The sequence below is a fragment of the Danio aesculapii genome, chromosome 14 (genome assembly GCF_903798145.1).
Source record: "Danio aesculapii chromosome 14, fDanAes4.1, whole genome shotgun sequence".
NCBI lineage: Eukaryota > Metazoa > Chordata > Actinopteri > Cypriniformes > Danionidae > Danio > Danio aesculapii.
Genome location: NC_079448.1, coordinates 37,442,796 through 37,731,153, shown reverse-complemented (window position 1 = coordinate 37,731,153; position 288,358 = coordinate 37,442,796). Strand labels below are relative to the sequence as shown.

At 36.3% G+C, this 288,358-nt stretch overlaps 10 protein-coding genes across 14 annotated transcripts in view; 5 read left to right on the top strand and 5 right to left on the bottom strand.

Moving 5' to 3' along the window:
- pdgfc (platelet derived growth factor c) overlaps positions 1 to 86,880 on the top strand; it is a 98,344-nt gene extending 11,464 nt beyond the window's left edge. Inside the window, exons 2-6 of the mRNA XM_056472762.1 lie at positions 42,028 to 42,223; positions 60,465 to 60,645; positions 82,206 to 82,413; positions 82,495 to 82,715; positions 85,762 to 86,880. Of these exons, the coding sequence (XP_056328737.1) occupies positions 42,028 to 42,223; positions 60,465 to 60,645; positions 82,206 to 82,413; positions 82,495 to 82,715; positions 85,762 to 85,875 (920 nt within the window). The 3' untranslated portion in view covers positions 85,876 to 86,880. The remainder of the gene's footprint in view (positions 1 to 42,027; positions 42,224 to 60,464; positions 60,646 to 82,205; positions 82,414 to 82,494; positions 82,716 to 85,761) is intronic.
- Positions 86,881 to 155,077: 68,197 nt separating this feature from the next.
- mrpl18 (mitochondrial ribosomal protein L18) lies at positions 155,078 to 158,817 on the top strand. Of its 2 annotated transcripts, none has more exons than XM_056471692.1 (4): positions 155,078 to 155,321; positions 157,534 to 157,702; positions 158,188 to 158,422; positions 158,669 to 158,817. In XM_056471692.1, the coding sequence occupies exons 1-4, from the start codon at positions 155,225 to 155,227 to the stop codon at positions 158,738 to 158,740; spliced, it is 573 nt and encodes a 190-aa protein (XP_056327667.1). In that variant the 5' UTR covers positions 155,078 to 155,224; the 3' UTR covers positions 158,741 to 158,817. The 2 variants fall into 2 exon arrangements, with proteins under 2 accessions (XP_056327667.1, XP_056327666.1); XM_056471691.1 differs by having other exon boundaries at positions 157,531 to 157,702.
- Positions 158,818 to 160,162: 1,345 nt separating this feature from the next.
- On the bottom strand, positions 160,163 to 188,024 carry si:ch211-203d1.3 (protein phosphatase Slingshot homolog 3). 2 transcript variants are annotated; one of them, XM_056471689.1, is made up of 16 exons: positions 187,846 to 188,024; positions 185,188 to 185,295; positions 184,139 to 184,176; positions 183,868 to 184,051; positions 181,031 to 181,146; positions 177,911 to 177,979; positions 177,579 to 177,644; positions 175,411 to 175,687; positions 169,753 to 169,881; positions 169,586 to 169,632; positions 169,219 to 169,365; positions 167,059 to 167,259; positions 164,743 to 164,905; positions 164,567 to 164,659; positions 164,366 to 164,461; positions 160,163 to 163,723 (listed from the first exon to the last, which is right to left on the bottom strand). In XM_056471689.1, the coding sequence occupies exons 2-16, from the start codon at positions 185,233 to 185,235 to the stop codon at positions 163,574 to 163,576; spliced, it is 1,824 nt and encodes a 607-aa protein (XP_056327664.1). In that variant the 5' UTR covers positions 185,236 to 185,295; positions 187,846 to 188,024; the 3' UTR covers positions 160,163 to 163,573. The 2 variants fall into 2 exon arrangements, with proteins under 2 accessions (XP_056327664.1, XP_056327665.1); XM_056471690.1 differs by lacking the exon at positions 187,846 to 188,024 and adding an exon at positions 187,698 to 187,830.
- A 3,463-nt stretch (positions 188,025 to 191,487) lies between these two features.
- srpx2 (sushi-repeat containing protein X-linked 2) lies at positions 191,488 to 210,528 on the top strand. Its single transcript, XM_056471880.1, has 10 exons — positions 191,488 to 191,703; positions 198,686 to 198,766; positions 198,846 to 199,037; positions 201,198 to 201,374; positions 201,929 to 202,052; positions 202,146 to 202,267; positions 203,194 to 203,373; positions 204,958 to 205,091; positions 205,184 to 205,305; positions 208,670 to 210,528. Exons 1-10 carry the CDS (start codon positions 191,634 to 191,636, stop codon positions 208,848 to 208,850), a joined length of 1,383 nt encoding a protein of 460 aa, XP_056327855.1. The 5' UTR covers positions 191,488 to 191,633; the 3' UTR covers positions 208,851 to 210,528.
- Positions 210,167 to 226,284, bottom strand: sytl4 (synaptotagmin-like 4). Of its 3 annotated transcripts, none has more exons than XM_056471877.1 (17): positions 226,245 to 226,284; positions 223,088 to 223,225; positions 221,418 to 221,633; positions 221,146 to 221,255; positions 220,814 to 220,928; positions 218,233 to 218,346; positions 218,063 to 218,156; positions 217,861 to 217,957; positions 217,504 to 217,604; positions 217,320 to 217,412; positions 215,774 to 215,952; positions 215,490 to 215,583; positions 214,932 to 215,093; positions 214,730 to 214,841; positions 213,021 to 213,129; positions 212,722 to 212,933; positions 210,167 to 210,866 (listed from the first exon to the last, which is right to left on the bottom strand). In XM_056471877.1, exons 2-17 carry the CDS (start codon positions 223,207 to 223,209, stop codon positions 210,724 to 210,726), a joined length of 2,073 nt encoding a protein of 690 aa, XP_056327852.1. In that variant the 5' UTR covers positions 223,210 to 223,225; positions 226,245 to 226,284; the 3' UTR covers positions 210,167 to 210,723. The 3 variants fall into 3 exon arrangements, with proteins under 3 accessions (XP_056327852.1, XP_056327853.1, XP_056327854.1); XM_056471878.1 differs by lacking the exon at positions 226,245 to 226,284 and adding an exon at positions 223,386 to 223,572; XM_056471879.1 differs by lacking the exon at positions 226,245 to 226,284 and adding an exon at positions 223,351 to 223,368.
- A 2,437-nt stretch (positions 226,285 to 228,721) lies between these two features.
- Positions 228,722 to 234,843, bottom strand: trmt12 (tRNA methyltransferase 12 homolog). The gene is made up of 7 exons (XM_056472827.1): positions 234,564 to 234,843; positions 233,393 to 233,561; positions 233,116 to 233,311; positions 232,393 to 232,543; positions 230,868 to 230,977; positions 230,627 to 230,784; positions 228,722 to 229,154 (listed from the first exon to the last, which is right to left on the bottom strand). Exons 1-7 carry the CDS (start codon positions 234,614 to 234,616, stop codon positions 228,765 to 228,767), a joined length of 1,227 nt encoding a protein of 408 aa, XP_056328802.1. The 5' UTR covers positions 234,617 to 234,843; the 3' UTR covers positions 228,722 to 228,764.
- A 154-nt stretch (positions 234,844 to 234,997) lies between these two features.
- Positions 234,998 to 238,790, top strand: rnaseh2c (ribonuclease H2, subunit C). Its single transcript, XM_056472828.1, has 5 exons — positions 234,998 to 235,059; positions 237,761 to 237,914; positions 237,999 to 238,111; positions 238,193 to 238,312; positions 238,608 to 238,790. Exons 2-5 carry the CDS (start codon positions 237,761 to 237,763, stop codon positions 238,629 to 238,631), a joined length of 411 nt encoding a protein of 136 aa, XP_056328803.1. The 5' UTR covers positions 234,998 to 235,059; the 3' UTR covers positions 238,632 to 238,790.
- A 1,335-nt stretch (positions 238,791 to 240,125) lies between these two features.
- zbtb3 (zinc finger and BTB domain containing 3) lies at positions 240,126 to 242,970 on the bottom strand. Its single transcript, XM_056472116.1, has 2 exons — positions 242,600 to 242,970; positions 240,126 to 242,462 (listed from the first exon to the last, which is right to left on the bottom strand). Exon 2 carries the CDS (start codon positions 242,447 to 242,449, stop codon positions 240,806 to 240,808), a length of 1,644 nt encoding a protein of 547 aa, XP_056328091.1. The 5' UTR covers positions 242,450 to 242,462; positions 242,600 to 242,970; the 3' UTR covers positions 240,126 to 240,805.
- A 2,256-nt stretch (positions 242,971 to 245,226) lies between these two features.
- On the top strand, positions 245,227 to 252,248 carry lsm11 (LSM11, U7 small nuclear RNA associated). Its single transcript, XM_056472271.1, has 4 exons — positions 245,227 to 245,773; positions 248,410 to 248,549; positions 248,652 to 248,735; positions 251,738 to 252,248. Exons 1-4 carry the CDS (start codon positions 245,242 to 245,244, stop codon positions 252,047 to 252,049), a joined length of 1,068 nt encoding a protein of 355 aa, XP_056328246.1. The 5' UTR covers positions 245,227 to 245,241; the 3' UTR covers positions 252,050 to 252,248.
- A 4,762-nt stretch (positions 252,249 to 257,010) lies between these two features.
- clint1a (clathrin interactor 1a) lies at positions 257,011 to 277,898 on the bottom strand. The gene is made up of 12 exons (XM_056471992.1): positions 277,711 to 277,898; positions 272,132 to 272,236; positions 271,941 to 272,037; positions 271,565 to 271,673; positions 271,287 to 271,451; positions 269,996 to 270,179; positions 269,596 to 269,815; positions 269,337 to 269,430; positions 266,719 to 266,796; positions 264,128 to 264,408; positions 262,327 to 262,507; positions 257,011 to 258,699 (listed from the first exon to the last, which is right to left on the bottom strand). Exons 1-12 carry the CDS (start codon positions 277,749 to 277,751, stop codon positions 258,350 to 258,352), a joined length of 1,905 nt encoding a protein of 634 aa, XP_056327967.1. The 5' UTR covers positions 277,752 to 277,898; the 3' UTR covers positions 257,011 to 258,349.
- Between the last annotated feature and the right edge of the window lie 10,460 nt (positions 277,899 to 288,358).

The following is a 288,358-nucleotide window of genomic DNA, read 5'->3' as shown; positions in this document are numbered from 1 at the left end:
CCTTAAACAGCGTTGATTCGTTTGGAGCTGTACCTGAGTCCACTAGATCCATTCTCAGGTGCACCCAGCTCTGTGAGCTCATAAACTCCTCCAGAAACAGTACCTGGATGATGGAAACTTTCAGCAGTGCTTCCGACTGAGCCAAGCCCAGTTTGATGAACTGTTGTCTGCTGTCAGCTGGAGAATTTTCTCCAGGACACCAACAATAGGCGCTACATCATAATCACGCCCAAAGCTGCTGATTGGTTAATGTGGTGCAAATGTCCACTGAAGTTCAGATTTTCTAACTCGAGCTATTCGCATCAACTCGAGCCATTTCATTCGCGCGAATAGCATCATTCGCCTGAATTGCATTCATTCACGCCACCTCATTTGCGTGTTTCGTGCCGCATGGTGTCTATTCTGGTCTTTACATTGACTTAACATCTAAATCACTCCACTTGACACTTCCGCGTCTGGTGTGAACACAGCATTAGACTTGCACGCTCAGACCAGCACTTCCAGACCTATTGTTAGGGTAATTGCGTGTCCGATGTTGCTACTTGGTAGAAAGTGCCAAGATGTCCTCGCTGCAGTCATGATCATGTACTGGACCATGTCTAATACGGTGTGGACATTGAACCGCCCACTAAGGTAGCGCCCATACTACTGTGACGGTTGGGTTTAGGGTAGGGGGAGGTGAAGGTGATCGCCCATTATGTTGTGGACCTGGTGAAGTACGTCATTAAGCTGTGGGCTGCAGCGAGGACTGTCCTGAAAGTGCTAGTCTGACCGCAGATGGGTGAACAGCAGGTGGCACTGTCTGAGAAAACTTTGAAAAGTTGGATCTCCGGGCCTGCATCTTCACTTTACTCAAAGAAACTGGGATTAAAGATCTGTTTAAGAAAATTGCTATGCAATTCATGAACACTGGAATCATCACAACTGCGTAGTGTCAGTACAACTATAAAAAAGACCCTTCAATCCCACTCCAGTAACGCAGGAGAAGCAGACACACATGTCAGAACAGTGGGCGAGGAGGACCATCTCATTTGCATTTGAAGGCACTGGCTACAAAACAGTTACAATGTCATTTTAACCCAAAATTCACATATATCACAGGGTATAATAAATGATCTAATGGATATTTTGAGCTGAAACTTTACAGACTCATTCTGTAAACACCAACGACTTATCTTATATCTTGTTAAAGGGGTACAATAGGTACCCTTTAAAACATTGATATTGTATTGTCTAAAAATTTTGATAAAAAGCTCAAAACATGGCACCTTTTCATTATTTTATAAAAACATTGTTAATACAACATCTTTATTTAAGTTTTTGAAAAAATGTCATCGACAAAGTAAAACTAAAGAAATCTTTTAGTTTTGTTCATGCGGTCTTGCATTAAAAGGTCTATATTGGAGTTTTCCCTGATTGACTTCAATTGTTCAATTTATTCTATGGGGCTTTTTGAGACATTTTTTGCTCTCTTTTTAGTCTTAAGATATGTGCTTACATTCCTCAAAGAGCAGCAACATAATATTTTAGTTATTTTGGTTATTAGAATTAAACATTGAACCCCACTGACTTTCATTGTAAAGGCAAATGGTTACTTTTGTACTGTAGAACTATAAATATTAATGGAATATGACCGTTTATGCTACATGCTCAATCGATTCCTCATAATATAGGGGTTACGTTTGTTGTAAATGCTTCAAAGGGAAGTTGTTCCCAGAGCTCAGAGACTGTGTGGCAGCTGGCAGTGTGTTCTTGCCTGGCAAACCTTTGCTTTACCAGCCTGTTGTTTTAAGTAGTTTCCATAGCATTTCAAGTTTATACAGCGATTGTGAATTGTGCATACACTGTGGGCAGCAGCTACAAACTTAAACCAAAAGGATTGTAAATACCCAGTAGTCCAATGAAATAGAAAACAAGATGTGTGTAATTAAAACACACACACACACACACGCACACACACACACACACACACACACACACACACGTTGATTTTGGAAGACTCTCCACAGGCGTAATGTATTTTATATTAGTAAAAAAAATGCTTATTATATCAACTTACCCTAACCCTGCCTATAAACTCTCACAAAAAACCTGTTGCAAATTGTAATAGTCAAAAGACCCATTTAAAAATGATTTTTAAGCATTTTGAATTGTGACAAACATTTCTTCATACAACACCTCAACATTGTAAAACCCAAGTCATAGCCATGTCATTATACAAATCTGTGTCCTCGTTAACCACCCAAACCAGTACACATACATACACACATACCTGAGACAACTGACTCCCCGTTAAAGTAAAAGTTTACTGCAGTCCTTGTTCACCAAGCTTTTCTAGCTGTAATACAATATGCATTAAAGTTTGCTGTCAGTCAACACACTGTACCCTGTCAATGCCTGAGTTTAAAATGCTCAATGGTAACCTTGCTTTTTCATTGAATCTCTTTATATTTAAAGGGCTAGTTCTCTACAAATGGAAATGTAGTTTTTATTCACCCTGGGGAGGTTCTAATGCCAAATACCACAAAGAATTTCTAATAATCCATATTATGGCAGTAAATAACAACCTGCAATTAGTCTTAAAAAATGAGTGCAGTGTGTGATTTTGATTTATTGGAAAACTGTTTTTTATATTAAATGTCACCATTGATTGTTGGTCTTTTTGCACAACTGCAAAGTCATGCGGCTCTATTCAAAATCCATTTTATTAATAATTTTTTTCTGCAAAATTTAGTTTTCGTCCAATTTAGTGTTTCTGGTTCCTTTTTAATGTTTAGAATACAGTTTAGAAAATAATAATAAATAATTTCAAATTCTAATAATTTTCAGAAAAGCTAAATATACCAAACTGTATTACATTAAAGTTGCCATGGTAACTTCCTAATTTTATCAATAATTTAATCATATCAATAATATATATATATATATATATAATTATTATTATTATTATTTACCATTTATAATGTAAATAAAACCATAAACATTCTCATTTATAACCCAATGGAGTTCAATGTTTCTTTTATTTACAAACAACAAGTTTTCTTTTACTGGATAGTGAAATATATGTGTCCTAATAGTGTTTTAGCCACACATATATATGTCAACATTTAAAAAAAAATGTGTTTCAGGGTTTCATGACCCTTTAAAAATCTGATTAATTCACATTTAATTAAAATATTTAGTTTCAGTTTTGCTTTTTTTGTAGCTCAGCAATTAAAAAAAACAACAAAAGGTTATGTAAAATTAGAAATAATGATCTCTGTCTGAGGGATTCACCCCAGGCTTCCCCATCATGTGTCCTTCTCTTTTCTGTTTGGTTGGTGGGCCAAATCAAAGGTTACCATGGGCCAACTTTGGCCTGCGGGCCCTAGTTTGGGCATATCTGCTCTAGAATTTGCTAGACTTTGTTGTATTTCAGCTAATTCCATTTTTAGAACTGGATTCCACAATTCTGTCCACAGAATTTACGTTATTTATTGGCATTGGTGGTTCCATGTAGGATCTTTAACTTCAGTGAAACCTTTTCTTTCCACAAAAGGTTCTTTACAGTTAAAAATGACTTTTTAGGACTTTAAAATGTACTTTAAAAAAATCACTCTGTCACCATAGAAACATAACAGTAATCAAAATGTGTCATAAAACCATTGTACTTTTTATCAGAATAAATATACCTTTTGTGTTCATTATTGCAGCAATTTGTGCTCTCAATCATTTGTCAGCTGACATGATGAAAACCAGATGTTTATTTTTCTTCTGAATATCAGCACTTGGATTAACAAATAAGACTGAAATTTATTTCTTTCTTTCTTTTTTAGTGAACTATTCTTTTAAGGCGGAACAGCTCTGGGAAGTTGAGGACATTTACTTATGTTTATGCAGTACTATGCAGTTTGTTTAAAGGAAACTCTCTTCCATAACCTGTCTAGAATAGAAGATTGCATGGTTGGGGTGTCCATGTTTTTGCTGTCAGCACACTTGAAAGGCATCGCGACAGATTTGGCAAGTGAGCAAGTCAATGCCTGTCTGATGTTTGTCGTGATGGACAGTGAGTGAACATTCCTAACCCAAACAGGGCTCCAATTTAAAGGGATCAGCAGCAGCGCCGTGGAGTTCCTATGTGGAACTGGGTCATAGACTTGGACTTTTTTTCTGTCCTGTAATTTCATGCCCTTTCTGTCTTTTGTGCTGGCATCACCTGTGCCATCATCAAACTAATACCCGTAATCCTGTGAATGACATGTCCTCTTGTTTCAGTAAATTAGGAGGTCAAGAAATCCATGGTCATAGCCATCACAAGATAATTTCAGCAAGATATCAATGATGTCCGAACCTAAGGACAAGTGGGCCTGCTAAATCTTTTTTGTACTTAGAAATGGGCCTAATTTGGCAGATATTTTATTATTTAAAGCGTAATGTTTAAGTTTGTACTTTTTATCAACTAAATTGAAGGGTCAAAACAATGCCATAAAATGACAATATTTGGTTCTCAAAAAAAACCTGATTTTTTTGAAAGAATGATTTTTGTTTTTGCGTCAAGAACTTTTTTCCATTGTAAAGAACCTGTTGTGCTATGGAAAGGTTATATGAATGTTAAATGTTCATTATGGAACCATCAATGACCTTAAAGTGTGTGTGTGTGTGTGAGAGAGAGAGAGAGAGAGTGAGAGAGTGAGTGTCCGATGGCCTTGTTGTTGCTAGTGCTGTGCCGTACCGGATAATGGAATTACTTTAAATATTTATCCAATCACAGCAACATCAGAAGACATTTTTAGTCCATTGCTTCTACCAAAAATGTGAATCACATTTAAGAGACCGTAATTGTGCCACATGTCTGCTTCCTCCTGTCTGCTCACCTCTCATTTTCAATGATTTATGCAGTGATAAGAAATAACGTCTAGGAGTTTTTAATGCTTTCTTGGCTCCAGGCAAGTCTAGTTGTAAAGCCGAGCCCAGGGTTGACTTTCAAAAGCAGTAAATCTCAAATTGCACTGACAACAAATATGAAACCGTAGAGTTTTGGCTACAGTTACGTGTACATGACCGCAAATAGGCTTTTCATATATATATTTATATATATATATATATATATATATATATATATATATATATATATATATATATATATATATATATATATATATATTTATTTATTTATTTATTTATTTATTTATTTATTTTTATATTTTTTTTTTAAGAAAGGTGAGTTTAAGCTTTAATAAAAAGGAAAGCCCTAATATACTTGGGAACATCTACATATTGAGGTGGTTCTGGGAGATTACAGTATGATTTCACAGCGGAATTGTGTATTCAGAATTTCCAGAAGAACAGGTCAGCCTTTTTTGAGTTGTGTAATGCACTAGGGCCTCTTGTAGCGGCTGCTGCATCATAACCGAGACAGCCAATTTCTTTGATATATCATGAAAGAATGATCTTGTGACTTTTATGTACTTTAGGTGACCAGTAAATGTGAAGAAAAAAGTTTTCATTTCAGTTTTGATAAATATTCTCGTTTTGATTTACCTGAAAATCCACATCATATAAACAAAAAAGGGAGTTTTATATTAAAATAGGCTTGTTTTTATTAGGCTAATTTTGAGTTTACAGTTTTAATATGTGGGATTTGCTGTGTAAAGGAGAAACAGCTACTGAAACAGGACTTAATGACTGCAAAATTTACAGTAGCTTTTCCATCACAGGAATAAATATATTAAAATACATATTTAAAATTGTAGTTATTATGGTGGCTTGAGGAAGCAATGTAATACTACACAAACTTAATATTCCTCTTCTTCTTCTTCTGAGACTTCTTCTTCTTCTTCCCCTAGACTGTTCATACTACAACCAGCAAACTAACACCAAACCTCCAAACTGCTTTGACTCGGGTGGCTATATCTTTTCCAACTGATCCGAATTACGGTTTTCCGAAAACTGTCCAGAAAAATTTGGAAAAGTTCCATTTGACTTAACATTGTACCAAACTTTGTGACATCATAATTTTGCGCCAGGCTACAGACTTAAAGTTGGGCTCATTTAACTGCCAATCACTGATGACCTTTGAACTTACTAGCCACACACTAGCAACCACTTACGGCACCCTAGCAGCTGTACCATAGACTTCCATTGTAAAAAAAACTGCTATTGACTTTACATTAGACATACTAACAACATACTGATCCATACTAACAATATACTAATGCATACTAAACACATACTAACAAACATACCAATCCTACTAGCAAGCATGCTAATGCATACTATAAACATACTAGCAACATGCTAATTCATACTAAATTCATGCTAACAACATTCTAGTTTATACTAGAAATATGCTATCAACATGCTAATTCATACTAGAACCATGCTATTGACATGCTAATTTAGGCAAAGAAACATCCTAGCAACATGCCAATTCATACTAGAACCATGCTAACAGCATGATAATTTAGGCTAGAAACATGCTAGCAACATGCTAATTCATACTTAAACCAAAGCTGCATCCGAAACCGTCTATTACTCTGTAGGTACTGCATTTAAATTTAAACGTACAACTCAACCATTAGAAAAGTGCATTCTATACAGTATGAATGTGAGCAGTATGAATGAAATTCGGACGTACTAAATCCACCATTTTGTCATGGTCATGTGATCTACCTGCGTCAGTCCCATTCTTTAATTCTCTTGTGAGGCATCATGGGATAGTGCAGCATGCATTGGATATGCACTTCAGAATCTCGCCGGAAGTAGTAGGTCATCCGGGTACTTCTCGCATGCTGATTTAAGCATACTGTATAGTACAGAAGAATGCGATTTCAGACACAGCCCATGCCAATTTATTTTAGCAGTTGCCTAGCAACCACTTAGAAGACCTTAGCAACTTCCTAGCAACACCCTAGTAACAGCTTAGCAAACACCTTAGCAACCACACAGTACAAGCTTTCAACAACCTAGCAATACCTTAGCAACCACCTAGCAACCACTCAGAACATCCTAGCAACCACCTAACAATATCTTAGCAACCTCCTAGCAACACGTTAGCAACCACCTAGCAACCACTTAGAACACCTAGCAACCACCTATCAACATCTTATCAATCACCTAGCAACCACCTAGCAACACCTTAGCAACCACCCAGCAATGTCTTAGCAACCACCTAGCAATACCTTAGCAACCACCCAGTAATATCTTAGCAACCTCCTAGCAACACCTTAGCAACCACCCAGCAATGCCTTAGAACACCCTATCAACAGCCTAGCAAGAACATGCCAATTCATACTAGAAACATGCTAACATATATGTGCTTTTCTATGTATGCCAACTCTTTCAACTTCTTAAAAACTACTTTATTTAAAATTTAAAACTACTTCAAACCTGCAGACTAGGCTTTCTCAAGACACCGTAAAGTTTGTCTACGAACTTTACTTTTCTAGTTCTTAATTTCACAGTGTTTTTGATTAAAACAAGGTCTTGGTAACCAAGCAGATTTCTTTTAAAAACATGCCCGGCCATTTAAACCTCCAAACAGTAGTGTTTATGAGTGAAAACAATGCATTTAAAGGGCCAGCGCTGACACCCAGCGTGACTTTTTTTGGCTCTCTGCACTTGTCTAGACTAGAAGAGTTGAGGATTTCAGCTTGGGGTCCAGCTTAACTTGTGCCATTAATGCCTGTCAGTCTCTCCCTGACAACAACACTTCCTCAAGCTTTTACTCATCCCTCACATTGACTCTTTGCGATCTCTCGTTATTCATCCTACCTGTCACCCCCTGACACTTTGAAGACAGATGTATCTGCACTTTTTAATAAACAGAGTCGTGCACTCAGCCAACCTTCAACAGCTGCTAGAGACTTCATGCAGAGGCTTTTGCATGAAAACCTTTATCTTCCAATATTGAACAGTATAGTGAAAGTTCAAGTGATTTGTGGGGAATGCTGGGTAGGTTAGACTGGGTTTAGTCACTCCCGTGAAAAAAACAAGCCCTCTGGTTATTTGATCTGGTGTTCTGAAACAAGAGGATAACCTGTAACTGTTTGTGATCGCCGGTCCTCTGCCGGAACAGATAATTCTACGCTCTTAGATGTAAGCTGTCTGTGGATATTGCTCGTTTTCAGAGCTAACCAAATTCCAAAAGCCTTAGACTTTTGGCAGCAGGTAAATGTGATGACTTGACCTTGGGTTCTATCTCTTCAAGGCATGTCTACATACCTTGGCAGATGTCAGCACTTGCTGTCAGAAAGGAATTCTGGAAGAGCCCTCCTCCTTTTTTAGTCATCATTTTGCTTGGTCTTTTAATCTATCTGTGTGATGTGTACCATATACAATTATTGGTTATAGTCAAAGATACTCAAGTCATTTCACTCAGTGGTCATGTTTGAAATGCCCCTCGGGCAGTATGCTCAGGCATTCTGTTTGAATATGGAAACATCAAATTCTCCAAAACTGTTTGCATAGCTTACATTTACATTACATATTTGGAACCACCAATAAAATTAAACAACAAGAGTGCCTCTAACAACAAGTTTCTAAACAAACACTCGAAAGGTACACAATCACGACACCAGCCTCATTTATGGCTGTTACACATTATCATCCTCTAAATAATTCTTCGTCTGATCACGTTGGTCTTCTAAAGTAATTCACAACTTGGTCTTGATGGCGAATCTCCTCCAGAAATAACAGCGACTCTTTGTTTACAAGTTTGTTGACGTTTGAGTAGTTGCTGTCATCTGATCTGCGTATGAAAGGATGAACTGTACCTCGTGTTTATTTCATACAGATTACAAAACCACAAAACTTTTGTCTTCAAGTGTAGTTGGTTCATTTAAAAGGTACAGATTTCAAGCTTTATGTGGATCTATTTCCTATGTCTGTGAAGCAAGTATTCACTGAGATTCCAGTTTGTTTGATTACCACAAAAACTGTCATAAATGCTCATGTCTGGTCCGAGCTTCTCCCTCGGAGAAATGTCAGTCAATATCGATTGCTGATCTGCTCCTGTTCTAGTTGGCAGGGCTGCATTCGCCATCTTGACCGTTACCCTTTTTCCTATTCAAAACAAAACGAGTGACATGTGTTGTGCATTCTATAGTCTTTGATATACTTCATAATATGTTGCCAATAATATATGCTTATCTCTAATTCATAAGTAATCTTAAGTTAATGTATGACTCGTAAAGAACTAACTTTAGCAATAGTCACGACAAACTCTTAATACACATCATACACATCATCAGATCATTTATTTCCTCAATTCTAAGCACAATTCCCCATAATGACAATATGAAAAAAGAGTTTTTGAAATTGTTGAAAAAATCACATGTACAAAAGTATTGACAGCCTTTGCCGTAAAGCTCTAAATTGAGCTCAGGTACATTCTGTTTCCACTGATCTTTCTTGAGATGTTTCAGCAGCTTAATTGGAGTTCACTTGTGGTAAATTCAGTTGATTAGACATGATTTGAAAAGGCATACACCTGTCTATATAAGGTCCCAGAGTTGACAGTGCATGTCAAAGCACAAACCAAGCATGAAGACAAATGAATTGTCTATAGACCTCCGAGACAGGATTGTTGGGGTGGCTGGGGAAGGTTACAGAAAAAATTCTGCTGCTCTGAAAGTTCCAATGAGCACAGTGGCCTCCATCCGTAAGTGGAAGATGTTTGGAACCACCAGGACTCTTCCCAAAGCTGGCCGGCCAGCTAAGATGGGTGATCGTGGGTGAAGGGCCTCAGTCAGGGAGGTTATCAATAACCCGATGGTCACTCTGTCTGAGCTCCAGTGTTCTTCTGTGGAGAGAGGAGAACTTTACAGAAGGACAACCATCTGTGCAGCAATCCACCAATCAGGCCTGCATGGTAGAATGGCCAGACGAAAGCCACTCCCCGCCTGGAATTTACCAAAAGGCATCTGAAGGACTCTCAGACCATAGAAACAAAATTCTCTGGTCTGATGAGACTAAAATTGAACTCTGTGAATGCCAGGCGTTACGTTTGGAGAAAGCCTGGAGATGAGCGGTGCCAGGTTGATACCGTCTCTACAGTGAAGCATGGTGGTGCTGTTTTTCAGCAGCAGGAACTGCAAGATTAGTCAGGATAGAGGGAAATATGAATGCAGCAATGTACAGAGACATCCTAAATGGAAACCTGCTTCAGAGTGCTCTTGACCTCAGACTGGGGCGACGGTTCATCTTCCAGCAAGACAATGACCCAAAGCACACCGTCAAAATATCAATGGAGTGGCTTCACTACAACTCGGTGAATGTCTTTGAGTGGCCCAGCCAGAGCCCAGAACTAAATCCTATCTCTGGAGATCTGAAAATGGCTGTACATCGTCGCTTCCCATCCAACCTGATAGAGCTTGAGAGGTACTGCAAAGAGGAATAGGCAAAAATTTCCAAAGACAGGTGTGCCAAGCTTGTGGCATCATATTCAAAAAGACTTGAGGCTGTAATTGCTGAAAAAGGTGCATCAACAAAGTATTGAGCAAAGGCTGTGAATACTTATGTACATGTGATTTTTCAGGTTTTTAAAAAAATCCTTATTCGCATTGTCATTATGGGGGTATTGTGTGTAGAATTTTGAGGAAACAAATAAAGTTAATCCATTTTGGATTAAGGCTGTAACACAAAAAAAAAATGTGGAAAAAGTGAAGCGCTATGAATACTTTCCAGATGCACTTTAAGCAGGCCATATTATTAAGTATATTTAACTTATTTATTATATATTTTTTATTTATTACTTATTTATTATGTATATTTAACTTATTTATTAACTATATTATTAACTTAAGTTCTTAATGTTCTTTAAAAGATCATTTTTCTTCACCTAAAATCAGTATATTTGCATCCACTGGAAAGGGCATTTTGAAAAGTAAAAATTATCAATAACATATTGTAAGTTGAACCTTGACAGACACATTTTGGAGACACTTAACTTTATTGGCTGTTTAAACCCAATTTTGGATCAAACATGGACAAACCCAAGCAGTTGTTGTTGTTGTAAATAACCTTTTCAATTTAAGCATTTGTCCATATCTGACCCATGTTTGGTCAAGTATTTTTGTTTGTCAGTGTAGGAGCCCTATGCTGCAACTATGCTTTATTTGAGTGCACACATCTTTGTTTGTTTATGTAGTGTCATTAGAAATCATGCAAAATTTGCTGTGAAATGCATGTCCTTAAAGCATGTTAAATGATTAGATTAGAGTCTGTTTTGGATATTATTCATGGAAAAAAAGTCACCATTCACTAGATTACATAAATATCCTGCCATTGTTTTAGACAGCACTGCTTGCATCTGGAAGATGAATTGTCCTGGGTGTTTTCTTGGCTTTAGCATGGTAATTATTACTGAAGTGACAAGTCCAAAGTCTTTTGTAAAGTCTTACCAATGTTCAGTCTCGTTAGCACTGCTAACCCGCCTTTTTGACACATGAGTCTGAAATTTTATTCATTACAGCATGTCTCCTCAGTGTGCTTATGACTGGGGAAGGGAATCACCAGCCCACACAGCAAGACACACTGACAGGCAGATTATATGGCTTTATGAGTGGCGTGTTTGTGCTGTGGCTTTGAATTGAGGAAATCTTTTTGCTGTCAACACCACGCCACTGTGGTGACGTGACCTCCGTCAGTCTTTCTTAGAAGGTCTCTGATGACCCCCGGCTACTGCTGTTGACCAAGAGAGATGGAAAATTCTCAGTCCTTCGCTTTGACATAACGTCAGGTGGCCACTGAGGATTCGCTGAAGCCAGACTATAAATGTCCATTTCCGTGTTAAATGGCACGACTGAGCAAAACATTTGGGTTGCTGTAGTATGAGAAATGTGGTGGATATTGCACATGGCCCAGTGTTTGGCATGCTGGTGTGTATGTGCAGACTAGTTTAGTTTCTGATACCGCCCACCTCACCCATCTTCATATTATTTACTGTCTCCTGCGTCATAGTGTCTGTGCATAATTTGTGTAACTCCCAAACCAAATGACTGTTATAAAAACTAACTGCAATAGTTGGAGGTTTTTGTACAGTCGTAAGTAATATGGTCTCTGACATGATCCATTTTTTATGCTGTGGGTATAATTGACCCTAATTGAAGTCAATGTAATTAAGTCAAAACCACAATACAAAAAGAATGCATGAATTGAATAAATACAAATGTAAAAAAAACTTTAACATTAATAAGAAGCAATATTTTAAATTCAATACAAAACTTAACAGGCAGCCAGTGTAAGGAGGATAAAATTGGAATGATGTGATCAAATTTTCTAGACCTGGCAGCTGCATTTTGTACTAATTGAAGTTTGTTAATAGAGGATGCTGGGCAGCCAGCAAACAGAGTATTACAGTAGTCCAACTTAGAAGTCATAAAAGCATGGACTAGCTTTTCTTCATCTGAGATGGATAGCATACTTCATAACTTAGCGATATTTCTCAGATGAAAGAAAGCAGTATATATACATGTGTGTGTGTGTGTGTGTGTGTGTATGTATGTATATAAATATATATGTATGTGTATATATGTATAGATAGATAGACAGATATTTAATTTAATATATAAATGTAATAAATGTATGTGTAAATGTCATGAAGGTAAGAAAATGCAAATTAAAAAAAAAATTTTGAGCGATTCTTTTACCATTTTCTTTTTCTTTTAGAAACATCCTTCATGATCCTTGTGGAGTGTTTGATTTAATAATTGCTCATCCAGAACTTTAGATTTCTCTGAAACTGTAATCAGATGTGTTGGAATGCGGCGTCCAACAGCTTCATCGTTATCCTGTCAGCAGTACAGCGTTCGCAAATGAAATATGGACGATATGTTATTCGAAATCAGAAAAGAAAAAAGCCACCACACACCTGTCGCAGTACTCGCCGGTGGAGCACCAGTGTCCCGATGCCGGACAGATTGCATTATGTTTCCTTGCACATGCTGCGATTTGATATACGACAGTGTGCCAGTCGCACACCCTAGTGAGTGTAACTCAATCACACATAGTATTCGGAGAATGTCTGGCTTTTCGCCGAAGCACAAATAGGTTCTCAGCGCGCACACACACACACACACACACACACACACACTTACACAGATGCTGGTGTCAGGCGTGGCACTTGGGTTCTCCCTGGAGACTGCAGATCTATTTCCCAGCCTACAGATGGAGGAACAGCAGCAGCCTGGCTGTCAGCTAAGATGGACCTCAGTTGTGATTTATAGACATACGAATGCAAGACCAGATTCAGGAAGATTCGCTTGGGCCGCTGCTAAATCTTTTAACGTATTTGCTTTGTAGTGCTGTAAATCTACAGTAATTCCTTCACACATGCTGGAATGTTCGCTAACTTCTTAGTGGTTTTGAATGACTCTCATCTGCTTTATAATCAGTCCTGCCGGATGAAGGATGCTGATTATGCATTTAGAAGACCATTAATTTACTACCCAAGTCCTAATGGGCTGTTAAATTCTCATTGGCTTGTGACATACTAGGACCTCAGCTTTGATAATTGAAGTGCATGCTGGGACTGACAAAAAAGCAGCTGATTCACTGAATCAAACCCTTAGGGGTTAGTTGGTGTGTATTTATAACAGACCATGGTGTATTTTCCTTTAACTGTTGGATATATTTTATGGCTAACGGGGAGGTGGGTGCTCAGAAATGTGCGTCAATGTGAGAAAAGGTGTGATAAATCAGGCTTAAGGTGAAATGGTCTGCCCCCCTTGCGTCGGACATCTGTTCAAAAGCCTCTCATTAGCTCTTCGGAATGACAGCACTAATTCAAGCCGGAAACCCCACCGGCTAATGAGATGCCAGGCACGGCTCTCATTCATCTCTGTGCCACTGCTGAGTGTGTGTGTGTGTGTGTGTGTGTGTGTGTGTGTGCGCGCGCGTTTCACATTGCATCAGTCACCGATTCAAGAGAGCGTCTCTGTCCCCACACCTGTGGCAGTAATGATGGCATTTAACCATGTTGAAGCCACTTTTTTGAGATAATTTGGCAAAGTTGTGCGGATCCGTTCTCCTGCAATGCACCTGTGCTCACCTCATAACTAAACCACCTGGTTTATGTGCCCGTACTTGCAGAAACCAGGTGCAGTTTTGTGCTTAAAAGTTCTTTAAGGTATTTATTTTATTTCGTCATGGATGGATCGGTGTGTTGTTTTTCATTTCTACTTCAGGACATGCAGGATGCTTATCCAGAAGTAGGGGTATTAAATCAAAATCACAATTAACTTGTGGCCCGTTTCAGTTGATTGAGAGGGATGAGCATGATCAAAGTGGGATAGAAGAGATTACAAGGACATTTAAGGCAATCATTTGATGATCTGGATTAAATCTTAGTAATACAAACAATTAAAACACCTGTGTTTGTTTAGACTTAACTTTTTGTTTGTTTGTTTTTTGCACCAAAAGTAACTTTTAACTGTTTGTTTTGCTATTTTAAACATTAAGACTTGATGCTTAATGTTGTGAAAAAAGTCTAATTTGGTGTCAATGGGCAGGCCAATGATTAAATGTGCCAATAGGAGTCCTATAATGCTGATGATACATGAGGCAACTTTGGGAAATGGTGCCATAAACCTGACAACCAGGTTAGACATGGCGTAACTGATTAGGGTAGTGGGTTACACATACAATATTGTTGCCTAATCTTAATAAAAAAGTAACCTAGTACCATCGCTCAGCAACATTACCTGGCAAAATTGCTCAATAAGTTTCTAAGTGTATCATCAGCATAAAAGTAATGCATCACACCATTCATTCATCAGTTTTTACTAGCTATTTTGTACAGTTAAAACGGGTACTCGTATAGAAATAAGATTAGACTAAACTAGTCTGTTTGCTTTGTGCACCAAAAGTAACTTTTAACTGACTTTTGTTTTTCTGTTTTGCTGATTTGAACATTAAGACTTAATGCTTAATGTTGTAAAATCAGGGCTACTTTGGTGTCAGTGGGCAGGCCAATGGTTGAATAAGCCAATAGCAGTCCTATAATGCTGATGCTACACAAGGCAACTTTGGGAAATTATGCCATAAACCTGACAACCAAGTCAGACATGGGGTAACTAATTAGGGCAATGGGTTACACATACAATTTTGTTTCCCTTTCTTACAACAAAAGTAACCATCGCTCTGCAAAATTGCCTGGCAACATTGCTGAAAACGTTCCCATTTGTATCATCAGCATAATAGTAATGCATCACACCATTCATTCATCAATTTTTATGAGCTATTCTGTACAGTTAAAACACATGTGCTCATAGGGAATTAAGATTAGACTAAGAGCTAGTCAGTTTGTTTGTTTGTCTGTTAGTTGTTTGGTTGTTTGTTGTAGCAAAAGTAATTTTAATTGACTTTTTTCTGTTTTGCTAATTTGAACATTAAGACTTGATGCTTAATGTTGTGAAATAAGGTCTAATTTGGTGTCAAGGACTAAATTAGCCAATAGCACTCCTATAATGCTGATTAAAAACTCGACAGCTTTAGAAATGAATGCCATAAATGGGCAGCCAGGTCTGACTAATTAATTTAGGCAATGGGTTACACATACAACATTGTTGCCTGTTCTTAATAGAAAATACAAGGTAGTATTGCTCTGCAAAATTGCCTCTACAACTAGTTGCCATTTGTATCATCAGCATAATAGTAATGCATCTCACCAATTATTCATTCATTAATGTTTATCATGACATGCTATAAACAACTTTAACAGTTGTTTTAACTGTGTGTGATCGTCCTTCATCAGTGATATGTATACTAAACTGAATCAGTTTTAACTTTAAATTTAACTAGAACTACACCAGCAGTATACACTAATCTCCAGCCTCTCTGATTTGCGGGATTCTTCCACTATCTTAAATATTGTTATGGCTTTTTATTATTTATTGTCCGTCTATGTTAAGCTGCTTAGATGCAATTTACATTGTAAAAGTGCTATAACAATAAAGATGAATTAAATTGAATGGTGTTATCATTATAAATGAGCTCATAAAAGCATGGTTTTAACCTAATGCCCAGAAGTGCAAGTGCAAGTTTTTTTAAATGCATTCCTGCGTATCCTCAAGAGTTGGAAACCAAATTGATGAATTATCATTTTTGCTTTATATTTTGTTTCCTGCTATCCTGACAGTTTAATTGGCTGTTTTGAGAATCTATCAGTCACACATGATTGAGCATTTGTTTTGTTATCTGTCAACACTTAACAGCAAGCGTCTGACAGATGAAAGGCACTCGGATGCTTAATGGTGTGTGTAGGCTGTTAAAATGCAATCAGACGCAAAGTGTTTGTTATTTATTTATATAAACGCTTTTATCTGTTATTCTGAAGCAGCAGATTCAGGAAAACATTAAAAGCTAATTTAAGCTTTTATTGTTCTGTCCTTATGTATATAATGGGCCTTAAATAATTTCCTATCGGTCCATTGTGCACATTAGGGAAGCTTTTTCTGTGCTTTAAAGTGTGCGATTTACATAAGTTTGTCATATAACTGCAGTGCAGATGTTTTCCGAATGTAATGTTGCAGTTTGTATGTTAAATGAAAACTCAAATGCAGGTTCGGTGAACTTGGAAGTCACCCCTCAAATGTACTTTGTAGCCTCCATCCATCATGACAAGTTCACTTGGTTCATTGTAAACGTCTGGACCATCTTCCAATGGTATGCATGCATGCTTGAGCAAGCAGGAGTTAGTGAATGTGAACAGTAGATGTGTGTTTTTTCTGCACGTTTAGTTGGGTTGGACTGTTAAATGCTATAAGCAGAGCAACTGATCCTCTCTCTTAAAATTGGATGCTTATTTTTGATGTTTGTATTTAGTAAAGCCTTTCAGTTTTTAAGAGCTATTACGTATTTACGCCACTTGGGATTTAATAGTTTATTAGTTTATCTGCCTAGAAGTGCATATATTTGCTTTGGCTCTGCATCTGATGTGTTACACAAGTCAGCTTACACCAGCAGCTGGGCATTGCATGTCTCAGCGTGTGATGTGAATGAACAGTAAGTGCAACATTAAAAGCCTAGATGTGTCTCTTGGTGGTTTAGCTGGTAAAATTATGCGGTATTATCACATTCTACACATTCATTGTTCACTTATAATTCATTTGACTATATTAGCTATAACAGTATCTAAAGTCCTTGCTGTTCATATGGACTTTTTCCAGCAGGCCCAGTTGTACCCCAACATTGTGGGATGCTGCATTTTGGTTGGAAATGAAAATTTCCCCCCCTAAAACAACCCCACATCAGGCTGACATCAATGTCCAATGTCAGACAGATGTCGCATTTTGGTCAATTTCCAATTCAACCTAAAAACAACAAAATATCAACGTCTAATGATGTTATGGCTTGACGCTGTGTGGACATTGCCAATATGACGTCTATCAGACGTTGGATTTTGGTTGCCACACCTGACGAATAAATGTCAGTATTTGAGGTCAATATGGCGTTGGTTTAAGATGTTGGCTCGGCGTTGGATTTCGATCACTTTCCAAAACAACCTAAAATCAACCAAATATCAACATTATTTCACGTCGTTATTGGACATTAAAATAACATTGTCCTTAGATGCTGGCAGCCTAAATGTGTAAAATTGAAGGTCTACATAGGTCATTTCAACAATAGTAACAACAGTACTTGTACAAAATAATATATTTTGGGAATGTTTGTAAAAACAGTTTTGCTTAACATGGAATTCCACTGAATGGATAGATGTAATGGATTTTTCACAAAATATTCACTTGGATGATTTGTTGGTTCTTTATTTTGATAGACAATAAATGACTTTGACACTGCTTGTCAGCTAACTCATTAGTAGAGTAGAGAGTGTGCTATCCGCTTGTTAAGTGTGATGCAAAGTGGCTTCCAGGTCCAAGCGCTCTATATCAAACTGTATGGGGTGACTTATCAAATGGTAATAATAAACGTTTACAAAGCAATATAATACTTTCGAAAATCATGATTGCAATGTATATATCCATGCCTAATATCTGAAGGCCAGAAAGTGATACATTTTTTATAAATTGTTACAATTTTGGTATTTGTGATGCAGCAAGTCCAGAGACTGTTGTGTACACTGATTTTATATCAAATTCACTTTAATGTGTGATAGGACTAACTTCTCAATTCAATTGAGTAGCGGCAAACACTCGATACAGTATTACATACATCACCGATATTTCACGACTTAACCAGTGGATTGGGTTAGGGCTAAGGCAAGCGAAATCTGCAATTTCAGCAATGTTATTTGTTAAATACAAACTCATGCTATACAAAAAATTTCATTGAATGCAAAACCAAAGACACTGGGCTGGACACTTGAAGACTTGTGTTTTGTGCGTCTTATGCAACAAATTGTTGTTGTTACTATATGTAAGTTTTTTTGTGTGGCACTGTGTCATGAATGAGGACTCTTAACTGCTAAACTAATCTACCTTTTGGTATAAATTAAGTAACTTACCTACATGTACCTACCTACTATGCACTCGCACTATGGTCTAATCGCCAAGCAGCAACTTGACTGCTTCCAATATTGAAATAAACACCTGCAACCCCCAAAAATCCAGAACTGTGTGCAGAAGAAACATGCTTTCCCTGAAGAAATGCATGGTGTCTTGGTTGCATGTTTAAATCTGTGTGCTGAAACATCAAGAAAGGCAACTGTACAAGCATATATGAACCAACACTAAAGGTAAGCAGCACTTAAATTGCAGCTTTGCTAGTTTGATAGAATTTACAGAACAGATTTCAATTGGTTGTTTTCTTGTTGCAATTAAGGTGAAAGATCTGTTTGGGCACTTTTGGTTGTTTTAATTATGCTTTTGCTGGTAGGAAAAACTGGGTAAATTGTCCATAGATTGGTTTAACTGTTCAAAACCCTCTTTTTGAAACTCTAATTTCTCATGTCAGAAATTCATCTGACCATCCCATTCCCAGTGGAGAGGTTAATCAGCTGTTGTTACCCACTGTTCACTGCACAACAAATGATGCACAAGCTGAAAAATAGCCTGATCCCAAAAAAGTGACTCAGAAGCTCTGACTCAGACATTGAAAATAAAGACTATTAAAATAAATGATCATGTTATACAAACTATTAGAGTTCTACTGGAACTCTAATTACTGGCAATTGACATGTAGTTGCAGTTACTTTCATCCAACAAAATGTCCAAAAGGGACAATTAAAGCAAAGTGTAACCATATTTTCATAAATCTTCACCAGAAAAGAAAAAGTAATATGATGTGTTTGGAATTTTTTGGTGAACTATTCATACGAGAAAGTTCTGTACAATTATGGTTCACCAGACACCATCATACACATTTCTAATGGGCTGTTTGCACAGCATGTTTTTTGTTTTCAAAAACAGCAAGATGGAGTGTAACATGAAACAGATTGTAGGGTTCCAATACAGCAGCTTTTCCTCTTAAGCGAATTGAAAAAGTTGCTGTGAGATGAAGTATTGCTGGAGAAACTTGCGTTACAGCAGTAAAGCTTATGAAAGCTCAGTCAAACACAAGCACCCAAAATCACAGATGGGATTACAAAGAGCCCCGCAGCCATTCCACAACAGGACCAACACAGCTGTGACAGAAAAAAAGTTAAGACGATGTCTTGTGCATAAGTCTGGTGTTGGTCCAGATTCAGATGTTCTACCCAGCCAAATACACCACCACTAATATTTATGCAAAACTCTGAATATGTACCGAAGCATACATTTTATCACAGTTTCAACTAAAATGAACACTAAAGGAAGTAAACACAATAAGTATTGTACACCCAAAATTGAACACCGTTTACTCACCCTTAAAGCCTCATTTACACTATGAGCGACTTCCGGCGACCTCCATCTACGTGAGCAACAGCGACCGTTGGAGACCAGGTGTGCGCTTTGACTTTATGCAAATAAAGAGCGACTATCTTGAGCGACAGCCAATAGGAGCACCAGTAGAGCTCATGTGATCCTCTCTCAGCAGCTGCAGAGGCCAGTTGTATTCTCTGTGCTGTAGACTTACACAGACCTGCGTTTGCAGCAGATCGCCACGCAGAGCGACAGGTAGCTACAAAATCGCTGCTACTGTGAATGAGGCATAAGTGTTTCTTTCTTCTGTTGAACACAAAAGAAGATTTTTTAAAGAAAGCTGAAACCCAGTAACCTCAATAGGAGAAAAATTACAATAGGAGAAGCTACTACTATGGAAATCAATGGTTTACAACAATTTTCACAAAATCTTATTTTGTGTTTAACAGAATAATGAAACTCAAACAAGTTTGGAACAGATGAAGGGTGAGTAAATGACGACAGCATTTTCATTTTTGGGTAAACTATCCATTTAACTTTTATTCCTATTCTCACCAATTAGGATTACAGAAGAGTCATTTTTGCACAAATTTGTAAAACAATAACCTTAAGGAGCGCCTATTATGCATTAAAATAGGTCATATTTTAGTTTTGGGGGTCTCCAACAACAGGCTGATATACATGCAAGGTCAAAAAACACGTTAGTTGTCTTTTATATGCATTTATGTTTATCTAATTATCCCAATGACTCCCATGTGCTTTGCTCAGTGATTTATTTGTTCCCCAACCTCTCCTTAGCACGATGCTAATCTGCGCTGATTGGTCCGATGACCCAGTATTATGCGATTGATCGACTGCATTCAGCGAAAGAGAGAGAGAAATGCTCACCACGGCTTACCAACATTGTTGAAGTAGTCAGAGTGCAGAGTATATATGTGAGCCCAATGTAGGAGTGCATTAATGTAATGCAGTTAAGCATCAGGATATTCCTATATTCTTAACCATTATTAAAACAATGACAAACATTCAGTATTAATCCACACAGCAGCAAAAGCTGAATTATTTAGAATATTGACCACCGCATATGTGTAGGAATAGCTGACGATGGCCATAGCAACAACAAACAGCAGAGGATCGCGAGCTCACGAATGCATTTAAATTTGTAAGAAACGGCACGCGTTGCATTTTAAACGTGGCTTAAGACGCAATATGTGAATATAAAGAGTTAACCAGATACAGTACAAGCCATGTGGAGTGATTACAAGTAACAGAACACAATTAAATACATATTTTGCAAGCTAAAGAAAACAAGGACACCATTTTAACCGCACCTACTTACACTTGTGAACTGGAGGAAGAAACTGATCCATGAACTGTGTACTGATAAAGTTCCTGTTAAGCTCTGACAAAGTCCCATATATCAATAGTTTTCAAACAACGAACGGCCGATGAATATCCCATTGCAGGGTAGGTTATTGCAATAATCACCAGAACATTCACTCATCAATGTTCACTCATCTTCAGTCATGATCAATCCCACACGCACCTGCACTCTGCTACTGTTTGTAGGGAAAGGGGCGTTCACGTTTTACCAGATCTGGCACTTCATATTTGGTATTGTTTCAATACAAACAGACATATCATTTAACCGACTCTAAGTTGTGTCTTTTATTTAAAAAAACAAATCTATATTTTTAAACATAACTTTGTTTTCATTCACGTAGAGCTGTGTTGCACACTGCATGGAAGGTCATTTTCAAAAACCCATAATAATGACTCTTTAACACACTTTTACCATAACTCAACAATGTTAACTTGCATAGTAGCTTTTCATAATAGGGTACAGCATTTTATTTGTGATGCAGAGAACTCTGGTACAAGTCTCACATAGATATTTTAGGGTAAGGTTTAGTTTAGATTTGCTTTGTTGTTTTTGAATACAAAAAGCAATAAACTTTTAGTGCCATTCGAATTGTCATAATACTGAGTGTGCTTTTTCCAGTGGCACCATCTGGACATTTCACATGCAAGACGCAACACTGAAAAATGCGGCTTTTGTTTTTACAAATTTAAGTGGATTTAACATAAAACTTTGAAGTTGTCCCCAAAAAAAATCAAGAATCATGTTGTTTCAGCTCATTCAAGCAGCTAAAATGATTTTTGAGTAATGTAATGTAGTCTAATGTAATATAATGAGTCTGTTTGTTTGTGTGTTTTTGAGAGAGGCTGAGATCAAGAGATGGTGTAAAGGTGTAGATTTGCTCCTAGTACCGACAGAGGTGTTGTGGAATCAGTCTATTGTGGCAGCTGCTGTGTCGTCTCTAGCCAGTGATTTCTGCTATTATATGAAAGTTTATCCTCTGAACATTTTGACTCTGGCAGGTCAGTATGAGATTAGCGGGGTTTGGAGACATTAATGTGGCCACCCACCCTGATGAGAATGGATCGCCTGTTAAGCATGAGCTGGTTTGTGTGGTGAGAACTCAGAATCTGACACATGGCTCTTAATTAGCTCAGCTGGTTATGGACTGCTAGATACTACTGGGTACTAAAGGCATTTTCGGATCTTTTTGCAGGTTTTTGCTGCTTCAAAATGGGGCTAAAATATACAGTGTTGCTTTTTAGTTGGGTTTATTTCTATGCAGCAGCAGTGGACTAAATTTGTTACTGACATGTCAAAAGTATAGAAATATAATAAAGATTGTGTTTTTATATTTGTTTAATTATAGTAGAAATCTAATTATTTTTAAAAACTATTTGCCAAATGCTGTTTATTCCTTCAATCATTTTCCTTCGGCTTAGTCCCTTATTTATCAGGGGTCTGATAAATAACTATTCCGGCATGTTTTACACAGCGGATGCCCTTCCAGCTGCAACCCAGTACTAAGAAACTACCATACACTCTCACATTCACACACATTTTTGTTTCAAATGCTGTTTAATGTAGAGATTTTACGCGTAATAGTTTTTATAACTAATTTGTAAATTAAACTAAATTCTGTATTGTAATATTATACTAGCTACACTGTAAAAAATGTCTGCTAAGCAAACGTTTCTGTATTTTGTGATTCACAGGTGTTTCTGTTTAATAATGGTTGTGCATTGCATTATAGAATGTTCATTGATCTCTCCTCTGTTGACTTTTGATGTTGAAAATTCAACTCTACAATTTAACAAAGTCACTTTTATTGACATTTTAGTAATTTAAAATAATAATGGGACATTCTACCAGAAATGTACGTTATCTGTCCCTGAAATAAAAACATAAATACAATAAATAAAAAGTATTTCATCATAAAATGGACTGATGGTTGATTTCTGTGAATTGTTCTGTAAAAACTTTTACTTAGAAAAAACTTCAGAGATAGTGAAGTTTGAGTTGTTATCATTCACATCAATTGATTTAAAAACATGAAATCATAAATAAATATCACAACTATATAATACAAATAAATTTACAATTGTCCCCATGGTTCTGTCAGTCCTGTCAAATTTGTATTAAATTTAACATAAAATGTGTCTAACACACGTTTAGGGTTTGACTTATGTCATCATTTGATGTAAGAGCTGACAGTGATCAAGGATGCATTTGATCATTGAAATGTATGATTTTATGCTTTTTGTATGTTTTTTAAAGAAGACAAGCTTAAAGTTCAGAAAATGTACGTTTCTGGTAAAATGTCCCTGATATAATGTATAAGAAATAATATATAGAGAAATAAGACTGTAAAATCACAGAAAATGTACAAGCAGTTTATTACAAGGTTTTTGTAGCGTAATATACAACACCAACCAAGATGATATTTCACTTTACAATCTTAAATTTGTTAATAAACGTCACTTTTTCAAACTATTCAAGGTTAAAAGTTGTTGAAAGAAAAATCAAGGTCCCATAATGCAATTCAAAAGCATAAATAATCAGGGGAAAATAAAAGCATTATTCACAAAAACAGGTAAAAACTGCTAATGTATGGATATTTTAATAGTGTATTTAGCAAGAAAACTGCTTTCATTCCAGCCAAACTAAAACAAATGAGACTTTCTTCAGATGAATGAAAAATAGTATAAGAAATATTGTGAATATTTTCTTGATTTCTAAAACATCACTTGGGAAATATTTGAAAAAGATTTTAAAAAGTCCAACAAAGGCTAATGTGTGTGGGTGTGTATGTGTATTCATATTTTACTGTTTTAAGATATAAAACAGCATACCTATAGTTATATTTCAAAATCAAGGTATTTCAAGAGAGCATCAGCAAAGTTTTATGAGTATCTGTTCTTTAGATATCTTCACCCATCTACAGTAACTGTTTGGCATAACATAGACCTTGAAGTGTTATAAAAATTTCCACCGGCAGTTTATAGAGATGATTTTATCCAGAAAATTATTGGACAGTAAAACAAAAATGTTCAAAAGCAGCACTAACAAGAACATTATATTCTCTTTATAAGGAATTAAGTGGTTAAACCAAGTCTACGCTATGTGAAAAGCCAATGGCTACCTGTCATAGATACGCTGTTAGTCTGATTGCTGACCGTCTTCTGCTGTTTCGCAGATGAAGTCATGTCTAATTCAAGTTCCTTCTGGTCAGAGGTAAGTTTCAGAGAAGCAAAGCCGTGTAAACAGAGCTCTGTGGTGAAAGTAAGCATGAGACAGGCAGTACAGCAGACGACCATTAGAGAATAACACGCACACGTGTTTCGCTTAATTGAAGACCTCACCAAATTGTTAAAGGATGTGGTCTACATGCGATATGAGCAAGACGTGTGTGTGGCCAGAACCGCAAACACAAGTATGCAAGCAGCTGACGTGTCGGAAGAGTTTAATTTGAGTTTGTTTTACACACACGGACATGCTTTATTTAAGAGAGCCACAGAGATATTTCAGCCCTGTTTGGATTCTACTATTGTTGGCCAGATTTAATAGGGACATTTAAATTCTTGTATCTTTCTCTCACAGAAAGTAATTCAGTGCAGGCAATGTTGTTATGTATATTGGAAATAGCATAGTCTTGTTAAAATGTTTTTATTGTTAATTTGTTTTGTTTTATATATTTCACATTTGGTTTTAGTTCATATTTATTTTATTTCTGTATTTTTTCATATTTAACTACTAAACTTGTATTTAAAAGTGAGATTACTCCCTCACATATTTTTGAAATGAGCATGTTTATTTTTAAAATGATTACTCATTACTGTAGTAAAAAGCAAATGGTGGAAAAGCGCTAGAAAATTCCAGAAACTAAATAATATGACCTGTCCTCTATATTGCAAATATTTTGAAACCATTTAGTTTAACACAAGAACATCACTTGCATTTAAACTTTCGGCACAGTACAGATTCAATTGGCATTTGTGAATATAACCACATATTGTTACTTGACACAGGTTTGCCAAAGTAGTCCTGAGCTCATGTGATGATATTACTTATAGATGAATGATGATTCTTGATGTTGTGCCGCATGAGGGATTGGAGATCAGTTACAAATTAGTGCATTACTTAATTTAATATGCACTAATTTGAATACATTTTTAGCACAAAAATCTGAACATTGTGTTAAGTCTGCCTCAATTCTTGTTTTATCTTGTTGGCGTATTAACATTTTTAAAAGGGGGGTTTGGTATTGTTTTTATCTCTGCATAAATCAGAGATACTGAAACAACATTAAAAAAATTTGTAATGTTGTTGATGATCCATCTCAGATTCCTCCGACCCCAGAATAGTCGACGGCATTTCTGGACACTGTTAACGTAGGGCTTCCTTTCGGCACAGTACAGATTTAATTGGCATTTGTGAATGTAACTACATATTGTTACTTGACACAGGTTTGCCAAAGTAGTCCTGAGCTCTTGTGATGATATCACTTATATGAATAATGATTTTTGATGCAGTGCCGCATGAGGGATCAGAGATCACAGGAAATCAGGCAATTTATGTGTGAACAGATCACTCCGCAAAAGTCTCCCATTTTTTATGAATAAATCCATGAATTTTCATGTGTAGGTGCTGATAAAGTTCATATAAATGGCTCAGTGCACAAGAAAAAAATCTTTTTTGAGAAAACAGCTTTAAAATATATGTACTGTAATTCAAATCTACAGATACAAATAGATAAAGTATAATAAATGAAGATGTCTCTTCATATTAAACAAAAACAATCTCAAAGAGCCCAGAATCTTAAAAGTGTCAGGTGCATTAAAAAAAATCTCTATTTTTTTCCTGCTGCGTCTTTTCTTGTGCTAACAGTTAGATGATCAACAGTGCAAACCACATGAAGAGAGACATTAGAAACGGCTAACAGAGGCAGCAGTCATGCTAACTTCAGAATCAAATTTCCTCTCGGCCAAATGCTTCCCCAAACACATTCGTACACACTTGTATTCATTCACCCACCCAAGTGGCTCAGTTCAGTGTGGACGTTTGGCCATCTGATAGCATATGCGGATGTTACGGAGCTCTCGGAGAGGACGTGTTAATGGATGAGCCTCATTCTGTGGGCTGCGGAGAGGGAAGGTTTTTGGTGGCCTGTTAGGATCTTAATCGGGGCTTGGTGAAGTGCCTGCAGGATTCTGTTACTCCACATGTGATGACACAACAGCAACCTTATGCTCACACAGCATTTAGAGGGATTTACTTTAGCCAAGCTTCACTTGCTCTTTACTACAATGCGTTTCTAAAGAGACTTTGACAAATCTACAGAGTTTGGTGTTTCGTAGGTGTGACCTCGCAGGTGCTGTTTTGGTGGATTTAGTTGTTTCATGTTTTTTTTTTTTATGTAGCATACAAGAAGAAATTTAGCTGAATATATTCACTGAGTAATTGTAATGATGAAACAGGGGTAAATAAGTTGGTAAATGTAGTTGTGGGTGGCTCAGTGGTTAGCACTTTCGCCTCACAGCAAGAAGGTCACTGGTTCGAGTCCCAGCTGAGCCAGTTGGAGTTTGCACGTTCTCCAAACTGTTCAAGATCGCCTGAATGAAGTGGTCTCTGCTCGATTGAAACAAACTCTGGAGCGGATCGATTGTAGTGAGAAAGCAGGCTGTATCGCAGTGTATTATGGATATGGAATAGGCATATGTGGCTATTTGAAGAGAGAAATATGAGTAGGGTGGGATGTCATTCCTACCGGTAAATGTGCATTTCATGTCAAATACGAAAGTGAAAGCATGCTGAACTATTAACGAGAGCTGTTTATCTGCTGGAAAATTGCAGTCTTGGTTTATCTGTTATTTCTCTCTATAATGTAAAGCCTGTAATGCATAATTCTAGTCATGGCTATGTTTGACAGTTTTACGTCTGATTTATATATGATGTCTGTGGGCGTTACTATGTATCTTCAATATTCTAAACTTTTAAAACCGTTTAATGGCTTATTAGGCAGAATTGTGGTCTGTTTGTTGCACTTCACTGTTGATTGGCTTCTAAATATTCGAAATGTGTTTCTTATGTTTATTACGCTATTTATACTCCCATTGAGTTTGACACAAGAAAATCATTCGGATCTTAAACCAAGTGATTACATAATGAATCCAAAATGGGATTTTATTTAATATTTTATTTTTGTATTTTACATCATGTATTATTCAGCTCAGGCTCATTCTGATTACGTACCCCTATATACATTTCTGGAGAGAGCAAAATTCGTCCCAGGAGCTGCTTTTTTGTCATTTTTGTTTTTACGAATCCACCAGACGCCACTGTGTATGCTTTTTCAGATCTCAAATTTCTCTCACGAGTGCCATCCGCGCCTGCTTTTCTCATGTAAATCCACCAGAGGCCGCTGTCGACTGACTGACTGACTGACTGACCGAGCGAATAGAAAAAAGCACCCACCAACATCTATAGTAGGAATTTAAAAAGGAACCCAGCAGCCAGCATGTTTCAAAAGCTCTAATTGGTTTTTGAGTGAAGGCTGAGTAAATGCTGACTGATTTATTGTTTCTGGGTGTCTATCACTTTAACACCTGAAATGCCTTCTATCATTTCTTTGAGTCTGACAAAAAACATAACTAAACCAGTAATGAGAGTGAATACTGTACTTGACAGTCATTCTTTGAAATCAGAATTCATTTTAAATTATCAAAGAAATCATTATTGGTGAGGGTCAGGGAGACTGGATTTGTGAACTGTATTGAAAAAGACTTGTGTGAAGGGAAGTGTCACAGAGTTCAGTCATGCTGTCAATCAATTGCCTATTAAGGTTGACCTTGACTGAAACCCTAGTGGACACACAGATGATGCTGTAATTGAAGAACTGATGGACAAAAAAAAAACACTTAACCATGACCTTATATAATGTCTGGTTGGCAAGCATAGGCCTAAACAATGTTAGACAGAGAACATTTGTGAAATGTGAAGCAAAATAGATCATGATTTAATTTAACCTTGGTTTAATAGTTAAAGAGAGAGTTCACACCAAATAAAAATGTTGTTTTTTAAATCGTTTGGGATGCAGTGAATTTTGCCGAACAGATCTACCACTTTTGACGCTCAAAAATTATCATAAAAGTCCTCGTGCTGCAGGTACCGCGCTCCAGCACATCTCTTCCAACTGGGCCAGGGCCAGCCAATTGAACCATGCCTGGGCCTGATTCGGAGCACTCACACTTGTCAAACGAACCGGGAAATGTGACTGGGCACGGTTCAGATAGCATAGTGTGAGTACACCCTGAGTTAATTTTTTTTCTGTTCAACCCAAAAGAAGATTTTTTTGACAAATATTGAAAACCAGTAACTATTGACATACATAGTACACTCTCAGAAATAAAGGTACATGAGCTGTCACTGGGGTGGTACCTTTTCAAAAGGTACAAATTTGTACCTACAGTAAAAGGTCCACATTAATACCTCAAGGGTTCATATTTGTACCTAAAAAGTACATAAGTGTTCGTCTTAAAATTTGTAGGTACTATTATATACTTTTGAGGTACCAATATAGACCCTTAAGGTACAACTGTGTACCCTCTGAGAAGGTACCACCCCAGTGACAGCTAACATACCTTTTTTTCTGAGAGTGTACTATGGAAATACTATGGAAAGTTTCCAGGACTTTTCGAAATATCTTCTTTTGTGTTCAACAAGAGAATGAAACTAAATCAGGGTTGAGACAAGTGAAGGGTGAATAAATAACATTTAATTTTGAGTGAACTATTCCTTTAACCCTGGCTAACCTGGGATGCATTGATTTCAGCTTTAAAATTGTTCATAATATACAATTAATCCTGGGTATTCACATTCTACATTGACACCAAAAATATGTAAATATATTTAGCAATGTCATCGATTGAATAAATACTGTAGTGGAAAAAAGTTGCAGTGCATTGTTTCATTACCCCCAGGTTAAAAAGGAGTTCTAACTCCACATAAATGTTAAACATTCCTTTACCTGTTGTTAAAAGACTGGGGATTACCGTTAATTTGCATTGTGAAGAGAATTAAATACACTGAAAAAAAAGGTTTCCCATTAAAGGATGCTAAATGGCCTACAGGAACCAAGCAATCCAGTGAGTCAAAGCACCAAACTCCTGTGGTGAGTCCCATACGGAGCATCTGCACGGCAGATTGAAACATTCCAAATAAGTCGACGCTTTTGAAGGCAAATTATTTTTTAATGGTATGATAAATTCCCATGCTGCGTCCCCCTCACTTATGTCTCCCCTTCTCTACCCTTCTTCCTCCTTTTCTTCGCTGCCCAACTGTAAACCTTAAAGCAATAAATATGAAAAAGCCAGAACTGGAATTTACAGCACCTGTAGTTACCGCTGCAAACCCTTAATCATGAGCAGATGTAGGAGCAACTTAAAAGCAGGGGGGTAAAGTCAGCATGCAAGAAGGGGGGGATAATGGTAAGCGCAGGGTACAGTTTCACCAGGCGGCTGCAGTCAGCTCCCAACATATGGGGGATTAAAACACAGACAGCGTCTGAACAAGTCCCTTGGAATCAGAAACATTAGCGCTTTATGTTGTTAAATGCTGTTATGGGCACTAGCGTAGATCTCCAGCGTGAACATTCAAGAGTGAAATGAATACGGACATCAAGGCCTTCTGCCAGACAACTGGGAAATATGAATTGAGTGAAATGTAGTGCTATTATGCCAAATTTCCAACTGGAGGTTTTGAAAGAGTTTTTATGAGCTCGATTGATTATAGCGCTTGTTTCTGTTTGCAGTAAACACTGCCTGAACATTGGGTAGTCTGGGGGATTAATTTCAGTGAACTTGGTCCCCGTTTACACTAATACGTTTTAGTTTTAAAACAGTGTTTTAGAACAAATACGATCCACATCCACACTGGCGTTTCACCTAGCATTTCTGAAATGCTCTCCGTCCACGCTACACTACTGAAAATCACGTGACCACACACACACTCTGGCATGCGCTGCAGCAAATACGGAGGTCTGAACTCCAGGCAGTCAGCAGGTGCTGAGAGCAGCGCATGTCAGAGTTCATCAAGGATATACTGCTGGATCTCATCTCACTTCACAACTATAGTGAGATATAATTCATCTTGTCTCTATCTAACGACTCTTTGGTCTTTTGAATCTATTACTTGTTCTCAGGTAACAAAGATAGGCGCGAAGACAAGTTAATATATTAATTTATATAACCATATACACTCATTCTGCAAATTTGACAGATTGCTTGCCTTTATTTGCTATATTGTATAACCTTATTGTACGTTTTACTTTTATAATTGCCATTATTGATTATCAAAACTGATATTCAGCAAAAGACACAGGTTATGCTTTGTATTTTTCAATGAAAATGATAGGAGGCAGTTATGTTATAGGCTCTATTTTGTTATAAATATTCATACAGTGAAGGTGATGGTCATATAAATATGCAGCTACATGATGCTTCAACATTTTTGGTGTCTGTTAAGTTGTTATTATCATAATGAAAATAGACAGTTCCTTATATTATGTTTCCATTTTATTTTTAAGATAGTGAAAGAACGTAGCCTGGGTAATGTAATGATGTTATAAAGTACACTGCTACCTTTAAAGATTTACCCGACGTTTGTTTTCTATATCAAACTTGCGAAGTCTGAACTTACAAAGAAAGGATGATAGACTGAACTCTGTGCGCTTAATATTGAGAAAACGCCCCAATCACACACTGTAGGCGAATGTCTGCAGTCATGCCTCCGTTTTCAGATGTCTTCGTTTTCCCCCATCCACACTGACATGGAGCAGCAGCATTTCAAAAACAAAACGGCCTCTTCAGCGTTTCCAAAACGCTCCAATAGTGTGGATGGAAGGTGTAATCGTAGCAAAACTTATGCATTTTAAATGTTAAAAAAATGTATTAGAGTAAACTGGGCCTTAATGCAACAAACCATTGAAAAGTGGTTTGCATTTCTCTTTGATTGAAGCCTGTGTGATTTCCTTAATGCTCATTGCCAAATTAAAGAGATCGTTTACTCAAAATTACTCCGAAGAATGTTTCAATTTGTCTTTATTTGAGTCATTTTGGAGTAATAAATCAAAAGTAATGCTGGATACCAAGGCAAATTAAAAATTTGAACAGTTTTTCCACATAATAATAGTCTGTGAGGTAGTATTTATTTCCATTCTTTTTGGTGGCCAATAATTTGTTTAGCATTATTAAACATCACATATTATGCATTGTAGATGATTTTAGAGGTTGTTTGGTGTCAGTTTGTGTTCATGTGTAAAATATTTCATTTTGTTTTTGTTTGTGTTTATGCACTTGCCCGCATCCATATGTCTGCTCTCATGTATGTCTGTACCGTATTTGTTTCTACCGCTTTCAGGTTAATATTTAAACTCCCAGCTCAGTCGGAGGTCTAACATGTGAACAAGGCACAATGGTAGCACTGTGAGCCCTTATTTATTCATGCTCAGCTTCCTACCTTAATCAGTGTAGCGCTCTCCTTGGGAGAGGGGGAAGAGAGAAAAAAAGAGAAGTGGGTCAAGGAAAAGTCATGTTTGAGGTAATGCACTCAAGGGGCCAGCCTCTGATCATTATATGACATTATTTAACCCAGAGATGAGGTCATCTTAAAAGCAGACACTGAACCTCTCTCAATCCCTACCAAGCCTAAATTTGAAAAATCAAACAAGGAAGTTTTAGTGTCAAGGCTGAGGTACACTTTCTAATGACACATGGTTTGGGATGTTTGAAGCTTTATGAATGGCAACCATTAACTTTGATGGTCCCCTTTTGATATTCTGGTGACAGTGGGTAACTTTACCATATGAACAGTTAAATATTTCCCTACTGTGCAATAAATATGTGCAATACTTTCTCATACGCACTTGTACACAGCACCTTATATCAATATACAATGCAATACCTTCTCCATTCGTATTTGTACACAGCACCTTATAACAGATTTTTCTCGTTCCAGATTTTTTTGACTAACTGCATCTTTGTTTAATGTTTATCGTGTTTTAAATCTTTTATTTTTCATATTTATTTATTTTGTGTTGGTCACTTGTCACTTTATGTACACTGGAAGCTTCTGTAGCCAAAAGAAATTCCTTGTGTGTGTGAAGCACATTTGGCAATAAAACTGATTCTGATTTTTTAGATTAACAAGTCAACTAGCAGTCATTAGTGTATTATTCTACTTACTTAAACCTAACAATCTAATAACACTCTGCTAATACTCTGAGATTTTCAGTAGTTGATAGTTACAGAGCTACTTACAGTTGAAGAATTATTAGCCCTCCGGACGTATTAACCCTCCTGAATTATTAGCCCCCCTGTATATTTTTTCCCCAATTTCTGTTTAACAAAATAGATTTTTTGAACATATTTTTTAAGAATTGTAGCTTTAGTAACTAATTTCTAATAGCTTATTTCTTTTATCTTTGCCATGATGACAGTAAATAATATTTTACTCGATAATTTTCAAGACACTAATATTCAGCTTTGAGTGCAATTTAAAGGCTTAACTAGATTAATTAGGTTAATTTGGCAAAATGGGGTAATTGGGCATTGTAGAATGATGGTTTGTTCTGTAAACAATTGAAAAAATATTGCTAAAGGGGGCTAATAAAATTTACATTACAATGTTTTTTAAAATAATTAAAAACTGCTTTTATTCTAGCTGAAATAAACAAATTAGACTTTCTTCAGAAGAAAAAATATTATATGAAATGCTGTGGAAAAATTCCTTGCTCTGTTAAGCATAATTTGGTAAATATTTAAAAAGGAAATTCACATGAGAGCAAATAATTTTGACTTCAAATGTATATAGTCAAAATGTGTCCATCAAAATGAAGTGTAACTCTAAAAAACAACAGATTTGCTCTTCTGTACATTTTGTACAGACCTGTCTCTCACTCCCTGTTGTTGTTTTTTTCTGAGAAATTATGTATGGATTGTTTCTCATGAGACTCCAGCTGTGTATAATCACCCTGTTCTGTTTAATACCTCATTCGTTAAATCATGTGTAAAACTCACTGTTTCTTGTTTAAATATGAGCCATAATGTGTGCTAAAAGTAATGCATGCCTTCTTTTTTAATGTAAAATGTTAATCAAGAACAGGCTTTTATGACTTTTTGGTCAGTAGTCTGAATGGGATTTACTCAAACAGCACCATACGTGGTTTGTGAGCTGCAGAATTCAGTGAAATTGATGTTATTACTATAAAAAGTTGTGCAAAATTCATTATTTTTTATCAATTAGTCTGAATTGGCCATGCAGCCCACTAAGTCAAACTGGAATTTGTATTTGATTGATTGAATGAAAGCATTGATGGGAAAGGTTTTGTCAAATTGCACTTATTTATTTTGCTGATGTTTGTTGTTGTTTTTTATTAACCCTTAGTACTGTTGGGGATGTTTTCATCTGGGGTGATTTTGAGTCTTAATTTGGCCACAACTTTTTCTGTGTTTCAGCTAGCAAAATGATTTTTGATGACACATTTTATTGTAACACAAATTTTGAGAAAATGCCCTATTTTTTTTTTTTTTACTTAACGACACACTCTGGCCAAATTTGCTACCCTTTTGTTACGTAAAGGAATGAAAACATCCACTAAATTAAACTGCTGTAAAAATGCTTCAGATAAATATTCTTTTCAATTTTTTTTCACATAAATCTGTTAATCAACCCCAGTCCTGATCAAAACCACTAAATTGCTTAGAAAATTACAGTATTTTAACTCTTAATTTACTGATTTGGTGAAAAAAAACACAAAATTACAGATTTTCTATAACAAAAGTAATTGTGGACTGTATTTTTATTTATTTTTTTGACATTTTATCATAGTCCTGGACACGTGAAACAATATTCCCTTTGATGCATGGTTTTTGATTGATTTTAATTTTGTCTCCCTAATTTACTGTTGATGGCTGTTTTTGCCCTATTGACTTCCATTATAACCGCATTTTTTTGATTACAAAACCATGACCCCATATAATTATGCATTTTTGATTGTTGGTGGTTTCCCCTGTTGGAAAGAGGTCAAATTTGTAAATTGTACTGTTGATCATCAGTTAACCCTTTAGATAGGCCTAGAAAAATAGTTTCAAGATATTATATGGAGTATAACAGCAAATTAAAGTGTGTGTATGTGTGTGTCTGTGAGTGTGTGAGAGTGACCTTTGCGCACTTACTTTGATGTGTCTGAAAAAATCAAAATATGCATCTCAGCTCTCAGAACTACATAGAGTAAACGAAAACAAAGACTATGTGTTTATGCACCATCAAATGTGGTTATAATGGAAGTTAATTGGGCAAAAACAGCCGCCAACAATAAATTAGGGAGAAAAAAATGAAAATCTAACAATCCATCAAAGTCAATGTTGTTACTAATCTTTCACATGTCCAAGACTAATATTCAGTCCACAATTACTTTTTATATTTATCATTTTGTGGGTTTTTTTTCATCAAATCAGTAAAATCGTTTGTGAACTTGGCAATTAAAGAGTTAAAATCCTGTAATTTTCTAAACAACTCAGTAGTTTTGATCAGGACTAAGGTTCATTAACCGATTTATGAAAAATAATTGAAAAAAAATATTTATCTGATGCATTGTACAGCATTCAATTGACGTTTTCATCCTTAACATAACTAAAGGGTAGTAAATTTGGACAGTGCACAAGGGTTAAGTTTGCTTGGAGATATTTGATGCTATAAAAACAGGGTGTGGTCCCATGATTTGTGCTTGTGATTGGGTCTGTAGGATTATAGAGGCGGGACTACAGCACAGACTCTAAATGACATCAACTGCACGAATGGCTTTGGCCATACCTGCGATATTTATTATTATTATAAAAAAATTTTTTAAATATAGACCGCTTTAATTCCAAGTCAATTCCAATTTTGGAATTTCAGAACAGATTTGAATAGAAAATTGTTTGTTTGTTTGTTTGTTTGTTTGTTTGTTTGTTTGTTATTTCCTTCTGAATGAATCAGAGCCCAGACTGAAGCCTGTGAAGCTGATAAGGCCCTTTTTGTTCTCAGTAGAGACCAGCCACATCTGCTATCCCTCCTTGCAAGAACTTGTAACAACTTACAATCAAAAAGCAAGGGCCTGCCTTAACACCCAAAACACCCAAAGAGAATTATATACATTAACACATTAATACGAAGCTTGACAAGTAGCTGTCAGTCAGCTGGGCAAATGCTGTAACATGCTAAGGAAAGGCCCTTTCTTTCTCATTTCGAGGGACTTCAAAGACCTTAGCAGCTGCTGCCAACTCCTGATCTGTTTATATAACCGAGTCCATAAAGGGCTTAGGCTTGTGCTGCAAACAGATCTGAGGTGTTCGACACTGTTCTGCAGCCCCCGGGCTCTTTTGTTTGGATATGTTTCACTCAAAATGCTTCTCAACTTCGGAGAGCATGAGCGATCTTGCTTTGCCTCCCTAACATTAACAAGGTGTCTATTCTTCAAGTAGGCAATAGTTTGCTGGGCATGCCAAGATTCTGCGTGTTGAGTTTATACTTTTTTTTTGTGGAAATGCACAAACTCTATCTGTTCCAAAGTGACTTGTGTATTAACTTTCATTTCTCCTCCCCGGAGTGCAATTAATCACGAAATGAGAAAGAGACATCAAAGCTGCTGCTGTCATGTTTACAGAGAGAAATTATATCTTGTCGTCTTTGCTTTTTCCACTCTCTAAATTTTTCCTCCTGCCTATTATAAACAAGTCACACAGAGTCTTAGTCAAACATATTGAATTTTGATGATCTAAACAGATTCTTTTTTTATCTCTTTCTCTCTCTCTGTTCTGGCATTTCCTTCAATTACGATGTCAGAGTGATCGGATTTCTATCTCTTGCGGTTGCGGACACACTTCGGGGGTTGAAGCTGTTCCCCAGAACTTTCCAAAACCCCACTGCTTCTGTCATTACTCTTGCAGTGAGTCCTGAAACATCATTTAGCATTAACTGCTGCTTGTGATGGGATCTGTCATCCAGATCATGGAGGGATAAACAAGGCATTAGCCAATACTAAAGAAAAGCATGATGAACGTTTACCCAATATACCACTTTAAAATGAACATTGTCATTATTCCAACCAAAGTCTGCCTCGCACAGAAAGGACCAAACGTAGGAAGGACCAATCTAATGAAGGAAGGAAGGACCGAATGAACGAATGAATGAATGAATGAATGAATGAATGAATGAATGACCTAATAAAGAAAGGAACAAAATTATTAACAAATGAATGAGTGAATGAATAAATGAATGAAGGGAGGAATGAAGGAACGACCAAATGAATGAAGGAAAGAGGAGGGAAGGACTGGACAAATTAAGGAAGGAATGAATGAATAAATGAACAAAGGACCTAATAAATGAAGGAACAAAAATATGAATGAACGAACGAACGAATGAGCGAACAAATGAAGGGAGGACCAAATGAATAAATGAAGCTAAGATTCAAGGAAGGACTGAACAAACTAAGGAAGGAAGGAAGGAAGGAATGAACAAATGGATGAACGAACCAAGGACCTAATAAAGGCAAGATCAAAAAATGAACGAACAAACGAATGACTAAGCGAACGAATGAAGTGAGGAATGAACAAAGGACCTAATGAAGTAAGGAACAAAAATATGAACAAACAAACAAATGAATGAGGGAATGAATGAAAGGAGGAACAAAAGAAGGACCAAATGAATGAAGGATTCAAGGAAGGATTAAACAAACTAAGGAAGGAATGAACAAATGAATAAAGGACCTTATGAAGGAAGGAACAAAAAATGAACGAACAAACAAATGAATGAGCGAGCGAATGAATGAAGGGAGAAACGAAGTAAGAAACAAATGAATGAAGGACAGAACAATGGAAGGAAGGTTGAAAGGAACGAACAAATATAGGAAGATCTACACATCCCTGCACAAACTTCTTGTAAATGCATCAGCTTTTCACAGCGTAATACTCACTACTCACTACTCTTGAGTACTTTTAAAAGGGCTACTTTTTACTTACATTTCAGAAATATTCTCAACAGATACTTTTACTCGCACTACATTTTTGGACAAGTAATGGTACTTATGTATGATTTTTCGGTACTCTTTCCACCACTGGCCATACCTGCAATGTTTTGGCTTCACTTTTTTTACAGTGAAATTAGAATATCATCTTCATTCTTTACAATCTACAGTATGCTCTAAGCTTACTTTTTAAACATAGTTCTGTATTCAGACAAAGTCAACATGTTGTGGACCCCACTGAGCTAACAAGATAATTATACCATGCTGGAAAGGAAGTAATAACTTGTTGATAGCTTATCATTTGTTATGCACTGATTCCTGCAAATACAGCACAGGATGAGCCTTTGTCATTTATGAAGGAGAATATCTCTTGTCGTTGTATAACACAGGCAGTCAGGAAGAAGCATAAAGGATCATGTACCATCATAGTAACAGATCAAGATATCTACTGACACTGCTTTGCCATACAACTTTAGGGAATCGTGTGTGTTTGTATGTGTGTGTTCAGGGAGTGGAGCGTGAAAGAAAATCTGTGCATTTCCCCTGGGTGGGCTCTGAATGTGACAGGCCTGTAAAAACCAGCACTAGTGTTGCATTTCAACAGCTGTCTGTTTGCATCAAACATCTTTTCTGAAGCTAGTACAACAGGATAAGATAGATTTCAATCCACTTGCAGAATTCAATAACATTTTATTGGACAGGAAACAAGCCTCCCTTTCTACGAATCTCTTCTACCTATTTTGGAGCAAATATTTTCAGGCTGGTTCTTTATTAGTTCTTTTTGCTGTGATGTAACTGCTTTGCAATGTGGTGGACTGAAGTGCATTTGCACGTGTTGAAAGACTTGTGGGCATTTCTTACCCCATTTAACCCCGACTTAATGTCCTTTTAAATCCTAGGTTAAGGTTTTTACCTTTGAGGTTAGCCAGTGATTCACACTTCTCTCTATGTAACTCTGGGCTAGGAAATATTCGTGCTAAAATTATACACACTGAAACAATGTGACATTAAATCTAACAGGCAACCAGTCATAAACACCTCAGTGGTTACCTTGTTAAATATCAATGCACTTTGTTCATTTATTTTAGTGTCTGGAGGAAAAGTTAATGTTGAACAATGTACTTAGTTAAAGAGCCCCTATAATGGGTTTTTGAAAATGACCCTCCATGCAGTGTGTAACACAGCTCTAAGTAAAGTGAAATATCCAGGAAGGCTTAAATCTGAAAGTGCTCCGTGTTTAAAACTATTGATTCATCTATAAGAGACGACTCAGAGTGGTTCAAATGAATCGTCGGGGTAACAAATCTTTAGCCGTGTCGCCATGACGTCTATACGGAACTCAAACCCCACCTATTTGTTGCAAAATTTTAAACCCCCGGCTCCTCCCACAAACACTGTAGAAAGAAAAAGAGGAAGACAAACACTGTAGCAGATCACAGTTGAATCATGTCGCGTGGATGCTGTTCTCTGAAGTGTGAGGGAAAGTTAGTGTTATTTTCCCTACCCAAAGATGAGGCTTTGAAGAGTCATTGGTTGATTATTTTTGCAAAAATACCTCAGCATTATAGCTCCAGCCTTGTGCTGTGTTCCCCTCATTTTTCTGACGAGTGCTTCAGTATTCTAAATGCTTAGAACGAGGGATTCGTTAGCCGTTTGTTAATGGAAGGCCCAGAAAAGACTATTGATGTATGGGACTTTGTCAGTTGCCTCCTTGTTTTCTCTAGCTTGCAAATTATGTATTTAATTGTGTTACTTGTAACCGCTTGTACTTTATCTGGTTAACTCTTTATATTCTCATATTGTGTCTAAAACCATGTTGAAAATGTGACTGGTGCCACTTTGTTTACGGATTAAAATGGGTTTGTGAGCTCGCGATCTGCTGCCCTTTGTCATTGCTATGGCCACCGTCAGCTGTTCCTACACACGTGCAGTGGTCAAGTTTTAAAATAGTTCAGCTTTTGCCATTAATACTGAATGTGTGTCCCTGTTTTTAATAATGGTTAAGAATAGAGAAAAATGCTGATATTAAACTGCATTTTAGACATTTTAAAGAAAACAATTTAGAAGAAAGACTGGCATTTTAAAACTGGGTTTAAACACAACTGGGATGGACGCACATTTATTAAAAATGTATTGTTATGATTATGGCCTATCAGTCTTTCATCTTTCCTACATTTATCAAAAACATAACTTGCATAATTGTAATCTATAGGCAGGGAATACGCAAATTGTGCCTGTGTAAACTATTTATGAATGATTGGAATTCAATAACATACATGTTTAACTAACAAATGTGATGTTTACAATGGGTTTTGTGAATCTTAAGAAACAAGAATGAAGCCCAGTGTTTTTAACCCTCCAAATAAGCATATATCAGTGTTTACATGCAAAATGTGAGATCTCCTGACCATCTAGGATTGATTAAAACCTTGAATAAACATTGTCAGAAGTTAGTGATAAGTAATCAAATTTGGTTACATTTTATGGTCCTCTTACACTCTCAGAAATAAAGGTACAGGAGCTGTCACTGGGGCAGTACCTTTTCAAAAGAGACCTATTTGTACCCAAAGAGTCCACAATAGTACATCAAAGGTGCATATTAGTGCCCAAATGTACTTAAAAAGTACCTTTGAGTTATCATTGTGGACTCTTCAGGTACAAATATGTACTGTGCACCATATGTAAAGTGCACCCTGTTTAAAACTATTGATTCATCTATAAAAGAGTCAACTCGTAGTGGTTAGAATGAACGGTAACGAATCTTTAGCCATGTCAGCTTGACGTTTATACAGAACTCAAGCCCTGCCCCTTTGTTGTGCGTGCAGACCCGGGAAAATTGAAGTCCCCGGTCCCGCCCACAAACACTGTAGAAAGAAAAAGAGGAAGACAAACACTGTAGCAGATCACAGTTGAATAACGTTGCGAAGACGCTGTGCTCTGAAGTGTGAGGGAAAGTTAGTATTATTTTCCCTACCCAAACATGAAGCTGTGAAGAGTCAGTGGTTGAAGTTTATTTTTGCTAAATACCTCAGCATTATAGCCCCAGCCTTCGGCTGAGTTCTCGTCATTTTTCTGACGAGTGCTTCAGCAATCTACACACTTACAACAGGGGATTCATTGGCCTTTTGTTAAAGGAAGGATCAGAAAAGACTATTGATGTTTGGGACTTTGTCAGCTTGACAGGAACTTTACAATACACAGTTCATGGGCCAGTTTCTTCTTCAATTTCACTAGTGTACGTAAGTGTGATTGTTGCCTCATTGTTTTCTCTAGCTTGCAAATTATGTATTTAGTTGTGTTGTGTTACTTGTAACCGCTTGTACTGTTTCTGGTTAACTCTTTATATTCTCATATCGCGTGTAAAGCCACGTTGAAAATGCGACGCGTGCAGCTTTGTTTACGGATGAAAATATGTTTGTGAGCTCGTAATCTGCTGCCCTTTGTCATTACATTGGCCACCGTCAGGTGTTCCAGGGGGTCAGGGGTAATGTAATCAGGGGTCGCCACTGTGTAATGAACCGGCAACTTATCCAGCATATGTTTTACACAGCGGATGCCCTTCCAGCTGCAACCCATCACTGGGAAACACCCATACATTCTCATTCACACACATACATTACGGACGATTTTAGCTTACCCAATTCAAGTGGACAAAATCAATTGATAATATTTCTATTGTAAACATTTGAAATGTGCATTCAGACAGCCACTTGAATTGACACAAAAGTGATGTGGACAGTGATAAGAGGACACTCTTGACAAAAATCGAACACAAGTGCTCACAAGAGATGTATTTGAATGCATTCTCACACTGTATGGGAAAGGCAGTGCTCCTCAACTGACCACTTGTAATCGGATCACTGAAAATTAATTTGGTTAAAGGGCCTAGAAGGCACCATCAAAATAAAATATCACCACAATTCCAAATGAAAAGCCTGTAGCTCATTTCCCCTCCCTGGCAGAGCTGCAGGTAAAGGGTGTTTTTATTTGTGCTCCATTGAGTAAGGCTTTATTGTGTCTTCCTCTAGGGGGAAACAACTATAAATCTCGTCACAACTGGTAGCAAGTAAATCAGTATGTAATCATTTCTGAACTTTAAACTGACTAAAGTCTTGCCATACCTCTGTCACCCCTCTAAACCAGAAGTTTTATTCTTTGGCCTTGCATTTCTCAGAACTGTTAAACTATCTGAGTTCCTAGAGGTACAATTGATTGTGTCAGACCATCTGTCCTGGTAGCCTTCAACAGTTTTTACCACCCAAACAATGTTTTTTTTTTGACCTAGCTTTAATTCCTGTCTTACCATTACACATAGGAGTGTCATTGGCAGCTGTAGTGTCACTATAAATAACACTTTATAGCTACTCTCTGATCGCTCCTATCTGGATCTGTAATGGAAAACTATTATGATGAAGCCACATCAAAGCAAAAGACTGCTTTGATACAGAGGTTCATTAGGTATATGCTGTGTTAGCGAATGTTAGAACATCATTCTGCTAGTTTTATGGTATTGATGGTGCAAAATCATTTCCATAGTTTCCTTTTATCGCTCTCTTAATTTGATTATCTGATTTTGAGTCAATGGTAATGCCATAAAACAGACAGAAGCCTTGGTTTGGTTCATCCTGCCTTTGTGCAATCATTTATTTGCGTTAGTATTCGAGCAGTGCATTGCATAATCCATATTCTTTGAGTTTAAATGTGAATGTTCATTTGCATTGAGAAAAATTACAGCCATTCCCAAGTGTGACATGCTTTTTCTCCGCTCTGGCGGGTTATGCAGGTTCAGATATGTTTTAATGATCCTCTATTCTTTCTTTCTGCTGTAGGAGTGCATGAATCTCAACACGAGAAGGTCCTCAGTGTCACTGGGGATGGAATTATTCAAAGTCCCAACTTTCCAAACAAATATCCCCGAAGTATTGTTATAGTGTGGCAACTGGTGGCAGTCATGGAAAGTTCCAGGATCCAGCTGACCTTTGACCCACGCTTTGGCTTGGAGGATGCGGAGGACGGCACTTGCAAGTAAGAGTGCACATTAAAATGAAGGACATATTAAAAAGGGGCATTGTGGCAGATTAACAAGTCATTAAGAGGGCATCACAATTTATTATTATTATTATTATTATTATTATTCCTATTATTATTATAGTAGTGGTGGTGGTGGTGGTGGTAGTAGACTAATTTACATGTTACTATCAGTGGTCTATTTACCACCATGTTATTTCTGCATTTTTATTTTGGCAGTGATCAATTAATGAAGATGACACTTCAGTTGGAAATTAATTTACATTTTATTCATACATTTATAATTATTAATCATTTTACTGTATTATTTATTTGCATTTATTATATTCATGATTAATTATGCACTTTTAATTATTGAATTATTTTTAGTTTCATGTTTTTGTCATCTTAACAACAGATACATTTTTTTATGTTTTTATTGTGCATTGTATTGTGTTTTAGTAATTTTTTAGAATTTATTAAGATCATTTTGTAAAGATTTGTAAACTGCTTGTTTAAAAACTGCTCAGTTTCTGTGATGAAACCAAAAAATAGTAAAATATCAAAGTGTGATTTTTTTTTTCTTGTAGATATATGCAGTTGAAGTCAGAATTATTAGCCCCCCATTGAATTTATTTTTCTTTTTTAAATATTTCCCAAATTATACATGATTGCTGGCATAATCTTGACATTTATTTTCAATATCACAAACATTAACATTGTGACATTTTTATCAAGTTTTGTTGTATAGAATGCACCTTGTTTATAACAAACTTCATCATCCTCATCACTCCACATAATGTCCTCCTTTGAGATATTTCCATCTGCTATATGCTCAAGAATTTCAAAATCTGTATATTCTGCATATTGTTTCAGCAATCAATTAGTACATCTATATAGTTTATTTTTTAATAAAAAGTTAAATCAGCATTACTGGAAATGTTATTTCAGTAACAGATCTTGAACCAATTGTACAGTGCTCAGCATAATTGAGTACACCCCATTTTTGAAAGTTTCTCAGTGAATATAGGCAATGTATTTTGTTGCATTTGAACAAAACAAAATAATATTTTAGTCGCCAAACATATTAATAAATTGAAAGATAATACAATTACATTCAAGCAAAATATAGTAAAAAAAAATTACATCCTTCAAGATTTTAACGCAATTTTTCCTTTTTTTTTATTTTTTATTTTATTTATTTTTTTATTTATTTATTTATTTTTATTTTTTTTGCTTTTCTTGATTTTGCTTCTTTTTTAAAATTTGTATTTAATATTTTTCCATAACATTTAGGTGTACTAGTTTTTGTACCGTTATCATAAGTAATTTTGTTAGATAAGTTCCAGATTTGGCTTCAGTACTGACTAATCTAATGTATATGCACGGATATAATATTGTAAAGCTTCCTATTAAAAATATGAATAAAAAAAAAAAGATTTGTGAGGGGTGTACTTATATATGCTGAGCACTGAGCACTGATTTTAAAAAATCCTGATGTAAAGCTTGCAATGTTACAAAAGATTTTAATCTTTAATTAATAAGTGCAATCCCTGTTTTTTACATACAATCTATGAAATATTGGCAAACATCAATAAATCTGAATAAAAACATTGTAAATGTAGCCTACGTCTGTGTCTGGAGTGAAGTGATGCCATGTTGCTTTTCAGTGTAGTGGATTTTTTTCAAATTACAACATGCCGAGCCTCACCGCCATTTGATTGGAATGACAATCGTCCACTCTCATGGACTGCATGCTTTTAAATTAGATGCTCAGGAGCCACAAAAACATGGGCTGACATGTGATGTCCATTGTAATGCACACAAGGTCTGAAAGGGTTAAATGTAGTAAAAGTCTAAACCCACAATTGATGTGAAAAGGCATGTTTTAATGTAGTCAAGACTGGGCTGAAACTGTGGAGAGGAAGAGATTTAGAAGATCCGAGGGCTTGAAAAATCCTCATGCGCTTCCTTTGAGGTGCTCCAATGTTTGCTTAGTGTTATACGACAAATCAGCACCACTAAACAAGCAGCATCAGGCATCCATTGCACTCCTGACAGGGTCAGACATAAGATGAAGCACCCATATTCAGTGAAGCAGTACGTGCTCTATGTATGTGCGGAGGGAGGGGGAATTACACTGGAGATGTATGTGCTTGTTGTGACCATTTTTTAAGATTTAGAGTCGAAAGGAGGCCATTTGGGAGATTGGCTGTGCTGCAAGAAGGCTGATGAATAATGAAGAGCCCACCCCCAGAGTGATTTTGTTTGGTTATATATTTATTTTTTCTTCGACGGATACCTTTGACATAAAGAGCCCTTTCTGCTTTGTGCATATTTAGTTCAGAGAGTCCTATATAGCTCCAGAGCATCTGTTTGAGATTCTGGAGATGCGTATGAACACAGACTTACACACATACACACACGCAAGCACACATAGCCCAGCCAATCCACATTAAAGACCCTTTCAATTACAGGCTAGCTTTCCTTCCTTCCTTCCTTCCAGGCCTCTGTCCGTGCCTCTGTTTTGCTGTATGGTGCAATCGATTGCAGGCGTGCACATCTGTGCATTTTTACTTCCCAGAATATAGATGATGACCTTCCCATAGCTGGTGGTTTCATCTGGAAAAAATGCTGGAATAGCTCTTCCAATTGTTAATAAACAGTGTGCTTTTCTTGCATATTTTCTATTGACACGCTTTCGATATCGATAAAGATTCTTTATTGTCTGCAAGCCATTTGTCGTTTTGTGATATACAGTGTTTGTGTGCATATACTGTAGGTGTAAATCAGTATAGTTTTATTTCTTGTCAATAATCAATTAGATTATGTGCTTTCATACACACTCATTGGCAAACCTCTGGATTTTTGCCAGCAGTGTGTATAGCGCATGCTAGTGGCTATATGGACCCATTTCGTATTGATTTTAAAGATGCCATAGAGTACATTGATTCAATAAGTTAAATTGTCCTCTACAGTATATAGCAAGTTTGTGGCTTGTGTAGCAGAAGCACCAAGCTACGCACATACAAGGATGACCGTTTATTAAAAGAGGTCACCCAGAGTCCCCTTTCCTGCTCCCCAAGCATATACACAAAGGCCAGGTTGTCAAAAAGGGGTTAACAAATTTCATTCTTTATTCATTTTCTTTTCAGCTTAGTCCCTTTATTCATCAGGGGTCGCCACAGTGGAATGAACCGCCAACTTATCCAGCATATGTTTTATGCAGCGGATCCCCTTCCAGCTGCAATCCATCACTGGGAAACACCCATACACACTTAATAACACACATACACTATGGCAAATTTAGCTTACCCAATTCACATACAACACGTCTTTGGACTTGTGGGGGAAAACCGAAACAACCGGAGGAAATCCACTCGAACACGGGGAGAACTTGCAAACTCACAGAAACACACAGAAATGCCAACTGACCCAACTGAGACTCAAACCAGTGACCTTCTTGCTATAAGGCAATCGTGCTACCCACTGCGCCACTGTGTCAGCTTGTTATAAGAGTTATTAAACATCAATATTTCCAATCAAAAACCAAGGTGATAAGGAAACAAAAGGCCAAAACAGCAAACAAAACAAAGTATGCTACATAATATTAAGCATCTCTTGCCTAAACCAAAAATGAAGGATGTCCCAATCAGGTTTTTTTGCCCTTGAGTCTGAGTCATTTGATGTTGAGTATCTACCGATACCGAAACCCGATCCGCTACTTCTATAATACATAAAAAAAGGAAAAAGAAGAGCGAAGAAACAGATTCAGGATGTTCCATATTTTTTTATTTAATGCGCCTTATTTTAACATTCAACAACTATCAACTCATAACAAACAGAGCACTTCTGTGAGGTAGCTTCAACAATCAAGTAATAAATAACATCAATTCTTCACTTTTGGACTTTAGTGCAACAGTAAATATAAATAAATCCAATATAAAAACAAACAGAACCTCAACCTCAAATACCTGGCAGGCAATCCTAAGTTTACTTGTCTCACAGTTTGCTAATGCAATGTTGTCGTCATCAACTTTATGATACCTTCAGACTGCAGACATACTCACGCTTTACATTTCAAGCTGCTTCCGTGTTTGCCGACATTTAACCAATAGCGTCTCTGCAAAGTGATGTCATGCAGCGACCCTATATTGAATGAGTCTGATTTACTGTTCATTAAACGGCAACACCATTTCACGAAAGACAGAGTTAAGATGCCTTTTATCCCACATGGATGCTATGACGATAAACAAGAGACGAAAAAGAGACCAAGACCTTGAGTATGGTGAGAATGAATCAATGGCAGGTTCTAAAATTGTCTGAGGGACGTCCCCTTTTTGCCCAGTAGGCCTACCTTGTGATATATCTGCTAATGTAGCTATTTCTAAAAAGATAAATATAATGTATAAAACTATACATTTATATTAGCCTACTTCATATTACCTATACGTCTGACAAGCTTTTTATATTAATGGACAATGCACAGATATTGATGTTTCATAATGTTTTAAACTTAGTTTACAATGTTTACGTTGCTTTACTTGCATTAAATCTAAAAACCAAATATCAGAAATGAATATGATATGAATATGAAAAATTCTTAAATCAAGAAGCAGTTATGGTCTTGTTTTCAGATAAGTGAAGTTTATTTAGAAAATGCTTCTAGAAAATGCTTCTCGATTTAAGACTTCATTTGATATTTGGACTAGAAACAAGACAAAAACTCAAAGTACGTTTTTTTTTTCTGCATTGTAGCGTTTGTTTCTGGAAAAAGACTTGAAAATGTTTCTGAAATATGTACCATACATACATTTTTTTGAGAATCATGCTTCAGTATGTGGGCTTACTTGCAAATGATGACAAAATATATAAACTGTGTATAATTAATCCCAATAAGTGTGCAAATAGTTACTCACAAAGTGGTACAATTAATCAGATTTAAAAAGGGTAGTCTATGTACAGCATTTAATACATATGCTTTATTCCCTCCCCACAGGCACATCATGCAAATAGGTGAACATAATAAGACATAACCATTTCTTAGTTGGCCACATTGATGATGTGAATCTGCTCGCGCTTGTCTACTTGGTTTAAATCAGAAACCATGGCCTTGAGGACAAGTATAGGGTTGAATTTTTTTGTAGTGAGTCTGTATTTGACCTGAAGTGACTGTGTTTGGTAAATGTTATATTTATTAACCTGCAATAAATCATTATTTACAGTTGTTTTTGTACATTTGATGTACCAATACAACATTTATGTCTTTTTTTATTTCTAACATTTACACAAAGTCAAAATTATCAGCCCTTCTGTGTTACTTTTTTCTTTTTCAAATATTTCCCAAATGATGTTTAACAGAAAAGAATTTTCATAGTATTTCTTATAATATTTTTCGTCTGGAGAAAGTGTTATTTGTTTTATTTCGGCAAGAAGGAAAGCAGTTTTAATTTTTTTATCAACGTTTTTTGAGGTCAATATTATTAGCCCCCTTAAGCCATATTTTTTTTCGAGCATCTACAGAACAAACCACCATTAATACAATGCCCTAATTACCCTATCTTGCCTAGTTAACCTAATTAACCTAGTTAAGCCCTTAAATTGCACTTTAACCTGAATACTAGTGAAAAAAAATATAATGTACTGTCATCATGGCAAAGATAAAAGAAATCAGTCATTCGAATTTAGGGTAACACTTTAGTTTAGGTCACAATTCATGCCATTTACAACCATTACCTAACACTATTTGCTTAATAGGCTACTAATTAGCTGTTTATTAATAGTTAGTAAGGTAGATGTTGGGTTTAGGTTTTGGGTTGGATTAGAGATGCAAAATACGTTCATACTTTATAACTACTCATACTAATGAACAGTTAATATATTAATAAAAGGCAGGTAATAAGCCAGTAGTTATTAGCAGGAATTGTTATTTAAACTAAAGTGTTACCAAATTTAGTTATTAAATCTATTATGTTTAGAGATGTGTTGAAAAAACTTCTTTCCATTATTGGGGAAAAATACAGGGGGGCTAAAAATCCAACTGTATATGCAGCTTACACAACTTCCATGTTACACAATATATTTTTTCTCTTATTGAAACTCAGTAAGTACATTCACACACACTGGTATGATGATCTTATGCCAGTTAATGAAGAAAAAAAAAGCCCCTTCTGTTTGGATCGAATCAAAGCAACTGGGCTGGAATAAACTGTGCTAAAGCTGCATGCTGAATCCTATCACTCTGCCTCCAGCAAAGCCCAGCCCAGAGCCGACAGGCCACTGCAGACAACTCTCATCATCCTCTGTGTTTGTTCAGACCGATAAGAAAACTGGGCCAGATTTTCTCTACTACTTAGGAAATTTTACAATGTTGGTTCAGTGTTTGATGGAAAGCTGAAGGGTGTTAAAAGGACATCCATGGAATAAGATTCAGTCATCGCAACTATTAGGAGCTGTAATTGTGATCAACAGTACTATATTTATTGGACAGGGATATTTGTCATTGAGGTTTATGGCGATAGATGAGGACATTCATCTCTAGAGGCTGAAGTGTTAAAGAATTGTAATAGTTCAGGTTAAAGCAGAGTTTGTCAAACACTTCACCTGAATGCATTAATTATAGTTGACAACAACACAATGTTAATATTCATAAGCATTTCAGTTGTTTGGTTTAGTCAATAAATCATGCTTGGAGGAAATATCAGCTCAAGTAAACTGGTTTAACTTCAGAGGTCAGATTTAGATTCTAAATAAATGCTGATATTTAGTATTTTATATTGATTAGACCAAATTAGATTCAACTTTATTGTCATTACGCATGTACAAGTACAAGGCAACAAAATGCAGTTTAGGTCCAACCAGGAGTGCAATAGCTGTGAGTGCAGGATATAAGTTTAAGTTATAAAGTGTAATTAGAGAAAAACTATGGGTAATATTTACAGATGGATGTACTATGAACATTATATACAGGTTATATTAACTATGAACAGATATTAACAATAGATAAATATGTGTACATATATTAATATTCTAATTAATTGCTATTAATAATCAGAAGTATGCAGATAGACATGAACATAATTACAAATGTATACACTACTTGACAAAAGTCTTGTCGTTGATCCCAGGTGTAAGAGCAACAAACAATAGCTTGACTTCTAGTTGATCATTTGGAAAAGTGGCAGAAGGTAGCATTTTCCACTGAATCATCTGTTGAACAGCATCCCAATCATCAAAAGTACTGCAGAAGACCTATCGGAACCCGCATGGAACCAATATTCAAGCAAAAATCAGTCAAGTTTGGTGAAGTAAAAGTCATGGTTTGGGGTTACATTCAGTATGGGGGCGTGCGAGAGATCTGCAGAGTGGATGGGCAACATCAACAGTCTGAGGTATCAAGACATTTGTGCTGCCTACTACATTACAAACCACAGGAGAGGTTTCAGCAGAATAGCGTTCCTTCTCGTACTTCAGCCTCCACATCAAAGTTCCTGAATGCAAAGAAGGTCAAGGTGTTCCTGGATTGGCCAGCCCAGTCACCAGACATGAACATTATTGAGCATGTCTGGAGTAAGATAAAGGAGGAGGCATTGAAGATAAATCCAAAGAATCTTGATGACCTCTGGGAGTCCTGCAAGAACGCTTTCTTTGCCATTCCAGATGACTTTATTAGTAAGTTAGTTATTAGTGAATCATTGCAGAGATGTATGGCTGCAGTTCTCCAGGCTCATGAGAGTCATACAAAATATTAATTATTTCTCCACTCCACTATGACTTTATATTCTATACTGTACATCATTTCTGTTAAGTGGCAAGACTTTTGTCAAAGCAAAGTCAGACCTTACTGTCCTAATTAAATAATAAAAAATCAAGGCATGATCATATTTTATTCAGGCAAAATAAGTGTAATCTAGAGGCCTTTGCCTTTCATGTTAGCCACTTCTGATACCAAATGATCAACTAGAAGTCCAGTTATGATTTGTTGTTCCTAAAATTTGGATAGACAAGACTTTTGTCAGGTAGTGTACAGTATGTGCAGTGGCCATGTACAATTCAAGATGATTAAAGCTGATTAAAAAAACTAAAATAAAGATCTTTATGACCCTAAATGTTCGACTGTTAGTTACTTTTTTGGAATAACCTTTAGCACAACTTCTCTAATGTGGTTAATTAAGATTTTTTTACTGTCATCCACTAACTGGGAGGGTGATTATTCAGCCTTTTAAGGAGCTTAATAAGATGAGCTATTAGATGAATCTCATCATGTCCTGTTTTTGAACCGTTCTGGAGTTAAAAGGACTCCAGAGAACCAGTGCTTGTTTACTGAGTCTGCCATATTTTCTAAAAGCTATCCATGGCTCTTTTCATGCTTCTGTCCTATTTGAGCTTCTGTAGAGAGAATGTACGCAAGTAAACCTGGTAATGGTGAAATAACTTTAAATTATTGATAAGCCATATGCCTAAAGTGTCACTTGGAATGAGACAAACTCTTCGGCTTTGTGGTCTTCAGAGGTAGAGCAGAATTGGCTGGAAAAAAACTTTGATAGTGTGTGTTGTATGCAGGAGCTAATCCGTAACAGTCATCAAACATTTAATTTCTTTATCCTTATAAAAAAAGTCCCACCACTAGGGTATGTTCACACAGCCTGATCTCACGAGAAAACGTAAGTATTTTACGCTTTGACAGTTTAGTGGCTAATTCAAGTTCAGTTGTACGAAATTGTACGATTTTAAAAAGGAGGCGTGGCACCTAACCCCACCCCTAAACCCAACCGTCATTGGCGGATGAGCAAATCGTACTAAATTGTACGAATTAGATCGTACGAATTCGTACAAAAAGTTACGAATTGCCGTGAGATTGTGTTGGTTCACAGTTTGCTGTGTCCAGGGCTTAATCCAGCAGAGAGCAGTGATGCATCTGGTCATATCAGTGGCACATGAACACACCAATCGTATGATAAATGACTGAAACGAGGAATTACTGCCTGCGCCTACACTGTAAAAAATAAAGTTGACTCAGTTTAAGATTGTAAGGCAACTTGCTGCAGAGCTTTTTGAGTAGACACAACTTAAATCGAGTCATGTCAACTTTTAAGTTTATTTTACAGTGTGCTTGATGGGACGTGTCTTTTTTAAACAAGCAGTGTTTACATGCCATTTTTACAGTACTTCTCACTCGCCACAATGGGATTCGCTTGTGCAAATACGTCTGATAATCTGATAATCCATATTGTTTGCAAATATTTAGAAAATGTGACAAAGTGACTGCCAAATTTTATGCGTTTCTTCTTGACTTGCGTCATTTGTTTGGTTTGGCACTCGAGTTTTTATTGCACACTGATTCGTTGCTGAACAGCCAATCAGAGCATGTTCTTTCACTACCAGTCTACATGCTGAATGGGATAAATGAGCCCAGTGATAGGGTTGACCTGTGGAACACACCAAACTAGCCTGACAGATGACACCCAACAGCAGATCGTGGGGCTGGTCTGTCCCAGCCTTTTGTGTGCTTCATTTAAAGAAGTGTGAATACTATGATCCAAACCTTATTGGTCAGCAATACACCGACTTACAGAGACCTATGAACAGATGGGCCTCTCTTGTGGTTCAGCCGAAAACCCAAACAACCCTTGGCTAAAAAGAGTAAATAGTACACTGTAAAAAAAAAAAAGTATAAAATTTACATTATTGCTGGAAATTTTGGTTGCCAGTAATACTGTAGCATTTACAAGTGCACTGTAAATTAATAATTACAATTGTGCTGTAAAACTACTGCAAAATTGTAATTGTTTACAGTGGAGTTGTACATTTTACAGTATTACTGGCAACCAAAATTGTCAATTTTACTGTACATTTTACAGGCATTTTTGACAGTGTGAGTATAATTTAATTATATTATAAAAAATCTCTTTGTCCAGACCAAACGAACCAAGAAAACTAAAGTTTGAACATATACTAAGTCAAATTTTTCCATATTTTGAGTCACAGGCTTTTTACAGAGGCGATTGTGGGAATTGTGGGAATTGTGGGACCCTGGGTCTTTTCTGAGGCCTCCTCCCAGTGGGACATGCCTGGAACACCTCCCTAGCTAGGCATCCAGGAGGCGTCCGAAACAGATGCCTGAGCCACCTCAGCTGACCTCTCTCGTTGTGGAGGAGCAGCGGCTCTACTCCAAGCTCCTCCCAGGTGACAGAGCTCCTCACCCTATCCATATGTGTCACCCTGCCACCCTGTGAAGGAAACTAATTGTGGCTGCTTTTATCCGAGATCTTGTCCTTTCGGTTGTGACCCATCGCTTATAGCCATAGGTGAGAGTAGGAACATAGATTGACCGGTAAATCCAGAGCTTTGCCTTTCGGCTCAGCTGCTCCTTTACTACAACGGATCGTCACATTGACTACACGGACCGTTCTATTGACTTGAATAGAACTTTGGTGCTGCTGAAGTGGACATTTATAGTTCAGTGTTTTTTTCATAGCTAATGTTGTGAAAAAAATGGCCTTTAAAACCATGTATTGTACAATTTTGATTGCTATAAAGGTAACAGTTAATTGTATTTAGTTTGTTTCTTTCCATTATTTTAAATAACACTTTATGAAAACCCCAAAAGGCCAATATCTTTAGATTGACTGGTGCATGAAAAAGCATTTTTTGCCTGCAGTGTCTCACCTTACCAGTATTATAAACAGAAAATGGCATAAACAGTTGAAATATAAAGCATAATTACAGTGAAATTCACTGAAAACAACATTCAGTATAATCACTAAGCAAAAACAATCAATTATTTTAGTTTTTTAACAACACTTTCATGTCTCTTTCTCTCATTCGGCACTAATGTGAGTGGGGTTTGTTATTGTTTGTTACTTGGGGTTTTTGCTTCCTTTGTAATAAAGGAAGTAGCACATTTCCAATTATCACAAAACGTGGACATGATTACGGCATACAGTATATCGTTTTCTTTTATAAGCAGGAAAAATGTTTTCTTTTACCAACTTGTATTGGATAACAATTGCAACTTAATGATTTTCTCAAACACCCACAGGTGTTTTCCTCAACACACATTCATCAGAAAGCTTTCAGCCCTCGGGTCTTTTGTTCAGTGTATTGGCATACTGGAAATCAAAGCTAAATGTGTCAGAAAATCAGGCTCCAGTGTCCATTTAGACAGCAAGCTTGTCTTTTTTTAGTGAGGTGCGTGACGACCTGTGTTGTTTTTATTGAATGTGGTTTTAAGCATTAGACAGAGGGTAAACAATTACTCTAGAAAGCCAAACGGTGGTGTTGGCACATGGAGAATAGGAAAAGGGTTCTTGTCCAGATCGAATGATTAGTACCAGGCTTTGGCTTTGGCCACTGAAACCAGCCTTTATTGAACCCTGCAGGAGCAATGAGGCCACGCAGGCAGCAGTAACACAACCTCAATACTGATGTTTTTTTTTTCGTTATTTAAAAAAAAGCTCAGGCCACTGTGTTCAGGCCAAGTTGCATCAAAAGACTGTATTTTAGAGGCCATTAGAGGGCCATGAGAGACATAAGAGGTGAATTTACTAGAGTTAAAGCACTTTAGCATGAGATACTTTGATGCTAAAACCCACAATCCTGTTTAACCAGGTGTGGGTTTATATAAATTCATTACAAAGACATTTTTAATTGCATTATGAACAATAAACAATATGCTTTGATAAATTTAACTGTAAAGGTCTGCAGCTTGTAATTCATTGGGCTTTATTTTAGTGATCTAGGCACAAAGTCTAAAGCGCATGGCGCAAAAGCATTTAGGGCATGTCCGAATCCACTTTTGCTATTTTAAGGGCAGAAAAATATGTGCTACGCCCCGGTGCATGGTCTAACAGGGTTGTGCTTATTCTCTTAATGAGTTCAGGGTGTGTTTTGAGCATAACGTGCATTAAACCAATCAAAGTCTCATCTCCCATTCCCTTTAAAAGTCAGTCGCATTGCACCATGGCACATTTGCTATTTACATGGTGGACGTTGTAAGTGGAAAAACTGAACGCTTTACTAGCGAGAAAATGGTTAAACAGACCATCTGCATGAGGATAAAGAACGAGCCTTCTACATTCGACTTCCTCTTTACTTTTACTCTATACTTTACTCCTTTACTTTAGTGGATAAGGAAACGGTGTTGTATTGACTCCACTGAAGATATCCATTAGCCTACATATTTCATTTAGTTTAAGCACAAAGATTTGTTTCAAAACTATTTCTAAATTCAGTTCTAATTTCCAGCAAACGAATAAATGAACAATAATAAAGAAGTGTGGTCAAAAAGTTAGTTATTACTAACTAAATAATAAATTATACAAATGCAAATTGTCATGAATAAACTAAAAAAAAAAACACCTGACATGAAGGCATGGAGGCAGTGGTTTTTATATTTATGTACAAAATAATAATTTTTGGAACATTTTAATCCTTTTTTTCATATGTAAAGGTATTTGTGTTGTTGTTCTACATCCTGTGTGTATTAAGCAATATCTAAGCGTTTGGACCTGCATAGGTGCATAACTAATGCGCTCTGCGCTGCACTTTAGACCAGTTTTTAGCTGGTCAATTGCGCAGTCTATTTCAATTCCTCAAATAGCAACACTACAACAATGCATCTTAACACACCTCCTTTTTAGACCGGAACACCTATGAGTTCACAAAGTGGCACAAATGGATTTGCTATTTAAGCAACGTGGCGCAAAACGTAAAAATTAGAGTTGCGCTGGTCTGAAAATAGCAACTAATCGCGCCAAACACGTCTTGCACCTTATTGCGCCAGGTGTATGATATTCCCCATAGTGTTTTCTGTTCATTTACACTTCTGCATAGCATCTTGATCTTCGATTTGACAGCTTTTGATGTTGAAAACTCTGCTGCTTAATGTAAGTTTAAAGTTAATTTATTTAAAATTTTAATAGTTCAGCTTGGTCATATAAATGAATAAGCTAACAATTATAAGCTGACAGAATTTTTTATATTTTTTTATGGATTTATTTCTTAGATTGTATTTAAAAATGACTATTACAGATTTACCATGCCATTACTGTAAAGATTGCCTTTAGTAGATCAAAAATGACAGTAAAAATAGTAATATTGTATAATATAAGAAGTGTTTAATAATAAGAAGTTTATTTTTATACTATTTATTTTCATTTTAAGTCTTGGTAGTTTGCATGTTTTGACATGTTGTTGTTTTTTCATTTCATAAATTCATAATGTAAATTGCCAGTGTAAACTAAAAGAAAACTAGAAATTAAATATACTATTTAAAGAACATTTTGTGTGTGTGTGTGTGTGTGTGTGTGTGTGTGTGTGTGTGTGTGTGTGTTTTAATGTTAGTTTTCTGTTTGAATTTTGTGCGCGCAGACTAAAATGAATTTATATTTTTTGTGATGATTGTGTATAAATAAAAAAAACTCTAGAGACACCTGGGGCCTCATGTATCAATGCTGCGTACTCACAAAACTTTGTGTACGCCAGATCTCACGCTCACATTTGGATTTACCAACGATGAAATTAACATGAGAGTATGCGTTGGTCCGTGCCAACTTCATGTCTGGCGTACATGTATTTCTTGTGTGTGTTTGTTTTATTTCCATTGGTGACTCCTATAGGCAAATATGTTAAATTGCACACTACAAAGTATCGCACCAACAAAGTATCCTGGCAACTGCTTCTTTTCAAAAGGGACTGGCAAACGTCTTTGAGCCGTGCAATGCCAGCTGTATGGGACAGGATCATCCATATGTCTTGCAGGTATTTAAGGTTTCATACCATGCAGTTGACCAGCCAAACATTAAAGCGCAATTTGCAGCAATCGCCAGTTTTTTCAGTGTAATCGGAGCAATCGACTGCATGCACATTGCTATAAAGGTGCCATCTGTAGACGGATTTGCATAGGTGAATCGGAAACATTTCCATTCAATAACTGTGCAAATAATAATGTGATGCTCAAAAGTGATTGGGCAGTTGAAATGCAGGGGTGATGCTAACAAAGTGTTCCTCTAATACATCTGTGTCTCCCACAGACACGGATACTACTAGTACTAGTAAAGTGTCGCCCACAATTGAGGCAACTCTCTCCTCAAAGGGTATTAGTTCAGCATCCCCTGTTCCCCCGCCTGTTCGGTCCATTCTTTAACGGTGCGCCGCTGTTCTCCTCATTACCTGCACCTTTACATCGGACAATTTCTTTTTTTAATTCACTCACAGTGCTATGTTCAGACCCCACTGCGTCAGATAGACTCTCCCACTCTATTTCTTTTCTTTAGTTATTAATTCCGGAGGACAAACTTGCAAATAACAGTTTTTCTCCGGTCTACCTCCGATAGGAGCACCTCCAATTTACATACTGTGAAGTTTCTCTTCTTGCTTGCTTGCTTTTGCATTGCTTTTTCATTTTGTTTTGCCAAAGTGGAGTCATTACCATATTTATAATGGGGACGAGGCAGGGATGCATTTTGCGCTCGTGCACGTGCGCTCAGTTTCATGTTAATTCGGATATACAAAGAGAATATGCGTGGGATTCTGCGTACGCAGTGTTTCATACATCAGATTTTTTTCACATTTACAACTTCGTCCGTACGCAATTTTTTAGTATGAATTCAATGCAAGTCTTATCTAGTTTTTTACATAAAACACATGCTTGCATGTGCGTGTCTGTTTCCATCTTATTTTTGTTTTTTTCACTCTGCAGATTGCAGTCAGATTGGGAACATAACTCAAGTTCGATTCAAGTATCTTTACATCATACCATAATTTCTTTAGTGAAGCTGGTGTTAAAACAGAGACTTTATGGACCGTTAAAATAAATGATGCCATTATTTCAGCAGGTGCTCCTCTTTCTTAGACCGGTTCTCCTTGTGTGCCACTATATGAATTTACTGTATAGGTACTTTTGTATGGAGATGAGTGTTTTGGAAAGTTAACCAATGTAATTTTGCTTTTTTTCGAGGGTAATTTAGTATAAATTTGATTTCTTGTGATTCCCCCCAAAAAAAGATCAGTCCGTCAGTTGCAGAGCGGCAATTTGGGACACCTGAGCAATCCCAGAATCCAATAAGTTTTTGTATGTCATGATAAAAGATAGCTTTAGCTCTCGTGTTCTCTGCGGGATCTGGGTGATTGAGTTAATGCATTTAGCTGTGCTTTGGGTCGTAGCTTATTCACTTCATTAAATGCTTGAGTGGATGGATTTCTAGGTCACAGCTATTGTAGCTTATGAAAAGCCTAATGCGTTAGCATATTAGCTTGAGATCAAATAAAGATAAATATAATTTTACCATCTTACATGTCCATAGCCTTTGAATCTTATTCATTCTTCACTTTCTCTAAAGCATTTAATCTCCCTCCAGTTCTCCTTTTCCCTCCTCTACATTTCCCAAATTTACTCGCTGCCTTTATTTGAATCTCTGTGTTTAATAGGGTGGCTGTAAATTGCCTCATTGCCATAGATTTAAAAACAATGATAAAACCTGTGGCTTCTCTTTGTCCTCATCCCCCATTTTGTTTCCCATCTGTATTTTCTGCCTTTGTTTGAATGCCTGTTTAATAGTGTGTCTTTAAGAGCCTCATTGCCATAGTTCCCCATGGAAGCGCTCAAAGCATTAGACCTGCTCGTAGCCCTTAGCTTTCCCTTGCCTCACAGTGAATGCTAGTGGACAGTTACCTATTTGCTATATAGTGTCAGAGCAGTGTTAAGCTTAGGTCATCATCTCTATATAGTCGTTCAGGCACATGAGTGGTGCTGGTGGTCAACCGGAGGGATGGGATGCTGGATTTCTGCTTTCTGGCAGTGATGATGACACACAGTTAGCATCAGGTGCACATGATCAGATGCTGCTGGCATTCTCAGACAAAGGACAGAATAAAGTCTCAGTTCAAGTGATACTTTTCCTTAAGACCTTCTTGATTAAATTTGAATTTTTTTTTTTATTTATTAATATTATATTGGATATACATGCACTGCTGTCAATAGTAAGGGTTTTATGTTCACTAAGGACGTTTGATCAGAATACATTAAGAAAAGTAAGTAAAAGGCACGGTGGTGCAGTGGGTAGCAATGTCACCTCAAAGCAATAAGGTTGCTGGTTCGAGCCTCGGCTGGGCTTCCTCTGGGTGCTCTGGTTTTCCCCATAAGTAAAAAGACATTCGCTATAGCAGTGTAAGCTAAATTGTCCATATTGTATGTGTGTGAATGAGAGTGTATGGGTGTTTCCCAGTGATGTGTTTCAGCTGGAAGGGCATCCGCTGCGTAAAACATATGCTGGATAAGTTGGCGATTCATTCCACTGTGGCGACCACTGATAAATAAAGGGACTAAGCCGAAAAAAAAAAATGAATGAATGCTGTGAAAATTAAAAACATTTCTCATTTAACTTAAAACTAAATATATAAATATTTTTAAAAACAGCTGATATAAATCACATAAAATGTATTAAATTGAACAAAATGTTAAATGAACACATATAAATATGATATAGATATGCAAATGAAACAATTATACACAGTAAAACCCAACAGTCAACTTTATCAAATGAAATGAGTGTAGTTAACTCAAAATTTATTGAAAAGTAAATTCTACTCCGCCAATTGGTGAAGTTTTTTTTTTTCTCGCCACTGTCGCCACTGGCTTGCATGGTTCGGGATCTGTAGAGCTGCGCATATATGGATTTGCTCTTCAGTGTTTGAACTCTCAGTAGTGATTATTAAACCACACTGAGCTGAGCTAAACTTAACTTAACTTAAACTTTGAAAAATGAACTGTACTGTTTCAGTTTACTATGACCTTTTATGTGAAGCTGCTTTGACACAATCTACATTGTAAAAGCGCAATACAAATAAAGGTGAATTGAATTCTCATTTGTAGATTGAATACTCGTTTGTAGATTAGCTTATTAACTCAAATGGTTTGTAGCAATCGTTTTCCTCAAACGGTTTGAGTTGCCTTAACTTATTGGGTTTTACAGTACTCAGTTGGTTTGAGTTCTCTTCATTTATTGGGTTTTACTGTGCTCAAATTGCTTAGTTTACTCAAATGGATTAAGTTCACAGTACTCATTACGATTATTTTTTTAACTTAAATGGTTTGTAGCAATTGGTTTCCTCAAACCATTTAAGTTACCTTAACTTAATGAATTTTGCAGTATATTTACAGTATGATAGTTCAATAGTTCTATATGATAGTTCAAAAGAACATTAATTTGAAATCTGTTGTAATGTCTTGACTTTTACTTTGACCAATTTTACAAATAAAAACCAAATAAAAGTTTTTTTCAGCTGGAGTCAAAATTATTAGCCCTTCTGTGAAATTTGAAATCAAATTTGAAGTGCTGTTTAACGTAGAAAAGATTTTCACACATTTTTAAATCATTCATTTTTAATTACTAATTTCCTTTTTCTTTGACATATTATTTCCCTACACTGTAAACAATTATATGATCAATTAGTCATAACAGCATATGTTTCTAGGTCATTGTAACTTATTAAACTAAATGAATCATGATCTAACTTAATTTTATAAGTTACCCAAGCTGTTTTAAGGGAGTTTAACATAAGTTCAATAAGTTCAAATGACTCATGAGGTTAATTTGATTCAGCTTAAAAATTTAAGGCCACAGAGATTTTTTATTGTACAAGGTAATAGTATTCAGATGATGCTGCAATTTAAAAGGGAAACTAGTTAATTTAGGTTAACTAGGAAAGTTAGGTAAATTAGTGAAGTCATGTTTATGGCACAACAGTGGTTATTATAAAATATTTCTTATGGGTGCTAATAATATTGACCTTAATAAATATAAAATAAATTTAGATATAAATATAAATAAACTTATTCAGCATATGTTTTACACAGCGGATGCCCTTTCAGCTGCAACCCAGTACTGGGAAACATCCATACACACACTCACACACACACACACACACATACTACAGCCAATTTAGTATTTTCAATTCACCTATAGCGCATGTCTTTGGACTGTGGGGGAAACTAGAGCACCTGGAGGAAACTCACGCGAACACGGGGAGAACATGTAAACTCCACATAGAAATGTCAACTGACCCAGTCATGACTCGAACCAGCGACCTTCTTGCTGCGAGGCGAGTGTTAACCACTGAGCCACCGTGTTGCCCAGGGCTAATAATATTCAACTGCAAGTTTAGAAATTCAACTGTAAGTCATTCAGACATAAGTGACCACATTTGCCAATCTAACAATGTAAGTACATTAAAACAATGCTGTTGTTGACTTTTGCAGGTATGATTATGTGGAGGTGGAGGAGCCTGTTGGAGGGATGGTGTTGGGTCGTTGGTGTGGATCAGAGATGGTTCCTGGACCCCAGGTGTCCAAGGGAAACCAAATCCTGGTTCGCTTCGTCTCTGATGAATACTTTCCCTCAGACCCAGGGTTCAGCATCCGCTATTCTTTGCTTCAACAGGTAATCAATGGCTCATTCATCATATGCTATTTTATATAATGCTTGTTTTGTTAATCCCTAATGACCCACAAATTATTTCTCCATCTGATGAACTGAAATACATAATTGGAGATAATCAGAGCTTACACTTAGTGCTTGTCCCCTTTGGGCTCTGTTTATACTTGGTATTAAGATGTGGTTTTGTTAATCCCATCACAAGTAGACGACACTAAATACATGTATAGATGAAGTCTGAAATATTTTAAACTTGTCCACTTTCAATTACTTCCTGAAGTAGCTGAAAATATTTTTGATCACATTGTTTTTGCAGTGTACATGCTCATGTGGTTAAATCAGAGCTGGTCCTATAGAATTCCTAGGGCCCTGAGCAAAACTTTTAAAGGTGCTGTTAAGGGCTTTGAAATGTGCATTTTTTTTTAATGTGGGACTTTATTTGAACTGAAACATGAAAACAGGGTGGGACATAGAGTAGCTCCCTCCCCTTTGTAAAACACAGCTGATATCATTAAGTTTATCAAAGCTCTGACAGTGAGAGTGGTTGAGTTCAAGAGCATATAGCAATAACATATTGAAGGGGGCGGGGCATGTCAGATACTATAGAGCATTTGATTGGTCAGAAGATTTGATGAGAAACTAAAGTATGAGGGGACATCAAAAAAATCTGTGATCTCTTAAGGTGGAAATGACAAACCGCACACTTTGGATGTTTATAACTAAATGTGAATTTTATCACTGTTAAGGAGCACACTAGTTTGTAGATATCCTTAAGACTAACTTACTGGGCCATATCATACACCCGGCGCAATAAGGTGCAAGACTTGTTTGCCCCAATTTGTTGCTATTTTCAGACCAGCGCAACCCTAATTTTCCCATTTTGCGCCAAGTTGTTTAAATAGCAAATCCATTTGCAGCACTTTGTGGACTCATGGGTGTGTCGGTCCAGAATGGAGGTGTGTTAAGGCGCATTGTTGGAGCATTGCTATTTTGAGGAACTGAAATAGACTGCGCAATAGCTGAAAGCTGGTCTAAAGTGCAGCACAGAGCGCATTAGTTGTGCGACTTAACCGCTTACACATTGCTTATTACGCACAAAATGTAGAGCAATAAACAAATATATTTATAAATGAAAAAGGATTAAAATATTACAAAAAATATTATTTTCTACATAAATATAAAAACCACTGCTTTCATGCCTTCTTCGTCTGGGGGGCTTTTTTCAGTTTATTCATGACAATTTGCTTTGTACAATATTATTATTAATATTATTATTATTAGTAGTAGTGGTAGTATTTATTATATGCATATTTATATTTGTTTTATTAAAAACAAGCTTAGATTTTTTTAGATTAGGTTTTGGACCATATGGGGCATAGGACTGTTTGGAACAAACAAAATTAAATATGTAGGTTAATAGATGACAAAGAGAAAGAGAAAGTAAAGAGGCCAAATTGAGGAGGCTCCCCCTTTATCTCTGCACTGCAGATGGTCTGTTTAACTGTTTTCTCACTAGTGAAGCGTTCCTGTAAGTAAAGCTGCCTTAATGCTTTTGCGCCATGCGCTTTAGACTTTGCGCCTAGATCATTAAAATAGAGACCACTTATACTTGCGTTTTAAAAAACTTTATTATGATTTGCTGGGTCCCCTACATTAATAACAACTCCAGAATGAGCCCCAATTCTTTAATCTGTTTTTTAGAGCAGTTTTCAGGTCAACAACAACAAATTCTCATTTATCATGTTAAAATGAACTGACTGTCACTTTAAAACTGAATACACAGATCTATACTCTTAAAATAGGATTTGTTTTATTACTGTTCAGTACTATTTTATCATCTTTGAGAACATGTTTGAGACCCCCTTAAATTCCACAATGTGGAGAAAACACAGATGAAATCACAGAATCTAGTTATGAATTTAATTAAATTGAACTTAATTTGTTGTATTTTATAGGATTAAATCAGAACAGTTATTGTTATGTTCGCATGGAAATGCACAGCATTTTCTTTAATACACACCAAAATAAAAATATAGTTTAGGTCGATTTAATTTTATAAAAATGAAATAATTACATATAGGATTAAAGTCTTAATAAATCATCAATTTGTATGAGTTTCTTGATTTCAATTACCTGGACAGGTTTTTTGATTGCTAAAATATCTTTCATTAGTTAAATGAAGTCTAGAAAACAAAAAACTAAATCAAGAAAAAAAAAAATTATTTGGGAAAAAACTAAACAGAAATCAGGTCCCTAATAAACTTAAAAAAATTAGAGATAATTCAATTCAAGTTTATTCACATTAACCCTTTTTTTCCAAAATTTTCATTGCAGAGCAGATTTAAAACGGGTACAAATAAAATATTCTCAAAGGGTCTCTTTCAGTTCAACTGTACCTCCGAATTGTTCTCAAACCGTGAGGAGACCCATGATTTTGTAGTTTACAAAGTAAAATGCAAAGAAACAAACAGTAATTTAATGCCCTTCTACATATATGATAGGTCAAATTTCATATAATATATACACATAACCACAATTTGTTATAACATTATAAAGATAATCATGTTAATATAAACACTATAAATGAGGAGGACTTCTCTCCTCCTTTATCCCCGGGTCTGAATGCAGACACAGTGGATAGCAGTTCAGCAGGTCTCTTGCCTTAGCTATTTCAACCATTAACCCTGCCAGTAATTTGGATGATTTTAAACAGGGGCAGCAGATCGGTTATGTGTCTGAATGGTAACATACTCAACTGATAAAATACAAAGTCTGCCATTCTCCAATTCTCGTACAGCTCTCAAGAAAAAAATGCTGCACACAAAAAGCTTTGCTATATCGACCCTGACAGCATCGATGTCCAGAAAACCATGCAACAAACCCCATGGATCATGGAAACAAACACATACAACCCTTCATGAACGGCTAAATACTACAGTCTCACAGCTTGACAGGTCTGTCTTTGGAAAGCATGTGCAGTCATGAATAATTAAGAAGCAGAGTCTTCTAATAGGATAAGAAACTCAGCTATGAATAATAATGAGAAACCAACGTGTCATCACTCCACTAGCAGATTCGCACTACGTCACCCATTTTGATCCCGCCCCAATAATGATTTTAAACCCTGTAGGTGAAATTTAACTGACAAAAGCTTAAAATCATCCATGTTTATCCACACACAAATCTGTTAAAATCAAAAAAAATTTATTCATTTTTAAAAAAGTACTCTGGTTTTTTGAACCATTAAGAATAAATACATCCATTTTGTTACATTCTTTTATATCCATTCTTACTGTATATTTTATTAATGCATCTGTTGGCGTAATCACCATCCCTTCCTCTGAAATGACCTGGCAACCTGAAATGGCACCTACTAAGTTGGAAATTTCAAGTTATAATCATATTCCTACCTCAGAGACCTTCTCCTCAATGTTTCACTTCATGTGGTGGTGAAAACCACAGCGGGCCGGGCTACGGTGTTTTCCACCTTGGCCATGGTTCAGTTTCCTCCCTTTAATTTACACCCTGACAGGCGTCACACGGCACATTTGAAAAGGATTATTCCCCTGAAATGATTTAATAGACATGCTTGGCTTTGATGTGTGATGCCTGTCAAAGTTTTATGACTCCACTTTCCCTCACATTTGTTTACTGAGCCTTCAGAGCGTGTCTGAACGCTTTGCTACGTTGATCCAATATGGCTCTCATTGTTTTCCGTGAACAAAGGTGTGCTTTATCTCCTTCTGGTAGATAATGGCTGCGTCTATTCTGCTGAAGTGTCATTATTTTACCGTTGATTGTGGGGAGAGGGAGAGAGAGGCCACCAAAATTAGACAGGACAAATGTGGCTGCGGATGAGTGCAAGGCAAAGAAAAACACATATGGCACTTCCATATGCCATTTACTTCTGATCTCATGCTGCTTTTCTGTTAAAAGTGCTGATGCTGATCTGTGAATCTTTTTTTAAAACTGACCTGCATTTTCGCTGATTTGAGAGCAAGAACGGTGGTGTAACTGACTGTGCAACCACAGAACCTGCCAACAAACAAACACAGACAGCACATAGCAGTGTTTTGTTGGCAAGTTATAGAAATTTAGTAATGGATTTTTTAAATGCAGCCACAGTAATGTACACTAATGTTCAAAAGTATTGTGATCAGTTCATTTTTAGTGTGTTTAAAACTGTAAGTGTGTGTATCTGGACGCTCTTTATGAATAAATCTTTGACTCATGAATTTATGAATTATTATTTATTCAGATTCATTCAAGAATCAAACTGTATTGGGCTTCATAAATGTTTTGATTAGAATTATTAAATCAGAAAGATCAGAAAATGTAAAGCTAAATTTAGGTCAAGCATTATTAACTTGTTTGTTGTACTGTTGTTTGCACTTCATGGTACATAAGGCTAGGACTGCAACTAAGAATTATTTGATATTTGATTAGTTAGGAGATCAATAATTCATTCATTCATTCATTTTCCTTCAGCTTAGTCTTTTATTTATCAGGGGTCACCCCAGTGGAATGAACCGCCATCTATTCCAGCATATGTTTTACGCAGTGGTCCACTAGTTATTACTTGTGCACTAGTTGGACCGTAATCGTAAGTTTTTTGTTAGTACTGACTAATCTTATGTATATCCACAAATAAAATATTGTAAAGCTTCTTATCTAAAATATTAATTTAAAAGAGAGATTTGTGAGGGGGGGGTACTTATGTATGCTGAGACTATGTATATATATATATATATATATATATATATATATATATATATATATATATATATATATATATATATATATATATATATATATATATATATATATATATATATATATATACATACACACATTATATAATTATTTAATTTTTCTAGGGATATTATATAGTTTTATTGATATTAAGGAGCTTGAGAAGAAATCCTACAGATATTTAATAATTTCAATAATAGTGTCAGTCTGATAGCATTCTAATAGGCTTTACACAGGCGAATTCTTATTTTAATTACATTTTATTTATTATTTAATGTTTAAGCTTGAATCTGGTTAAAACAACAACTGTGATACTATGGCAGATGATAAATACAGCACAACCTATTGGCATTATCAGAGTTCTCTAGCAGTAAAAAGCTAATTTCTTCCGGCTTTTTCTATGGTGTAAATGGATGAAATGTCTTATTTATTTCCTAAATCCAATCCTAATGGTGTTTTAATGATTGATAAACAAATGTTGTTTTGCCAAGGGAGATATTTTAAGCAACGACACAAAAAAAATGTAATGAAAAACAAATACTTTGTTACGTTTTTGGTTTTGACATATAAAATAAACTATGCTTTTCTATAGAATGAGGTGCAAATGAGTACAATGTCTGCTCTTTATACCAGGTGGTGTGTTTTTCTTTGAGCAGAGGAGGTGGTGTGTTATGGCTGCTTTCTGAACACAGATCTCACATCAGAGAAGGTGTGGCTGAATCCAGCTCTATTTATAGTGTTTGTGGAGGAGGATGTTGAGCTGGAACCTACAATTCCAGCACAGCCTCCTCCAGCCCTGACTCACAGCGCACACTGTTTGTTTTCTTGCTCACTAGAGCATTTGATTCCAGGAGGCTTGTGGACTAGAGCATGTATATGTCAAAAGCATTCGAAATATTGTCATAAAATGTCAGGGAGTGTGGGGCAGAACGCCTTTAACACACCGAAATGAAGTCATTTGCACTTTAATGAAACTTTGCTTGACAGTTCTACTAATATTGTGGTTGTAAATCTCATGATAAATTGCAGTTGTGTTATTATTATGATTTTTAAGGGGGGTGTTTTTGACGCACATAGTATGTCTAATGAAAAGTGCACATGTTTGAACCTCCTTCGCAAAGAAACTCCCTTTCTAGCACTTTAATGCTCAACTGAGCTTATTTTTTAATCTCCTCTGCTGTTCAAGTCAGCTCCTCTCTGGCAGCATTCACCACCTACTGTCAAAATGATTTATTTATTTATAGACAGCAGTAGTGGGTTAATGACGATTTACTGGAATCTAGTAGGAAATTTCATTGGATTTGCTACCAAACATGCTGTTTATATAAATATGCTGTTTATAAAATACTTGCATCTCTTTTTTAAACAGAGAAAAATGTAATATGTGTGGCCACTTATAAAACCTTACCAGAGTGCATTGTAAAAAAAATTATTTATATATATATATATATATATATATATATATATATATATATATATATATATATATACATACATACATATATGTGTTTTACAGTGTACACTTTATATAGGTTTAGCGTAAAAAAAACAAGAAAACATGTTAAATGAGAATCTGAAATATTTATGGTACACTTTTTAAAAATAAAGGTGATGAAGTGTTCAAAAATGTTTTATTTTGAATATTTTTTTTAAATAAGGGATAAATATATTTTTATGAAGTGATGGGATGGTTTGAAAAAAAAAATGCATTGAGTGTGTTAACTAACGACATTAGAAGTTAAGAAAAGCAATCCAAGTTGTTTTTTCTTGGTGGGGCAGTTAAAGGGTTAATATAAAAATATTTCAGAAAATATTTTAATCGGTTTTAGTTTTCTAAAGTCTCTTGCTTTGTATTTAAAGAAAACTGCCCAAATCTGAAAATTCTGTCACATTTACTCACTCTTTAATTGCCCTAAACCAAATACGGAAGTAACTGAAACTGCAATTCATCAAAATTCCACTAGGCCTGGCTCCAAAAATAGAGCACATTTCTATTATGCCCAATGTTAAAATGACCAACTTTACAGGAGAATAAAAGCTGAATTTACAGCCTGGTACAAAGAACGATTTTGGTGTATAGCTAATATTACCCTTCATGACAACTTAGGGGGGTAATTTTTTTTATAACTCATCAATTTCGTTTATATTTAGTTATATTAAGTCTGCATAATTAAGGGCTTGGCCACTTGAGTGACAGCTTGGTCTCACTGGTTGCCATCACGTCACCTCAGCTGATTCCGGCTGATAAGTTGATAAATTCGGTATTACATTGTATTTTTGTTTTATGTGGCTTTACACAGTGAATTCCCTTTTGGAATTATTTCTTACAATTTTCAGTTAATATAGCATGCTGAGTGGACTTAGTTGTGCTCACAAACCATTCAAGTGGCTTTCATTTCTCATGTAAGTAAAATTCTTATACACTTATATACTATATCATATCTATAAATGTATTTGTTTTATTTAAGATCATTTATAATTTTCTTTAGAACTTGAAAACACTCCAGAATCTGACAGATTGATTAGCTGTAGGCTATAGAACAGTCGCCTTTTTTGGTTACCCCTGGTCAGCACGATGACAATTGAACAAAATGGTTACAGTTGGCCATGCCCACTTGCAGCTTCATTTGCGCTCTTCAGGAAACCTGTGGGTGACAGTACAGATACCATGTCCATATTTTTTACAGTCAATGTCCTAAACTTGTTTACGTTTGTTCCTTCTGTTCAACACAAAAGAAGATGTGGAAAACTGTTGGAAAACAGTTGCCATTGACTTCTAAAATATTAGTTTATTCTACTATTGAAGTCAGTTGTTACCAGTTTCTAACATTCATCAGAATATAGTTAGTGTTTAACAGAAAAAAAGAAACTCCTAAAGGTTTGGAATCACCTGAGGGTAAATAGTGAGTAACTTTTTTTATTTTTGGGTGAACTATCCCTTTAAGCTATAGCACAAAGCATAAATGAGTCTGTTTGTTTGCACAGAAACATATAGCTGCCTACTTTTATATTTTAGAAAGGCAGTCATATTTGATATTCCCTGACATTAGAACATTTTGAAATCCTTCAGGAAAAGATATTGCTTTTGCCATGTTTTATCCATCTGTATTGTGCAGATGGCTTATTGGTTTGCTTAGGGATTGATGTGTAATCAGCGATTTTAGTGTCATGAAAGGAGCAGAGCATTTTTCATAAATTATAAACCTGGATGAAATATCTTACAATAAAACCAAACTACACAAACAGATGAAGTGGATAAAGTCAGACGACTGCAGAGATCAGCGTTTCCAGTTTATGTGGCATGGAGCCATACATTTATGGATGTTGCATCATCGTGGAAGCAATCATTTTCTTGTCTTATCACAAATCCAGAACACTTCTCATAGAACGCTTAATGTTTTCCGAATCTGTGTTTACAGCTCAGTTTTTTGATTGCCACTCATTGGAGCTAAACCAAATCATGAGCTTGTGGTTTAAGACTTTACGTTTATCCTTGCTTATGATGTTGTTTAGGGAAAAGAGAGGCCTGGTCGGCTGGCAGTTAGCAACAGGCTGCCATGTTGGAAATCTGTTTCTCTGTGGTCAACCTCAGCTTCTGGAAACCCAGGATCATGGGGGCAGCCCTGCACTTTCTGTTTAAACAAGCAATCACTTCCCTTCACCACTTACCCAGAGAGAAGGAGGGGAAATAAGCCCCAGCTGCTATTCTCAGGAAGAGATTTTGGGAACTGGTAAGGGTTTTGAGGGAAGAGGTCATTAAAACAGCACCTAGCTCTGGATTGAAGAAAAGTTTTTTGTGATTCTCACGAGAGTCAGAGGAACCGGTCTGCTGCTTTTAGCTCCCAGCTGGATTTCATAGATGTTTTCCCGCTCGAATCAACCTGAACGATGCCTTTTGCATGCGCTTACTGACTTCCACTGGCTTTAAACTGACCATAGGAGTCCAGAACAGAGGAAAGAAATGTGTCGGAGGGCTTATTTACAGTGTTAAAGCAAAACTTCACTGACTTACTTTTTAAAAAAAAAAACATTCTCATTTCTTGGAAAACTATCCACTTAAGATGCAGTTTTGTAGACCCAATCATAAGTGGAAAATGCTTGTTCAAACTACTTATTTAAAACAACACAATTCTTAAGTTTTTTGAGGGGACAACTTAACTTTTATTTTCAATCCACTTATATTTGTAGAAATTACTTAATTTAACTTAAGTTAACTTAATAGATTTGTGTTGGGACAACATGAAGGAATTTTGTGGAACCCAGTATTTTTTACAGTCGAGGTGTGAATGTGATTCACTTTTGAGCACTTCTAGCTGCATTCAGAAACATTAAACTACTGAATTGCTTTCATTGATAGTTTTCAGTCACGTGACCTGTGTTTTGGCAAAAAATCAATGGGTCGTAATGGCAACTACACTAGGATCTCCATAAAAGCGCAACACAAACCAGTCATATTTCCATCTGTTCAAGCTATTTATTGTATCACTAATCAACAGAACGAAACAGATATGGGGCCCCATCACATACCCGACGCAATAAGGCGCAAGACGTGTTTAATTCGACGTGTTGCTATTTTCAGACCAGCCCAACCCTAATTTTCCCATTTTTCCGGCATGTTTTCTAAATAGTAAATCAATTTGCGCTACTTTGTGGAATCATGGGGGTTCCGGTCTAGAAAAGAAGTGTGCTAAGGTGCATTGCTATTTTGAGAAACTATAATAGACCATGCAATAGACCAGCTGAAAGCAGGTCTAAAGTCCAGCGTAGTTAGTTGTGCGCCTTGCTTACACAGTGCTTAATACATACAGGATGTACAGCAACACAGAAATATCTTTACAAATGGAAAAGAGTTAAAGGATTAAAATATTACAAAAATTATTACTTTCTACTTAAATATAAAAACCACTGCCTCCATGCCTTCATCTCGGAGGGCTTTTTTTCAGTTTATTCACGACAACTTGCTTTTGTATAATGTTATTATTATTAGTAGTAGTAGTAGTATTTATTAAATGCATATTTACATTTGTTTTATTAAAAGCAAGCTTAGATTTGTCCACTTGTCAGGTTTTGGACAATATGAGGCATAGCTTGTGTGTTTGGATATGACTCAGTTTTTTTGGCCACACTTTGTTATTATTGTTCATTTTTTATATTTGCCGGAAATTAGAACTGAATTTAGAAATAGTTTTGAAACAAATCTTTGCGCTTAACAAGCAAAATTAATTATGTAGGCTAATGGATGTCTTCAGTGGAGTGTACAACACTGTTTCCTTATCCACGAAAGACAGAAAGTTAAAGTAAAGGCAGAATGGAGGAGGCTCCTCCTTTATCCTCGTGCTGCAGATGGTCTGTGTAACTATTTTCTCGCTAATGAAGCATTCAGTTTTTCCACTTACAAAGTCCTCCATGTAAATAGCAAATGCGCCATGATGCGATGCAACTGGCTCTTAAAGGGAATGGGAGATGAGAGGCTGATTGGTTTATTCTCAAATCACACCCATAACTCATTAAGAGAATAAGCACAACCCTGTTAGACCATGCATCGGGGCGTAGAGCATATTTTTCTTTCAAACCTGCACATTACAATAGAAACTGTATAAAATGCATAGAAATATACTGACAGTTACCATAGATTGTCATGGGTCAACCATTGATAATATATTCGGCACAAATCCGTAAATTTCTCCTTTCTGCGTAGAGAAACAGCCCAGGCATGTCTCCTCGTTAGTTAGTAAAGCTATATCTTATTGCACAACAATTATCTGATTTTTGGCTAAAAAAAGAGAAATCACTCAGCCCCTGACTTGGCGATCAGCGGGACACAGTCGTTTTTTGCCCACCAAGGCGTTCTCCTAATGGTGTGACATCATGTGAAATCTATCAATTGTGTAGAATAGATGTATGTGGACAAAATCAGTCAAACAGCTACAAAACTGCCTTCTCTCTATAGTGACTTCATTCATCAACATTACTCCACATCAAGTGCACTGAACAGATTTAAACTTTGATGTCTAAGATCATGAGGTGAAAATATGCAATAAACACGATGTTCACTTCCCAGTCCTGATTGTAATGCGACCCCCCCCCCCCCCCCCCCCCCCAGCGTTTGAAGTAGTTTCTGGCCATCAGAGCAAGAACTTAAACTGCTCTCTGTATGGTTTCCCATTGTCAGCTTTCATTTTTAAAGAAATCGACAGTTGCCAAGAGAGCTCAAACACGCTTTAAGTTAACTATCCCTAATTACTACACTCTCAGAAAGGCACAAAAGCTGTCACTGGGGGGAGGTTCCTTATCAAAAGGTACATTTTAATACCTAAAAAGTACAAATGTGTACTTCATTGTATCATAAATAAGCAAAAGTGTACCCTGAATGTACAAAATTGTGCCTTATGGTAGTATTATGCACCTTTAAAGGGTCACGAAACACCAAAACACATTTTTGATATGTTGCCAGACATATATGTGTCCCACGTTGCTAAAAACATTATTAGGACACAAATATTTCACGAAAAAAGTAAAAAGTTTTTTTTTCGTTATTTCGAACAAATTCGTTCTTTCGGTTTGAAAATTTTGAAGCAACGCCACGGCGATTGGATCCTTGCGTAAATACCAGCATGGAGATTGGCTGTGTGTACCGTGTGTACATTAACAAAGTTAATGCACTCTATTGTGAATGAGACACAACTTCATTAATATGCATGATGGCTTCGAAGACTGTTTTTACCTGTTACAATTTTCAGACAGCAGAGAAGCGCCATGTTGTGTTGCCAACCGTAATTATTAGTAAACTTGTAAACACCTCAATCCAACTATTACTATCTTGTAGAATTTTCGCCGCATTTTGTGACAGTATAGTCTAAACACACACAGCTTTTTGACGTTATTGTTTGCACCTATCTGTGTGCGGTATCATCAAATTCCATTTAAACAACACTCTTCCAGTAGTTCCTCACATCCAATATCTCGTTTGTCACGGGGGCATGCATGAAATGCTCCTGAATGAAAATGAAAGTGCAAAACTGCAGTTAATGTCGACAAATTTAAGAATGAAACACCTGAAACTACATGAAACCCCGGAGGAAATGTGGATAGCGCGCCAATGATGCAATGATTTTATTCGAATTATGTGCTACAACATGTAAAACGGGTTCATGAAAAGAAGATTCAAAAAGCAACTCATGTAAACACCTTCATCATATTATTGTCTTATTGAGATTAAGGCAAATAATTCGATTACTGATGTCCATGTTAATGTAGTCACTGTCTCCCCTGTGTCTGTAATTGTGTTGCTGCTGTGAAAATTAGCGCGTGCATGTACTGAAACTCCCCTTTCATGCAAACCCTTCCCTCTTTCGCCATTCGACACTCCTACCTAAACAAAGCTGGACTCACCCACTTTCTTGACTTTTTTTCAAACCAGAGGTGTAAAAACATCGTGCTGAGACTAGGAGGGTTTTGGAACCCTTTAAATTCAAAAGTGTACCTTTTTGAAAAGGTACTGCCCCAGTGACAGCTTTTGTACCTTTATTTCTTTATTTTGAGTTTTTAAGGACAAAAGGCCTTCATTAAAGGAATACTTTCAAACAAAGATACGCCATGAGGAGATTGTGAATTGCTTTGCAGAGATCAACCTGGATCCAAATTCATATTTAAACAGCATATGATTTTTCTTAAAATGATTATTTGTCCACTAGGGTCCTGTGGATTATTTTGAAGCCTAAAAATGTATCAAAAATTTTGAAATATTTTCATCCTCATATTTAATTTCTTTTCAGCTAAAAAAAGTAAGACATATTTATTTTGGTTAAAGGAAATTTTATTTATGACTATTCCTTTAAAGTCAGTGTGAACCAAAAAGGCTCTAATTCCAGTATGTTAATGTTCTTTCAACGGAATATTCAGTAGCGTGTGGGGCTTCCTTTTGCGCATCATTCTTTTGTAGCAAACAAATAGTAAGAGGGGCATGGTTAAGAATAGGCTAAATCTGTCAAACTGACGTCAACAGAAAAAGACCACCACTCCAAACGCAGAAACAAATGGTCAGACTTTGATTGTAGATTACCAAAAAAAAAAAATTTTCAACATACCTGTCAACCCTCCCGTTTTCGTGCAGATTCTCTCGTATTGTACTATTCCATCATCCTGTTTAAGTATTTTCCCATATTTCACCCGTATTTTTAATTTTTATATGACAAGTGAAAGTAGCATCAAAGAGCTGATCCCAAATATGATATAATTGCAAAAGCTATTCAAGAGAATTATGCTTTCTCTTTATTTTGGCTTGAAAGGATGTTGAAGTTAATATTTAAACAGCCACATTCATTTCATTTCCAATAAAGCTATGCATCAACCATCTCCCTTCCTATGCAATCTCTGAATCATTCCAGTCATGTATCGGTGCTGACCAACAGACACTCTGAAGTGATAAAGACACTGTTCCTAGATCAACTTCTATAACATTACATGCGATTAGAAGAGGCGCGTAAATGGACACTTTTGAATTTGGGTGTGTTTGTAAACAGACAAATACACTGAATAATATGTAAACATGTCTGTATTTACTGTATTTTTTACATCCCAATGTTGACAGATATGGGTTCCATTGGATTAACTTGCTTGAACAAATTGTTCACCTAAAAAAAAACTATGTGCTCAAGCAAAATAAACATTGTAAATTCTAATTTCACACGAAATTGAACATGCAGCGTGAAAGCAGTATATAAGCACCTTTTGTAGTTGCCGCTTGTTTTTACAGTAACTGTAGATGAGGGTTTTGTTGGCCGGACTTTTCCTCTCAGCAGCATTTGTTCAGAACAACCACAAAGGTTTATTGAATTACAAAAGGCGTATGATTTCAAACACAATGCCTATTGAAAAATCCGAGCTGGATGAGTGGAACCGTCTCCAGTCACTTCATTTCTCTTCTCCTCTTCTTACGACCACTGTGTATGATTGGCGTGCCACCAAACAAAGCCTTCACCAAAATACATCCACAGTGAATCACACACATTTTTGAGTGAGACCTCTGCACTGTTATTTGGTTTTCTCCAGAAATAACGGCTCTCATGCGTGTTGAGACGGGCTACTGGCAGACGTCTGACTCTGTGCGCTCATGTCCATCTGCTGTAGTCCTTGTAGTCGAACAGACAGCTGCAACCTGCTAACAATTTGAAACATCATGTTGTCAGGCTACAGATCATAAATGAGGCCATTGATTTTTCAAGGTAAATTATTATAGGCAAAATAATGCATCGGCTATGAAATTTGATGACAAGGAGAGGATGTATAGGTGTGATTGATTAGCTGTGTGCTGTATTGGCAGATTTGAAAAGCTGTGACATTTATCATGTTTATGAATATTCATTTATTAATGTTTTAACTGAAGTACAGTTGCTTACAGTTTTAACATAAGGATATATTTTACTGCTTTTTTGTCAAATAAATCTTGAATAGATGTCATGATTATTAATTAATTGTCTGGTTACGATTGTTTGATCTAAATGCAATTATTTGAAAAATATTGATATTCAGTTTAAACTAGGAATGGCTGATATGAAACTGACATTTCTATACAGTGTCGAGATCCCGAAGCACTAGTGTTTTGAAACACTGCACCGAAGCTTGATCTGAAACACTCAGGTCATGTGACTAAAGTGTTTCGAAACACCAGGCCACGTGACTAAATCGATTCAAAGCATCAGTCATTTCAGAAGCTTTCCGAGACCAGCCGCCTTTGCATTTGACTGACAGGATCTCATGTAGCCTAGTAGATTGTACGTGTGCACAGACTAACTGTGCTGCAAGTGGCCCGGGTTCGAATCCCGACGTGTAAAAATCCTCTGTATTTATGATGATACAGTGTTGTAGAGACGGGTGTCGAAACGTTTTGAAGCTTCAACACATTTGCACTGTTTCGGTGCTCATGAAGCCTTGCTTTTCCCACCACTAGTTTAAATGTAAAGGCACATTTGCCATTCAATTTAGATAGAATGAAGCATGTGAACAAAGCATAATTTTTGATTTATTATATTGTATTACATTATTGTCACGCAGTTGCAGATCGCTGGAGAACTACAATTCAGCCACTGAACAGAACTACAACTACCATAATGTCTTGCGTCAATCTACACCCACCACAGCTGACAATAATTCAGAAACACACACACACAGCTGAAGCTTGTCATCACAGATTTTTTGTTATGATCACCAGCGATCTGCAACTGCTCGATTACTGGTGATCATAACAACTATATTATATTATATTATGACCTCCAGCAATCGAGCAGTTGCAGATCACTGGAGTACTACAATTCGGCCACTGAACAGAACTATAACTACCATAATGCCTTGCGTCAATCTACACCCAGCATAGCTGACAATAATTCTGACACACACACACAGCTGAAGCTTGTCATTACTGATTTTTTTATTATGATCACCAGCGATCTGCAACTGCTCGATTGCTGGTGATCATAACTATTATATTATATTATGTTATATTATATTATATTATATTATATTATATTATATTATATTATATTATATTATATTATATTATATTATATTATATTATTACATTTTAAATCGCAATTATTTGACATTTTCGTAATTGTGCCATGCCCGTTAGACAGAAAAGTTGGGTTATAAGTTTTTTGTACATTTTTATTTCTAATTATAATTTTATAATCAAGTTATATTGATTCAATTGCGGGTGATGCAGTGGCGCAGTAGGTAGTGCTGTCGCCTCACAGCATGGTCTCTGGTTTGAACCTCGGCTGGGTCAGTTGGTGTTTCTGTGTGGAGTTTGCATGTTCTCCCTGCGTTCGCGTGGGTTTCATCCGGGTGCTCTGATTTCCCCCCAGATTAATAAAGGGACTAAGCCGAAAAGAAAAGAATAAATGATTTAATTGCAATATTTGATCATGTAGTCCCACATTTAAGTTCTTTATTTTATTTTGTTCTTAATTAAGTTGTTTGAATTAAATTAATCTCTGTATAATGTATTTCTACAATGGCATCATCTACTAGGTGCACACTTCATTTTAAAGACACTTTTTAGCTCAATAATAGAAATGTTCTATTAATTAATTTTCAATTCAAATGTTATATTGCAATATGTAATATAATTATGTGTTGTATGTCTGAAAATGTCCTGTATTTCCTCAGTGTTGTGAGTGAAGCTGGACGAGTGCTGTTTTATCCACCTCAGTCGGGATTCTTGGCTCTGGCTTTATAGAGCAGGGCTCAGAGGATCTTTAATTGACAGTTTGAAAGACTGCCTCACATTCACAAGCTGTTAATGGTTTCCATTCCCGCTGCTGACCATTGCCAAAACTAGAAGCCAGTTCTCTGCATTGAAGGATAGCTGAATATACACTTTTAAGAGCTAATTGTAACTGCTCTTGAGAGCTTACCAAAAAAAATATATATATATATATGATTGAACACTTTTGATGCGTGCAATTGATTCAAGTCTGCAGTGATTTATGATATATTTAAGTACACAAAATAATTTGAGTCATGTCAGTGAGGGAAAGTAAGGGAAAGTCAGCCAGTATCTGGTTCTGGCAGAAGCACTTTTAGGGTACCTTAGCATAGATTATTGAATTGTATTAGAACATCAGCAGCTCGCTCACAAATGACAGGAGAGTTTTGATACTTTTTTCATTTTTAAAGCTTGACATTTCTCTTGTTACATTGTGTACTAAGAGTGACGTAAAATTGAAGAGTTGTTATTTTCTAGGCCAATATGGCTAGGAACTATACTCTCATTCTTCCGTAATAATCACTTTGCTGCCATTCCATTAGCTGCAGCAGACGCAATGATATTACACAGTGCCTGAAATTCTTGCAGTCATACTGACATTTGTGAGAGATGATTCAGAAATATGTTCAGACTCTGTGCTTTTAATTGGAAAATTATTAAAACTGTTTGGTCACATTTGAGCGAGATGATGATGATGATGATGATGATGATGATGATGATGATGATAATGGTCTAATCCAATTCAATGACCTATGCAAAACTTAGCTAAAAGTGTCACCACCAGACCCAGAGATCGGCTGAATGCATTAAAAATGGTAAAACTCTACTATAAAACACTAGGTCAGGGGTTCCCAAACTTTTCAGCCTGCGACCCCTAATATAACAACCCCCAAAATCCTCTGAGGTGGTTATAAATATACAAACCATGCAAACGCAAAATAGCTCAAACACACCAATAGGCCCAAATCTATTCTTTAGTTAATTTTGGAGAAGACCACTCTGAGATCATCCTCCATGTTCAGTCGTGATCTGTATTTAATTTTATTGTATGCGAGTGCCGTAAAGGTGTCAGAAAGTTTACCCTGATGTCATAAAATCAATCTGCTGCATCTGACCCTTACTGTGTCTTTAATCTAAGTAATGAGACCCCAGGGGTCGCAATCCAATGTTTTCTAACTATTGACTACTATTTTTATCTTCTGTACCATATGGACAAAATATGCTCATTCTAATAGTTTCATAAAATGAATTAGATTTTTGGGACTCACCAAGTGAACCCCGCACATTATCCCGTCACGACCCCCACTTTGGGAACCACTGCTCTCGGTGACTTGTGAAATTAGTCTGTTTTCCAAAAAAAGGTCTGTTTTTAGTGGTCTAATAACATTTTGCACATTTCCTTTTTTTTATTGTTGTGATGGCAAAATGGGGATATTGCACCAAATATCGATTTCTTAGCTCTACAGCTCTTCAAAACAAATAACAAATAAAAAAGGAGGAAGAAATTTGCAACAAATCTCTTAAGAGTTGAATTAAAGGGTTGTAAGAGATGAAGGGTTAAGAAATCACTTTTATTAACTCCAATGGACTCTTTGATTACTTAACCCTTCAACTATTACTTATTTGGTGGAATAACACTGATCTTCAATGACAATAATGGAAAGCATTTGCTATTCTGATCAATTGTCATATTTTTAGGTAGGAAACACTGCATATATGTACACATTTTAAGTATTATTTGAGCTTCAAGTAATACCATGTTTTTGTGACACTAAACAGGGTTTTCATTGCTTGCTCAAATATCCACATACAATATTGTGGTTCTGACAGGCAGGTTGGCACTGTATTATTTCCAGTGCTTGACTCTGCTGTCCTCAATCAGTCCGTCTTGGTGACCTCGTTTACCGCTTTGTTCACAGTAGCAATGCATTTTTTATCATTGTAGAAATCACAGGCCTTCCACTGACACCTTGTCCTTTGCACAATGGTAACCAGGCCAACTCACTCCGCACTTGTTAGCTGGTTTCAGAGCGCAGCACTGCTCGTGTCATTCACTGGGGATTATGTTAGTATGCCCGAATTAAGCTGCTGGAAAAAAAGGACATGTTGACAGATCTCGCAGCACCTGAGGCAGTGCAGCAGGGTTGAGTCGAGTGCAGAAATGTGGCTTCCTGCAGCTTGCCCGACACCATAGGTATCAGTGTCGCTGCCCGGCATACATCTTTAATTGTGTGTTTGGGTTCACACAGGGTGAAGTTGTTTGGGGACTGGATAATTGATCCAGTGAATAAGCCGGTGTCAAATATTCATGCGTCTAGCAAAACAATGAGGTCCCTTGTTAATTGGTAATTTAGTAAAATGAACAATCGTGTATTGTTTATATTATCTTCTGATGCAATGTTCCATGAAAAAAAGTCAGGTGTGGGGGTAATTATGTACTTTGATTAACTGTAGTTAAGATCCTAGTATAACCCCGCCGATTCTATGCCACCCAACCCACTCCGAGCTGGTATCGAACCGGCGACCTTCCACATGCGAGTCGGGTGCTCTACCAAGGAGGCTAAAGACCATGGCCTCTAGCGTCTGTCGCTAGAGCCCCTTTAGAAGTCAGAGGAGGGAGGTTTACCTGAACAGCACTTACTAGCAAACAATTTTGTGATTAATAGATGTCTAATAGACATCTAAACGTAGACAGCCTTCATTCAAATATACACGTATACACATTTACATAACACGTCATGGATATACAGCGTATACATACATTCCAGCAAGCATTGTTTGTTTTTAAAAGATGTCGAATAGATGTCTAATAGACGTCAAAGAGCTTAGAATCACCAAGAGGCGACACTCAATAAACCGTTCCATTGCAACAGCAGCGCCCAGCAATTCCGCCATTCTGAAGTGAAAGTGTTCGGCCGTCCATTGGATCTTATTGCTGTCGCGATGGCAAGCAGCTGCTTTATTTTTTATTTATTCATTTAAAAAGCACATTAAAGCTGAAATACAACCTGAAAGACGTTAATACAACACTTAAAATCATAGACTGGTGATTATCAGCTCTTTTAATAGTTTATTTTACAAACTTAATGTTTAATATATTAACCATACTTGTTTTCTTAAAACTGTCACTTTTAGGTGAAATTACTTTAATTTACTTTAATTCAATAATTTACGCACTGGCATAATACATATTAATACTGACATGTTAAATTAAATTAACATGACTTTTAAAATAGGATGGTGATAACAGATTAACAGTACTTTTTGTTTAAATATATGCATGTATATAGGCTATTGTAATATTTTTGTATGTGTATATATACAGTATATTCATATCGTACATCAGAATACAGTTTACATTTACATTCATTTAATTTTAGCTAGTCCTTAATTGGAAATTAAGCACAGTCAGTCTGCTCTTAAAGGGATAGTTCACTCAAAATTATTAATTTCTTCAACTTTTATGCAAAACTTTGGTTGGTTCTAAATATTAACACTGCAACTACCAGAACTCTACAACTACTAGACTACTAGAATTACCATAGCAGCCATTCTCTTATAAGACCTCACATTTACTTTCAAAGCCTCTATTGAGATATTAAAAATAACCTTTGAATGTCTGAATTATCCGCTTGTTCAATCGTGACGTATTGGTGACGTATGGAATACTGTTTCTGGGTCCAAGCCGCTACTCAATCAAATTAAAAAAAATATTTGTTTATGACCACCTTTTAGTCATACCACACATTAAAGTGAATTTTCTATTAAATAATGGTGTACACAACAGTCTCTGGACCTGCTGCATCACAGACACTGTATTACATCGTTTTGTAAACGTTTACTATTACCACTACTCGAGTCAGTCTCCCCATACAGTTTGATAGAGCAATTGGACCCGGAAGCTGCTTCGCGTGACGTCACACTTAACAAGCAGATATTTAATTAAGTCATCACCCTAAAAAATACAATATTTTTGATAATACAGCCTAAAAAATTCTAGTTGGACTACTAGAACACCCGTAAATGTCTGCTCATTTTCATAAGCAGGGGAGAAGGCTTACTCGCTGCACTGTATATGCTGTTTTGAAAGACATATCTAAAGTAAAGTTATGTTTTTGCCAACAGAAAGTTCTGTTTTTGTTAGTGTGAAGTTGCTAGGAAACAGAGGCACGCATATTTAAAGTCATGGGGAAATGTAGCAGACACTGAAATTCATGGGGTTGTTTTGACTTCTATGGTAATTAAAGGTAGGAATACTGATAGCTTTTTTTGTTTTGTCATTTTAATAAAATAACAGTTAGAAAGAAATATTCACATCTATCATAAAAGCCAGGGAAATATGGGTATGGGTATTTATTTCAACAAAGGTATAAAATGGCTGCTGATTTGTTTGAACATTTTCAAAATGTCTTCTTTTGTGTTCAACAGAAGAAAGAAACTCAAACAGCTTTAGAACAAGTGGAGAGCATTTTCATATTTGGGTTAACTGTTCCTTTAAGCCAGGGTTGTCAAACTCAGTTCCTGGAGGGCCGCAGCCCTGCACAGTTTAGTTCCAACCCTGCTCCAACACACTTACCTGCGCTGTGTCCCAATTCGCATACTTATACTACACCCTAAAAGTATGTACTTTTTTTGTGAAGGAAAAGTACACATTTTTGAGTGTGTAACAGAAGAGTATGCAAGCGTTTGGGACATACTACTTCCTTGTTGACAGATCGTTGTGTTGCTTAGTTACGAGCCCTGTCAATCATCCACACATCATCCACATTTCTTTCATATTTAATTTCCTACCTTATTGGAGAAGCCGCAGCAGCAGGTTAATCTCCCATTCACGAGTCTTTCATGCAGAGAAATCTCCTCTTGACAATTCTGCATTCAGACGTTAATGTCCAAACACGTCTTCATATAAGTTCAGTATTGTTGTTGCAGATGAAATATAACACAGAAAATGCGATTAAAACATGTTCCAGTGGGCTAGATATTAACTAACAGTCATACAAACATCTTTACCGAAGCCTCTCTACTTGACAGCTGGTCTCTCACGTCCATCATGTTTGTAGTTTGTTTACACTTTTAACCCGCGTTTGTAGTTCTAATCGAATTCACGTCCTACGAGCAATGTATTGTGGGCAATATCAGCGGTTAGAGTATAGATGCTTCTACACTTCAAGTTTTTACCGGAAATAGTAAACCATACGGAAACCCTAGGCATACTCTTTTCAACATACTACGATTTGGGACATACTAATTCTACTTTCACTTACTATTTAGGATGGATAGTATGCGAATTGGGACGCAGCACTGGTTTCAAACAAGTCTGAAGGACTCAATTAGTTTGGACAGGTGTGTCTAATTAGGGTTGGAACTGAACTGTGCAAAGCTGTTTGACACCTGTGCTTTAAGCAATATTCTCCTTAGTTTTTTCATTGTTTTCTTTACACAGCTTACTATTTGTAATCACAAAAATACATTTGGTTCTACAGAGCAATTAAAAATCACCTGTTAGAGCTAAAATAGTTAGTATTGTGGTGTGTGTTTGTGTGTTCAGAGGCAGTCGGAGCCCGAGGCCCCTGCGGTGATGCCAGTGTGGATGCAGCCTGTGGAGGATCTGACTGAAGCCGTGTCTGCGTTCAACACCATGGAGGAGGTGATGAAATACCTGGAGCCCGAGCGCTGGCAGCTGGACATGGATGACCTCTACAAACCCACCTGGCAGGTGCTGGGCAAATCCTTCTTCCACCAGAAGAAATCCAGAGGTGCAGATCCTGCATTTACATACACTCAGAGTCACCTGAAACATGGGCTTGGCTTTAGGTTGTGTGTTTCTGTTTCTGCAGGAGCGGTGGATCTGAATCTGCTTCGTGAGGATGTGCGGCTCTATAGTTGCACTCCTCGTAATTTCTCTGTGTCTTTGCGCGAGGAGCTGAAACGGACAGATGCCATCTTCTGGCCCAGCTGCCTGCTGGTGAAGCGCTGTGGTGGAAACTGCGCCTGCTGTTCTCACAACTGCTATGACTGCCAGTGCTCACCTACTAAAGTGGCCAAAAAATACCACGAGGTAAAGCAGAGATCAGAGGCCTTCGGTTACACTTCACATTTCACAATATGAGGTTTTCTTTCGCAAATAACCAGTGTGTTATATGCAAAAAAGAAGCGTCTCGCATAACATTTCTCCCATTTATGCTGAATTTAGATAACAAGCTAGCACATGCTGCAATATTATAGAAGTACCGGTCAAAAGTTTGAGGTCAGTAGGATTTGTAAATGTTTTAAAATAAGCTTCTCCTGCTCTTCTGCATTTATTTCATCAAAATACACAACAAATTGTAATGTAAAATGTTTTTGCACTATGAAATAACTGTTCAAAAGTAGTTTATCATTCATTCATTTTCTTTTTTGCTTGGTCCCTTTATTAATATGGGGTCGCCACAGCGGAATGAACCGCCAACTTATCCAGCATATGTTTTACGCATCCATACACACTCATTCACACACATACACTACGGATAATTTAGATTAACCCAATTCACCTACAGCACACGTCTTTGGACTAGTGGGCAAAACCGGAGCACCCGGAGGAAACCCATGTGAACACTCCACATGTGCAAACTCCACACAAAAATGCCAACTGACCAGCCGAGGCTCGAACCAGTGACCTTTTTACTGTGAGGCGATTGTGCTACCCACTGCGCCACCAGGACGCCCCTAGTTTACAATTTAATTTAATAATTTATTCCAGTGATTTTTAAAGATGACTTTTTAGCTTCATTACTCCAGTCTTTAGTCACATGATCCTTTAGAAATCACTCTAACATTAATTTGTATTATTATTATTATTATTTTTTTTTTTTTTTACTATTATTATTAATATTACTATTATTAGTGGTAATCGTAATAAAAGCAGTAATGACTGGAATAATTATTTCATTTGAACTACATACAATAAGAAAGCAGTTATTTAAAACTGTAATAAATATTTAACAATTTAACTCTTTTTTTTAATTTATTTAATAAATGCCGCCTAGAGTAATTAAAAAATGAAAAATAAATAAATAAAAATAAAACGAACACCAAAATTTGGACCGGTAGAGTAAATATTAGCATAATGCATATCATGATACAAAATGCAATTCTATCACACTGAGGTATGAGACCATTATTTCAGATTTTTCAACACAATCCCACATCAATTTGTAACATTTTTATTTAGTGGCTAATTCGTATGAATTCGTATGATCTAATTTGTACAATTTAGTACGATTTGCCTATCCCCCAATGATAGTTGGGTTTAGGAGCACATTTTCATATGACTGAACTCGTAGGAATTCATATTTAAAGTTGTTATTAATAACAAATGTCATTTGGAGTTATTCACCAAATATTAATTTACTAACTGTTAAAAAGTTTAAACAACATTTATATAAACATGTCTAGAAGATGGCTAGAAGATGGCACCATTTTGTTACTTTATGAAAAAAAGGCTCTAAATTGACCCTTATATTTTAAATTTGAAAATAAAACAATTAGATTTTATCCAAACAAATAACTATATCCAGAAATCCTCAGTATTTTCAAGTGGTTTCTTTTTTTTATCTGAAATTATCACTATCAGTCTGCTCTTAAAGGGATAGTTCACCCAAAAATTTAAATATCCTCAGCTTTTACTCATGCTCAGGTGGTTCTAAACTTTAAGGATTTTCTTTCTTCTGTTGGACACAAAACAAGATATTGTGAAGATTATTGGAAGTCACTGGCTGCTGATTTCAAACATTCTTCAAAATGTCTTATTTTGTGTTCAACAGAAGAAAAAAAACTTGGAACAGGTGGAGGAGGATCGGAGAATTTAAAGTTTTGGGTGAACTAATTCTTTAAGTGATGATGAATGTAGGTCTCTGATTTATTTAGTTATATTTAGTTTTTATTTTATTTTATATTACATTTTTTTTCACACGAGGGGTAATAATTTTGCCTTCAACTGTACATAGGTATTGTTTCATAACTTTTTCTGCTAAACTGCAAACTTGTAATATTCCCTTTTTGGAATAAGTACTGTTTGTTCTTCATATTTGCTTTTTGTAATGATGTTTTATTAGTGTTTTTAATGTTACATTCAGAGCTTGTATGCATTTAATAAACCTTTTTTTAATGCAAATACCCATACAGGCAGTCAGGCAGCATAATACAGAGAGTGGACCAAAGCACATCAAATGATCGATAATTAAAAAGGAAAAAAGAAAAAATAGTGTATGTATATATATGTATATATATGTATATATAATTTTTTTATTTTTTTCTTTATTAATTACACATCTGATGCTTATATTTTCACCAGCTCCACGCCCCCAACTTCATGCATTGGGTTAAAATTAGGCTTTACAGTCTCCGTGTTCAGTCCATTACTTCCACTGTATCTGTTGAGCTGAAGGAAGGGAACCAACCCTGTGACGTCAGACACAGCGACATTCACAAGATGGCGGTGCCCTAGCTCTAAAAACTATAGTAAAACATGCCGTTTTCTTCTAAATGGTTACATTAATCGAGTTTGTTTAATATATTTTCATTAAAGTGGAATCCAATGTACAAAAAATGTCAACTTGACTGAGTGCTTTATTTTCCCTTTAATTGCAAATAAAGAAAGGATTCTTTATTGGTCATGCTATATTTATTTTTTAATTGTTCAAATCTGAATAAACCTTTTATTAAAATAAAAAAAATATTTTTAAAATGGCAATGCTGTTATACTAAAGTTCTAATCATAAAACAAAAGCATATAGAAATTCTGATTAAAATGTTAAGTTGTAAATGTGTACATTTACAGCAGGAGAAATAGGGGAAATAAATGTAATGTAAGAGTTGTTTTAGATTGTGACTCTCAAAATTGGATTGTGAACTTCCTAAAGATTCCCAGCCCTATTCTTAAGTACTTTTTAAAAATAAGATTCTTAAAAATATAGTATTTATAAATGCAAAATGATTGTTAAATTATGATGTGGACTGACAGTGAAAGAGACCCACTGTGTGAAAATGGTAACATTATGTTGCATTTAAGTGCTCTGTCTTTTCTCTTTCTTTCTCCGTCTCTCTGTTTGACTGTTGTTGTGCAGGTTCTGATGCTGAAGCACAGGACAGGGGGTCGGGGACTGCAGAAAACCCTAGCAGACGTCCCTCTGGAGCATCACGAGGAGTGTAACTGTGTGTGTAAAAATGACTCTGACTAAATCAGTCCCAGAGAGAAGACGTACACCGGCCCCCCGCAGACTCACCCAGGGAAATACCCCTGCTTTGTGCATAAATGAGCGAAAGATGCTGCAAACTAATGAAACCCAGCACTGGATGTCTCCTTTTTTCATCTTGACTCATCTAAGCCTGCGGTTCCATTCCTTTTGGCCTCGCAAATCCATAAAGAATTGACCCATAAAGAAGTTTCCATTGGCCTTATGATAGCATGGAATATTTGAAGGGAAATTGGACACGCTCTTGCATTCTCTGTGTGTATGTGGAGGTTTGTGAACAATGTGTACATTTGTGGGTCTTTTTTTTAGTTCACATATAGAGCAGTTCAGGAAATGAGCTATTCCAGGATAACTAGAGGTTGCTTTTACTTGGGGAACAAGTGTATTTGGCGTGTTTTTTTTTTTTTTTATTATTATTTTTTTTTTTTTTTACAACTTAATATATCAAAGGACCTTGACTATGTTTCTACTTTCAGCAATTAATTTTGAGGTGGTGCGGACAATTTCCTAACATCCCAAAGAAATTACACTGTTATAAACCAGCACTCCATCACCTACTCGTCATGAAACGGAAATTAATAATAATCCATAAAGAATATCCTAGGAGCGATGAACTGAGTGATCATGTGTGCATCTTTTGCTCATTTACTTTGAACCCTAAGAACACTAAAGTGAATCTTTGTGTAAATACATTTCATATTGTGATCTGTTGACTTATCTTATATGTCGTTACAGTTTTTGATACCAAAGGTTTGGGGTATATAAGAATCACTTTTCCCTTTTTTTTCATAATCACTAGTATTTTCAGTATTAGTCATTCTTGTAGAGACATTTATACATCTCTTGTGTTTTTATTTGCGTGATGAGATCGTCATTCTGACTGGAGACAAAATATTCTGTTAGATGTTCATGTAAATAGACTTTTTAGAAGTTAAAGGGACATTGGAACAGCCAGTACCTTATTCATCTACCATTAAACAGTCAACTAAATTGTTGTGGTTTTCCAAATGACAAATGAATGCGTTGGTCTGCTTAAATAATCAGCATTTTTTGCAAAATTCCGATTCCCTATAAACCATGAGCTATTAACTGCAATCTAACTTCAGCAATTGAGAGCATAATAAGATTTAAATGATGTGTTTCTGTATTAAATTGATAGCATTTCGCCAAAGAATTACAATTCTGCCATCATTTACTCACCCTTCACTTGTTCAAAACCTATTTGAGTTTCTTTCTTCTGTCGAACATGAGGGAAGATATTTAGAAAAATGCTAGTAGCTGGCACCCATTGACTTGCATAGTATTGTTTGTCCTACTATGGAAGTTGATTGGTTTTTAAAATGTCTTCTTTTCTGTTCAACAAAAAAAAAAGAAACTCCTAAAGGTGTCAAACCTCATGAGGGAGAGAAAATGGTGAGGTAAGTTTTATTTTCAACACAGACTCATTGTGAAAATGTACCCTTGTATACATTTCTGGAGAGCGGAAATTATGTAGCCAGAGCTACGTATGGCTGCATTTCGTATTTAAAACGAACTATACACGACGGTATGACGCCGCCGATGGCTTCTGTTTCTTTTTGTGCAACTAGCTGGCCACTTAACTCCGTATGGGCAGCTTTTCCCCTTTGCTCAGGGGCTCGCGTCTTTCAAGAAACGGTTCAAGAAAGCAGGTAAAATAAAATAAACAGGGTGAGGTCTTTTCTTTTTCTAGATTGATTTTGAAAAACACTGTCGGTTGGGTTTAGGAAAGGCAGTGGATGGGGTAAATATGATTTTGAAAACACTATTGGTTGGGTTCAGGGAAGAGGGAGGGTGGGGAGATCGGTCGGTCAGTCAGTTAGATGGTTGACAGCGGCCTCTAATAGATTTATGTGTGAAGAGCAGGCACTCGCAAGAGAAATTTGAGATCTGAAAAAGCGTACACAGCAGCCTCTGGTGGATTCATGAAAACAAAAACTGCAAAAAAAAAAATCAGGTGGCAGCGAGGGCTTTTCTTTTTCTAGATTGCTTTTGAAAACACTGTCGGTTGGGGTTAGGAAAGGCGGTGAGTGGGTCATTTGATGCTTTTGAAAACACTATTGGTTGGGTTCAGGGACGGGGGAGGGTGGTGGGATCGGTTGGTCAGATGACCTCTTGTGGATTTACGTGAGAAGAGCATGCGCGATACGCACAGAAATTTGGGGTCTGAAAAAGCATTCACAGTGGCTTCTGGTGGATTCGTGAAAACAAAAACTGCAAAAGAATTTAACTCCTGGGATGTATTTCGCACTCTCCAGAAATGTAAATAGGGGTATGTATCAGTAATAACCTGGGATCATTTTTCGGTGAACTATCCCTTTAAGACCATTCAAAAACCATTCAAAAACCTGATTTTCACAAGCTTTTTAAAGAGTAAATCATCTGTTACTCTCAGCATTTCTTGATCGTTGTTATTGATCTCATGCAACATAAAGCAGCACCCCATTGGTAATGTAGAGCTTGTGTGTGTTAATGTCATAACAAATTCAGTTTTGACTGGCTTGAAAAAAGGAGCTGAGTAAACAAGACATGCAGAAATATTTGCATCTTCGTCTTTAATCCGCCTTAGATGACCTTTCCCGCTGTCATTTTGTCAGACTGTTATTCTTTGATGTAATATTTTTGTGACTTTGTTTTTTATACTTTGATCACAGATTCCTCACACTTGGCAAACCAATTTAAAAAGCCACCTACCGTAAGCAGGCTTTGAGATCATCTTTAAAGGAAGAAAGGCTCATTTCTGTGAGGCTTGACAGAAAGGGATGAGAATCAGGATTTTGTCGATGTCATGTGGATGAGAAAGAAGTGCCTTGATATTGTTAAACAGCACACAGAAATGTAAAGCATGACATTTCTCTACATGAAACTCATTTGTGGTTGCTAAACAATGTGTATGTTTTGAAAGTTCTGTGTCAGTTTAGATCATCGTCATTTCTATGGAGAAAATCTTCAAGGAATGGTTGACGCAGTTATTACAACATGAGTAAATAATAATGTACAGTTGAAGTCAAAATTATTAGCACTCCTTTTTTTTGTTTTTTTTTCTAGATATTTCCAAAATGATGTTTAAAACCTCTTAGCCAGAGCCAGTATGTGGACACACTGGGGCGCTGTTTTTGCACATCAGTGTTTACGAATAGATTTCATCAAAAAGAACACAAGTAATCATGACAAACTATACATCAGTCTAAAGCAGTGGTGGGCAATCTGGGTCCTGAAGAGCTGGTGTCCTGCACAGTTTAGCTCCAACTGTGATCAAACACACCTGCTTATAGATAATTAGGGATCTTGGAGACACTGATTAGCATGTTCAGGTGTGTTTGATTGGAGTTGAAGCTAAACTATTCAGGACACTGGCCCTCCAGGACCGAGTTTGCCCGCCCCTGGTCTAAAGCAACCCTCAAGCAGCCAATGTAGGTAGTTGTTTTTCAATGAGAAGCTTATAAAGAATGTATTTGCTAAATTTGTGTAAGTTGTACAGAAAACGCTTATTATATATGGAGTACATATCCTCGGAATAACAAGACACATATGTATTCATTGCTGTACATCACGGTTTATTTTGAAAAGTAAAGGTTAATTGCACATTTCCGTCCATAATTTTCTCATGTTAAAAAATAAATTCGACCTCACGTTGTGTGAATCGTACTGACGCACTGCCTCCGAAACTTTCATCCATCATAAAAAAATTTTTAACCGGGTTCGATATTTTCCCTTTTTTTGTACGTTCAGATGACACACACTCCATACATTTGTCGCACTGACATAATCGCCTCATGATCCACTTCAGTCTGTTGCCCCGATACGTCAACGTGACTATCATCTATTATAATATCTATAGGTACTGCCAGTTTCTGTTCAGGATTTGTTTATGTATGTAAACTTATAAACAATCATAAGAAATGGATTAAAATTCCATTGATTTCCTGAAATAAACGTTGCATTTGAAGATAATCCAGCGCAGCTCTTTGATAAGGAGAAGAACTCTCCTTCCTCTCTATGTAGGCTAGTATTGGATGAACACCATATGTAGCCTTTTCTTTCCTTTTTCTATTTTGGAGAAGAGCGAGAACAATGTATCACTGCTTAAATTGACACTGAAATGTTTTGTGTTTTTTCGTAATAGATTAATTAATATGCATGTGGAAGGTTTATTTACATGAGGAATTTTTCGCATATGAATACGAAAAAAACGCATTCAAAAAATTCTGAATTTCAGTGTGTAAAGACCTTAAGAGTCCTCAGAACAACAGCCCATCGAACACATTTAGTCCACCGACACAATAGTGTTGAATTATGAATGGTTATTCAGTTGTTTATGTCAGCGTTTCTTACGGAGACCAGTTGTTTACATTGTTTAATATGTTACTTGCGTGCGTAAACGGTGTCTTTGTAGTAAAAAGCAAGATGGTGTCATAGTTTACAATGTTACAAATAACATGAGACCACAAGAGCAAGGAGTTTTTTACAGTATTTCTCATAATATTTTTTTATTTTAGGGAAAGTCTTATTTGTTTTATTTTGGCTAGAATAAAAGCAGTTTTTAATTATTTTAAACCATTTCACAGTCAGTATTATTAGCCCCAACTTCCTTCAATACACCATCCCTGGAAGTTTTTGTAAACCTAGAAAGAGCTTGACTTGTTGGTTCATGTGTGTTTGGGGATCACACTCCTCAGCTTCCCGGGTAAAGTCTATGCCAGGGTACTGGAGAGGAGGATCCGGCCGATGGTTGAAGCTAGGATCCAGGAGGAACAATGCGATTTTAATCCGGGCCATGGTACCCTCACCAGGGTGCTCGAGGGTTCATGGGAGTATGCCCAACCAGTCCACATGTGTTTTGCGGACTTGGAGAAGGCATTTGACCTTGTCCCTCGTGGCACTCTGAGGAGGGTGCACGAGGAGTACGGGGTCAGAGGCGTTCTGTTAAGGGCCATCTCATCCCTGTATGAACAGATAGGAGTCTGGTTTGCATTGCCGGCAATAAGTCAGACTTGTTTCCAGTTCATGTTGGACTCTGGCAGGGCTGCCCCTTGTCACCAATTCTGTTAATACTTTTTATGGACAGAATTTTAAGGCACAGCCTTGGGCTGGAGGGGGTCCGGCTCAGGGACCACAGGATTTCATCTCTGTTATTCGCAGACGATGTTGTTCTATTGGCTTCATCGAACATTTACCTTCAGCATGCACTGGGGCAGTTTGCTGCCGAGTGTGACGCGGCTGGGATGAGAATCAGCACCTCCAAGTCCGAGGCCATGGTGCTCCAGAAAAAGGTGGTTTGCCATCGCGAGGTTGAAGGAAAGTTCTTACCCCAGGTAAAGGAGTTTAAGTATCTCGGGGTTTTGTTCACGAGGGAGGGAAGGATGGAACATGAGATTGACAGCTAATTGGTGCAGCCGCAACAGTAATGCGGTCGATGTACTGGTCCGTTGTGGTAAAGAAGGAGCAGAGCCGAAAGGCAAAGCTCTCGATTTACTGGTCAATCTACGTGCCTACTCTCACCTATGGTTATGAGCTTTGGGTCATGACTGAAAAGTCAAGATCTCGGATACAAGCGGCCAAAATGAGTTTTTTTCGAAGGGTGGCAGGGCGCACTCTTATTGATAGGGTGAGGAGCTCTGTCACTCGGGAGGAGCTCGGAGTAGAGCCGCTGCTCCTCCACATCAAGAGAAGTCAGCTGAGGTGGCTCGGGCATTGTTTCGGATGCCTCCTGGATGCCTACCTTGGGAGGTGTTCCAGGCATGTGCCACTGGGAGGAGGCCTCGGGGAAGACCCAGGACACACTGGAGGGACTATGTCTCTCGGCTGGCCTGGGAACGCCTTGGGATCCCCTCAGAGGAGCTGGAGGAAGTGTCTGGGGAGAGGGACGTCTGGCGTTCTCTCCTAAGACTGCTGCCCCTGCAACCTGGCCCCGGAAAAGTGGCAGAAAATAAATGAATGAATGAAAAGACGCCAGCCCTCCAGGACTAGAATCCCTAGTCTAGAACACAAGTGTCATATTCAGTTCCTGGAGTGCCGCAGCTCTACATAGTTTAGATTTAAACCCTAATTACACACACCTGATCAAACTAATTGAGTCCCTAATGCTTGTTTGAAACCTACAGGTAAGTGTGTTTAATTACGGTTTGGAACTAAACTGTGCAGAGCTGCGGCCCTTCTAGGAACTGGATATGACACATTTGGTCTAGAACAAACTACTGTTATATAATGATTTTCCTAATTGCCCTAACTTAGCCTAATTAACCTAGTTAAGCCTTTAAATTGTACTTTAGGTTGAACACTAGTCTTAAAAATGGCTAGTTAAATTTTATGTATTGTCATCATGGCAAAGATAAAAGAAATCAATTATTATAAACATAATAAAACTATTATGTTTAGAAATGTGTTTTTCCGTTAAACAGAAGTTGGTGATAAAATATAGGTACTGTCATCAGGCTAATAATCCAGGAGGGCTAATAATTCTGACTTCAACTGTGCTGACACGAACTCACATGTGAGCTGCCACTGTTTGTTTACAGAGATAGATGATGTGTTGCATTGCTCATCAAAAATAGTACATGCTTGTCATTATCCTGGATGCTGAAACCTGTATAACCAAAAAAAAGTAAACAAACCATGTTAGCTAATGGATAAGTTTGCATTAGCACAGACATCATAATGTGACATGAATCTTGTGCTGTTGTGAATGCACTCAAGGCTGTTTGCTGAGGTTGTGGATTAAAGGTAATGATGTTGTAACTAATGTTCAATTTCTTGCACAGACTGATCGGTTCACTTCGTAAGAGCTCAGTGTATCATCAGGAGCCACAGGTATTCATTTTCATTTTTGAATACTTTAGGTTTGGTTGGGTTGAGGGTGGGATTGGCTCACAAAATGCTGATGACCATTGACTTGCATTTTATTAATCCCCAAGTTTCGGATAAACATCTACTTTAATGCTCTACTGAAGAAAAAAGTCCCCTAGAACTTGTATGATGTGAGGGTAAATTAACAACAAACTGGCATTTTTGGGTGAACTGTCACACTAAAAAAAATTTTCAAATTTTAATTTGATAAGAACTTTATGTAAGCCGTTGATGTTTTTTATTATATGGAAGATCTGCTGCACTGCCAAGACTCTTGCTCTGTTTGTCTGAACACAACAAGCATGATAGCGAATGAATCATCAGATGAAATTGAGGTGTGTGCAAGCAGATAGGGCAGTGTTTTAGAAACTGAAAATAGCCATTGCAACTTGGTTCAAAAGAGGTGTCACAAAGGGAACAAGAACAATTAAACAACTTTAATGTGACTCCTGTGACAGCCAGATTTTTGTAAATCACTTTGGCTAGCAAAAATGATAGAATGTCATTAAGTTCTCTGAATTGCCTTGATTCTCGAAACAGTTTTACTGCAAATATTGTATCATGGTTAAACTACAGTCAGAGTAGCAATACCACACTTTATTTGTGGTTATAATGGTTAATCTAAAATAGCCATAGTTTTTTTTTTTTTTTGCAATCTAAATTTACCCAATTCTGCAATCTCTGCTTCCCTCCTCCACCCCAATTCCTCGTAATCTATCCTTAGGTGTCATTCACACTTGTGCGATTTCTTTTTAAAATGTATATGTTTTGTTATGGCTATGCCTGCTGTCCACACTACTCTGGCGTGTACAACCTGTGAAAACTGAGGGTTTTGAAAATGCTAATGCATTATTGGTTTGGTTTAGGTCATTATAAGTCATTATCGTTCATTATAGATCACAAACCCTGCCTTCTCTTGGCGTGTACAAGAAGACATTTATCTGAATCGTACAACAAAACATACCGTAACTTGCTTCATTCATGCTAAAATGTACACAGTGTCCTCTAGTGGATTTCTAATCTGAAATGTGCAAATAAATGTACTCTGAGCAATGTATTTTTGCTTTTTTTGCATGTAGACTAAGGCATCTATGACAAGGTTATGAAATAAGTATTTACTAAAGTAATACATCTCTAAACGTCCTGGTTACGTACGTAACCCACGTTCCCCGAATAGGGAACGGAGACGTGTGTCTGTTATTAAACAGACTTTTGGGAGTGCTTTAGACGACCAATCACATCTGAAGATAAGAAAACGGGCCAATGAAATGCCAATTGAATTGGCGGAGCTTAGCTCCACAGCTGAAACTGATGAGCCAATTAGGGCTATATCAGTCGGCTGCTGGAGCCAGCTCATCAGAATTTGCCTGCTGAAGAGCCGATCGCTCAGCTCCCAGCTGGAGACTCAGGTGCTGTGGCAGTGGAGACACACGTCTCCGTTCCCTATTCGGGGAACGTGGGTTACGTACGTAACCAGGACGTTCCCCTTCATATGGGAACTTCAACGTGTGTCTGTTATTAAACAGACTTTTGGGAGACTGTATGGAAAGCGCCACAGCAGCTAAGCCTGTCGCGTCCCTGATGTGTAGTTTGCCAAGCCAAAGCGTGAGCGCACTGACATCACCAAGAGCGCAACCTTCCAACGTCCCCTAGGCCCAACATATTACCATTACATGGGAATAAAAGTTTTAAATCGGGGGTCGTAAGTGTGCTTTTACCTAGCTAATATAGACTAGGGATTTTGGAAATACGACAGTACGTTGGGAAAGCGTGCCAGTCCCCGAAGGGGGAGGACGCAGCGGAGACCACCTGCTACCCTAAAAGGGGAGACCTGATGGTAAGGAGACATATGGACTAGCCCTAATGAGGGGGAGTGCTACATATGATAAGCTGGTTAGCGGTTTAGGGAAGACACGGGACCGCCTAATAAGGGAGAACACACCGTGGTAATAATGCATATGACATCACCAAATGGGGATGCACATAGCTGGCACCGATCCTCAATATGCGTGTAGACCTAATGGGCATACCAACCGCACACTGAGCCATGCACTCGACTCCTCCGCTGAGTCGATGCTGGGGGCCTCGGAGGAATTCTCTAGGGTTCGCCTGAGAAGGGAAACTTACTAGTAGAATAGGAAAAGCGCACGCATCTCCGGTTTAGGGAGCCTGGCGCAGCAAGCGTTTGTGACACCGAGCTTAATTCTCCCCCGATTGATTGGGATTCCCCAATAACCGGGAAAAAACGGCTCCACTCGGAGGTTATAAAACCTCGCAAATGTGTTAGGTGTCGCCCAACCCGCAGCTCTGCAGATATCTGTGAGAGAGGCGCCGCGTGCTAACGCCAATGAGGAAGCGACACCTCTAGTGGAGTGCGCTCTCACGTTAGGAGGGCGCGGCTCGCCCTGGCATTGATAAGCGAGGGCGATGGCATCAACTAACCAGTGGGCCAACCTCTGTTTTGACACGGCACTTCCCTTCTGCCGGCCACCATAACAGATAAAGAGCTGTTCACATGATCTTACATTTTGCGTTCGTTCCACGTAAAGGCGCAAAGCGCGAACGGGACAAAGCAGTGAGTGGGCTGAGCCTGCCTCCTCCGCAGGCAGCGCTTGCAGGTTCACCACCTGATCTATAAATGGGGTGGTAGGAACCTTGGGCACATAGCCAGGTCGGGGTCTCAGGACAACGTGAGAGTAACCCGGCCCGAATTCAAGGCACGATTCGCTGACCGAAAATGCCTCCAGATCCCCAACTCTCTTGAATGGCGCCAATGCGATCAGCAGAGCTGTCATAATGACAGAATACAGAATCGAGTGGCTAAAACAGATCTCTCTGCAGCCACCAGGACTAAAGAGAGATCCAAGAGGGCATGAGAGGGGGGCGGGATGGATTTAATCGCCGCGCGCCTCTGAGGAATCGGATGATTAGATCATGCTTCCCGAGCGTGTTGCCATCCACCGCGTCGTGATGAGCGGAGATGCCGCCACGTTAACCTTCAGTGTGGAGGGTGACAGCCTACGCTCCAGCTTATCCTGAAGGAAGGATAACACAATGCTAATCTGGCAAGTTCGGGGGTCTTCTCGGGGAGAAGCGCACCACTCAGAGAATAGACTCCACTTCAGGGCGTAGGCATGCCTCGTAGAGGGTGCTCTAGCCTGAGTGATGGTGTTAAGTACCGCGGGCGGTAAGTCACCAAAGTCCTCCGCGCTCCGTCTATGGACCACACGTGGAGGTTCCAGAGATCTGGGCGTGGGTGCCAGATGGTGCCCCGTCCCTGAGAGAGGAGGTCCTCCCTTAGGGGAATGCGCCAAGGAGGGGCCGCCGCGAGGAGTGTGAGCTCCGAAACCCAGGTCCGGTTGGGCCAGAGGGGCGCAACAAACAAGACCTGCTCCTCGTCCTCCCTGACTTTGCACAAAGTTTGTGCGTTTAGGCTCACTGGGGGAAACGCATATTTGCGCGTGCCCGATGGCCAGCTGTGAGCCAGTGCATCCGTGCCGAGGGGGGCCTCGGTCAGGGAATAAAACAGCTGGCAATGTGCGTTCTCGGTGGAAGCAACAGATCGATCTGGGCTTCCCCAAAGCGCGCCCATATCAGCTGGACCGAATCGGGGTGGAGTCTCCATTCTCCTCGGGACACTAGCTGCCGTGAGAGCGCATCGGCTGCACGGTTGAGCTCGCCCGGGATGTGAATGGCACACAGTGATTTCAGCCGCGTGTGACTCCAAAGGAGCAGACGGCGAGCGAGCTGAGGCATGCGGCGAGAGCGCATACCCTCCATATGGTTGATATAAGCCACCGCCGCCATGCTGTCCGTCCTGACCAGCATGTGTTTCTGCTCCAACACCGGAAAAAAGCGGCGGAGAGCCAGATACACTGCCAACAGCTCCAGGCAGTTGATATGCCAATGCAGGCGGGGTCCGGACCACGAACCCGCGGCTGCATGCTCGTTGCACACGGCCCCCCAGCCCGTGCTGGAGGCATGTGTCATTACGACAACATGCCTGGATACTAGCCCTAGGGGCACTCCGGCCCGTAGAAAAGCCAGATCCGTCCAGGGGCTGAGGGTGCGGAGACACAGCAGAGTGATGTTCACCCGGTGCGTACCCGCGCGCCATGCCCGTCTGGGGACTCGATCGCGAAGCCAACGCTGAAGTGGTCTCATATGAAGCAAACCGAGCGGCGAGACCGCGGCTGCGGATGCCATATGCCCCAGGAGCCTCTGAAAACATTTCAGTGGGACCACTATTTTCCTGTGGAGCTCGTTACACAGGAAAGCATTAGCCTGGCGCGCTCCTCGGAGAGGCGCGCAACCATAGCAACCGAATCCAGCTCCAGCCCGAGGTAAGAGATCCTCTGCACAGGGCAAAGTTTGCTCTTCTCTCGGTTGACCTGAAACCCCAACTGGTCGAGGTGCCGAAGCACTTTGACTCTGTGCATAATCAACTGATCGCGAGAAGAGGCTAGAATGAGCCAGTCATCGAGATAGTTGAGTGTGCGGATGCCCGCAAGCCGCAGTGGCGCAGAGCACCCTCCGCGAGCTTGGTGAAAACCCGCGGAGACAGAGAGAGCCCGAAGGGGAGGACTTTGTACTGCCACGCTCGTCCTTCGAACGCAAACCGGAGAAAAGGGCGGTGGCGTGGAAGAATAGAGACATGAAAATACGCGTCCTTCAGGTCTATGGCTGCAGACCAATCTTGTGGACGGACGCTCTGAAGCAAGCGTTTCTGCGTAAGCATTCTGAAAGCATTTAGTATAAATGACAGTTCAGTCTGCGCAGATCTAGGATTGGTCTTAACCCCCCGCTCTTTTTTGGCACGATGAAATACGGGCTGTAGAACCCGGACTCCATCTCGGCTGGAGGGACCTGCTCGATTGCGTCCTTCGCCAGGAGGACCGCAATCTCCTCTCGCAAGACAGGGGCGCTCACGGGGATCACCCTCGTGAAAAGGACACCCGTGAACTTGGGAGGGCGAATAGCGAACTGAATCGCATAGCCGAGTCTGACCGTCCGTATGAGCCACCGCGATGCGCTGGGCAGCGCTAACCAGGCTGGCAGAGCGCGCGCTAATGGCACCATCGGAGCGATCACTGACGTGCCAGCGGAGGGGCAGCTCGGGATGGGAGTGCTCATCCCGGGAAGCGGTGCGTCCCGGGGAAGAGCTGAAAATAAGAGAATTTCTCTTACCTTCCTCCCTGGATCCCGCGGTGAGGCCAGAGTGAGAGAAAGGAGTCCGTCCTGCTGCACTCTGAGGGCCTGAGGCGAAGGGTCCCGGTGCTGCGAGCTGAAAGGCGGAGCGTCCCAGACTGGCAGTACTCGGGCTCGCGCATCCGGAGAGAGAGGAAACTGCTCTTTTGGAAATTTGGTTGCCGCCAGCCCAGGGGCCGGCAGCGAGGAGTTTAAAGTCGTTGTGGACTGATTTAATAATCCTCGGCCCCCCACCGAGGAAAGAGCAGGTCCCCTCTTTTCCGAATGGCCCGTCCCAGGAACGCTTCGCGGTCCGTTTACTGGACTTAGCGGCGCCCTGGGGCGGGGGCGTTGCAGTCCCGCGGGAGGCTCGGCATTGCCGCCTGGCCGGAGCGGGCAGCGAAAGCGGAGCAGATGAAGCCGCGGGTGGACGCCCTCGGCGAAGAGCAACCGCAGCGGAAGGGGCAGCGGGAGGAGCAGTTTTTCGAGCCCGCTGATAGATGACCTCACCCCTCGCCTTGGACTGCTTTTCACCGCGGAGAATTCCTGGGTGAACTCCCCGACGGTGTCGCCGAAAAGGCCGGCCTGGGATACGGGAGCGTTAAGAAAGCAAACTTTGTCAACGTCTCTCATATAGCCAAGCTCAGCCAGGGGTGGCATTCCTGGACCACTAATGTGGTCATCGTCTTCCCCAGGGCACGAGCAGCCGATTTAATAGTCATGAGAGCATAATCGGTTGCCGTGCGGAGCTCATGCAGCAAGCCTGGGGGAGAACCGCCCTCCTGCATCTTGGCCAGCTTCTCGGCTTGGTAGCGTTGATAGGTGGCCATAGCGTGCAGAGCGGAGGTGGCCTGGCCCGCAGCAGTGCAGGCTCTGGCCGTGAGAGACTCAGATAACCTGCACGCTTTGGAAGGGAGTGAGGGCGGACCTCTCCGAGTGGAGCAGCTCTGCGGACAGAGCACGCTCCGCCTGGGGAATCGCCTCATAACCCCTGGCCGCTCCGTCATCGAGGGAGGTGAGAGCGGGAGCGCACGAGGACCGGGCAGAAAAATGTGCCCTCCATGCCTGCGTGAGCTCTCTGTGTACCTCCGGGAAGAAGGGGACGGGGGGTCTAAAAGGCTTCGCCTTCTTCACCCCCACGTAACACCCATCTAAGCGGTCCGGCCCCGGTTCTGGGGGACAAGCCATCTCCAGTCCCACGGCCGAAGCAGCCCGGAATAACACGGCTAACATGTCCGACTCCAGATCCGAAACCTCACTGATAACCCCGGAGGGTGGCAGGGGGTCCGGATCTTCATCAGAGCATGTCAGCCCGCCCTCCGATGCAGCGATGGACATCACGTCCCCGGTGTCATCTAATGAGAGCGCGGCCAACCCAGAGGATGGACCAGCGCTAACACTCGAAGCAGAAACAGAGCGCACTGACGAGGAGCGAGGGGTCCGCGGGCCCGAAGGCGACGGATTAGCCCCCACTGTAACCCTCAGGCCTGCCCGAGTGCTAACCGCTTGGCGGGGAGCAGCAGGGGTGACTTGCCCTAATAAAAGAGCTCGCCGCGACCTCAGTTGCGCAACAGTCAAGCCATCGCAATGCGGGCAAGAACTGTCCGCGAGCACCGCATCAACATGTTGGACCCCCAAGCATGTGACGCAGTACTCGTGCCTGTCATCCGGGGAGAGGAAACCACCGCATCCAGAAACGCACGGTCGAAACGACATCTTTAAAAAGACGCGCTGCACGACCGTGTGCTCTCTTAGGGAATTCTGCTCTTTTAACAAACTGCTCTTTCAGGTCACCAGCGAAACGCCAAGGGGACGGGAAACCCAGCTCGACCGCCGCTAGAACGTCTTCCCTCGCACTGGTGAGAATAATGCTTTCTTCAATGTTGGAAGTCAGCTCAGCAGAAGGGTTCTTCAGTCTCAGATCGGGTCTGAAGCAACAATTCTGATGAGCTGGCTCCAGCAGCCGACTGATATAGCCCTAATTGGCTCATCAGTTTCAGCTGTGGAGCTAAGCTCCGCCAATTCAATTGGCATTTCATTGGCCCGTTTTCTTATCTTCAGATGTGATTGGTCGTCTAAAGCACTCCCAAAAGTCTGTTTAATAACAGACACACGTTGAAGTTCCCATATGAAGGGGAACTGCAGTTATCACATTCAACATAACAAAGGTTTATGTGCAAACTTGTGCATCAGCTGAGAAGTTTTTATACCTCTGTAAATAGGCCTGTGTATTTCAGTTGTGCACAAACCACAAAAACGATGATGGAGGACAGTGACTGAATGTAAAACAGATGACACACTGCTCATATCTGTAAGTTACTAAATCCATAAAACAGGGAACATGCTAGACAAATACATAATGCACATAGCATTCTGTGTGACATGACTGACAACAAGACAAGCTTCCAGTTCTGTTTTATTCAGTAAACAAATGCTTCCCTGTATATCTGGTTGTGAATTGGATATGGAAGGATCTTCACTACATAAAGAAATACAAATAAATGACTCAAATAAAGCACTCATAACCATATTCTACTGCTGATAATATGATCAAATAGAATCCACATGCATTCGTACAGTACGTTCAGTGCAGTGCATATCACTGAAAATGAGGGCTGCAAATTTATGAGATTGTCTGGGAAGGAAGCATTAATGTATTTAAGCAGATGTGCGTATATTAGCACTGGACTGTGGGTTTGGTCTTATTCAGATCATTACAGAGTAGTTGCTCTGTGGTTTTCCAGGAACTGGCTGCGGTTGCTGGGTAAAGTAATGACCTGACATCAGACTAGATTAATCAATGATGAGGACAGTTTGACTTTCCACCGCTTGTGTCGCTTATGAGATGCAATCATGTTTTAAGTCACGTCTAAGCCTTTGAAGTTCACTAAAACTGCAACAGTTTGATCAAAAATACTAGACAGAATTTTAAATTGTGAAATAGACTCACCAGTCACTTTATTAGGTACAGCTTACTAGTACCGGGTTGGACCCACTTTTGCCTTCAGAACTGCCTTAATCCTTCATAGCACAGATTCAACAAGATATTGGAAATATTCCTCAGAGATTTTGGTCCGTATTGACATGATAGCATCACGCAGTTGCTGCAGATTTGTCGGCTGCACATCCATGATGCGAATCTCCAGTTCCACCACATCCCAAAGGTGCTCTATTGGATTGAGAACTGGTGATCTGGAGGCCATATAAGTACAGAGAAATCATTGTGATGTTCAAGAAACCAGTCTAACATGGTTCACGCTTTATGACATGGCGCGTTATCCTGCTGGGAGTAGAAGATGGGTACACTGCGGTCATAAAGGGATGGACATGGTCAGCAACAATACTCAGGTTTTACTCAGGCTGTGGCGTTGACACAATGCTCAATTGGTACTAATGGACCAAAAGTGTGCCAAGAAAATATCCCCCACACCATTACAGCACCAGCCTAAACTATTGATGCAAGGCAGGATGGATCCATGCTTTCATGTTGTTGATGCCAAATTCTGACCCTACCATCCAAGTGTCGCAGCAGAATTTGAGACTCTTCAGACCAGGCAACGTTTTTCCAATCTTCTTTTGTTCAATTTTGGTGAGCCTGTGCAAATTGTAGCCTCAGTTTCCTGTTCTTAGCTGACAGGAGTGGCACCCGGTATGGTCTTCTGCTGCTGTAGCCCGTTCGCCTCAAGGTTGGACCTGTTGTACATTCAGAGATGCTCTTCTGCATACCTCGGTTGTAACAAGTGGTTATTAAAGTTTCTGTTGCTTTTCCATCAGCTTAAAACAGTCTGGCCATTCTCCTCTGACCTCTGGCATCAACAAGGCATTTGCGCCCACAGAACTGCTTCTCACTGGACCTCTCTTTTTCGGACCATTCTGTGAACCCTAGAGATGGTTGTGTGTGAAAATCCCAGTAGATCAGCAGTTTCTGAAATATTCAGACCAGCCTGTCTGCCACTAACAACCATGCCACGTTCAAAGTCCCTTAAATCATCTTTCTTCCCCATTCTGATGCAGCAGATCGTTTTGACCATGTCTAAATGCATTGATTTTCTGCCCTGTGATTGGCTGATTAGAAATTTGCATTAACAAGCAATTGAACAGGTGTACATTATAAAGTGGCTGGTAAGTGTATATACAGTACAGTCGAAGAGTTTCTAAGTATTGAGATAAGAGATTTTCGAATAACTACTAACTACTTCTAATAAAACTACTTTCTAATAACTCCTTTCTTTTGTCTTTGCCATGATGACAGTACATACTATTTTGCTAGTTAGTTTGCAAGATACTAGTATTTAGCTTAAAGTGCTATTTAAAGGCATTACTAAGGTAATTTGTTGGACTAGGCATGTTAAGTTAATTAAGCAAGTCATTGGACAACAGTGGTTTGTTCTGTAGCCAACTAAACATTTCTAGGGGGCTTATATTGACCTTAGCGGTTCATGCCTATAAGGAGACTTTCTCCAGAGGAAAAATATAATAGGAGATACTGTGGAAAAAATGTCATTGCTAATCACTTAGCAAACTATTTGAAAACGTATTACAATATTTTATATGCTGATATTTGATAAATTTAATTAACATTTCTGATTATTACCAATATTGAAAACATTCAGGCTGCTTAATTTTCAAGCTTATATTTGTTTGTTTGTTTTTTACGTTAGATTAGTCTGTACCAGAGCCAAAATTGGAACTAATCAGAACTTAATATCACAGTACTAAAATTAATAGATCCAAATTAAAATGTTGGGACAAAATATTAATACAATTTTAATTGACGTAAAAAAAAATTGTAGTTTGTAAGTTTCTTTTGCAGTAACTTGTTTTGCAATATTTATATATGTGTATGTAGGCTATATGTATTCAACAAAATCTGAAATTAAATGCACAAAATTCCTTCAAGTAACAGTGTGCTAAATGACATTTATTCTATGAAACCATTCTGAAACTGCACCGAAAGTAACAAGTCAGTGGTTTGATTCCATTTAGCCAAGAATATTCATAGCTCTTAAAGGCAGGGTCTGTAATCTCTCTTTCTAGAACATCCTGTGCTCTTACCACAAAAAACATTACATTCACATTTCACATTGTCTCGCACATAATTTCTGTGTGCACACGTGTGTGTGTGTGTGTGTGTGTGTGTGTGTGTGTGTGTGTGTGTGTGTGTGTGTGTGTGTGTGTGTGTGTGTGTGCGTGTGTGTGTGCGTGTTAGGTTTGATAACAAGCTTATTCCAACGGGGCAGGGAAAAGGCCATTTGTCTTGGAAAGCCTTAATCTGTCATGTCCAATTAGAACAGACAGAGGGCAAAGTGTAGACTGTACTGTATTTGCCTCAAGTCTTTGAATAATGCATGTGCTTCATATGCACATTATATGTATTCAAGGTCCTGGAAGGTTAATACGACTGATGCTGTTTTCATAATCTAAACTAAGCTAATATAAGTGAGCTTTGACTTTCTGAAGTGTTGCTGTAGATGAAAAGGCAGGACGGTCAAGGCCACACAATTCCATAATCCAATGTGCGTCTCTCATGTAGTGGAAAATCACATCCTCAGGTGGAAAATCTTACCAGTCTGATGTGATGCACTAAAAGAAAACTTGGAAGTCTGGTTCCAGATATTCATTCATTAATTTTCCTTCATCTTAGTTCCTCTATTAATCAGGGGTCGCCACAGTGGAATGAACCTCCAACCCATTCAGCATATGTTCTACAGAGCGGATGCCCTTCCAGCCGCAATACACTCTCATTAACACACACACTCATTCACTACGGCCAATTTAGCTTATTCAATTCACCTATAGCTCATGTCTTTGGACTGTGGGGGAAACCAGAGCACCCGGAGGAAACCCACAACAACATGGGGAGTACATGCAAACTCCACACAGAAACGTCAACTAAACCCACCCGGGACTCACACCAGTGACCTTCTGGGTGTGAGGTGTCAGTGCTAACCACTGAGCCACCGTGCTGCCCGGTTAAAGATATGCTATTCATTAAAACATATTGAAAACATATTAAAATATGCTAGTAGCTTACCAAGACATATTAACTTTTGCCACATGTTAGAAATGAAAGTAACATGCTAGCACCATGTTAAAATGTTATCAGCATATTAGCCAGGTGATGAAGTATGCAACTGATATGCTAAAATGTGTTTGGAATGTAATATTTTCATCCCAGGCTCATTCTGAAAACGTACCTCTATATACATTTCAGGACAGTGTCAATTACATGCCAGGAGCTAGGTTTTTTGCAGTTTTTGTTTCCGCGAATCCATGAGAGGCCGCTATGTACTCCTTTTGAGGTCTCAAATTTCTCTTGCGAGTGCCATTCGCACCTGTTGTTCTCTCGTAAATCCACCAGAGGCCGCTGTCGACTGACTGTTTGACTGACTGAATGACCGATTGACTGACCCACCCTCCCCCTTCTCTAAACCCAACCAATAGTATTTAAAAAAGCAGATTGACCCGAAATGCTTACCTCTGCTTACTCTGCTCTTGTCTGATTTTACCATGTTTTACCACATTCTCACCCTGTTATTTACTTGTTTATTTTATTTTTTGAATTCTGTTTTTGTCTTACCTGCTTTCTGGAAGCGTTCTTCACCGGACTCGAACCCCGTCTTCGTGGTTATCTCTTTTCTCTGCTTCTAAAGTCCACCAACGTAGATGGCAAGCTAACTGGACAAACTGTAAACAGCTGGAAAGCCGTCCATATGGAGGTAAATGGTCAGCAGGTACGTGCGAAAATGAACGGCGTCATACCGCCCCATACCGTTCATTTAAAAAAAATGAAATGCAGCCATATGTACTTCTGGCTACATATTTCACGATCTCCAGAAATGTATATAGGGCTACGTTTTCAGAATGAGCCTGTATTGAATATTTTATTATTATTTATTATAATTTTAATACAACCAAAGTGACCACGTGCTCGCACAGGGAGCACACCTTACAACCATGAAGACATATGTGAGAGTTGATTCTGAACTGTTTTCAATATTTACTACCAGAATGTGAGTAAAGTTCCCAACCATATCGGCCTAGAAAATTCAACATAGTTACAGAAGAGTCAAAATGGAAAATTATCGAAACTCCTTGGTCATTTTTAAGTAAGAAGCTAATGGTCTAATATGATTCGTCTATGCTATAAGCTAAGATAAAACTGCTCACCAGACCCAGAGATCAGCTTCAAAAATGGTAAAACTCATAAAATTTGCCATTTTTTTAAGTGGAGTTTTCCTTTAAAAAGAAAAAAGGACATAACAAAGGCTGAAAATATCTACATGAAAACCAAATACAGCTTTAAATGGCTGGGTTTAATGGGGAAGCTCAATGTTTAATGCTTGAGGGTTTTGAGCAAACCCCTAACCATTGTGTTCAAGGAATATCAATGCAGTGATGATGCCTTTCAAGCAGTATGTATAACAGAGACTCCACACAGACAGCCATTGCTTTTTGTTTAAACTTGTAGATCAATCAAATGAGCTTGGGATGATTAGAGCCGGGGTTTTAAGGATCTGGGCTGTTAATGAGAACATCTTAAATCTGATGAAAAAAAAAGGATTAAACAAAATCCAGGCAAATGCATTTAATGCTTTATTTCAAATGAGGATAATTGATATTCCTAACTAAACTAAACCCTGCGTAACTAACAATGGTACTGCAAACATCTTTACTATTACAATAGCTACAATATGCAACAGTACACCGGATGTAATGATGATTAATGTCAAAAAGCATCATTTATTGACCTTCATTGCATGACTGGTACAGTAGTTGTTTTGTGTATATGTAACAGTGCCGCTTCTGCACTGGACAGCATTGTTTTGCAATGTGCTGATGCAGGTTGAATTTCATGCACTAATTTTGACATTCTCATAGTAAACACTGACCTGTGCACACTATACAGGGGACCCACTGGGAATACCAACAGCCATAGTTTGAACACTCAGCACACAATGTCCTTCAACTGAGGTGGTCATTCTCAGAAAACACTGCCACTTGTGCCCTTTTTGTGCCCTCTGGATTAATTGTGCTTGTATATATTAAGGTATAATGATCAACTGCCACATCACACCAACTTAATTTTTTGTCTTTATCATAAATGGGACAAATATCAACACTTTCTATGAATTTCTGTTTTTATTTATATAATTTTCTAACAACATTTATGAGATTTTGTCAAAACAGTTTTAAAGTTACCTGGTTTCATAGTATATTTCACATTGGACACATCAGTGTTTTTAGATTTATGAAAATAATAGTTTTTATTTTGATGAATATAGTAGAGTGGAATTATAAAATTAGACTTTTTTTTAGCACTGACATTTGTTTTTATTTAAGATATTTGAATTTTTGAGCAGCAAGGTGGCTCAGTGGTTAGCACTGTCACCCACAGGAAGAATATTGTTAGTTTAAGTCCCAGCTGGGTCAGTTGGCATTTCTGTGTGGAGTTTGCATGTTTTCCCTGTGTTGTCGTGGGTTTCCTCCGGGTGGTCCAGTTTCCCCCACAGTCCAAAGACATGCAGTAAAAGTAAGTTGAATAAACTAAATTGGCCGTAGTATATAAGTGTGTGAATAAGTGTGTATGGAAGTTTCCCAGTACTGGGTTGCGGCTGAAAGGGCATCCACTGCATGAAAGATATGCTGGAATAGTTGCCGGTTCATTCTGCTGTGGCGACCCCTGATAAATAAGGGACTAAGCCAAAGGAAAATGAATGAATATTTAAATATTCATGTACCTGTAAAGCTTTAGCGCTTACACTGTTACTGCGTCTAACTCAGTTGGACAGCTTTAATATTAGTTTTAGCTTTTTACAGCAACAAAATAAAACTTCTGTTCTGCACCTGCTAATCCTATTAACTAGTCTTGTCTTAATGGAAAGTCTAGTCTAGTCTTAATGTAAAAATAAATACATACACATTGTTCTTGCAGGGCATCTATTTTACCACTTTTACAAGATGTAAGATAAGACTTTGGTGTCTCCAGAATGTGTCTGTAAAGTTTCCACTCAAAATATCCATCAGATTATTTATTGTATAATGTACAATCTGCCCATTTTTGTTGTCTGAGGAATATGGAGCTGTTTTTGCAGCCTGCGGCTTTAAATTCAATTGAGCTGCTTCTCCCCACCCACCGCTCTAATGTGTGTGTCTGCTTGTCATGAGTTACATCAGATAAACAGCCGTCAGTAATAAAAAGACAAACACGGATAAATCTGAAATAAAGTCACTAGTCAAAAATACCAAGTAAGTTTATTTTATGTATTTGTGGTGGATTTTATTCAAGCCTTTCTGAAACAATGAGTCATACACAAATGCTGTTTGCGGTACACACACATATATGAAAAAAAAAAAAAATATATATATATATATATATATATATATATATATATATATATATATATATACATATACATATATATATATATATATATATATATATACATATATATATATATATATATATATATATACATATATATATACATATATACATATATACATATATACATATATACATATATACATATATATATATATACATATATATATATATATATATATATATATATATATATATATATATATATATATATATATATATATATATATATATATATATATATACATATATATATATATATACATATATATATATATATATATATACATATATATATATATATACATATATATATATATATACATATATATATATATATATATATATATATATATATATATATATATATATATATATATATATATATATATATATATATATATATATATATATATATACATATATATATATATACATATATATATATATATATATATATATATATATATATATATATATATATATATATATATATATATATATATATATACATATATGAAAACATTTTCTGTGGACATGTGTATACATGTTATTATGAAGACATGGTGCCTGTCAATAAATTTGGTGGGCAGGAAAACCGCACTCCTATGTCACGTTGTGGTGGGCCTCAAAATGGGGGGGTTTTGGATCCTAGTTTAACATCAGGAAATTTAAAGAAAGAGACTCATTGTCTTTATATCACCCCAATATGACAGTGTACACACTAAACTTACACACAGTTCTGTTCAAACAGCTTACAAAAGTTGATTGATGCCCTTTAAGTGAGATGTGTATCACCATCATGCATAGCTTTCATTTTTTGCTTTATTTTTTAGCACAAAATGCTAAATTGTTGTCTGTGAATAATGATGGATGATGTGCATTCAACCCCCCAACATTTCCAAATGTTCCAGAGCTGAAAAACAAGCCTTAAAGGAGAAACATTATTTTATTAATAAAAAATGTTTTATTACAAGGTGTACCCAAGTGCTGTAAATGTTCCTCATTTATCCTCATTTATACATTCAAAGTCAAATTACACACAGTCAAACTATAATGATCCAGCGCAAATTATTATCACAATTACAGTGAGAAAAAATTCTTGTTGATCCTACAAAACATCTTTGCTCATCCTATTAGTAAAAATAACTTAACCCTTGTGTGTCTGGCAAGGTAATACATTGAGGGGGAAAAGCAAATATGAATGTGTCTGGTGCCTGATCTCACACATTCACACTTTCTCCTCTCCAAATGGCCGTGAGGCTCAGAAAGGTCATTCTCACTCAATCCCCAAGATTCATGGCTAATCAGTCTAGAGAATGTCCCTGTTGAGCTGAGCATACTGGACGACAGTGACAGATGCTGTTTCACACTCACACACAATATTCATAATGCTGACCAGAGAGATGTACTCTGCTTACCCTGCTGCTATTTCGTATCACTTTCAGAAATAAAGTGAAGGACTGAGAATATTGCATATAGCGAGGATACTAACTCCTCTAAATGCATTCACGGTTACATTATAAATCATGAAATCTTTAAGTCAGGAGTTCATCTTGAAGAGTTTTGTCTTGAGGCTTGATTTAAATGTAAAGTCAGCGATTCTGACAGTTATTGAGATTCTGCAAAAACTGCTCAGGTTTCCTATTCATTCTTTCCCTGCTATTATATATCCTGAATATTTTCCACCGTCTAAAACATAGACAACTGCAACGGCTTTCATCTAATGCTCTGAATAAGTTGCTTTCAAAGAATATCACAAAAACACACACATAAATGAAAAGGGACCCTGTGAGTGTGTTAGACTGAGATGAATGAGATCTAATCATATTTATTATTCTTTCCAGAAAGGAACCTCCACTCGACCACAACTTCCTCAATGGTGTTTCAGTCCAGGCCATCATTTCACTGGGATTCGTCCCCTCTGCCGGTCCCACTGACATGACTGGTGAGGGTTCTATATTTACTTGTGGTTCTGGCTGAGATGTAAAAACAAGAGATGGACAAAATGGCTTTTAATTGGGAAAGGTACTGAGGTCAGATCTGTCTCCACTTATCAAGGTATATAAACATATTCGCTATAAACACAATATTATATATTGCATTATATTAAAGGTGCCATAGAATCAAAATCTGGTTATACAGTGAGCATAACTGAATAATAAGAGTTTAGTTAATGGAAATAGCATACAGTGAAGACAAACATTTTTGTTTTATCTTTCTCCAGTGAGTGTGAAACCATAGTAAAAACCTGGCCTATCAGGAAAAAAAACATAGACCCCAGGATGCATTTGACTGGCCACAATGTTTCCTAGTGATATTACAATAATGATATTTTCCCTTATTTTTAATGCTTGTATCAAAAAATATGTATATATACATATATTGTATCAAAAATACTATGAATGTGGGACTCTTATTTTGAAAATGGGAGAGGCAGGAAGATGAAAGTTTGCAGAAGCATGCTAACATTTAAGAAACATGCTATCTAAACATTCTTATTTATCTGAAAAACAATGCTAAAGTCAGTTATTCTGCTTTGAAAATGTGTTCTGCTTTGAAAATGTCGTTGTTTTAGTTCTTTTAACCCACCCAATGCCAGTTTAGCCAATTATATTTTAGCACCCCAAGTTGTCTTGGTGGAAAACTGCATATTTGATTGATTCATTCAGAAGGCATTCATTCTCAAAGCATGCGCCTGTGACCAAAAATTTGACCTCTGGTGGACAGTAGCAGACTCTGAAATGAGACATAGATTCAGAGTCCCCACTTCAGAGGTGGTTATTAATTAGCAAATAACATAAATATTACAAACGTAAATGTTAGGTAAGCAGGTTACATTGTAACACCATGTCCTAACAACACACCACCTGATGAGATTTGCAGTTATAAGCAATTTGGCTGTTTGCACCAGACGAAACACCACAGAAATTTAAATCCAGCCATTTAGAAGCACAAAATAGCACACTTACTGCACTCCAATGAACTAGTAAGGTTGTAACTAAATTAAAACATATTAAACCCCTTTAACATTATTAAATTTACATGCTGAATCACTGATATGTGTTGGTATACACTGAGTCACAGTTCTAAAGTTCAACCTGTTTATTTTATTTTCAAGATCTGAGGTGAACTATCTGCTGCTGCTTTCAGTATATGGCAATAAATGTCATGTAAAATGCCATTCAAACTCACATTGTTAGCATTTAACACTGAATAAAGCACATGAGGTGTACCTGACGTGATCATCATCATAGTTTTCTGTTGTTCAGCTGCGAGAAATAGAAGCCGTTTCTAAAATATAAATTTCAGGTGTTTGTTAGGGGGTGGCTGGTAGTTAGGGTAGTGCTGTCACCTCACAGCAAGAAGGTCGCTGATTCGAGCCTTGGCTGGGTCAGTTGCCTTTTCTGTGTGGAGTTTGCATGTTCTCTCTGCTTTCGCGTGGGTACAGGTGAATTGGGTATGCTACTGTAAATTGTCTGAAGTGTATGAGTGTGTATGGATGTGTATGGATGTTTCCCAGAGATGGGTTGCAGCTGGAAGGGCATCCGCTGCGAAAAACATGTGCTGGATAAGTTGGCGGTTCATTCCGCTGTGGCGACCCTGGATTAATGGAGGGACTAAGCCGAAAAAGAAAATGAATAAATGAATGAATGAATGTTGGTTAGGGCAAAACTCCTTTTAATTATGTAAAATATTATATCAGGTGCTGTTGCTTTTATTTAGAACATAAATCAGCCTTAAATCTGTCCTCTAGACTCGTTAGTCAGGCTCGCTCCTGTTGGTGTCTTCAATCTGGCAACCTGTGCTTGCGTGTGTTTTGAACCAGGAGTGCAATACCTAGTTCCACCACTGAGTGTCAAACTTACATATTGCACCTTTAAATTTATCATTTGTTAGTTTTATGTGTCTATTGTGAAATTTGCCAATTATATTCATAATAAGGCAACAAACATGTAAACTGCTGAGTATGTGTTTAATGCACATTTATGCATCATGTCATATCACTTAGCTCCTTCTGTGATAATATCACTTTATTTTGATATATTTTTTAAGAAGTATTAATACCAAACAAGTAGCTCATGAGTATCAATGTATCAGTACTAATATGCTCATCTCTAACTTATCACTATAATCACAGTTTATTTTAAGCTCTTCCAGCTGGATACAAAGAACCCTACACAAGACATTTTATTGAGAGCTTTTATTGACCTTGGACTGCGCTGTGAATCAAGCCTTTGTAACAACGAAGAAACATTCAGCAGTGTAGCTAAGAAGGTGGAGCTGAAGCCTGGAAAACATTCACTTCATTATTGAGTTCGACTGCACACTTCTGGACATCGCCGTCAAATGAGTCAGTTTTGCAATTACTCATGTTTGTACAAGAACAATGTTTTCATCAGACCACCCAAATGTGCAGAGGTCATTTTCGAAGCAGCCCAAACGATGAGAACATCGTCTCAGCCCTTCACTTCTCCTTCCTCAGAATTGCGAGGGGGGAAAACTAATGAGAGAACACCTGAGAGAGAAGGAATGCTCGAAAACAAGTGACCTCGAGTCGCTTTGACCCAAGCTTTCATGTTTTATCCCGCCATTACTAACAGACCATCTCTTTGTTAGTCACACAGACCTAACGGCGCTGGAGAATGGTGCAGGTTTCCTCCATTTTCCCCGCGTTCCTTTTTGACCTTACTGAGAAGAGGGTCACAAACCACATGTAAAGACTCGCATATTACAAGTCAGCAGTCCACAAAATGTGCCATTCACATCTAAACACCACTTTCCAGGCCCTCTAATCCACATCAGTGATGTGGTTGTTCGGAGACGCGAGAAAAAAGGGGGAAGAGAGGAGAAGAAAAAACAACAGCTGGGGTCAGTTTACTCTTTAATGGTTGAAGGTTTACAAATTTAGGAAACCGCCGATGCCGAACACAGTGGAAGGATCTCATTTTGAAAAGGAGAAGTTTCCGCCCTTTTCCAAGCCAGCTCCTGGAAAGTTTTAACTAGATGTCCCTCTTCATTAGGAGGCTTCCCTAAGAATACACCATGTGCATTCAGCACCCATTGGCCCAGCTGGAGACTAATGGGAGGAAAATGTCTGTTTGTCTTGGCATGGGGACGGTGCTATGCATGGCATACATAGTGTGTCAGTCGCCTTTAGAACTCCTGTTGCTCTTTGTAAACTGCCGAAAAGGAAGGAAGGCTCTTAATAAATCTCTTAAATCCTCCGGTGTTAAATAACGCTATCAAGAAAAGTTGCATTCGTTGATTTAAAAGAGGTGTGACAGCCAAACGATTGCAATGAGTTTAGTGCGCAAGGCAGGATCAATCTTATGTGTGTAATATAGGAGACTCGGGTCATGACCAGGCGTTTTCTTCATCCTTCAGTAGTATTATGTTACCAAAATATTTAATGAGCAAACACATAAGGGAAGTGGATGTGTAGAACTTTGTGAATTGCAGTCTTGGTGTAATGTTGAATCCACTGAGCGCTGTTGCCTCACAGCAAGAAGGTCGCTGGTTCGAGCTTCGCCTGGGTCGGTTGGCATTCTGTGTGGAGTTTGCAAGTTCTCCCCATGTTCGTGTGGGTTTCCTTTGGGTGCTTTGGTTTTCCCCACAAGTCCAAAGACATGCAATATAGGTGAATTGGGTAAGATAAATTGTCCGTAGTGTATGTGTGTGAATGAGAGTGTATGGGTGTTTCCCAGTGATGAGTTGCAGCTGGAAGGGCATCCGCTGCGTAAAACATATGCTGGATAAGTTGGCGGTTCATTCCGCTGTGGCAACCCCTGATTAATAAAGGGACTAAGCCTAAAATAAAATACATAAATTTACATCTGGCCCAAGTATTGTGTGCCGGCTTAAAGACAGTGCCACCTCTGCCAAACCAGGGCCTTGTTTGGTCCACATGCTGTATGCCAGTGCCGGACGAATGTCTGCTGTGCCAGATTTATATCAAATCTGGGCCAGAATTCTTTGCTTCCTGGGTTGTATAACGATGGTTTGTACTGTTCTCAAACTGGGGGTCGCGACCCCTATGGGGGTCGCAGAATAATTTCAAGGGGTCGCGAGAGTGATTTAAAAATTGTGTAATTTTCAGTGATTATAATATATATTTTTCTGTAAATGTACCGCGCTGAAGATGAGAGAATGGAAAACAAAACTGACAGATTTAGTTTTAGAAACCACCCAAAGCTACAAATAATGGCACATCTAATTACTGATCATGAGGTGAATGTTAATCCGCAATCGACACTTTTCGAAGAGAGAATAAAAGACTTCCATTGGCTTTAAGTCCGCTATGAAAATAACTAAAGCATTCACTGTAAAGTCTGTGGGATGGAATTTTCAGGTAACGTTAACTGTTTGCCACATCTACACATTTTAAGCACGAGAGGTTCTATTTAATCCTTCATTTAATCGCCATATGCTGTCAGCTGTGCAAGTGACAGCTAACGTTATATGTAAAATTTAACACCACGTACACCATCGCAAAAGGGCTTGCACTAACTAAGATTAAACTAATATTGCAGCTCATGAAAAGACCGGTATTGATATTAAAATGACGTATGCAAAAATAAGGTATATGTCAAAAGCATCTGTGCTATATCGGACACTACCTGTGAGAACACAGCACAGTTATCGTTAACAGATTCATTCATGCCAAGCAGTGCGTGCAGGGCCGGTGAGCGGTCTGTGTATCTTTTGGTCAGTCAATTATGTTAAAAAAATGTATTTTCTTGTGATAGCGGGATTTCTTTGAGACATATTTTCCATCTATTTTTTGCTTGTTAGTTTTGATTAGTGTTGATTTCAAATGCAATAAATCTGTTTATAAAACTTTTAGTAACGGTGCTCATGGTGGGTGCTACAAAATTTTGGCTGGTGCGCCTAAATTTTTAAAGTTAGGAGCACCAGTACTACCAAGCAAAAAGGTTAATTTCGAGCCCTGTAATGTATAGTAAATATAGTTAAAATATTGTCCTTTTAAAAGCTTAAAATAAGTTATTTTTATTGTTTGTATATGCTTTGGTAGTGGGGGGTCGCGAGTTCTTGACAATCTTACATTGGTGGTCGCTGACTTAAAAGTTTGAGAACCACTGCTCTAACCCAATTGAAGAAAAAAATTGCTTAAGAGGGCTAATAATATTGACCATAAAATGTTTTTTAGAAAATTAAAAACTACTTTTATTCTAGCCAAAATAAAACAAATAAAACTTTCTTCAAAAGAAAAAAATATTACACGAAATACTGAAAAAAATTCCTTGCTCTGTTAAACATAATTTGAAAAAGAAAAGAAAAATTCAGGAGGGCTGGTTTTTGACTTTCTTTTGTTTTTTTTGACAGTTAAAGTTTTGACTTTAATAAGAATTTTGACAGCATGCACCTGCTTAGTACATATTAGGGACAATTGAAGTTTTGACTTTAATTGTCCCTAATATGTACTAAGCAGGTGCATGCTGTCAAAAATCCCATAATGAGTGTTTACATTGAGACGATAATGTCCACGGTAAAACACGTTTTCAGTCCCCAATACACAGCTGTCATGTAAGTGACTAGGCAAAACATTTAGAAAGTTTTCAGTTTGTGGCTGAAAACAGAGTAACAGAGTAGTTCCAAACAACACAATGTCTTCAAGGCACCATCAAAACAAAGCGTAATGAATCTTAATTTTACCAGCTTGTTCCTGACCAGAATGGCAGCACTAGCCATGTTTTGTGTTCTCCGTCATGGTTTTAGGTCAACGTACACCCAGAGCCCTCTCCCTGTTTCTCAGTGGGAGTCTGAACAGGGTGGAACTTGCTTGACTTCACTCAGATGGCCTCCATCCAAGGCAAACGGTCTCCATTCTCCAAGGCAGGGTGCTGCTCTGGGATGCCATTGACCTAAATCACTGGTCCGCTCCATGGTAAGAGGTTACAAAGCCTCACAATGCCTCTTTGAATCAGTTCGAACACTAGCGGAGCCTTTAGCTGATGTATAACCTCCAAGCATTCGACAGCCTTGCCTTCAATATACAGTATAAAGGTTGTGTGACTAATTTAGCCAAGAACAAAAAGTATCTCCATATAATCGCAGTGTCTCCGAATTTCAAAGCATCTGTTAAGAGCATTTCCGAGCTCTTTGATGATCAATCGTAAGGCTTTGTAGTGCAAACTTTGATGGTTTCTGCAGATTGGATATTTGGAATAGTTTTTAAAAGTTCTCTGTAACATCAGATGCCTTCTTGCTCTGTGCTGTCTCACATAATACATATCAGTGCACTTGATTCCACGGCCTTTTATTGCAAATCAAACTTCTCAGTCTACTCTCAACAGGCCTTTGAAGTCTGTCCTCCATTTGTAAGATCAAACAGCTCAATATAAAAGCATCACCGAATTACCATGTGGTAATGTTAAAAAAGATATCCGTGTGCATTACCTAACTTCCAGAAACACAGGCTGGGATTATGGTATAACTTTGTAGACATTCAAACACTGTATGTTTGGTCAGTGTTCAGCATTTCTGACACGCATTAAAACTGTCAGTTCAGCAGGGAGTTTGTAAGCGATGCTATTAGGGCCTTTTTTGTCTGTCTTGAGCTTTGCATTATTTTAAAGAAGTCTCATGTTGGCAGTATTACGACACATTTCATAACCACACAGTAGCCCCTTTCACACACTGATAATGTTAAACATCCAGAAATTTTCCGGAATGACTTAACCGGTAAATTTAAAAAAGCAATGCTCGTTTCAGAATTTTTCCGGAAAAGAAATAAGCTCTAAACAGTCACACTTGTATTTGTAAACATAGAAGTGGCCAGGATTTAGCATTCATGCAGCTGCTTTGTCAAAAAAGTGAAAATTGGTTGTTTTTTAATTATTTTGAGCAAATTTGTTCTCCCAGTTTGAAAAGAAATGTTGAAGCTGCGCCACGGCAATTAGATCATTGTGTGAACTCCAGCGTGTAGACTGGATGTCTATACAATGTGACGTCTTTAAACATTCAGCATTAATTCATGAGAAAGAATTAGTTCAAACCAATCAGCCCACTCTATTGTGTATGAGGTGCAACTTCATTAATATGCATGATTGCTTCGAAGACTGTTTTTACCTGTTACAGTGTTCAGATGGCAGAGAGACGCCATGTTGTGTTGCTAACTGTAATTAAAACATGTGGAAGAAGAATAATCAGAGACATAGGTCAACAGTGCTTCAACGAAGGTTTTGTTTTCAATTCCCCGCTATGAGAGCGCAGCTGGACTCACGTGTGGATTACAGTGGTCTACTAACACATGACAAAAATACGTTAGCAAGGAAAAAATTTTTACCCGACAGCTTTTCGAATCTGGAAATGGTGAAATCTGGATTTGCCACTCGTCTTCTTTTCAAAAAAAGGCACAGTTCCAGTTCGTGTTGATTGTCCTGTCTCTACAGATTTGGTAAGTGTGTGATCTATGTGCTTTGTTTATTCGCAAAGTTAGTTAGCATCATCAGCCGTACTCTTTCAGTTTTTAAAGACATACCTTTGATTTAGTTACTAAGTTTACAGTACATTAATATCAATACAATATTATGGGCTCTCCGAATGTAAACATGAAAACACCGTAAACTATTACGGTCGTGTAGAATTTTCGCCGCTGTTTGTGACAGAATAGTCTCTACACACACAGCTTTCTGACGCTACCTACTGTGTGCATCTAAGATCAGATACGCGTGTGTCACTTTGATTCAGTTCTCATGACAATCAAAGCAGGGTATCATGTACAGGTCAGCCTTGTGTCTATCGGCTGTGAAATGTAGCTGGAGATAAAGCAGGGCCTAATGAGGTTGCATTTATTTGATCAAAAATACAGTAAAATAGTATTAAATTGGAATATTATAAACAATTTCACTAGGTACTACTGTATGTCACAATAACAACTATTTTAATATGCTGGTTTTTGCTCTCTTTTTTGCTACTATACACACACTGCTTTCTAACGCTACCTAACGAGTGCATCTAAGTTACAGAGAAATGCGGAGGTTTTTTTCTTCCATTCGGTGTGCGGTATCAAAAATTCCATTAAAACTACACTCTTCCAGTATTTCCTCGCATCCAATATCTCATTTGTCATGGGGGCATGCATGAAATGTTCCTGAATGAAAACTGCCAAAACTGCAGATAAAGTCAAAAAATGTATAATTTGGCAAATAATTCGATTACTGATGTCCATGTAAACACAGTCACTGTCTTTCTCCTCAGCGTCTGTATGTTGTTTTGCCTCCGTGAAAATCAGTGGGTGCTCGAACCGAAACTCCCATTTTTATGCAAACCCGCCACTCAACACTCCCATCTAAACGGAGCTGGACTCACCCACTTTCCTGATTTTTTTCAAATTAGATGTGTTAAGACAGAGGGAGTTTCATGGGCCTTTAAAGGTAAACAAACAGCACATTTTACGAGAATTTTTTCAACATTATCTGACTAACATCTAGCAGCTGAATGTGTCTGAAAAAATATTCAAAGGCTTTTATTTTCATAAACAGCGCGAATGTGAATGCATCTGAATGTCCTGATTGGCTGGAGTAGACGTCTCACGTCAGCGCGTTCTAATCGTGAACACGCTCTTTTCGGCAGTTTTCCTTCTGCATTCACACAGAGCAGTATTCCACCAAATTACAGGTAATGTTGCAACTCTTTCTGGAAAATGCTGGAACGAATTTACTGGTATTTTCAAAAAGGGCCTGCTCACACATGATCCCTTTCCATAAAATTGCCAATAATTTTCCAGAAAGGTCTGTATGTGTGAAAGGGGCTAGTGAGGAAGGCCATAACAGTAAGCTATATAGTGTTCCTTTGTTGGCTTCAAAACACTTGCCCCAACAGTATCAGGACATATAAAAAAAATTATTTTTAGCAAAGAAATAGATTGCAAAATGTACTCCGAAGCAGGCCGACTCTTCAAACTGACCTTTCCTAAGACACAGAGAGTCATATGGAAGTTAACAAAGTCCCCCAAGTCATGAAAAAAGGTAATATCTCATGTCAGCTGCAGCCAGTCGGACAGCCTAATGGCAGACATTTATTCTGGGTGGGAAAACATTTATTCTGGGTGGGAAAACATAACACAGTCTCATTTCTGCTGGATTTATGTTGACTGCTGGAAGCAAGGCAAACCGTGCTGTTTTAATGCAGAGTCATATTGTATGAGTCTCAAGAATAAATAAGACAAATGGACTCAGGCGCTCGGTACACAATTGCTGGTCATTATGCTCCAAATTACATCATTTCAAATGACACAGTCGTAATGCAAATGAAATATATGGATGTAGCAGGAATGCAGCATTAGCAGCATCAGAAAGATGACCTTGTGGATTGCACTTTCCTTTTAAAGCTATATACATTTGGGAACCATGAAGAAAACAATGCATTTCCATCTTTGTTCAGAAGGTTGGTGTAAGATTTCATTCTATCAGCCCAACGACGAAATCTGATGAATGGTCGAAGGTTAAATCTGTGTAAACCTTTTCTAGTGTTTCTGAAAAGAATTGTGTTGTTTATTATTAGACTTTATTTATATTTGTTTTAACCCTGAATTCAATCTGACTCCAATTTTAGGTGACTCTCAAATTTAGACTGTATTTCTAATTAGGAATGGGTCACATTTGTCGCTCATGAATCAATTTAGAGTTTTGATTTATATCTGATCCCATACTTATCAGTTATTCGTTCATTAGGGACGTAATGAGTTTTCATGCCCTGGGGTTTACATGTTTCTCACAGACAGGATCTCGACATTCTGAAGTTAGTCAAAAGATGCAGGGTTAACTAATACCCAATTTGACCGGTTGCCTCCTGCTCACTTGTACAAAAAGTGTCGTTAATTTAGTAATTTCCATACAACTTGCTAATACCATAGCGATAACCAGAAATCGAATAGTATCTAAGCTGAAGTACCGACTGCTCCAAACAGTCTTGTGTGATTCATTTGGATATCATGTACACAGATCCACATAATCTACTGGATATAAAAGATTTCAGGAGAATGCATCAAAACTTAGCACTTTATATTCTAGATGATAGCGTATCATGCAATTTACAGAATCAAACAATAAAAGCCAATTCAGAAGTAAATGCTCAACATTAATTACTCAAAAATAAATCTAAGATTATAGATGGAAGTTCAAATTATACATAGTGTTGAGCTTGAGAGCTCTGCACTATGAGCCAGTCTGGATACAGACTTGCGACCCTGTGACATTTCATCCTTTTCTTTAAACCCCTAGGAGAGCAATGAATGCTTATTTTGTCAAAGTTAACCAGTGACTCTGTTGGGATTTAATCAAAATCTATCAAAGATAGTGAACAAAACCTAGTTACCAGTCACGCATACAGAGCATTTATCAATACCAGAGGGGACGGAAAGAGGGCAAAAATGTGTCAAAGTCTTATCCTGGGCCTTTTTCTTCAGATTTCAGAGTTTTTGATGTTTTATTATGACACATTTAGGTCCAATTTAAGTAAAATCTATCCCTACAATGACAAATTTCCCCTGACAAGCAAATGGATGCTTTCTTTTCATCCTAGAATAATCAGGCACCTTAATTGTGCTCCAGCCCCCTCCTCAACCCAACCCCAGATTTCCCTCAAGGAGAAGATGGAAAGCCAGGGATTGTGTGAGATCAGACTGTTTCGGGCTGTCAGTGTGAGACAAATGTGTCATTCAGGCACTTATTCATGTTGATGTGCAATGTGGAGGTTGGGTGATAGAGCTGATGGAGAACTCTCAGAGGAGATGCAGCAGTGTGAAGACCCCGGTTTTGACTTAAAATACAAGCTGAAAGCCAGATCAGATCCGCGTGTGTCACTTTGATTCAGTTCTCATGACAATCAAAGCAGTATATCATTTACCGGTCAGCCTGGTGTCTGTCGGCTGTGAAATGTAGCTGGAGATAAAGCAGGGCTCAGCAAGGTAGCATTCGTTTGATCAAAAATACAGTAAAATAGTATTAAGTTGAAGTGTTATATACAATTTCACTAGGTACTACTGTATGTCACAATAACAACTATTTTGAAATGCTGGATTTGCTCTTTTTTTATTTATTTTTTTATTTATTTATTGCTGCTTAAAAGTACACTATAACTTACAATAACAGCTTAGTCCCTTATTTATCAGGAGATGCCACAGTTGAATAAACCACCAACTATTTCAACTTATGTTTTATGCAGCAGATGACCCTTCAGCTGTAACCCATTACTGGGAAACACCCATACATTCATTTACACAAACTCATACACTATGGCCAGTTTAGTTCATCTAGTTCACCTATAGCGCATGTCTTTGGACTGTGGGGGAAACTGGAGCACCCAGAGGAAACCCACGCCAACACAGGGAGAACATGCAAACTCCACACAGAAATGCCAACTGGCCCAGCTGGGACTCGAACCTGCAACCTTCTTGCTGTGAGGATACAGTGCTAACCACTGAGCCGCGATGCTGCTCTGTACATAATCAACCTGTGTATTTTTATTATTGATTTAAACACAGAAAGCCACGTTGCATTACCACCCAATTTAATAGGGGTGTCAAAATTAATTGTTTCTTCGGTGCACCGCGATGCAGACGTGGACAATTCGGTATCGGTTCAGTAATAATCATAACCGGTTAATATGTACTGATGTCATTTATCTCATATGCGCTCTGTCGCGAGGGAGGCGAGCGCGGGTATTTACAACACTACAGGCGCCAACTACTTAAAAATTTCACTGTGTGTGTGTGTGTGAGTGTGAGTGCTTGTGTGTGCGTGCGTGTGTGTGTGTTTGTTTGGTGCTGTCTATGTTTGTGTTTGTGTGTGAATGAGAGACAGTGTGGTGCTGTGTGTCCGTGTGTGTGTGTGTGTTTATACAGACAGCTTGTTATAGCCACCCCCCAAAATACAACACTGTGTATGGAAAGCATCGTCAATGCACCGTGATGCACCGAAATATCGGATTGAACCGAATTGATGGCATGATAATCGGAACCGAACCGTGAGACCAGTATAGGTTCACACCTCTACAATTTAACTTAACAAATAAAGTGACAGAGTAGTAATTTAGCACCTACCATTATGTTACTGAAGTTCTTATACGGTCCTGTTTCTTTTATAACAATGCATTATTGTTATAGTACTTTGCACGCTTTTATTTTCAAGGGTGGAGGTAATAAACGTAATGGGATGCCAAATAAACAACATTTTCAGTCGTCTAAAATAGTTGACTTGAAACCCATTGTCCCAACATTTATTGAAACCCATATGTCTCCAACATTTATTAGATTGGCTAGGAATATTTGTGAATGTCTCCAATAGACCTACAGAGAGGCATTAATGTGTCCTGAAGTAAAGTGAAACGGCTATAAACTCCAGCAAGATAAAGTCATTCTATGCAGAGCCATAGACCTTTATCTATAAATAAACTATAATTATGGAAACTGTGTTCATTATAACTGAAAGCTACATCGTGTTTGCAGTCAGTCAGTCAGCACGTCACCTTAAAGGGTTAAACAAATAACGCACAGCACTACTACGGTTACAGAAAAGTTCATGCTGTTATAATTCACTTACCTTTTGATATGTTTTATGACTTAAGACACAAAGAGAAGATGACGACGGGGTTCGAGTCCGGTGAAGAATGGTTCTAGAAAGCAGGTAAAACAAAAACAGAATAAAGTAAACAAGTAAATAACAGGGTGAGAATGTGGTAAAATCTGAAAATGTGGTAAAAATCAGGTGAGGGCTTTTCTTTTTCTGGATTGCTTTTTAAAATTGTTGGTTGGGTTTAGGGAAATGGGTGCGCAGATGAATGGGGGCTTTTGAAAACACTATTGTTTTGGTTTAAGGAATAAGGAGGGTGGATCAGTCGATCGGTCAGTCAAACAGTCAGTCGACAGTGGCCTCTGGTGGTTTTATGCGAGAACAGCAGGCACGAATGGCACTCACGAAAGAAATTTGACATCTCAAAAAGCATACACAGTGGCCTCTGGTGGATTCGCGAAAACAAAAACTGCAAAGAAACCTAGCTCCTGGGACATATTTGATGCTCTCCAGAAATGTATATAGAGGTACATTTTCAGAATGAGCCTGGGTTGGAATATTGTCTATTTAAAATAGCAGCTTTTGAAATCTTTAGTTCACACTGACCACACATTTTGTGCAGTACTAGAAGCAGAAAACATCTATTTATATCAAATCTGTTAACAGTCTCGAAACTATACTAAGATGAACATGGAACTTTTTACATTAGCAAAACCATTTGAAACAATTATGAGTTATTGCAACATGACATGACTGTGCCCCTTAATGGTGGAAATTAAAAAATAATCATACTCATTATCATACTTAATGAAATATGTTAATGATTCACTTTGTGTTAAACATTATTTTGATGCCATTACTCTAGGGGGGAAATCTGTGATTTGAATACAACTCTTATTTTGTGGTTAGTCTGAATCAGGGGGAAAAGAATAGTAGTAATTTCACAGCCACATGCTAATGCTGGGCTTTAGACTGAAAATTGCCAGAAAAGCACAGATGTCTCAATAACAAATGCAAGCCAAAACCCAGAAAAACAGTTAAGTGAACACAAATTTAAACTAGAGAATACAGTTAAAGAGCATTTGCATCACTTGCTATGCAACTTGCAAATGGCTTAGATGGGCATCTTCATTTGCACCATCTTTTGTTTGTTGCCCAATGCCGAGCATGACTTTTCTTCTCAAGCTGTTAAAATGTACAGCTTCTGATTCTCCTTCTTTTTTTCTCTCATTCAACAGAAGCTCAAAGACGCCCACAGCTGGCATGGATGGCCTATTTTCATTTGATATGCCAACCAGTCATGAGCAATAGCCGAGCAGAGGAAGATGAAAGTGATGGCACAGTTAGGGCACGGGTCACCAGAGGAACGGACTGTTCACACTACAATGGGAACACGATTGTGCTTGTGAGTGTTCTTTCTCTTTGATTTTGATCAAAACCAGTTAACACTATTCCCTGGTGATTTTCATTTAGATCAAAAGAGTCTAGCCCGAATAAACCATCTGCTACAAAATACCAAACAATTTTCTTTTCCCTCCTCTCAAGCTGGACATCCAAGCAGATCCACACACCCTGCACCCAGCTGCACTCTTTGTATTACTGCTGATTGTTATGTTTAAATAGCGGACTGTTATTATTTTCTTGGCCTTTCTGCAGTTAAGACAGTCAGAAACTGAGAAACAATTGAATAAGAAAAGATCACAACCAAGCCAAGTGTTCAAGAAGTTGATTCTGAGATTTTCACAATGCATCCCTATTTTTCTTTTTGAGCTCAGTTTTGGTGCTGTATGCTTTACAAACAACTGTACCATGCTTGCATCAAATTCCTTATAAATACCACTGGAACCTAAAATAATCATTCATAAATTATGGAAAATGTTTAAGCAAATTACAAGAGTGTTCATAGTGAGCTGTGTTTACTTTAATCTTGTGTCATGAAGCCAACTTGCATAACTCAACCAAACACACAAGCTCACTTCCTCGTGAGCATTTGAGTATATGGTTAAAATCTACCCATCTGCTGTTAAAAACAAATATCACAATTGATTCAAGAGAGAATAGCGATGCATTTTGAAAATCGATGTAGAATGTAGACAGCACTGTGTATATACTGTAGTGAATACTATTGATCTTTCAGATACTTTTAACAAAGCAAATTTGAATGCATTTTACACTGGATGGGATTTTGATAAAGCTGTTCTCATTTGCATATTTTGGTTTGTTAATTGCCAATTATACACTGATGAGCCAAAACATTATGACCATTCATGAAGTGAACAGGAGCACAATCCAACTGTTTTTATGCATATTTTTAGATATTACAAAAACAATGTCAAATGGAAAAATCAATTTATACATTTATTTTAAAAATGCACATAAAAAACATGTTCAATTGAATCAGATTATTTTATTTGATAAAAGGACATGGAAAAACCATGGAAAAATAAGAGACACATTTACTACACACTCAAAAAAGGACATTTGCTGTTTGTTCAAACTACTTATTTAAAATGAGCTGAAACGACACACTTCTTGAGTTTTTTCAGGCGGGACAACTTAATTGTTTTTTGTTCAATCCTTTTAAATTTGTAAACACTAATAAGTTCTCTTAATTCGTTTATGTTGTCCCAACACAAATCAATTGTGTGGATCCCAGCATTTTTTAAATGTATTTATAGCAATTTTTTCTTTTACTTCAGCAGATGAGTGACTGGACAACTAACCAGTGCACAAATTTCAATCATGTCATGTTTGTTTATTCTAAAAATATCTGACTTAAAATCTATCATCAATATGATATGAAATTGAAACATCGGGCACATACCTCTAAATGAAGGGTAAAATGTCAGCAATGGTTACAGCATGTGACGTCTAACACTCTTAACCACAATGCATTTTTCATAGAGAAAAAGTGTTACAGTGTGCTTGCAGGAACAATTTTACTATTGATATATTTTGCTATTTTCACATGTTTTGTGCAATATTTCAATTTTGTGCATGAATAAAATCCCGAATTTGGCTGGAAATATAGCTATTGATCATGTCCTATCCCCAGGTCACATAAGTTCAATACATTCTGTTGTGCGGAATACTGGTTTTGTTACATTTAGTTTAATGATGTTTCAGTTGAGTCAATATAAATGCCATTGTAGAAGGATGTTATTCACTGTGGGCCATTTCTACCAACCCACCATAAGCAAGCCAAAGGTGACAGTAGCATGGAACTCCAACAAATGACGGAAATATAGAAAAAAAAAATGGGGAGAAATCAGGATTGCAGGTAGAGCGGTTCAAATGCAAACAAATGCTGCAATCTAATCAGAAGTGTCCAAATGGCTTATTAATATCAATATCAGCCTTGAGAATGATCCCTGTCCTTGTGAGTAAATATGCAGGTCAGTGGGTCTGATATTGGGTAAATTAGACCGTAAACAAACAATCAGTTTTCATAATCTTATGTTAGATGTGGGAGAAATGGGGAGGAATACAGATCTTTGTGGAGCAACCAATGTGTGGGAAACAAATGCTAACCGGTTTGCTTGGAAACTGTCCTGTACTGGACATTCATGTGGATTTAAACTTGATACATGCTACCTAAATAAACATTGTTGAAGCAAACCCCTTGATGACAATAAGTTCCTCTTGTGAAAGTGCCCGCTTTTAGCGGGAGTATGAACTCTGACACACATTGTTAATCAAGAATGATTTGAAGAACATGATCAAGGTGTTGTCCTGACCTCCGCATTCAACAGATCTCAGTCCAACTAAGCATCTGTGGGATTTGCTGGACCAACAAGTTGGATCCGCAGCTGGTCATAACCTATTTGAAGGATCTGCTGCCAACGTCTTGGTGCCAGAAACCTCCACCTTCAGGGAACCAATGCCTTGGCAGGTTGGTGTTGTTTTGGCGGCACATGTAGGATCAATAGCTATTTTTCTTATTGTTATGTACCAGTCTGGTTACATGCATTCCCTGGAAATCAAGCCATGAGCTCAACGATGCTTTCTGAACAGGGCTAAATCACTGCCTTCATGTTAGAGCCATTATGAAATGATCCGTAAACCGTTTGCACACTTTATAAAGTAAGACAGCTGAGTTGCATGTTGCGCATAACAGCAGGAAACTCCGGCCACCCACTCATCACATTGTCCAGACCGAAGATTTGATCAAAGCTGTCATAACACTTGAGCTATGAGGGTGTGGCTGCCAAAAACGCAGAACAAATAAGGCAGAGATTAAACGATGGGATATAAAAAGGAGGAGAGTAGAAGAATAAGCGACCGAGCATGACAGAATCTGAACTATAGGAAATGACGATATTGCTGCAGCCTCATATGTTAGGCATTCAGTGTAATGATGTGTGGGTACAAATGCTGTTCAGTGTCAGGGTCTATTTCAGTGTACGATTAAATGGTGAATGATTAAATCTGTGTTGCTCTCGTTTTAAAATTCTCTCTCTTCTGTCAATCTTACAATGCTGTTTTCTCAGAGTAGCCTAGAAAGGCACACCCACCCACTTTCCCTTCATGCCAACCTTTCATACAAGTCTGCTTCAAGATAGTGTTGCTATGGAAATAAGGCATCCCTTGCAACGCAGAGCCGACTGCTTGCCATCAAAGGGGTTAGTTATGCAAAACTAACCACTCCAGACACACAATAACTTGAGAAACCCATTGTTAATATGAGATGCAGCCAATTTTGAAAACTGCCCGTGTGTGTGATTATGCAATCTTGCTAAATTATTCAGTAGTTCTATTATATTAGGCCTATAGTGTTTATGATTAGGAATAAGGTAGCCTGGGGTAAGAGAATGAAATTGCAACCTGTAATGTCAAATTATTATATTTTTTTTTTTTTTGCCATAAATTGCATAATCTGAACGTACAATGCTTCCTTTTAATCATTTTCTAAGGAGGTTATACAAATTTCACAACAATTTGTTTTGCTTTTCTCCTAGGTTTACAATGTCAATGATGAGGGGGGAAAATCCTTGGCTGATAAATTTTGATTACACATAATTACCAACCCTGTATCATTAAACCCTCCTAATTATTTCTTTTCTTTTAAAAGGGACGTCCAAGGTATGATTACATTTTTGAGAGTTAGCCGCCTGTGGCTCTTGGCTTTTTTCCCTCTCTTCAATATGAGTTGAATGATTCCGCTTCAGAGGTAGCAGTGAAACCAGTTTTAGATTTTATTTATCACTCTCAGGCAAGGTTATTATAGTTAACAAAAACGAACGACAAAACGAAAACAAAAACTTATAATTGTCGTACCTGAAAATCTTTTTTAACTATAACTGAAACTGTATTGTGTACATACAAAACTAACTAAAGTCATAACAAAAACCTCCTTCGTTTTCGTCTTTGTAATTGTATTTAATACACAATTTTGCTGTAAGCCTTTTAGAGGTAAATATATTTACTTTGCGCTGCAGGTGTTTGACCCGTACGGCACCTCAAGACCTGTAGTCCTGCTGCTATTGGCCAGATCGAGCCGGTTCTCCTCCAGTCCAGTCATCCTCGATCTTGCTTCCGCGATAAAAACAATGAGTGGACATGACAGCATTAAATACTGAGACTTAAAGCTATTTCTTTAACACGTGTGCCTAATAACGGGTTTTATTTCTGTATCGCGATCCCGAACGAATCTTTTTAACCGGATCTTCTAAGTGAACCGGTTAAACTAGTTCACCGTATCGAACTGAATCATTTTAAACGATTCGCGTCTCCAGTAAGCACTCTTATTCACAAACTACTTTTCTTAACAAGCCTAAAACCCCCCTCTGACTCTAAATAATCGAATATACACTGTTTTTCAGTAACGTTACATAGACATCAAATTTGAGAAACGGTGAACCGATAAAATTGCGCATGCGTGATTCGGTGAACCAAACAAACAGTACACGACAGCCTGCTGTGACTGAACTAAACTTGAACATCTGCACGTCGCAGGTAAACCGAGGACTTAAATGAGAGGATATGGCGAAAAAAACGTAAGTGTATTTCATTCATTCATTTTCTTTTCGGTTTAGTCTCTTTAATCAGGGTTCGCCACAGCGAAATGAACCGCCAACACTGGGTGTCACTGGGTAACACCCATACACTCTCATTTACACATAAACACTGCATGTCTTTGGACTTGTGGGGGAAACCAGAACACCCAGAGAAAACCCACGCAAACGCGGGGAGAACATGCAAACTCCACACATGAATGCCCAACCGAGGTTTAAACCAGCGACCTTCTTGCTGTTAGGCGACAGCACTACTTACTGCGCCACTGCGTCGCATAAGCTTGTTTCATAACAGAAAATCCTAATGGTATTTAAATAAGTGAATCATGCTTCAGTTGGGTTGCAAAACTTTACTGTAAGACATTTTTCAGATCATGGTGATGTTTTAACTGATTGAAATTATGATTGCTGACAACAAAATTTTGGTATGTCGAGTCCTAACATCCGCGTTAAAAGATCTGAACTTCCCATCACTACTCAGAAGCAGACTTGCACACTTATTGTACTAGGGCTGCTATTCTGTGGGCTGTTGTATTTGAATTTGAAGATGGGTAGATGGTAGTGGTAGATGAAAGTGTTCATGTGTCCTCTGAATACAGGCTTCAGGCTTTATTATACAGTATATATTATGATGATTTTGAATCTTGCACCTAACAAATATCCTTATTTAGAAAAGAAAAAATAAATAAATAAAACTGAAACTAATAAAAACTAAACTAAAACTAAACAATTTCTAAATATAAAAACAAGTAAATCTGCCTCTAAAAACTAATTAAAACTACCTGAATTTCAAAACAAAAAGTCAAAACAAAATAGAACTAAAACTAAATCTAATGAAAAATCCAAAACTATTATAACCTTGATTTCAGGATGAGAAACCTACAGTATGATCTTCTAGTACCAGCTTATTTTGATTGGCATTATTGTCTTGTCATTTTAGACACAGATTAGCAATCAAAACAAGGCAATTCAATCATAACTTAATGTTAAAACAGCTGTCATGACACTATTTATCAATATTTGTCTCTTTTTGGATTCTCTGAAACTATAGGTATTAAAAATGTACAACAGGAAATACGTTTCCAGATAGCATATGAATGTGGGCCATTTTAGTCAGTTATGTGGAACTGGTGGTCATCCTTCGGCCCAGACAAAAATGAATGTGAGCCTGAAGTGGCCCACCTGTACAATGGCAAAAGCGGTTCAAAGATTCCAATTCATTTATGGGCCATTTAAGGCAAATATTTGACACCTTGTCACCAATATTTGGCAAAATGTAATCTAAATGTGAGCCTAATGTGGCCCATGTGGTAAATTTGGCCCAAATGTTGGAGGACAAATGTGGGCCAAAGTTGGCAAAAATGTGACATAGTCATTTAAGGGTAATCTGGGTCTAAACCCAAAGTGGCCCACATGTGTAGGTGCAAATGTGGTCCAGTTATCTTAAGACACATGTGGGCCACTTTTGGCAAATATTCGGCACAGTAAGCTCTGGCTAATGCAGCTGTGAGCCTAAAGTGGCCCTGAGAAAATAAGGCAAATGTGGCCCAGTTATTTTAAAACATATGTTGACCATTTTTGGTGAATATTCGGCACGGTAAGCTTTGGCTAATGTGGCTGTTAGCCTAATGTGGCTAACACATATGTGGACCACTTTTGGTAAATATTTATTGGTATATGTTGGTATATATATTGGTATATGTGGCTGTGAGCCTATAGTGGCCCAGATGAGATATGGCAAATATGGGTAAGTATCTCTGCGTAAAGATGGTGTGAGCTCAAAGCAGCTGTGGTAGAATGTGGCAAGTATGGTACTGTTATCCTAAAACATATGATAGGTCACTTTTGGTAAAAGTACTTTCTGTATACTGTCCATAAAGATTTTTGTTGGTTTTAAAAAATACACTATTAATTCATTCATTCATTTATTTTCCTTTGGCTAAGTCCTTATTTATCAGGGGTTGCCACAGCGGAATGAACCGCCAACTATTCCAGCATATGTTTTATGCAGCAGATGCCCTTCCTGCCACAACCCAGTATCACTCATCACTCAGTAAAACACCCATACACACTCATTCACACACACACACACACACACACTCATACACTACAGCCAAATTAGCTTATTCAATACACTATTCACTCAGCCTATATTAAATAATAAACATAACAAAAACTGCCTGCTGACGCATGAGTAAATATTCAAAGGGAACAGTGTACTTTATAACCTCATTCACCTCATCATGCTTTTTGTTTCTTAATAATTATAGGGGTCAAACCATAGCTCTTTGACATGGCAGATATGGGTAGTAATACAGCTAATTTGTGGCCCAGATTTGGCAAACATGAGCGAATGTAAGTGTCTGGTGAAGGCCAGATCTGGGCCAGAATAAAAGCAAACTTTGGCCCAGAATAGGGTCAGTTCTGGTTCATTCATTCATTCATTTTCTTTTCGGCTTAGTTCCTTTAATAATCCGGGGTCGTCACAGTGGAATAAACCACCAATTTATCCAACATATGTTGCGGTATGTGGGCCAGATGTAAGTGTCTTGTGTGGGTCAGATTTGAGCCACAAGAATTTTGCTAGCTGGGTTGGAACCATTATTTTTGTTTACATCCCTCAAAATGGTCTATAATCGAATATTAGGTATCAGAGGAGTGAATTTTTTCATTTTAGGATCCATTCCATTCACAGTGGCTTATTTTTTTAGAGATTTATGGGACATAATGTTACCATCTGTTTCAGTGTGTTATGCCTATTAATTCTGATGGATTTTGTTTGTGGTACCAATGGAATAATTTAAGTTTCCATAAACTGACTCGATATACGAGTACATTAATTTTACAAATACAATTATGTTGCAATTAGCATTTAATGAGACTCGATGATGGAAACTTTATTCTTAATTTGTCAGCTTCAAAACTCTCTCTAGTCTTCATGACCCCTCATTGGATCAAAATTAGTAACCTCATCTGTCACAACCTAATCTAGTCTGGGCGGTTTGTCAAGTATGCACAGCCAAATTAATCTCTGCAAGAGAATAATCTGTCATCTTTTTTTTTATAGTGCTGGTTAATTTGAGTGCGTCTTTGGTCACAGATACTGTGACTGGAACCCATTTGTTGCTGATTAAACAACTTTTGATAAACACAATGGCACCTAACCTGTATATTTGATATTAACTGCATAATTGAGCATTTACAATTAGAGTTATGAAGCAGTTGGCTCAACAACAAGATTATGAGAGTAATTTTGAAAAGATAGTATGTCACAGCCCAGCAGGCACACAACATCATAAGATGTTAATATTAGGTTAGATTTAGGTCGTGATGTCAGGTGACCAAAATTCCATGTCATACTTCCATACCATATAGTATGCTAAAACAGTATACTAGTTGAGTAGTATTTCCGAATTCATAGAATTTCAAAAAACAGTATGTGAGAAGAACCCAGCTGTTTATTAAGAAATGACGGATGTAGTACATCTGAGTTCTATTCATACTACTCACATTCATACTATATAGAATGCACTTTTTTAACAGTCGAGTAGTATATTTAAATTCAAATGTAGTAACTACTGAGTAGTAGGAGATTTTGGACTCAGCCATTGTGTTGCGAGCATCTTTTTGTTCAACTTTCATATCACTGATTCTACCTGATCTTTAGGATTATTTTGCTGTGAGCTAGAATATCTGCAAATATTGCCTAATGACTTTTAGGTTTGGCTGCATATAAAGATGTAATTCTTGATTCTGATTCGTCAGGTTAGAAATTAGATTATTTAATGTTGATCGTAATTCATGGCAATGATGAACATTAAGGCCAATGTATACTCTCCCTGTAGGCACAGGACGTCACCATGATGTCATATTGACGTTGTACCCTAACATCGTGGAGACGTTGGATTTAGTTTGGAAATGAAAATCGAGTTGACGTCAGAACTCAATGTCCAACGTCCAACCTAAAATCAACCAAATATCAATGTCTAATTATGTTACACCTTGACGTTGTGTGGACGTTACCACAATGACATCTATCAGATGTTGGATTTTGGTCACTTTCCAACACAACCTAAAATAACCCAAATATCAACGTAATTTGACGTCGTTATTGGATGTCAAAATAACGTTGTCCTAAAACACTTAAGGCCCAAGGTGTTTTTTTTACATGCATTTTTATTTCTCTTTGCTATTTGGGCTTATTAGAACCTAATTAGAATAAAAACCTAAGTATCATATTTTGATACAATTTACTTTTAGAGAAAAACCATGTCCATATATGTGGACTCGTGGTCCGAATTTACACTTTTTCCTGAAATTTTTTTATGCATATTTAATATATAATTTTTTTTAACTTGCTTTGACCATCAGAGAGTAAGTTTTTCCCATTTTGGACAGCTAAAAGTAGTGTTTGGGACATTTCATATGCTGCAAAACAGTTGCAGGATGACTCTGTATGTCTGTAACAAAATAGAAAACATTCAAAGTATTTTAAATAGCCACTTAAGAGCTCAAATGTGCTGTCCACGGATGTGGACACTCAAGCCCTAGGAGGTTAAGATGTACATGATTTAAGTTTCAAGGTAAAATGAACACTATGGGGCAGTATGACACCAACAGCTTTTGTTCCTTTTCACACTAATGATATTTACAGGGACATATTATTGATGAGTAAAGGATTGTGTGGTTGTTTTTTTTACACCAAATAAACCTAACACTATGTCTGTGATTTGTTATGGAATATGATTGCCTCATCTGTCTAACTCCATATGGACAGCTTTTCTGGTGTGGTCAGTTTACTCAGTAGCTCACTATGTACGGTGATGTTCTTGAGTTCGAGTTCAGTGATGCACAGTTCAACAAGAAAAGCACTATCAATTTAATCTAGGTAAAACTATGTGGTAACAGTGTACTTTTCTATCACGCTTAGTTTTGAAAATACTATTGGTTGGGTTTAGGGAAGATTTAATTCTTCACTATAAGTAATCTGTATGTCAAACCATGTCTTCTCCTAGACATGTACAAGAAGTAGGTACAGTATATCTGAAACAAAATATTCCCTAAGCAATGAATTTCAGATTCGCAAAAATGTAGACAGTGCCAGACAATTAGAATGTTATCACTTGATTGAATAGGCATTATCAGTGGTTATCAGCTGACAGATATGGACCAGTATGGGCCTTCTGCGCCTACTGGTAGGCTCAGAAGGCTGTTATCATCCATCCACATGGTTAATCAGCTATAGATCACATACAACTGTGGCCAGAAGTAAATTAGAATTATTTATATCATTTATTAAATAACCCATTAATTGAATTTAATTAACGTCTACCCCTACCCCAACCCTAAACCCAACCATCACAGTAATGTAAAAACAGATCTGGATTCTCTGTTAGTACCCTGTAGCTGATTAACAATGTGGATGGATGATAACAGCCTTCTGAGCTTCACAGTAGGTGCAGAAGGACCCTACTGGCACTTACCAGCTGATAACCACTGATAACGCCCATTCAATCGAGTGATAACATTCGAAGTGGGTGACAGTGCCCTCTAGTGCATTTGTCATCTAAAACATGCAGCAAAATGTTCCTGGAGTGTTTCGCAAAAAAAGTAAGCTAAGCTATTAAGTAAGCTATTTCCAATCTTGGGCCATCCTGGGCTGCATGCTCCACATTTTTATGTTGGCAATTATGGTACACGTTAAAGAACCCTAAAATGGCAGACAGAGAGGATGTCAGATAAGGTCTTCTGTCTCGGTCCAAGGTCAGTAATGAAAGCTGCTCTCCCTGTTATTTTTGTCTTTTTTCCTGAATAAGTGCCAGATGTCACAAACGTTATAGGACATTTTAAATTGGCACTATCCGGGTTTGGACATTGTTATTTTTGTTCAAGAGTATTCTCACCATTGTAACCTCCGGTGTTTAAGATGATAAGAAAATATATATATTTAATACTTTAGTATCTGCTAGCAAAACTTTGTGCTGTCCTGAAAAACATTCTACTTTTGTGAAAATATGTTGCATGATGTAGAGAAATGGTCTGTACTCCAACAATGTAAAGTGTTCCTCCAATACTTTCCAACAAAAGTATTGTATTTGCCTGAGTAACTTGGTGGTCTTTTTCAAAAGTATTGTGTTGTCCTACAAAACATTACATGATTTATTAAATGTATTGTGTTTACGCAATAATTTTTTGTGTTTAATAGACATCTAGACATTTAAACATAGACGTCTTGGCTAAAACAAGGCTAAATTTGGTCTGTCAGTGAAAATTAAATCATCAAATAGACAAGAATGAATAAATATTGTGAAGTCTAATCTGTGTATTTGATGACTAGTTTATTTTTGGACTATTGTTAGACGTCTATTTGATTTCCACTGACAGCCCAAATTTAGCCTTGTTTTAGCCAAGACGCCTTGATTAAACACAAAATTGCTTGGTGGGTGTCCATACTTTTCATACCAAAGCTAATGTTTGGCATTCCTCATTAAAAATGTGATTACTTTTGCAAAATTATTGTGTTCCCCCAAGAAACTTTGCGTAGTCTTGCAAAAGTAATGCATTCCTCAAAGACTGCTTGCATGGTTTTGTAAAAGTATTGTGTTTCCCCAAGAAACTTTGCAAACTTTTGCCAAAGTATCACATTCCCCCATGAAAATTACCTTTGTATGCTGTAGGCTTACTAGCACAAAAGTAAACATGGGGAACTTTGCATATCCTTACAAAAGTGTTGTGTTCCCCTGAGAAACTTTGTATAAACCGACTATTCCTGAAGAGGTATTGTGATCCCTCTACAAACAGTATCCCAAGAAATGCTAAATGTTGACGAGTAAATTCAAACATATTTCCATATAATGTATAGGGTCTCTAGGTAAGATAAATGGAATGCAAGATTACCTTAACATAAAAATAACACCTTTTGGTTCTGTTGAGCCAAATTTCAGTCGGTTTAAAAGCAGAATTGAGAAAGCTACAGTCTTGAAAATATGAAGTCCTACTCAAAAACAGCATAAAACACAGATTAGAAAGAGAGACTGTTAAAAAAAGAACAATGTTATGACCATGTTAGCTGTGATCCTTTCTTCTCTGAAATCCTATTAAAATGCAAGTGCTTCCTTCACACGTTAATCAATCCATGTTTAGTAACTGGCATTTGAAGGGATTTGAAAATGGATTGAATATATCTTTTGTTTGCCTATGCCACTTCTGAAAGGATTGACACTCCTGTCTATATTCCCCGGCCCAGGAGAGATTGATCGGGCAGTCGGGATAATAGAGTTCTAAAATGAAAGGCTTTATTTCACTCTTCCTGCCAAAGGCATTTCTCAGTCTGGCAGGGCATCAGCTGTGCTTTACAGCCACCGGCTATTTCAGTGGCAGTATTGTTACACAATCTTAACCAGAGATACGCCTGCCCTCTTTATTTCTGTGGATATAGAGCTAAAGTAAGACACCACACGCAGCACCACTTCTACAACGTCTTTTGTGTTTGTCAGACTTTGTTGTTTATATCTGCTGTTTCGCTCGGTGAATCTCAATGAACATTTTGATCCAGCTACAAAGAGCTGGTCTCTATGCTAAATTTAGGTTCTTTGTTTTTCGGGAACATTGAGCTCTAAAAGTTTTAATATCACAGACAGTGAGTATTTTTGGCAACGGGTGCAGATGGTTTACTGTTGGCTGGGTCTCAGTGAAGGACAGTTAAGTGAAAAGTAATTTACTAGGCCTCTCGGCACGTTGTCAGATCCTACATTAACTCTGCTAAGATACAATCTATTCCTGGCAAGAACAGCGTTTGATGGTTGCACTTTGTTTTGATGGTCCCCTTTAGACATCTGCTCACTTTGCCTGTTTACACCAGGTTTTAAGATGCGTTTTGTCTGGGTTAGGGTTAGGGTCACAAATATCTGATCACATTTAGTGCTTAATATAGTGTGTAAAATATTTTGAGCTGAGGTAGTCAAAAGCACTTTCAAATTATTACACCGAAAAAAAACTTCCTTAAATGGCACAAACAATCTTTAGTACAAAATGTATTTGAAGGGCCAATTTACATTTCACTTGCTGTTCATTTACATGGAGAGGGTTGGCTTATGACCTGTCCTGCATCCAGCCACCAGGGGACAATCAAAATGTTTGTGCTTTTCAGGTAAACACTCCATTTCCAACTTAACCATTGCAGTAGGAAATATTTTTTTGAAAAAGCACAATGTTTAACTTACTCTACTAACTCTAACATCATAGCTGCTGTTACTTTTGTTACCACTGTTGGAAGAAATTTCATGTGAGAAATTTAGGATGTCATTGCAATAGACATCTACCTGACACAGAGTTTTGTGTAAGGGCAAAAGATTTCCTCACATAAGCTTTTGAATGAGTTTTGAAAGCGTTCTTGCAGGACTCCCACAGTTCATCAAGATTTTTTGGATTCATCTTCAATGCCTCCTCCTTCATCTTACCTCAGACATGCTCAATACTGTTCATGTCTGGTGACTGGGCTGGCCAATCCTGAAGCACCTTTACCTTATTTGCTTTCAGGAACTTTGAGGTGGAGGCAGAAGTATGAGAAGGAGCGCTGTTCTGCTGAAGTATTTTCCCTGTGGTTTGTCATGGAATGAGCTGCACAAATGTCTTGACACCCCAGGCTGTTGGTGTTGCCATCCACTCTCGCACGCCCCCATACTGAATGTAACCCCAAACCATTATTTTTCCTTCACCAAACTTGACTGATTCTGTGAAAATCTTGGTGCGGGTTCCAATAGGTCTTCTGCAGTATTTGTAGTGATTGGGATGTAGTCCAACAGATGATTCATCAGAATAACATACCTTCTGCCACTTTTCCAAATGGTCAACTAGAAATCAAGTTATTATTTGTTGCTCTTACAACTGAGATTGACTACAAGACTTTCCTAACATTTCCTAACATAGGCTTTTGAATGAGTTCCTGTAACTTCACAGTGTGACACACCTTTAGGTTCCCAAAAAGAAGGTAATATAAGTAAAACTATTCCCAGTTTCTATAGTGTGAACATGCCAAAAATTGATGATTTTGCTAAAAGTCGGACGGGTGCCTAAACGCTCAGTGTATCTTTTGGTCATTGGATTTTCATTTTAGAAACGGGTATTAAAAAACAAAAAACGAGTCGTTTTTTGATTATCGTTTTTTAATTTTAAAACGAAAATAAATAAAAAAACAATTTTTTTTCTTTTTTATGGTGAAAAACAAAATTCAAAAATGATTTGATTTTGATTTTTTATTTCAAATAACAAAAAATAAATTAATCAGAAAACAAAAACAAATAAAGACTTGTTTTTTTATATTCCGAAACCACGTAGGCCAACTCGTTTACAGTGACGCAATGCTGACCTGCTAGCCTACTATAGGCTATTATTTTTTTCCACTTAATAATTTTATAAAAGGTATTTTCTTGTTAAGACATATTTTCCTCATTAAGACAACATCTTTCTCATATAAGGGCCGGTTATAGGCAAGCATTACGTTGCTTTACTGAACACTTCTGAAAAGAAAGTTTTAATATTGTTAAAACCATAATACTTCCACTTCCCAAAGTTTTACCACGCATTATTTCAAGTAAGAGAGGCATTAATACAGTTGTTCGTTACGCACATTTCAAAAAGTCATAGTATTTAAAAATAAAAATTAACAATTAATTTTATCTGTAAGGAAGCATGCTGCACAAACACCCTGATAACCATCCCGTGTCTTTTAAAATCAGACTATCACTAAGCTTGCAGATGAGTTGTGTGCATGCGTCATCACCCCGCTACAGTGGGTCTATCCATAATTTCATATAGCCATGTGCAAATATAGCAGCAGATTTTTAATACATAAATTGAAATTATTAAAAAATAGCCTACTGCTATTATATATATATAAAAAACACGAAGAGATGAGCAATGATTCCAAACGAATGCCCAATGTTACTGTCACTCCTAAAGTTGAAGTGATTTTAACGATAAACTTAATTTTAAGAAAACTGTTCAACAATGCAATTAATGCATACTGTGTATCGTCAATTATGTTGACTTCAGCAATAAACTTTATTTTCAGAAAACTGTTCAACAATGCAATTAATGCATACTGTGTATCGTCAATTATGTTGACTTCAGCAATAAACTTTATTTTCAGAAAACTGTTCAACAATGCAATTAATGCATACTGTGTATCGTCAATTATGTTGACTTCAGCAATAAAGTTTATTTTCAGAAAACTGTTCAGCAATGCAATTAATGCCTATATCGTCAATTATGTTGTTTCATATAACAGGCTTCGATGAGGAAAATATAAATTAACAAAAACCTGTTATCACAAGAAAATATCTTTTATAACACTATTAAGCGGTAAAAAATAATAGTAGGCTAGTCTGTGAGCGGCAGCATTGTGTCACTGTAAACGAGTTGGACTATCTGGTTTCGGAATATAAAAAAACAAGTCTTTATTCATTTTTGTTTTCTGGGGATTTTATTTTTTGTTATTCGAAATAAAAAATGAAAATCAAAAAAAATATTTTTTTAGTTTTTCCGTTTTTCACCATGAAAAAAAAAATGAGCCGTTTTTTGATTTTCGTTTTAAAATTCCAAAACAAAAATCAAAAAATGCTTTGAATTTCAATTTTCATTTTTAATTTTTAAAACGAAAATCAAAAAATTACTCGTTTTTTGTTTTTTAATATCTGTTTTTAAAATGAAAATCCAATGACCAAAAAATACACTGACCATAAACTCTGTTCTGGAGGGCTGATGTCCTGCAAAGTTTAGTTCCAACCCCAATCAGACACACCTAATCAAGCTCTTACTAGGCTTTCTAGAAATATCTATGCAGGTGTGTTAAAGAAAGTTGGAGCTAAAATCTGTAGGACATCGGCCCCCCAGGACTGAGTTTGGGCACCCCTGTTTTATAGGAACTAAAATCTCCCTCTGATGTCGTTTTATTTAAGTGAAGTTTATTTATTAACTAATTTCGAGAGGAGCACGTGCTTATGATTGATAGTAGCTGGTCCTCATTAGCTAACACATGATTCACCAATCAGACGATTACTAAACGACTATAAATAACCAGAGTATCTTACCTTAGCCATCTTCATCTTGAAGAATTCCCCCTTCCACCCCTACTCCTGCCATTTCCTTGTCAGGGCAGCACGGAGGCCTAATGGTTAGCATCATTGCCTCACAGCAAGAATGTCACTGGCTCAGATCTTACCTGGCCAAGTCGGCATTTCTGTGTGGAGTTTGCATGTTCTCCCCATGTTTGCGTGGGTTTTCCCCGGACTCTCCAGTTTACTCCCACAGACCTAAAACATGTAACACAAGTAAATTGACAAAATTAAATTGACATTATAGACAAGCATTAAATCCAGTATTCACTCAATAGCATTCAGAATCTACATCTACCATTATCAAGCAGGGGAGTTCTCGAGACCTACCTGGACTCGAACTCCCCTCTCGCCCTGCAACGGGAGGGAGCCCAGGACTCGAGGATCTTACGAGCTCAGGGCTCTCTTCCAGGACAGCATGCCAAACATAATTATTATCAATGATCAGCTAAGGGCGAACTCTTGAACCATATTTCAATTTTCACCATGGTTTCACTAATGTAACTAACCATTCATTACCTCAAATCCTAACCTAACAATCTTCTACTCGACCTGTAGTAAGATTCTACTCTTCTAGTGACTTCTACTCAAATAAAAGTTAGCAGGTATGTTTTTGCAAAGTCCCTCATAATCAACAGAATTTCTAAAACTTACCATCAGCTTTTAAATCATCTTTTACATTGAGTAACAACAGGAAGCATTTAATATACATCCTAGTTTATACAGCACAAGACGTCCTGCTTTCTAAAGAACATCAAGAAATATTAGCAAAGGCATTGCTATTAGCATCCAATACATCATAATTAAGTTAGTGGCATTCCATCTTATCATTTAACAAGTGGAAAATGATTGTGTTAAACAAAATAACTGTAAAACAACAACTGTCTTCACTCATAGCAAAATTTATTTTGAAATTATTAACATTAGTTGGGATTTAGGCCAGGTTAATATGTCTTGGATGCCATTTGGTATTTTATACATAGATGTTATTAGTTTCCATATAATTTTATGCCCAAACTGTTACATTATAAATATACTTTATTTACATTACAATATTTGGTCACACTTTATTTAGATGATTTGTTTGCTGAATTTAAGTTACATTGCATCTACATGGCAACTAATTCTCATCAGATTATAAGTAGACTGTTGGGGTTGGGGTTAGGCTTAGGGTTGGGGTTAGGCTTAGTGTAAGTTGACATGTACTTGCAAAGTTTCTTATAGTCAGTTAAATGTCTGTTGAAGGAGCAGTATCAACAGATACTAAACAGACTGTCTACTAATACTCAAATGGACCATCAAAATAAAGTGTTACCCAATATTTATTATGCAACAAAAAATGTGTGCGAGTTTTGTCAATGTTTATCTTACGATTTCCACATCTATTAGATTTTCACTCACAGATCAAATTCATCTTTGTTTTAGCCATCACATCTATGTTTAGATGTCTGTATTAAAGACAAAATTGCTTGGTGGGTCCATACTTTTCACACCACTGCTAATGTTTGGCATTCCCTTCTACCAATTTTGCCACAAATAACTTTTTTTCAAGTTTAAGGTTTACTGTGTTCCCAAGAAGACAAATTACATACATTTATTTATATATTTATAGCAAAACAAAGGTAAAATATAATAATAATACACTTTACAGGTATTGCTATTAGCATCCAATACATCATAATTAAGTTAGTGGCATTCCATCTTATCATTCAACAGGTGGAAAATGATTCTGTTGCACAAAATAACTGTACAACAACAACTGTTTATATATCCTGAATAATTTATGTACATCATCTGTTAGTAAGTGGTGAAATTTCCAACAACATCCATGTTCCCAGAAAGAATAAACTGCTTCTTCCATGTTATTCAAATACCTTTTCATTCCATTATTTTACGACTTCAGCACATTCGCACTTAAGTAATAGTTGAGCTTTTCATTACAGTCATCTACACCCAAATGCTTTATGAGGTCATTTTTCTAGCGCATGTATATAATATATCACAGAAATGATTTGGCAGTCATTGTGCAGCTCCGTCTAAAGGAGCAATGTGCAACATTTAACAGTGACTGCTGGTAATAGTGGTAATGGTGGTTATTGGGGGGTAAATGTATTCTCAGTGCAGAGGCATGACAGTGATGAAGTATTGCTCTCCTCCCAGCACAGCGAACACCTGGATGATCAAACTCTTAACTGGGTCAACTCCACCAGGAGACGCACAAGTGGCCACTTACCTCATTACAGCTCCCTCTCATTTTCAAGCCTTCATGTTCGCCTCTCTTTTCTCTCTCCACAAGGCTCAAAAAAATAAGGCTTGTGTTTTGGTATGTCTTGTTATTTTACTGGAAAATACAGATAAATATGTTTTGACAGACAGGTTGTAGAATAAAGGGGGAAATGAGATGTTGCATGAAAGCTGCTTTAAATTAATATGTTTTAAGTTTTGTGTGTGTGTGTGCGTGTGCGTGCGTGCGTGCATGTGTGTGTGTGTGTGTGTGTAGGTCATGTTAGTCCAGGTTGGAACATTTTAGCCTGACTATTTTTCTAACACCTTTCGTATGCAGGGGTTGTTATTTTATTGCTCTCTCATGTTTTAAAATAATGAAAATACATCATAAAAATGGTAATTGTTACAAGTATGATCATTTGGACATAACTCATTAACTCATAGCAATACTTATTTTGAAATTAGTAACATTTATTTAGGATTTAGGCCAGGTTAATATGTCTTAGATGCCATTTAGCATGCATTTATAGATTATTTTATATATTATAGTTTCCTTATAATTTTATGACCAAACTGTTACAAGTATAATTTATTTAGCATTACAATATTTATTAAGCATCAAAAAGGTGTGTGTGCGTTTTGTCAATGTTTATATTGCCATTTCCACATCTATTATATTTACAGTGACAGACCAAATTCAGCTTCGTTTTAGCTAACATGTCTAAAAATATTAAAATATTGTATGTCTATATTAAAAGCAAAATTGCTTGGTGGGTGTCCATACTTTTCACACCACTGCTACTATTTGGCATTCCCCTTCTTCCAGTTTTGCAATAAATGACTTTTTTAAAGTTTGTATGGTACTGTGTTACCAAGGAGACAAATTACATACAATACCTGACAAAAGTCTTGTCGCCTATCCAAGTTTTAGGAACAACAAATAATAACTTGACTTCTAGTTGGTCATTTGGTATCAGAAGTGGCATATATGAAAGACAAAGGCCTCTAGATTAAGCTTATTTTACCTAAATAAAATACCCCAGACATGCTCAATAATGTTCATGTTTGGTGACTGGGCTGGCCAATCCTGGAGCACCTTGACCTTCTTTGCTTTCAGGAACGTTGATGTGTAGGCTGAAGTATGAGAAGTAGCGCTATCCTGCTGAAGAATTTGCCCTCTCCTGTAGTTTGTAATGTAATGGGCAGCACAAATGTCTTGATACCTCAGGCTGTTGATGTTGCCATCCACTCTTGCAGATTTCTCACACACCCCCATACTAAATGTAACCCCAAACCATATTTTTTCCTTCACCAAACTTGACTGATTCTATGAGAAATTCATGCGGGTTCCAATAGGTCTACTGCAGTATTTGTGATGATTGGGATGAAGTTCAACAGCTGATCCATCGGTAAAAAATCTACCTTCTGCCACTTTTCCAAATGATAAACTAGAACGACAAGACCTTTGTCAGGTAGTGTAATTTTTTTTATTATTCATTTGTTTATGTTTAGCAAAACAAAAGTTTAAAAACTATAATATTAAGCTTTATTTTCAGAACTATCATTTCCACCACAGCATGCATAATTTAAAATGAATTAGGGAAAATGAAAATATTTGTTGGCATCTTAGGCACTGTGAGCAGATAAGTAAATTAGTGGTAAATGCAATGAAATGCTTATTTGGAAATCTTGGTTTGCAGGACATAAAATAGCTTTAGATTTGTATTTATTTGTTTAAAATCCCAGGATTCAGCTTTTTTAACATTAAGGATGTTCGTAATTATGAAATTCGGCATTAATGCCTTTTGGAATTAGAGTTTAATCCTTGTGTGATGGTCTGTGTGCACTAGTCAACACTTGAAGTGGATCAAAAACAAATTCTCATTCTAAGACAAGAATGAGGGTTGTTTAATGGTGTTAGGTCCACTTTAATGAAAGGTTTTGATCCACTTCAAATATTGACTGCAGTATAGTGCGTGCATCATATGCAAACTATGATGGCGAAAAATATAAATACTGAATTCTCACCACACTAATGCTGCAGGCCATTTTCAGAGGAACATCAGTGTATACCTCAAATCAGCGTTAGTAAGGGCCACGCAACCATTCACACTTTCAAGAGTTCTGGAGGAGGATCAAAGACTGGCAGACATGATGTGGAGCTTTTCTTTGTCTTCTCTCACTCCATTTTAATTTCAAACAAAATAATGTTGGAAATTTGTTCATGTTAATGGATATATTATTTACAATGTGAGGTAAATCATATAAACAGATGATTTACCTCCCATTGATATATTGTTAACCCTCTCTCTTTCTATCTCTCTCCTTCTCTTTCTGCCTCTTCTTCTCTCAGGGGCTTTGACAGTGGATAATAAATAATGGAAGTCATATGTAGCCTCGGGCTACGCAGAACACAGCATCTGTGAAATCAACACTCCCAGATCAAAAGATTAAAATGTGGAAACTAGTCATGGAAACACAGGAACAGTAATGACTGTATGAGCTTCCTCCCATCTTATTAGTGCAATCATCCTGTGAACGTTTGGACTGTATTGTTGATCCACACTTTGCATTTTAATAGCCCATCAAACTAAGATCATGAAAAAAGTCGGTCTTATGCTTCAAAAGACATTTCCATTATCTTCAGATGCATCCTGAAAACCCTTCCCTCTTTTCTTTTAGCGTCTTCAGTGAATTTAGTGTAAATCCAGGCTTTAGGTTTCTTGGCTCTAGTGGCTAACCGAGCAGAAAGTAAAATCTGCATTATCTGTTTGTAGATTTTTATTCTACAAAAATAATTGGAAAAGCTTTTATTATTTATAGCCATTGTTGTCTTTTCTGTATTATACTTGTATGTAAATGTAGCCTATATGTTAGTTAATATTAATCCTATCCTAGTACTATCCTGGCAGAAGTACAATTCCTTTTTATTCATCTACAACACACTCTTTGGAGAGGAGATAATTAGAAAGAAAGTGATTTGGGTTTGTATAACATTTTAAAGAAATAGTTTACCCGCAAAATAATTTCGTCACCATTTACTCAAACTTATTCATTTTCCTTCAGCTTAGTCTCTATTTCAGAGGTCACCACAGTGGCATGAACCACTAACTATTCCAGCATATTTTTACTCAGCGCTACTTTACTCAGTGGATGTCCTTCCAGCCGCAACCTAGTACACCCATACACTATATAATAACTTTATTAATCAGTGGTCGCCACAGCGGAATGAACCACCAACTTATCCAGCATGTTTTTACGCAGCGGATGCCCTTCGAGCTGCAACCCATCCACACACACGCTCATTCACATTCATACACTACGGACAATTTAGCCTACCCAATTCACCTGTATTGTATGTCTTTGGACTATGGGGGAAACCGGAGCACCCGGAGGAAACCCACGCAAATGCAGGGAGAACATGCAAACTCCACACAGAAACGCCAACTGACCAAGCCGAGGCTCGAACCAGCGACCTTCTTGCTGTGAGGCGACAGCACTACCTACTGCGCCACTGCGTCGCCTATTCTTGCTTCAGTGAATCAAATTCATGAATGTATTTAAATGACATCTAATTTATTAATAAAGTGTATATGTTTTCAGTGTTTTGAGAGATACTTAGAGACTATTTTAGGGGCTACTGTTGATCAAACTATACAAATTATGTGTCTAATTTTTCCTTTTTTTAAGGCTACATGCAGATATAAACACCTATTTTACAAGAAACGTGTTTGTGGATACTTAAAATGTCTTTCAGTTCTGTAGAACTGCCAGTTTCAGACTGTTGAGTCAGATTTTTCCTAGCATTGATTGGTACTATTATTCATTATGCATCCTCCCAACCCCCCCTGCCCCCTTTACGTCTAGTTTTGATGTCTTTCAGGGGATCAACTGTTAATTAGGGGGGGTCAATCCCCTCCAAACCCCCTGCAATTTGCTACCTACCTATTGTATACCGCATGTCATTGGACTGTGGGGTTAAACCAGAGAAAACACAGGCCAACATAGGGAGAACATGCAAACTCCATAGAAATGCCAACTGGCCCAGCCGGGACTCGAACCAGCAACCTTCTTGCTGTGAGGCGACAGTGCTAAGCAATGAGCCACTGATTCTAAACTTTTATGAATTTTCTTCTTTTGTTAAACACAATATAAAATTCTAAGGAAAGTTGCAAAAAAGCAACAATTGACACACATGAACAAAAAATAGTCTGGAAATCAATGGCTATTTCTACAACATCCTTTTTCAGTATATATTCCTTTGTGTTCTACAGTGGAAATTCAAACAAGTGCAGGAGTAAATGCAGACAAACCTTTTAATTTTGGGGTTAATTATCTCTTTAAGTATCAAAGTCTGCTTTTCAGATTTATTAGTAAATATTGTGAGCACACTTTCTGGGTGAAAGTTAATTTCATTGTACACAACAGAATTTTAACAACTTTCTAGAAAAAAATGTCCCCTGTCATATTATTAGCAGCAGATTTCTGTTCTCAAAAGCTGGAAAACAATATGAGAAAAACATCTCAGCTTTTCTCAGCCATAAAGAGAGAAATCCTCAAACAGGTGGTCAAACTGGAAGGCACTCGGTGTGACACACTGCCACTCAGAGGACACAGCAAGAACTGTGCTTTGTTCATTTATTGATTGCAGGGGCGTTGCTGAAATGTTCACAAGATTCAGCTGAACGAGTCTTTTAAAGGTTGTTATTGATCATCAAACCCCTCTAAATAAACTATCCACATTCCTTGGATAAGCCTGTGTGTTTACTTTATTTGCATGCAGACAAATGAACATGCAGAAATTATAACCTCCATTTTATAACCATCATGTTTTGAGTTGTAAGCAGGATATGAATCACGTTTTTCCTGAAGTGACATTGTGTCTGGTGTGTGTAGGTGTTTGCTCTGACATTTCAAGCAGAGCTGAGGTGTGTGTGGTGAAGTGGGAGGCTGTGTCACTTTTTTTTCCCTCACCCACACCATCATCTGCACAGCCAAACCATGTCTGGGTAACCATTGTGGAATCCCTGTTGCATAGCAACACATCTCCAACACATTCCAGACAAGTGTTACTTCTGTTTCACAGCCAGCCTCATTCAAGCCTCTCTCCTCGTCGCTCTATTTCCTTTACTGCGAACATGATGAAATGCTCACTGCTTTAACTAGAAAACATTAAGGTCTTGGTTCACCACAATGCTCATTATGTTGATCATATATAATGTTGCTACCCAAAGCTCACTGGGGGAAAATGTGCCTGTAAAATTTTTGCAATACTCCAAAAACACCTACAGCTAAGGACAAATTATGAGACCATGAAAATTCTGCATTTATTGAGGATGGATTTCAGTACGTTTAACGTTTGTTTTGTTGCTATAGATCTATTTTGTTAACACTTTACAATAACAGTACATGAATAGAAATGTATTAATATGTAAAATAAACAATATTATGAATTAATGATGAGTTAAGGCATGCACTAATCATGAACTGACAGTTACAAGAGTTAATGTGTGATTAAAGGCTACCTAAATTACTTGTTAGTGATTAACATTTAAGTTTAAGCTATGAACTCATGAGCTGACTTTACTTGGAGGGGCACATCATCATTAACTAAGGCTTAACTACTCCTGAACTCCTGTGTTTAAACTGTTCATGTTGATGGAACCCTTTTCTATTGTTATTCAGTGTAAACGCACTAGACCGGCGTGTATTAGGAGTTCATGAGTAGTTAAGAATGGGTTATTGATGATGTGCCCCTCCAAGTAAAGTCATGATATGATTATACACTAACATATCATGACTTTATGATTGTTAAATTAAGCATAAACTAACATATTAATACATTAATCAACAAACAAGCATGTATGAACAAGTAATTAAGGTAGCTGTTATTCACACATGTGACTCATGTAGTAGTTATTTATTTATTTATATATATATATATATATATATATATATATATATATGTATATATATGTATATGTTCATGATTAGCGTATGTATTAACTCATCATTAGTTCATAATAAAGTAATGTTTAGTTTACATATTAACACATCATTATTCATGTACGGTTATTGTAAAGTGTTACCGCCTCAGTCAAAATTGCTTAGTAAACTCATTCTGTCTTCAACTTTGTAAACTTGCTCTGTAACTTACCTGGTACAGTGCTGTAGCCTATTTGTTGTTGTGCTGGGTTTGTTATTGTCATGGTTGCCTCAGAAAGTGCTTTTTTAAATGCTCTGTTTCTAACATTAACACTAACTCTAACATTAGTGTAGGTGGTGGTATATCATATCATCCACTGTGACTCGATTATTAATGCCATTTTGACTCTTTATTTTCGAACATAGATATATACACTAGATGTCGCATATGGACACCCTGAGCATGCGTCAATACCGCCGCCACATTTGTACAGTGTTCCCAGGACAAATGTCATTCAACCGCACTTAGTCAAGACTAAAGCCAATGTGAGGATGCTGGACTTTTGCGCTGTGTACGGATGAAGTAATGAGCAAACAAAGCATAAAGGCAAAACATTTCATAGGTAAGATTTCGTTTTTGTATGTTACGAACTTTTGTGCTAAACAAGTAATGTAATTGATGATAATACACTCACTTACTGCACTGACGATAAGGCAAAGTAGCACCAACTTGCACTAAATTCTAGGCTTATGCTAGTTTTGTTGAAGAAAATCAGCAAACATTCATACATTCATTTTCTTTTCGGCTTAGTCCCTTTATTAATCTGGGGTCACTACAGCGGAATGAACCGCCAACTTATCCAGCATTTGTTTTATGCAGCGTATGCCCTTCCAGCTGCAACCCATCACTGGGAAACACATACACATCTATTCACACACACATACACTACGGACAATTTAGCTTACCCAATTCACCTGTACGGCATTCCGGAAAAAACCCATGCGAACGCAGGGAGAACATGCAAACTCCACACAGAAACGCCAACTGAAGCAGCCGAGGGTCGAACCAACGACCTTCTTGCTGTGAGGTGACAGCACTACCTACTGCACCACTGCGTCGCTGATGTAAAATTATAATTTTTGTCATTTAAAAAAATATATTTGTATACTGACCACCAGGAAAACTTCCAATCATAGACATATGTGTATATGTATATATATCTCTGGCTCTGGGTGGCCAATCCTCCACTGCACCTTGGTCCCACATTCATTTCAAAGGAGCACTACCCTGTACTAAAATGGCGGCTCTATTGACGCATTCCTTCCAATAGACAACAACAGCTAAGGGGACATCTAATATAAATATCTATGAATATTGAACTGCTGAGCGGCTGTGGCGTGAATATACCGTTTCCAATTTCTGGCAAGTTTATTTTTTTCTGAGTAAATATGTATTTAATTTATTCACACGGCATGGATATTTAACCCTAAAACTACTGTAAAATAGGTATAGTATAGCCCAGCCTGTTATGGTTTTTGAAAAGACAGCAAGTTGGCAAGTGACCTTGTTGAGAATAATGTGAAGTTTGTCTCGTTCCTCATACTTACATTGACTGATGCATATTAAGATAGGCATGTGTTATTATACAGAGAATGTCAATCAGTGTGAGAGAGCCAGAAAGTGCTCATCAAAGTCATAAAGAAGGTGATGAAAATGAGTGGTGAAATATTTGAAACTATCAGAAATGACCTCTGCTGTTTTCATTAGCATTTGTATGTTTATTTGAGTCACAGAAAGCAGTTTAAGAAATTCCTCATTGTAAAAGTTATGTACTGTATTTTATATTTAGTGAAGGTGGTTTTAATTTCTGTCAAACATATCAAACTTTATTTTATTTTACATTATTTTTTTTATTATTATTTTTTTGTTTCCCACAGTGGTTCCAGGCATATTTTAGTATCATTGAGATCATATTATTTTATTAACATCATGAACTTTTTTGTACACTGTAAAACCCAAAAAGATAAGGTAACTCAAACCGGAAACTAATTGCAACAAACCATTTAAGTTCAAAAACTAATTCTAATGAGTACTGTGAACTTAATCCATTTAAGTAAATAAAGCAGTTTGAGCACAGTAAAACTCGATAAATCAAGAGAACTCAAACCAACTGAGTACTGTAAAACCCAATAAGTTAAGGCAACTCAAATCGTTTGAGGAAACCGATTGCAACAAACCATTTGAGTTAAACTAATCTATATGACTACTGTGAGCCTACTCCATTTAACCTGAAGTAATGAGGTATTTAATTAAAGAGCACCTATGGTGAAAAATCTACTTTTCAAGCTGTTTGGACAGACATGTGTGTATATATAGTGTATGGACCGTCATATTGGGGTGATATAAACACACCCAGTCCTTTTTTTTTCAATTTAACAACATAAAAACGGTGGACCAATTGGAGCGGTTTTCAGACCGACCCCAACTTGATGTAGGAGTGCGGTCCCCCCACCCACCGAATTGACTGACAGCTGCGTAATAACATGTCCCAGTAGTCACGTGCATAATCATACCAACAAGACAGGACATGCGCAAAGCAACCGGGAATAAAACGTCTGTTCATTTTGCTAGGATCATCAATCATCATCAAATGTGATCAAGAGTGAGTTTTACAAGTTTAACAAGTTTTAAAACAGTGCATGTGTGTAATAAAGTAACGAAATTGTGTGTAACTCATCGTTGGAACTCCACAACAAATGCAGCATCAAATACTCATTGGTAAAGTTCTTACTGTAGTATTTCTCACAAACGCTACGTGAGATCTGCTTCCTTTAAATCTGTCTGTTGTCTGATGCAACCGAGGGAGTAGATTGAGGCACGCAGAAAGGCACGTAGAAATGGTGGGCGGGGAGGACTAGCCTTAAAGGCGCAGTACAACAAAACCACCACCTGGTGCAAAAATGTATAAAAGAGAAACTTATAAAAGGTGTAATAAAAAAATCTGATGGGAGTTATGAGCTGAAACTTTCAGACACATTCTGGAGACACAAAAGACTTATATTAAATCTGAAAAAAGGGGTAACCTAGGTGCCCTTTAACACATTACCTTCAACACTGAGTTCAAAACTCTTTTCAAACTAGTAGAATTAACTTTCAGTACATTTTGAGTTAACTACACTCATTTCATTTGATAATGTTGATTGTTGGGTTTTACAGTGTATTTTAGGGCATTAACTAATGATAAATGTTGCTTTGAGAACTAGCTGAAATAAAATGATTTTAATTTTGTATTCATTCATTCATTGTCTTTTCGGCTTAGTCCCTTTATTAATCCGGGGTCGCCACAGCGGAATGAACCGCCAACTTATCCAGCACTTGTTTTACGCAGCGCTGGGAAATAATTTTGTATTTTATTTCCATTATTGTTGGAAATGTTTCTTACATAAATATGAATTTAGCCTATTTAATTTCAATCAAGTCTAAAAAGCCTTTGTAGATGGTGCAGGCTTTATGTGTGCAAATAATTGTTGTTTTTAGTGAACTTTTTCTGCCCTCTATCTCTCTGCGTCTCACGGTGCCCTCAGACCTTATTTTGTTTGTTTTGTTTTTGCTGTTACATCTTAAAGGAACATTCACTTTGCATGTGAAATGAGCAACAACACTGAGTGCTTTCTCCAACCGTGCTCCCAAACGGTTTGTGGGTTTGCTGTCAAAACCAATATAGTTTTTAACTCCCCCCATCTTTAAATATAGCCTCTTTTGCAAAAGCCTGAATTAAACTGTGACACAGTCAAAACAATCCAAGCTGAAATGTTCAACTCAAACATTTGGGAGGAAACTGAATCAGAGGTCTTCTTCTGTGGCACTCATTTATTTATTTCAGCGTGACCAACATATTTAACTTCTTTTCTGCAAAGATGCATTTTGATCACAACTGACAGTAACATAAATTAGTTTTAAAAATAATAATAATATAATATAATAAACTAATATAAATAATAAAATGGTTTCCAAAAAAATATATTAAGCAGCACACCTCGCTTGAATTTAATGAATAGCATGCTTTGCTAATAAGAAGTTCAGCATTTTCATCAGAGCAAAATTACATAGAATAGTATTGTATAAAGTTTAAAGGGTCACAAAAACACCAAAATGCATTTTTTGAGATGTTGACAGATATATGTCCCATGTTGCTAAAAACACTATTAGCAAGGCTTAATTTGTCTGGATCCGGCACCTCATTTTACCGATCCTGTAATCCACACATGAGTCCAGCTGTGCTCTCATAGCGGGGAAATGAAAACAAAACCTTAGTTGCAGCACATTTACAAATGCAACACTGAGGACCCATGTCTCCAAACAATTCTTCTTCTTCCACTTGTGTTAATTACGGTTGGCAACACAACATGGCGTCTCTCTGCTGTCTGAACATTGTAACAGGTCTTTGAAGCTATTTCATGCATATTAATGAAGTTGCACCCTAGTCACAATAGAGCGCTCTGATTGGTTCGAACCAAGTCTTTCTCTTGAATTGATGATGAAAACGCGAAGGTGTCACCTTGTACCCACCGGTACAAACATCCAATCTCCACGTTGGAATTTACACAAGGATCTCATGGCCGTGATGTAGCTTTCTTTTCAAACCGAAGAACGAATTTGCCCGAAAATAACGCAAAAATAACCAATTTTCCCTTTTTGTGAAATATCTGTGTCCTAATAGTGTTTTTAGCAGCGTGGGACACAAAAAAAGATGGTGTTTCGTGACCCTTTAGGAATATGTCACTTTGCACATTTTTGGGTATAAGAGATTTTCTAAAACATTTAAGCTATAATGTACATCAAATACTGTTATTTAGAACGTGATTCATCATGATATGATTGTATATGATTCTATCTAACAACATTTTTAATAATAAAGATAATAAAATATATATCATGATGGTGCTGTCTATTGAAAGAACTTGAAATGAAATAATCTTTTCTTGGTTCTGCACCAACCTTGACATTTTTGATTCTAATGAGTACATTGATTTTCAGTTTTAGCTCTTTCAATATGAAGCGGTGGAGCAAGTAGCAGACAAGATTTGTCCTCATGTGAATGAGGGGCCGTCTAGAAATGGATACATAAACACTCATCATGTCCTGGTTATTGACCTCCAATGCTGGAATGTGTCATTTTAATAATGTATTTGTACGTGAGGCTCTCAAGGTTTATTGTAATAGTGAGAGTTTACTTTGTTTTGACTCCACAGTAGTGAAGTGATTTGTTCGGTCCTTTAGGTTGCTACAGAGTAATATTCCTTCATTAAAACTCTCTGCTTATGTACAGAAATGCTTTTAAATTAAAGATATAAAACAATAAGGGTTTTGCACACCTGCACATATTCCTCCCCAAAAATGTAGGGTTTCGAATGGTCTGGATGAACAAAATGCTGGACATTAGTGAGCTGTAGTTTTGCCGAGAGCAAGGATTTGGGTTACAGGAGCATGCTTGTTCAATTGGCAAGAGAACCATTTATTTTATCTAGGGGCACAGCCTCTTCACAGCATGCTAAAAGTGCAGCACAAACAAATTGGACAAATTAAAATGGCAAGCCATGCAGAAAATCCCTTAATGTCCAGAGGTGAGCCCACCATTGCCTGAAAATGTAGAAGCGGGCTATAACAAGCTGTAGAGACTGAGCAAAATAAAAATATATATTTTATTTCAACTATTGAATAACCTAAAGTCATCCGAAGATGTTAATTTGGAAGATACACCACTAAGAATTAGTAGCCTAATCAAAATAATTGTTAACTTTTCAAAAGGATAGTTCACCTTTAATAAAAAATTTTTTTTTTTTTACACTTAGGCCATCCAAGGTGTTGCCGACTGATATTAGAATGATATTATAGATTTTAGGCTACAACTGTGATCCTTGTTTATTCATAAAATCAAGGCAATGGCTACTGGTTCTGACTGTCAAAAAATCAATAAATAAATGCTCAGACACTACTGAATTTTAATACACATGACTCCAGGCATTAAATTAAGGTCTTATCAAATGAAATGATAGCGGCGCAGTAGGTAGAGCTGTCGCCTCACAGCAAGAAGGTCGCTGGTTCAAGCCTTGGTCAGTTGGCGTTCCTGTGTGGAGTTTGCATGTTCTCCCTGCGTTCGTGTGGGTTTCCTCCGGGTGCTCCGGTTTCCCCCCCCGAGTCCAAAGACATGTGGTACAGGTGAATTGGGTAGGCTAAATTGTCTGTAGTGTATGAGTGTGGATGAGTGTGTGTGGATGTTTCCCAGAGATGGGTTGTGGCTGGAAGGGCATCCGCTGCGTAAAAACGTGCTGGATAAGTTAGTGGTTCATTCCCCTGTGGTGACCCCGGATTAATAAAGGGACTAAGCCGAAAAGAAAATGAATGAATAAAATGAAATGATGAGTCTAACTGAACAATATTTTCAACATTATTACATTTGAGTCACTCCATCTGCATGAACACATTCATTATTGTCTAAAGGACTATAGAATACACTTAAAGTAAGTTTGATTGTCTGGTGTATGAGCGTCTTCTAATAATAACATAGCATGTGAGAAATAATAATGTTTGTTGGCAATGGTAGCTAAAGGAAAACTAGCTTTTTCCAGACGCGCAGTGAGTTAAAAACATCTTGAACATGATATTCATTGTACTTAGTTTGGTCACTTTGTTGTAAGTCACTTAGCTTCATAAGACTCTCCAATGGTTACTTGGAAGACATTCCCATTTCATCAGCTTCATATCGCACTTCCGATGGCCAGTGCTTGAAGAAAGAGACATTATAGACAATCCTGAAGGATGAATTGGATTATTGGATTTTTTCACAAGAATTTAATGCATAAAGTTGGCAAAATAAAGTTAAGATTGTCCCCTTTTTCCATGACGTATGTCCAATTAAAACTGCAAATGAGAAAAAAGGTTGGGCGGTGCAGGATTTCATCCTTTGGGGCTATGGATTGTTGGAAGATGGCCATTTCTAACAAAATAAAGCAAGATTGAACGACTGGACATGGCATGGCTAAAACAAGATATGTCTTGATAGCTCCTCCCTAAAGGTATTCCATGTGACCAGAAGTGAAGAAAAGTCATTTCAAGGGAGCAGGGAAGGTTGTGGTATTTGATAAAAGATTATTATTAAAGGGGAAATTAATTTTTACAAAATAATGAAGTGCACAGATACACCATTTACAACAAGAACTAGTATAGAAATATAAAAGTAAGAGAAGCAAATCTTATCGCTACTTGTATGTAGCCAAAAATCATGCAGTCAGGGGTCCTGTTAGATTGTTCACCAAAATGGTCCGTGTACCTGTCCTGGATGCTGTAACTTAGTAGCAATAGAGAGTATTGTATGAATAAATGAATGATCGGAAAGGCTGACTTTTCACAGACAAAAACGTGTTAAGTTAACAGCATATTGTTGTAAATAATGTTCAGCTTCTTGTACAGACAAATTGTTTAACTTTATAAGTTCTCAATGTGTATCAATGATTTATGTTGGTTCTGTGTTGTTTTTTCACCTCCCAAAGTGCTGACATTGATGCATCATGCAAAAATGCTTCTTTAATGTCCCACTGTAAATAAAATTGATCTCCAATGGCCAAGGTTAAACTACAGCAGGCTACTCCAACTCAATAAAATCACTGTTTAATAACTGTGAAGTGATGAATCCTATATGTGAAGTTTTCTTATTTTCAGGATGAAGTGTACTGGTGCCATCTTGTGGACAGCGTTATAGTATATTAACTATTTTAATAAACTTTAGTTTAAGGACATTAAAGAACGATTCGTTAAATACCGTAAAGTTCATATTCTATATACAACATATAAAAGGTTTGCTTTTGTTTTATTCATTTTATAGATCTCTAAACGGAACCCCTGTGCGGTTTCAAATTTCTTCCGGAAACACGGACTATGTTCTCAGTGACATCAAAATGGCTGCGCACTAGAGAGTGGACAAATCATTTTAATATCATAGAAAAGGCCATGCGGTAGCTATTTGGACAGAAACAACAGTTAAAAACTGTCGTTAGAATTGAAGGAATAGTTAGAGCCGTCAAATGGCTTTGTTCAGTGAGGTTTGTCGTTCTGCTCGCGTGCTACTAGTTCAATGTCAGAGATCTGCAGCTGCAGCGGCGTGGATTCACTGTCAGCCCGGTAAGAAACACAGCTGAACCGTCAGCTTTATCCACTGATCATCTGCAGCATGTGTGTGTTACTTTCATACATGTGATGTCTGTGTTTTTTATTGAGATAAAGCTGGTTTTACATTACCACATTAGTTCAGTTACAACTTGTGACACGGTATTGTTGTATTGTTTACCATGCTAATGTTACTTTGAATATTCGATCTGAAATTGCATATATATATGACTTAGCACTATTTGATTGACCGTGTGAACAATGTTGTACGTCTTTGCTAGTCATTGGTGACATATATGGTTTCCCTATTTAGAATTTGCAAACAATACTCTTCTGAAATTACATTATTAGGAAGAAAGTCTGTGCGAATATTATTATACTCGACTTCACTTTTTCAGCTTTTGTCAGTGCGTTTTCGAACTGAAGTGGATTAAAATAAATGGCAGAATATTTAAGTCAGTCTGTACTGTAAACAATTGGGGAATCGGCAAAATATGTTCACAAAAAAAAAAAAGAGTCTGGTGAGACTGAACTGAGATTAATCTCCAAATTACATTTCTTACATTTAGACAAAGACTTTTCCCACCAAACTAAACTCAAACGATGAGCTTCAAAGAGATTTTCAAGCAATCAGAACAGTAATAGTCTAATACATTTTTCTTTTTTTAAATTAAAAACTGTCCATTTTTCAATTATAATAGTGCAGAGCGTTATCTGTGTGTCCGCGGGGTTCTAAAAAGTATTAAAAGTCTTAAATTCTATTTTGCAAGGTATTAAACTTTATATCATTTTTGATTATGCAATGTATGCTAAACATTGCCTGAATTAAATATGTGATTATCAGGATGTTGTCTAGGTTATGAAATCAATGAAATCCTGCCAGATTTGACATCGTGCTGCTTTGTTACTGCAGTAACCAAGGCAGTTCTATAGGCGCCAACCTGCTGAATTAGCTAGATTTAATAGATTTTACTCAGTACATGAATAATGTTTTAGTTCTGGATTAATTTCTTACATTAATATTTAGTAAATATACTGTAAGTTAAAATCTTGCAAGTGTTTCCAGTTGAAACCTAAAGTGGTTTTAAAGTCTTAAAATCTATAGAAAGAGTCTTAAATAAGGTCTTAAAAGGTATTGAGTTTCACTCTCTGATTTTTGTATATACTCTGGTGGCAAAAATCTTCACATGTCATCATTTGATTATAATCACATATTTAAAGACTTGGTAAAAGGTTTTTTTAAAAGCCCTAAAATACAAATTTCAAACCCCTGTATTTTGCCCATTTGTCAGCAAGAAATTTTAAATAATTAAGCATATATTTTAGTAAATAAGCATGGAGGCATGGTCTTATTCTTCTTGTCAGTGTGTGTGTGTGTGTGTGTGTATATATAATTCTGACATTTTTATAGCAATTCAGAACATATAATACAATAATACAATTTTTATCTGATGCATCTAATTTTTATCTCATGAATTTCTTTTTTTTTTTTTTTACAATCAATCTGAAACTGATAGTGTTTACGTTCATTTGCCTAATTTATTTTTCTTAATAAATATGTTTTAACCTTTTATAGGACACTCATTGAAATACACATTGGAAAGGCCCTATGGGTTATTAAAACATTTGAACATTTATGACTTCAATTTACAGTGCTCAGCATAATTGAGTCCACCGCATTTTGAAAATGAATATTTGTATCCATTTCTCAGTGCATATAGGAAATGTATTTTGATGAATTTGAACAAAACATTTATTAAACATATATATTTATTAAAATACTATTTTAGTCACTAAACATATTTAGAAATTGAAATATAATACAATTAAATTCAAGCAGAATATTGCAAAAACAAATTACAACCTACATTTTTTTTTCATTTTTTTTGCTACTCTTGCTTTTTCCTCTTTTTTTTTTTTAAATTTGTTTTTAATATATTTCTATAACAGATAAATGTGAGTGTACTAGTTTTTGCACTGTTATCGTAAGTTATTTTGTTAGATAAGCTCCAGATTTGGCTTTAGTAGTAGTACTAGATTTGTGAGGGGTGTATTCATATGTACTGAGCACTGTAGATTATAATCAATGTCAATGAAGTTACCATATATGGTTCTGTGTGTATGGATGTTCCACTTAAAGTCCAACTGTTTTTTATGTCTGAAATCTCTTAAGGAATCCGTATATTTAATTAAAACCTGATGTTCCTGATGTGTCTCCTCTCAGCAGCTCGGAAATACAGTCAGACGGCACCTGAGCCAGAACCAGTGGTTAGTGATAATGAAGGCATCAATAAAACATTTGTTAACCGAAACCCAAGAAACCTGGAGCAGATGGCCCTGGCAGTGAAGGATCGAGGCTGGGCTACAGTGTGGCCTTCCAGAAAATACTATCACAGGTTTGTATCCAAATGTTTTGAATAATATACAGGACTAGATGCTGTTTTGCTGGGAAAGTTCAACTAAATAAATTCACAGCAACAAAAAAAGGAATCTTTTTGCAAAATCTACATATTAATAATAAGATTATTCCAATGTACAAACATCTGTACCGCTGTTGTTATATACACTCACTGGCCACTTTATTAGGTACACCTGTCCAACTGCTCATAACTCAAATATCTAATCAGTCAAACACATTGCAGAAGCTTAATGGATTTAGGCATGTAGACATGGTCAAGACGATCTGCTGCAATTCAAACCAAGCATCAGAATGGGGAGGAAAGGGGATTTGAGTGGCTTTAAATGTGGCATGGTTGTTGGTGCTATTAGTATTTCAGAAACTGAAGCACTTGAGGTGGAGTAAATGTTGATTTTTGTGTGAACTCTCCCTTTAAAAACATCTTCCAGACATGTAACCGTCCATTGCTTTTCCTGTGCTCAGGTTGGTGTTAAGACGCACACAGAATCACACCACAGCTGAGGTTTACTCCTGCGACTCTACAGATCCAGTGCTGTCCTGCTCCACCAGAGAGTGGGCACTGAAGCGTCAGCTGGGCTCCATGCGCTCTGTAGCAGCTTGTCGGGCTGTGGGTGAAGTGCTCGCTCAGCGCTGTTGTGAAGCAGGCATCACACGGCTGTATTATCGAGAGGTCCCGTGGATGTTTCGCTCCGAGGCGGTGAGTGGTGGATGGTGTTAAATGCATTTCAGCTCTTTAAAGAATTTGTTCACTTCCTCAGTAAAAATAAAAAGTGACTTACCTGTAAAAAAATATCCTAATAAATAATCAGTCATTTACTTTTACTTTATCTATTTATAAAAGCCAAAATGTAGCCTGGTGAGAAGCTATTATGATTAATAGGACAGAAATACGTGACACAGACACCAATGTGAAAGTTTTTTCATGTGTTTTCTTTCCTTGCAGAATCAGACATTCTGGAGGGCCATGAAAGAGGGAGGTGTCGTGCTTAATGAGCCAAAGCAGAAATTTGTTTAGGTTGCTGTTTGTTTAGTTTTTAATTGGGCTTAAATATGTCTGTTGTCTGTAAATAAAAACGGTGTAATAGTAATAAATAGCTGTGTTTAATTACAAAATTTTAGCAGAAGATATTAGTTTCAGAAAGCAATTATGTTCATTTCTTTACACAAAGCAGTGCACATTTTCTTAGGGATAAATCCAACAGTGAAATGATTTATTATCTTTATTTATCAGAGCAATAAAAAGTATCATAGGTTCCATAAAAATATTAAGCAATTTATGGTTTCATGAATATTAAAGCCTATATATACAGTAATTATTGCTCAATTAGCTGGATTTGGTTATTGACGATTTGACATTCTTCAACTCATCTGAGAGTTCTTGTCATGGCAACAATTCTCTTTCTCTTTCTCTCTCTCTCTCTCTCTCTATATATATATATTTATTTTTTTGTTTAAAAAATATATAAATAAAACTTATGCAATCTGCTACTATTTTAATGTACCAGCTTAAGTAGTTTGTGTATAATAATAGACATGCACAATATTCGACAGTTTTTCCTTTTTTTTTAAGGAATAATTTATGCAGACATGCTTGCTGATATGTTGGTGATTTGTTGCTTCGCAAAAGTTGCAGACACCTTTACTAATATCAAACTGCTTTGTTGATGCAAAATGAATTGAAACAGCCAGTTATTCCTTACATCGATCAGGTAACTGTAATAGGCTACTATAGTAAAGAAAATCCGCTCTAACTGTAAATTTAAATAAATTGCTAAGTATTTTTAACATGAAAGTGTAAACTGTTTACTATGAATTTGATGTAACTTTGCTCACATAGATAATTGAATATTAATCAGATGATGTCATTACGCTGCTGTGCCGTCAGCCAATCGTTGCATAGCTGATCATGATTTCGAGGATCGATAGATCTGTCCTTCACAAGACACGCAGCAATCTTAGATCAGTTCATCCAGACATTTTAATCTGATTCGCGAACTTGTTTGAAGAACCAAATTAGCCAGAGATCAGTTATCAAAAGATCCAGGATCTGCCAAATCATCTTAGATCATTTAAGCAAGGTACAAAGAATATATATATATATTTCTGTAGATTTTTGACACTGTAGATTGTCAAAGCAGAAAATATAAATGAAGAAACAAGAATAAAAAGCCATTTCAACTCATATTTCCAGCAATTCAGGCAGGTTGGATAGAATCTCTAACCAAGCAAGCCATAGGCTGTGGTGTCAGAACCAAAACTTTACCAATTGACAGAAGTGAAGAAGAAAACCAGGCTCAGCCAGGGTGATCAGTTCACCTCTGGTCAAATGTTTTGGGCAGAGCTGCAGTCTGGGTGTACAGTAGCAATCTCATATCAATATAAGAACAGACATATCTTACTTGTGAAACAAACAAGCAATGAAAAATAAGAGTCCCCATCCCATAACAAATTCATTTTAATTTTTATATCACATAAAACCATGAATATCAAATTTAAAAGATACATGTTCAGATCAGTCATAAATAGAAAACAAAAAGCAACAGCAACCTTGACATATATAATGCCAAAAATGAACAAAAAAAACTGCAGTTACGCATCAGAACAAATGATAGAACCATTTCGTGAATCTGATAAGGCATGGCACATTATACACCCGGTGAGGGGAAGCAAATCAGCGCTCTGAAGGCTGTGGGCCGTTATCTAGAACGAATACATCATTTAAAAGACATTCTTGTGGAAAAACAATGCAAAACCGGTGGAGCCCCAAACGAAGAACATCCCGCAACACAACTTTGGTCTCACAACATTTGGCACTTTGTGCAAGGACAGAATAAACAAAATGTTTTACAGCAGATTGTATATATTTATACATAGAGGGACACATGCTTCACATACAGTACAAACAGCATGCATACAGTATGATACACGCGACATCATGCAAACGCACACACACCAATGAGCCAGCCCATAACAGCTAAACACACAGTTAGTTAGTTACAACAAATGTAGTCCTTTCAGTCCACCTCTATCTACAGTACTAAAGGCACTGAGCCATCATGCAGAATGATTGAAAGAGTACAGACACAAGGCATGGCACTTTAAGGAGAATACTCAGGGTTTGTTTGTTTTTCTTCTCAGGTTGTGTTTCCTACATACTGTACAGGTTAAAAACAATATTAGACAACATCTGCTTAATTGCAAAAGACGTGAAAATAGCTCCAAAGGTTTAAAAACATCACCGTCTAGTAACTTTACCATTCAAAAGTGGAGTCAGAAAGACTTTTTAAAAATGCTGCAATTATTTATTTAAAAACACAGTAAAAATGTGACGTTTATTACAGGTAATATAAAAAGTTGTGCTAACACTTTAGTTTAGGTCACAATTCATGGTATTAACTAACACTACTAGATTAATAAACTTCTAATTAGCTGTTTATTAATATTTGGTAGGGTAGAAGTTGGGTTTTGGTATTGGGTAGGATGATTAGGGATGTAGAATAAGATCATACTTTATAACTACTGATATTCTGTTAATTATGAGTCGCCAGAATGGGCAAACCTCAAGTGAACGCGCGAAAGAGAGGCCGAATGTCTGCAAGAGGGTCTCTCTTGCGTATACTCAGGCTCTCTGCGTTCGCTTGTCCACTCCTTCGCCTCAGAGTTAATCTCTTAATCAGGGGCGCAGCAACCGGGGTGGGGATCGGGATGACAGGGATACGTCCCCTCACTTTTAAAGCCAGACCATTTAGAAACAGGTAATTAATAATTATATGAACGTAAACTTTTGGATCTCATTCAGCCACCCCCCGCCCCACTTTTAAAATGTCCGCTACACCCCTTCTCATAATAATAGGCAGGTAATAAGTAGTAAACAGCAAGAATTGTGACCTAAACTAAAGTGTAATCGAAGTTGTTTATTTAAAAATTGTTTAGTGTGATTCTTTAGTTCTAATAGATATTTAATGTTCTCATATTGGATAAAAAGCATCAGCTTAATGAATGAGCGGAAATATATTTGATTTTTTTTAAATAAAGAATTAAATATTTCTCATTATGACCAATGCTGGAAACCATTGCTTAATATTTGTATTCATTTACATTATATTGTTAGGAATTAAGAACTTGGAAAGTTAAAAAAGCAGTAATAAATGTCTTTAGTGTCACTTTTTAACAATTGAATGCCTCCTCTGAATAAACAGCACTTATTTATATAGAAAAATCTTTCTGACACCAAAATGGAATTAAATGGAAGAGCAGGGGTGCCCAAACTCCAGCATAGTTTAGCTCCAACTTCCTTTAACGCACCCGCCTGGAAGTCTAGAAAGAGCTTGATTAGCTGCTTCAGGTGTGTTTAATTGGGGTTGGAACTAAAATATGTAGGACACCGGCCCTCCAAGACAGAGGTTGGGCACCCCTGGCATATAGAATACTAAAATGTTCAATCCTTGATTGCGTTCTCAACACTCTTTTCACAAACCGATCTCCAACAGGCAGCGCAAAGCTTCACATTCATGGAGAAGAAACAGCTATTAAAAGTAGATTATTGCATAGGACTGTTCAAATGAGTGTGCGCACACTCGTATTCATATATTTATTCATTAAAAACAACAAGGTATGGTGCAAATTAAGAGGCCGCTTGGAAAAACTCTCATGACTTAATGGTTATTTAGATATAGTTTCAAGTGAAATGTTAATATTTGTTTTATTCTTTATTGTTTGATCCAGATGTTGTCATTTACAGCATTTCTCTAAGAATCAGGGTTATTTAAGCAAATACCGATGTCTTAACGTCTGATGTTCAAACACTGGAATGGTGTTGTCTGAAAACGAATATAAATGCTCTTTATGACAACATGTTTACTTGAAATCTGGAAGATTTTTGTTTTGTTCTAAAGCAGGGGTGTCCAAACTCTGTCCTAGAGGGCCAGTATCCTGCTGAGTTTAGCTCCAACTTGCTTCAACACACCTGCCAGGAAGTTTCTAGTTACTCTAGTATATCTAGTAAGAGCTTAATTAGCTGGTTCAGGGGTGTTTGATTAGGGTTGGAGCTCAAATCTGCAGGTCACCGGCTCTCCAAGTTTGGTGACCCCTTTTCTAAAGCGTACATGTAGGTCTCAAACTCGATTCCTGGAGGGCCGCAGCTCTGCATTGTTTTGTTCCAGCCCTAACCAAACACACTAAACTAAAGTTGTTTAAGACTACTAGAAACTTTCAAGTAGGTGTAAGTTGGAGGTGGCTGGAGCTAAAATCTGCAGAGCTGCAGCCCTCCAGGAATTGAGCGCGAGTTGTTCGAAAGGAACTAATGATTTATCATGACACATATGAGAATTTTTCAAGCGTTCTCCTAACGTTTCCCCCTTTGCTGTTCTGTTCATGGTTCTGGATAACGTCATAATGGATACAGCTACGAAACACTCCATTCACTCTATAACACTATAGTAAAACCTGTGAAATAAACTGAATAATATGGCTCAATATATGAAGGTGCAAAGAATACAAAGATTTCAAAAAGGCACAATTTTGAATGAAAATGCTCTGAAGAATCAGTATCAATAATACTCACTACAATCCACCTGAATAATCACCACAGATTATGATTTTCAGGCTAGATGGATGGAAAGATTGATGAGATACTCATTTCCTCCAAGTGAAATGACTTAAATGAGCTTCAGTACAGCAAATATGTGAATAAAGTACCTTGTTTTAAATCTTTAAATCCGTGGAATGATACAATCAGAAGGATAAGACTTGTGTGCAAGAGCGTCCATTTGTGTTAGCATGACTGTTTGTGTTCCTTTTCCTCACCTTTTCACTTTTCTCCATCATTTTAAGAGGCTGTCGAAGTGTTTCAGAGTCCGGCTTCATCATTGTTTGTGTGTTGTGTCTGTCGGCTGCTGGGCTCAGGGGAAGCATCCACGTGTGCTCTCTGATAAGTCAAACCTCTTCTTCCCTGACTCCGCCGTCTCTGTCCTGGGGAAAGTCTCTGACAGACGCTCATCTAAAATAGTTTAGATCTTTCAGTTAATGGATTTTTGCATTCGGTGAAAAAAATAAATATTAATCAAGATTAAAAATTCCCAAAAGACAAAGATAATAAATGTTTGTCAACCAAAATAGTTTTAGGAGGGCAGATGTTATTGATTGAATCCAGTTAAATACTTGTCTTTCAAAGTTAAATCATTTTCTCAATAAGAGATTTGATTTTTAACAATACTATACATTAAAAAAAACAAGCCTGTTGTGAGCACATGCATGATTCAATGTATTATTATTATCAGTGATGGGAATAACGGCGCTATAAATAAACGCCGTGAGTAACGATTTTCAGTAACAAGTAATCAAAGAAGTTACTGTTTACTCTGTTATAACTCCATTGTCGTTACTGACAATAAAATGCGTGTATGTGTATATATATATATATATATATATATATATATATATATATATATATATATATATATCTCTACATGGACACTGGATAGGAGAAAATCAAAACGACTTTCTAACAGTATCAATAATGCACCAAAAAAAACTTTTTTGTACCATATCACTTAGCCCTTCATTTATACATGTTTGACTTGGTATTTCAAATTCCTTTATCAATCAATTTTGCATTGTAGCCCAGACTTTTTCCTCTCACCTCTTTATCCATCCCTCGATCCTCATCATCAAGCTGAATAGACTGCATAAGAGAAAACAAATCCATCCTGCCACTTCTGCTCGGGCTGGACGACACCTAGAAAATCAGAAAAAATAACAACAACAACCATTATTTATTACATTATAAAAACATTTTTAAAATAATGTTTAAGTGTAGTGAAATATCAGCCTCTGTCCTAACCTTATCACTTTCCTGAATAGTAAGAAACTGGTTGGATGTGGCCGATTCTGCCTCTCCAGTATCTAGAACATTCTCACCCATCTGTTCAAACACCTGAGGATGACAGACATAAATAAACCCATTAAGAAATGCCGAGAAGCTTCATGAAATGATTGTTATATGGCAAATTGCCTTACGTCAGTGTCCTCCTCGCTGCTTTCCTCATCAGGGCTCTGCGATTCCTCCTCTTCTTCCTCTTTCTCTTCATTTTCATCCCCTGTCGCTGGTTCGTTGTGGACTGACGGCTGACGGGCTTCTGCTTTGGACTTCCTCCTCCAGAGGGCACTGTGGCGCTGCTTGCTGCAAACAAACAATGCAGTGTTAGCTCTAATCTGCAAACAACTTTCATTAGTATAGCAAACAAAAGGAAATATACAGTTAAAGTCAGAATTATTAGCCATCCTGAATTATATTCTTTTAACACATTTCTAAACATAATACTTTTAATATTTCATTTCTAATAACTGATTTATTTTATCTTTGCCATGATGACATTTACTAGATAATGATAATATTTTACTAGATAATTTTCAATCTATACTAGCAGCATTGCCAGACGTACAATAATTTCGACCTTTGTATGATCAATAATGGGAAAAAAATCCTATAATGTATAATAATTTCAGAATTTTATGGCATTTAAAATGGGTTTTATTGTCATTTTAGGGCTTCTATACTTATTGATCTAGCTGCATCTTTTGTCTAGAGTCTGTGAGGAAATCATGGAGTTATGCATGTTTTCCATCTCATCTTATAGGCCAATTAACATGAAGAATGAGTTAACATTCCTGCACGAAATCGGCTCATTACAGATACTCTGAATAGGTATCTCACCTCGGAAGGATGTTAAAAAAAATTCGGAAGGGTGCACTGCTTTCAAGCCAACCAGAACTATGTTGCGGTCCATGACGGCACCCAATTTGTACCACAAAATGAATGCCTCAACATCTGTCAACATGCAGGTATCTGATGACAGCGACTTCGGGGCCCACTTCTGTTTTGATCAATTTTTGAAGGCTCACCTGTCTGACATTTTCTCTCAAATGTTTGTATGAAATGCTCATTTAAATCTTTATTTATTAACAGATTTATGAGAGAACATAGGTCAACAGGGATATTGCAAAAGACCAACTTCTGCTTTAAACTGGACTGACTGAACTACTACTATTAAAAAATATACAGACAAATGTAAAATACAGTAAAATCTGATGAAACGCATCAAGCTGATGGCGGTTGAGTTGGCAGCTGGATATTATTGGGAGACCGCTGACAGGAACAGTAAACAGATCCGCCAGAGCACGTCTGAAGCTCACGTTTTAAGCTAATTTGCGGCCCACCGGCAGGATCATTGAGGCCCACCGGTTGTGAATCCCTGGTCTAGATAATAGCTGTATACTCTCTGTTTGACTCATGTACAATAATTTTCCTCCAAACACGATAATTTTGAGATTCTGGCATGATACTTTGATATTTCTAAACTGGCAACACTGACCAGTAGACAGCTTAACATGCATTTTAAAGGCTTAACTAGGCAGGTTAGGATAGATATATATATATATATATATATATATATATATATATATATATATATATATATATATATATATATATATATATATATATATATATATATATATATGGTATAATGATGATTTGTTCAGTAGAAAAATCCAAAAAAAAAAAAAAATGCTTAACCTCTTAAGGCCCAAGGTGTTTTTTTTACATGCATTTATTATTTCTCTTTGCTATTTGGGCTTATTAGAACCTAATTAGAATAAAAATCTAAAGTATCATCTTTTGATATGATGTACTTTTAGAGAAAAAAGATGTCCATATATGTGGACTCGTGGTCCATTTACATAAAACACTTTTTCCTGAATTTATTTATGCTTATTTAACATTTTTTTTACTTGGTTTGACTATCAGAGAGTAAAAACAATTTTTTTTCTAATTTTGGACAGTTAAAAATAGTGTTTGGGACATTTCATATGCTGCTAAACAGTTGCAGGATGACTCTGAATGTTTTCTATTTTGTTACAGACATTCAAAGTATTTTAAATAGCTACTTAAGAGCTCAAATGTGCTGTCTACATACGTGGACACTCAAACCCTAGAAGGTTAAAAGGGGCTAATAATATTGAGCTTAAAATCTTTTTAAAAAATTAAATATTCCTTGTTCTGTTAAACATCACTTGGGAAATATCTGAAAAATAAAAACACAGGAGGGCTAATCGTTTTGACTTCAACTGTATATTTCCAGTCATATGCTGCATAGTTTTCATGTGACAACGTTGAAAAGAAAATGGCTAAACGAAAAAATTGAGGAAAAAAAAAAAACAAACAAAGTGTGCACATGGTTAAACAACAACAAACCATACTTGACTTGTCTGTACATGAACGTCTTTATTGAGACGCTGCACAAGTATTTGTTGATCTATGAGAGCTTAAGTCACCTGGCATTGAGGATGCCGCTGTACGTGTTCAGCTGTTTGAGGAAACCGTCATTGGGCTGCACAATAGGCCGTCTTTCTCTCACGTGGTTGAGTGCGTGATCTAAAGTCCAGCCTTGTTGCTTCATCAGGAAAGCAATTACTGTGGAGGCAGAGCGAGAGACACCCATCTTACAATGCACCAGGACCGCCTGTCCGCTCTTCCTGTACCAGCATGAAAAAAAAGACAAAAATATCAGCATGAGGTAGAGGGCAGTAAGACATACTCTGACATATTTCACAGAGTTAGATACAGATGGATATTGCATACATGTGTATTTACAGGAGGAAATCAAACTGTTTACTGCATAGTCATATTTAAAGTTATCCTAACATGAGTTAAAAAAGTTTAAGCAGATAAATATATTCTGAAGCACAGTATATAAAACATAAGTGACACTCAAAATGAAAATTGAATAACCATTTATTGGTTTTAAACCTTTTTGAGATTATTGAACACAAAAGAAGGTATTTTGAAGAAAGCCGAAAAGCTGTAATATATACAGTTGAAGTCAGAATTATTAGCCCCCCTTTGATTTATTTATTTATTTATTTTCTAAATAAGGTTTAACAGAGCAAGGAAATTTTCACAGTATGTCTGATAATATTTTTTCTTCTGGAGAAAGTCTTATTTGTTTTATTTTGGCTAGGATAAAAGCAGCTTTACATCTTTTAAAAACCATTTTAAGGTCAAAATTATTAGCTCGTTTAAGCTATTTTTTTTCCGATAGTCTACAAAACAAACCATCGTTATTCAATAACTTGCCTAATTACCCTAACCTGCCTAGTTAACTTAATTAACCTAGTTAAGCCTTTAAATGTCACTTTAAGCTGTATAGAAGGGTCTTGAAAAATATCTAGAAATTTTAGTTACTGTCACCATGACAAAGATAAAATAAAGAGATGAGTTATTACAACTATTATGTTTAGAAATGTGTTGAAAAAAAAAAAATCTTCTCTCTGTTAAACAGAAATTGGGGAAGAAAATAAACAGGGGTGAATTCAGGGGGGCTAATAATTCTGACTTCAACTGTGTGTGTGTTTGTGTGTGTGCGTGTGCGTGTGACGTTGTCACAGCATTAACAGAATAACTTGCTTTATCAATGGCCTACTAATAAACTATAATAATAATAATTATTATTATTATTATTGTGGTAATATTTGACCAACAGCCAAAACCTCAAAATAGGCTTCGTTATGTCCCAGTTTGCATAGTCCTGGCAGTTCTAAATATAAATAAACGCATGCACTCAAGATGAGCCACGATTTTCTGTTCCATTTCTTTCTCTCTCGCACAAACTTTCATTTCAAAAGTGTGTACAACATATGAAAATAAATAATAATAGACATTTTGCATGTTTATCAGGGTAAGTTATGACATGCAGGAAGTGGATAGCCTGCAGAATGAAGAAATGCTGCATGTTGATATGCGCAATATGTCCATTTCAATTTCTCCATTTTGCTGCAACGGCTGTGATGTGTTTGACTAGCAATAGCTATTAGATCGTTTTATGTTTAAAAGCAAAATTGTTATCGGTTGCGCACAGAAGCACAGTGTAGAAAAATACAATTCACTGAATGCAAGTAACCACGGTCTGTGGTTATCTCTCTCTGTAAAAAATATTATCTGATACTCTTTCTCGGGACTTTATAGACGCAAGCCGAATACATTTTATATTAAACTAATTATAATCGCCATCACAGAACAAAAATCATTCTAAAAACACAGTTTACAATGTTTAATCAATTTGGTTTATGGAGACAACGGGTGACATTTAGTGCCCACTGTCATAAACATCTCCACACCGGTAAACGAATAACGTTAAATCTGGCTAATAAAAAACAAAAAAGGATAAAGGGAAACATCCATACACACTCATTCACACACATACACTACGGCCACCCGGAGGAAACCCACGCAAACATGGGGAGAGAACATGCAAAGTCCACACAGAAATGGCAAATGATCCAGCCGTGACTCCAACCAGTAACCTTCTTGCTTTGAGGCAACAGTGCTTACCACTGAGCCACCGTGTCACCTTCAAATTAATTAATTATTTATAAATAATACGTTTAACTCTGTGTATGTGTGAGTGTGGGTGTAAGTGTGTGTGTGTGGAGCACCTTGCTTCGTTGATGAACATGTATGTGTTGTTCCAGTGTGACAGCAGGTCAGTCGCCTCCACATCATACACTCGAATATTCATATAGGTGAAGCATTCTGGGAAAAAGTTGTCAATCTCCATGGTAACATTCAGGATGTAGCCCACACTATCAAAAACAAGTTTGTCTTATTTAAATTGAACTGATAAACTTATTTTTATTTATTAACACTATGAAACAATCAACCATTTACAAAAAATATGACTTTATTAAATACATTAAAAAAATAGTCTGCTGCAGTTCCCTTAATGACTACTAGAGTCTCTAATAATTCTACATATAGCCTCTTCAATTAGTTTATAGTCACGATTAAGCTTAATCAACATACTTGTTCTTCTGTAGTTCTTCAAAGTTGGCAGCGTTCCATTCTGAACCCTGTAAACCAAAAAAAATTATGTGTTGCACTTCCTGTTTGTGGAGCTTTCATTTAAAAGAACTGAAACGAATCATTTTGTTTGATTTCTGTGCGCGCAGTTTGGCCTAGCCATCACCCACCAAGTAAAGGTAGTCCAAGATTCTGGAAGGTTTGTCCATCTGTGCCATTGTGACCATCATCTCGTTGTCAATATACTCCTTGTAGTCCTTCATGTCGATACCTATTCTGGATTCCAGAGATGTACGCACCTGCAAACACACACACACAGGGCTGTAGTTTATTACTAAAGAATGACACTAATAACAGAAACCAGTCTTGGGATACAAATTACATTTAGTGGCATGTCACATAATATAAAAATTCTTAAGAACATCCAATCAAGCTGCTTACTTGGTGACTGCCTGAATGTCATACCACAAAGATTCCCAAGATAAAACAACAAGCCCAGGCACATTAACACTGAGGGAGTTCTGGAGGAACAAGGTCTTCATACTACCATTTAGACGTATGGTAGGTCAGAAAGTATTTTTTGTTTGGAATAAAAATGTATATACTGTATGTATTCAGAACAGACATGCTACATAGGCAAAGTGACAGTAAAGACATTTAAATATGTATAAAAGATTTGTATTCACATTCTAAAACGTTAAATGTTTAAGCAGCACAACTGAACTCAACATTACAAATAGGAAATGCTAATGGAGCAGCAAATCAGTATATTAGCGTGACCTCTGAAAGATCACGTGATACTTAACGCTAACAATTCTGTATTTTAAAATAATTGAAAACAAATATACAAATACTTAAATTGTAACAATAGTTCATGATATTGCAGTATTTTTGGATGACTTTAAAGAGGTCACAAAAAGAAATCCTGTGTACACCTCTGAGAGAGCATTTTGAGTTTATAGCCATATCAGCTTCTCTGGGTATGTCATGGCACAAAAAATTAAAGTTTACCACATTTTATAAAAATCACTTTGTGGGATTTATCTATAAACTTATTTCACTTGCTTATGATGGAGCAGTGCTTGTCATGCGTTAACTAATTCATCAATCAGACGGTTCCTTAGTCACTATAAATACCCTAAAGGGAGTCACACACCAGAAGCGCCACTCGGCGACGCTCAGTGTCGCGCCACACAGCGCCATGCATTTTAGAATTCTAAACATAGGTTTATATCAGGCTACACACCCCGGCGCTGCAAATCGGCAGCTGTCATCACCCAGCCACGACTCAGGACACTATTTAGATTTCTGCCGCACCACAGAGCACCATCCGAATAGTTTCATTTTAAATACCATGCGAAGGTGTGTGTCTGGTGTGCGATACTTGCAACTGTCATGTCCGAGCTGCGCATCCGGTGTGTGACCTGCTTAAGTTCCATATAACAGCCATCTTCGTTTTGAAGAATCCCACCTTCCACCCCTACTCCTCCTCCTTTCCTAGATGGGTGGCATGGTGGCCTAGTGGTTAGCACTGTCGCCTCACAGGTTCGAGTCCTCACCAAACCAGGTAACTTTTCTGTGCGGAGTTTACACGTTCTCCCCGTGCTCACATGGGTTTCCACCGGGTTCCCTGCTTTCCTCTCACAGTCTAAAAACAAACTTAAGTCAATTGACTAATCCAAATCGGCATCATAGATGTGCTCCTAGTAAGTAGTTGTATCTTAAGAGCAATCACTATCTGTTTATTAGCTACTACAGCAGGAGAGTTCTTGAGATCTACCCGAGCTCAAACTCCCCTCTCGCCCTGCAACGGGAAGGAGCCCTGGGCTTGAGGATCTTATGAGCTCAAGGCTCTATTCCAGAACAGCATGCAAAACACGCTTTATAATCAATCACCAGCTAAGTGTGAACTCTTGAATTTATAATTGTATAAATATTCAAAACAATAAAAAACAAATTTACCAACAGCAATGAATAATACACTTAATAAAATACATAAATCGTAATAAAAAAAACTTCTATTTATTCAATATTATTATTAAGGTTTACTTTTGATAATATTTGTACAGTTTTAGAAGTATTCACATTCCAAAATATTTCATTTAAAGTCTCTCCAGATAAATATTGCTGTCTGATAACATTAAAAACAGGGCATTCCACAAGAATATGTTTAACAGTTTGATTTCTGTTGCAATATTGACATTTTGGGGGATTGTAACTCATGTCTTGAGTTTAAAAAAAACAGATTGTCTTCCTGCTTCAGGCACGGAGTACTCATTCCATTCAAAGCACTGATCCCATTCTGCTGGTCATTTGTAAAGAATGTAGCCTTTTACAGAGTTTCTGCATGTTTCATAAAGTCAAATGTAAGACTTTAAATACCTTTTAAGACGATTATTAATGAAATTTCAGATTTTTATGGGGCTAAACAACTATTAGGATATTTTTTCTAGTGGAAAAGGAAAAGATTTTTACTATCCTCATCAAAAAAAAAAAAAAAAAAAAAAAAAGAATTTTGTTATTAATAATGTGTCAAAACAAGCAAACAATGGTTTTATATATGCATTTTTTAACATAACATTTATAAAAAAATAAATAAAAAAAAAAGCTAAATATATATGCAAAACTATATCCTCGCCATAAATAAATGGGGAACTTTTAACGAAATGTTATTGTAAGGAAAATAATTTAATTATATTGGTAAATAGAGTTAAAATGTATCTATTTGTTAAAATTCTATTAAGATTGACTGCTGGCGATCGGATGATTTCGGCCTAAATTAGTAACTTTTCAACAGTTTTAGCAATTTAAGACATTTTAAGACCCAGCGGACACCCTGTTTTATTAGTGGCTAATTTTGAAGGTGGGATTTTGCACTGCTTTATCTTTCCTGTTAGGGCTTGTACACCTTTGAAAACTATTTAAAAAAAACATTTAGTGCAACTTCAAAATACTGTATTATTGAAGGATGGCCAACAAACCCAAAACGATTTTAGTTATATAATTATTAGTTATAAGACACGCATAATATATACAAAAACATACATATTAAATGGCACTGTGTATGAGAGAGCTGTCAATTTAAGACCAGATGTCTCCCAATGCTTTACTTTCACTTTAGACATAACGAACAGTGTTAAGATGGGCATTTTGACACATAAGAGTGAATTTCACCACTGACGCACAATAAGACGCAAAAGTTAATTGAATTCAGTGTGTGCCACAGATGCCATTTGCCAGTCTCAGTCACAGTTTAGCGTGCTGTTATTGACTCATCAAACACATCCTTTTCTTCACATTCATCCGTGCTGCTCTATAATAGAAGCAGTCCTGTGCTGCATGGGCAAATTTACAGATAAACTGCACAGACAAATCTCCTTCAATGGATATTATCATTGTCCAGTCAAATTGCACTTCATACATTATCCCAAACAAATTTTTTATGTGTATAAAGCATTAAACATTTTTTTTACGTTACTGCTCCAAAAACATGAATGATGACAGAAATAGGTATCATCATCCACACTGTAAAAATGCTGGGTTCCACACGATCTATTTGTGTTGAGACAACATGAAAGAGTTAACGTCTTAAGGCCCAAGGTGTTTTTTACATGCATTTTTTATTTCTCATTGCTATTTGGACTTATTAGAACCTAATTAGAATAAAATTCTAAGTATCATCTTTTGATATGATGTACTTTTAGAGAAAAATGATGTCCATATATGTGGACTCCTGCTCCGAATTTACATAAAACACTTTTTCCTGAAATTTATTTATGCATATTTAACATACACATTTTTTTTACTTGCTTTGACTATCAGAGAGTAAAAACAACCTTTTCCCCCCATTTTGGACAGTTAAAAATAGGGTTTGGGACAATGCATATACTGCAAAACAGTTGCAGGATGACTCTGTATGTCTGTAACAAAATAGAAAACATTCAAAGTATTTTAAATAGCCACTTAAGAGCTCAAATGTGCTGTCCACATATGTGGACACTCAAACCCTAGGAGGTTATAATGTATAATAAATATATTTATACATAATTTGTAATACAATTTGTCATTTAAAAGAAGCAATCAGATATATGAACTGTACCTTTAAAAACTCAGGTACATGCACAAAACAACGAGCATTTACAGCAAATAAACAAACGTAAATATTATCCCACTCGCTTTCTGAGCGTTACATCTCTATGATTTGTCACACGCTCAACAGAAAGTGCTGCCATTGTTTTTTTTTTTTAAGTAGTTAGAGTGTTTCAATTTCTCACGCTCGCCTCCCTCACCATAGTAAGCTACGCAATATAGCGCACATGATAAATGACGACAGTATGTGATAACCGGTTATGATTACAGAACTAATATCAAATAGTCTGCGTCTGCATAGGGGTGTGGCAATAACCGCATCACCGCCATAATGAGATGTCAACCGCGGTGATGTGGTTATTACCGTCATCACCGCCCATTTTAGTTTATTATTTATTTTTGCTTGTGAATCTATCAGGATTGTATAGAAAAACTGAATAAACTAAATAAAAGGAATAAAAGGCCTGCCCTGAGCATTTTCCACTTAAATTACAAATTTAGATTACAAAACGAAAACACTGAATCCTTTTTAATAACCAGCATAGGCTGTTTTTATTTTAAGCTTATTTTAATAAAGCAGGCCTACTAACTCAAATCAATCGCTCCACAGAAAATAAGCATTTTTAACGCACCGCTGTAATTTCTATATCCCAATCCCTTTATCAACATGTTTAATCCAAGTCATTATTTTAAAGATTATGACTTGAGAATATGATTTTACCTCAGCGCTGCACTTTTCTCCTTCGCCCTCACGCTGAGCAGGTGACGGAGTGTTGTGAAGTAGTTAAACTCTCCTCAGTTTAATTTACAGTGTCAAACTGGTACAGGAATATCATTATATTAATATAGGCTTTGCTAAAAGGCTGGTCAAATGTAGGTCTTTTTTTACAGAAGCTATAAACAGACGCGCATCTGCGACCACGGTGATGAGTCAACAATCGCATATATTTTGACTCGCATATAATATATGCGCGGTTAACCGACATACCGCATGATTTCTTGCTTCATCACCGCGGTAACAGAAAATCTGTTACCGTCACAGCCCTACGTCTGCATCACGGTGCACCGAAGAAACAATTCATTTTGACACCGCTACTCATATTACACGATTGCGACCTCGACTTGTAATATTGCACTTTGTCATTGAAATAACGCCATAGGTAGTTGGAAGATCTGTGTAAAAGGCTTGCCACCACAGCTGGAAAAAAATCCTAGAGGAAACACTGTATGATGTGCCTATTCTGAGAAAATTTAACGTGGATGCATCTAAACCTGGTTTAGGGGACTACCATGTGACCTGCTCTTTAAAGTCAAACTAAATTATGTTTGTCTGTTTGTGTTTAACGCCAGTCCCTTTAATAATCTGGGGTCACCACAGCGGAATGAACCGCCAACTTATCCAGCACATTATGCAGTGGACGCCCTTCCAGCCGCAACCAATCACCGGGAAACATCCATACACACTTATTCACACACATACACTACGGACAATATAGCTTCCTCAATTCCACATCATTGGACTTGTGGGGAAACCGGAGCACCCGGAGGAAACCCACGCAAACACGGGGAGAACACGCAAACTCCTCACACAAATGCCAACTGGCCCAGGTGGAACTCGAACGAGTGACTTCTTGCTGTGAGCCGACAGTGTTAACCACTAAACCACCATGCCAACCCAAAAGAATTAGCTGACTAAAATAAATTCCATTGTCAAAAGAAACCCTCCTCTCTTTCATTACCTGCTTTGAAGTAATGTTTTCCAAGTCCTCAGTCCTCATGATATCCCGTAGCTGGGCCTTGATCTCCCTCTCCACTGACTCCCGGTTCGACGATGATCTTCCACCAGTGTCTTTCCTCACCGACTCCAGGCCAGTCATAGCCCCCCATTCATTAAGGCAGTGCTGGTCAGATTCCACATTCTGTTTGTAATGCTGTGCCCACTCGAGGCCGCTGCTGGGTATAACAGCCCCACGCACGGCCCGTTCACAACAGCCATGCAGTGCTTGCAGAACTGACCTTCAGCAAAATGAGAGCGACACAGGGCAGAGAGTTGTGAGCAATCGACAAACCACAAACACGTTTGAAACTCAGAGAGTACATCTGAAAGCTTCTGTCTAGCGGAATGCATGTGCTTTATGATTAAAAATCTGAAATAATAAATAAATAAAACACTTAAAAAGGTGGCTTTAAAAGGGGTAGTTCACTCAAAATTGAAAATTTACTCAGCCTAAAGAGGTTTTAAGCCTATATGGATTTCCTTCTTCTGTTGAGCGCAATAAAAGATATTTTGAAGAATTTTGGTTTCCAAAAAGTTGATGGTAAAAATTCACTTGGTAAGCAAAAAAATATAAAAAATTTCTTATTTTGTGTTCAATAGAAGAACAAAGGATACCACTTTCTTTTGATGGTCCATTTGAGTATTAGTAGACTGTCTGTTTAATATCTGTTAATACTGCTCCTTCAACAGACATTTAACTAACTATAAGAAACTTTGGAAGTACATGTCAACTTACACTAACCCCAACCTAACAGTCCACTTATAATGTAGAGGCAAAGTAACTGAAATTCAACAAATGGACCATCAAAATAAAGTGTGACCGAACAAAGCTCATACAGGTTTGGAACAACTTGTGGGTAAGCAAATGGAGAGTTTATTTTCATTTTTGGTTGAACTCTCTCTTTAACTACTATTCACTAACATTAAATACTTCCGAGATCATTAATGTACCTTTTAACGTAACTACTATTAACCCTTGTGTGCTGTTGGGTGATGTTTCTGTCCACTCTGAGGTGATTTTGAAATAATTTTTGGAGACAAATATAATTTTGCCACATACAGTACTTTTGTAAAATGCTTTGAAATATTTTAAAAACTTAATACACTCTAGGAAAATGTACAACCCTTTTGTTATGTTCTTGGCTGTTTTTGCCAGATTGACGTCCATTATAACAACATTTTTAGGCTGCAAAGCCATGACACCATATTATGTATTCTTGATTGTTGAAAAGAGGTAAAAGGTGTCATTTTTACTGTTGATCATCGGTTGCAGTGCAAAAAAAAGCTTAGTTTCAGGCTTTTATAGTTGGATTGTAGTGTGTGAGAAACCATTGTGCACTTATCTTGATATGTCTTAGAATGTTTACCATGTTCTGAGAGCTGGGGTACTTATTTAGATTTTTCTAAGTGTTTCTATGCATGCACATTATAATCTGCTGTCTTACTCCATAGAACGTCATATAAAATCCAGAAACTTTTTCTAATCTAGAAACTTGCTAATCTTCAAGGATAATGGTGCCAATTGATCAATAGTGAAAATTGCACATTTTACCACTTCCCAACAGGGAAAATCACCAACAATCAAGAAAGCATGATTATATTCTCGCATTGCTTTGCAATAAAAAAAAATCCTTATAATGGAATTTAATGGGGTAATAACAGCCACTAACATAATGAATGGGTGGTCAATTTGAACAATACACAAGGGTTAATTAAATGCTTCAGTACTTTAAATTTAGCCACAGTATAGCTATGCAATTACAGAAATTCCAGTTTGTCTGGATTTATAGTTCAGTGTTTGCAGAATTAAACAAATAGTCATCTTTCTCACATATACAGTATGCCTAGCAAATCCAGTGCATCAAAAAATGCTAAATAAATACATAAAATTCAAGAAGTCACTAAATTGTTTCCAGACCTTTACATAAATAATTAGTATACCATTTCAAATGAGTAAGTTCATAGTGTGTATAACCGCCTACAAACCACCAAGAAAAATATTGAATTAAAAAACAGCACTTTAACTGAAAACAAATGTAAGTGTGTGTGTGTGTGCCAAAGTCACACAGCATATCAGTCTAGTTTGAGGAAACTGGTTGTTTCTTCAGCATTTCCTGCTTTGACGCTTACCACATCGTCTGAATGGACACAGGCTTGAAGATTCGTGTCACTTCTGCAGATGTCACACTGAAACCTCTGTAAGAGAACGAGCAAAACCAACTGTCAGAAAAGCAGAACTTTAGAGTTGAGGTTTTAATAGTGCAAAAACTTCAGCAGAATCGTGCAGAAAACATATAATGACTGTCCTTCAAAGAACAATTCTGTTTTATTCTACATTTATATGAATTGACAGCTCCCTTTACTTTAAAACCACGTGAAATCTTTCTGTTGTTTCTGTGATAGTGGGTTTTGATAATAAGATAATGATATCAAGACAATTCTATTATTTATTCTGGTCTTACCCATCTCCATCTAGATAAACTTGTGTGTCACTCCATATTGGCAAGACAAGGCCAATAGTGCACTCATCACTGTGGAAAAGTAAGAGAAAAACTGAGTGAGCCTGCTGTTTAGAAGTATAGTTCACTCAAAATGAAACTAGTTTACTGAATGCAAAACCGTATGGTTTTCTTCTGTGAAACATTAAACAAGACATTTGAGGAAATGCCAATGTGTTTTCCCCCATTGGAAGTCAATGGTTACCAAAAAGTTATAATACGAGGAGAAAAAGGAAAATAAGAAAGCAAGTAAATTATGATAGAGTTACATTTCTGTGTGAACAATCCCTTTAAAACTGTAACCAGGGTTTCTACAGGTTTCACCAAGTCAAATTTAAGGCTATTTAAGACCTTTTTATAACCATGAAGAATGAAATTTCAGACTTGTATAAGGCTAGATGCTAAGGATTTTTTAATGGCCCAGCATAAAAAGAAATCTAATGCGCTCTATGCACAGCTAGAATTTTAAAGCCAATGATAAACTTCCGGTGAAAGCTTAATGTGACTATTTTTAATTTCACAAGGTTGTTTTTACAGCATCGATGTTGTAATGGAATTACAATACATTCAGTTAAATAGACTTAAGCATTCATTTAGTTGTTCAAGCTTTACGCTTGACGAGATGAAAGACCGTTGTAATCACTAGCGGGATCAGTAGCAACAGGTTAACGCAGAAACTGCATTGAAAATCCAGCAGTAAAATAAACTCATATTTTAAAGACATGGCAGGGGGAAATGGAACTGAATGTAGTGCTTCTTATACAATCTGAGACCTACTTCATATTGTATATCTAACAGGCTGTGAAGATCGCTGATTTTTAAAGAAAGAGAGATCGTAAATGTGTCAATTTTTGATTGGGCTGGCTGGCTGTAAAATTAAGTCTGTGTGCATATAGCTCATTAGTCATTTCTTAGCCACATATTTTAAATAATGTGTCAAAACAAGCAGACCTTAGTTGTTTACATACATTTTGTTCAACATAATAAAAAAAAAACTCTTTAAAAACTAAATGTTTGCACAACAGACTACAGTTACAATATTAGTTATGAGTAGGCCCACATTGAATCTGTGCACGCAGAAATCTGCAGATTTCCACAGATCTTTAGGCCATCAGTGAGTCTATGTATTTACTTGTGTAACTGTGTGTAAATTTAAATTTATCCTTTTTTTAAATAAATTTCACTAATTTATTGTGATCTAATAATAGTAATATTAAAATGTTTATACGATTTATTTACAATACAGATTGTAAAGTAATAGTTTCAGTCTTTTAGTAGATATATTGTATGAGAGGCTTGTTTTGTTTACCAAACAAGTTGATCTAATTGGATTTACATTGTAAACATTAAATAAAGGTAAAAAATGTGTTATTTTATATTTCATATATATTAACTTTGTAATTATGATCCTCCTAAAATCATTCCGCATAAATATGTAGATTTTTTACAAAATTATCTGCAGAAACAACAAAAATTCTGTCTGGCCCTAGTTATGAATAGTTTTGCTAAAAGTTTTACCGAGATGTGTTGTTGGTGATTGGATGTGTTTTGGGTCGATTGGGTAGCTTTACATGAACAAAGGAAAACTAGAAAAGTAAAGTTCGTAGACAAACTTTATGGTGGCTTGAGAAAGCCTCGTCTGAAATTTTGAAGTAGCATAAATAACTGAAGTACTTTAAGAAGTTTGAAGCAGTTGGCATATAGATAACTGCATATAGGTTAGCAGGTTTCTAGTATGGATTGGCATGTTTCTTGCTTGGCGATTGCTGGGGTGTTCTAAGTGGTTGCTAAGGTGTTGTTAGACTGTTTCTATGGTGTTCTAAGTGGTTGCTAGGGTGTTTTGACTGTTTAAGGCATTGCTAGGCAGTTGCAAATGTGTTCTGAGTGGTTGCTCGGCGGTTGCTAAAGCATTGCTAGGGTGTTTCAGGTAGTTGTTAAGGTGTTGCTAGGTGGTTGCTAGGATATTTTCAGTAGTTTCTGGGTCGACTACTGAGTGGTTGCCAAGTTGTTCTGAGTGGTTGCTAAGGCATTACTAGGGTGTTCTAGGTGGTTGCTAAGGTGTTGCTAGGCAGTTGCTAGGGTCTTCTGAGTGGTTGGTAGGTAGTTGCAAAGGTGTTGCTAGGTGGTTGCTAAGGTGTTCTGAGTGGTTGGTAAGTGGTTGCAGAGATGTTGCTAGGGTGTTCTAAGTGGTTGCTAGGCAGTTGGTATGGTATGGTATGTTTCTATTGTAAACTAGCATGTTGCAACTAGTAATTTAGTATGAATTACAATGTTGCTAAAATGTTTATAGTATGAATTAGCATGATGCTAGTATGGATTAGTATGTTTCTAGTATGATTAGTATATTTTTAGCATGAATTGGCATGTTATTACTAGCATGTCCAATATAAAGTCAATGGCCCTTTTTTTACTATGGAAGTCTATAGGACAGTTGCTAGGGTGCTGTAAATCGTTGCTAAGGTGTGGCTAGTAAGTTGAAAGGTCATCAGTGATGGGCTCATTTAACTTCGACTACCAATCTGCCAAAGCTTAAGTCTGTATGACAGTCTGGCGCAAAGTTATTAGGTCACAAAGTTTGGTCCAATGTTAAGTCAATGAGACTTTTCTGAATTTTCCGGGACAGTTTTCAGAAAACCGTACGTCGGATCAATTGGAAAAGATATAGCAACCAGAGTCAGACCAGTTTGGAGGTTTGGTGTTAGTTTGGTGGTATGAATGGTCTAGGAGAAGATGCACATAGAAACTAGTCTCAAAAGAAGAAGTAGAAGATTAAGTTTATAAAGTAGAACAGTATGTTGGCTTTGTCAAGCCACCATAATTAAGACCCTTTAAAATGATTTAAGACCAACAAGACAATATTTTAGTGAATTTAAGACTTTTTAAAGCCTAAAATTGCGTTTTTGAAATTTAAGACATTAAGACGCTGCGGATACCCTGGTAACTAAACATTCAAAGAAACGTTTTGTCAAATATCTGCTAACTCCATTACAAAAATATAGACAATATATAAACAGGCATGTCATTTAACTGAATAATTCACTTTCATTTAATTTCTTTTAATGTGATTTATAAAAGATATGCTACCTGTTTGAGCTTGGAAAGTCCATGCCGAGTAGCAGACTCTCTTCTTTATTGTCAAGTGTTCCAATTATGAGCAAATATCGAACTCTGACTGTCCTCGCTGACTCCAGACGTACAGCCTGAAACAGAAAGTCAGAATTAATACGACAGAGGTCTGAACTGGATCCATTAAAAAATCATTTTAAAAGGCTAGGTAATTAAATCTCAGAATAGAACTCATGCAGGGAAAGGCAAGACATTGTGTTGTTTAGTACAGTGTTTCTCAACCATGTTCCTGGAGGACCACCAGCTCTGCACAATTTTAATGTCTCCTTAACAAAAAGAACACCCAATTCAGATCATCAGCTCAATTAGCAGAGATTGAAAGACCTTTAATGGGTGTGACAAAGGAGACATCCAAAACACGCAGTGCTGGTGGTCCTCCAGGAACGTGGTTCAGAAACACTGGTTTAGTACACAGATTTACATACTGAATTATATTGTGTTTGCATTTGTTCATGTATAAAGTCAAATGGCAACACTTTACAATTTGGTTCCAATATTAAATGTTGGTTAATGCATTAGCAAACACTGAGCAATAGATCTGCAACAGTATTTGTTCATTTTTGTTAAGCAAGTTATTGCTATTGAAAATAAAAGAACCACCTCCTTAAAGCACATTGCAGAACATTTGGTGCTAGTTATGCTAATCATATTACCAAACAAACACAGGCGGTAATGCAGGAACAAACACTTATATTAATTATTCTGAAACAAGCAATAGTTTGCACACATGAATTAAAATACGTAAGGCAGCAGTGTGTTCACATACACTGAGCCAAAAATTACATTGATTAGGGCTGCACAATACATCATTTCAGCATCGATATCACAATGTGCAAATCTGCAATAGTCATGTCACAGGATGTCAAGCAATTTCAAGTGGATTTAAACCATTTGGACACAATATTTTTTGACACTTTAACAAAGATTGTGTTTATTTATACGATGAGGACAATACCGTGTTATTTTACATTCGATTATTGAATTTCTGTAGGTCAATACTGTTAGACTCTATTTATTTAATTTTTATCTTTGTTCTATCGTTTTCATCTGTGGTTTAATTTATTTTATGATTGAGATATACATACATACATTATATTTATACAACAGTTCTGTCTGGTTCTCGAATCTGATTGGCTGATTGCCCTGCTACACTCTGCAATTTCAGAACTCTACAACATCAGAACTCCTCACCCTTCTGTATTACTCCGCCCACATAGAGTGACAGCACATCAATAAACTCACTACAGTTAGACAAATATTGCAGCTGTTCGACAACAATGTACATTTGAGACTTTTTTTTAGTCGAGAATGTAGTTGTTTAGATTGCAACTATGCAGCTTATTTATAAGGATAGTGCCTCTTAAATATTTATAATAAAAATACAGCGAATCGGAATCCATCAGCCTGTCATTGAGCAGAGCAAAGACGATTGACATTGTCCATCAACAAGATGGCGACAGAGAAAGCATAATAAGCACTTAGAGGAGAAAAGATTGGCGTATTTTCAAACTACAGTTGATCAAATCATTATAAAATTGGTGAGTGACATTCTAAGTCGATCTCTCTCTTTTGTATGTTGTAGTGCTGTATTTATACCGTAGTAATTGTAGTGTGTTGAGTGTGAGATGGGACTTGCATATCAGGAATGTATGTATTTTGTGTTGGCCACTCTTTGTATAACCAGAGTTACTTTTTTGTTGGCCATCTGTTTCTAATGAGTCTCCTGTTTTCGTTACTGCAGACTGGTTAAGTAAAAAGAAAGAAAGAAGAAATGCCCGTATGTGTTTAGCGTTTTTCCTTATCGCAATCACAACAGTAATCTGGTAGTGTTTGGGTGGGGGTTAATTATTGTGATCTCCCGATTGCAACAGAGAAATACTGAGAAATCTTTGTAGATTGATGGCATTTCAAGCCGTTCAGCCTTATAATCTTAAAATGTGAGCAAAATCCCCAGTTTTGTCATCACTTTAGACATTTTGCAGGAAAATTATTCAAATACTAGCTCTAAATTGATGTTTGTGAAGTAGCAACTGTTTCTGCTCTTCTGATGAGAGCTGCAGATGTTAAGGAATGACAGAAGTAGTTCCTAATACAAAAGGATTCTTAGACTGCGTGTTTGATTTTTTTTTTTATATACACAATTATGTCGTCGAACTGTTGTATTAACACAATATCACACTTGTAGCAGGGCGATGTGGCTGTATATCGTCACTAGTGGGACACTAAGCACATTCCCACAACGCATGCCTCCCACCAGTGGCGATATACAGCCATATCGCACTGCTCTACTCATGTGATATTAATATAGTAAATAATAATTTACTCAAAATGTAAGATACTAGTATTTAGTATTAAATTGCTTAGTGCAATATAAGTCATTGCATAACAGTGGCTTGTTCTTTTGACAATAAAAAATTGCTAAAGAGGGTTAATAATATTGACCTTAAAATGCTTTTTAAACAATTAAAAACTGCTTTTATTCTTCTATCCAAAATAAAAACAAATAAGACTTTCTCCTAAAGAAAAAATATTATAGGAAATACTGTCAAAAATTCCTTGCTCTGTTAAACATAATTTGGAAAAGATTAGAAAAATTCACAGGAGGACTAATAATTTTTTTCCAATTTCATGCAGCTCTACTTGTGATTATTAAAAAAAATTAACTGCTTATTATATTCAGATTTTTTTTAATTGATTATGTTTCACGCATTATTTTACCACTTTTCTAGACTTCAATATAATCATTTTTCAAGATTCATATTTGAGTGTGTAGGTGTATCTTGTGGCATCCTCACCAGTTTGACTGTGTCTTCAGGTCGCAGTAATGAAATCATTGCATGCAAATGTCTGCGTTGAGTGTCAGAAGCTTGGCCTCCGAGCCGAGGACCCAGACGAGGGGATACGGTTTCTTCTTGTATTCCCTCCCTCTCTTCCTCTTCCACCAGGAGCACGGCCCCTTTAACCAGGGCGAAACTTTCTCTGGTGTGCAGAAATGAAAGATTAATCAGTTAACCATTTCTGGATGAAATACGCATGCATGATTAAAGCGGTACAGCAAATGCTCACCTTTTCTGAAGTCTTCCTCGTCTGGGGATAGGCTCGTCCTTGAAAATAAAATGACAGCAGATTAAATTACGAACATCAAAACTCTAAGATTTAAGAATGGTGATGTTAAAAACGCTTGGTGAGTGAACTGATTATGTGATGCACTTCAATTCCAAACAAACACTGGTTGTTTTCTGCTGGACTGAATCATCTGACTCGATGTGTGCCCCACAAAAACAAAGCTGGATAAAACTTGCACCTGGGAAGGGCTTGTCAGCCTTTTTTCTCACCCATAACTCACTCTGAGATGAGTGATTGGGATGAAAATAGAAAAAAGGAACCCGGAAACACACAATGACAGTGCATTTTGACCCCAAAAAAAGTCAAGTGTAATGCAGCGGCAGTATGATAAGACACTGAGGAAGCACATACTGAAGGCGATAAAGTGAGAAACAGATAGCAAGACAGAGAGAAGGACACCAAAGAGGCTGTTATCAGTGCTTCTATGGAATGAAAGAGGAGACAGTAACATTACCTGTTATGTGACTGACGTGTCCAGACAGAGACAAGAAGAAAGAGAAGAGAGAGAGAGGGTGGAAGAGGAGGGCCATTGAGGTTTTAGGTTAAACCAACTGCGAGGCTTTACTCAAAATAGTTACAGAAGAAGAAGATAGACATAGTATGCATGGGTTATGGGTGGAAAAGGGAATCTTGTGTTATATAGATGAATACAAAGCCCAAATAGTCAACATAAATAGAAAATGATTAAAAGACAAGTTCCAAATGCTCTCAAAATATAAAAGTTATTCATTTTAGGGCCTTATTTTTGGAGCGGTGTGAAATGGATTCTCATATTCAGTTTCACAGCAAGTTTTGGAGAGCCACCAAGAAGACATTCCTCCTAATTATACATTAATTTGTGTACAGAAAAAGGTTTAGGGTAACATGGAGAGAGTGGGAGGAAGGTGGAGGAATGTGCGGAGAACTTGACGTTGACATGCACAAGTTGGAGAACTGTATTCTGTAGTATTTTGGAAATGCACTACATTATAAGATGCAATAAAACTCACCGGTGTTGTGCAAATAGACGGCGCTCTGTGCAGAGTCAGCAAAGCCATTCCACAGCCGGTTATCCTGCTTTAACACCGGCAGATGAGTCAGAGCAGCTCAACTGTTTACTAAATTGAGAAGACACAAAAATGGAGGGGGAAAAATAATGAATTGATAGTTGGTAGCACATTTAAAGATGCAATACTAATCAAATGCACAATACAACTAGTATAGAACACCCTCAGATTCTATTATTAACATCCACATGTGGGTTCGGGGAGAAGTAAATAAATGGATAAACTCACTTTCTACATGATGTCATTCTTTGTAGATAAGGTTTGTTTTATATATAGATAAAAGGGCTTGCTAATTTGAGATCATAAATTATACAAATTCACAAAACTCATAAAAAAAAGTGTAAGCAAAAAGTGGATGGATAATCTACAAACTACATGATTACAAGAATTTGTAAAAGGCAACGAAGTGGTGCAACAACAGTGGCTCAAGTAACAGTAACAAATTGGCAGATCTAATACGTTCAGATTACATTCACACTACTTTATTTTTTTAAATAATTAATAAGGAAATTTTGGACACATTCTCATTTTACTAGCATTCAGTTCTATATTTAAAAAATGAATCAAAATAAAAAAGGATGGAAAATGATATAAAATTATTTATATATATATATATATATATATATATATATATATATATATATATATATATATATATATATATATATATATATATATATATATATATATATTATATTTATATATAATTATATATACATACATAATAAAAATCACTTTCTAAACGTCCTTCTTTGTGGTTGAGATTTGTTTTTTGTAAATTGCCTCAGATATAAAAAAAAAAAAAAATCTAATTTGAGATCATAAATTATGCAAACGCACAGTACTCATAAAAAGTGTAGGCAAAAAGTGGATGGATACTCTACCAACTACATGATACCAAAGGAGAGAATTTGTAAAAGGCAGTAAAGCGGTGCTGTAGGGTCACGTAACAGTAACTAAATTGGTAGATGCGTTCTGAATACATTCACACTACTTTATTTTATAAATAAGTTCTTAAAGATATAGGCATTTTGGACAAATAGTCTCATATTACTTGCATTCAGTACCATATTTCTAAAATTTTATCAAATTTAAATGAAAAAGGATGGAAAAATAATACATAATATATATATTTTAATTCACAGTGAAAGTATGACAATACAGCATTTGATTTGATTGTTAGATTGACTTCAATTGTTAGAAACGTTAAGTAAAAAGTTAAGTTATAAGGGGCTGCACTCTAGTGGAACAGGACAAATTTTAGGGATATAATATAAGATATATATATATATATATATATATAGATAGATAGATAGATAGATAGATAGATAGATAGATAGATAGATAGATAGATAGATAGATAGATAGATAGATAGATAGATAGATAGATAGACAGATAGACAGACAGACAGACAGACAGACAGACAGACGTGGTGCTTCAAGCAACAGTAACACATAGATCTAATACAGAATACATTCACACTACTTTATTTTTTAAATAAGTACTTAAGGCATTTTGGACAAGTATTTTCATATTACTTGAATTCAGTTTCTAAAATGTATTCAAATTTAATTATAAAGGATGGAGATATTAATACTTAATACATATTTTAGTGCACAGTGAAAGTATGACACTATGGCATTTGATTTGATTGTTAGATTGACTTAGATTGTTAGAACCGTTAAAGTCATAAGGGGCTGCCCTCTGTACTGGAACAGGACAAATCCTAATTTTAAGGTTATAATATAATATAATATAATATAATATAATATAATATAATATAATATAATATAATATCCCATTACTGGATTGCAGCTGGAAGGGTTGGATAAATCGGCAGTTCATTCCTCTGTGGCAACCCCTGATGAGTAAGCCAAAGGAAAATGAAATGAAAATAAAATAAAATATAATAATAATAATAATAATAGATAGATAGATAGATAGATAGATAGATAGATAGATAGATAGATGTGTTTGTTAAGTAATAACAAAGCAAACCAAATGTATATGTGCCTCTAATGCCTCTTATTTAATCAGTGACAGTCAAAGAGTAAGCAACCGTATTCACGGAATGTGCAATAAATTCTCACCACATAAATAAATTATGTAACGTGAAAGATAACCGAAAATAAAACAGCCAAATGGTTCTGCTGTCTAAGATGGAGACATGCCCGGTATTTGTTCGCCAATGGCACTTCATAATAAAGCGCTCACCCGCTTCTATCACCTCTGAAATGCCACGAGATATCAAAATATCTGTCGTATATGTGGAATGTGTGGTTGAAGCAGTACATTGTAGCCTAATAACGCGCCTTTCAGCGTCATATTGACAGTATGCAATACCTCATCTCAAGCATTTAACGTTAACGTTACTTAACGAGACAAACTTGAAACCTTGTCATATCAGATTCATCGCTTGCTTAAAAATGTGTCGATAAAGTATATAACATACCTATAAATAAAGCAGCTTTATTTGAAGGTCGGTGCGTAATGCTTATGCAGCTCCAGCACAGCTGTGTTGAACAAGACTCGATGCTTGTCATTGTCAGTTCCTTAAGAAAAGCAAAGGAGGGCGGACCAAACATGGAGAGTTCGCTTACCTGATGCGCTGAAACGCGGCGAAAATATAAAGGATTCCCTCCTAACTGAATCTCCCTCTGGAAATCGCGTTAGTTATTTCAATCCTGTGACCACAACTTTTGCATGGGTCCAAAACACATTTAAAGGGGAAGGCAGCCGACTATATCGTGAAACCAGGAAGACTTATTCTCGGCCGAGAAAAGTAAATGTGCCCTTAAATGGAAGAGGCGGATCGGGAGTAATTCGCCTATTAAAGAGACAGACACTCGCTGCTTGGCTAATCGGCGGGTCGGTAAAGTCATTTCTTATAAAATACCGATACACTTTAACTGGCTCGGAATTTATTTAGACATTATATAAACAACAAAAACGTAAATGTAAAACAAAATTGACCAAATAAAATGGGGTTCTGCTCAATATTGCAGTGTCTTTGCCACATTAAATATATGTATTCATAAGAAAACAGTCTAAATGGTTTTTATTTACGTTATTGTGAATATTGACATGACTTAACTAAATAAATGGTAACCTCAAATCACCCATGTCTTTGCTACACTAGTAAGTCGGTCTATCTATAGCAGATATGCCCAAACTAGTTGGCCCTTTGTATCATTTGTATCCTTTTGTTTGTTTGTTTGTTTGTTTGTTTGATTGTTGAACTACAATGCAAACTGAAATTAAATGTTTCAATTAAATTTAATTCAATTTAATAATTTTTTTTAAAAATGTACATACAGTCATGAATAGGAGACAAAGCAGAAGACATCAGCAAGCAAATTAAGGCAAAGGCAGGCTCAGCATGACTGTATTCAGCATTGAACTCCATTGTTTTATAAATTGAATTTTGTTTATGGTTTTATTATAATAAGTTAGTTAAAATAATAAACATTTTCAAAAAAAGTTCAATGCATTAGTAAATATGGTTAAAACATTTTTTTTTAATTTTATGAAATAAATTAGGAAATTGCCCATGGCAACTTTAATGTATTACAGTATGCTATAATAACTTTTGGACTACAGCTATCAATCAAGCTTGGAATTTGGCCCTTCATAAGAAAAAAATTGGGCACCCCTGATCTATAGGCTTGTAAACTGATCAATCGGACAACAAAAACAAAGCATTGGTAAATATGTTTATATGAAAGCATGGACATTTTCGTGAGGTATGGTATACAGAGCAGTAGCAAAATGCAACGTTGTGAAAAGTAATTGCTAGGAGGAACAGAAACATGACATGTTTACATAATAATACTACTGTTTATTGTTAACACAACTAAATTAACCCTCATCCTGCAATCCTCATCTTCCAAAAAATTGCATTTCAAAAACTTGCATTCAGAATTCCTGTTAGTGTCAAGTAATACTCTAGACAGAGGTGAAGTTAGTTTGACATTCAGTTTCAAACCAATTAAATTCTTTGCTCCTGTTATAGATTGAGCCAAAAAGATGTCAGATAGACATAAATAAGACATAAATTTACAGTTGATTTAAATATTTTATCTCAAACGGTGTCAGAGTTTAATTAAAATATTTACAGTGTATCCAATATACTGAAATATGGATTCATTACTGTATACAAAATCAACAAAGGCATAACTGTAAAAAAAACAAAGCTTGTGCATCATAGTGAATAATATTTAGACAATTTTACAGTTGATTTAATATTTTACCTCAAATGGTGTCAGAGTTGAATTGACTTTTACCAATTTTACATTAAAAGTAATTTTTAAAATATGATAAAATAAATAAAGTGCTAATTTCAAACACAGCGTCTTGTGCAATAGCCAGGATGTTTTTCTGAACATTTTGGCACTGGTCTTATTTTATAATTTCATATGGTTGAATTGTTTAACTCATTCGTATGGTTAATTTTTTTTAGGCCCCATATTTATGTCTATCTGACATATTTTTGGCTCAAACTATAACAGGAGCAAAGAATTTAACTGGTTTGAAACTGAATGTCTAATAAATGTCAAACGTCTAACTTTTAGCATATGCAGTATGTTCTAGCATACTGCATATTTTTGGTCTATAATATTTTTTACAAAAGTTATTTCCAATTTTCAAATTTACTGGCCACAAATATCTAGGTCACACATTTACACCAGTGGGCAGCTACCAATGACTAGGTCTCAAATGGAGCACTGAAACTCATACGGCAGGCTAGTGTACAATATTCAAAGTGCACCGAATGGAATATTATGCCTAAAGGAAGAATTCTACTAAATACTCAAAAGATCTTTTACAAATATTGACACACTTCTCACACAATGAATAATGTGCAAACACTGGGCTCATTTATTAAATGTTTTCTATGGAACAAGAAGTGCCAGGATGGCTGCATTCGAAATTGCACGCAGCTACTGTATACTGGACCTATACAAGCAGCTTGAATATGTGATTACTGACAATTAAAATTAAGGTTATAAGTCATAATGATATTTGAAATGTGTCCAATTCATTTAAATAACTATAATAATAACAATTATTAAGGTACTGTGGAGGCGATGAGACATACAGAAATATCAAATCTAAAGATATCCCACAACAAGTTTATCTGTTAACTAGTTTACATTTTTACCATGGCAAGAAAAAGATAGAAAAGATCATTTCAGATGGCACTGATATAAATAAATAAATTACAACACAGTACTATAATATATATATATATATATATATATATATATATATATATATATATATATATATATATATATATATATATATATATAATATTAGGGGGTCCCAACCAGTTCTAAGTTCTGCTAAATTAATTATACATCTCTTTTATGAATTTTGTATCATATGTTGTAAAATCTGCCTATAACCATTAAGATTTTAACATTATTACTTTTTTCAAAACCAAGGGCCTCTTTCGTACTATACATGCAAATTTGTAACTAATTACAAATATGGCTAATTAACTGTGCATATAATGTGCATACAATATACTTGTTTTTTTATTTGTGTAATATTTGCATTTAATTTTGGATGAATGTTCCACTTAAAACATTATATAGAGTTTTGAGTTTCAATGCTAGGGCCCCCAATTCACTAAGTCTGCCCCTGTATGTATGTATGTATGTATGTATGTATGTATGTATGTATGTATGTATATTTGTATGTATATTATATATATATATATATATATATATATATATATATATATATATATATATATATATATATATATATATATATATATATATATATATATATACGTGTGTGTGTGTGTGTGTGTATATGAATATATATGTGTATATATGTATATGTGTGTATATATATATATATATATATATATATATATATATATATATATATATATATATATATATATATATATGTATGTATGTATGTATGTATGTATGTGTATATGAATGTGTATATATATGTATAACATAGCTCAGCATCTTGGTGTTTTTAGTTATAATGTTGGATATACAGTTCACTTATTTGTCTTGTGGACAGCATGGGAAACACGCTGAACTTATTCAGTCATTACCAAGCACTTACAAACTTGTTTGGGATCATTTAAAATCCAAATCTTAAGTAAACAATCATAGTGCAGCAGCGCCATCATCCGTCCTGCTGCGTAATAACACTAGAAGAGCTGCAAATCCGACTAGTGGAAGAAATCTGTGCAGACTCCACTCCACTCGCATTTGAAGGTTTTACTGCGTGGGATTCACTGCTTTAACTACTCTGTCAGAGTTAGTTATCTGAACGATTACTTTGGAAATATCTGAATTTATCTTAGGTTAAGTTTTTATATTAACATTTATATCAATTTCCGCTGGCATCCAACACAATGATCAAATGTATTATTCTTTTTGTTGAGTTGTTCATCATTTATCAGACTCTGGGTGATAACACTGAGGGTAAGACATCTTTAAATTCTCATTCTTTATATCCACGCTGAATTGAATTATGTAGAACTGTATTTTACACGAGCTTTTAGATTCGCTCTTCTTTTCCTTCATGCTTAATATGAAAAACAGCTGTGATTTTGTTTACTTTAGCATTATGTGGTTATGGACTATCGGTGTCTTAGCGGAGAAATGTAGGTTTTATTTTGGATTTTTTAGGAATTGTATGAAACTAAAAACTCAGACGAAATAGCGTTTAAACTTCTGGCTCTTAATTATGTTTTATATATCCTTTTCTCAATGTCATTAAATCACTCTCAAGTTTATCTTAGATGATTTGGATTGATAAATGATTCACACTTCAGAGGAATTAGTGATGTGCGTTTGGCCAAATAAGCAGTTTTAACAAAAATACAGACATAAACATCATCTTAGCTTCGTCCATTAGGCGTTTAATGTTAACAGAAACATATTATTAACATGCTGACTGATGTATGATGTCTATACTGTCTTGTAATTACAACCCAGTGACCCAGAAAATGACTGAGTGAAAGAAAGAGACCTAATTTGGCCTTTTAAAGGAAGAACTTTAGGCTTGTGCGACCTTTGGGTCGACCACTCCAGAGGCGAAACATGACAGAATAATAATAATAATAATAATAATAATTAAAATACGAATCAATATGCCATGAGAGTCAACTGATTAGCCAAAACAAATGGGTTTATCCCAAATATTTATTGTCAGAGTTTGCATGTCTTACATATTTACCTGATTAAAATTGGTTTGGCTTCTGCACAGTTGCAAATAGTTCAAATAAATGAGAACAACATTTTTCCCTTCACACAAACTGGAAAGAGTTCCCTTGAGGAAACTGCATCATAATGTTTTCCAGGTAGTGTAAAGCAGTCTGGGTATTGACAAACGTTGAGTCAAAGTCTTGGTATGTTACAACTTTATAGACTCTAGACAGCTGCAGTCAGTCGCTTTGAGGATGATTTCAGCATTTATACATTTAAAAAGAATGTACTTAAAATCTGGCCATCTGTCCAGGAAGTTTACATGTCTTCGGGCTCTATAGGCTGGGATGTACTCCAGGATCCCTGCAACCATAGATTGGACAAGCAGTTTAGCAACTGAATGGATGGATGTTTAAAATGAGATCCCTCAAGGCCTGGCAGCATCATTGCATACGGTTATCCTCTTTGCATATGCATCATTTGGCGAAGATTCAGTTCTCCTGTTGCTCAGACTTGTCTCGTTTTCTTACAACTGAACAAGAAAACAGCGAGTTCTCATTTGATAGTGTTTAAAAGCCGAAAGAAACACCCTAGACAGGTGGTCAGCTCAATAACTGATAATCATTCCTAAAAAGATAGGTACTTTTTGTTCAGGGCTGTCACAATCATTGATAATCTGAAAAGAAGCTTTGTCTACATGAAAACAAAACAATTCAGATACAAATTGTACTCAAATCTAAACCTAATAATTCCAGACACAGAGAATAGCTGAAATATAATATTATAGTGAAGAATTAAGTTAAAATAAAGAAAATGACCAAATTAACGATTAAACTAAATTAAATTAAACTGATATGCCAATAGGATTTCTAGACTAGGGAAAATAAAAGAATCCCATAGATTTAGAATGAAATAATGTAATAGTGTATAAAGATTACTACAGGGTGAGCCATTTATACACCTAATAAAATGGGAATGGTTGGTGATATTAACGTCCTGTTTGTGGCACATTAGAAGATGTGAGGGGGCAAACTTTTCAAGATGGGTGGTGATCATGGTGGCCATTTTGAAGTCGGCCATCTTGGATCCAACTTTTGTTTTTTTCAATAGGAAGAGGGTCATTTGACACATCAAACTCATTGGAAATTTCACAAGAAAAACAATGGTGTGCTTGGTTTTAACGTAACTTTATTCTTTCATGAGTTATTTACAAGTTTCTGACCACTTATAAAATGTGTTCAATGTGCTGCCCATTGTGTTGGATTGTCAATGCAACCCTCTTCTCCCACTCTTCACACACTGATAGCAACACCGCAGGAGAAATGCCAGCACAGGCTTCCAGTATCTGTAGTTTCAGGTGCTGCACATCTTGAATCTTCACACTATAGACAACAAAGATAGTGAAGCCATTCTTCTTCAATGGAAACCTCAAGGCCACTGGATATTTGAAATTGCTACATGATTATGTGTTTCCCTCTTTATGCACTGAAGCTGGCACGTTCCCTGAGGTTTTCCAGCAAGATGGTGCACCACCACATTATGGGTGTCAGGTCTGAGCGTTTCTAGATGAACAGTTTCCTGAAAAGTGGATTGGTCGTCGTGGGCCAGTTGAAGGACTCCCAAGGTCTCTTAATCTGACCCCCTTAAACCTTTATCTTTGGGGTCATCTGATGGCAATTGTCTATGGTGTGACGATACAAGATGTGCAGCACCAAAACTACAGATACTGGAAGCCTATGCTGGCATTTCTCCTGCAGTTTTGCTATCAGTGTGTGAAGAGTGGGAGAAGAGGGTTGCATTGACAATCCAACACAACGGGCAGCACATTAAACACATTTTATAAGTGGTCAGAAACTTGTAAATAACTCATGAAAGAATAAAGTTACGTTAAAACCAAGTACACTATTGTTTTTCTTGTGAAATTCCCAATTAGTTTGACCCTCTTCCTATTGAAAAAAAACAATGGTCACCATGGTCACCACCCATCTTGAAAAGTTTGCCCCCTCACATATACTAATGTGGCACAAACAGGACGTTAATATCACCAACCATTCCCATTTTATAAAGGTGTATCCATATAAATGGCCCACCCTGTACTATAAAATACTGTACAATCACCGGCCACTTTATTAGGTACACCTTACTAGTTCCAGGTTTGACCCCTTTTTGCCTCAAGATCTGCTTCTATCCTTCGTGGATACACATTCAAAAAGGTCGGCTGCACATCCATGATGTGAATCTCCCATTCCACCACATCCCAAAGGTGCTCTATCAGATTGAGATCTGGTGACTGTTGAGGACATTTGAGTAAAGTGAACTCATTGTCATGTTCAAGAAACCAGTTTGAAATGGTTCATGCTTTAAAACATGGTGCGTTATCCTGCTGAAAGTAGCCATCAGAAGATGAGTACACTGTGGTCATAAAGGGATGGAAATGGTCAGCAACAATACTCAGGTAGGCTGTAGGCTTCTGACCCTACAATCTGAATGTCGCAGCAGAAATCGAGACTCAGACCAGGCAATGTTTTTTACAATCTTTTATTGTCCAACTTTGGTGAGCCTGTGTAAACTGTAGCCTCAGTTTCCTGTTCTTAGCTGACAGGAATGGCACCCGGTGTGGTCTTCTGCTGCTGTAGCCCATCCGCCTCAAGGTTGGACGTATTGTGCGTTCAGAGATGCTCTTCGACTGTTGCTTTTATATCAGCTGGAACCAGTCTGGCCATTGTCCTCTGACCTCTGGCATCAACAATGCATTTGTGGCCACAGAACTGCCGCTTACTGGATATTTTCTCATTTTCAGGCCATTCTCTGTAAACCCTAGAAATGGTTTTGCGTGAAAATCCCAGTAGAACAGCAGTTTCTGAACTACTCCGAGCCCATCTGGCACCAGCATCCATGATACATTTAGTCACTTAAATCACCTTTTTCCCCCATTCTGATGCTCGGTTTGAGCTGCAGCAGATTGTCTTGACCATGTCTACATGCATTGAGTTTCTGTGATGTGATTGGCAAAAATTTGTGTTAACAAGCAGTTGGACAGGTGTACCTAATAAAGTGGCCATTGAGTGCATGTCTTCTATAGACACTCTACTCATGCTGGTTAGACATTCTCTATAAATCTCTGTTTTCAAAGATCCTAATCCAGTAAACATGGACGTGCAAACCCTGACTTGGCTGGATCTTAATTTTTGTGTGTGTGTGCAGAGAGCTGCAACTTTTGGCAGATGTGTTTTTGGCATTTGCTGAAACAAGTTCTGTCCTAGGTTTCAGGTGACGCACTGTACAGTACTCAGCTTTTTATGTTTCCATTAACAAACTTCTCAGTATATTTTCCCCTCAAATAAAGGTTTTTTATAGGCAACACTCACTTTGATAGACTGAAAAGTTTCCTCAAAAACGTCTACACATGTGAAACCAGAATAAAAAAGTGTGTGATTGGAAAGAATGATGATGGTGGTTGTGCTTCATGGAAACATCAACAAGGGTGGTCGGGGATCTTTTTCTCTATGGCTGAGGCCGCAGGACACTGATGAGGCAGCTGATTTGCTGCTGTGATCTGCCTGCCAAACTTTTAGAAGATCACTTTAGAGGACTTATATGAGATCAAAGCCCAAATATTGGCTTTCAGGTTCAGGGTTTTATCCTCATGACAGTGATGAAGTTGTGCATCATTTATTTGAAATCTAGGACCAGATTTTCTAAACAGGGAAAATATTTAATGGAATGACTTTATGCATTGTGAATTAAAAACACCAAATATCATTTGTCATTTCTAAACAAAGTCAAATTAAAGCAAAAAAATAATTGAAATTTGGACGAAATGTTATTAACATTTTTGATTAAAACCAACATTAACAATTTACTCAAACCATACCTAAATAAATCTTAAAAAACAATGAGTTTTTAAGTGGCCTCTTATTGTTTTCCTCCATCGCTTTATATAATAGATTAGGGCTGCACAATTTATCGTTTTAGCATCGATATCGCAATATGTGCATCTGCAGTAGTCACATTTTAGGATATGCAACGTTGAGCTGGGATTATAGTTGATCAGAATCCAAAGGTCAAAACACAAGAGATTTGTGGAAAGACACTGCAGAATTTAACCATTATAAAGTGAAAGTTTCAAATGTTGATGTGTTTTTAGGGCATTTGTGAGCATTTTAAGAGTTTGAAGCATTTTACAAGAACATAAAGAGCATAAAGAAGCTTAATAAAGATACATTTTATTGAATTATTTATATGATGAAGACGATGCAATGCTCTTTTACATTTGCTTATTCAATTTCTGTACCTGAATACTGTTAGACTCTCCTTAGAAAACCAGAATGCACTGTTTATTTCACTTTAACATTTGCTCCATTGTGTTTATTTATGACTGTAGTTTGTTTATTATATGTATATGATAAATTACATAGAATATATTTATATTTTACTCCTATACAAAATCATCCCAATCAATCTAAAGAAATGACTTCCCAAATAGAGCTTTTTAAGTCATCTGGTGAAATTCTGGTATTTATATCGCAATATATATTGCAGGGAATAAAAATATCGCAATGTCAAATTTTTTCAATATCGTGCAGCCCTAATAAAGATTACTCATGTGTGTTCAGCCAATCCAGTGGATTGTTCACTGAAAGATTTTTTAGGGTTAAAATGTTTAAAGTTAAACTATAAACTGGAAATATGGGATAAAGCATTATGAGCATTAAGAAATAATACAATAGTGTATAAAATAATTTATTTTATAAAATATTTTTATTTAATAAATAAATAAATAAGCATTAATTAATGTTTAACTTGTTTACAATTAAGCATTAGTTAAAAACATAAGCACTAGTAATTAATGGTTAACTAAACGTTTTAAGGGTCCCGAATTATGCATTAAGCTTAGTTAAACTTGTAAATCATGGATAACTTGTTCACAATTATGCATCAGTTAAGCATGAGCAACCATAATTAATGATTAACTGAACATAAAGGCATTTTAACAATTATTTACAATTTGATAAGCCATATATAAATTTCTTTGATTCATCGTGTAAGTTAACTGAACAACAAGCTACTAATTATGTTTAATTACTGCTGGTTTGGAATTATATACAGCTAAAACAGTGTAATAAACACAGTTTAACCTTATGTCCCAAAGTTAAAGTTATTTTAATGTTAACACATAATTCGGGACGCTTAAAACGTTTAGTTAACCATAGTTATTAGTGCCTTCGTTTTTAACTAATGCCTAATTGTAAATAAATTAATAATTAATTAACACTTAATGCATTCTTTTGGACCCTTATAATAAAGTGTTACGGAATTTCTTAATACAGGGTCTTAAAAAGTCTTAAATTTCAAAATCTAAATTTTAGGCCTTAACAGTCTTACATTTACTGAAATATTGTGTTGTAGGTCTTAAATCTTTATTAAACAGGTCTTTATTTTTCTTTGTTCATGTATTGCTACTCAATCTGGCCAAAACCTATACAATCACCAATAAAACTTTAAACTTTTTATTTAAAAGGTCATTTTTAACTCTATTTATCAAAATGGTTGAATTATTGTCCTCACAAAAACATTTGTTTAAAAGTTCTCCATGTATTTACTGCTGAGGACACAGACCTGGAAAGATTGTTGTGCAGAGATTTAGTTATTATAGTTTTTAAAACATTTGTTCATTTTTTATTATTTTAAAGAATGTTTATGTTAGAAAAAAAAGTGTATTGATACAAGTAGAGCTTGCTTGTTTTTACACAATATTTAAAATAGTTTGCTAAGAAATAAAATCTAAAATATTTATTTTTTTATTGTTAATGTATTATTAATGTCATTTGAGATATTCCTTAGCCTTTAGCCCTTTATGAGTCTAAAATTTCATTCATAATGGTCTTAAAATTGTCTTAAAGTCTTAAATTTGACTCGGTGACACCATGATTGCTAACATTAGTTAATGCACTGTGAGTTAACATGAACTAACAATAACTAACTGTATTTTTCATTAACATGAACAAATACTGTAATACTTGTACTGTTTATGTTATTAAATGTGCCATATTATAAAGTGCTATCAAACATAAGTTTAAAAGCTTTGAATGCAATGAAAATCACAACAAAATTACTAAAATTCGAATTTCAAATGCATACTGGAAATATATGGAAAAAAAAACAAGCATAAGAAATAATCTAATAAATAAGAGATAATGTAATAGTTCACAAATAATACATCTTATTAAAAGCCTCAATAAACATTTGCTTTCAGGCTCAACATTTACTTATCATGACACCAATGAAGTTGTGCATGAGGATGAGATTTACCACACCCCTCAGTTGGACTACAAACGTAAGTAGGCTCACAAATACTACCTACAGTATGTCTAAAAGCGAAGTCTACACTTACATTAAACCCATTTGTCTGGCAGATCCGCAGTGGTGTCATAGACTCAAGCTTACCAGCGGGGAAGTGTCCTGTACGTCACCTCAAGGTGGACGCCACCACAGCACACTTGGTACTCGCTGCATGCTGTCCTGTGATCGTGGATATAAACGGCTGGGACGATCATCAGTGCAGTGCATGCCAAACCGCCGCTGGTCTGGAAGTGCTCTCTGTCGAAGTAAGTCTACTTAAAAGGTGGCATAACAATTAATAATTCATGAGGGTGATTCGATAATTGGAGATTTTGCATTTCAAGTAAAACAAATTGGAAAAATTAACTAAATTTGTTACGTACCGTCAATGTTGTTACTCTTCCTTGGTGTAACAAGGAACAAAAAACAACAAACTCTTAAATAACCCACTTTTGATGCTTATCTTTAGATCAAAATATTTTCTCAGTGAATGCAAACATTGGATCTTAGATCAATGAGGAACATATAATATATATTAGGGCTGCACGATATTGGAAAAATTTGACATTGCGATATTTTTTATTCCCTGCAATATATATTGCTATTATAAATACCAGAATTTCACCAGATGACTTCACCAGATAAAAAAAGCTCTATTTGGGAAGTCATTACTTTAGATTGATTGGGATGATTTTGTATAGGAGTAAAATATAAATATATTCTATGTAATTTATCATATACATATAATAAACAAACTACAGTCATAAATAAACACAATGGAGCAAATGTTAAAGTGAAATAAACAGTGCTTTCTGGCTTTCTGGGGAGAGTCTAACAGTATTCTGGTACAGAAATTGAATAAGCAAATGTAAAAATCTATAAATAATTCAATAAAATGTATCTTTATTAAACTTCTTTATGCTCTTTATGTTCTCTTACATTGCTTCAATCTCGTAAAATGCCCACAAATGCTCTAAAAACACATCAACATTTGAAACTTTCACTATATTGTGGTTAAATTCCATCTTTGGATTCTGATCGACTATAATCCAAGCTCAATGTTGCATATCCTGCAATGTGAATATTGTAGATGCACATATTGCAATACTGATGCTCAAATGATATATTGTGCAGCCCTAATATACATAATGTTGTAGAATAATGAAAAATGACTCTTTAGGGCTTTTTTAAAATGAAATGAAATGCATGAAATCTTTCCAAAAGAAAAGTATAATTAAATATTTAGATTCAGATTCACCAATAACACAATAATACACAACAGACAAAAACAAACTAATTCAGACAACACCGAATTATTTTTTGTCTATTTAACACACAGAAAAATTGCAGAAAAAAATTATATCGGGTCCCACTTTATACAGGGTTTCTGCAGGTGTCACAAAGTTAAATTTAGGACTTTTAAAGACATTTTTAAGACCATTATGAATGAAATGTTTGACTCAAATGGCTAAAGGCTAAGGAATTTTTCAAATGACATTAATAATACATTAACAATAATAATAATAAAAAAAAGATTTTATTTCTAACCAAAATTGTTTAAATATTGTGTAAAAACAAGCAAGCTCTACTTGTATCCATACACTTTTTTCAACATAAACTTTCTTTAAAAAAAAAAAATAAATAAATAAACAAATGTTTAAAAAGATTTTAAAACTATAATAAACTAAATCTATGCACAACAATTTGTCCAGGTTGGTGTCCTCGGCAGTAAATACATGGAGAACTTTTAAACAAATGTTATTGTAAAGACAATAATTAAACCATGGTAAATAATGAATAGCAATACATGAACTAAGAAAAATTACGACCTGTTTAATAAAGATTTAAGACCTACAACACAATATTTCAGTAAATGTAAGACTTTTTAATGCCTAAAATTTGGATTTTGAGATTTAAGACATTTTAAGACTCCACAGAAACCCTGTTATATTAAGTGGCTTTAACTAAATGTGTAATTACACTTAAATCAGTAATTTGTTACAATGTACTTATTGTGTAAATACATGTTTACATTGTACTTATGTTTGATTAAATTACATTTATAATTACAACACCATCCCTTACCTTACCTTACCTTAACCCACCCTTAAACCTACCCAAACCACTAAACCTGTCTCTAACACTACCTGTAGTCCACCATTGTGTTTATTTTTTGATTTAAGTACCTAATAGTTAACTTCACTTTATATAAAGTGGGATCTCTATATTGTTATAACCTGTAATGGACATGACAAGGCTCACTTCACACAGAAAAAAAATGACTTTGGACACCAAATGTACCTGCAATTATAAAATCCCCCACATAATCCTTTGATTCTGAGCGAAGCATGAATTAAGCAGCTGCTGCAGTGTTCTAGACCTGAACTCTGCATGTGTTGTGTTTATATTTTGTCTGAATCTCTCAGGGATACGTTGCCAGGTACTGTCTGTGATTGACCACGGTATGTACAGTTGTAATCGGGATTTTGTGGTGGACTCCAGGTGTGACTACACCTGCGACGAAGGTTATCAGATTGAGGGAGATCGCTACCGCTTGTGCCAAGAAGATGGAAAGTGGAGCGGCACAGAACCCACATGTGCAGGTAGAGTACAGTCATCTAATTGCAGATTAATCTAGATTTACAAAATTTGTGGAAAAAAAAACCAAGCCTTAATTAGATTTTCTGAAGCAACTATTCTCAACGTCAAAAGTTATATAAATATTTCAGCCAAAAATTAAGAGTTGGCGATTTTTTTTTCTGAAGAACTCTGATTTTGACTGAAATTGCAGTCCTTGGCAATTCATTAAAAAACAAAATAATAATAATAATAATAAATTAATTAAGTAATTAATAATAAAAAATAATCATTTAATGGCTACCAGCACTTTGAGAGTCAAAAAAAACATATACAGGCTAAACAAAATGAATATCTGTGGCTCCTGATGATACTTTGAGATCTTATGAAGCAAATCAATCTCTGTCACGTAATATACACATGTGAGAGAAAACACAGAATATGCCTCTTATTCAGTTTACACTACACATACACTGTCAAAACAACTCACCGATTTCAGGTTTCACATGCCAATGCAATTATTTACACACATTTTCAATAAATCAGAATGTAACATTTCATTAAATATGTACCGTTTCAGATTATGACCCTCCCAAACTGAAATGTCCTTTGTCCAGAGAGAAGGTAGCAGAACCAGGAAAACTAACCGTCATGGTTTCCTGGGATCGTCCTGTAGCTAAAGATACAGCTGATCGAGCATTACGGTATGTGGATCACAGTTTATGCAAGACATCCCAGTTCTTTTCAAAGATACCAAGTTGCCTGCCGTAAATGACCTTTTTGTAATCTCTCATTAGGGTTTTGCGGAATGGACCAGAGTCGGGATCTGACTTTCCTGAAGGAACACATGTGGTTCGATATAAAGCCTATGACCAGGCTGGCAACATGGCGACCTGCAAGTTTACAGTCCACGTTGAAGGTAAAACCAGTATAGAATTGTTATTATTATGCGAAATTTGATGTAATCTCAACTGAAACATGAAGAGAGGATGGGACACAAAGTTGATCCTCCCCTTTAAAAAAAAAAACAGCCAATAGCGTTTTGTTTTTTCTCACAGCTCTTCCAGTGAGAGTGGTTGAGCTTAAGCGCATTAAATAAAAAACAAATGAGAAGTGTATTAAAGGGGGCGGGACATGTCAGATACTAGACAGCATTTGATTGGTCAAGTTGATTAAAAACTAAAGTATGAGGTGACATGAAAAAAATCTATTTATGCGGAAGTGACAAACTGCAGGCTTTGGGTGTTTATATCAGGTTTATATCTTAGAAACTCAAATCTGTCATCTAAAAATGGGACCTTTAGAGAAAATTTTACTCAAATGAAAACCCTGTCATTTACTCATGTTGTTTCAAACGCTTGAGACTTTCTTAACGCTAACCTGTTCCTTGGATCATTTTGACCTGAAAACGTTTTTTTTAAATATTGTATATTTATCGGGAGAGGATTTCATGCTGGAACACTTTGGTCACCAAGCTGGGAGGGATGGACGAAGGTTAAATGAAAACACAAATATTGAACCCCATTGACAAATTTTAATATCTATATATATATATATATATATATATATATATATATATATATATATATATATATATATATATATATATATATATATATATATATATATATATATATATATATATATATATATATATATTATTAATAATATTAATAATCATAAAATACAATTTAATGTTGACAGAATATAGATTTTTGGTTGATGTTTTGGTTGAGCTTTAACTACAGCTGAAATTATCAAAATAAGACTAGAATAGTTTTGAATGTACTTCTATATACACAGTCTGATGGTCTACATTTCTTTAACTGTTTTTTTCTCTCTCAGTGAGACGCTGTCCAAAGCTGAAGCCGCCGATGCATGGCTATCTGACATGCTCATCTGATGGGAATAATTATGGGGCTATATGTGAATACCACTGTGATCCTGGCTTTGAAAGGACCGGTTTTGTGACACGCGTTTGTCAGCTCAACCGCAGCTGGTCTGATGAAGCAGCTCAGTGTGTATGTGAGTATGTGCTTTTTTATTATTATTATTTTCATTTATTAAATATTAGCAATTTATAAAAAAAATTATAATATATTTAATATTTTTATGTATTATATTATTTCATATATGCATGTAATCATTTTATTTATTCATTTATTTCTGGTAAACTTTAAACAAAATACTTTATCACATTTTGCTTTCTGCATCAAATTTAATTGTATATACATAGAAATCATATTAAATAAGAATAAGAATCATATTAAATCATATTATTTAAGAGACTAATGTTTTAACCCTTTAGCTGTCTCCCCATATTTGAGTTAAATGAGATAGTCTGACAAGATAAGTTCAGATTTAGACAAAATAAATAAACAAATGTTTACATATATTTATACTGATATATACTCACCAGCCACTTTATTAGGTACCTCTGTCCAACTGCTTGTTAACGCAAATTTCTGATCAGCCAATCACATGGCTGCAACTCGATGCATTTAGCCATGTAGACAGGGTCAAGAGATCTGGTGCAGCCCAAACTGAGCATCAGAATAGGGAAGAAAGGTGATTTAAGTGTCTTTGCATGTGGCATGGTTGTTGGTACCAGACGGGCTGGTCTGAGTATTTCAAAAACTTCTGATTTTCACACACAACCATCTCTAAGGTTTACAGAAAATTGTCCGAAAAAAAGAAAATATCCAGTGAGCGGCAGTTCTGTGGGCGCAAATGCCTTGTTGATGCCAGAGGTCAGAGGAGAATGGCCAGACTGGTTTAAGCTGATAGAAAGGCAACAGTAACTTAAATAACCACTTGTTACAACCGAGGCAAGAGACACATCCAACCTTGAGGCAGATGGACTACAGCAGCAGAAGACCACACCGGGTGCCACTCCTGTCATCTAAGAACAGGAAACTGAGGCTACAATTCGCACAGGCTCACCAAAATTGGACAATAGAAGATTGGAAAAACGTTGCCTGGTCTGATGAGTCTCAATTTGTGCTGCAACATTCGGATGGTAGGGTCAGAATTTCGCATCAATAACATGAAAGCATGGATCCATCCTGCCTTGTATCAACGGCTCAGGCTGGTTTTGGTGGCACACCAATACACCACATTTTCTTGGCATACTTTGGGCGCATTAGTATCAACTGAGCATCATGTCAACGCCACAGCCTACCTTAGTATTGTTGCCAACCATGTCCATCCCTTTATGACCACAGTGTACACATCTTCTAAAGGCTACTTCCAGCAGGATAATGCGCCATGTTATAAAGCGCGAATCATCTCAAACTGGTTTCTTGAACATGACAATGAGTTCACTGTACTCAAATGGCCTCCACAGTTTCCAGGTCTCAATCCAATAGAGCACCTTCGGGATGTGGTGGAACGGGAGATTCGCATCATCAATGTGCAGCCGACAAATCTGCAGCAACTGCGTGATGCTATCATGTCAATATGAACCAAAATCTCTGAGGAGTATGTCCAGTACCTTATTGAATCTATGCCACGAAAGGTGTACCTAATAAAGTGGCTGGTGAGTGTATTTATGTAAAATGAAGTCATGTCGTCTCTATTTGCTGTGTGAAATGTTTATTTTTGTTACAGTAATGGACATAAAAACAGATGTGAGATCAGCTGGCGCTCTGCTCGATCAGTTTTATGAAAAAAGAAGACTTCTTGTTGTATCTACACCAGATAACGGTAACCAGAAATACAGACTTCAGAACATGATGCTGCAGGTATTACAGATACACTTTTGATCAAATCTTCATAAGAAAGTTTTTTAGCTGGAAAACTTCACATGTGTGTGTTTGTGGGAATGTTGTGACAGAAGGCTGGTTGTGGTCTGGATCTGCGTCATGTGACTGTGATCGAGCTGTTAGGAAGTCCTCCTCGAGCAGTGGGCCGCATTAAAGAACAGCGTCTACAGCCTGAGGTTATTGAGGATCTTAGGTAACTTACTAAATATTTACAGTTGTATGTATTTATATGCATTTAAATGTTGAAGATGTTCTTAAAATTAATTATTTGCACTTTTAATGTTCATGATAATTAATCTGTGTACATTTTTGGCTTCATCACCTATCAATATTTGCTTTGTTACTGGAAAAAAGGAACCTCAAATTAACATTGCTGGTAGTAATGACACATTTTTAAGTAAAATGGCATCTAAATTTGATTTCATCACAATTCCAGTCTAATTTTTATTCAAGACCAGGCCTTATTTTGATAAAAGCCACATGACAGTCTTGGACAAAATACTTTTACAAAGAGTTTTTCGACAACAGCAGCTATGTGTCCATCCATGTTTTATTTGGGAGAGGAAAACGATTCCATTTACACCATTTAAAAATAGTAGTATTTCTACTGGAAATAGTGGCAAATATATTTGCACCTCGGTAATTGTAGTAGGAAACAATATAAAACAGTATTAATAATACCATATTGAGTGTAATTGACAATTTATCAAATGGATGCTGCTTTTATGGTTGCCCAAACCTCTATTTTTATTATTGATTATTTGCACCAGTTTCCGAGGAAGCAACTTTTTTCCTTCTGGACACATACGATATATCTGTCACGTACTTACAAATTATTAGTGACATTCCATTTAAAGTGTTCGCTTACCCAAAAATTGAGATTTAATCACACGGTTCAGACCATCCAAATTGTCGAGACATTTTTTTTTCTTTAACAAGAATCTGACTTTACATTTACAGCTCAGGGTGTCCGTGGATCCTTATGAAGTCTTAAATCTCATAGTAAAAAATAAGGCCTTAATTAGTCTAAAAATGTCTTTAGTTTCAGAGGTCTTAAAAATGCAATCGATCAAACCCTATAAAGAAGATTTTGTTTTCATTTTGAAATCTAATTTTGAAAATACATGCTCGCAGGGATTTTGTTGACAATTGATGTTCGTGGGGATTTCACTGTATAATGGCTTATAATAGCCGTGTCAACCTGACATTGACAAATAAAGAACGCAAAGTCTGACGATTTTTTGCATGACCAGGTGGACTGGTGACTATTTAAAAATAGCAGTATTTTCTAGTGGAAATAATGGCAAATATATAGGCACCTCAGTATTGTTGTGGGAAACAATATAATTAATAAATATGGTATTAATAATACCATATTGAGTGTAAATGACAATTTATCAAATGGATGCAGCCTTTATTGGGACATATAACTTATAACCTTTCTACTGGTTGCCCAAACCAAATTGATTATTTGCACCAGTTTCTGAGCAATTATTTTTCTCTTGGACACATACGATTTATCTGTCACTTACTTGCTAAATATTTGTGACATTCCAATTATTTGTATTATTTAAAGTGATCATTCACCCAATAATCAAGATTTAATCAACCGGTTCAGACCATCCAAAGTGTGGTGAAATTTATTTTTTCTTCAACAAGAATACGTTTACATTTACAACTCAGTGTGTCCGCAGATCCTTATGAAGTGTTAAATCCCATAGTATAAAAATAAGGCCTTAATTAGTCTTAAAATGTCTTTTGTTTTGGTCTTAATACAATCAATCCAACCACGTAAAGATTTTGTTTCCATTTTGATTTTGAAATCTATTTTAATCTCTTCGTCTATCATCACGCAGAACAACATAGGCAGAACCAAAGTCCTTTATAGTCTTTGGTGCAACCTAATAAAATACATGATCGCAAGGATTTTGTTGACAATTGATGTTCGTGGGGATTTCACTGTATAATGTCTTATAATAGCTGCGTCAACCTGACATTGACAAGTAAAGAACTAAAGAACGCAAAGTCTGATGATTTTTTGCATGACCAGGTGGACTGGTGACTATTTAAAAATAGCAGCATTTTCTAGTGGAAATAATGGCAAATATATAGGCACCTCAGTATTGTAGTGGGAAACAATATAATTAATAAATATGGTATTAATAATACCATATTGAGTGTAAATGACAATTTATCAAATGGATGCAGCCTTTATTGGGACATATAACTTATAACTTTTCTACTGTTTGCCCAAACCTCTATTTTTATTATTGATTATTTGCACCAGTTTCTGAGCAATTATTTTTCTCTTGGACATATACGATTTATCTGTCACTTACTTGCTAAATATTTGTGACATTTCAATTACCTGTATTTTTTAAAGTGATCATTCACCCAATAATCAAGATTTAATCAACCGGTTCGGACCATCCAAAGTGTGGTGAAATTTATTTTTTCTTCAACAAGAATACGTTTACATTTACAACTCAGGGTGTCCGCAGATCCTTATGAAGTGTTAAATCCCATAGTATAAAAATAAGGCCTTAATTAGTCTTAAAATGTCTTTTGTTTCGGTCTTAATACAATCAATCCAACCACGTAAAGATTTTGTTTCCATTTTGATTTTGAAATCTATTTTAATCTCTTCGTCTATCATCACGCAGAACAACATAGGCAGAACCAAAGTCCTTTATAGTCTTTGGTGCAACCTAATAAAATACACGCTCGCAGGGATTTGGTTTTCATAATTCATGTTCGTGGGGATTGAACATTAATTATGTTCATTAATTATCACTGTATAATGACTTGTAATAGCTGAGTCAACTTGACATTGACAAATAAAGAACTAGAGAACACATAGTCTGACATTTTTTCACATGACCACCTTGATCAGTGACCAGCTCGCAGTTTTGGCATAGAGACGCCCGCAGACACTTGTCATTGGTGCTGAACTTTTTATAAAGCGATACTATAGTAATAAGATTAGTTTACTAAAGTATAGTTTCCTATAACTTTAAAATGTAAATGAAGCCATAATAAATGTTTTCTTTCAAACTTTTAAAATGATGCATGATAAAAAAATTTTTACGAAAGTTTAAAGAGAAAACAGTCACATGTCAACAAAGTAATCAAATAAGCGTCTATAAAACAATAATAAAAAGCTATACATATTCAATATTGTTATATTTAATTTAATAATCAGCATGTTATTGATATTGCAAAATTATGTTTAGTTAGTGTTGTAAATGCAGTTTGGTTTGATGTTTTTTTTCACATTTTATATGTATTATTAACAGTGTTAAGTATGGTCATTAGTTGTGCTGCATCCTTTTTTTTGTGCAAATTCTGTACTATAAAATCGGACTTAAATTTCATTCTGTGTGGTATTAAAAAGTCTTAAATATAACTCTTAGCAACCTGCAGATACCCTGATTCAGAATGGAAACATGGCTAGTGCTTTTATGCTGAAGGAAGTCATTTTGCTGATGCACATCTCTATGCATGCATGTTTCCAATCTAATGTATGCCTGCATGTGTTATTTGTTTGTCTGTAACAGACAGGCGCTGCATATCTCTATGGCATATTTCACCATGGTTCTTCTGGATGAATATGGTGTGGATCGTGAGCGTTTTGTTAACCCTACCAACTCCGAAGAGCTTTTTTCCTACGTAGACGAGTTTCTGCTCACAGAGGAGGAGCGAGAGAGACTGGAGATGAACGGGGACTTCTGTGACTGACCAACTAAAATGTTCATCAACAGGTCAACAGGTCATCAACATACATGCACCTCAAGAATCTCCTAAATAACTACACACTTGAGGTATTGTTAACAGAGAATCACAGCTGGAAATGTGATTTGGAACAGGTTTTAATCTGCCAGTGGAAAACTGCCAGGTGAGGTTGCAAAAGATACATATTCTAAAGAAAATATTTTTAACTAGGGCGATACAGGAAAAAATGATCACAATATAATGTTTAATATCATTCGGTATCGATAATTATTGACAGATTTTTACAATCCGATTAGGAAAATTAGGATTTTTTTATTTAACCATTTTACTTCAATTTACCAACATTACTAAAGGCAAATAGTTTTAATAGTCAGAAATAACAAAAATAAACAAAAAAAATCTTGTCTCTTATGTCTCATAATAAAATAAACATAAGTGCTAAAGAGACTTAAACTTAATAAATAAAATGTTACAAAGTGTGTGCAATGATAAATTGTAAACGCTGAACAATCAAAGCAAACTTTAAGGGAGATCAACATCTGTATACATAATAATAATAATAATAACACAGTAAACCACTAACTCTTAACAAAAATTATGATAATCAAATCTGAGCTTTCAAATAAAGGAACCAGCCATCATTATTCAAATACATACTGCAGAATTACAAATTGTGAAGTTGACTGACTACATTACCCTTATGTTAAAAACTCTTTCAGATGGGGAGCTAGTGGCTTGGATGTACAAGAAAAGAAACCAAAAAGCCACTCTGGCGACATCCTTACATTCTTTTTTATTTACAATCTCTTCACTGCTGCTTTTGGCTCTAATTTTCGCGTGTGTTGTTATTCTGACCTGAGGTGGCGAAACCCAACCAGAGTCCGTTCACATGCTGGGTGTAAAAGCATGAGCGTGTGGATTCGGTTTCCTTTTCAATGAGCTTTGTGCTCGCACTCCTCTGGTGTCTCTCATAACTAGGTGACCATCAACCATTTTCTTAGAGGATGACAAATGAACAAACCATTGCTGCGGTTTGCATACTAGTTTGTATTTAATAAGAGAATGAAAAAGCACTGCAGTGTTTGTCTGAGTCTGCCATTATTACTGAAATGTGTATATTGCATACAAAGTGTGAAGCAGATTGGTTAGTTCTACTTGCATGAATCGCGGTGCACATGCAGCATTCTGAAATGTTTTCAACTAGGTGCGCCTGGAAAATAATTGGAAATAACCCATAAGCTTAATGGCATTCCTTCCAAGGCACGTGCCCTGCAGCCATATTTTAACTAGGCTATAGCACTTCATACAGAACTTTTCAGAACTAATCGTTATTGACAATGGTGTTCGGTCAATAAATATCGATACTGTTTTATCGGCCCAGCCCTATTTCTAACCATCTATATTCAAGTGCACAGCACATTGTGTGAATTCTTAAAAATATTTAATATTTATTAAAAGATGGTATTTTCAGTTAGCTCCTCAAAACAAGGTGCTTACAATGGAGTACATCAGCATTTAAACATCAAAACACATTGTGGTTAAATATGTCAAACATTCTGAGCTACACATCACATTTAAACTGAACTAAAATATTTTTAAGAACATCATTAGAATGATGATGTACCTGAAAACCTAAATTCTGATACAACATTTATAGGAAATAAATAAAATTCAGATATACACACTTTTTCATTTCATTATTTTGAAACCACCTGAAATGCTTCAAATATAAAATCTCTAAAAAGTCTTGAATTCTTTTTTTATACTGTGATGCATTAATGATCTTGTATTGCACAGCTGCAACTGAGCTACACATAAACGTCGTGGAATGTGTAACCCCCTGTCCTGATCATGATTTGGGAGGTGTTGCGCAATGTCCTTACTTGCCCTTTCCCATGGACGAGCGCAGGGGAAGAGTGCCCTCTGCCCAAGAGTCTGGGTACTGCATCATCTTCTTCCACAGCAAAATCTCCTCACCTGTAGAGTCGGCCATCCACTCCTCCTTTCCCTCCTTCACCGTCACTGCACAGACATCAGTTTCACATGGCTTAATTTCAGCAAAGATGCATTAAAGTGTTCAAGAGTTGCACTTTAGTTTCCAAAAGATATTAAGCAACACAACTGTGCAATTTCACAGAGTTCACCTATGATTTAGACTGAGGGAAGCAAGGAGGAAGTAAGTTTAAAACCCGAACACAAGTAGTCGCAAGAGACACATATAAAGGTATTTTAACACCAGGAGGAAATGGTATTGCATTATGATTGACCAGTTGTGATCAGATATTTAAAGGGTTAGTTCACCCAAAAATGAAGCTTCTGTTTTTAATTACACACAGTCATGTCGTTCCAATCACCCGAGACACAAATTAAGATATTTTAGTAGAAATCCAAGAACTCTCTCATCCTCCATAGACACCAATAGTCCTGAGACCTTCGAAGCCCAGAATAGGAACAAAATAAAAATTGTACAAACATTCCTTGTGCCTTCAGTGGTTCAACTGGAAACATATGAAGCTCCAAGAACACTTTTGTGCACCAAAAACATCTGTAAAAATACAAGTCACTAGCTATGTTTCCATCCAAAAACGCAAATTAAATTTAGGTGCAAAACAGGAATAATCGCATAAAAGACGAGCCAACAAAGCAGCGTTTCCATCCAACGAGTCAAAGAGAACAAAATCGTCACTTCCCGATTAACTGGTGCCAATATACAATGAACGCATTGTGGCGTTTGAATACGTAATAACACTAATATTGAGACGGTTAGGCATTTTAGAATGACCAAAACAACATTTTAGATGTTTTACAATGTTCAGCCTGCTGGTTTATCCATTCACACACATTTTTATCATCACATGATCTCTTATAACAAAATCACATCACTTTTTTAATGCGCATACTGCAATTTGTTCGGTAAAAGTGTTTCCATCGTAGTTTATGCACATGGTTTCTTACCAAATAAAGTTTATCCTACTCAGTTATGCATATGTTTTCATCCGCATTTTCAAAATGTATGCGCATCTTGGTATTTCCATCAACCATTTTTAAAATGGCATATCCAAAATGAGCATACGAACAGGTGGATAAAAACATGGCTAATGTCTTTCATCTTATATCAGGGTGCACATTTACTACAGGCAATACGTTGCTTGTGTGTTGATACAAGCAAACATAGTTTTTATTTTGTTTTTGGAGCTTACAGCTTTCAGTTGAACCACTGAACCCACATGGAAAGTTTTGACAATGTTTTTTGGTTGCTGTTTAGCTCTCAGATTTCATTTAAATGATCTGTTTGTGTTCTGAAGATGAATGAAGGATACAGAGGATTGGAACGACATGATGGGGAGTGATTAATAACAGAATTGTTTGGGTGAACTAACCCTTTAATAATGTATGTTTATACCAGGTGGAAACACATATATTGGTAATTTATGGGAGTGACAACAGAGGTCTTTCAGCTTTCAGTCACTCATCCACACTCAGTTACCTTTTATAAATCTTATCGGTTTCATTTGGAAAAAGCACATTTATTTGAAATGATCTGAGATGCAAACTATTTATTTTACATGCAATTCATGTATGAGGCATTTGGTGAAGTTAAAGACTTAAACACTGTGAAGACCTCTAGCAAGCTTAAACGACAGCTATAATTTTCAGAATTCACAACCATATTTTTGGTGAAGCCCATTTAATATCTTTGATATTTGCTGACGCTGTGTTAAGAGGGAGGTGATCGTCACAACTAGAAAATAGACTTGACAACATCATGCCTCTATAATAAGCTGTTGTGTGAACAGGACATTTGGAGACTCTGGGAGAAGTAAATACAGTCAATTTCCATCACTGAAATAGTGAACCTATTTAAAGATGTCCTTACCTGCTCCCAAGCTGAGACGAACTCCTCCCAGGAAATCATTGCTGGACAGCGTCTCTCTGTCCCAGACAGTGAGCTCCAGACACATGTCCTTCAGCTGCTCCAGACTCAGGTTGTTGTACACAAATGTGTGGTTGTAATTTGGGCTCTTTGTCTTTTTTACCACTGGAGTTTTCTTCTTGGAGGAAGACTTGCTCTTTGATGGCAGCAGATACCTGAGGGATAGAATGATTGGCAGAGGTATTAGTAGAAATACACAAACAAAAACTTTAGCGGAGGTGATGAAACAGATGTTTGCATACCCTTTCACAAAGGAATCACATGTGCCTCCAGCTTTCATGGCTGTCAGATTTTTGGCTTCTTTGATCAACACGTGTAACTCAGAACCATCAGCAGGTTTGCTCTTTTTCCCTATTAGACGAAAAGATAAGTACACAAGGTAAAAACTAAGTCAACCTAAAAATACAGGTTCTTAAGGGTTCTTATTAGTGATGGAACAAGAACCACATTGGCTTCCTGAAAGCACATTTCCGTTCAAGAGCATTTCTAATCAATAATCTAAAGAACCTTTTAATACAAAAATAAATGTGCAATGGAAAGTTTCCATGGATTTTAAACGTTTCTTCAATGCATTAGTTCCTGCCTTTTTCAGCAGAGCTGGTTCCAGTGGTTTAATTTATATCATTTTAATAATACAGATTTATCATATATTTATTTTAATGCACTATTTATGACATGATTACATCATTTGCAGTGCTCCATGTGAGCAAACAGAGTTAAAATAGTTTGGCTTGTTTTACTCGTACTCTGATTTGAGGAACTTTCTGGACAGCATCATGAACAAACTTGGCTTATAAATACATCTGTGTTATAAGCTAATATGAACAGTTAAAACTGATTAACAACTGTTCAGGTTACAGCAGGCCTCTTTTTAAAGGTTTGTCAATTATTGCTAAAAATTAATGTCCTGTTGGCACCTACAATGAAAATAATCTTTTGTGAGCTGTTTAGACAGAACTATGTGTAGGTATAGTGTGTCCACAGTCAAAAACACAATAAGTCTATTTTTTTAAATATCCCGACATTAAAACAGGATCCAAATCCCTCCCATTTTGAGGCTCACCGAAACATTACGTAGGAGTGTGGTTCCACGCCCACCAAATTGATTGACAGCCTTGTATTAACATGTCTCCATAGTAACGCGTATAATCACATCAACAAGACAGGACTTGCGCAAAGCAACTGGAATTAAAGATCTGTTCAGCTCTCTGTGATCATCAATCATCATCAAATGTGATCAAGAATAAATTTTTACAAGTTTAAAACATTTTTAAAACAGTGCATGTTTGTAATGAATTACAGCGATTTAGATCAGCTTTACTTTATCACCACAGCCGCGTGGCAGAACAATTATATAAGACGACACTTCAATTCCGGTTTGTGGACGTTAAATCAGGTTTATTTTGTACATTAACATAACGTATAGCCATACAGCAGTGGGCATTAATGTGTATCCTGTCACATTTGCATGCAAAAAAGTTAAATGTGTGTGCTGTGTGTCTGTATTTGAGTGAACTTTGTTCATTGTGTGTGACTCATCGAAAAGCTTGATTTATTTCTCACAAACATTATGTGAGATCTGCTTCCTTCATGTCTGTCACTGTGCCGTTTATCTGACGTAGTCGAAACAGAGATTGAGGCACACACTTACAGGCACGTGGGAACGGTGGGTGGGGAGAACCAGCATTAAAGGCACAGGCCACAAACACAGCTACATAGTGTTTACAGCAGAAAATCCAATATTCTGAAAGGTATAATAAATAATCTGATGGGTGTTTTGAGCTGAAACTTTACAGACACATTCTGGAGACACAAAAGACTCATCTTGAATCTTGAAAAAGAGATAAAATAGGTCCGCTTTAAAAATAAATAAATAATCTAGAACCAGGCTGCTGCACTCCTTTAAGAATTCCTATTTTAGTATAGATGTTTTTTCTGTGTTTTCCCTTACCTTTCCCTTTAGAGTCCTCTGCATTTGGGGCATTTGGTGTAACGTACTTCAATGAAATGACCAGCTCTCCTTTGTATTGATCAAATGGAAATAATAGTGACTGGGGAACTGCCTATGAACAAAAAAAAAAAAAAAGTAGAAATGTAAAATGAATAGAGTGATGCATTTCTGTGGAATCAGAAGAACCATAAAAGCTGATTACCTTTCCTCTAAGGGCCATGCACTCTTCATGTGCAGAGTCAATATCATAGCTATCCATTAGTACCTCAACCTCACCCAGAAATGCATTGTGGCCAAAGCGGTCGTAGTGCCAAACTGAGAGTTGAAGCGTGCGAGTCGTCAGCTGGGTGCGGCTGATGGAATACTAAAGCAAACAAGCACAAGACAGCTTGTCATGATTGAATGTTTTTTTCAAATTAAAATGTTGCCATGTAAGAGCTTGTTTAGTTTTTTTTTTTTTTGTGAACTGCGCATGTTGTTTACTCTAGATTAACATAGGGCAAGCATAAGAAAGAACTAATATTTGTCTCGCTGTGACTCTGCCATAACATGGTACTTATCTTGTGTGTCAATATAAAGCCCATTCGAAACCAGATGTTAAGTTTGCAGTGTTTTAATTACCTGCCATTAAAGCACAGTATATCGAGTTAGGTTCCTCAGCTGTATCAGCTTTAGTTCATTTTCTTAGCTTGGAATGATAAAGACTTGAATGATAAAGAGTTTAGCTTTGCTGTGGAATCAATGCATTTCATTAAAATACCTTCAGTGTTTCCTTAAAACTGGGATTGATGTTGTTATGTTTGATTGAGGTTTTCTTCTTGCTCTTGTCTGGAAGGAGATAAGCCTTCACGTATCTGAGAAAAGAAATCAAGCAACCGTGAGAGTTCAGCAGCCTTCTAAATAGAGTGATTTTCCTTCTGTATTGTGGATATGCAATGGTAGGATTCAGGATGGAAAATTATTATTCTTGGAAGATGGTAAAGAGACCCTTTCAGGAAATCACTTGGAAATCCCTTCACGCAGGCTGTGTGGAGGCCCACTTACGGGTTGCACTTCTTTTTTGCTGGATCAGCGTAAGCCAGCCCTTTACACTCATGGACCATGACAGACAGGCCTTGGCTGGGTTCATCATAACTGAGAGAGAAGACGATTTCTCCACTCACTTCCACATGGTCATAGTCTCCCGCTTCACTGTACACACTCATCATACTGCCAAGAGTCGTCTGTGAAAGAATAAAAATAAACCGCCCAATAAATTCAAGTGTCTAATAATAAATGTTACATGGTGAATAAAACATAATAGATTTTGCCTTGACAAATGCCACTTTGTTTTAATTGTATAATGTTTATCTATACACACACACACAGTGTCTCAAAAAAAAAAAAAAGCAATAATATACAAAAATAAGACTGCTTATTGTACTACAGGAATAAGAATGACTAAATTTCGTACAGGAATAACATCGCAATCTGTGCATTAGAATAATCATTTTACTTTCCTTGGCGATGACGTAATGATGGCATAAACAACGTATTTATTTATAGCTGCATAAGGCTTAAATAAAAATGGTGTTTTCGAACGAAGATATGTGTTTGATCAAAGGTTTACGAGAACTGAAAGGCTCCAGTACTTCACGTTTTCTTCACGGACAAAAGGTGGATTGGATTACTTGTTGGTAAAAATTGATCGCACTGGATCAGTATGTTGTGTATATTCAGTGATAATTAAACAGAAAGCACATGTCATTATTGAAGATTGTTCCCATCCTTTAAATACAAAATTTCAGCTCTTGCTATTAAAACGACATTTTAGCCAACCTCAAGTAAAGAAAAATGTATATCAAATGTCCTTTGTGCCGACAGCCATTAGAATTTTAGGTACTGGGTTTAAGTATGTATAGGGTTTTCAATTGAGTTTTTAATGTGATGACATTGAATAGATTTAGTTTTTTTTGATATGTGTAATTTGAACGCTGATGTGGTTGTGGTGAAGGCACAGATAAATTTCCACTTGTAACAAAGTGGTGATATAAATCAGGTGAGATAGAAAACATACATTTCATCTATTTGCCATCTAATTACAAAATATAATTAAAGTTAAAGGTATTTTATTGAAATTCTGACAGAATTAATTTTGCTTGGATTTTTGAGACATGGTGTGTATATATAGGGATGCTCTGATCAGGATTTTTCCAGCAGATACAAAATGCCAATTCCTGGTTCTAGTGATCAGCGATATACCAAGTACCGATTCTCCGTTTCAAGCTCTAAATACCATTGCATAAGCATATTTTCCCTCTGTATACGAGATCTCGGCTTACCTAAGAAAATACATAAAGGATGTTGCATACATGTAAAGGTCAGAAGCAGCTTTACAAAAAATAATCGATAAAATAGATGATGAGGAAAAAAAATAGATGATTGTAAACTCTTAAATAAAAACTTATGATTGGTTCATGAGATCAGTGAGTACTGATCGAGTCGTGAAATGTCATTATCGGCTGATACCGTTCACCGGCAAATTGATCAGAGCATGCCTAATTTATACGTTTAGAATTTATTTAAATTAGTTTATATTAAAATGGGTTACCCTTGAGCCTCCCAGACTTCCCATGCTACTGCCAAATTTCTGCCTGTGAATATTGACCAAGTTATCAATATCTTCCTCCTCCTCATCATCATCCTAGTGAGGAACAGCAATCAAGTTAGTTGCAAAAAAATAAAAATAAAATCACGTGTTACTTTTTTTCTTAATTTCTCTGAAAATAACTTACAGCATTAAGGCCAGGAACAGACTTGCTTCTATCTCCCATAGCGGGTGTAGTATTTTCTGATGCGTCTTCACGCAAATCAAGAGTGGAGGCTGGTTTAATCTCTACAAGAGGACATTTAAAACACAGAGTAAAAAAAAATAACAATGTACACTACCATTCAAAATTGATTTGATCAGAAACACAATAAAAACTTTGAACCCTTTGTTGCAAAATTTATTTCAGCACATGAAAATAGACTTATTAATATTTATTTGTGCTTGGAAACAATTATTATGACAACAGTATGACAATTTTGCATTTTATTCTACATTAAAAAAATATATCTATAATGGGATATACTAATAATACAAACATTACCTGATAGTTTGTGCACTCTTCTCACACTTTTCTTGAAAAGCCCATCAACATCACGCAAGGAGTCCGAGCAGGCATTCATGTGATGAATTAATGAGGCCTTGTTTTGCAGAGAAGATGATGAGTGCAAAAGATGAGCAAACTAGGCCAGAGAAAATCCATAGCTGATGAGTGTGATGACTTACTGTTAACATGAAACACTTACTGTCTCTATGGTAGCAGTGCTGTCACTGTTAACAGTGCTCATCAGGATGGACACAGCAGAGACTTCCGGACTATTGGCTGTCAGTTCCTCTTTTCTAGAAGCAAATCAGACTTGAATCACACAGCTTAATGATAAGACATCTATCTGTGTGTCCCAGACTCACATCTTACCTTTGCATTTGGGGGGTACTGTGAGAGAATTTAGTTTCAGCATGACCGCTGTCCAGACTGGCTTTTTCTATTGATTCTGCGTCGCTTTGTTGTTCCTCATTACCCTCAAGTGAACTGAGAGAAAGAAACAAATCTAAGTATACTGTGTTGTAGAGAACTAGCATCCCAATAATTGCATTTCAAGAGTTCACACTTAGATATTGTTTGACAACTGTTAGCAGGTTTGGCATGCTGTCCTGGGAGAGAACCCTGAGCTCGGAGATAGGTGAGCCCAGGGCTCCCGCCTGGTCCATAGCGCATATGAGGGGAGTATGAGATCAGGTGGTTCTCGAGAGCTCCCCGTGGTAAAGGAAGAAAGGAGGAGAAGGGGTGGATGGGGGGTTTCTTCGGAAAACGAAGATAAGAGAGTAGTTCTAGCTAGGATACTTATAGTGAGTTGGGGTTAATCTGATTGGCTAACTAGTGAATGTAGATGAGTGGCCAGCTGCAGTCAATCATATCACGTGCTCTTCTCGAAATTAGTTTGTGAAACTTCACTTAAACACTTCAACCATAAATGCATAAATGACCAGTGTTGGGGAACGTTACTTTAGAAAGTATTTCAATATTAAGTTACTCCCCCAAAAAATAATGAACTGCGTTACTTAGTTACTTTTTATGGAAAGTAATGCAATATATTACTTTTGAGTTACTTGTGTGTTACTTTTCCTTACCTGGCTGAGGTTTGATCTCTTTCAGAACTCACTGGTGTTTTTTCGCCTTTTAAATAGAGAACCTCTGCATTTAACAACCACCGATATAACCTACATTTTTCCTATATTTTCCTTTAAAAAAATGTAGGATATAATTATATTTTGAGAACTTTCTGAGCCCAGAGCTATACATACAGATTAATGAAAGCGTGTAAAGTAATGTGTTTGCTACTTTTGAATATTTTGTGTTATTAGTTAAGTAAATTCACTGTCCATTAAGATGAAGATGGCAATAAAGCCTAAGAGTACTAACATGAAATAATTTAAGGCAAAAACAGATTTTAAAACTTTAAAATGTTTAATAACAAAATGAACAGTGAGACGATTAAAAACATCCCCAAATCAAAATAAATCTTTGAGCTTTACACATTGAATAAACTGCTTCATGTGGCCTTAACAAATGTGTAAATCGTTTCCCAAAAGAACAGTAGTCGCTTCTACAGTAGACAGTGGCTGGATCTCCTCAACGATAAAAACAATAACCATTTATGTTTATTTTAGTAAAATTAATTGTTTTACTTGGAGAACGTGAATTAATGTCAATCATTTGTTGTTTGGATGGAGGTGGGGTACGGGCGTAGTGTTTTGCATTTTTTTTTTTGTTTTTTGCAGTTGTCAGGAGTTTTTCTAAAGCATAATCTACACTTAACAACAACCCACTTCTTTTCTTCATTCAGTTCAAAATAACAAAAATCCATAGCAAAAACGTAAGTCTCCGGCCTGCCATTGTTTCTGTTTCTGACTGTAGGGATGACAGGCGATTTGTGAATGAATCGCTTATTTTAACCGAATGTTCTAAGTGAACCGGTCGAACCAATTCATTAAATTAAAGGAGTTGTCATGAAACGGTTTGCATCTTCAGTAAGTACTAACATACCGGATACCCCCTCTGACTCGAAATAAACCAATATCCTGAGTTATTCGGTTACTAGAACAGTACATCGACTTATCTGCTTTGAAAAAACAGACCTGATGATGACGATGAGTGTGAGCCGACTGCCTGTTCCCTTGCAGCACGCTCTCTGATTGTATAATTCAACTCGAATAAGGTCATTTTGATTCCGCAATATATTTGCCGTAATATATTTACCTACTTTACATTTTTTAAAACTAACTCAAATATGATTACATTTTTGAAAGTGATGCGTTACATTACTCATTACTTTGGAAAAGTAATAGTATTACTTACAACACGTTACCCCCAACACTCACAAATTTTTTAAAAATTGCTCATCCTAATGTCATTACGACTCTATACTGATCAGCAAATTGACTACATATGCTTGTTTAACTGTTCATTAAAATATGTAATCAGTAAATCGCATGGCAGCAGACATATAGACACAGTAAAGACTATCAGCTCAAATCCAGCATCAGGTGATTTATGTCAAGTGGGCAGTGAGTTTATATGCTGTTATTTTTCCTTATGTCTTGGAGAATATATTAGTTGAAAGGCACTCAAATTAAACAGGTTCGATGTTGCAATTTTCAAATCTATTTGATTTTGTGTGTCTTCTTGTAATCAAACATCATTAAGTAAAACCTTCACCTACTGCAGCTTAATGTCTATGGACATGATTGTGGTACAGCAAAGACCTGTTAAGTTTCTCTAAATATTTGTGTGTAATTGCAGTGATATAATGTTGAATAAATATTAACAGAATTTGCATTTTGGGAAAGCTATCTCTTTAACACAGAACTGTGTGGCTATTAATAGAGCAAAGTGATATGATAAAATCATCGACGAGATGATGATAAAAAGTGGTAAATATTTAAATGCAGCACTTTACATTGTTTGATCAGTATAAACATGAGACTACATTACACACCTCTTATTGGCAAGTGCAATGTCCTTTAGTCTTGGTTTGGCCACAGGCGCAGCTTGGCTGGAATTCAGCTCAACTTTGTTTAATAGTATTTCCCCAGCTGTCTCATGCTTTTTACCTGGAACAGAGAGATGTAAATTTCAGAATAGGGAAGTGGTGTATAATGATTAATCTCAACAAACTGCCAGCCATTTAACCCTCAAGTAAACAGAGGACTCATTCTCTTCTCCTGTTCACACACACAAAAAAATCAGCTTTCCACCCCTTGTAAAAACAGAAAGTTGAAGTCAGTTCACATTGCTCTATCATCAGACCGTCTGGCTTCCTGCACTCACTCAGAGGCCTCTTCCTGAGGGACACCCGCACTAAGTCATGTCCAGGTGCTGAAGAGAAGCGGTTAACCCTCTCGTCAAAGAACCAGTCTCCAGTGCTCATCTTCAGGTCTCTGAGAGAGAGAGGGAGGAAGAAAAAAAACTTTTGTTGAACATTAACTTTTTCCATTAAGCATGGGCCTCATTTTCCAGCCTAATGTGCCTCTTAATGACAGGTTTCTGAATAGATTGAGGCCAAAGAGCGGGATGCTGGGAGCCATGGGGTGCACACTCACATCTCTTTGGCACACACTGTGCACACCCATGATCCATTGGGTCGAACAGATTGGCATTTTTTGCAAACTTGATGTTTGCATGCCCTGCACTGGCTGCCACTGCCACTCAGAAGGCTCAAGGCCTCCTGGCAGCGACCACAGCTGCGCTCACTGTATTTCCCACTGCCACGTTTCGCACCCTTTCTTCTGATGTCCAGAAACTCGGCTTTCAGCTTCCTATGAGAACATAATTAAGTATATAATTATTACACAGAATTATTTGCATGACCAGCATCCTTTTCTTAAATACAAAAATTGTACAAAAAGTACAAAATCGGGTCTGAGCCCTAAATAATGTGACTGATTTCTTAAAATAAAATAAATATTCTATAAATAGAATATATAAATATTCTAGTAATAAATATAAATATTTAACCGAGTTATATTGTTTTGATTTTGTTCACTTATTTATATATACACAACTGAAGACAAAATTATTAGCCATCCTATAATTTTTTTATTATTTTTCTTCAATATATAAGGGACAGAGAGAAAAATTCATTCAACATTTTTATATAAAATAATTTTAATAATTAAGTCCAATAACCAATTCATTTAGCCTTTGCCATGATGACGGTCTCTAATTTTTCTAGTCATTTTGCAAGATATTCGTTTTCAGCTTTAAGTGTAATCTTAAGCTCAAAGGCTTACATATGTTAATTAGGTTAAGTAAGTCATTGGACAACAGTGGTTTGTTCTGTAACCAATTGAAAAAATAAAGGAACTAACAAAATTAACCTTAGCGCATCCATCCATCCACCCATCCATCCATCCATCCATAGCGCTCAGCGCCTCACAAATCTCTCTTTTAAATTCATATCGTAATAGGAAGCTATACAATATTATATTTGTGCATATACATTAGATTAGTCAGTACTAAAGGCAAATCTAAAGCTTATCCAGCAAAATAACTTATAACGGTCCAAAAACTAGTACACCCAAATTTATATGTTATAGAAAAATATTAAATACAAATTTAGTTGAAATTTTGTAGGTTGTAATTTTTTTTTCAATATTTTGCTTAAATTTTATTGATTATCTTCCAATTTTTTAATATGTTTGGTGACTAAAATATTATTTTAAGAAATATATCTGTTCGATAAATCTATTTTGTTTAAATGCCCCAAAATACATTGCCTACATTCACTGAGAAATGGATAAAATATTCATTTTCAAAATGGCGTGTACTCAATTATGCTGACCACTGTATATCCAGAAGAAAAATATAATAAAATATACTGTGATATTGTTTCGTTGCTCTGAAACATCAGTGAGAAGACATTTGAAAAACGTATTAATATTTCACTGGAGAGAGAATAATTTCTTTATCTGTGTATATAACTGAAATAAATATATAATATTATTATTACTATTACCAAATATACCACAAATTAAACAGTGATAAGTTAGCTTTAGTTAAATAATCATTAAGTAAGGGTTATTTTGAGACCCAAAAATGATATTAACACTGTAAATGATCAACACATGATGACAACTTACGTTGTAACTTTTAATTTAGTAACACAAGTTAATCCAGATTTAACATGATATTTTAAGTTTGACCATGTAAGTTGACAACTTTTTTTAATAATACAGATTTAATCATTCAGACTGATTGAGCTGACACTCACTTCACACGCAGGTCTTCCGAATTCCTCAGATCCTCGTCTCGCCGGAGGACTTCTAGTATGAACTCTTGTTCCGACTCAGTCAGAAAGGACACGTTGATCTCCATATTCTGCACCATCTTCATCAGTCAAGCCCTGCTTCTGAGGAATAAAAATCAAACAAACGGCTCAGCATGCATTAAGTCAACAGAATAAGTGTCAACACAAATGCAAATTAAAGAAACTTGTAGAACCACACGTAACACTTACTTTACAGACTAACTTACCAGTGCTGCACATAATAATGAATATAGAAGCTCACCAAACTGAGAAGAACAGGTCATTTGTTTCTCACATATGAAGAGAAGACAGTAATATCTACATAACAAGCGTTACACAAATAAATGGAAGCTCTGCTGTTTGTAAAATGGGTTGAGACCTGGAGCAGAACTGACAAATAAGGGGAGTGACCGTTCTCGGTTTCTCCATGCAGTGTCTGTCAGTATGTCCGAAGATCCTCTAGTAATTAAACAAGCACACAGTGACGCCCTGTGACATGCAGCTCAACATGCAAATGTGCTGGTTAGCAATGGCAGGCAATGGCAATATCACAGAAAGAAAACAGAGATGTTCCCAGCCCTGCATCAACCACATAAATCAAACATAGGCATATTAACTTTAATAAATCCATTTTGAATCTTTATGTTTGCTTTTTATTACTGGAAATCATAGATAATTGCTGAAAGTACGTTTTCCTATGTTACAAGTGTAGGAAACAAATCTATCATGCTTTGAAATGGTGAATAAAAAGTGTTAATAAGTTAAATAAAATAACTTTACAGTGCAGAAAATATACTTATTTGAAGATATAAATACTTTATAATATTAATTTTGTTTAAATTAAACTATTTTAGGGCTGCACGGTGGCGCAGTGGGTAGCACATTCGCCTCACAGCAAGAAGGTTGCTGGTTCGAGCCCCGACTGAGTCAGTTGGTGTTTCTGTGTGGAGTTTGCATGTTCTCCCTGTGTTCGTGTGGTTTCCCCCCTGGTTACCCCCACAGTCCAATGACATGCGGTACAGGTGAATCGGGTAGGCTAAATTGTCCGTAGTGTATGTGTGTGAATGAGTGTGTATAGATGTTTCCCGGTGATGGGTTGCAGCTGGAAGGGTATGTTGATATTTGGTTGATTTTAGGTTGTGTTAGAAAGTGACCAAAATCCAACGTTGAGCCAACATCTTTAACCAATGTCATATTGATGTCAAATACTGATATTTATTTGTCAGGTATGGCAACCAAGATCCAACATCTGATAGACGTCATAGTGGTAACGTCCACACAATGTCAAGCTGTAACATCATTAGACGTTGATATTTGGTTGATTTTAGGTTTGACATTGATGTCAGCCTGACGTTGGGTTCTGATGTCAACCCAATTTTCATTTCCAAATCATGTCCCCACGAGATTTGGGCTCAACCTCAACGTCAATCTGACGTCATGTTGACGTCTAGTGCATGCTGGGTGTTTAAGGCCATTTCGGCCATCATACAGTAAACAGCCGTCATCTTCTAATCAGTGACATGCATCTAAACATTCTATGGGTCAATGCGTGTAAAGATTTTGGACGACATCTTGGAAACTTTTAATGCTTCCAAACAGTTTGCTGCAATTCTAAATCACCCATCTCTTGAGGTAGTTCATTATGATGCGATTTACCTTCTATGTGTGATTTGATTGGACAGGAATCAGAAGACCTAATCTAATCCTAATCTCCCTAGACAGGAAATAATAAAGTAGTGACTGCAGGTTGAAGGAAAATTGTGAAGAAAAAGTACCGATGCTGCACTAAAAATGTACTCGAGGGAATGTAAAAGTTCACATATTTAAAACTACTTAGCAAAGTATGGCACTGTTTTTGCACCTGAACTCTTCATATTCATTCATTCAATTTTGGCTCAGTCCCTTTATTAATCCGGTGTCGCCACAGCGGAATGAACCACCAACTTATCCAGCACATGTTTTACGCAGCAGATGCCCCTCCAGCCACAGCCCATCTTTGGGAAACATCCATACGCACTAACTCACACTCATATGCTACAGACAATTTAGCCTTCCCAATTCACCTGTACCATGTCTTTGGACTATGGGGGAAACCGGAGCACCCGGAGGAAGCCCACGCGAATGCAGGGAGAACATGCAAACTCCACACAGAAACGCCAACTGACCCAGCAGAGGCTCGAACCAGAGACCTTCTTGCTGTAAGGTCACAGAACTACCTACTGCGCCACTGCGTCGCCCAACTCTACATATATAATATAAATATATTTATTTAGCTAAAATATAAATATTTATAAACAAGACTTATCATGCTACCTCTGAATGGAAAAACAGTAGTGGGGAAAACGTTCCCAGAGAGCATGAGAACCTTGTTTTGATTTGTCACAGGCAAAGTTATAGAGAGCTAATGAATAAAATTTATTACTAAAGGCCAACAGAGTCTGGGAAAAGAGGCCAAGCACTGGAATGTCATCAGGAAAAGAGGAACATTCAGTGTGTGTGTATCACAAGAGTTGCCACCCTTTAAGGAAACACAACGATGGGTGGAGGTCTTTAGCAAACCTACATTACTAAATGAGGCACTTATGATAACCATTACCAGTTAAAGACTTGTAAATGTCCTTTGAGATCAACTGGTGACAAAGGGTTGAGTAAAAATATAATAACCTTTCATTAAAACTGGTTTGGTCTACATCCCAAACAAATAGACATTCTGAGGCAAACTTTTCCTCATTCTTTACATGTTTGAGGGAAAACAGAGAGGATTAATGTGAGCACTACAATGAATGGAGCTTCCTCCAGCTATACAGATTCATGCTGCTATTATACACGATGATATTAAATTATGTAATCGAATTTATTAAAAGAATTAAACCAAAGTTGTTCAAGCAAACTAACAGTAAAGTACAAGAACGTTCAAAGGTAACTTGGCACACATCTTTAGATCTTAAATACAGCCCATTAAGACTTAACAATGACAACAATTGAGAAACTCGTTGTATCTCAAAGGAAACTGCAGAAGGCACAATATAAACAAACAGTGTAGTACAGTAAAACACGTCCCTCACATTCAACAAATAAACCTAATAAAAACTTTACGACGTGCTTTTAAAGATTCACTTACCAAAGGCGCAGGGTTTTCTGTCGTTTTGTTCTCCGAGTGATTTCCAGCCTTGCCAAACAAACGTCCTCCCGGAACAAACGGAAACTTTTCAGTCACTGCAGCTCCGCGCGTCAGACGCTGAACCATAAACTGAACACCGTGCAACAGGTGCGCGTTCACGACGATGCACGCCGCAGACGTCAGCGATTCCTCATGAACGAAGTTTTGACTTACTTATGTGGAATCTAAAAATGTATAAAAGACGTTCAAACTAAATAATTACTAGATACTAACATGCAGGGGCGTAGCAACAGGATGGGGGGGGGGGGGGGGGGGTATATGTCCTCCTCACTTTTAGTGACAGACCATTTAGAAACAGTAATTTATAATTATATGAACGTATGATCTCATACAACCGTCCCCCCACTTTTAAAATGTCCGCTACGCCCCTGCTAACATGCTTATTGGGAAATATATCTAGATAGAACTAATTTTTTATTCGTAGATGACTGAATGTGTTGCTTACTGCTGAATGAACGATGATATAATTTTCATCTATTACAGAAAAAGTTATTTAAACCTGTCACTTTACTAGTATTTAATATGCATGGTTGTATGCAAAATCGCACTTGTAAATTAAATTTAATGTGGACAAAATTACTTACTAATAAACATACTTTAAGAAATGAAAGTTCTGGGCGAAATTATGTAATGTTTTAATTAAAGGCAACTTTCCATGGAAGAGAAAATGTACACATTAACGTCTAAATATTTAAAGTAAGAATCATACAAAATATTTCTGTTACAATGAACAAATACTGCTAATTTTAATTTAAAAAATGCTAAAAAAAAAAAAAAATAAAGATTTCCACAACAAAACGTAATTATTCATTTTCTTTTCGGCTTAGTCCCTTTATTAATCAGGGATGCAATTCCAGCCGCAAACCCTGGGAAACACCCATACACTCTCACATTCACATACATTCTCTACGACCATTTAGTTTATTAAATTCACCGATAGCATGTCTTTGAACTGTGGGGGAAACCGGAGCACCCGGAGGAAACCAACCCGAAAACAGGGAAAACATGCAAACTCCACACAGAAATGCCAACTGGCCCAGTCGGGACTCAAACCAGCAACCTTTCTGCTTTGAGGCGACAGTTCTAACCACTGAGCCACCGTGTCGCCATAGTGCCACTTAGTGACAATAAAAAAAGTTTGTTTCAAATGAAATTTTCTGAAGGATCATCTGACACTGAAGACCAAATTAATAGCTTCTAAAATGTATTAAAGAAAAAAACATTGATATGTATAACATTTTAAAGGTTAATATTTACTGTATTGTAATAAAATAAGTTTTATTGGTCATTCATTCATTCATTAGTTTTCCTTCAGCTTAGTCCCTTTATTCATCAGGGGTCGCCACAGTGGAATAAACCGCCAACTTATCGAGCATTATTTTTCTTATTTTTAGGCAGCCATACCAGCTGCAACCCAGTACTGAGAAACACCCCTACACACAAGACTTTAATCAACTTTGAATGATAAAATGATTTTATTGGAAGAATACCATGAAAATAATTATTGATGGCCCCTTATAGGGCAGGGTGAATTGGCCTAAAATCAAAATCTCGATTAATTGCACATTTTAACTCGATTACGATTCATTAATTTATTTTTATGCCTTCACAGTTCACTGGCAATTTTTGGACAGTAAATATGCTCACATACAAGTGAGAGACTTCTGAATGAACGGTGCATTGCTTGATTTTAAAATAATAGAGAAAACACACACTATCTATTATCTATGATTATTTATTCAACATCAACGCTGAGCAACTAAAATTAAAACACACATTGCCCAAAACCAACAGTCACTTTTATTCTTATTAAAAAGGGAAAATAAATAACTTAACCTTTTGGAAACAAAATAAATTATTTTCAATGCTTTTAATATTACAAGTAAAAGCATCTCTTCTAAATAAAATAACCCTAGCATATTCTGTACATAATATTTTAAACAAAGCGTTTCTTGGATCTTCTGTAAACAAATATTTTAATGTAAATAATAATTTTAATGTAGAATTTAATAGAGAATATGCCATCTCAAGGCATCTCTGGCGCAGCTTCCATTCATCGTCAATGTAAAGCAAAGTAAGGCTCAAGAATGGGTCCATCGTCCTACTTGACCAGAGACTACGTGGCTGCAAAGCTGCTGCAGAACTATTAATCAGCCTCAGCCTTTAACAGAGCGTGGTCATGTGACTCCACATGCGTTAGGGAAATTATATGAATCGTCCTGAAAAAATTAGATAAATTATAGGTTCTGAATGATGATTTCGATTCATTTTCAATTAATCGCCCAGCCCTAGCCACTTATTATATGATGTTGATGTTAGACCAAATCTGTCATTAAATATTAAGAGAGCTAATCGTCACATAAACCAACACAACAAGCAGATTAAATAATTATTTTCTTTCTTTTTAAATTAAAAGTCTCACAGTGTAATTCAAATTTTCTACATGAATGAGTGCAGTAATCAAAGAGGTTTACAGTCCAAGTCCAGAACTACATGACTGATATGTGGTGCGTAAGTCTTAACATGTTCAATGTGTTTAATATTTGTCTTCCATTCACTTCCGGTGATGTCTAACAACAGCGTACAGATGCGTTTGGCTGTCTCTGAAGCCCAGGCAGTCCAAACTTGCATATCTTTCTGGACCCTCAGAGGAGATTCCTCCACAGAAGAGCCTTCAACAGATGAATTCAGTTCAGATGGCTCATGGTGAAAAGGTGTAGTGACGTTTTGATGAATATGCATTATTCCACCAGTGCTTCTCTTTAGTAGTCGACACGCCACTGGCCAACCCTCCTCTGAACTTGGGATGAGGCCTAAATTCACTCGGTCAGCAAGATCACTTAAAGAAAGCTAAATAAAATAGGAAAAACTTTATTTATTCAGACAATCTTATGTGTACAACTGCATTTGTTTTACTTGCACATTCAGATACTGTTGATTTACTTTAGCTGATGATTGGAAATAAGCTTGTTTGCATGCTGTCCCAGGAGAGAGCCCTGAGCTTATAAGATCCTCAAGCCCTGGGCTCCCTCCCGTTAGCAGGGCAGATGGGGAGTTTGAGGTCAGGTATATCTCGATGAACTCCCCTGACTTATTTCTGTCTAATGACAGATATAGGGATGGCTAAGTAGAGATACAGTTGAAGTCAGAATTATTAGCCCCCCCTTTAAATTTATTTTTCTTTTTTTAAATATTTCCCAAATGACGTTTAACAGAGCAAAAAAAAATTTTCACAGTGTGTTTGATAATATTTTTTCTTCTGGAGAAAGTCTCATTTATTTTATTTCAGCTAGAATAAAAGCAGTTTTTAATTTTTTCAAGTAATTTTAAGGTCAAAATTAGCCTCTTTAAGCTATATTTGTTATTGATAGTCTAAAGAACAAACCATCGCTATACAATAACTTGCCTAATTACCCTAACGTGCCTAGTTAACCTAATTAACTTAGTTAAGCCTTTAAATGTCACTTTAAGCTGTTTAAAAGTGGCTTGAAAAATATCTAGTCAAATAGTATTTACTGTCATCATGGCAAAGATAAAATCAGCTATTAGAAATGAGTTAATAAAACTATTATGTTTAGAAATGTGTTGAAAAAAATCTCTTCGTTAAATAGAAATTGGGGAAAAAAATAAACAGGGGGGCTAATAATTCTGACTTCAACTGTATATGGTTTGCTAAGAGATTAACTATGATAACAATTTGTTATGTTCACTTTACTTAAGTTGCGTGCTTTTTGGACTGTGTGAAGAAACCAGAAAACCCGAAGAAAACCCACATGAGCATAGGGAGAACGAGTAAACTCTACACAGAAATGTCGACTGGTTCAGTAGGAACTTTAACCAGAGACATTCTTGCTGTGAGGCAACAGTACTAATCACTGGGCCACAGTGTCACCCAATCTACAGGGTGGGCCATTTATATGGATACACCGTAATAAAATGGGAATGGTTGGTGATATTAACGTCCTGTTTGTGGGGGGGCTTGTGAATAACTCATGAAAGAATAAAGTTCACAATACTACAGTACTACTAATTTTAATAAATTGGGTGAAATTGTATTAATATCGCAATATATATTACAGTAAAACAATATATTTTCTATAAATTCGTCCAATATCGTGCAGCCCTAAAATCAATTATTGTTACACTGAATGGCATGTTATTGTGTGATTATCTTCTGTAAATCATGACAAAAATGTATGACAGTGATTTGTTTGCATCCAAACAAAAATTGTTAAATGCCACATTATATCATATACTTGCGATATATTAGAAGGTAATACTGACATTCAACACTTGTGTGTCAGTCTACAAGTTGTTTTCACCTGTCTGTTGTCTCCTTGATGGACGGTGCAACAGTTTGACACATCATTGATCTCCAGGTTTCTTTGAAGAGCCGCTACTGCATCTGGATTCCATTCACAGGCATGTACATGAGCAGCATTGGCGTGCACCAGATATGGAAGAGTGAAATAGCCAATCCCTGGAAAGCGGAGCAAAATAGAAACATGCTCATACATTTTGTCTGTTAAAAATCCTGCTTTTCACCTGAGCTGTTATTTTTACCTGCATACAAGTCAACCACAGTCTCTCCACTGCAGTCAAACGAGGCTATTCTGAGCTTCTCTGTGATGTTTCCAGAGGAGAACATGCACTTGGTGACGTCAAACTCATACCTGAAATTTCAGTCAGACAGAAAGAATCATTTAAGTTAATATTTATTTTATCCTCATAATGCAATCAAAATCTGTATTTGACTACACTGCAAAACATGATTTTCTGACTTTTTGTGTTGTTTCTAGTCTAAATATCAAGAAGATTTTTCTAGACAAGCAAAACATATTGTCTTGTTTCAAGAGATAATAATAGTCTTTGCTTAAAACAAGCAAAATAATCTTATGTCAAAGGGGAAAACTCACTTCATTTTGGCATATTATTTCTGAAAACCAGACAATATGTTTTGCTTGCCTAGAAAATACTTCTTCATATGAGAATTTTTAGATATTTGGGCTAGGAAGGAGACAAAAAAATCTAAGAAAAGCATTTTTTGCAGTGTGTATATTTGTATTCTGGGACTGTTGAATGTTGTCATAACTTCATATAAATTAAAACCATACATCTGACAAGATGCTTAATAAGGAGTGAATGTGAAGAACTGCTAACGTTATTAATGTTATATTATTTTTCACAGATATTTCTTTGATTTTTTACTTCAAATACTAAACTTGCACATAGAAATATTAAAAACGTATACTGTATGGCTTCTATATTGAAATCTGAATATATCTTTGTATAAGTTTTATATTACTCTCAATATTATATTCACTTTATAATATAATACATTTTAAAATAAACATTTAATATAAAAGAACTACCACCATTAATATTACATTTGAAACTCCTGATTCATGACACAAAATAAATAATATTTACTTGCATAAAGAATCACTTTCAGATAAAAAAAACAGTGATGTGTTGACGATTTCAAATGTTTGTCAGGCATTGTTGATGGACAACAACTGAAACACAGTATTCACATTTACACAGTATTCACGTTTTTCAAAGTCAAAATTCACTTCCAGAAGTGTGTTAGATATGGCAAAGTTACTTTAGAGACCAATAATACTTCTTTTATCTAATATAAAACACTAATTTTACTAATAATACTAATATATTTTCTTATATTATCTATAAATACTTTACATTTCAATTTTTTTCAACTTCAATTTAAAAATGTGCTCATGGCTTCAAATGTTTTTCAAAAGGCATATACAGTATACAGTATTAATGTTTTTTTTTTTTTACAAAATTCAATCCCAGAAAGGTGTGAGATATGGGGAAGTTACTTTTGAGAGCAATGGTACTTCACTGAAAACATTACACAAATGTTTTCTGACATCTATAGGTACAAACACATACACCCGATTCCAAAATGAACCAACACAAAACATTAAAAACGGGGAAAATGTGAATAAAAAAAACTGCAGTTAATTATGCCTAAAAATTTGCCTTTTTTTCTGTTACAAAAATGTTATAAGGGTTAATCTATGCTGAGATGTATACTGCAAATAAAAGACAAAATATTAGTTACCTAATGTGGTTATCAATGTGTGTTACATAGCTGCTGTCACCTAAATGCATTGTCACTATAGGCGTTCGATAACCATCCTGGGAAATCTTTTTAATTTGTGCTATGCGTTTCACTCCGAGCGTCAGCGCAACTGCAGTCCAGAATTCAGATCCTAAAACAAACAAAACATTTTGCAAACAATCAGACATATTAGATACATTTTAACAGAAGACATAGATTATTATTATATATTAGATTAGATTAGATTTAACTTTATTGTCATTACACATGTACAAGGCAATGAAATGCAGTTTAGGTCTAACCAGGAGTGCAATAGCATCAAGTGCAGGATATAGGTATAAAGTGCAATAATAGAAATACTATGGTGATATTTACAGATGGATGTACTATGAACATTATATACAGGTTGTATTAACTATGAACAGAGATTTACAATAGATGAATATATGTATTTTCCAGTAATGGGTTGCAGCTGGAAAGACATCCCTTGTGTAAAACATATGCTGGATAAGTTGGTGGTTCATTCCGCTGTGGCGACCCCAGACTAATAAAGGGACTAAGCCGAAAAGAAAATGAATGAATAAATGAATGAATATATGTAGAGGTTGCTATTAATAATCAGAGGTATGCAGATAGATATGAACACAATTACAAATGTATATGTGCAGTGGATATGTGCTAAATACTGAAACTATAAAGGGTTTGGGATTTATAATCACACACCAATTTCTTTCCATACTGCATTGGAGAAGCAGCTTTCACTAAACAGCACAAGATCTCCATGACACTGCCATCGGCTAGGAACGTCTTTCTCCAGATCATCACTCCATTCTTTCCCTTTAGAAACCAGAAAGGACTGTGCGGCCTCCACAAGCTTCATATGGACTGACTTAGCTTTGCTCTTCTTTGATAATGGTGCCTAAAAATAACAGATATTTTAGTTTAAAATTCAGACATTCTGTGATTTGGGTGCAAACATCACTTTATTGTTTATGTTTACCTGGATATCGACAATTTTACAAAAGCTGTCCTGTGTGACATGTTCCTTTAGTGCCACCAGATCAAGCTGTGGCACAGCAGATGCTACAACCGGAAGAGTTACAGTGCCATCTGAGTGTTTCTCTGCACCGTACCTGCGGTCCAGAACACCTTGTGACTCTAAGTATTTTCTGAAAAACAGTTAACACATTAATATACAACAGTAAGTTAGTAAAATAAACACAGAAACTTGTAGAGTATTCTTCAGTTTTAAAATGACAGCAATATATACAGCTCAGGAAGAAAGTATTTGTTTTTTGGATTTGCCATTAATAGGTGTGTTTTAATTTTTGTTTTACTTTATAAGAAACATTCTACCAGAAACGTACATTTTCACTTATTAAAAAAAAAGTGACAGGGCCTGACTTAAGCTTGTTGTTCTCAAAAAATCATACAAAAACAAGCATAAAATCATACAATTCAATGATAGAAAGCATCCTTGATCACTGTCAGCTTCTCCTCCATCGAATAACGTCACATCCTTTGAGTCATAGCCTTAATTGCAAGCATTTTATGTTAAATTTAATGCAAATATGACAGGGGGACATTTGCAAAATAGTGTTTATTTGTAGAATTTATTTATAATATCATGTCTTTAATCAACTGACATGAATGATAACAACTTAAATTTGTGATTTCTGATTTTTTTTTTCTTCTAAATAACAGTTTTAAACATAACAAAACTATTAAAGCTGTTGGTTTAATTGGGCTGAGGACAAGGAGAATGACAGGGTTTGTACATTTGTAAAGTGTTTTTAATAAAGAAAACAAATCTGAGAACCAAATGAATGACATATTCCTTTACAACAACTCTCAGAAATCAACCATCAGTCCATTTTAGGAATTTTTGGGATGAAATACTTTTTATTCACTGTATTTATGTTTTTATTTAAGGGACATATCATGAATGTATCTGGTGGAATGTCCCATAAACTACTGATATTGTCTCTTCAGAATTTCAGTTATCAATATCACCATTTTATAATATCAACATAAAGAGTTTTACAGGAAAAAACGTAACACATATCAAGTTTATTTCAAATATAAGTTGAACATTGTAAAGCAAGAGCGTGATATTACCATGTTGTTTACATAAATATGCAATGCAAAAGAACAGTTTGTTTTCTGTCTACCTGTACAGTTGTGCGTGACGCTGCGGCACTTTTAAACACGGAACTACATCCATTTCCCCTGCAGAAAGTGGAATACATAACTTATCTAACTAAACTAACATAACAGATGCTCTCGAACCGTGAAGGCATGAGCGAAACACGTTCGCCATTGAGAATCGTAGTTCCTAGTCCTTCCGAGTTCCTAGTGGGAATACAATAAGCGTTGCACTTGCAGGCGCCTGTAAACAATGAGCTGTGATTAAATATTTAACACGTTATTACAGCATTGCTTGTGTATATGACACTCTTGGTTTTTATAAACGTCCGGTTTATAATGTTTATGAAATAACACTGTTTATTCGAACTAGACATACTACGAAACGGTAGATGGCAGAACGCCTTGGATTTTACCGCGAAAAGCATCCACGTGTTGACGAAGAAATACATCGCGTCCAATCACAGTAAACGCAGCAGACCCACGTGACACGTATAAACAGTGTTAAAGACGAAGAGCAAGGTAAGGTACTGCTGCATTGGATTAATGTTGAAGCTTGTATTACTCATAATATCTTAAAAACATTTTTCTTATCTTATAAACACGTTATTATGGCGAGGATCGCTCTTTATTTTATTGTTTTGTAAATATCACATACACAAATCTAAGTTTGCCAAAAGCAGACCTCTCTTCAATAGAGGTAAAGTTGGTTTTATATTCACACATTCGGACTTTCCCCTCAATATTATAATTATTATTGTAAATTATTATTTGCAAACTCTAAATAGCGAAATCATATTAGCAGCCAATGACTATTAAAGCGCAGCATTGTTCACAGTCAAATAAACAGTGTTAATGTTGTTTTCAAGTCACACTTGCAGGTTATTTCGGACCGAATATTCAAAGTGCCGTGGTAAACAATATAGGGATTGTGTCGGAAGTTGTCACTGAACGAATGTGTGAATATAAAACCAACTTACCTCAGTCTCTCTTGACGGTGCTAGAAAAAGAGATTAAAATGTATATAAAAGTGAGTCTAAAAATTGAAAAGCAATGAAAACAGTTAATATATGCTCCTCCTTTAACATGTTTGCATACTAATGTTTGTATACATGTATTTTCTGTAGTAGAAGTGCATTCAATAACTCTTGTTAATAACAAAAATTGAAAAAAAAATATGTGTAATATATTTATGTAGTTTGATAATTATGTACTCTCTCTATTCCTTTTTTTATTTAACGTCTTTTCTCATTTAATCCTTTTTTTTTAAGGAATGCGAAAGGTGTTAATTTTATTTTATATATATATATATATATATATATATATATATATATATATATATATATATATATATATATATATGTGTGTGTGTGTGTGTAGAGAGAGAGAGAGAGAGAGAGAGAGTTCAAATGCAAAAACCTCTAAATGCCATCTAACATTTTCTTAAAATGAGAATTTTTATCAGACTCCTATGTGTAGGTTTAGTAATTTCACTTTTATGGTAAAAAAATAAGTTATTTTCATGGCCTTTAAAGTAAAATAATTTAACATAAACAACAGAGGCTGAGAAAAATGTACATTTTTGACTGAAATTTCAGACGGCACGTCGAGGTTTTTTCATCTGAACTCTCTCTCTCTCTCTCTCTCTCTCTCTCTCTCTCTCTCTCTCTCTCTCTCTCTCTCTCTCTCTCTCTCTCTCTCTCTATATATATATATATATATATATATATTTATTTATTTTTTTTTTAAATTCATTTATTTGCTTTTATGTACATATGTACATATATATTATTTATTTATTTTATTTTTTGCCCTCAGCTATGTACAGTAAATATGCTCACATATTGCAAGTGAGAGGTTTTGAATGAAGGATGAACATCAATGTTTAATGAATGAAATTTAATCATACATTGCATAAAACCAATAGTCACTTTTTTCCTATAAAAGTGAAAATAAATTTTGACTTTTGGAAACAAAATTAAATATTTTCAAAGTTTTCATATTAATAGTAGAAAATAAGCAGGATCTCTTCTAAATAAAATAATCAGTATATACAGTGAATAATATTTTAAACATCACAATTTTTTAATCTTCTGTAAACAAATATTTAAATGCAAATAATAGTTTAATTGTAATGGAAAACATGCTGTCTCAAGGCACAGCTTCCAATCATTGTCATTGTAGTGCAAACGGGCAACGTGCAGTTACATTTTTTTGAGAGATGCGCAGGTATGTGACTGTGCGAAGGCTGTCCTGGACCAAACCTGTGCACTCAATACATAAGAATAAATCAGCCTTAACAGAGCATGGTCACATGGCTCCACATGCGGTAGGAAAAGTAATTGAAAAAATTGACCTTGAAAATTTTGATCGATTATAGGTTCTGAATGTCAATTCCGATTACCTTTCGATTAATTGCAGAGCCCTAATATATATAAATATATAAATAATCACTGCATTTGTTCTAGATGTAGAAAAAAATCTGTTGCCATACTATATTACACTTATAATGTTCTGTTGTTTTTGATACAAGTAGATTTTATTGTATCACATCGTATTGAACACAATATCACTCTGAACTTTGTAATATTTTTTCAATAACTAAACTGTATATGTTATTCATTTTAATAAGTAGTGGTTGTTAATCTGGCCTGGTGTCATATTCTATACTGCTGTGAGCACAACGTTAAGAGAAAAGTCTTAATTTTGTTAAAGGCCCGTTATTAAAATGGAATCTGCCATTAAACAGCTTTGTATAGGATTTTATGTACATTAAGCACTAATGTAAAAGCTAACATAAAAAGTACCCTTGTTTTGACCAACACATGTCTATATCGATTTATAGCACTTATAACTTGAAATTGAGATAAAGGTGGTTTTATTTCCACACATTTATTCAATGATAACTTCTGACACAGTCCCTGTATTATTATGTTATTCAGTCTGAATAAGTTCGACTTCAAAACAACATTAGCACTATTTAATGGACTAATGTTGTACTTTGATAGTGAGTGGCTGCTTTTATGATTTCAATATTTATAAACTGCAAAGAATACTTTCCTGAAATTATATTATTAAGGACAAAACCACCTTTACCTCAATTCACTTGAACCATTATAACAAGAAAAAAAATCATGTTCTTAAGTGCACATAGCCACATATGGACTGCCTGGTGTCTCTTACATAAAACACTTGAAATCCTAATAACAGTTTGTTTTACTAGATGACAGCAAACAGTTGTGTGACATCCATCCGACGTGATTCCATCAAACAAGCTGACAAACCACAGATCCACCTGTTACCTTGTGAAGTAGAGCATGACGGACCCGCCGAAGTCCTCAAGTTCTTTAATCCCACAGTGAAGGAACGCAAACACGGTTAGTCAAACACCAGCACACACCTCGAGACTACAGCTCAAGTTTTAGCACTCCACCCGATAAAGATAACATTGTGTTTGGCAGAAACCACAGTGTCATTCAGAGGCCGAGGGCTGAAGGGTCAGGAGTTGCATTGCCCACAAGGATACACAGGAGTAGTGCTGAAAGAGGTCCAGAAGCCAGCATCTGATCAAGAGGTGCCTGTAAATCAAACATGAATGTTAGATGTCTACTTTCTAGAAAACACATCATAAATGATTTCTAACAATTGTTTCTAGGACAGAATAGTTAAAGTTTCTTCAGTGTTTCATAATTTCACATACTGGAATTTGGAGACGCCTCCCACATCTGATGACGGAGTTGTGATGGCGATGGCATGGCCTGAGTTAGCAGAGGCGGTGAGTTACTTTCTGAAGCATTTATTTACCATCATTATAACAATCTGTTGTGTTAAACACATATTCTGTCAATTCAAATTCTCCAAAGCAGGGGTGCCCAAACTGTCCTGCATGGTTTAGTGTCCTGACTTCCTTCAACACACCTGCTTGAAGTTTCTAGTATACCTAGAAAGAGCTTGATTAGATGGTTCAGGTGTGTCTAACTGGGGTTGGAACTAAACTTTGCAGGACACTGACCCTCTAGGACCGATTTTGGGCACCCCTGCATTACTTAAGTCAATACCTCTTCCTGCAGATGCATGGACCAGTGGATGACTGATAATGGATGCTGTTTTATTGTGGAGGTCTGCTTCTTTTCAAGTACACTGTTACAGTTAAACAAATGTGAAATTGACCTTTTGCTGGAAGACCACCATTTTTAACACACTTACCATGAATGTCACAATCTAACAATCTATTAAAGTGTTGTTTTATTGTTTTCCCTTGTGCAAACTCTTACTTTTGCCATATAACATTTTGATCTGATATTCATTAATGATTAAAGGTTGGGGTTGATAATTTTTTTTTTGAAACAACTCTCTTGTGCTCACCAAGGTTACATTTGTTTGATTAAAATACATTAAAAAATTTAATATTGTGAAATATCAGTACAGTTTAAAGGGCACCTATTTTACCCCCTTTTTCAAGATTTAAGATAAGTCTGTGTTTCTTGAATGTGTCTGTAAAGTTTCAGCTCAAAACACCCATCAAATTATTTATTATACCTTTCAGAATATAGAATTTTCTGCTCTAAACAGATTGTAGCTGTTTTTGTGGCCTGTGCCTTTAATTCTTTAAACGTCATCTTTTATAATTGTACTGACATGTGATTGTGGTGATAAAGACAGGAAAACTGCTGTAATTCCTTACAAACATGCACTGTTTTAAAAACGTTTTTAAACTTGTAAAATTAATTCTTGATTACATTTGATGATAATTGCTGATCACAGAGAGTTGAACAGATCTTTTAATCCCAATTGCTTTTCGTACATCCTGTCTTGAAATAATTATACACGTTAATACGCTACGGTCAATCAATTTGGGAAACCAAGCAGCTACATATTGCGGTGGGTCTCAAAATGGGAGGGATTGTGATCCTATTTTTTTAAATTATTTTTAACATCAGGAAATTTTTAAAAAGAGACTTATTGTGTTTTTATCACTCCAATTTGACTGTGGACACACTATACATACACACAGTTCTGTCCAAACCACTTACAAAAGATGATTTTCATCATAGGTGCCCTTTAAAATAGCTGTCTTTTAAATAACTCCATTCTGTCACATGATACTAAGGATTCTTGGATGAACAGCAAGTGAACAAATTTGATGAACAAATTTAATGCATCACTGGCGAATAAAAGCACTGATTTCACTCTCACACAAAAACAGCACAAAACACATACACAGCAAAACACTTCCATAAGTGATAATCGGTTAACTGCTCTAAAGGATCGAAATGCTTATTTCTTGGTATAACAGATATAGTTCTTTATAAAAAAATAATAATAAATAAAAACATAACATTTCAAACTGCAAAACATCACCATGAATAAAATAGGCGTTGTTGACTCTAAAATGAAAATGCTATCATCATTTCCTCAGCCTCAAGTCATTCCAGTTCAAACCCTCAATAAACATACTCATCATGGGAAAATAGATGAAGATATTTCTATGAAATCTAAAGTTTTATACATCTCTGAACATCTGAAATGTTTAAAGATGTTAAAAGATTAAAATGATTATTAAAATAGTTTAAAAAAAAAAAGACAGAATTGCTTTATATAATGAACAGATTTAATTTAGGCTTTTATTCGCATGTATGATTGAGATTTTCACTGATTCATATTTTTCTAGAATTAAAAGCTAAATTAAAATCAAGATTTCCTGTCATAATTTAATTTGTGGAATATTTTGATTTGTTCAGAATATAAAACACTTTTTGGAAATGACTTAAGTGTGAGTAAATGACTACAGAATTTTCAGTTTGAGGTGAATTATGAACTAATAAAAAGGCTTTGTTTATTATAATTCACCGATACATCTTTCCCCCTCTTTACATAAAAACCATTCACTTTAGCAATGAAATGTAAAACCAAATGGTGCAACATTACAAGGCTCAAGAACCTGGACAACTAAAACAACTAACAAATTACATTAATTTAGTTCAATCGGTTGATTGCATGAAAGCAGTCAAGTGATTTCCTTTTCAATGCATTTCCCGTTTTTAAGGCATGAGCCACCGAGATTTGGGTGAATTATCATGATAATTCCTAACATCTGCCAAAATCCACAGATATTTGTGTCTAATCTCCTGAAAGGGCAGTTGTGTCCAATCCTGCTCATCCAGAGATTACCTTTAACACTTTTGCCTGTAAGTCCGAAACCTTGATTAATTAGTTCAGACGTTAATTAGACTCTGGTAGCTAAACTCTGCAGGACAGGAAATATTAGCTACGTCTGAGGTGGATTTGGAGGTGGCGATGAAGATGGAGGGTCTGATTCGACTCTGCTGCGTTTGACAGGCAGGCCTTGATCATGTGCTTTTCTGATGTGCCTGTATAAGTCTCCTGACTGTGTGTAACTCCGGTAACAGTAGCTGCATTCATAGGGCCGTTCCCTTGTGTGCACGATGGCATGTCTCCTTAAGGTGTACGCACAGGAAAAGGTCTTTCCACAAGTGCTACAAGTAGGCACATCGTCTACATAATTCCCAAGCGAGTCCTGAAAATCCTCAAGGTACATGGCCTGCTGTTCTGATTGGGAACCGGTCTGAAAAATGGATGACGGGAAGCTGCTAGATTCTGCTGTGGAATTATTAGGGCCTTGTGGTGAAGGAGGGAAAGAAAGGGGCTCTTGATGAGGAAGATGGATTAACTGATGTGCAGGTATGAATTGAGTATCAGTGAGCTCCTCCACATCGTGGTTACTGTCATCATAATCGTCAGTGTGATCTAACTCAGCATTTACCCTTGGGCTGTCATCCATGACCACAGCTTCATCTGCATCATCAGACTCCTCATCAGAAATCACAATGGCCTCCACTTTCACTCTGCCGTTTTCATCACTGTACTCAACTAACGTTGGAGGTTTTTTACACCTATTTTGCAGGAGTCTAGCAGTGCTCTTATTTCTCTGTTCATTCAAGTTCTGAATTTGCTGTGATGACCCAGGATTTCCACTATGTTTACTCTGGGTTTTTAGCATTTGAGTGTGTATAAAAACACTGGGTTCATGTTCTGGAGCAGCGCTGGTGTTGTTCTCCACCCTACTCAGAGCTGCGGCGGTGGCTACAACCGGTTGAGTTTCTGTCTGAATCAGTTCTGTTGAACTACAAGGACTTGAAAGCGCCGACTCAAGACTAGTGGACCGTGCTGATATTCTAATCTTGACAGGTTTCGGTGAAGCAGATGGACCTGAAGATGAATTACTAACAGCTGGTTGTGAATCCATTCCTGGTTGAGTAGTGTCTGCCATTTCAGAACTCTCCACACTGTGTGTGAGCATTTTAGCCATTCCTGCTTGCGTCACACTCTTTGCATCAATAAAAAGTGACATCTGTTGGCTGGACTGGGAACAATGTGCCAGTGCTCCATCTCTTTCCGCACCAGCTGCGTCTTCTCCAGAAGAGTGGTCGAGTCCTCCAGGTTTAGCCGACTCATTTGTACCTACTTCTACTCTTGTGCTGTCCGCTTCAGCCAATCCTCGACACTGCAGTCTTCTCTTGCAAACTCTCACCACGTCATTCATATGTAAAAAGCTGGCAGCAGCGAGCACATCCTCTGGAGGTGGGTGGGCTGTTTGTAGGAGTACCCCTTCATACATAAAATCAAGCAGGAGCCCAAAGGCTTGAGGAGTCACGATGTCTCCATTAATACACACCGTGTCTCTCTGTGGTCCTCCGTTGACTGTGGTGGAGTTCCCCACTGACTGATCCGAGTAAAACATATGGAAGAAAGGGGAGAAAGTGGCCAGTACAGCACGGTGGGCTCTGAAATGAGTTGAGCCGACTTGCACAGTGCAGTCACAGAGGAAACCTTGCAGACGCTGAGAGCGCAAGCTTGCCAAGAGCTGCAGACTGTGTCCTGGAAACTCCATTTTTATGGACAACCTAGAAAACACAGCATTCATACATATCCCATAAGATATGAAGTATTGCTCATAAACAGCGTTAATGCAGTGTGTACATCAATAAATTGTCTCATAAATTACAATATTAGAATCTATTACAGATGAAATGTTTCTTACTGAAATCTCCAGAGTGCTGATGAAGCCCACTTCAAGATCTGCTCTTTGGATGAACCATCATCTGGGTTTTATTAATCCATCTTGATGACAGTTCAGAAATCCATACCTGTAAATGCGTATAGTAGAATCGCGAACTAATTCATTATGTCCGCGTTTTCTTCACGTAACATCTTTCTACGATGGTTTGTACATCAATTCTTCACGAAGAACCGTAATGTAAAATCATAATCATAGGAAATTTATACTTAAAATATCTATTAGCCAAGAGATCAGCAAGTGGTATATTGATTTTCTGTACCTGAAGACTCATTTTAAAACGTATACGCGATAGGGGAATGTTTGCCTTTAGGACAATACATCACGAACACACATTTTCTACGTGTGTTTTGATCGGATTGTGCACACGAGCGTGCACTGCCGCCAGGTGACGAGGAGGAGGAACGCAGAAGCTGTGGTTTGAGTGACTGCAGGCAAGAAAGGTATCATGAAAAATATATTTTATTATATGTTGACACAGATAAGTTTGATGTGATGGTGTGTATGTACATTATTATTAATGATAATAATAAATATAGCAATGCGAGATTATCCGGCACATATTTGGTTGTAAGCTGGGGTCATAGACATAAGAAAAATAAAAATTACAGGATTAATATGACAAATAATTATACAAAAATGAAAACAACAACCCACCTCCACCAATAATAATTATAAATAGTTATGCTTGCTATTAATATTATAATATTCCTCATCATGAAAACCAAACATTAACATTAATGTCTATTCAGATTTTTTGCTTAAGAAAAATAAAAACATAAAAAAAACATAGTATGACAACTACATGCATTGGAATAAAAACAACGAATTAAACTTGTCAAGTTTATTAGCTATTTTGGGTTATTGTTTGTCTGATCGCTTTATTACAACTACATGTGGTTTTAGTTTAAATAATAACCCTGCTACAAAAGTCTAAATTCATAAATAAATTCATATTCATATATTAATCTTTTCAATCAGCAGCACAACAAACTACCATTTCAGTATCAACAATGTAGTGACATTGCCAAAAAGAATACAAAAAATAACAAGAAAAGTATATTTAAAAAACTAATTATTGTATTAAATATTTAATAAAACAGAAATATATATAGATAAAATATGGTTAATAAAACTAAATAGGGAAAAAGAGAGAAGTGCACTGAAGAGTTTTGCATTCACAATAGTTATTTTAATTTTATTAGTGCTGGGCAAAAATTTATCAATTTTAAATTAATCGAAAAGATTATGATTAATCGCATCCAAAAATGTTTTTACATAATAGATGTGTGTGTGTGTTATATATTTATTATCTATACGTGACGCATACACAAACAAAACAATTTTGTTACATAAATATTTACATTCATTCATTCATTTTCTTTTTCAGCTTAGTCCCTTTATTAATCAGGGGTCGCCACAGTGGAATGAACCACCAACTTATCCAGCATATGTTTTACGCATCAGATGCCCTTCCAGCTGCAACCCATCACTGGGAAAATGTTTGCATTAATATATAAATAAATATTAATAAACATTTTCTCAAATATATGCATGTGTGTGTATTTATAAATATACACAGTACACAATCTTAAATTGTCAAAACAAACTTATTTTGGATGCATTTTGCCCAGCACTAAATGGGGTATATGCACACAGACTTCTAAATTCAGTCCACCAGGCCCAGGGCTTCCGGTTAATTGTCATCCCATACAAAATGGCTGCGTTTAAGGTCTGATTTCTTAAAAAAAAAAAAAAAAAAAAACAGCCATCTTCACTGCCTGGCTGAGATCTGATATAAAGTGAGTCTCAGACCAAACAAGAAGTACTGCATTAAATTATATTTTTCCGCACCATGTCTTGAAAATATGGAAATAAATTTTACCCCAGTATATTCAATAGAATTTGTGCTAGCCTGTCGCGTGATGCCTGTGTTTAAATCGTCTTTTGTCTTTTTTTACGCGTTAACCAAATGGACGCTTAAGTCTATGTAACTGAATATATTTGAATTACATCACAACATCGATGCTGTAAAAAAACCTTATGAAATTGAAAATAGTCACATAAAACTTTCACCAGAAGTTCATCATTGGCTGAAAAACACTAGCTGTGCATATAGCCCATTAGATTTCTTACATAAAGACCTTAAAGGGATAGTTCACACAAAAATGAAAACTCTCTCATGATTTACACATTTACCTGTTTCAAACGTTTATGAGTTTCTTTCTTCTTCTAAAGAATATAAAAATGTTTACCATATAAAACCTGTAACCATTGACTTCCATTGACTTCATTTTTCCTATTAGGGACGTCAATGATTACAAGTTTTCTTAATATCTTGTTTTATGTTCAATAAAAATTAAGCTCATATACACGTTGGAACCACTGAGGGTGACTAAATAAAGAGTAAATAGGACATTTTTATTTTTGTGTGAACTATCCCTTTAAGTCCATAGCAAACTCACAGTTTTCTTAATAGCCAACATAAATCGCAAATATTGAATTAACTATACATAAATGTCGATGTCTTTAAAAAAGAGCACAAGGACAGGTACACATGTAAAATTCTAACGGTAGTAGAAGTGAATTTAACAAGCCTTCACGTCATGGATGTTTTGGTTTTTATCGGCGGCTTCACACACTCAAAAGTTACCCATGATCCTCCGCAGAGCCTGACTGCGCCTCATTCAAAAATGGAGGAAGGTGAGAGAAAGTCTGAAATTATGCGCCGTCCAGCACCTTCCCAAACATCTGACCAGCAAAACACTACAGAAACCGCCGGTCAAACTGACGAAGACGACGTCGAAACTAAGCTGGATATCGGATCGGATAAGTTTGACCCTCTGCTCGCTCTGTATTCCCCTCAAGTGCCTCTGCCTTACCCTAATATAAAGTGCTTTAATAACATCGCGGAATATGAGAGCTTCATGAAAGGGGGTCGAGGTCGAGCCAAACCCGAAAATGTGGAGAAGAGACTAAGAAAAGCTCAGAAAGGTAAAGCTGATCCGGAGAGGATCGAGAGGCTGAAGAGACTGATGGTGAACAACCCGGTGCCGGAGGACGAGGGAGAGGGGAGCGGAGTCAAGCGGCCGCCGCGGCAAAGAAAAACGGCCAAAAATGTGCTCACGAGGATGCCATGTATGTTCATCTCTTTAGTGATAAAGCAACAAACACTTGACTGTTGATATACCAAACCAAAAGGACTGAATAATTTATTTTAGAGCAATACTCAACAAGTGAACGAATAGGGTAAAATAAAAACTAAGTACAGGTAACTGAACATAATGTTTGCATTACAGCTTTTAAAAAACATTGTTTAAATATCCAAATAAATCATTATTTAGTTAAAGGGATAGTTCACCCAAAAATGATTAGTCTCATCAATTTCTCTTTCTTTTGAACAAGATATTTTGAAGCTGATAACCTGTATCCACTGACTTCCATAGTAGAACACAAATACTATGGAGGTCAATGGTTACAGGTTTTCAGCTTTCAATAGATGCAAACCCATAATGGTTCATCACCACTTGAGAGTGAGCAAATTTTCCTTAACAAATAGGGTAAAATAAAAAATACTAATAGTTGTAATTTTCCTATTTGATTTCTAGGTTACATCAAGACTTGCAAACACATTTTTGTGTTACAGTTTTTCTAAAAGATTGTTTAAATATGACATTGTTTAGGTATAGGGATAGTTCACCCAAAAAATAAAATTCTGTCATCAAATTCCCACTCGTTTTAAACCTTTGAGTTTTTCTTTTTTTTGAAATCAAAAGATGTTTTGAAGAATGTTGGAAACCTTTAACCACTGACTTTCATAGTATTTGATTTTCTTGCTATGGAGGTCAATGGTTACAGGTTTTCGGCTGTCTTCAAAATCTCTTGTTTTTCATTAAACAGAAGAAACAAACTCCTAAAAGGTGATTACAACTAGAGTGAGTAAATTTTCTTTAACAAATAAGGTAAAATAAAAAAACTAATTATTGTTGTCATTTTCCTAGTTGATTTATAGGTTACATCAAGAATTGCAAACACATTTTTTGTATTACTGTTTTTCTAAAACATTGTTTAAATATGCAAAAAATGCATTATTATTTAGAAGGGATAGTTCACCCAACAATGAAACTTGTCATCAATTCATCATCCTCGAGTTTCTATCTTTCACAAAATAAGATATTTTGAAGAATGTTGGAAACCTATAACAACTGACTTCCATAGTATTTGTCAGTGTTTACTTTACATGTTTTCAGCTTTCTTCAAAATATCTTATTTTGTGTTTAACAAGAAAGAAACTCATAAGGGTTTATAACTACTTGAGAGAGAGTAAATTTGCATTATTGGTTAAACTGTTTCTTAAACATGTGCTAATTTACATACATTTTAGCACAAACTTTGAACATTTTAAAGGGTCAGGTTGAAACTTCTTGTGTGATTTTCTTGTAGTTTAAATGTTATATATAATCAGTACATTATTTGTTTAACACCCCTCTATAAAAAGTCTTCACAATATATGTATGAATAAACTATAAAGTTTTAAAACTGCACAATTCTGCTTCAGCAGTTGAGAAAACAACTAATTTTGACAAAGCAGCCTTTTGAAATATAGAAAGTAATTGAAATCTACACATGCAAATTGATAAAGTGCTACACAAGAAACACTTGAAAGATATCTATATTTTGTGTTATAATTTATATTTTGGATATCTCAAAATCTAAAAAATGACCAGTGCGTAGTAGGCAAGGTATTCTGCGGTTTGGAAAAGTCAAGATTTTAAAACAGTCAAAGTTTTCTGTAATACCGTTCCTAAGGCATGACTAAGATTTTTTTTCTTTACCTTTTTTTTTGTTTTTTTTTGGGACAACAGGAACTCCAGCATAAAATATACCCAAAGATGCCGTTTAAAATTGTAAAAAAAAATATTTTTTTTTAAATCAGTGATTTTGAAATAAATGAAGACGGCAGAAGTTAATAATTCATTTGAATTATTTAGCCTGACATGTTTGCTGTTCCAAAATATTATTTCAAGAGTTCACACTTAGCTGATGATTGATTATAAGCAAGTGTGGCATGCTGTCATGGGAGAGAGCCCTGAGCTCAAAAGGTCCTTGAGCCCTGGGCTCCCTCCCATTTGCAGGGCGAGAGGGGAGCTTTGAGCTCAGGTATAGGTCTCGAGAACTCCCCCTTTTTTGATAAGAGCTGATGACTAAAATGATTGCTATGAAGAGATATGCTGCTGCATGAGAGTTTGACTGTAGTGCTAAATTTAGATTGATAAATTCACTTGTAGTGCATGTTCTTGCTGTGAGGCAACAGTGCTAATCACTGGGCCGCCCACCGCCCTATGAAGGGAAAGGTGGAGGAGAAGGGGTGGAAGGGGGATTCTTCAAATCGAAGATGACTAGTGAGAATACCTGGCTCTTCATAGTGGGTTAGGAATCGTCTGATTGGTGGATCATACGTAGTTAATGTTGAACCAGCCGAGTTCAGTCATAATCACGTGATCCTTTCGAAATTAGCTTATAAATGAACTTCACAAATTAAAATATAATGTGTTCAAAGGGGGAAAAGGTTTTGTTTTTTACCCAGACATTTAAAAAGAATATATTTTAGAGCAGTAATCTCAATACCGTGAAACCGTGATATTTATATCCAAGGTTATTATACCGTCAGAATCTTATACCGGCCCATGCCTAGTTTAAGTGTGTACTCCTGTGTAACTTGCCTGAAGAGCTAACTAGGTAGTAATCTCACAATCTTCTGTTTTTCTTTGCAGTGCACACAGGCAGTCCATTAGGACAACTGAACCGATGTGTTCAGGAGAAAATCAGAGTCAAAGTTCACATCAGGACCTTTAAAGGGCTCCGGGGAGTGTGTTCAGGTTTTGTGGTGGCATTTGATAAGTTTTGGAACCTGGTGTGTATAAAGCTGTCTTTAACAACTACTTCTTTTGTTTTGTTTATACTCAATAATAAATGTTTGATTCCATTTTTAACCCTGCTCACCTTTTGTTTTCAGGCAATGGTGGATGTGGATGAAACATACAGGGAGCCGCTTCTGGGACAAGCACTGTATCATGAGAAAGCGCTTACTATCACAAGGGTAATTTATTCATATTTTAAAATGAGGACGTAATCAAAATGGGCCGTTTTAGGGAATACAGAAAATACATTTTTGCAGATCAACATCTGTTCTTTGTGTTGTTTACCAGTGTGAGGCAGGACAGCCAGTCACTCATGAGATTAAAGTATTAGCAAACTACAACCATACAGTTCATTTTCAATAAAGCACAACAATGAGGTTCCAGAAACAAAAACATGCTTTTTTCTGTAGGGAAATTGATTAAGAACTGATCAACTTTTTAAAGACAGACCTATCTGTTCACATTAGTTAAACTTATTGTTTACCCCTGTTGTGTTTAATGGGGTAAGTAGCAGAAACTTCCACCAATCTAAAAGCCCCACCAAGCAGTGTGCCAAAATGGATCTTTAGCTCCGCCCACTCTTATTACACAATGTAAAATTTAATTATTTTTAAAAATAATTTCTTAGTGGTTTTCACCTTTTTTATGATAGGACAGTAGATATTTCAGACAGAAAAGCATTGGGAGAAGAGAGAGGAAGTATCAGCTAAGGACCTTGAGTCGGGAATCGAACTCGGGTCACCGTGAGCACATCTGTGCTATATGTCGGCGCACAGTACCACTAGTAGGCTATTGGTGCTGACATTACACACTGAATGAGTTGTCTCCCTACATACTCCAAATACTTAAAACATTTGTGTATGTGCGACATATATTTCTAGTTCATTAAAATATATTTTCTATAGATACAACCCATAACAGTAAAGGAATGTTTTTCTTATTGTTTTAATAAGTTTGCAAATCAATATTTGATTCATTTTAGTTATTTCCCTTATTGAAGCCATCCAATAAATACTGTAATTTACTTATTTTTGTCCCATTTTTTTAAAATTCTGCTTTACTTCAAATTCAAGTTTGTAATGTTGTCATTCTCCTGGTTTCTGGTTGGTTTGATTCATGCCATATATGAACAGTTTTGTAGATTTCTACAGTATATATACAGTATATCCCTAAGAGACAGCGTAGGGGGAATGTTACTTTTGAAAGTAATGCATTACAATATTGAGTTGCAGTGATCCCTAGTTATTCATAGGAGTTACATCCGAAAAATAACCCACAATAGGTGAAATCCGCAAAGTAGTTCGATTTACTTTTTACAATTATTATAGATGTTTTAAGAGTGTAAAACCCCTTACGACACATTTTATACACCGTTTTCAGATAGACATTTTCACACTTTCTCTCCCGTTTTAACACTCTGAAAGTTCAAAACTTCATAGAAAAATAAATCCAGTATATTATAGAATGAAACCAAAGATCAAAATCATTTGGTCTTCATTTATTTATTCCGTAATGGCGCCCTACAGCTGCATAACTTCCACCTGCCTTTAGCATGTCACACTTTTTGTGTGATGGTTAGCATCTTCCTCCACCTTTTGTGTGCTACCGCATGTGCCTTTGACACAGAACATTTCATTGACATTGTGGGGAGAAAACTTACAAACATACAGTACAGCATTTCAGAGTCTTCTCGCGATTGAAGATTTATATCAATTTGGCAAGCTGAGCACATTCTGTACTGTACAAGGGACATGGCATGGAGGAGATTGATTGACTGTGGTCTACAGCCAGTCAGGATGCAGAACACTATACGCTGTAGAAAAAAAAAAGCATGTCAAATTGCACGAAAAAAAAAATGAACAAGTTGAACTGCGTTATAGCAAGGGATCACTGTACTTCCCAAAAAAGTCACCAGTTGTGTGTTACGTTACTGTTGAGTTCCTTTTGCGTTATTGGCTGAGGCTTGATCTCTTTCAGAACTTGCAGAGGCTTTTTCATCTTTTTTTTTGTTTTTTAAATAGAGGAGCTCTGCAATTAACAACACATTATATAACCTAAAGCTTCATTTTCCTTTAAAAAACATATATAAAAAAATAATAATTTAGGATAATTTTATCTTCTGACAACTTGCAGAGCTATACATGGCATTTATACAGATCATTGAAAGTTTAAAGCAATGTGTTTGCTACTTCGGTACTTGTTGTGTTATTAGTTGGGCCAGACAGAATCTGCAGACATTTTTTGCTGTTTCTGCAGAGAATTTTGTAAAACAAAAACAAAAATCTGCGGATTTACGCGGAATTATTTTGGCAGTATCTTAATAAATGAAATAAAAAATGATAGCTTTTTAACTTTTAATTAATGTTTACAATGCAAATCCATCTAGATCCACTTATTTGGTGAACAAAGCAAATCTCTCATGTAATTTATCTACTACAAGACAGAAAATCTTACTTTGCAAACTGGATTGTAAATAAATCAAAGGAACTCTTTCATATTAGTCAATAATATTACTGAAAGTAATTTTGAAAACTGAATAAATATGCATTTACACACATTTACACAAGTAAATAAATAGAAATAGTGATGAGCCAGAAATCTGCAGATTTCTGTGCGTGCAGATTCCATGTAGACCTAGATATTAGTTAAGTAAAATCACTGTCCATTGAGACAAATAATGAGAATACTTCCATTGCAGAAATATAAGGCTCTGGCATCTTCATTTCTGTCTGTTCCTGCAGAGAGAACATTCTCTTATTGAGTGCATGATTCAATGTAACTACGTTAATTTTAGTTAAAAGTATTTTTTAAGCTAATGAAACTTAAAATAATTACGTAATAATATTTGAGTTACTTTTAAGTAATGCACTACTTTACTCTTTATTTAGTAATATTATTTTTCCTTGCAATATTATTACATAACTCGCGTTACCCCCAACACTGCTAAGAGAAAATTAATGTGAAATACACTTTCAGAACCAGTGTTACCATTTGAAAAGAAAGCCATGTTGGGGAAGCCATTTCACTCAGATATACACCACAACATGGAATAAAACACCATTACATTTAACATTTTGATCTTTAATCAACATGTAATATTTACTGAAGGATTTACATTTTTTTTGTACAGTTTTGAAAATAACTATACTGCTTTAGAAATCGAATTAATCTTCTATTACAGCTGTTTGAAAAGCTAAAAGTGCAAGAGACTGTAGCCCTCGGTGCGGTTGAGAAGAAGCAAGGAGATAAACTCTTAAAGTCAGACCCACAAAGTAGTTCATCTCAACTCAAAGACCAAAGCAGGAGGAGAACTGACCCAGGACACAACAAGGAGAAACCTGAGCGCTCCGAGAAAGACGAGAGTACATCAAGAGAGATGCAAAAATCTGAAAGCAGGCCTAAAGTGGAGTATGGAAGAGTGCACACACGTCACGTCAATCAGCTGTTTATACGAGGAGAAAACATACTACTCGTGAACATACAACAGGATTAAAAACTTCAGGTTTTTTGGAAATCACCCAGAAAGATTTTATGTATCATATTGATATGTAAATCACCAGATGGAATTGTTAAAAATTGAGTAAAATAAACTCTTTTAATTGTGTTGGGTCAATTTGTTGATCTATTCAACACACACAGTTTGCTTTTGCGTTGAATGACCTCTAGGGGGAAGTAAAACACTGATGCACAGTAAGCAAGTCTTTTTTTTTTTTTTTTTTTTACACATTTTATAAATCATCAAGAGGAAATCTTAATACATTTATAAAATCATTTGCTGATATTCAAAGTGAAAGTCAATCTGTCAGTCTCACTGAATCTAAGGCCCGCCAGTAGATGCTCCTATTTTCATGTCACATTTAAAGAGTTTTCTGTTAGGCATTTCTCTCTTTAAGTGCATAAATTGCAGCGGATTCTCTATGGAGTTTAGAAAAACCATATAAATGGGTTAATTGGGCTTTTTGAGGCTGGAAATTGCATGTGGCACTCAAGGCTTTTTTGTCTTGACGTCTGATTGTTATTTTTCATTTGCTGCATACATTAACTATAATGGCACGGTTTATCCAGTCACATGTCGATATGCATTGCTTCACATTTTTTTCCCTACACTTGATATAAGACATTGTATTCCTAATTCAAGTACCCAGAGACTCGGGGTTTAAACAGTAACTGCTGGTCAGATTGCTTGCTGGATTATTATCTAACCAAGTAAAGAATGTTTTCTCAGCCCCATAGTATTGATTTCTTTGTGGAATAGTAGAAATGTAAAAAAAAAAAAAAAAACTCAGCATATATTATAATATTTATGATAAAATATCCTACATTCTGTTGCATATTCATAAAAATCACCAGTTAGAATTGGCAAGGTGAACACATGTCCAGATGGAGGGATATAAAAACTTAAAAATGTCCACAGCTGACATAAAACATTATGTCTGGATATACCGGGGTCAGAAATTAAGTGGATGACCTTCCATTAAAGTGATAGTTCACCCAAAAATGAATATTCTGCCATCATTAACTTAATGTTCTAAGCCTGAGTTTCATTCTGCTGAACACAAAAGATATCTTACATAATGTTGGAAAGCATTGTCTTCCATAGTACTTTTTTCCTATTCTGGATTTCATTGCTTTTTAACCAACATTCTGAATGTCTCGTTTTGTGCTCGACTTAAAGACATTACTAAAAGCTTGCAACCACTTGAGTGAGTAAAGGGTGAGGAAATGTTCATTTTGGGGTGTACTACGCATTTAAGAGATAATATTTGGCCTCATCTTAAATGCATCTATCTTAAAGTGTATTCACTGTAAAAAGTGATTAATTGAACAAGAAAAAATAACAATGCCTTAATAGCACCAAGTTGACTTTAAAAAAATCAGTAAACACATAGTAACTAATTTGACGGCCTAAATTATATATTTATGCACATAGTTTGTTTACTTAAGGCAATGGGTTGACACTTTGTTCTGTAAAGTCAACAAAAAATAGTTTGCCTTATGAAAACAATGGGGCACGAGGAAAAAGTTATGTAGTTTTAACCTTTGTGTGCTGTTGGGGACATTTCAGCCAATCTGAGGTCTCAATTTGGCCACAATTTTCTCAGTTTCAGCAAATTAAATGATTTTTGGTGACAAATTTATTTTTACAAATATTTTGGGACAAATCTGGAAAAATTTACTTTGCTTTTACTATGTTTGAGGCTGTTTTTGCCCCGCATTGACTTCCATTATAAGGACATTTTGATAGCAAACCCATTAGACCATATAATTATGCAATCTTTTGATGTTGGTTTGAGAAACTTTTTTTGCACACTAAAGGGTTAATGGTGCCAACTGATTTTACCTCTAAATTTGGCCTCTTCCTAACAGGGACAACCACCAACAATCAAAAATGGATCATTATATGGCTTTGCGGTCAAAAAATGTCATAATGGAAGTCAATGGGGGTGAAAACAGCAATGGCAAAAGGTCAAAAGAATATCGGCACACTGCCACTTTAGCACTCCAAACTTTTTTAATGTAACAACGTTTTGACCGAGATTTAAACAACATAATTGGAGAACTCAAGAAATAGTCAAGCTCTACCAGCAGACAGAAACAGACCTTTTGCCACTGTGTTTGTTTTTGATCGAGCACCTGCCTTTGAGAATCCTAGATGTGCGCACATTTCTGTTTCTTGGTTGTGAAAACAGCAATGAACATAAGGAAAGGGTGGTTAATATGAACAATACACAAGGGGTAAACAAAGATTTTACTGTTTTTCTCAGTGGCTTTGGTGCATTTCTCACAACACTATTTACATGTGCAAAACAGTTAATGCATTTCTTAAAACAATTAGTACAAACTGCAAAGCCTAGTTGAAAACCTGCATAAGAGTGTCACTTGCTCAAAATGGAGAGCTCATACCTCAAAAGCAAGTATTGATGTCAATGAAAGTGTCAGTCATTAAGATGAAAAGTCCTGACACCATTGTTTATGAACATGATAGTCATATGGCTTTGTCATGTCTTCATTATGACAATTTCCAATGCAAAAAAAGGCAGATTTTGGTTCAAGACAGCACTATATACTATTTGCACAGCCATTTGAACACTACAGTAAAGTTAGACATCACTGCATTTAGTGAGGTATCTGAGTACAAGACACTGAATATGTATGTTTCACATTTTTACTGCATATACTCTTCGCAATTCTAATTTATTTACAGCATTGTGCAAAAGAATAAATACACCCTTATTGACAACAAAGTTCCTTTGGGTGGATCTGTGCACAACTGTAAACAATATTGCAGTTCATATTGGAACTGAACCCACAACATACATAGGTCTGTAAATCATTCATCAAATTGTTCAATTTAGAAGACATTTTCAGGAAAAAGATTGAAAAGATTTTACAAAATTAGCTTGACAGATTTTGACAACCAATTCAACATGTTTTGTATGTAATGACTCATGTAATGAAATGAGGACTATTAGTTTTATATGGAATGACCATTCAGCATTCACAAGTTTAGTTCATTTTGACTGACATGACATAAGCAAATGATAATGTTATAAAACAGCAGAGAGTTGTATGAAAGCCATTGATGCATGTCCAAAAGCATTTGCAATTTGTTGGTAGGAATGAGAAACTGCTACTCTGATGTGCACAAATGACTAATTGTTTTAAGAAATGAATTAACTGTTGTGCAAATGTAAATAGTGTTGTGAGAAATGCACCAAAGCCACTGAGAAAAAACTAATACTGGACATTCATTTATAAGAAAACTATGTTTATAGTCTATAAACAGTTTGGAAAACTACAGAAAAACAAAAAGCTAATTAGTGAAAACGCAAAGGTAAAAGTTTTCAATTTTTAAGCACATAGTTGTTGTGTAAACATACGCTAAATGTAATTTAGAGTGACTTTAATTGCAACAGACATAATAGATTAAGGGTTCATTTAGATGACAATTGTACGCTTAACAGCAGAAATGTTTTTCCTTTGCCTTTTTGAAAGGCTTTAAATAAAGACACTGTCAAAGTAATCTCCATTCACATGACTAATTATGCTTGGCAACCCTGTGGCTGGTACTGTCACTGTGAGCAAACAGTTTTTCCCCACACATAACTTCCTGTAATCTGCAATACCTATAAACTGAAAATGTAACACATGGTTTTGCATTTTCATACTCTAACAATTTTCCAAACAGTGCATAATACATTTTTGCCATCTTATTTTGAATCTGCTGGCTATTTTGTTCATTTTGGTGATATTTTTACAACCCAGGACTATAATGTTTATTCATTCATTTTCTTTTCGGCTTGGTCCCTTTATTAATCAGGGGTCACCACAGCAGAATGAACCACCAACTTATCCAGCATATGTTTTACGCAGCGGATGCCCTTCCAGCTGCAACCATCACTGGGAAACACCCATACACTTATTCACCACAGACATTTTAGCTTACCTAATTCACCTATAGCACATGTCTTTGGACTTGTGGGGGAAACCGGAGCACCCAACATGGAAACCCATGTCAACATGGGAAGAACATGCAAACTCGAACCAGAAACATATTTGCTGTGAGGTGATTGTGCTACCCACTGCGCCACCAGACACCCAACCCAGGGATATACGTAATATAATTTAATTTTTCCTTCATTAAGCCAAACTTAGCCTTATAAGCCAAATATGACTATAATTCTATGCCAATTAAAAAGTTCACTAGCAAAGTACACTGTAAAACCCAACAGTCAACTTTATCAAATGAAATGAGTGTAGTTAACACAAATTTGACAAAGTTAATTCTACTCATTTAAAAAGAGTTTTGAACTCAGTGTTGAAGGTAATGGGTTAATTAAATACCCCATTACTTCAACTTCAAGTCCTTAAATGGAATAAGTTCACAGTACTCATATAGATGAGTGTTTTTTTAACTCAAATGGTTTGTTGCAATCGTTTTCCTCAAATGGTTTGAGTTGCCTTAACTTATTGGGTTTTACAGTACTCAGTTGGTTTAAGTTGTCCTCATTTATCGGGTTTTACTGGTCTCAGATTGCTTCATTTACTCAAATGGATTAAGTTCACAGTACTCATTAGGATTAGTTTTTTGAACTTAAATCATTTGAGGAAATCGATTTCAACAAACCATTTGAGTTACCATAACTGTTTGAGTTTTACAGTATAATAGTAAAAAATGGCTGTACTGCTTCATCCCATTAATGTATGCAAGGTTAAGGGATAGTTTACCAAAAAACTATCTGCATCCACGGACTGATTTTTTTTTTCTACTATGGATGTAATTTTGAAACTATCGTCTATCGTGTCCAACAGAAAAAAAGAAACTCATAAAAGTTGGAGTATATAAGGTCAGTAAATGGTGAGCTAATTTAGATTTTTGGCTGACTATCCCTTTAACATATGTTGTCAGGTCCTTTGAGGTCTATTTTTATCAAGAGGAGACAAACACAAGCATTATGATGAAAATGGAAATCAACTTTTTATTGTCGTTCATAAAAGATCATAAGTACAATCAAGTCATTGTATGAAACCGAAAACATTCTCAGTGGAAGAAAGAGTTTGTTTTTTGTTGCTTGCTGTTGATTTGCATAAACATAGTGTTTCCTGTAACACGCCCTTTACCGCTCAATAGTTCAGATCCTACAGAGACTGACTAACAAAAACCTATACCAACCATACGGGGAAAAAAGAAGAAGCAAGAAGGGAAGAATTTGGTCATTATGCTTATAAAAAGCCTCAGATTGGAAGAAAGGGGCTTGATTAGGTTCAGCGGACACTGCAGACAGAAACAGATGATCTCGACAATACAGTGATGGTCCTCTGGTTGCAGCATCCAACTCTATGCTACAAGGCTTCACAAAAACACAGCCTACACTCAGCATGAGCAGACCTGCATAAAAATATGAACCCGTATCAGGTTCAAATGTATAAAATTATTTTAGTCTCCCAAACTCTTCCTTATAAGTTAACCATGCAAAACTGTTTTTTTTTTTCTTATTATGCTTTCTAACAGTACCTTTAATAAATACTGTGATTTTATAGTCATATTTTTTAGGAAAAAATAAGCAAGAGACTGACAGGCACCATGTGTTTGAAGGACAGATTTTGCATTTTCAAAAAGATGCAAAGTAGATTATATTACACATGAACTATTTAAGGCCACAATGGTTTTGATTTGGAATCGTCCATCCATCATTCTGATGTCCGAGTTCTTCATTTCTTTTCAGCAAATGGTCATTTGAATAAAAATCAAATACAAAATGGCAAGTGATCACAATCTTTACTCCATAGAAAAATCCTTACCATCATCATAATTTCATTAATCTTGTAACTCAATAACTTATTGTCTGCAGCGCGAAAGAATATTTACAGGTTATCGTCTTAAGGCAGAGTAGAGAAAAGGCCAGAATTGATTATGATTTGTTTTTTTCTACAGCATTAGAAACCCAAGTACGTTATGGGTTAAATGAAGAAGTTCAGTGAGAGAATAAAGTCAACTGGAGTCATTCACTATCATCACATTCCTTAAAGCGATGTCCCATGGAAACGTGGGAAGTGCGTGTGCGACGACTGAAACGATTTTCAGAACAAACCAGCCACCCTGGACAGGGCTCCTTGGTACAGCTGATCAGAAGAACACAGAAAATAATATAATCATCCAGTTGGACATCAGCATCATATGAACAAACAATTCCTGCGTGGCTTTATTTTCAAGTAGTCTTTGTCTTCTAGCTCTTCATAGCTTCTTCATGGTCACCTCTCCAGAAGGACTGTTCGTGTAATACTCGGCTAATCATTTCCCGAAGTTGGCGAAATCTGCAAAGGCGTCTTGTTTAGGCTGTCCCATGGCAGGGTTCATTCCCATGCCTGGCATCCCCGTACCCATGCCCATACCTCCTGGCATGCCCATGGCGGCTGCTGACATGCCCATGTTCATATTCATTCCCATCATGCCCTGATTGACTGGCATCCCTCCCATTTGTGGCATAGACATGGGGCTAGCGGTCATGCCAGGCTGCATGCCCATGTTCATTCCTCCCACCATGGTGTTGGTGGGTGGTCTGACCATTGAAGGGGCAGCCTGCATGCCTAGATTCATGCCCGCAAAGCCCTGAGTCATCATATTGACAGGAGTCTGAACTCCTATCGCAGGACAAAATAGAGAAAATAAATTTTAAAAACGTATCTGGTGATCCAAAAAAAAAAAAGTCATAACAACAACTATGCATGCAATTATGTAACAATGTCTGCATATGCTAATATTAATGCTTGTTTGGGGAAGCCTGGTGTAATATAAAAGTTTGAAAGATTAATGTTATGTTGTATTTATACACTAACACCAGTCAAATGTTTGTAAAGTTTTAAAATAAGCCAATTTTGCTCACCAAGGCTGCATTGATTTAATCAAAAGTCCAGTAAAACCTGTTTCATTGTGAAAAATTATTACATTTTTAAATGACAGTTTTCTTATTAAATGTTAGGGATTCACCTGACCCACGATTCGATACGATTTAGTCACGATTTTTTAATAAAATTATTTGAATGATTTTTTTTCTTAAATGCTGCACATTTTTAGCAAAATAATATATTTTCTGCCATAACTAAATTGCCATTTTAAAAACAAATAAAATATTAAAAAACAAGAATACAAACCAGAGAGCTAACAAGCTAAACTGTGACTGTGCTGGAATTGTATATTTTCAAAAACATATATCAGCATATCTATGTTTTCTGGTATAAACTGAGATCTTTGCACATTTACAGTACATGTCCCTTCTGATGAAAAAAAACTCTTTCACTGGGGACTGAGATAGCGGTGTCAGATGTAAGCCTTTCCTAACCAGAGAGCAGTGTGTACTGAGGTGGTCAATAGGCCCTCTGATTTAGGGGACTAGCATAAAACTAATTATATCCACTTGTTAAGCCCTGACGTATGGCATACTGTTTCTGGGTCCAAGCCCCTACTCATTTGAATAGAGAAAATATTTGTTTGGGGAACCACTTTTTAGTCATATCACAATTTAAAGTGAATTTTATATAATCATAGTGTACACAACAGTCTCTGGACTTGCTGCATCAACAAATATCAACAACTTTAACAATTTATAAAAAACAATTAATCACTTTCTGGCCATCGGATATTAGGCATGGATATACATATTGCGATCGTGATTTTTGAAAGTATTACAGTGCTTTGTAAACGTTTATTATCACCATTTGATGAACCACCCCATACAGTTTCATATGGCGCTTAGAACCGGAAGCCACTTCGCGTGACGTCACACTTAACAAGCGAATAGTAGGATAGAGACAGGAGTTGAACATGATAATGAAGGTAAATAACTAATATTACTTCTATAATTAATTAGTATTTGTATCAGGGTGACACACTTAAGAAGAGATAATCTTGAACATTTTTAAATATTCAATAATAAGCAATTATTAAAATATTGATTAACTAATTTGAAAAGGAGAAGGTCAAAATGATCTAATACCTGGTTCAGTAACAGAACAACTTTCTCTTACAGTCTGAAAAACATCTTCCCACTTTCGCTATGAAAACACTGAGCAGCACTTGGGGCAACAAATCATCCGCCCCCCGCGTGGTTTGGCTTATTAATCGTTTTTTTTGCATATAGACGTATGTGACAGTAGTTTTTCACTGTGCTGACGGTTTATGTGCATCATATTCGTTCCTCTGTTATTGTATGTAAACGTCTGGCGCCATTCACTGCTGTCATTTTACTCTGCTGCTCCACCACTTGCCCGCCGCTTATGTGCAGGCAAAGAGCATAGAATCACCAAGAGGCAACACTCTAGTGCGATTTGGGAAACAGACACTAGATGCCACTAGTGTCACGCGGCAGCCATTTTGGAATGAAAATTCCAATAGAACAACAGCATATTATAAGTCTGTAAAATAAACTATTAAAAAGTGCAGATGATTGTGATAGTAAGTGTATTGTCGTCTTTCAGGTTGTATCTCAGCTTTAATGCACTTTTTAAATAAATAAATAAAAATCAAAGCAGCTGCTTGCCATCGCGACAGCAAAAAGATGTAATGGACGGCCGATGACTTTCTCTCTAAAATGGCGGAATCGCGGGGCTGTTGCTAGGCGCTGCTGTTGCAATGGAACGTTCTATTGAGTGTCGCCTCTTGGTAATTCTAAACTCTTGTGCAGGTAAAGCGAGATTGCGCCTGTAAGTACAGCGCCCCCTCTGTTCAAAACATGTATCGCGATTCATTCAACATTTCAACCGATTTGAATCGTCACATATTTGAATCGATTTTCAACCGGCGCACGATAAATCGTTATATCCCTATTGAACATAGTTCCAAAAGCAATTCATTTCTATGATTCAAAGCTGAATTTTCATCATCATTATTCTTTATTTTAGTCTTTCATGTGATCTTTCAGAAATCATTATAATATGATGATTTTGCTGTTCTATTATGACCAGCTATTGGTGCAAACATCACTAATAATGATTCTTACTAGGGTTGCATCATATTGGAAAAAAAAATCACACATTACGATATTTTTTATTCTGTGATATAATTGCGATATGAATACAATTTCACTAGGTGAGTTGAAGAAATGTTTGTAAAGAATATCATTTTAGATTGATTGGGAAGATTCTGTAGGGCATAAAATATAATAATCAATTATGCATATAATTTACATAATATAAATTGTGCATAAAATGTAACAATCTACAAGCATGGATAAATTCAGTAAAGAAAAATATGCTAATTAAATAAACAGCGTTTTATTGTTTTCCAAAGAGTACAAATGTATTCAGGTATACAGTGATTGAATAATCAAATGTAAAATAATATTGCAATAATATTGCATAGTCTTCATTTTATAAACAATTCCATAAAATTAATCATTAATAATTTTTCAAAGTAACAAACCGTACATTTTCTTATGCCTGAATGTTTTTAAAACCATTACACAGTTGTGAAAACACATGCCAAATGATAAATAATCCAGATTTAACATTGTATATGCTTGCGATGTGACAATTGCAAATGATCATATAGCGATGTCGATGCTGAAACGATAATTTTTACATTTATCAGTGGTGAATTTTATTTGCCAACTTTTTTTTGCATTCTAAATGTATTTACTTTAACAATTTATTGTGATGAATAAAAGTGATACAATACCATTCAGTACCATCAAACAACTTCCCGAACAACAAAAACAAATATTAAATGTTTCTAGGGCAGATCATGATGATAAAATATTTGAAGGATTGGGTCATTAAAGACTAATCATGGTTAAAATTCAGCTTTAAACTAAAATAAATAATAGTAATAAATAAATAATAAAATAATTTATACAAGTTATAAATAAACAAACAAAATTATATTGTAATAACTTCATGATTTTAGTTTTTAATGTTTTTGTTTAATAAATGTAGCCTTTGTGAGCATAAGCTTACAATAAAACAAAAAATAAAAATCTTACTGATTCCAAACTTACTAATTTGACTCGTGTATATAAAAAAAACAATAATAATACTATTTCTGTCTCTTAATATAGTATTGTTTAATGAATTGTTTAAAATAAGATAAAATGTTATCTAAAAGTAGTCAGAATATATTACATGAAACAAGTAACCTTGATTACAATACTAAATCCACCTTTTATCATGTACTTTATAATCAATATCAGTAACAGACTACAATTTCGAAGTAATCTACTTAGCGCTGTCTTATTGCTTTTCATCTTTATGGTGACTCTCAGTATCAGTGCTTACCTTGCTGCATCATGCTGAGTGTAGGCTGAGAAGGTTTGGGTGGCTGCATGCCAGGGCCAAGGTAGTCCAGGCTTATGTCTACATTAGAATTGGACCAGGTGGCGGGCACAGGGGCTTTGGGATTGGGCTTCTGGGCCATTGGCTGCTGGGGCATCAGCGGGACCCCCATAGTCTGCAGTGGCTGCCAAGACCAAAGGAAAATGAAGTCAGTTTTAAAACAAACCATACACGATAGTGCCAATATGATCAAAAACAATCTTCAGACGCTATTCTCTGATCAAGTTAAGATGATACTGTTTGTAGCAGTTCAAGCATGATAATTAAAATTCTCCCATGTATGCCAATGGCAGAATGACACAAGTCAGAGGAGATGAAAGACAGTATTAATTCTCCAGAACATTACAGTGTGGTTTTCAGGGTTATCAAGAATCTTGAGTTCTACAAGACAGCAATGTTGGTTGAGAGGCATTGTCTTCTAAAATTATTTCAGCATGTTAAAATGCATCTCAAGTCCCTCTAATTATACCATCGGGGGGCTGCTTTTTTTCTTTAGCCAAACAAAACTTGCCATTTTAAAGTAGGTCAGGCTTTTAGCATGCAAATATTATCTTTGTGCAAGGCTTTTGTTTCAATTTAATGGTTTTCTGACTTAAACTTGTTCCTCCTCATTCTGCCATTCTCTGTGATGGGAGTCCCAAGGGGACCGGGGTTGATGGGTAATGAGGAGGGGGTGGGTGGAAAATTGTGCCGATGCTGCGTGTTAACCCTCGCTCGTTTCGCTTTCATGTTGCTTGCTCTCTAAACCGCTGGCTCTGAACCTCGTCCAGAATTGTCTTTTCTTGCGTAAATAGTGTTTAGTGTGCAGTTCCACTTAGATGAGCTGCATTAAGTACTCCACAGATGGGGGATCTGAATGAAAACCACATCATCTATGTGCACACAGGCTCTACATCACACGGTTTCATCTTTATTCTTTATATGTTGTAAACGTGATGTCAAGGGGCCGCAACTACATTTAAAAAAATAGTTTAATATATGTGTGATATTTGATTAAATGCACTGTAACTGCATTTGTAAGTAAGATATAAGTATGACTCTGGATTAAATTTTTGGTTTAAATTGTAAATTGCATCAGGCCATTTACAATATTATTAGATTGAAAAGATCTATATAAATAAATAATCACTACAGTATTTCCTGAAGATGGTGATCTTGTTCTGATTAAACATGAACTTAGGACAGACCCAAAGGAACAATGCACTAAGCAGTATCAGAATTCATAAAGAGAAATGTTTTTGATAAAAAGCAGCTGTATGTGATTCTCTGAGCGAGCATGTTAGTTATTGCAGCTGATAATCAAAGAGAGCTTCTTCATCATACATTGGGGTGTGGTACTGCAAGAATGAGGTCTAGAAAAAAGCTTTTGAGCCCCGTTCTGAACATTTTATAAACTCCATCTTTAATATCATATGTAATAAAACATAATTGAACAGCTAAAGTTAAAACCACAGCCAAATACCTATTATAAATATCTAAACACTCAGCAAAAATAAGCCCACAAAGTAGACTAGTCAATCCTTCCAGATGGATTATGCAGAGGAATGTAAATAGGTGCACTCTGACCAATGAGGAACAGCCTTTTCGCATGTGACTTGCATAAACACATTTTAGTATTGGAAATGTTTCCCTGTGAAAGCAAATCAAACCTTTACAAAAGCAAACAACCTTTCAGAAGAGTACTAATATTTCAGAAACTGCCGTAAGATGATGTATTGAGGAAAATCTCTAAAGCAGCAGGCACCTGTGATTTGGACGTTGGCATGCCAACGGTCTGAGAGGTGGTCATGGAGAAGTTCAAGCTTTGGGAGGTGCTGAAGTTAGTGGTCTGGGAGGAGCCCATTAGGTCAAAGAGGTCAGATGAGGGAGCGGTGGATACAGGAGCAGGGGCAGGAGCCGTCTGAAAACCTGAGAAAAGGTCTATTCCTGCAGGGTTCACAGGCTGGGCTGCTGGGACGGCTTGTTGGGCTGCAGGAAAAGCGTTCCAATCCCCAAAGTCTCCTCCATTCCCACTAGATGCAGGGGCTAAGGAAAAAAAAACAGTCTGATGAAGTACAGCACAGAGATAACATGGAGAGCACAGGAAAGCTGTAATAGTTCTGAAGCTTTTTGATCAAAAGGCATATTTGTGCTATAACTGCACAAAATCCACAACCTTGCTTCATGTCAGGCTTTATCATCTGCCTGATAAAGCAGAGGATTTGCATTTGCATGCAAATGAGCGCCACAAAAATCAAGAGAAATGCAAGGAAAACAGTAATGAAACTATCGGGGCACTGAAGACGCATAAATATCAAAAGAATCTCAGACTCTCAGTCACTTCAGCTCAGTGCCAGAAATGCAGAGGGTGATGTGTCACACACAACAAGAGCTGAAATGTGTCTGTGCTCATTAGCTTTTAGCACAGCAGCCCACCATATGGCTGCCCCCTCCTCTCACTGTTTAAGAGCTTTCTGCTTGGAGTATTTCATAAACAGGCAGCTGAGGATGGCAAACTCCAGTCCAGCAGAAAAACAAACAGCCTTCTGTTATATTCCCAGAACTACATTTAAATAACCATATAAAAAAAAAACACACACATATCACCACTTTGTGTCTTTCAAGTTGCAGTCCCTTAAGGCTTTCATTTCAACATGCGAGTTTAATTGTATATATTAAAAAAATAACTGAAGTTTACATTTGGCAGAAATAAAAAAATAAAACTCTCTCTGTTGGAGTTGTGTTTTTTAAAGTAAATAATTATATGATATTTGGAACTGGTAATGATGGCCGATTAGCTGATTGCTTAGTAAATTTAGCTATATTTTTAAGGTTGGTAGTTCTGATATTATTAGTGGTGGTGCTTTAATATTGTTACAATACTATCGATCAAAGGTTTATTTTTTTTAACTGACCTCAAACAAACAGTAAAACATAACCTTTTGAAATATATTCTTTAGAAACAGTTTTGTGAGTTTCTTTCGATAAACAGTAAAAGTAGTAGAAAAAGCATTCACTTAAACAGATTTTTTTCTTTAACAATGTTTTTTTCTAAACTAAGGTTTTGGTTCATATACACTCACCAGCCACTTTTTTTTAGGTACACCTGTCCTACTGCTCGCTAACGTACAGAAGCTCAATGCATTCAGGCATGTAGACATGGTCAAGACGATCTGCTGCAGTTCAAACTGAGCATCAGAATGGGGAAGAAAGGGCATTTAAGTGACTTTGAATGTGCCATTGTTGTTAGTGCCAGACAGGTTGGTCGGAGTATTTCAGAAACTGCTGATCTACTGGGATTTTCACGCACAACCATCTCTAGGGTTTACAGAGAATGGTCAGAAAAAGAGAAAATATCCAGTGAACAGCAGTTCTGTAGTGGCAAATGCTTTGTTGATGCCAGAGGTCAGAAGAGAATGGCCAGACTGGTTTGAGCAGATAGAAAGGGAACAGTAACTTAACAAACCTGAGGCGGATAAGCTACAGTAGCAGAAGACCACACCAGGTGGCATTCCTGTCAGCTAAGAATAGGAAACTGAGGCTACAATTTGCACAGGCTCACCAAAATTGAAAAAACATTGCCTGGTCTGATGAGTCTCTTCTGCTGCGACATTTGGATGGTCGGGTCAGAATTTGGCATCAACAACATGAAAGCATGAATCCATTTTGCCTTGTATCAACGTTTCAGGCTGGTGGTGTAATGGTGTGGGGGATATTTTCTTGGCACACTTTGGGCCCATTAATACCAATTAAGCATCATGTCAATGCCACAGCCTGCTCGAGTATTGTTGCTGACCATGTCCATCCCTTTAGGACCACAGAGTACCCATCTTCTGATAGCTACCTCCAGCAGGATAAGACGCTATGTCAAAGCGTGAATCATTTAAGACTGATTTCTTAAACATGACAATGGGTTCACTGTACTAAAATGGCCTCCACATCCAATAAAGCACTTTTGGATGTGATGGAATGGAAGATTTGCATCATGGATGTGCAGCCGACAAATCTGCAGCAACTGCAGGATGCTATCATGTCAATATGGACCAAAATCTCTGAGGAATATTTTCAGTACCTTGTTGAATCTATGCCATGAAGGATTAAGGCAGTTCTGAAGGCAAAAGGGGGTCCAACCCGGTACTCGTAAGGTGTACCTAATAAAGTGGTCGATGAGTGTATTAACATAATGTGTTGTCGTTAATGAAAACTAATTATTCATTTTCACAGAAAACCCCACCAAGCCAACACTTTTTTTTACCACTGGTGCACTTTGTTGAGAAAAGTAGAAGTAAATTCAACCAAGAGTTCTCAGGTTGTATTTTTGACCTCATGGTGTGTTAGGAGGTTACATAAACATACCAGTTGATGATGGAAGACTGGCTGCAGCTGCAGGAGAGGAGAAATCAGCAAAACCTCCAATCAGGTCAGAGCTGAGACCTAGATTGAAAGAGAGAGAGATTCAATTATGACATTCTAGATTTGCAAACATATCAATCTTCACTGATGTCCTAAGGAAAAGACAAAAATGGAAAAGACAAAAACAAGAAACATCTGTTGGCATCTTTGAGGGACACACACACACACACACACACACACACACACACACACACACTGGTCACATTACATTCCAGCAGCCTGTAGCTGGAGTTGTGTGGAGGAGGACAGATGCAGCTGTTCGGCTGGTGGAGGAAGGAGCAGGACAGTGAGGAGAGGGAGCTGCGCATCTGCTCAGCACTATACACCCACCAGGGACCACTTTGACATCTGGCCTCGGTGACTAAATGTTCCAGCAGGCAGCAGGAGCAGGAGAGTGCATATGCTAAACTTCACAGTGCTCCCCTCCCTTTCAGTGGGACATGGCCATACTGCAAGACTAATGGCAAAATGCTTTCTTCTACTTTTACTTATCTCGTCATCCATTTTCAAGATCGTTCAACTGTGGTTTGCATGATTAATATCTATTATTAGTATTTATCCAGAAAGTAGTTTGACAGCATGATTGGTTTACTTTATGACTCACATTATGTGTCAGTGTTTATTTATGACAACATCAATCAATCGATTTGAATGAATGACTTCACTTCTTCTAGAACCGAATGAATCAGTGTTTCTGTACAAATGATTCAATGACAAATACATTTTCTTTACAGTTACTTGTCACAACCTACTGGTTTAATGACAGGGCTTGAAATTGCGACCATTTTGGCCACATATGCACCTGAAATTTAATCTATGTGACCTTATAATATATTTGGGAGAATTTGTGCGACTGCATTTAATGGTTGTAGTCCGACCTGTTTTGATTTTATCTAAAAACGTGCTGAATCGCTCTTTCATATAAGCTGCCAATCACTCAATGCTTTCTGCTGTCAGATGAGCTTTTAAGACCGTGGGAAATGCAAACGGCTGAAGTCTGAGAAAGAAGCTATGAAAAGTAGGCTACACAAGTTAACATACCCAGCTAAAGGTACAAATAATGGCGCAGATGAGAGCGATCATGTGGTGAATGTTGACCGCCAGCCAGTCGAGAGCGTGTTTTCAGCCAGAGTACTGAAAGTCTCAGAGTGGATCTGCTGTTTAATGGCTCGAATCTCGATGCATTGCATTCACTACGAGTTCAACGCAAATGGCAGCTAAATGTAAAGTTTAGCACTGTATACATCATCGCCAAAGCAGCTCGACTTTACTAAGTTTTAACTGATACTGGGGCTCATGACAAAGAATGGTATTGCGTGGGTGGTCATCGTAAGAATGCTGCTCTGCCCCGCTCATATATTGGGTCGGCTGACTCGCCTGCTTTTTTCCACAAACACAGAAAAATGAAAATTGACATACATATAAAAAGAATAGTCCAAAAAGCATATATTTTTTTTATATATCATTTTTGTTTGATGCAAACCAAAGATTTTCTTTTTCATAAAGTAACAGTAGGACTTTTTATAGCAGACAACTCTCAAGCACATCCAAGGCAGCATGATAATGTGAAATGTAATTCATAGTTACTATTATTGTCATCGACATCATTAACATTTTATAACTATTAAACATTCATTTTGGAATTATTGCGCAAATATCATTCGTCAAAGCATTAGTTTAATGGTTGTTTCTGATTTTTGTTAGTCCTCATTAATACTGCTTTCAAATACAATAAATTTGTTATTATACAATTTGCAGTGGTGCTCCTTCATTTTTTTGTGGGTGCTCCTGACTTCTTTCTAGTGCTCCTAAATTTTTTAAGTTTGGAGCACCGGTGCTACAAAGTAAAAAGGTTCATTTCGAGCCCTGAATGATGTAATGGAATCTTCATTTAATGTCATCAAATGTCTAGTTATTTGTAAAATGTTATCTCTATTTTGATTCCTACAGTATAATCAAACAAACACCAATACTTCTGTGATGATTTTTGTGACAGAAATAATGATACTGTGTAGCTAAAATCACCAATGTCTGAAGTAATTTTTTAATTGAATACAACTGCTCTCTCTCTCTCTATCTTGAGTCAGAAGCAGCACAAATGCAGATTTTAATGTATTACTATAGTTGATTATTAAAAAGGTTTTATAGACAGTCAAATCAAGACTTGGCAAGACTGTGTAGCTGTTTGAATCAGGATTGCATTTTTTAAAATCAATTTATCATGCAGCTCCACCTACTTCCTTAAAGTATGAACCTTGGTGTATTATTTACGTTTCTGCATTCGGCAGATGCTTTATATCCAAAGTGACTTTTTTTCTCAGTTCTTGCTTTCCCTGATGATTGAACCCACATCTTTGCAACCATTTGCTTTGCCATTAGAGAGTTTTGGAAAGCTACTTCCTAAGCCTCCCAAAGTGAGAGCTGTGGAGACATTACTCAACCAAAAAGGAAATAAATAACTTTAAAAAAATATAATCCACAATATTTTCTAAAGATGTGCCAAAATCGTAAATCTCCCAGATCAGCTGAAACAGAAACTGAAAAACTGTAAAACGATGTACCTTTGGAAGCTGGTTGAGCAGGTGCAGGATCTGCTGAGAACAGGTCCACCAAACCAGAACAGGGCTGACTCGCTGCTGATGTAGTAGTAGTAGTCTAGATTAACAAAAAGAGATATCACTCTAAACAGCTACCACAAGATGTCAGTGTAGAGTCTGCATATATTAAAAAATTATATGGAAATTCACACTATTTAAAGAATGTCTCTATTGACCAAGAGGTTTAGCTATGAGGCCAATGATTGCGGTAGTGCTTTTTTACCTGGTTTGTGTTTGAATTGTTGGAGGATTTGTCGCCAGTGTAATGAGCAGCTGCTCCAAGGTCTATCGTTTTTGAGGGAACGCCTTTTTTACGAGTAGCAGTGGTCTCTGTGGCCTGGACGATCTGGACACTTTTGGTTGTCACGGTTTCTTCATCATCTTTAAATTCTGATTTCCCAGACTGCCCGTTTCTTGCTCCCCGACGCTCCTCATCTGTCTCACTATAGAGTAAAAAAACATGAGGGAAAAACAGTCCATGATGGGTTCACTTGGTTATAAACAGCTGTCAACAATCTGTTGATTTAATTAGTTGTAACATTTATGCATTTGCATTTTGTGAGAAGAATAAGTGTTTCCAGGTGATCTGAGAAGGGAAGGTGAGATGGCCTGGGGGTCCTGACCTGAATCTGTCAGGCGAATCCTCCCTGTCTTTTTTGCGGAACATGTTAATGGTGTCATCAATGGTGCTTCCGATCTTATCGCTGATCTCTCCCAGTTTTTCACTAAAAGGGAACGCTCCCTTGCTCTTGTCCCAGTCTTCATCCCATTTTGAGCGTGGCTCCCTGGAATCAAACCTGTCCTCCGCTGTAGGAGGCATAAAACAGTGTGTTTTGCTACATACACACACAAACACACACACTACACATTCAAGAAATACAGGAAATTAGGGGAAAAAAATAGTCTCATAAAAACATGAGTCATCAAAAATAAAATTAAAACCCATTTTGCATTCATGAAAACGATGCTCCTTGATTTAATTTTGACAATTAAGTACATTTTCCAATCCAGTTCAATTTCACTTTTGTGATTTCCATTATTCTAAATGATTATTCTTAATGACCTAATTAGCATAAATGCAGACAGTGCAATAGATATTACCAAAAAGTAATAATAAACATTTTAATTAACATTCCAGTTTGTTAATTACACTTTTTATTAGGTGGTGCTTAATACTAAAATTATGCCAAAATTGGTACTGTAAAAAGACTTAATGCCATATTCATTTAAAATATAATCTTTTTTTTTTCTTTTAAGGGGACAAACAACTTGGTCATCATAAGAGTCATCATAATTTAATGTGAATGTAAAGTGAAGCTAAATAAGTCTGTGATGCTTCGTCTCTGAAATATCTTAGAACTAAGAAGTGTGGTTATATTACTATATAATTTGCAAGCCACAAACTCAAAAACACATTAAAATACACGTATATCAAGTTTCATTAAGCTTTAGAGCTAAACGACTGTCAGAACTAAACTAAAACAAGATACCAGTTAAATCTGAAACAGCCATTACAAATCATGCACTGCAAAAAGAAGGCAAGCTTTTTTTTTCCTAATCAAGGACATCAAAAACATAATTTATACTGTCATGTGAAAAAGCAGCTATGCGGGGTATTAAAATAAACCTACAGTATAGTTCAGTCATCTGGCAATGCAAATCCTCTAGGGATAATAACGGTGGAGAGAAGGACAGAAGACCTCCTTGTTTTCAGAGAGTCCCATTTAGATAAATTCCTCATGATTAATGTATATGATGTAAAACACCTTGAACAGCTTTATATATATATATATATATATATATATATATATATATATATATATATATATATATATATATATATATATATGATTGTGTAGATGTGTGTGTGTGTGTGTGCAAGTTACTGAGAAAGAGAAGACGTTAGGGACTTACAGTATCTGAAGCCTGACATACTATCAGAGGACACGCCTATATACTTGTCCCTGTTTTTCTTGGCCTTCTTCCTTTCCTCTCTCAATCTATCATCGTCCTGCACAAACTCTATAAGCTCCTTCACCTTTTGACGCACATTGACACCCTGGTCCTTGCCGTTCTCGTCTGAAACACAAAAGCCCATTCATTCATCACTGACCAGTATCTGAGAAACATCAAACAGCGTTCATGACAGACAAATAATTATATAAGCTTTCGTCTTTGTGCAGTTTACTCACCGACACAATGATAGCTCTCAATGGAGCGCAAATCATACAGGTGCTCTCGTGCGCTCGTGACCACGCGTTCAGACCCATTTCTGATCAGGTAAGCCAGCAGCAGTAAAGACTGAAATAAGGAAGACAGCAAAGCTCAAAACAGATCACAGTGCAGGGAAAGCATTCAATATTGCAATCAGCACAAACTCCGCACAAAACAATGGACCGTTTCAATGTGGTGATGTCATTGGCCCATGAACATTTCCTGCTTGTTATCAAACTATTTCATAACTGTAAGAAGAGGCAATTCAATCATAACTTAATGTTAAATAAATCTATAGGTGCCTAGGACACCACTGTTGAATCAAAAACCCAACACTTATTAATTATTGCAAACCTTGTAAACTCTTCTCCAGTTTTTCTTGTTGTCTTTGAGCATTCTTGTCCACAGCATGTTCATAACCTCTGGAAACTGTTCATACATAAATGTGCACCTAAAATTAACCAAAAGAAAAAGTTATTTAAGGATGTATGCGCAAATGCTTTCCAGATAAATGCAGATCAATCATCGAATTCCCCTTCACGTGCCTCGCAATTTCTCCCATTAGCTGTCCAGAAGGTCCCCATGGGTCATCATTGGTGGCTTCCCGAACTTTCGACTCAGTTTCAGTATAGTTCATCACAACGTTGGTTCTGTGAGAAAGAGATTAAAGCACAACAGCCTTTCAGAACAGTCAAACAGCATTTGATATAAGAGATATCTGCAGGTACAAGCATTTGAGCAAAGAATAAATGTAGTTAGATTTTGTATTACACACATTTAATACTTTAGTTGTTCAACATGATAAGACTTTAATCAAAATATGGATCCTTGGCTGCAGGAAATGGTTTTGTGCAAGCAACTTTTGTACTGTAATTAATAAAAAGAAAAATGGAAGTTTTTTGGGCTGTGCAGCTGAAAGAAAGACTGTTTGTATTAAAAAGCTGATTATCTATAACTAATGACATTTTCCACTCTGTCCAAATGGTTATAAATACAGCAGTGAATTTAAAGGCAAAAAATCACTTCCTATTTAAACGTATAAAGCTATATAGGCTTATGTGTATGATGCTGTCGGGTTAGTGATTAACTCATTTAAAAATACCCTAAGGTTACATCACCTTTACCAAAGGACAAATTTATATTACCTATTAAAGAGGAATGACTTTAAATAGTAGAAGTGAGAGATACTAACAAAAATGAAACATAAATGTCAGATCATCTTCACTATAAAATAAAAACAAACTGCTTTGGTTGGAATAAAATGTAATGAATCGACAGCCTATCAGCAATCATCGCCATTACTAAATTTCAGATTTAAATGGTTAGAGTTTGGGAAATCAACGGTGTTTATCTGACAAGTCACATTTTGACAGATTTAATGACATCAAGTAAGAGGTACACTTTCTAAAATAGTAGAGCCATGGGCCCTTGCAAGTTCCTCAATAAATGATTATTTGAAGTCAGATGATTCACTCAAAATAGTTGATTCATTTAGTAACAAACTAAATGACTATAAAAAGCATCACTGAATTATTATCTCACTCTGTTTAAGAACACGATCATTCGAAAATGAAACACTGCAGTTTTGCTTTATTTGGAACTATTTTTTCCTGACAAAACAGGAAAATCTATGGCGTGTTTAAAATGCAACTCACAATTGCACACGTGCTGATATTCAAAATAAGGCACCTTTGATTTTATGATATAACTTAAATAGACTTAATAATGTTAAAAACAAACAAACAGAAATTTACTTTGATCATCATGATTTTAATTCTAGGGGCAATCTAATAGGCTTCATCACACAGTTAGTGTTTGGACTCTCACAAAGTGCTTTTTTAAAGTAAGTAACACTCAATATTGTCAAATAGTAGGGCTGCACAATATATATCGTTTCAGCATTGATAATGTGCGCATCCGCAATAGTCACATCGCAAGATATGCAATGTTAAGTCTGAATTATAGTTGACCAGGAACTACAGAACACATCTGACTTGGAAAGTCACTGCCATAATTTAATAACTGGTTAACCATAATAGAGTGAAAGTTCATCATTATCGTGAGCTTTCAAGGCCTGTGACTGAGCATTTTAAGAGAGTGTAAAATATTTTTGTCCAAAAAATAATGTTTGGAGGTATAACAAAATTGGCCCTATATTAGTTGCCAATTAGCTGCCAATTTATTTAAAGTTTCTTGTCAGTAGATGTGACGTCCCTTATCTCATTTTTGGTGCGTGTCAATTCTTTTGCCTTGCGCTCAAAAAAATGCTCTGGGCTTGTGGCGGTACTGGGGATGAGTCGTCTGCAAGTGTCTTATTCATTTGGACGGCCTCATGCATTTGTTAGAAAGAACTTTGGTGCAGATTATGCACTGTTGCTGGGTCAGGGACACTTTGCTTTGAAAAAATGGAAAACCGAAGTTCAGGTAACTATCTTGGTATTTCCTCCATTTCGTGTTTTCAGTATTGCTAGCCCTGCAACCCGTTTGGAGGTTTGGAGCTTCCTCACCTGGGTCCAGTATGCTTGGGGACATTAGTACTAGCTAGCTGCTGAAGGCGAATCAGTGAGTTCACTCGATTTTTTTTGTGGAGGACAAAATACAAATTTGTCAATTTTTTGGTCAGCAAGGGGATAAAATGAACAGTCCACCGCTAAAACAAAATTGCAAAATATGACGCAACCCCCCACAGGCCCCCTTGTGGGAACCACTGAAATAGAGCGTTCAAGCATCTTTGATACTGTATTTATATCACAGAAAAATAAAATATCGCAATATCAGATTTTTCCAATATCATACAGCCCGATCAGATAACATATCATTAAAACAACAACAATTACATTACTATGTGGATGATAAATATCACACACACCTACAGAACAGTTACTTGAATAATCAAAAACCTCAAACTCCGCCTTCCTCTAAATATCATGCAGAGGTAGCCAGGAAGACAATTCAGCAAAAGCTCTTGCATGTAACCAGTTTAGCCCTATAGCGACAGAGCCAGAGTGAGATAAAGAGTGGTTATACAAGATACACAAGATCTCAGTATAAGGGTTGGGTGTACAACAGAATAGAGGGAGGATCAAATAAACGAACAGCTTCTCAATTCTTTGTATTCCTGAATTTCTGTGGATTTTAATAATAATAATAAAAAAGTCTAGTTAATAGTAGATTAAGAAAATAACTGGGTATTGTCTTAGTGGAAATGTAAACCCAAATTAGCAGAAATAAGTCAAAAACTTCAACAATAAAATGTCCCATATCCATGTTTCCTTGTTTATTTAAGGTGTAATTAATTAGATTAGACTATTATAGAATTATAATGACCATGAAGATGTAAAAAATAATAATAATAAAAAATAAAACTAGGAGACACATAAATCTGGCATTATATGAGGTGATTAAAAAGTCAGGAAATCAGTCATCTTAAGCTTACAGGTTGCACTAATTGCCATCTTCTAAAAAAAATCTGGGATAAACAAACACGTGTCTGATTCTTTAAAAACACACCAGACCGGTCAGATGCATTAACTGGTTTCACAGCTTGATGACAACACAGTTTTTTTTTTCTTAGGTGCTACTGAAATCTTTTCCAAGGTTATATGATACCTGTGGTTAGTTATCTACTGTACTCAATATTAATACTACAGTCTTCCAGTGTCATCTTGTGACTTTCACACCATTTTTGAACAAGCTGTTTATCGCTTTACCAGCATGAAGCTACATTCCCCATTGGTCCACCCATGGCTACACTTCTCAAATTGTCTGCTAAAAGGTCACACTGTTGGAAATGAATGATTTTGGAGGCAACCATCTAAATTCACTCTGCTTGCCACACTGTCTCCTCTTTCTTTGCAAAAACAGGAAATGGCTTTTTCGGGTCATGATGTGTCATGTTTGTCAAGGTGATATTCAATCCTTTATGTTATCTGTCCAGAATACAACAGATTTTATTGTCACTTCAGACATTAACCATAGTCTCTTTTAAAGCTTGACCACTCATCTTCCAACAGCATAAGCTACAGTGTCAGTTGTAAATCATCACATAGTTTCATGTAAATGACACAGTTTCAGAGACATACCCAGTTTGGTAACACCCAAAAGTTTGCACAAACTCTCATTTGTGAATTAAAGCCTTCAACAACCGCTGTTCTGTACTACCAGAAAACAGCAAGACAAGTATGGAAAAAAAAACCTAGGTTAAGAGTTGCACAATAACTTCTTTAATGATCACCATACAAGACATCATTTTGTACAAATTTCTTTAGTCAAATGATTAAACATTTTTAAATGAAAATGACTTTTATGTCACCAAATTTCTGTTTAATAAGAGATGACCAGCTATGGATGGATTTATTCCTGACTGCGGCACTTAATTCTAAATTGCTCTCCTTTCCCACTAAACAAACTCGTAAATTATGCATTAAACAGCAACTAACAGTTTGATTTAAGACAGCACAGGTAAAAAAAAAAGCACTTAGTCTGCATATATATACGTACATATATACATACATATACATTTATATATATATATATATATATATATATATATATATATATATATACACATACATACATACATACATACATACATACATACATACATACATACATACATACATACATACATACATACATATATATATATATATATATATATATATATACACATATATATATATATATATATATATATATATATATATATACACACACACATATACATACATACAGGGGAGTTATGGTATTGTATGTATATATATATACATACTATTTAGAAACAGGGGATTAATAATTATATGAACGTATGATATTATACAGCCGTCCCCCCACTTTTAAAATGTCCGCTACGGCCCTGTATGTGTGTGGGTGTGTATATATATATAGTTTTTTTATGGCTCATGTTGCTTTTGGGCTGAAAATTACTCTTTGCAAGTTAACAATTTTTGGTAATCTTTAATCAAATCTGTTCTGTCTGCTCTTGAATGTCATTCCTTCTGTAAGGCTGTTAGTTTGACAGCTTGAGTAAAATATCATAAGCCAGTTTTCTCCAACCGTTAGTTTGCTCTGTGCAAACGTTTCGGAGAAGGAATACTTAAATCAAACAATGCCCTCTATTCAAATTCAGATAGAAATATGTCACAATACTGATGTAAATTGATAGGAACTTGCACTTCATGCAAGCTTTAAATGGTTTGGAAACATGTTAAAAGAGGGTCCCAGCTAAAATTTAGTTTAAAAGACTAAATATAAACTAATTCAAGTAAAATCCCAGAGGACTTTCCTTTGACCTTTTAGTACCATGATGTTTATGTTTGTTTGAAACGTTATTTTCATTAGAGATGGATTTTTGTTTTATTCTGAACAAATGTGTAACACTGTATTAGTTTGGTTGGTAACTTACTTAAGCAACAGAAAACTACATTCCTTAAGTATTTGATGTCCCTGTCATTTTAGGGGTTAAAACACAAGTTTCAGTTTAACAGCTGCAGCTTTCATGAAACTCAGCGGCCTCTATTACTGTGTATCACCGACACATCCATCGCAATGTAAAATGTAAACATTGTTTGTTGAATAATCAGCAGTAGACACATACACACACACCACACAAATATGAACAATGAGCTGTTGTTCATATTAGGCTAACTAGTTAGCTTGAACAAATGACCGCCGAACATAAAAAAAGTTTATGTCACTCTATATGTAAAATAAAACACGCACTCTTATTTTTAACGACAGCTTTCTCACTCAAAAGAATTAACAGTCGCAAGGTTAGTTTGTGTGGAATACACTTTGATACACAAGCGCCGTGTTTTGACAGCCAACACAAGTTTAGCAAGTGTCATAAAATTAGCCAGTGTGTTGATATTAAGGAACTCTGTACAATATCAAGGCGTTAATAAACAAGTTTAATCCTATTGTAAAGTAACAAAACTGACTGAAACATCTGCACTGGTGAAATACAAGACTTTTAAGGGAGACACAACGCTGTTGTTAGCCGCTGTGCTAACTTAGCTCCAGTCTCGAGAGTGCGATGTGACGTCAATGAGTGCGTACGTGTCTCATTTTCAACAGGTACGAGGCAAGACGCCGAAATACTTTCGGAAACATCCAAAATACTCACGCTTTATCAACCAGCTCCCGCACTTTCCACATATTCAACATCTTGGCCGTGTCGCTGTGGCTCTCGGTCGAGTAAACAGGTGTTCCAGCCCTTGAAATCCGCTGGTCGCGCCAGTAGAGCTGTCACGAAAGCCGAAGCATGAACTCTAAAGTTACGGCGGAGGAGCGCAGGCCACACAGGTTTCTACGGAAATGCTCCGTCACTTACGGAAATTTCGTAGGCTGCTTCAGCAGAAACACTACATCCTTTCAAGATGAGGATATGACATAAGACACTTTAAAGTAAAAAGGGCAGAGAAGGAATATTGATTGGACGAAAGTTTGGGTATTACTCAATACATATCTAAATACAAATAAAATGTTAAAAACCTAATTTAAGATGCTACACACATATTACCCTGTTAAGCATTTTTAACCAGATTTATTGAACACATGGATGTCAATTGTTTATTATACCCAGAAACAGTACCTCATATTTTCTGGCATTGTCAGTATACAAAACGTTTATGGTGGAAGAAGGTATCTAAATTTATAAATTATGAAGTGCTGTCAAATTTATTTTTACTGTGTGAATATGTTATATATAACTATGATAAGAAGTTAATAAGAAAATTAACCTTATGTTATTAATCTTTTGATTATACTTACCGTTTTTCACAACCATATTTTGAAATTTAGCAGTCAGAAACCTCTTTTCCCAAAGGTACTTAAAATACTAGATATATAAATGCCAATAAGGAGAGTACAAATTAAAACGGTGTATTTCCGTGACACGCTTCAGTTATATATATATATATATATATATATATATATATATATATATATATGTGTGTGTGTGTGTGTGTGTGTGTGTGTGTGTGTGTGTGTGTGTGTGTGTGTGTGTGTGTGTGTGTGTGTGTGTGTGTAACTCTATTATGCTTTTATATTTTTTATGTACACCTCTGGCATTGTTTTGTATATGTTGTTCATGCATCAATAATAAAAAAAAAGTAGGTAGAGAAGGAGATTAAAGTAAACTGATGGGTTAATTTGACAAATATGGGGGAAAACAATGCAGCTCAGACAAACATGCAATAAGATTAAGGTTGTGTAGTTGTCACGTTAATAACTGAATTGAAATAAAATTTAATTCCAATTTCTATACTTTAACTATAATACCCAAAGGGGGCAAGCTTTCACAATGTTTTTACTTGTTAAATGAATATGTATATATCTATGAATATTATATATTATATACACTACTGGTCAAAAGTTTGGGGTCAGACTTGGAGTCAGATTTTTAAGTGTTTTAAAATAAGCTTCTCCTGCTCACCAAGACTGGATTTATTTAATCAAAAATACAGAACAAATTGTAAAATTGTGAAATTTTATTGCACTATAAAACAACTGTTCAAAAGTAGTTTATCACTTAATTTAATAACTTATTCCAGTGATTTTAAAGATGAATTTTCATTACTACAGTCTTCAGAAATCACTCTAATTTTTATTATAAATATCATTATTACTAATTTATTACTGTTACCATTAATAAAAAGTAGTAATGACTGGATGAATAATTTCATTTGAAATTACATACAATAAAAAAAAGTTATTTAAAATTTTAATAAATATTTAACAATTAACTTTTTTTTTTCATTAAAAATTGCTGCCTTCATGAACAGAATCATTTTCTTAAAAAAACTGACCCCAAACTTTTGACCGGTAGTGTGTGTATATAAACTCTTAAAAATAAAGATACAGGAGCTGTCACTGGGGCGGTACCTTTTCAAAAGATACATATTTGTACCCAAAGAATTCACAGTGGTACCTCAAAGGTGCATATTAGTGCCCAAATGTAAAAAAACCATTATGGACCCTTCAGGTACAAATATGTACTTTTTGAAAAGGTACTGCCCCAGTGACATCTCCTGTACCTTTATTTCTGAAAGTGTGTGTATATATAAACTTTAAATCATAAACCAATATTAATGATAATATGTGTTGGTATGTTTTTGGACAACACTTGTTTTTTTAGTTACTTAATTTAAATTAAAACACCAAGCAGAACTCTTTTTCATTTAAAGGGGCAGAATTAAAATGAACAAGCTGTCAGTGTTTTAGATGTCATTAATTAAATACATTATTTACAACTTAATGACAAATTAATTTAATAAATTAATATTAAATAAAATACTTGTTGTGAAACTTTTTTCTATACTTAATATATAAATAAAGTACCAACAGAATTGTAATTTTCATATATAATTATTTATAAATTCACATATATAAAATAACAAATCTGTTGATACTTTCTGAAGCCAGAATTATTTGCCCCCCTTTATTTATTTTTTAAATATTTCCCAAATGTTGTTTAACAGAGAAAGGAAATTTTCACAGTATGTCTGATAATATTTTTTATTCTGGAGAAAGTCTTATTTGCTTCATTTCGGCTAGAATAAATAAGAATTTTATTTTTTTGTAAACATTTTAAGGTCAAAATTTTTAGCCCCTTTAAGCTTTATTTTTTTCAACTGTTTACACAACAAACCATCGTTATACATTAACTTGCCTAATTACCCTAACCGGCCTAGTTAACCTAAATAACCTAGTTAAGCCTTTAAATATCACTTTAAGCTGTATAGAAGTGTCTTGAAAAATATCTAGTCAAATATTATTTACTGTCATCATGGCAAAGATAAAATAAATCAGTTATTAGAAATGAGTTATTAAAACTATTGTGTTTAGAAATGTGTTGAGAAAATCTCTCCGTTAAACAGAAACTGAGGAAAAAATAAACAGGGGGGCTAATATTTCAGGGGAGTTAATATTTCTGACTTCAACTGTGTATTTGTGTGCATTTCATTATCGTACTTTTTAATGGCTGAAATAACATAAGCTGAAATAACACAGGCTGAAATAACCCTTTTAAAGTGCAAAATGAAAATTTGTGTTCAATGAGCTTTGTTTTATCCAACAGATGATAAAAGTGAAATGCTGGAAAGCTTTAAATGTAGAATGTAATGTGAATAAAATAAACAATGAAATAACTCACTGATAAACACAATGACCATACAAAACTAGTACAGAAAATAACCATTCTTTAAGAAAAACTGAATAAGATGAAAGTGAAAGTAAAGATGTATATATATACTCTATATAGAAAGCAAAGTTTATTCAGACAATTTCAAAGCACTGTATGACACTGCCAAGTCTTATCAGTCACATCTGCTGAAGACGAGTAGGAGACGTTAACATGGTGGAAAAGCAGAAAGTTTCTGAGTGTCAGATCCAATAGGTAGTCCATTTCTCAGGATCTGAGATGCCAAGACTTTGTGTTTTGGTAGATGGGCCATCTCACTGACGGGTGAAAATGGAGGCCCTTCCACAAATGACAGCCCCCTGGGAAAGAGGAGAACCTCTTATGGAAAACAAGCATTAGGGGCTTCTTGCACAAAATAAATAAATAAATGGGGAAAAAAACAACAAAGAACATCACAGGAAACTGACAAAAAGAACCTATTTTACAAAAACATAGCATGACAAGAGACAGCACTTAACGTCCCCAAATGCACTACACCCATGGGAACTGCTTCAATTACTGCTGCAAGTTCACTGAGGAAAACCATAGACAGTCTGACTGTGAAGATCGCGACTGTGAGGGAAATGCAGAAGGAATCTTTCAGAAAACATTTTCCTTTGGATACCATCACGTGTCTTTGCTAGATAATTCTTTATTAACAAAAGAAAAAGGTAGAACAATATACAGAATTACCACAAGCAGTGATTTTTTCATCTTTTTACACAGAGCTTTGATCAACCATTTATACTATAGCTTAAAAATGATCTTACACTTTAGTTCTTGGTATATTCATTGAGTATGTTTACATGGACCCCGATAATCTGATTTTAATATGATTAAGACAATACTCTGATTAAGAGTCTACCATGTAAACAGTGATTTTTGATTATTTTAATCTGACTAAAGTCATAATCGAACTGAACAGAAATCGGATTAAGATATATGGAGTATGCCGATTTTAGTAGCACCACTGAAGTGCAGTGCAGACATGTAAACACAATAATCAAACCTGAATCAAACTATTAGCATCGTGTAGGACTTTTCGCCACGTTTTGCGACAGGATAGTCCATACACACACAGCTGTTTGACACTATTCAGTTCACTAGTCAGTAAAGGACCACAGACACACATCGGGAAATGCTGAGGTTTTTTTTTCTCTCATTTGGCGTGCTGTATCAAATTCCATTGAAACTACACTCTTCCACCAGTCCTTAATTCGAACTCGCATTGAATACCACAGTTTGTCACGGGGCATGCATGAAATGTTTCTGAATGAAAGTGAAAGTGCCAAACTGCAGTTTAAGTCCACAAATTTAAAATAAAATGCCCGAAATTATATGAAACTCCAGGGGAAATGTGGCTCTTAAACAATAAAATATGAAAATATCATTTAAAAAAAGTTAATTACAAATATGTTGTCTTGTTTTGATTGTAATGTGATAACGTGCACCTTTTGTGAAGCTGCTTTTGAAATGATAGTGAAAGCGCTATAAACGTAAACCTAAATTAAATTGAGTCAAGTCAAATTTACTTGAACAGTAAAATCAAATTCAATAATTAGTCTTATTTTCTGTTAACTGTATCAACATTAAGTGTTTATGATAAAAAAAATGTCTCAGCGCTTAAACATTCTGAAACTAAAAAATATAATTAACTCTTATATCCCATTGCTAGATATTTATTCACAAGACAAGATTAAACAAAACTTAATATTTCCTTAATTTTGGAAACATGAGTATGATGTTTTCCATTTTTCTTCTTCCTACACTGTAAAACCCAATAAGTTAAGGGAATTCAAACCATTTGAGGAAACCGATTGCAACAAACCATTTAAGTTCAAAAACTAATCCTAATGAGTACCGTGAACCTAATCCATTTGAGTAAATGAAGCAATTTGAGCACAATAAGGCTCAAACAGTAACTGTAAAACCCAATAAGTTAAGGCAACTTAATCCATTTGAGGAAACCGATTGCTACAAACCATTTGAGTTTAAAAAAAACGAATCTATTTGAGTACTGTGAGCTTACTCTATTTAAGCTGAAGTAATTAGGTATTTAATTAACTCGTTACCTTCAACACTGAGTTCAAAACTCTTTTCAAATGAGTGGAATTAACTTTCAGTAAATTTTGAGTTAACTACACTCATTTCATTTGATAAAGTTGACTGTTGGGTTTTACAGTGTATTATTATTATTATTATTATTATTACTAATATTATTGCTATTATCTTTTTATTATTATTATTATTGTGCAACATTTAATGCCACAACTTTAAGACTTCATATTGAATCTTTCTAGTCTGGTTTGGGAAATTGGACCTTAAACTCCTGCTACATGCAGTCATGTTTTTAACAACTGTCGTCAAAGCCAAAGCTCATGTTATAAAGATGTAAATGATTTTAAAGATGTAATTTTCAGGTTTGTCTTAAAGTAAATGTGTTAGCATTAAAATTAGACTATATGTTCTAAAACATGTAGGCCTAGGAGGGAAAATATTTTCTGGTTATCCAGTTTGGCTTTAGATATAAGCAAAGCAACACTAAGGAAATAAAATAATTGACACAAGTTCAAACAGGGGAAATGTAAACTGCACAGACTTCAAAAGTGAAATCTGCAAGGGAGATCTTTTGGCTATAAAGGCCCAATTGTCTAAAATGATCCATGAAATAAAGACCTTCTCACTATGATATTTGATATCAAATCCAAAAATCAGCATTCAGATTCAAAAGAATGTTTTGAAAGTACTGATAAAGCAAGGTCTCACATTTTGCCAGAAATGAACGATGGGAGTAAACTAGCACAGGAAATATGATTAACCAAAACACCACCCAAACTTTTCGACAGGGGGCACTGTCTCACCACATAAATATACGCTCACAATTCCTTCTTATCATCATCTTCATCATCGTAAGAAACACCATAATCATATTTCATTCTGTACGTTTCAGTTTGTTATCATTATAAACAACCCGAGCTGTGATGATGCAATAATAGTTGGTGAATAGGTGCAATAATAGCCAACCTATTTGTAATTATAGATAATAGCATATAATTAGCACAATGTTCTTGGCAGGCCGCTCCACTGGACCGTATTTAGATGAGGTTTTACAGCACCATATAAACCACACAGAGTTTCATATCTGCATTATGAGCTCTGTCTCTACTTCATCTTATAATTACTGTCCCAAAACTGCCTCGCAGCACATGAGCGCGCACACACACATACATGCACACATACATGCACACATACATACACAAACACAGTGCATCCTGGTGGAAAAGCAGAAGTGACCTGTCATGCAGAGAGAGGTCAGATGATGGATGACGTGTGGGTGGTTCTATCGCTTGGGAAAAAGACCCAAGGGCTGACTGTGGCCTGTGCAAGGGCCAACAATAACATCCTTAAATAAAACAGCATGAAAAGAGTCCCCGTATCCCATCGCCAGTCCAGAGCAAGACTTAAGCAATGGGTACAAAATGGAGCAAGAGCTGTAAAATTAGAGCGAATGCCACAAACAATGAACATTGTTTCGTAATGGCATTGTAAAAAGGGGAAAAACCCAAGTATGCCGAGTTTCTGCAGATTGGAAACATGTGTGGGGAATAAAATAAATAAATAAAAATGTCAGATTTCCCACTCCCACTCTGAAATGATGTGCTGACCACATTTTCATGGGAAACGCTAGAGCATAAACGGCCGAAATTAACTGGTGATCATTGTCCCATGGTCTTCTTTTATTGAAGGCCATTTTCACAGGCCTCTCGAGGCTGTTTTTCCTTAATGATTCTAACAGGAGTGATAGAATGTTGCGTGTCAATAATACATTTCAGTTTTAATGATTATTTATTAATTAGTACAAACTTTTACCCACTCAAATTCTATCTTCAAAATAATGCTTGAATTGTTCTTCCCTTTTTTTGCTAACTGACCCAAGCTTGACTTCAACTTTGTGTTTATTAGTCCAGTCAACATCAGCTTGTTGACTGGAATTGAAAATAACCCTTCGTTGAATGTTTTAAAAATAAATTTGGGCAGACTTTATATAATATGTCTTCCTAACTAACTGCAGGAAAGAATATCTGTTCAGCTTAGATATTTTTGCACTTGATATGTTATTATTAGTGGATGTTTTTACAGTCTATGTACGTTCAGTAAAATCCTTCAGAGTAAGCTGAATAAAAATGCTAAAATGTTGCCAGTGGGCATTTACACTGAAAAAAAAACATTTCTGCTAAATTGTTGCAAACAGTTTATATGTGTTGAATTTAAACAAACAAATTAAATTTGGTAATGTTCAACTTAATATGTTTGTTAAATTCAGCCCAAAAATTAGTTTACAACCACTTAGCTTAAATTTTTTTGTAATCCAAGGAATCATCTTTTTTTGTGTGTATTATATAAGAATCATTAAACGTGTATGGCAAGTGTTTAAGATTTATTATTCTGTTTTCATGCTATACTAGTAATTTTTTTTTAGATATATTTTCCATTAAGTACTAAACTGTAAAAAAAAGACTTTAAATTAACAGTTTTCTGTATTGAATTACAGAACCTTGATTTTTGCCCTGTTGTAAAGTTTGAAGATGTTTATAGTCTGAAGTGATATATAGTATATATATATATCACTATATATATATATATATATATATATATATATATATATATATATATATATATATATATATATATATATATATATATATATATATATATATATATATATATATATATATATATATATATAGTTTTGTAAGTTACAGTACAATAACCTGGTATTAAACAACCAGTACTTTTTTTGTTTGTGCTCAGCATATATAAGTACACCCCTCACAAATCTCTTATAAATTCATTTTTTAATAGCTATACAGTATTATATTTGTGCATATGCATTAGATTAGTCAGTACTGAAGCCACTTGAGCTTATCTAATAAAATAACCAAAAACTAGTACACCCTATTTTATGTTATAGAGTAATATTAAATACAAAATTTCAAAAGAGGAAAAAATTAGAGAATCAAAAAATAATAATAATTAAGTTTTGTAGGTGGTACTTTTTTTGCAATATTATGCTTGAAATTAATTGTATTATCTTTCAATTTCTAAATATGTTTTGTGACTAAAATGTTACTTTAATAAATTGATCTGTTTAATAAATCTGTTTTGTTTAAATGCACCAAAATACATTGTCTATATTCACTGAGAAATGGATAAAAATATTATTTTTTAAAAATGGGGTGGACTCAATTATGCTGAGCACTGTACATATTTCTCTATATATTATTTCATATACAATGTATTAATAAAATGTCAATAAAAGTCACTTTGTTTAACTGCATGACAGAGCAGAGATAAATGTCCAACACAATCTCACGGCAATTCGTAACTTTTTGATTTAGTGGCTAATTCGTATGAATTCGTACAATCTAATTCATGCGATTTAGTACGATTTGCTCATCCCCCAATGACGGTTGGGTTTAGGGGTCCCATAATGCAATTCATAATAGCAACTAAATGCAAAACACGCGTGAATCATCAAATGAAGAACCTGTTAATGTAAGGATTAGGCCTGCAAAATATATCATTTCAGCATCGATACTGCAATATGCTCATCAGCAATAGTCACATCTTAAGAAATGCATTGTTGAGTTTGTATTATCGTTGATCAGAAGCTACAGAACACATCTGACTTGTAAAGTCACTGCTAAGTTTAACCATAATAGATTAAAAGTTTATTATTGGGATGTGATTTAAAGCCGGTGACTAAGCATTTCAAGAGAGTGTAAAACATTTGGGTCCAAAAAAAGTATGTTTAGAGGTATAACAAAGATCAGTACACGATTGATCAAAAAAAATAAAAATAAAAAAAAAAAAAATTCTTATTTAAAGTTTTTGTCTTGTTTCTAGTCCAAATATCTACATTTCACAGTGGAAATAAGATTATTTTACTCACCCCATTGGCAGATAATGTTGCTTTGTTTTTCAAAAAAAAATACCCTAATTCTGAATTCTTTCCTCTGAAGGTGAAAATTATAAATTTTTTAATTAATAAAATTATTTAATTAAGGACATTAATTAAAATTATGGACATAAAGCCTTTGCCATGGCATCATTGTGAGGTTTTACATAAACATAACCTTTTTAGTTTTGATAATTAAATTTAATAAAACTATCTTAAATTGTTTTTAAATGTCTAAATAATCATGTTCCAATGCTGTTTTCAGATCTAATCAGTAGGCATAAAACCTCTCACAGAGTCACAGGAGCAACTGCTAAAGGTGACTGCCTTGTACCACAGTGTAAGACCTCTTTTGGTCAAGTCTGTTTTTTTCTGTTAAGGGAACCAAATTGTGGAATGATTTACCTGTTAGCCTAAAATTATAAAGTAATATAAATGTTTTTAGTAGTGTTCTTAAAAAGTGGTTAAAAACAAAACAGCAGTGTTTGCACATGTAGTCTACTATTAGTTTGTTTGATCATGCTGCCTTTGCTAATTTTATGTAAAGAATTACAATGCTGTGTATATGTATCTATTTTATATTCATTTTGTCAAGCCTCCCGTAGACAGTTGTTGAGAATTAGCAAGTCTGCTAAAACACTTAAACAAATGCATTTGGTTGTCCAGTGTAATTGTGATGTCCATGTCAAATAAATAAATAAAATAAAACATAACATTATTTTTTACAAGATCTAGTATTTAGATATTTGGACAAGAAAGGAGACAAGGCAAAGTAAGAAAAGCCTTTTTTGTTTTGCATTGTGATTTTTTTCTGTGGATGGATAAGTATTGTGAACAATTTCAATGAAAACATATGGATGAACACTTTCGCATGTCAAGATGTACATAATATGTGTGTGCTGGCGCTCACCGGCTGCTTCAAGTGCACACGCGTCAAGCAACTGAAGCAGAGCTTGAAGGTAAACAAACAGCAGTTTATCATAACAATTTTATCAATAGATTTTTCACTGTTAGATCAATAGATTTTTAACACTGTTAGATTCCCCAAAAAAATGTCAAATAGAGCATTTAAGCATCTTGTGAAACTGTATTAATCGTAATATTTATCACAGAAAAATAAAATGTCGCAATATCAGATTTTTCCCATATCATGCAGCCCTAGTACAGCTAGTTTTTACATTGTAATACAAATTTATTCGCTCCTAGTGCTTATTATTTTGATACTAAGTAAAAGATATTATTTATCCATTAGACTTTGTTTTTTAATATTAAATACTATAAGGTAAATAGACACCATATAATCATTAAATACTAGTATTTATTAGTATTTACTATTTTTTATTCGCTAGAAAATAAATACTAGTAATGTTGAAACGGCTTGCCTTAATATGCGTCACTATTCTTCGTATTACACTAAACAAACACATCATTTCAAGTCATTTATAATCGCTTTCACACACAGCATGATGCAAAGAGTCCTGGCACAGAAAGAGTTAAAATCCACTCAAAGCTTGAGTCCAATTCCCAACATGTTCCTGTCATTTTTGTGCCCGTGACACATTGTGTTCTGAAGCAGAAAGCATCTGCTCTTTTATGGGCAAATTCAATTAGTAATTAAGCTGAATAAAAAAA

Coding starts and splice junctions, on each gene's coding strand:
- zbtb3 (XM_056472116.1), bottom strand. CDS start 242,449: ATGGAGTTTCCAGGACACAGTCTGCAGCTCTTGGCAAGCTTGCGCTCT.
- srpx2 (XM_056471880.1), top strand. CDS start 191,634: ATGATCAAATGTATTATTCTTTTTGTTGAGTTGTTCATCATTTATCAG. Junction 201,375..201,928: donor CACAGAACCCACATGTGCAG/GTAGAGTACAGT, acceptor GTACCGTTTCAG/ATTATGACCCTCCCAAACTG. Junction 202,053..202,145: donor ACAGCTGATCGAGCATTACG/GTATGTGGATCA, acceptor ATCTCTCATTAG/GGTTTTGCGGAATGGACCAG.
- rnaseh2c (XM_056472828.1), top strand. CDS start 237,761: ATGACAGCAAACAGTTGTGTGACATCCATCCGACGTGATTCCATCAAA. Junction 238,112..238,192: donor AGCCAGCATCTGATCAAGAG/GTGCCTGTAAAT, acceptor AATTGTTTCTAG/GACAGAATAGTTAAAGTTTC. Junction 238,313..238,607: donor GGCCTGAGTTAGCAGAGGCG/GTGAGTTACTTT, acceptor CTCTTCCTGCAG/ATGCATGGACCAGTGGATGA.
- si:ch211-203d1.3 (XM_056471689.1), bottom strand. CDS start 185,235: ATGGCTTTGCTGACTCTGCACAGAGCGCCGTCTATTTGCACAACACCG. Junction 169,882..175,410: donor AAAACATTACTTCAAAGCAG/GTAATGAAAGAG, acceptor GTGTGTTTGCAG/GTGCGTACATCTCTGGAATC. Junction 169,366..169,585: donor GAAGAACTACAGAAGAACAA/GTATGTTGATTA, acceptor TGTTTTTGATAG/TGTGGGCTACATCCTGAATG.
- lsm11 (XM_056472271.1), top strand. CDS start 245,242: ATGGATGTTTTGGTTTTTATCGGCGGCTTCACACACTCAAAAGTTACC. Junction 245,774..248,409: donor TGTGCTCACGAGGATGCCAT/GTATGTTCATCT, acceptor TTTTCTTTGCAG/TGCACACAGGCAGTCCATTA. Junction 248,550..248,651: donor TTGATAAGTTTTGGAACCTG/GTGTGTATAAAG, acceptor TTTTGTTTTCAG/GCAATGGTGGATGTGGATGA.
- sytl4 (XM_056471877.1), bottom strand. CDS start 223,209: ATGAAGATGGTGCAGAATATGGAGATCAACGTGTCCTTTCTGACTGAG. Junction 221,256..221,417: donor ACAGTGTGTGCCAAAGAGAT/GTGAGTGTGCAC, acceptor TCTCTCTCTCAG/AGACCTGAAGATGAGCACTG. Junction 218,347..220,813: donor ATTGCACTTGCCAATAAGAG/GTGTGTAATGTA, acceptor TCTTTCTCTCAG/TTCACTTGAGGGTAATGAGG.
- clint1a (XM_056471992.1), bottom strand. CDS start 277,751: ATGTTGAATATGTGGAAAGTGCGGGAGCTGGTTGATAAAGC. Junction 269,431..269,595: donor ACAATTCAAACACAAACCAG/GTAAAAAAGCAC, acceptor TTGTTAATCTAG/ACTACTACTACTACATCAGC. Junction 258,700..262,326: donor ACTCAGCATGATGCAGCAAG/GTAAGCACTGAT, acceptor GTCCTGCGATAG/GAGTTCAGACTCCTGTCAAT.
- trmt12 (XM_056472827.1), bottom strand. CDS start 234,616: ATGGATGTAGTTCCGTGTTTAAAAGTGCCGCAGCGTCACGCACAACTG. Junction 233,562..234,563: donor CGTCACGCACAACTGTACAG/GTAGACAGAAAA, acceptor ACTGTTTTTCAG/AAAATACTTAGAGTCACAAG. Junction 230,978..232,392: donor CACATTGATAACCACATTAG/GTAACTAATATT, acceptor CTGAAATTTCAG/GTATGAGTTTGACGTCACCA.
- mrpl18 (XM_056471691.1), top strand. CDS start 155,225: ATGGCTTTGTTCAGTGAGGTTTGTCGTTCTGCTCGCGTGCTACTAGTT. Junction 157,703..158,187: donor TCCAGAAAATACTATCACAG/GTTTGTATCCAA, acceptor TCCTGTGCTCAG/GTTGGTGTTAAGACGCACAC. Junction 158,423..158,668: donor GGATGTTTCGCTCCGAGGCG/GTGAGTGGTGGA, acceptor CTTTCCTTGCAG/AATCAGACATTCTGGAGGGC.